Raw genomic sequence first — 281,709 nt, forward strand, 5'->3', positions numbered from 1 at the left:
ATCTAATATAGCAGGGAAAATATCCCTTTTAAAGCTACATTATTAACTGCTGTCAAGTGACAGCCATTTGGCCTTCACGTGCCATAGATGAATTCAGCCAAGTTGTATCAGACCTCTCTTGAAAGCACGGTGTGTGCCGCTAACCAAGCTTCTTCCCTGGCACTCTGGGCGCATAAAATCTGCATGATTGCTTTGTGATGGGGCTTGTCAACAGAGACTGCAGCTGGGTTATGAATCACTTTAATTTGTCATGTGAGCTGGTTTCCCACCAATATCTCCAGAGGGAAAATGCTGGAGGGAGGAGAGGGGATGTCAGACGTGACACCCTCCCTCTGCCACACCACCCTGGGTTCTTGATGGAAATCTTTCTCCCTCTCCACCAGCTAATGACTAGTCCTAATTTAATAGAATGGAGAGAAGTGGCTAACATAAAATGTGTTTTGTTTCCACATCTGAGTCTTAACATGGCCACAAGTCATAGTCTGAAATGATTGGGGGTGTTATCAGTCACACAATCTGACATTTTGCCAAAAGGTCTCTTTTGTTTCTTCTCTGAAGTGTGAAAACAAGGGATGCTATTTCTTGTATTCTGTGAAGAAAAATGTGGGTTGCAGGGTCTTAAGGAGCCATTAGATGAAGGAAATCAAAGTAGGGAAAGAAAAATCAACACTTCTTCTTTCCGATAATCACTCAAATACTGGACCTCTAGGGACACTTAATGGAAAACATTTTTAGGAAGCACATGAAAAACTGCCATGGAAATTTCCCAGCCCAGACACTGTATTGTCTCCTGCATCCTTCACCTGGATAATCTTGAGAAAAATCAAGGAATCGAATCATCATTTGATTTTTTTAATTTTGTATTTATTTATTCAGTTGCCATTAATAACAATAAAAATGAAATTACCCACCCCTGACTCTGAGTTCCCTTGACGCTTAGTTAAAGTACACAATTATGCAAAACAGGCAGACTCCCACTGCACGTTTTCCCAAGCAGCAAAAGCATAAACCAAACATAAGCCCCTCCACAGAGACAAATTACTCACCCATCAAAGGAATTACTCACTGTGGACAAGTAGACTTTTACAAGGTTGATTTTAAGTGTGCAGATGAATGTTACAGCTGGTAAGAATTCATTAGTCAATGAATCTGCAGGAATGGAAAAGATAAGAAGACATAGATTTGTTTTTCCTAAGCGGAAAGGTTCTTTTACTGTGCTGTTTGAAACCGAAATGCCCTTTTCTATTCCTTTCTCAAATCAGGAAGGTGGCTGATCGTTTGCCTGGCTATAAGCTCACAATTAGCCCCCTTGAAATGAAAAGAATTATTTGTTTTCTTGAATCAACTTGTGTTGTTAGACATCTTGCAAAGACGACTGCTCCCTACAAGAGGGGCAATGAGTGGTAAAATACAAATGCCTTTTTCTAACACTCTCCCTCAACGTGCTGCTGTTTCTCTCCTGGCATGTACAGAGCCAGGGGTCCACACAGTCACCTTGCAGTCTGTCTGGTTTGTGGCTCTAATGGCATTTGCCAACATCAGCGCTGATTAACATGCTATTGAAAACCATCCCCTCCCGGTCCTGAGCAGCAAGCCCAACCCTTCAGCTCTTCCCAACAAATTACTCATCTGGCCTTGCAACAAGCAGCTTCCCACAGCAGCCTCACTGCAATCCTGGTAAACAACATATGTGAGGATGAGCTGGTGAAGCTGCTGTAAAGGCATTTGCTGCTTTCAAATTCCGGTTCCCGCATTGCACGCAGACCTGCTGCTACAACAAGCAGAGCCCACCTGTTGGCAGTGTGAACACAGAGGCTAAAATTCAGTGTATGTGCATGTGTGGTGACTGCAGAGTACCGCAGGGTCCCTCTGGATGAGGATGATCAGACACTGCAGCAGCAGAGCTCACCTGGGCGTCTGGCTGTGTACCTCACGCTGAAGCCTATTTTGTGGCTATCAGACAATATTCGCGATATCCATGTCTAGCACCTTTACTGAGTGCTACGCAGCTGTAATGCTAACCAAAGCTGCACTCAGACCAACTTCCTCTGTTATTTTCTGTTTCCTAAATCCATTCATTCTCGAGTTCCTGCTTCTGGTGCTTCCCTCCCCCTTCCCTCCGCAATCTGTGTCCATGGAGGAAGTGCGCATGAAAGCAGGGAAGAATTGGCCCCTTAAGGAGGAAGTAGGCATTGGCTTTTTTTTGGCTGATTCTGGAACAAAAAGCTCCAGCTGGGAATTGTTCTGATTAGGTCTTAGCGTAAAACAGATGCAAAGTTTCAGGCAACGAGTGAAGTGACATAGGGAAATGGATGTATTTTTACGTGCTGCCTTTGTCCGTCTTTTGCATGGAATCAGAGCTATTAGATCTGAAGCTGATTGAGTGTGAGACCTCACTACAATAACAAAAGTATTGGCCACCAATTTCTTAATGACCTAGAGAGAGCTAGAGTGCAATGTTCCTTTGAAATACAGGCCATAAACAAGCTCTTTCCATTTTTTTTACTCTCCCCGTGTTCTGTCCCTGTCCCCCCTCCACCTTCTATCTTAGAAAGAATGAAAGAAAAACAGGTATGCTGATAGTGCCAGATCTGTAGGCAAGAAGAAGGTTTACATTCAAAACCTTGCGTGAATATCCAGCTGCAAGGGTTGCCAAGCAAGGCAAAAGCTAGCAAGCAAAAGAAGTTGGACAATTACACTCATTTGTCTGCCTTGTTTTCATTGAAATAATTCAGGCAAGGCCAACTGTGTTACTTGGATTCTCTAAGGTATAATTTAGGCATGAGATGTTTATGATCAACTCTCATTTGCATCAAGCGGGAGGAAAACATGGGATCTGCTGGATATTTCAACTGGCAGGTTAATCACTAGTTTAACCACTAATATTTATTCAACTTTCTGCATCTGAATAGCCACCAGGCCAGATCCTGCCACTCTTCCTGCAGGGCTTACTCTGCAGGTTTCATGCAAGTGAGAGAGGAGTGCAGGATAGGACCCTGTGAGTGCAGTTCTGATTTTGTTTAGTGCCAGAGATAGGTGTCTAACTGAAAGCCCTAGAAATGTTAGATCTACTGGGAGCAACACACCCTTCTCTTTTGCAGTGCCACAGACGAGCTTAAACAAATAAACTGTTTACTATGGGCCACGCTCTGTTGTTCCTGCTAGCAATGATTATTGACCTGCTTAGCAAATAGCTTAATAAAATCATTGGGACCATTTGTGAGATAGGAAACCTCACTATATGCACAAGGAGCTCGGGGACTGGCCCGCAGACTCTTTCATGAGCGCTGCGCACAGGATTCTAAACACAGCCAAGGGAGGCTAAAATGAGCAAGGCAATTGATCGACAGTTTTGATTGAAACCAGAAGTAAGTTGTGCTGGTTTTTTTTTTTTAAACCAGACTTAAATACACATCACTTAGGAGAACATTGATCGAAAGATAAACCCAGTACATGAGAGGACCCTGAAGGTGAAAAGTACCCTTAAGTATGTTAAAGGAGCCTGCTCTCCTATAACAGGCTGTCCTCTGTGCAAGAGGACAGAGAGCACCAAGAGAGAGATAAGAAGATCACAAGGTCAGATTCCAGGTTAGAGAACCTCAGTGACTCGTTCTGTCTCAGGCACCTTTGTGTGGATTGCAGGCGAGAGCTTAATGAGTGCCAGCTGTGATGGTTTTGGTGCTGCTCGCATCTCTCCTCTGGGAACTGACCCAAAGCTGTCAACTAATTCCTATATGCCAACAGCTCTCCGAGTGGGAACAAATTTTCAATATTTAGTTGCCTGGCCTGAAAGGACTTGCTGGCAGGGAGGAGAAAGGCCCTATATTTCATCACACATCCTAAAGTCACCGAGCGAAATGTGTTTTCCCACCATGACCCCTGACAGACCCGTGGTCGCCTCCCCCAGTCAGCTGGGATGGACGAGGCACTCGCTGTTGAGGAGTGAAACAATGCTGAGCTTGGCACAGAGCGCTTGGGTCTGGGCGGCCCCACAGAGTAAGAGGGAGTCAAAGTGGGTCCCAGGTAGGCACTTTGCTGCTGGTCACAGGAGGTGGAAATCCCAGGTTCAAGTCTGGCAGGACACAAAAGATGACAAAGCATGAACCTGAGCTGGTGGTGTGAGTGAACAGGGTTTGTCTCCGTCCAGTTCCCAGTGAACAAATTCTTCCAACACACACTTTGTCTCAAGAGGCAGGAGAGCTCATCTCCCAGTCTGTCACCTTCAGCAAAGAGCCAACGCCTGCAGCTTGTTAGTCCTTGTCATTATTAAAGCTCATTATTTTCCTTCTCTTCAGCTGATCTCCATGAAGCTGCTGGTCCCCTAGCCTTTCTGGAGCTAAGCAGGCCATTAAATTCAATTAAGCTATTGCTCCTCACCCTGTGTAAGTGACTACATCACTTACATCAGACTCGGGTAAGAAGGCAATGTTATTTGTGTGATTCCTTCTACCCTTGTGGGGTAGACAACATAGAGAAAAGAGTCCCCTGGGCCATCCATGACCACTCAAATTCACAGCACACCTTAATACAACGTAATACGTGGATGTGAAAATAGCAAAACTATGACTGCATAGATAGAAAGATGGAACAGCTGGCATCCAAGTAGTAAAAGTACCCCTGGTGTTTACATTTTAAAAGAGTGAGTGTTGAAAGGTAATTTTAACTATCTAGGTTGTTTGATTACCTTTTCTTTTCCACTTTCCTCAGCTGTGTCAGCAGGTTTCTGCATCTCTCTTTGCTTTGCCACTACTTCTGCTTAGTTTCAAGGTTGCAAGTTTCAAGGTCACCAGTTTCACTGGTGGGTGAAGCACTTAGGGTGCCTGTTGTACTGGGCTATCCAAATAGTCCAAAGAAAAAGCTGATTTCGCTTGTGTAAAGATTCATGTGAATACAGTTTTGTATACTTTACATCATTGATTTTGTGGTAAGTTCAGACACAAATATATATGCACAGAAGCATGCAGACTATACATAGATAGTATCTTTGATGGCTAAACTGAAACCACCTGATAGCTCTCCTTTTCTGCTACAAAATGCTACAACTAATCCACTATTGGGATTTGCCTACACTTTAAACGTGCATGCACATATGTGTATTTTTTAATGCATGTATGCGTGTGTGACTTGTAACTTTTGGCTTATCTCTAAGATTAATGAATGTGTTGACTGCACACAAGAAATGTGTAAACCTTTACGACTGTTGAGGTCACCAGGGAAATGTCAGGAACGAGATCACACTGTTTACAATATGTCCAAAAATATACAATACCAGACGACACCCCCCAAGTGACATTATAACGAGAGACAGCTATTAAAGGCAATGTAAAACACATGCTACTAGGCACCGCACGTTAAAGATTTATCTTTAAATTGTGGAGAGCAGGCCATTGCAAGGCATAGGTATGAAAGCATTTTAAGTTTCCTGGTAAAAATCAGGGGGCACATATATAGGCAACTAATGCCTGCTAAAAAGTTGCTTGCAGAGGATGACCCTGCACCTCTACTCAAAAGGCAGGACACACCGCAAGAGTTACAGGATCTGATCAACCCACGTGGGGTGCAGCGAGGTCGAGAAGGGTCTTTGTGTAACAGCTGAGTATTACCTTACCTCTACTGGAGGTGGCACGGGCACATTTGGGGCAGGGTTGGGGTGCAGGGTGGGTTGCTGGCAGGGACCTCCAGGATTTTAAGCAGGGACAGTGCAGGAGATAACGCTAAGAGTGCTTGAGGACAGGATCAATGGGCCAGGTCTGGGTAAATGCCAGGAGGGTCCCTGGCAGAGTCAGGATCAGAGGTGCTGGGACCCAGCTCTGCTTGCTGGCAGGTGTGCTAATTACTGCTTGGGTAGGTTTTGGAGATGGTGCTGTCAAGGGCTATAGAAACAAGGCATGGGGATGGGGCTGGCTGGCATTTCCGAGGCTGGGGTTAAACCAGCTGAGGCTGTGAGCCAGCACCATAGCTGATGCAGAAGCTACAGGATGGCCTGCAGGGCTGTGTTTGGCAAGGGCTATGTGCCTGGCCGAGGGTCATAGCAATGACAAGTGACTTGAGGCTGAGGCTGACCTTGGCAGAAGCCCATGATTTCACATGGGCCCTGGATCCATCAGCATCTGGGGCGCTGGTTCAGGGAAGCTGGTGGCTGTGGCTGTTCAGCTGGGATTTGGATAGGGTTTGTCCCAGGAACATGGGATGGAGCCAGCAGGTGCCACCTGAGATATACAGAGGCTTGCCAGCCACAAGCCCTGCCAAGCTGTGGGCACATCTGAAGCAGATCTGGGATCTAATCTGTTCAGCAAGGTGGAGTGGAGACCAGAGATGCTTAGACCTGGACACACCAAATACAGAGCTGACTCAGAGCTCAGTGCAACATGGTATATGTTTTAAAGCAATTATGAGATTTTAAACACAATGCTTGTGTCTGTACTGAGATGTGCAAAGCAAACAAAAGCTTTACAATTAACCACATTTAACCCTTTCAGCTCAAAGCACATGATGAACACCGACACTGAAGCCTCAACAAGCCCAGTGAACATGGAAGAGAATAACGTTGAAGCCACTGAGGTAAGTCAAATTGGTTGGAATTAACAAGGGTAGCGTGGGCTGTAATAATATATTTACAGCCTGGTGATTATACTGTTGGAAGGAAGGGAAAGGGATTAAATCCCTGTTTAGTTTAAGCTGCAGTTTAGTGCAGCCAGTTCTTCGGTAGTACACAGTTAAAAATGTAGTTTGTCAAATCCCGCTGACATATTTTGGCAATAGATATTTCCTCTAATTGAAAGCAATTGTTGTGTTGTAAGCTTTCCCTCTTTCCTATTTGTTTTGGTTAATGGGTAGTGGTGGCCTGCCTACTTAAGCACGTATTGAGCAACTGCTCACTGGAAAGTTAGCATATTGCAAAGAGAGCCGCACGATCGTGCCTGACTTCATAAGGAAAAACTTCCTCCAGGCTTTGGCAGAGGATGTTTGAACAAAGCTGGTAGGATCAGCCTTGCTGGTTGTTATTGCAGGGCTTTGCTCTCTGGGTCAGCTCGGGCCTTCATGTGTGAATCCTGGGGTAAAAACTAGGCACGCTTCCAACGCAGCCATGCTTTGTTTTGAACAATCAGCATGGCCCCCACTGTGAATCCCACGAGGGGATGCTCTGCTTTATGTTGCATTCACTTCCTTTGCTCAGAGCCAAATACCGCATCCTACACTGCTGGAACGCAGTCAAGATGTGCGGGGCTGTGTGGATGGCCTGATGCAGACGTGGCCAGTCCCTGTTGCCTCAGGCGCTGCTGCTGCTCTAGCAGGAGCCTTAATGCCGTTGGCAGGTAGAGCCTTGCAGCCTTGGGGGGGCCTTAACAAGCCCTTACTCAGCCAGTCCAGGAAAAATGGTGCTAAATCCACCACTACCAACAGTTACTGTGCTCGCATTGCTGCTTCCCTGCACCATAGGCAGCAGGACACCACGCAGCTTTGCCCTCGCCTGTCCCACATCCACAGCTCTCCCCCAGCAGCCCCAGTGCCCTGCCAGCTGCAGTGCAGCATGAGCTGGGCAGCGGCTCTTGGGATGTGGTGGGGAGCAGCTGCCTGGCCGCAGTGAGGCATCAAGGCTGGTGCCGGGATAGGACCCACAGAGCAGGCCCTGGGCACTGGGGTGCTGGGGGCTCACGTCCTCCCATCTCTGTGCTCTGAGAAAAGCACCTGTGCTGTCCTGCAGGACGTCACAGGGTGCTTGGTCTTGAAAAACCCTTTATCTGACAGCCCTCTGAAGCTCAGAGAGTGCCACGCACTTTAGTTTCCCCAAAGGTCAGAGCAGGACTGGATGAAACCCTCCTTTTACCCTGAAGCTGCATTGAGTCTGATCATTGATCATCTGTCCAGAAACCCCCTCAGGCTGGTGCTAGTCAGATCCAGCCAAAGAAGGGATTTATTCTGCTGTGCACACCTGCACCCATGCCAGCCTGTAATGTCCCATTGTCTGCATTGACAAAGGAAAGGTATGGATGAGAGACCATTAGTGTAGCAAGGCTGCAGCTGGAAGGGGTTGTGTCCATCTGACCACCAGCCCCAGCATATGCTAAATTTCTCACAGAGAAGAGCTGGAGATGCATTTAAGCTCACCAGCCATGTTTCCAGCTTTGACTGGTATGAAGCTGGGAGGAGTGAGTACTGAACCCTTTCTAAGCCTCTAAAGAAAACAAAAGCAACAGGTCACAGAGGACACCTGCGGGAAACTGGGGAACCTGCTGCTTCTGCATCCCAGCTTTCCATCCATAGCGCCGGGGTCAAACCCCAGCACAGGCTACAAAAGACACTATTTTTATTGCCTTGTGATAAACCTCCTGGTCTGGAAAATCCTACCATTATTGTGTATGTGAACTTTCACCAGCACTGAATCTGTCATTAACCTAGAAGGAGACCTTTTCATGCTCACAACCTCTGTCTGCACAGCTCCTCTCTGGAGGCAAATCCCTCACAGCGAACACGTCAGCCGGCTGCACACTGCAGACAAGGTTATGACTGCATTACATACTCTGAAGGGAGCAATGCTCTATATTACACTGGGAAAGGTTCATCTCCGAAAACAAAGAGGCTTGAGGAAAAAAAGCATGAATTTACTCAGAAAGTGCCTCAGGTCCCCATAAATCCCTGTCCTCCTTGCTCAGACCAGGGCAGCAGGGTGGCAGTGGAGCATGCCACACCGGTGCTATTCCTGCTACAGCCGTTTGCAGGAAAGCCTGAGACCACACCAGAGTGTGTGCTTAGATTAAAGGACATTTGGGAAGGGACCTTGCCTTAATCTTTCTGCTAAGAACCTAGCAGACCCCCAGTGTGCTAAATCATTAGTAATAACAGTTATGACTATCTGGCCTCCTTCTCCATGAGCAGTGCCTGCAATACAGATAAATAACAATAAAATAGGGACTTGGTCCACACTTATCCAAAAATACACCAAGGATTGCTAATCAGGCTGTTTCCAAGCCCTCTGTTATTTCTGAGTGCCCTGAAGTGCCTTAGCAAGCACTTCGCAGATGCTTCCAGCCTGATGACACAAGGCACTAACAACTGACTGGACAAAGGCAGAGTGGCAGGCAGGACTGGAGAGCATCATAAGCGTGATCAGAGAACAGCTCTTGTTCAAGGATTTGTCTGTGTCTAAGTGCTTTTCAGCTCTTCCTCAGCACCCCTTGTGTTTCCCCAGTGCACAGTTCCTCTCTGCTCGGAAATGCTGCTTCTTGGAGAGCCATGTCCTGCCTGACTCTGAGATGGGTCAATGGAGATGAAGCAGGATCTCTCTGCTCTCGGATAACCACTAGCAGCCTCTCTCAGGATGGGGAAAATGAATGAGTTGGACCCCTGTTGTGATCTACCTCAGATACTCAATAGCCACGTTCCATCAGCATGGGCTTCCGAGAGGGAAAGCAAGCAGGCAAAAGGATTCAAAACACGTGTCTGCTAAGCGTTTGTGAATGCGCCTTATGGTCTCCTGCCAACCTACCCCTGAGATCATATAGAAAATGACCCAAATAGCGTACTGAGAGGCAGAGAGAGAACAAGATGAAAACAAAAAAAAAGAGGACTGGCTGCCTGGGTCAGAGCAGAGGGACCTTCTGACCTGCTGCTGCAGTTGCAGACGGGTCTCTCCTTGCACTGGCTCCTGGGTGGCTGAGGCCATGCCTTGGTTTTTCCTCTGCTGGCGTGACAAGTGGCCCCTCTGTGGTGCCTGGCTCCCCAGGGCTCATCCCTGCAGGGCATCTGTGTGGGGCAAAGGAAAGGCAGGCCTTCCCAATATGCTCAGCATAACAAGCAAGGACACAAAGTCATTGCTGTTCTCCGAGGTGCCAGCTCCTAAGCCAGCCCTCGTGCCTCCACGGTCCCCAGGGACACTGAGGCAGAGGTGGTCCCGCACACCGAGCCCATGGGCAGCACCTCTCCTCCGCCCTGCTGCCGGCATTTGCCGAGAGCTGCCGAGCCAAACCTGGCCATCGCCTGCGTACGAGGGTGAACTTTCTTCCCAAATCCACAGAGCGCTTTATGGTTACCTTGCAGATAAACCCCTCTAAATAAATAGATGTTTATAGTCTCTGTATTAAAGTGATTAGAACCTGTTTTTTGACAATGTTGAGTCAATATAACCTGAGTAATTGCATGAGTAACTCATGTTTCCCCTAAAGGGAAACCGTTCTCGTGTAAATATATTTATTAATAATTAAAGTTGTTCTGAGTTCTTGTGCACACAGCCCCTCTCCCCCACAGAGATGTTTGAAAGGCTGTTATCTTTAAACCTGTGCAGGACTCGGAGAGGAAGGAATTTTGGCAGGGGGGTGATGGTTTATGGCAAGAGGCATGTGGTTTAAGTTCGACCTTTTTTTTCTTCCTGAATAAAAAATAATGGTAAGATCTGTGTATGGGAGATTTAAAAACCTCTACTACACCATTAGAAGCATTACTCTGAAATACTCACTGGAGCTTCTAACAGCCCAGATAATAGGGGTGGGAAATCATTTCTGGAAAATATTCCTCTCAAAGCATCTTGCCAGGGGATTGTTTCCTAACAGCAACAATAAAATCTTTGTCAAATAATCCATCAATACCACAAATATTTTCCCTTTAATTGTACCAGCGTAGATAACTGCTTGGCATAGAAAATGGGAGTCAGAGCTCCTGGGGGATTTTTTCTGACAAAGCCAACGCTGGATACCTTTGGGTAAGTCATACATTTTTCTACATTCTTTGGCCTAATTTTTTTTTTTAACTGACTGTAATCTGGAACCTAATTTGATATGCCTTAAAAGGCTGATTTCACATGGAAGATGCTCTACTATCAGGATAAGCAGCCATAAGAAATCCTAAAATAGGCAGATTAAGGGTTTGGGATCACGGAGGTTTACTTCTATGCAATTAAAGACATGATCACATTTAAAAATTGCTAACTTGTAGCTTAAAAAAAAACCCGAACAACTGGGAGTCCGACATTCAAGAATAGCTAATAACCCTATTAATTAAGGATGTTATTAGCAGAGACAATGAGTTAGATAGCATGAAAGCATTGCATTTAATTCAATGCACATTTTCGGTGGACATGGTGTGGCCAAGGCAGTTATGTATTAATTAGTGCTCTGAAGAGGGCGAGGAGGACAGGAAGGGGGTGTGGGAAATTGGCAGGTGTAGAAATGAGATTAGACAACAACAGAGGATTTTTCTCTCCAGAACAGAAGTCGCGCAGAATCCTCATCAGCCTTGCTAACGTGTTTTGTATAAACGAAGATACGTGCCATGAGAAGAGAGAGGGCAGTAAGGCAACACTTCAGAGATAGGGAGGACCATTTCCCAGGGCTCACCTATGGAGCATTTCCAGGTGATTGGGACCAAATACCAGCCTCCATTTCCTACCCTTGTTGTAAATGCTGCTGGCTGTTTGTGGATAGCAAGGTGCCTCCATGCACAACCCTTACAAGGCGACCAGTGCCACTGTGTTGATGTATTGCTGTAGCTGCATGATGAAACTAAGCCTACGAGCTTCCCCTTTGTTTTCTGCCACTGCACAGGTGCTCCAGCCAGGTCTCTGCTCACAGGCTTGAGACAATGATGCTGTGTCTGCATCCCACAACCACTCCACTTGGCTGCAAGTTGTGCCTTTGGTTTGGAGCACCTCAGAATCACACAGTGGCAGAAGGGACCTCTGGAGATCATCATGCCTCCTGCTAAAGTAGGTTCATCTACAGCAAGTAGCACAGGAACATGTCCAAGTGGGTTTTGATGGTTCGCACCATGTCCAGGAAATCTGCCATGTGCTGCAGCCCACCCATGTCCCTTCTTGCGTGGGGGACCTGGACATACTGCCCAAGCAGCTGGGTCCTATTGGATGCCCTGTAAGCCTGCCGCTGGGCCTTGTGTCACGATGGTGTGGCAGGAGCCGAGCACTGGGCAACTGCTCAGGACTCTTTCACTTAGACTGTGGGGACTTAAGCTACGTGGGCAAACGAAGCATTTACTGCAGAGAGCGGGGTCCTGGGCTGCCTCCCGCCCCAGGACGGATGCTGGCTTTCTCTCTAGAGCCTTACTCGGTAGCACTTCTTGGTCTCGGAGCGTTTCTCTCCACAACAAGGGGCTGCATTCACACGCCTGCAGACAGGAGAAGCGCAGCGAATGTGAATTGACACCTTCGCCCACGCAGGTGCAGCGTTCCCACGGCCCTGGAGTGGGGAGCCGAGGCTGCGCTACCTCGGAGCTGCTCCCCGCGCTCGGGGTTCCAGTGGGTGGAATTCGGGACTATCATCTCCTCTTTCTCTTTTTTTCCTCCACAGTTGAAAAAGAGTCCGTTGGAGGGCAGAGGAGATGCACGGTCCTATTTTGATCTCGGCTTTCGGCAAGTCGTGCGGGTAAAGCTTCTTTGGGGGTGGAGCCGGCGGCTCCCCGTTCCCCGGGGAGCTCGGGGGAGCCGAGACCGCAGCCCTGGTGCCCCGGGGCGGCGCCGACCCCCGCGGCCGCTGCCCCGAGCGCAGCCGCCGGGACGGGACGAGCCCCCCGCAGCCGCGGTGCGGCGGGAGAGGCGGGGGGACACCCCTTCCTAAGTGCTTAGCGTATTTGTGCGCTTCCCGCGCCGCTCGACCCGGGGCGGCCAGACCGAGCGCTTCCACGCGTCCCTGCCCCGACCCCGGGGAGTGGGGGGGTGCAGAGGGCTGAGGATTGCGGCTCCGCGGCTGGGCACGTGCCTGTCCCCTCCATCCCTTCCTCCCCATCATTCTCCCCCTCCTCCTTTTCCCCTCTCCTTCTCCCCCTCTCTCTCTTCACCCCCCTCCCCCCGTCTCCCTACACCCCTCCTTCTCCCCGTCTCTCCCTCCTCCCCGCTCCTCTCCCCTCTCTCTCCCCTTCTTCCCTTCTCTCTCCCTCCTCCTCTCCCCTACCCCCCGGCCCGTTCCGCTCGGAAACGCGAAAGCAGCAGCGGAGAGTGGCGGAAAGCCCGTAGGAGGTGCGGAGCACCCCCTCCCGAGGCAGGGGTGCCGCCTCCTTCCCCGGCGCACAGCGGGGCGGGGAACCCCGCTAACTTCATCCCGCTCGCACGCCGCTCCCGCACCGCTTCACGGCGAGGTGCGGCGGTCGGCCGGGCTCTCGGGGGCGGTCGGGGGGCGGGCTGCGGGGCGGGCTGCGGGAGGCGCGGCCGCTCGGCGCAGCGCCCGGCACTTCCCGCGGGCGGCGCTGGGCGGCGGGCGCGCTGCCGGCCCCTCGCTCATGCACTCTGCGGCGCGCCGGGATGGCTCCGGCTGAGCCGCGCTCCCCCGCGCCGCTGCTGCTCCTGCTGCTGCTGCTCCTGCTGCTCCCTGGCCGCGCCGCCGGCTTGGAGGTGCAGCGCAAGTTCCGCTCGCCCACCCCGACCAACAACTTCGCCCTGGACGGCCCCGGGTCCCGCGTGTACCTGGCGGCCGTCAACCGGCTCTTCCAGCTGTCGGGGGGCGAGCTGGCGCTGGAGGCAGAGGCGGCGGTGGGGCCGGTGCTGGACAGCCCGCTGTGCCACGCTCCGCAGCTGCCGCAGGCCTCCTGCGAGCACCCCAAGGTGCTCACCAACAACTACAACAAGATCCTGCAGCCCGACCCCGAGCAGGGCGTGCTCGTCGTCTGCGGCTCCATCTACCAGGGGCTCTGCCAGCTGCGCAGCATGGCCAACATCTCGGCGGTGGCCGTGCGCTTCCCGCCCGGCGGCAGCGACCCGGTCACCGTGTTCCCCAGCATGCTGAACGTGGCTGCCAACCACCCTAACGCCTCCACCGTGGGGCTGGTGCTGCGCCGCGGCGGCGGCGGGGCGCGGCTGCTGGTGGCCGCTACCTACACGGGCTTCGGCAGCCCCTTCTTCCCCCGCAACGGCAGCCTGGAGGACCACCGCTTCGAGAACACGCCCGAGATAGCCATCCGCGCCCTCAACGCCCGCGGAGACCTGGCCAAGCTCTTCACCTTCGATATCAACCCCTCCGACGACAACATCTTCAAGATCAAGCAGGGCGCCAAGGCACGGCACAAGCTCAGCTTCGTGCGCGCCTTCCTGCAGCGCGGAGCCGCGCCGCCCGCCCGCCGCCCCTACGCCTACCTGGCGCTCAACAGCGAGGCCAACGCGGGCGACAAGGAGAGCCCCTCGCACAGCCTGCTGGCCCGCATCTGCCTGGGCGACCCGGCCGAGGCCACCCTCAACGGCAGCGGCGAGACCAAGAAGCTGACCGAGTCCTACATCCAGCTGGGGCTGCGCTGCGGCGGCGCCGCCGACGCCTTCACCCGCCTCGTCTCCGTTTTCCCGGCACGGGCCGCCTGGCGCAGCCCCGCCGCCCCCGCCTCGGCCCCGCCGCCCCCCGAGGAGCTGCTTTTCGGTGTCTTCGAGCGGGCCGGGGCCGGCGGCGGCCGCCCGCACTCCGCCCTCTGCGTGTTCCGCTTCTCCGAGATCGAGGAGACGATCCGCACCGCCCGCAACTCCTGCTTCGTCAGCCCGGGCGCCGGGATGGTCACCGTGCTCGACAGCGTGGTGCAGGGCACCGGCCCCGCTTGCGAGAAGAGGAACATCCAGGTACGAGAGGGCAGCGGGATGGGCGCGGGGAACAGCGGGAGCAGCGGCCCCGTCCCGTCCCGCCGCTGCGGCCGCGCCGCCTCCCCGGGCGGGAGAGCATCCCGCGGCCGGAGCCGCTGCGGGCCGGTGCGCGCCGCTCTCCCCTCTCACCCCTACTCTCTCTCCGCACTCTTCCCTGTTACTCTCCCCCCTCTCCCCTGCAACTCTCTCCCCTACTACTCTCCCCCCTTTCCCCCTCTCCCTCCTCTGTCCCCTCTCCCCGTTCTCTTCCTCTCCCCCGCTTTGCTCTCTCCTCTCCCCTCTTCCCTTTCCCTCCGCTCTCCTCTCCCCGCTCCCGCCGCCGAAGCCGGTTGGGTCTCTGCCGGTTCCCCGCAGCCGAAGCGCGCCGGGCCGGTCCCGTGTGTGCCGGAGGGACTACCCCCGCCCCTCGGGGACGCCGCTGTTCCCACAACCCCTGCGCCGCGGTCCCCGTGAGCATCGCCGGTCCCTTCCCACGTCCCGTCCCGCGGCGGGACAGCCCTGCCGGGGTTCGCACACACACAGGCTGCCTTGTTCCGTGGGGTAAAAGTTTGCCGTTGTCACGTTGCCGTTGTCACGATTTGTTACCAAGTGGCCGTAAATGTTAGCGTTGGAGAAAGACGCCTCTTCTCCCTTTCGCTGAAGAGGCTTGGGAAAAAAGAAGAAAGAAAGAAAGAAAAGGGCTGCTTTAACACTGCATTTTTTCCCTTCCTCTGGGAAGGACACATAACTCAGCTCCATCAAAGATCGTAAAAACATCTGTTTGATTTCCAAGGCAAGATAGAGCGTTCGGGCTTGGGCTGCCCTCTGCGATGCCGGTGGCAAAGAGAGAAAGGTTTCCCATGGTAACCAAAGTGTTTAGTGTGGCATCTCCACGCTGTGTTAAAATATGTAGTCTTAATGCACTGGTTCATGGACCTACTCTAACCAAGTTGAATAGTTTTTCCCTGGTGGTGAAGTACAAGCTGCCTGGCAGCCAGGAAATCTGGTAGTTGTCCTGGCTTTTGAGTTAATTCTGCAAAGACTCGGTGCATTAAACACTGGGAGACCAGTATTGAAGCCTTGGCATGGTCACAGCTCTCAAGCGAAGTCACTGAGTCAGAAATCCTATTTACAGGATGGGAAGGCACCTGCGGTTCTTGTTGGCTGTCGCTGAAGCTCTGCATCCCTGCAAAACAGCTCCTTAGCCCTTGGCAGAATTTAACTGTCTTTACTGGGCATGTCAAGGGGAGGCATTGTGGCTGAGGCTTCTGAAGGGTGCTTAGAGAGTTAACAGCCTAGTTGTAACAGAAAGTCAATGGCAGAAAGGCTCTCACTTCCCTTGAGCTTCCTCAGTGCTCTGGGACTGTTGAGGAGAAGCTGGTTTTTCTGACTTTTATTCAGTAGAGAAAATACTCATGACTAACACCGGTCTATTGATGTTGAAAATATCAAGTGCTGTATCCAGTAAGGTATTTAGACAGCTGACTCCCTAGTGACTCCAGGGAGATGCAGTGCAGAAATGAGATTTCACTCCATCTTTGAGTCTGGACCGTAATGCTGTTCCAGTATAAAACGTGCTACTGGTAGCGGCCCTTCTCTCCGAGTGCTTCCTGGGTAGGCGAGGAAGGATGTTCTCAGTTGGTGCCACAAAACCAGTCTGTGAAGGATGGCTCTGTTCTTGAAGTTGTGAGCAATAAAGGACGTGAAGTTCAGAGGAGCACCTTAGAAATCACTGAGCCTCACCAATCCTGTAGAAGTCAGTAGAAACCCTCTGTGTTTACCTGTGTGGCAGGATCAGGCTATGACAAAATTTGTTTGCATGGAGACAGCGGTGTAGCTGGTGGTTAGATGGGGTGGACGGGGAAAACCGTGTTCCAGTCTTGCCTGACGCTGCTGCCTTTGCTGACCTTGAACCAGTCATTTAACCCGAGGTGCTGCACTTTCCTGATTTGCTGCATACTCCTGTATTTATTACTATTATTCAGAAAGCTAACTCTCATGTAGTGTAAGATTGCACATGTAAAGCTGCTTTGAGATCCTTTGATGTCAAGTACAGCAGGATTTAAATGAAGCATACCATTAATATTCGTTCATGCCTAATATTTCTACACTTCCCATTTATTTGAAGCGTGTTCCTCTAAAACCGCTGACCAAGCCTGCTGGGAAGCCTTCCTACCAGTCAGGAGGAGAGCCTTTAATTTTTTTTTGCCTTTTACTTAATCATTAGAATTGCCAACATATTAACAAGCTGTTTTCGTTTTCAAGTCCCAGAGTGGCGGTGTCAAGAGAAGAGTTGTGATATTGTGTTTCTTTGTGCTGCAAAAAAAACTAACATCAATTTCCACCTTCAAGACAATGAAATACTCTTAATACATTTTGTGTCCCAGCCTTGAGAACGCAGCGGGAAAATGTATTAAAGCAGCAGCTGGTTTGGCAGAGCGGATCAGCATCTAGCTGCCTTCCTATTACGAGCTCCACTTCTCCACCCGTTAGTGGGTTTCCAGGTTTTCTTTTGCCTATGCATCAGTGATAGGTGCTCCAGTGTTATGAAAATTGTGGTTCATTAGTTCTTCCCGTGGACTAGGTGGTTGGGTTTTAAGCTCCTTCTAGAAGGAAAAAAAACAACCTAATGATGGTCTGATTCATTCCGAGCGCATGTTCAGCTGAAGTAGTTGGTTGTTTCAAATACGGAGCAGGGGCTGTTAGGCGTAATGCGGTGTGAAAGGAAAATCATTGCCCCCTTGTGTGTTGTTCTGTCTAATTGAATGCTCCTCTCCTGCAGCGCTCGGCTGTGACTCAGCCAGGGAGCTGCAGCTCTCGGCCGCCAGTGATGGGTTTCGGCAGTGGGCTCTCGATGTGCCAGCCATCCCCGGCTGTCCTCACGGCACCGCTGCGGCAGCACTCACCAATGAGTGACCGGTCTCATTACTCTCAGCATCATGATGAGAGGTCCGGTGGGAGGCTGGCACTGAACAGAAGGCTCTGCAGGAGAGCGCTCTTGAGCAGTTGCAGTTGGTGTGGTGGCAGCCGCTTTTTTGGCTCCCGCTGTGACAACACAGACTGTGGAGGGCAGGTGGACTTGGGGACAATGCGTCTCTGCCAGCTGGTAGGGGAGCCCAGGTGGCTAGTTAGTCTGTGTCCCCACGGCTGGGCAAGGGGAATCACCAGCTCAGCCTGGGGAACTGGCCATAGCTTTGATGGAAGTGCTAACTTGCAATTAAGCACATGCTTAATGGTTTTGTGAGACGTGGAGAAAATGTGCAGCGGAGGATGGTCTGGGTCAGGAGTAGAGGATGGTTGCTTGTTCTCAATGAGTGCTGCTGAAAAGTCACTTACCAAGGCGGTGAATCCGCAGCGACGGCTTAAGGGAAGGAGGATGAATTGGAGAAGGATTTAGTTTGATTGGGTTCTTGTACCAAGAGTGAGTGGGTGAGTGCTAAGATTGCTTTCCCTCAACAGAAATAGCTTTTTATAATGAATTTTGTGTCAAATACTGGGCTGTCTTGTAACTGCCTGCAGTTAAAATTAAATACTCGCATGGATTCACTGCTGCATTTTGCCCACTTGAAGCCCGGGTGGAATTTGGACTTGAGCCCCCAGGAGACGAGTATGAGCTCTCTGTAGCAGAATGTCTTTAACGTCATTTGCAGCAATGTGCTGACAGAGTTTATCAAATCCCAAGGCCACTGAGTGGGTTTACTTCATATTTGAACTAGTCTGCCCCAGCAGGGTTGTGGCCCAGTGGGTGTGAAGGTCGCGGTGGCTGCGTGGCCGGAGTGCGGCGCAGCTGTGGTACCCCAGAGCCTTTGTGAAAGCAGAGCAGGCAAAACACCATCCCTGGCTTCCTGCTGGCTCAAGAGGAGTGGCCGTGTAGGGCATCCCAGCGCCTTCACCCTTGGCACCACTAAAAGTTATGGCTGTTGCTGTGGTGTGAGTAGCCGTGCTGCATCACCGCCCTGTCCTAGTGAAGAGAAGGTCCAATGACATCCTCTTGTCACCATCCCATCTCTTGGGCCAGTGTTTGGGGCAGGGGCACAATCCAGGCACCTTTGCGCTGCTCCAGCTGGCAGATGCCTTTTTGGCCTGGGAAATGAGGATGGCTGCTGGGCAGTCCCGGCCACGTTCCCCTGGCCATGGCCACAGCAGAAGGGCAAGTGAACATGGATTTACAGGCATCTCTACAAACCTTCCAGCTCTGGGTGTCCAACCATCAGCTGAGTTTAACGCAAAATAAAATACACTGTGTGATAAACAAGGACACTTGAGGAAAAGCTGAGCTGGTAACCCCATCCCATGCTCCCAGCTGTGCCGGACTCCTTGTCTTCTGTGGTTTCTGCGCTGAGCCCCACACTTCCTTCCAAATACTCCTGGAGAAGTAACTAGGGAGAGCAGACTTGTATTTATTAGGCTTAGATTTGCTAGCCAGGGATCTGAATCTCTCCTGGGAAATGTTTTGGGGTCTGCAACTCAAAAAAGGCTGAAAGTATGGTTTGTTTCCTGTGCTGAAAAACATAGGCAAGGCGGCCTGGGATAATGATGCGTTTCAGCATTAATTCTCAAGTTTCTGGCTCTTGTGGCTTTGTGTCAGATCCTGCATGCTCATTGAGCACAGTGTTTTGTGGTGTAAGGATGAGATACCCACCAGTGAGCTTTACTATAACGAGTTGTTAAATAAAACGAACTCCTTGGGTAGACTGTATAAACAGTCTCAGCATATATGTATGCTGGGGCATAGAAATGTGGTTTGAAACCAGTCAGGAAATGTTCCCAAAGAAAAAAACATCTTATACACGTGGGAATATAACAAAGCATCTACTTACTGTCCAAATATACTGTGGCATCTCTGTGGGGTTGGGTTTTATAGGAGCTGAGTTACTTTGAAGTGCTGGGTTATACTAATTTAGAAATTCCAAACATGAAAATAAATGTGCTCTAACCTTACATCTACTCAAATAAATCCAGAGAATTAGCTTCAAAAAGGAAACTGGGAATTTACACTTAATTTGTAAATTAAAAGTGAGGCAGGAGTTCTTCTGGCAGACTTAATTTCTGCTTTTTGCAGAGCGCATTGTGTTTGGAGTTGCTAGCACGGACTGGAAGGTGCAGATACCCCATTACTGCAATGCTGCGCTGTGCTGTTGTGGTGCCGTAATACATAATAATTGCTTCGGGATGTTGTTTTACAAGCGGTGGGAAGTTGGTGTCCCTCCAACCTGCTGCCTGAGGGCTGGGTGGTGAGGGGCTGATCTGCCAACGGAGGGGTTGGCAGGACCTGGGATGACCCAGGTGAGAGGTTCAAGCCACAGCCTGAGCCTTGCTGGACTTAGCAAGACTTTGGATGTGGATCCGAGTACTGCCTTCCTACTCTGTCTCTCACCTGATATTAGCGAGTCCTGGCCAACTGTTGGGTATGTTTCCTTGGGAATTTATGAGGAAATATAACCTTCTGCTTGCCATGAAGGCACATGCAGACAGCTGGGAGCAGAAGATGGGAACCGTGTGAATCTCATCCTTCCCGGGAAGGCAGGCTCAGCTCCGTGGGCTGCCTGTGCCCGGGGGCTTTCCTGCGGCTGAGGGCCAGCGCGCTTTGTGCAGAGCAGGGGAGTCTCTTGGGGAGCAAGTTGGTGCCCCTGAGCAGAAGGTGGGTGGTGGGAACCCACCTCCCAAGGACCCCCAAGGCTCGCCCCTGCTTTGCATCTCAAGCTCAAACAGATCCCAGATAGCAAAGAGAAAATGTGGTGGTAGTGGCAGAATTTTCTGTTCCTGGAAACAGAAAAAAAGTTGTGTGATTTAGGTGAGAGAACAGAAAATCGCTCCTGGCTGTGGCAAAACGCCTGTGCTGCTCCTGGAGCGCTGGGCTCGTGCTGCCGGATGGTGCTGGGTGGCTGGATGAAGTAGGTGCCGGGTCCCTTTGTGGAAGGGGATCAGAGCTGCCCCCCTTGGGTTTCTGGGAAGCTGTGATCCCAGCCAGCTGCACAGTCCTTATCATTTTCAGTAGCTAGACAGTCAACTAGTCAACTTCAATCCACTGCGGTCACCCGATCTCCTGTAACTAAATTGTGTTTTAAGTAGAAAATAAGAAAAAGGTCATTTTGATTGAGTCCAGTGTGGCATGTGGAAGGTATATCATGGCCAGGAGGATGCTGGAAAACTCCGGAGAGGTGCTCATATGGTTGTACAAAGGCAGTGATCATATCTTGGCAGCAGACTCTTCATTCAGGGGTTTTCAACCACTTTTGTTTATGTAGCCCCAGACATTTTCCAGGACAGGCATTTGGCTCCCACATGAACTTGCTCCCTGGGAGCCTGGATGGGTGCTAGCCTGCCTGTGGGGTCTTGGTGGGTGGAAATGAAGGGATTTGCCATCTCTTCTGATTTTTCAAAGTCTGTTTTATAGTGATTGAGAGAGAAGATTGGTGGGGCTGAGGGGACCTGGAGAGGTGAATAAACACTAGAGATGTGGATGGGTGCCTGGGGATGATGTAAAAACACCTCGGTACACCTTGTAAATTGCAGCATCTTTTCAAACTCACAGGCAACTGCACCCTTGTGATATTCCGGTCTGATGACCTCTTCCAGCAAGTTGATGGAAACATAATAGGTCTGAGCCTCTGGCTGTGGTAATTTAATGCAAACATGGGGCAAGCTAGAACGGGCAGCAGTTGGAAACAATCAATTATAACCACCCGAGTGCCACCACGTGCTGCCTACAGCAGCGTGGCTGCGCCTCCCAGCTCGGGCTTGTGTGCGGCATGCGCAAGGGGTCACCCATTGCGGCTGGCAGCTACCCAGCTGCAGGGGCTGCGTGTGCAAGCGTGTGACCGCTTGTTTGCACCAAGGAGGTGACGGACAGGGGTCCGTGTTCTTGACTGGGAGGAAGAAGTGTCTCTGTGGTCAGGGGCACATGGTGATGATGCCCAGAGGTACCTCTTGCTCAAGGAGCCACACACTCACAGGTCTGTTGGTTGCTGTGAACCCTCGCTACAATGCACCAGTCTGTGCTAGGGAAGTGTTACACCCTCTTTTCACAGGGGGAAGTAGATGGTCAGAAATTGCCTGATCGGTGCCTTGTTAATTAGATGGGTGGCAGTGTCAGGATTTGTGTTGAGGTCCCAAGTGCTGGAGTACACACGTACGCAGGAGCACAGGGTGGCGGGAGGGAGCTGACCCCCGCATCTGCAGGAGGCATCTGTTTGGCTTTGTGCTTTTTGGTTTGGTTTTGATTTTTTTTTTTGTTGTTGTTGTTGTTGGGTTAGTAAATGTTTGCAAGTTTTTATTTTCTTTTCAAGCTGGGCTCTAACACCTTGCAGCAAGCGGAGGAGGTAGCAGACTGTCTACGGTGATCTCCCACTTTGAGAGACCGGTAGAAATTAGTAACAACTTCTGAGCTGAGGGAGTAGTACTGATTTTTAACATCTGGATAACAGCTCTGCTGGCAGCTGCTGCTCCAGCAGTGAGGCCGGCAGGGGCGTGGGACAGCTCGCTCCCAAGAAGGCCCATATCAAACAGAACCTGGATGAGCCTTTGTTAGATGTGGTGCACTGATGAGCAGGGCTGATATCAAAGCCTGTGGTGATTTTGCCTCATTACCCTCTGAGTGTCAGCAGGGCTTGTCCAGTGTGGGGAGCGTACGCTGGTTCCTCACGCAGATCTGTGCTGGGGGTTGGAACCAGAACAGCCCTGGAGGTGGGGGGACATGGAGAGCACCAGCTTTCTGCAGCAGCAGGGGTGCAGCAGCGATGGTTTGTGATCTGAGCAGAGCTGATCTGCTGTTCCCAGTCCCCGTGCCTTCCTCTCCAGTTCAGGATGCATTATTTTTTGGAGGAAGGGACCTATGGATAAGCACAGCCTTATAGGTGAGGGGCGAGACAAGAGGGATGTAGTCTTGGCGTGTTTCTGAGGTGGGCAACGGGGTTAACTTGGATATTCAGGCTTTTTTTTTCGTGGTGAGGGGCTCATTCTGCTGTACCCTCCTGTGAAGGCAGCATGTCAGTTGCAGTCCCTGGATTTGCTGCCGTGCTCCTGAGGATTCTGCCGTGCAGGGGAGTGTCAGCTGCAGGAGTTGTTGAGTCCAGGGCGCAAACCTCAGTTCAAGTCTCAGGCCTCAGCAAAGCTACAGGCTTGTGTTTGGATCTGCAGCCACCACACCTGTGCTGGCAGCTGTGCCAGTGGTGCAGACAGTGCAGGGTGGCTGATGTTGGGCACAGTGGTCTGGGCCAGACAGCAGCAGCTGCTGGAATTAGCTGCCCATTTCTTGCGCCCAAATCATTGGAGGGTCATTACTCTGATAAGATTTCTGCAGCTTATGCATTGCAAGTGGCACTGGAATAAAATCTTTCAGTTCTAATCCAGAAGCAAAATTGCCTGAAAGTCTGGATTTTGGAACACGTACTTCTGTTATTTGAAGGAAATTTGGAACTTGTCTTCCTGTTTCTGTTTCACCTCTGTTTAAAGTATTAGGCTGCTTCATACTGCTCCCTTCTGGAGCAAAACCCCTTCAGCTGTTAGGTTTTCATCCCCCTGTCTGCTAACCACTGCCAGCACTCAATGAGTTGTGAACTGCTAGTGGCCAAAAGCCATCTCTGGTGGATTGCCTGATTAAAAAGAGCCATTGAAAACATGGTATGCCCTAGAAAATGGCTGTGTGTAATCTTTTAGGAAGAGTTGGAAAAAAATTACAGTATAATGATAGCGTTATAGTATAATGTTAAAGATGAGGGGGTTTTAATGTAATATAAAATAGCAGTTTCTAAAGTTGTTTGACTCGTGAGTCTCTATCGTCCATCAATGTGTCTTGCAGATCCAGATGTTAACTGCAAGCGGTACAAAGGCACCAGGGTTGGTGTGTCGATGCATGTTGTTCCTCGGAGAGTGGTGGACCCAATTCTGGGAGCCAGCTTATGCAGGGAGTGGACTCAGATCGGGCTTTCGGCAGTCAGTGTGGCAGGTCGTTATATGGGAAGGAAATTGTGGCTAAAACTCTGCTTGAAAGGACAGACATCCACCTCTGGAGAGCAACTAATACAGACCATTTCTTCTCTGCAGTTTTGTGTTTGGTTTGAATCATGCGTGTCCCAGGGTGAGCCATGGATGGCACAAGGCTGAGATCCTGTGCATCCCTTCTGGGATTCCTCCGGCTAGGAGAGTGCTCCTGCTGATCACCATGATACGCTGGGGCTCCCTGAACGCAGAAGGGTGGCTTGGCCACTGTCAAGATGCTGAAGAAAGGTTTCAAGCTTTGGAGAGGAGCTGGGATTGCAATGCTATGTCCCTGAGATCACCTAACTGTAGTGTCATTTTTTTGTTTTGCTGAGATCAGTGTCACAGCAAGTTGCAAAGTTCAGTGAATCTATCCAAACAGCTTTGGAAACATCAGTTTCTACAGGTCTTGACATCAGTTTCTACAGATCTTGAAGACAAAATATAAAATGGTAGAGAAAAGGAAAGCCTTCCATACTTTAACCAAATAAAAGAGGTGCTCAGTTACTGAATCCAGTAGGACAAATTTTGAAATTATTCTGCTGATCCTTATTACCTAACTGGGGTGGGGGACGGGATGGGAAGACTGCCAAAGATGAAACTGTAGAGATGCAATTCTGGCAAGTCTACAAGCACAGTGCTTTCAGAGAGGTGGGTGAAGAATGTGTTTGCTTCATACAGGTACTGTCTGCAAGAGGAGAGTGTGGAAATGCAAGCGCTGGCTGCAGGTCAGAGGAGCCTCGACTCACACCTTCATTCTTTGTACTTTCCATAACCATCCATTCAACGTTGCATTTTCTCTGTCTGCAAAATGAGGGCAGAGGTGTGCATTAGAGTGGGGGAAGGGCACACCTATGAGCTGGGGAAGAAGTGCATCTGCCTTAGACCTCATCTTTGTGCCTTAGTCACTTCTGCATTTGGAGTGCTGGGTTAATGAGCAAAAAGTCTTTTTTTAACTTTTCCATGACAAGCTGTCGCACTGGGCTGGGTTCTGAGTACAAGCGGTGGTGTTTTGTTTCTGGATGCTGGTGCTGAGGCTGCCGAGCAGGTGATACATGTAGTGGTACACATGGATGATGGCACGGGGCAGCGCTGCCATTCCGAGTCAGGTTTTATGGAGGATGTGTAGAGGAAGAATAGAGTTCTGCTCATTATCTCAGAGCTTAATTGATTCAGCAGAACTAATGAGGAAAATACAGGAAAACATTTACTATAAACTATTGCTAAATGAAGCAGATTTGAACTGGCACATGCAAAAGACCTGTTGTGTTAGATAAGGAGTTGTTACTTTAATGGATGCTTTTTTCAGTCCAGAATCGCAAGGTAGGCTGTCAGAGCACTTTGAGCATATAAAGTGCTAAGTGTTGGTAGCAGCAAAAATAAAAAAATAACCCCTGAGGACTGAGGAGCCAAACTCACCCAGGACTCCTCCCTGTGGGAAGGAGTTTCAATAGTTTGAAATTGGCTGCTGAAGCCAAAGCTCAATATAAATGAGAAACACAGCTTGAGTGGTGGGAAGAGCGGCTAAGAAAATACAGCCCGGATAAATCAGGCGTCTTAGTCCAAACAGTTTTGAGGGGGATGCATTAGTTCAGCTTTCAGAGCAGCGTGAGCGTCCTTAGGATGAGGCGTGCTCAGCTGATCCGCTCCGTTCCTTGTCTGTGGGGAGCGGGGCAGAGGAGCTGCTGCATTTCCAACAGGGGTGAATTTAAAGGACATACAAACTCTTGCTGCTTAAATACATGCTATTTTAACTATGACAACCCCTTTGGAGCCTGTTGTTCGTTAATCCCTCTGCCTGCCCATTCCTGGGGGATTTGATAGTATAATCTGAAGTATTGTATTTAATGCAGGATGAAGGCTAACATAATAAGCTTGACCAGTCTTCCTGGCAGCATGAAGGATGTGCAATTTCAGTTAAAAGACTGCTACTTTTTTATATTTCTCTGCTTTGAGCGGTTCCTCGTGCAGTGGCACGTGCTGCTTCAGCTCCCTGTGGGGTGAAGTGCCAGACCCCCAGCTTGGCTTGGGGGGAAGGTGTTTTGGGGGAGGTCTGTGCAAAGCAGGTCTTACCAGGCTCTCATCAATATTGTCCTTGTCTTTCCTTACCAATAGTTCAGCCTCAGGGTCAGCATGACGGGGTTGGGACTTAGGGAGCAATGGATGGCCTCAAATCCAGCCAGTTCCTGTAGAAGGAGGTGGCGGAGGAGACTGAGGGGATGATCACACCATCTAACTGCAGGCGTCCAGCTTTTGTGCTGCTGCTGGAGCTGAGGCTGGAGCCTCTGGGGACTCCTTGGAGCTCTTAACATCCTCCTTAACACCCCGAGGAAGGCTCCCATTGTGGACACCCCCGCCCTTTCCTCCTGCACCTGAAGCGACAGAGCAGAAGATGGATGGCTGCAGGAAGCCTGTGTTTGTTTAAGCCGTTGTCGGGCTTTGACCTCACTGGCACAGACTGACTGACTTTGCCTACGAGCCAGCTGTTCCGCGGTCCTGTCCCAGTCTTTCAAGTACATCTTCCCCTCAAGATGGATTCTTGCTGGCAGTAGTTGAGATGGCACTATGTGAGATCTGGCCAGGACTGCTGCTGCTAAACAGCAGGCAGAGCTTGGGGTTTGCCCTCTGAAATGAGACAGACTCGGTGCTGAGAGCGTCTTTCAGTGTTTCAAACCGCCTCATCACTGGTGGTTTGAGGTCTGCGGCAGAGGTTATTGTGGCTGGTGCTGCTTAGATGCAGCAGTTTGATCTGACCCAGGTCTCCTTGGACTGACTGGGGATCTGTGTCTTTGCAGACTCACTGAAAATGATTTCTCATTTGTTTTCAGGGGGCAGATGGGGTCAGCCTGTCAGGCCAGCTCTGGCCCTGAGCCTGGGTCCAGGCATGTGGTCTGCCGAGCACCTCATCTTGTAACAGGCAAGAACCTCAACCGCTGCCAAAACCCCAGAAATCAGTGAAGGGCAAGACGAGTGGCATAGGCACCCAGGGCTGCTGGGCATCTTATACCTCTGATTGTGCAGATTCCTGCATAATTCTCGTGCAGAACAGGTCTAAGGAGATGAATAGTCCCAGGAGAACCACTTCTCTGCAGAGTGCTTGCTGTGCCCTGCCTTCCCCAGTGGCCACCGGTCCTGTGCCTGCTGGGCTTCACTCCGTGTTTGCTTCACTCACTTCATGTGAGGGACACAAGCCTTGGTTGTTTCAATCAGGTACATGTCCCATGGGAAGCTGCCAAGAGTCAATGTCAGGAGGTGGAAGGAAAGGAAAGGTTTGGAGTTGAGAGCAGGAAGAGGGAAGAATGAGTTTTATAAGATGGGAGGCACAAAAAGCTCTCTTGTAAAATGAAAATGAAGATAAGGGGCTAAAAATCTTGCCGGGCATCAGGAGCGCTCTAGAAGTCAAGGGAACGGTTTTTGGCACAGGGGTGACATTTGCCTGCGGTGGAGGGAGGAGTGGGCACACTGACACGGTAATTTTTCTCTCCGCACGGCTGATGCAGCTCTGCTGCTGGCTGTGGTGTGGTGAATGCGTGTTTGGCCCGGGAGCAGTGATTCAAGGGGGAAATGTCAGAAGGACTCTGCTGGTAGTTTTTCATGAGCAATCGCTGCTCTTCAGCAAGAGAGCAACTTTCCTGATTGGGGCTGGAGGCGATAGTTGTCCTAGCTGTCACCCATGTGGGGCCGAGGTGCATGGGGCTGCACATGAATCATTTTGTTTTTGCGGGACATGAACCAACACGAAGGTCTGCAAGAGAGGTCTTAGGGGCTGCTGAGTGGCTCTCAAACATGTTCCAGAGGAGCATCTGGGCAGATCCTGCTGACAGGACAGGTCCTCTGGCATCAGTCAGGCAGTGCTGATTTACCCCGGCACTCCCCACCATGGTGTGTCTAGATGCTGTCCGGATGGAAAAGCTGCTGGTGTGGTGGAGCCAGAGCCCTGGCTGCCTGAGAGTAGGACATGGTCTGTGTTTCCATTGAGAACAGCTAGATGGATTTGGATAGCCCATTACTGGTGTCACACTGGTGGTTTGCAGAGCACCATTGGCCAGGGCTGGCACTGTGCAAATGTGCAAAACACAGCAAAAACGCCACTTCCTCACTCAAGGAACTTGTGGTCTAAGTAACCAGTGTAACCAGGGTGCGAACCTCATTTTAAATCTCTTTTTTCGAGGACGTCTGCAGTGCTGGGAAGGGGCTGATTGCTTAGTGTGGATGATACTTGAGAAAAATTCAGTAAGCTTTGTATGTCAGAGGTTCTCAGCCCAAGTGCCTCAACGGGCCAAGAGTGCACGTTGATTTGCCTCCCGTTGCCTAAAAAATATGATGGGAAGTTAGAGGAGGTCTGTGATAATGCCTGCCCTTGCGGCAGCGCTACAATTAGAGACCGCTTACGTCTCAAGTGCCTTAACAGTAAAGTCCTCTTCTGAGGATGACATTTTCCTCCAGGCATCCCAAAAAGCCTGTTTTTGACAGCTCTGGTTGCGACACTCCAGCAGATAAACGCGTGATTGTGTATACAAACTGCTGGCAGCGTCGGTGGGCTCCGGAATGAATGAGCTCTGCCAGGGAGGGGTTTTGTGGCCAGTCTGGGCTCTGCCGGACACAGAAGAGGGCTTGTACTTTCCATTTTCGTAATGCAGCCAGGCCATCTTGCCACCATCTATCTCTCTGCCTGTTTTCCTTTGGTGCCTATGCAATATTTCCGTGTTGTTTTTTAGACTCTCTCTGCCGGTCAGCTTTGAGTCTATGTCGTGTTATTCTCTCTGGACAGTATCTGAATTATTTTGAATATTCTCTCTGCAATCAGAGATTTCCCTGAGTCATACCTAAATGTTAATAAAAGCCTAATGGTTTATGTTAAGGAAGGCAAGAGATAAAACTAGAGCCCTTTTATCACAGACTTTAATGGCCTGAAAATGTCAGTTGTATGGGAGCAACTGCCAAATTTTGAGCCTATGAAGACGATGGCTAAGTCCCACAAATCAACAAGTTTGGAGCGGATTATCGGATGCTGGCTGTGTCATTTTCCCAGGACTCCAGGCATGCTAGAAGCCAACACTTTAATCCTCTCTGATACGAGGCATGAAAGGGGCTGGACTCCCTTTCCACTTACTGCTGCTCTGCGAAGCTTTCAGACCCGCTGTAGTGGAGTCAGAAAAGCCTTGCTGAAAGCAAAAGCTGCAGGACTTTTTTCTGAACTGCAGCCTGCTTTTGATTCAGAAATAAACTCCATCTTTGCCTAAGAACTATTTTTAAGGTCACAAACACAGGATGCAGAAATCAGTGTGTTTCATGGTTTTCCTGAGTGCTGCCTCACCACTCCTCTTCCTCCTTCTGTTTCCAGCAGACTTCCTTCCCGAAGGGACATCCTGCACCCTTGCCTCTGGGGCGCAGCGCCTGGGGTTGGGGAGCTGTAATGGAAATTCTGGCAAGTCACATTTTCTGCTCCTTTTAGGCCTGGGCTAAAGAACTGAACTCACACTGTGAAAACAGCTGAACTCGAGCTCTGATGAGTTCTGATGCAGCTGGAAATCTTTTATGTCTGTCCCACTTTGTTTTTGCAATCACACTCAGGGGTTAATCTAACTAACCTTCCTCTTAGATGTGGCTCCTTGGTTTGAATTAATTTGCATCGCTTGTGAAATTTTACAGAAATACCGTGTACACCCTCACTGCAAATGTGCAGGGTGACAGCAACGCTGCTTGGCCGGTGCCAGTTGTGGGTTGTCTCCAGCTTGAACCCGAGATGGCTCTTTGTTAGCATCAGTGTGGCAGAGTCAAAAGTTTGGAGTACAGAAGGATTTGAATCTAGACTCACCCAATATTTCTGTGAGTTACTGAATATCCAGAGCACGTAGCAGAAAAATAGTGGCAATACAATAAATGCCCACAGGGTTGTTTTAAAATGCAGATGATAGACAGAGATTGGTTTTGGAAGAAAACTTAACATTTATGCGCTCCCTACTTCAGGGTAAGGCAGTTTGATTTAAGACGGAGTGAGATTTAACCCATTCTGCATGGAGAAAGCCTTTTAGCATGACCTTTAAGTGCATTTTCCCAAGCTGCGGTGATTGCCTGCAGAAGGATGTGGCTTGGCCGTATCCTGTTTACCATAATGTGACAGAGTTAAGCTGTCCCCTTGGTGCTGTGGTGTACAGACAGCAGCAGCACAGTGTGTCACCTCAGCCTGGGACCTGGGAGAGGGAAACACCATGTGTCTCCTCCTGCCCGTCCGCTGGAAGAGCTGATGTCATTTGAAGAAAGGTGTTTGAGAGGAAGGATATATGCAGCCAAAACAAAGCTTGGCCTGTGTTAGAATAGTTACATCCTGTTTACTGTAGAAAACACTTTGCGCAGATATTAGCTCTGAAATGCATGATTTATAAGCAGGCAGGCGCAGCAGATAAGGAACTTCCTGTGATTTTGGCCACCTGTGAGAAGAAAAGGCTGGGTCTCTTGGGCTGGGAGGCAGCAAAGCTGCTGGCAGACAAATGCCGGTACTGGCTCCCTGGGCAGCTGCTGCAGAGAGGAGGTTCTGAGCATCCCTAGGGCTCCCAGGTGGCCCGAGGAGACCTCTGTGTCTCAGTTTCCCAGCAGGAAGGAGCCTTGTGAACTTCAGGTGGTTAATTTTGGTAAAGAGTAATGAAGACGGGCTAGAGATAATAAACCCCAAGACAAATAAATAAACCAAGTGCATTTCTAAAGGTCTAGCTGTGAATGGAAAGGACTGTTAAATCAGAAACAGGAGTGGCTTGCCATATCTTCTCTATAGTATAAAAAGTTGTGTTACCCGTTGCAGGGGGAAATGCACACGCTTAAGAATTTGGGCTCCAATTTTATTTTTTAATAGACTGAAATGCTGTAAAACTGCAAAATGCATTAAGCAAAGTCACTTGCATCCACAATACTTGATCCTTTCGTCTAGGTCCCATGTGAACTGAGCTGCAGCTCCAAGCGTGTTGCCTCCTGCTTGGTACTCGCTTTAGCAGAGGAAGTTTTTCAGATCAGTCTTTGTTACTTCATGTCTGGTGTGACCGGCAGCAGCAGTGGCTGTGGGGTCTGGTGTCTGCTGGGGCACAGAGGACTGAGATCAGAGTGCTGTTGTGGAGAGGACCCAGTCTGCTGTTTGCAGTATCATGCTTGCGCTGGTCCAGCAGCAGGGAAATGAGATCTGGATTCATCTGCAGCAGCACATTCCCTCTGAGCTGGGGGTTCCACAGGACGGGGAAGCTGTCTGCTGTGTGTGCCATTGGACAGAGGATTCTGTGGGTCTCTGATAGCACCAGGTACTCAGGAAACCAGCACTGTTTGCTCACCAGCTGCTGCAAAAAACTGAGAGCTGACTGGCACCTGGAGTTCACATCCAGCCCGATGAGGTTTGCTGCTGTCTCCTCCATGCAAAGAGGAGGAGAGGCAGTGCCATGGACTGTGGTCCCCATGCCACTGTGACCCTGCCCCAACCATTGCAGAGAGGTCACCAGCCTTGCTGTGGTCTGGCAAGGGCTTCTTTCCTTCCACCTGTGAGAGTACGCTCTCTCTCTCCCAGAGATACAGCCCAGTTTTTTTTCTCATATGTTTTGGGTTTTAGCAAGTTTCTTCACCATTTTTTTCCAGGGACCTGTTGCTGTAATGTGGCCCAGCACATTTGGTCATGGTTAGGAGGGAGAAGAAGCACAAGGTGGGAGATGCACCCCAAAATGGGGTCTGGGGTCGAGGTCGGAGCACAGGGGTGGTCCTGCCCAGGTCTAACACACTCGCTGCAAAGCCTGAAGATTTGCCTAATCTCCTATACGGGCTGAACAGAGGGGAGGATTGAAGATTTAGTTTGGTTCCATTAATGAAGTAATAGTGATAATGAGGCAATTAAAACAGGGCCTGGTGTGCTCAGCCCAGGGAGGAGTGACTATGCTAAATAGGCTGGTTGTCAACTTCTCCTGTCTGATGGAAGCACGTGGTCCGGTTTCTTAGAAGGTACAGGCTCAAATCCCTGCATATTTTCCGCTTAAATTAGCGCTCTTAATGATTATTTTGGAAGTAATATCTACATTATCACTGAGTTCAATAAGGCATAAAATGTGCTTAGTTTTAGGGGTGTGGATTTTGGGCCACGAGTGGTCTCTTGTCTAGAGTTTTGTACAAGCACTTCTTTCAATCAGGGCCTTAATTTGGTGTGCTGCGGGCAGCCTGCAAATACCTGCAGTTGTTGGCATGTCAGCGCTGCCGCTGCATGCCTGCACCCGGGAAGGGTGACAGCGCAATTGTGGGTTCTCTTAAGATGAGCCTGAAATGACACGGTAGATGATGTGGTAATGGCCCTTGAAACATGCCCATCATTTGAATGGCTTCAGCTGCACCCACAATCCTTCATAAAAGCTGCTGCAGGAGTGACAGCAGGTAAATTGTCGCCAGTGAGACTGTTGTGATGTTCAGATGTTGTTGAATCCATCCACATTGTCTGAGCAGAAATTATAAGGAGAATCTCAGAGGATTCAGGGTGAGAGTGGTCATAAATCTTGAGTGCGTCTCAGCAGGGTAGGAGTAATATGAGGCATCAGTCCCATTTTCAAATGCCGCTGTCATGCAGCAACTGTGCTAATTAATTTAGCACAGGATAGTGAAGTCTGTTGTCTTGCTTTGGGCCAAAGGAGCCAAATGCTTGCTCACAGACAAGGTTCACAGATGAAGAATCCTTAACAATTGTCCTCTGTCTTCGCCCTTTGGCACCTGATAGTCAATCGACATGGGAGCCTTTATGCTGGCCTTGTGGCCTCAGTCACTAGCCCTCATGCAGGGTGGCTCGTCCACCACGGCAGCTCCTGCTGGAGCCCAGCACCTGCTTGACCTTCGGTGCCTGCTATCCTGTTGTCTTGAATTTAGCTTTAACAAAGGCAGTTCTTGCTTCCTCAGAGCTTCGAGGAACAGCTTAATAGCAGAAGCCAGAGGCAAATAATGAGCATCTTGTAGTCTTGGGTGAGCATCTTGTAGTCTTGGGCATAGGGCATGGCTGTACTTGATCCTCAGCACATGGTGAGTGGCTGTGGGCTGAGGCTGGATGGGGTCAGTGGCTCCAGCATTTCTGGGTAGAGTTTTGCAGCTGCTGCTCTTCTCTCTGTGTCCTGCAGCAAGATGCCTCCTCCCCTCGGCAGCTTTTCCATCCCATCCCGTCCCAGTAGAAGACCATCCCAGTGGAAATTTTACTGTTGAATACCACAGCAGCAAGATAAGAGCCAGGACTTACAGTCCTGAGAGTCACCGGCAAGCTGCCTCTCCTCCCCCATTTGGCTCCATTCTCAGTCACTTCCTCGCTTACTTGCAGGGAAATGATATTTTGAGTTCTTTTATTGGAGAAACTTTTTGCTCTACCTTTTGTTTGAGAAGGAAGAAGCCAGAGATGGCTGCTGGTTGTGCAGCTGCCCAGCTCTGTGTGCTTCCGAGTGCTGATCCATAACTGCTGACCAATGGGAAGGGGGGTCCCTTGGAGCGCTAGGATGGTGTGGGATCAGCCCTCTGCGGGCAGAGTAGCTGCCTCTGCAGGGGAACTGGCCACTGCGGAAAGCTGGACTGCAGGCTGAGAATGACCTCCCCAGCAGTGCAGTCCCCACTGGTGGGGGCTTCCAGCACTGTGCGGGACGGCTGCTTTGGTGGGAAAAGGGTGCAAGGAGTCCCCTTGTCCCCTTCTGCTGTTGCACCAGACTTTTGTGTTGAGATGTGAGTGCTACTACAGTAAATGGGCCTGCAGCTGGAGAGCACTTCCTTGGGGTGCCGCACACCTGGATGTCTCTAGCAGCGATGGCACCCGCCTGTAACATGGGCACGGGCAGAGTTCCTCTGGTAGCTCATCTCCAGTGAAGCCTCATCTGTGTTTGGCTCTGAGGGTAGATCTGGCAAGCACAAAGGAGGTTCTATTACAGCTCTTTGCTGCCATATTAACCGGCTTCATTTTCCTATTCCATGATTTGCCCAAGAGCTCTGTGTGGGTGCAGCAGAGCTGTCAGCAGTTTGTCCACACTGAGCCCGAGGTGGTGATGGCAGGAGGGACCCGCTGGTGTTTGCTGCAGCCCACTGACATGTGTGTCTCTCCACAGCTGCAGCCAGAGCAGCTGGACTGTGGAGCAGCACACCTTCAGCACCCACTGGCCATCGTGAACCCCGTCACAGCGACCCCCGTGTTCACCTACAGCGGCCTGACCTCAGTGGCGGTGGCCAGCGTCAATAACTACACTGTTGTGTTCCTGGGAACTGCCAGCGGAGGACTCATGAAGGCAAGTGGAGCCTGGCGGCACCAACATGGGGGAGGCAGGGCTGGAGGGACAGGGAGGGTGGTGGGGCTTCCTCTTCCAGCACCTCTGGTTTGCACAGAAGACAATGTCTGTTGTTGAGTTTGTCTGAGCACCTGCTTTCTTTTGGCAATGGAGAATTAATTGGATGCTGCTGTAATCTGCACAGTGATATATGCTGCCTGGTGGCTGGTGGCTGTTAATTACTGTTCAAGGCTGCCATGCAAGAAAGATGTTCTTGACGAACCCTATGCTGGCAATGTTATTGTGCAGCATTTAATTATTAACAACTCTTCTAATAAATTCTCCCTCCGAGCTGATGGCTTTTGAAGGCTCCATGTAGACAGGGGAATCACCAAGAGATGCTTCATCACAGTTGAGTCCAAAGCAGGTGTGAATCCACGCATCTGATGGAGTATCTGTTTTAAATAATGTGCCAAAGGCAATGTAGGGCAGTGCAATGCTCTGGCTCCAGAGCCAAGAAGCAAGGCCAAGGTTTCAAGGTAACTTTAGTGCTTGAAGTTTGCCAAAGAAAGTTTTGATTCCAGACAGCCACAACAGTCGTGTGCTCTCAGCACTGAAAGTCCACAGAGAAGAAGGGAAAAAAGGCCCTGGAGCAAAGACATGGCTGATACCCGCTCTGTCTCAGCGGTGAGTGGTGCATAATCTGAAATATTGGATCAAAATGCTTGGGGAGAAGAAATCCGATCCAATCTCTTCCCTTGCGTCCAAGTGCTCCTGGCAAAAATGTGGGAACAATCACAAAGAAACTCACAGCTTTGATTTTTGCCTGCAGGGGCAGGTGATTCACAAGGGTGGGAGAAAACTGGCAGCCCAGCCAGGTGCACCAGGCTGGAGAGGCACATGCCACACGCAGCGCAGCTCCTGTTCACACAGTATTAACAGCTCTGCTTCCATTATCATCTCAGAGAAAGCAGCCTTATCTGCTGTGCCTCCATTAGGGAGAGGCTCCTGGCTACCCTTTGCTGGGATAATTTGCTCAGATAGCTCTAATCTAATTCTACAACACAGCTGCATAACCAGAAGCCCTTTTACCTTCAGGGCTCCTTGTTATTTGGCACGGGATACAAGATACTTTGCGTGAGTTATCATTCAGATTTGCTGCCTGAGAAAAGACAGCGAAGGGGCAGAAATAGTGCTCAACCAGCTCCTGCCAGCAGCAATTATGGCTGCCAGGGGTACGTATGGGGAATTAATCAGATAGGCTGCAGACGGGCATTTCGTGAGGGCCATTATCAGTGCCACGTCCAGCAGTCATTAAAGGAAAAACGCTGCTTGGGAAGTGGTGGCCAGGGCAAGGTGTGCCAGGGTGCAAAGCCCTTGAGGGAGACAGGGGGTGGGAAGCATCTGTTACAGTGAGTCCCCACATGTCCAGGTCTGGAATTCTGTAGACAGGGTATGTGGTGGCATTACACAGAACTTCACCTGGCTCTGCTCTCACCAGTGCTAGTCCAGAACCTGTCCTCCAGCACATTTTAGCCCTGCTCAAGTGAGAGGACTGGTGGTCCCTGCCACTCTGCACTGCTGTAGTGGCTCTCACCTGGGGGTCTGCAGCTCACGGGAATCCGGGGAAAGTGCCTGCTCAGTGAAAGGGTAGTGTAAACAAGCCCAGGAGCCAGAGGGACATAGGGGCAGGCACCTAGGAACAGCCCAGCATTGAGCAAATCTCAGCAAGAAGGGAGAGAGGGTGGTCACAAAGCTAAAGTGGAGGGCGTCGGTACTGGGTTCGTGGACATCTTGGGTGATCCCAGGCAAATTATTTTGCCTTTGGATAGCCAGCTTTTAAAATAGGGATAATGATAGTTCCCTTTTCTGCATAACAGCTTGCAATGCTTGCATATGGCTCTTAGCAGAGGGAAGCCCTCTATTTTGAGCTTGTGCTATCTCACCAGAATGTGTCAGTGCTGCTCTGGTGTAAGAATTAATTAATCCTATGTTAATTAATTAATCCAGACTTTAGAGAGCAGAGGCATGCTCCGTCCTTATAATTTTTGCCTTCCCTTGCTTGTAGGGAGGTAGGATTTTTCCTCACTCCCTTTCTGTTTTAAGCTAAAAAGTGGCTGTCACGCGAAATTGTGTAGCCCTATTGTTACTTCCTCTCAGCAATGCCACATTTAATTTGCTGAGTTTTCAAGTCAAATGCCAAGACATTCTGGAATCTGAAAGGCGGGCTGATGCTTTGCAGCCTCTTCCATCACTGCCAGCACTTCAGCTGGTGATTCATGAGGCAAGGTAGGATTCGTCTCTCTTGCAGCCACTGACACGGTCTTCCAGAGTTAGCAGGGATAAAAGCTTCATTTGGCCAGGAATGACAACACTTATTTTTCAAAAATGCAGAGAGTGGGAGATGCCGTGTTGTACAGCCCCATCGCTGGTTTTCACTGATTTTCATTAAGCTTTGGAAATGCAAGTTTCTTTGTAACAGAAATGTGTGTGTGTGTGTAATGAGGGCTGAAGGCTGTTGCCACTTACATTAGGGTTAAGCAAGAGCAGCACTGCTGTGGCTGCTGGAAACAGCCGTGCAGTCGGTAGAGCCTTAGACTACAAGTTTTGCAGGCAGCATCTCAGACAGAGAGACCAAGGGTTGTGAGGGTTGTTCATCATCAAGCAGTGCTGCTGGCCTTGGCCTGGGCTTTCTGAACCACTTAAAGGCTTCCCTGTGGCACACAGCTGGCTTTTCATAAAGCTCTGTGTGGCAGCTTGAGAAGCATATAGAGATTTACAGTACTTCAAAGTGTGGAACACCGTTAGATACAACTTTGATTCTTGTTTATAGCTGAGGAAGAATAATCTTCTCAACATAATGTTTGAAAAATGGTCTCAATGAGTGACTTCTTCCCACTACAGATTAATCTGGACAGTACCATGAAGGTTATTAGCAGGAGATCCATTTCGGTGGCTTATGGAGAGCCTGTTCACCCCATCATGCAGTTCGACCCTTCTGATTCCACCTACCTCTATCTGATGACCTCCTATCAGGTGAGCTCCTTAGTTTTCAGCAAAATCGTCCTTTGGGCATCATGCACTTCATTTAGCATTCAGCACTAAGCTGGGAGCAGGAAGAGGCAATAGCATTTGCTTTAACATTAATGGGCAGAGCCAAGGAGTTCAGAGCTTTGGCTGGGTGTCAAAAGGCTTGCCAGGGGTTACCTATGCCTGTCCATTCTCCTGCGTGGAGTGGGAGTCATGCCGAGGAGACCAGCTTGTCAGGCTTTCTCATCTTTGTCGTTTTAAGGTAAAATAAAAGTGAAAGATATCAAACCCAGTCCCGTTTCTGGAAGTGCAGAAATAAGCAGAGATCATTTTTGTACAGAAACCTCAAAATTGTGGTAACAGTGTTTAAGGAGGCTGTTAGGAAATCCTACAGACAAAAAGTCTGCCTGTCAGAAACGATCCCAGGAGGAGGTTTCCGCTCAGCTTGGCCGGCAAGAGGGCTGAATGGAAGGAGGGCTCTCTGCAGAGATGGGGAATACCGCAGCAGGTAGAAACAGACGGTGTCATCTCCATCAAGTGAGCAGAGGAGGAAGACAGGAGCTGAGTGCTCCAGGCGCTGGTGGTTTGTCCTGAATTACATTTTAATCTGTCAAAACAGATGCACAACCATAAATGTTATGTGTTGCATTTATATTTTCCAAGCCCTAATTCCCTGCAGATTGGTCATTATCATTTCACAGAACCCTCCTGGGATGCCTCTTTAGCTGATGTTTCAAACTGTCTCATCTCAGCTCCCAGGCTGTGCTGTGTACCTTATTCAGGCTTGATCAAACACCCAGTGCAGCACTTGTGGTGCTCTCCTCTGCCTGTTTCTTTTCCAATAAACCAGATAAGTTGATGTTTCCTTAGTGGAATTAGCATCCTTAGAAGTTCCCTGGGACCTTGATGGGGCTGGAGGAGGAGTGCTGAACACTGCAGGGTTGGGGAGTAGCAAAGTGTTACAGGTAAAGTAAGAGTCAGGCCAAGGAGCCCATCGTCTGGGGTGTGCTTGCCTGGTGAGAGTTCAGGGCTCTCAGTGCCTCATGTTGTCAATCCTCACTGTACCAAATGTCTCAGTTTTCCTTCCTAAATGCTTAGAAATTGAGGGAGGAGAAAGCGTAAACTGACACATGCTTTCCCTCCACCTACTTCTGCCAAGCAGGTCCCCAGAAGTATTTTGATTTCTTTACAAATTAAGGTTTCCAGAATGGTTTTGCTTTCTGGTCATTTTGTAAATAGCCAGCTAGTGTTCTGCTCTGTCTAGAGAGGCTCTTTCTGCAGGCCTGAGTGAGAGCTTTTCACAGGGAGGGACAAGCTGTGAAACCATCTCTGTCTGATGCATCAGAAAGGTGTGGTATCACTCTCTGTAGCTTGACCATCGCACATCTATTGCCAAGGTGGCAACCGAAAAGGAGCAGCTCAGTTCAGCTCAGCTCAGCACTGCTCTGCACGCCATGGAGCAGCTCCGCTGGTGACATCCTTATCTGCCCTGGGGCATGCAGCCCCCAGACTGGAGCAGGCTCTGCTGGGGGCACTGGCAGGGCAGCAGGCAGCTGCCTTTGCTGGTCCATGTGCAGGCTGGTCCTACACAGAGCACCCACCTCAGAGTGGTGCAAGGCAGAGGATGGCAGTGCCAGGATCTGCTTCGCATCGTCTGTTCTGTAAGGCTTGGTCCAGATTAATGGATAAAGCAGCCCAAGAGGCTGGTGTCTCATCGCTAGCTATATGTGGCCATGCCAGCATGTCCTAGTTGGGTTGAGTGTTTCTGTGGTGTATAAAATGTTGGGACACATCTGTTGTCGTGCAGATGACACGAGTGAAGGTGGCTGCCTGCAACCAGTACTCAACGTGCACGGAGTGCCTGGCTGCCGCTGATGCTTACTGTGGCTGGTGCACAATGGAGACCAGGTAGGAATGGTTGTTTCCTGGTGTGCTTTGGAATGTCCTTTTGCCCTCAAGCCCAGACAAGTATTTCTGGTGCCTTTTATATTTCCATGCGGTCACGCTACCATTAGTCTTTGTCCATTCCTTGTGAAATAGATGCTTTTAAAAACAATTGCATCTGGTCTCAAACAGTTGGGATGCTCTTCAGAGCCAGGATATGACTGTAGCTGCATTGTTATCCTGCAGTCAGCTGCCAGTGCAAAGAATATCTTGCACCATAGGACTGAGAGAGCCGACACCCTCTTAAAGACTGTCTTTTTCCCTTGCAGTTGTCGTTGGTGAGTAGGAGACAATCGACACTCAAAAAGCGATTTACAAAATTAGACTCTGCGTTTACAAACTGAGAAAGTTGAAAAAAATGTCACCTTCTCTCAGTTCTGGGTTCAGCCTGTCCTGCTCTTGCTCACCCTCAATCCTGGTGCTCCGTCAATGCTGATGGGAGTACATGCTCTTATCGTGGCAACCAGGCACTAAATATAGCAGCAAAGCTTTAGGCTTAGCTGCATGGATGGAGGAAAAAGATGTAGACACAGGATTTTCTCAGGCTCTTCCCTCACAAAGAACTCAACATATTTATCACTTGTTTTAAAAATAACCAAGAGTTGTTACCCTGTTCATTGCAGGTGTTCTCTGCAGCACGAGTGCACAAACTTCACAGGGGCCAACTTCTGGGCGAGTGCAAGTGAAGGAGTACAGCAGTGCCCTTCCATGACCATCTTGGAGCCCGAGATTAATATCGACAAAGAAAACCCGGTGCGTTTTATGTGAATACCAAATTAATCTTGTGCAGCGTCCCATGGACTTGTTACTTGCTCTCAGGGCTGATAAATATCCATGCTCTGCTAGTATAGTAGCACGGCTCCACATCGCTTGGATATGGGTCATAGGGATGCTGAGCTCTGTTGTAAGCTGCTGAGTCAGGCAAAGGTTCTCAAAATCACACAGAGGTGACCTCCTGCACCTCAACACCCTGGAAGCCAGCAGGATCCAGCTGCTGAGCTTGTACGTGAACGGGACTTCTGAAGCTGCTACACTGAATGCACTGGAGACATTTGCAGGATTTCAAAATACAGAAGAGCAGCTGCAGACAGGACAGCAAGATCATCTCATTTTCTGGTTTTGTATTGTTGCTATTTTTAACAGTATTTTAGTTATATTTTATATGTTTTTATAGAAGTATTTTTCATTTAAAGACAGACCGTCTCCTGGTGACAAAAATCTCTCTGTGCCAAAGTTCTTGACCAGCCCTAACATGGGGAAATAGGTCATAAACAGACAGCAGCTGGGGCAGAGCCCAGACCAGAGCAGGAGAGAGGGATCCCGTGGGACCCTGGCACTGGTCCGGCTCCATTTCTGCAGTGCAGGAGCTATGGGCTGGGAGTCCCCAGGGAGTCACCCTGCTGACAAGGGAGGGGAAGCCAGCCAAACACGTGGACTGCATGTTTTCCTGAGTTTCCCTACTCAAAAGCATTCCCTTTCTGCAGAACTTCCCATCCCTTCCCTTCAGAGGCTGAAGGCTAGAAGACCTCGCTGCAGCCAGGCCACTCAGCCGTTGTGTACCGGGGAGGGTGCTGGTTTGTGGCCAGCTGCCTGCTGCCCTCTCAGCAGGCTCCTGCCAGCTTGACACCTCCTGCAACTGGTTCCTGGTACAGGCTAGTGCAAGCCGGGAGGTTCAAGCACTCAAGAAGCAGGGATTAATTTTGTTCTGCTCTTCCTTCTCCTCCCTCGCAAGAGCTTCAGAATGTAGCCAACTGAAGGAGCCCATCACAGGAGGCTACAGGAGTGGGACAAACAGGGGCTTGGGCAGGAGGTGTAGGTCGAGAACAGCTTGAGCAGCTGGGGAGGACTTAGTCTTTGTGTCCTGCTTCCTCTGAGTGCTCTCTCAAGGAAGCCTTGGGCTGGGTTTTCATGCCAGCTACAATTGTTGAAGTTCGTGATGACAGAGCTCTTACTAACGAAGCAAGGTTTTGCATGCAGATGGCTTTTAGAGTCCCAGGTGCGTAAAAAGAAAGAAAACAGCTGTCTGTGGGCTTGTTTTGGAGTTGCTAACCCACAAAAAGCTTGTAAAAGATGGACAAATTCTAGGTATAATCTTCTTTGATGATAACTGATTTATTTTTTTTTGTCCAATATAGGCCCTGATAATTCAAATAAATGGGACTATCCCGAACCTGAATGGAACAAATATTTCGTGTGACTATGGAAATAATATCCACACAGTAGCCAGAGTTGCTGGAGATTATGTAAACCAGTTTATTTATTGCAGTTTGCTTCCTCGCGAGAAATATCCAGCATTTCCAGACGACCAAGGTATGTAAGCAGTTCATTGTAAATGCTTTTATAGACATAATTTTTCATAGGCTTTTTTTCTTTTTCCAATCATATGTGCAGATCCTGCATACAGAGGGAAAAAAAAGACCCAAGCTGCTTCTCTTTATAGGGCAGATGACTTTGAAGTGTGGGAGTGCCACCATCTTAACATGAATTGACAGTATTTCAAATCTATCAAATTTTTTTTTAAACCTCACAATTTAAAAGTCAGTTCATACATTTACTTTATTAAAATTTATCTGGTTAGAGCTTCTGTTATAGATTTAGTAGGTGCTAAACCAAAAATGTTTTAGCCCTGCGGAAATAATGTGGCTACTTATATTGATATTTTAAATTGCTTTTGTTTAATTTTCCTTCCAAACATGCACTAACTTCTGGGAGAGGCTCAGGAGGAAGAGCAAGTGCGTACCTAAATGCAGCTCAGAAACTCTTAGTCCTGTTTATGCAATCAAAAGCCAGATGGAGGCCTTCTAGTATCTCCCTGCTTTCAGGTTGTACCAAGCGGGATGTCCATTTGGAGGGTCCATGGAGCAGCATTCTAGAGGTGACAATCACCTGCAGATCTGGTCGAAGTCAACTGAGCCTTGATGGCTAAGCTGACCAGATCTGATACTTGCACTTAGCAATGGAGACAGCCCCATTTTATATCTCCTTTTGAGAAATTTGATGCTTCATTTCATACTTGAGTGCTTGTTAAAATTTTCATCTTTCAAGCCTGGAGTGAATGCGCTATTGAAGATGGTTGACTTCAGTAGGAGAAGAATTAGCCAGTCCTTTTGAAAAATCCCACTTTTCATAGGCGAGTTTATAAAGCTGCATTGTTTTTCTCCCTAGCTATCCAAAGAATGGGAGATCATTAACTGTTCTGTATTGTTGGTTATGGCAATGTCCAAATGAATTTCTGGAATCCAATGCGTTGATTTATTGTACATATTCTGAAAGAGGCATTGTCTCTTGTCCCTGGTGCTTATATGGCAAAATTGCAAAGAGAAAAAAATTAAGCAATTCTGGGGGGAGGGGAAGTTAGAATAGTGTGTTAAATAGCCAAAAAAGGGATTTTCACTCTTCTCTGAGGGTTTGTTGTCATGGGGAAAGTGAGCGGGGTTTTAAAACATGATAACTAACATGTTTTAATTACCACTTTTTTTTTTAAAAATATCATTTAGCACCAAATGTAAGCAAAGACAATAATTAACTCTGCTAATTAACACTTGCACAACACGCTGGAATTTTCTGCTGAAAGTAGCAATGTTCTTTTCTGACGAGGGTGATGTAAAGCGTTGATCTGAGAGGGAAGAGCTGAAAGTCAGAGGGCAAAAGATGAATGGTCCAGGCTCTGAAATGTAGCTCAGAGGAAGCTCTGGAGAAAACAAATCAGATTTAGCTCTTGTATTCCCAAGGGTCTGTCTTGTCTTCTAAGCATGAGCGCGAGTGAGAGGCTCTTGCAACTCAATATTCTTTGGCTTGATTCTCTCAGACCACGTGGTTGTTGAAACTGCTCTCCGAGTCAACAGCAAAAACATTATCCAGGCCAATTTCACCATCTACGATTGCAAAAGAACTGGAAACATTTACCCAAAGAGAGCGTAAGTGACCCGGGTGTGCAGGCAGCTGGGCTGCCATGGGCAGGCGCTGGCAGGGTGTGGGTGGCGTCACTGGGGCAATGGAAGTAGACGGAGTGGTTCGAAGCCGGGAGGGTGCATGTGTGCAGCCGGACAGGGGTTCCCCCATGCAAAGTTAGTTGGGGAGCGCAGCCTGCCTGCTAGTGGAGAGGCCTGGGCAGGATTTGGCAGGGACATAGTGGCTGCGCTGCCAGGGATTTACAAATGAGGGTCCTCGCAGCGTCTGGAGCCATCTGGACATGTTGGTTTTTTTTGAAACATGAATAATATTTTTATATAAAGCTTGTTCTGTTAACCCTTAGGCAGCAGAACCAGCCTTCTCAGTGATCCCAGGGGGTCTGTGGGGTGCTGATGGAGGAGTGTGAGGTGGGCACATTCCCACTGCTCTCTGTCCCTTGCCGGCTCTGGGGGCAGCAGCCACATACCCCTCATCACCATGGTGGGCTGGAAGGGAGGGGTCTGGTGTTCACCCACAGAAAGTCATCTGGCTTTCAGGAGCATAGCAGCGGAGCCTGACCATGGGAATCCCTGCGTCCTGCCTGCCAGAGGTTCCATGCCCTTTGTGAACCGCAAGGCAGAGCCTTTGTCTGTCGCCTGCCTGGCTCCACAGGGAAGATGGAAAGGGGAAAACGGTGTATTTCACTAAGTAAGGGAGAGTGGCTTCTGATCTGCCATGGCCTGGGGCCTGGCAGTGGCAGCACAGACGGTGATGCCCTGGAACTGCCCTCAGAGCAGCATTGGGGATGATAGGCACCTGCCATAGTTTTTTCTCGGAACCAGTAAGGACTGAACACAGTGTGTGAAGATGGATTGCATGGATGAGGTGTGGCTCCCTTGGGCAGCCCGAAATCTGCTTTTCTCACCACACCTTTGCCATTTCAGATGCACCAGCTGCCTCTCAACCAAGTGGAAGTGTCACTGGTGCCCCTCCACCTACACCTGTGTCTCCAACCACTCACAGTGTGATGATGCGCTGCAGATGAAGGTAGAGCCCATCAAACTTCAGACTTCCCTGCATTGCTGTGCTGTTGCTGTTGTTTTCCTTCTCCTTGGGATGGAGGCAGATGGCCTGGGTTTGGCAGTGTTGCTCCAGCAGGTTGGGGGCAGGTCTGAGGACAATGTTGCTCTGTGTGGCTGATGTTCTGTCTGGTCTGGAGGGGTGTCCACAGTCTGAAATGCAGCGATACACATCTCACTTCCAAAGACTCAGCAGATAGAGAGCTGAGTTGGTCTATGTGTGTTGTGTTCAGATGCTCCCCAGCAGTGTGGGTGAACATGAGGCTGAGGCCAGGCTCGGATCGTCTTGCCTTGAGGTCCCCAGGCTGAGCCTTGCTTTATTTGGTGACCCTGGGGTGTCTTCAGGCACCAGTGCTCGGCATGGTCTCAGCCACTCCTCCTGGCAGGCTCTGAGTCTTCTCCATCAGCTGGGCACTGCATGGCCATGGCAGTGTGGCCATGCAAATGCAAAAACATTTGTCTCTCCTAGCAGCCTCAGTAGGCTCCATCCCTTGGATCTTTACATATGGAGCAATGCTACTGATTCTCAGCATTCTGAGATGCCTGAGTTTGAGTAACACAATAAATAGAGCAATACTTCACAATTCGTTTTGCTTTGACTAGGCTGCTGCGGTATGTTAATAATTTGCTGGAGCACCACTAGTGGTGCTCGTCTAAAGGAGAAAATCAACCCTTTCCAAATTATAGCTTCTAATAACCCAGAGGCTCTGTGTGTTCCTGCTTCTGAAATTTAAATTGAAGTTAATTTAAATAAAATTGGCTTTTTAGCAATCAATCTGCCGTAGATCCAAGCCAGGCTTTTACACTGTAAATTGAATATCCCTTTGGCACCGGTGCTCTGCTCTCATCTCAGCTCTTCCAGCAGTTCCCTGTGCTCATTGCCAGCGGGAGTTTGGCCCACTGTCAGACATCTCACCCTTAACGCCCTTGACTCAGACCCAGGGCCAGCCCTAGCATCAGCTCTCCTCCACCAGGGAGGAGGTGGGTAGCTGCAATTGCAGGGGACCGGGAAGGAGATGGGGCCGCCATATTGCAGGTCTTCACGGTCACGTCTAGTGTAAAACCTTGGGAAGCGTTTCCAATCCCTGCTGGATGGTAGTGGCTGACAGCTACCCATAGCGCAGGGCAGCACTGGTCTGTCCTCTGGCTTGTGAAGTGCATCTGGGTTGGTTGTGCTTTTCCTCTGAATGTCTGAGCTGCTCACACGAGGCAGTTCGAGGAAGCACCCTCCACTTTGTCAGCTTCCCGGGCTTCAGAAAGTACGTGACGTTTTCTCTTGCTGTGTGGACAGGGGCTAAGCACCTGAAACCCATCACTGATGGCTGCTCCTGGTGTGGGAAGCATGAGCTGAGGCTGTACGGTGGGGTGTTTTCCCTGTGCTGGGACATGAGGAGCTGTGCTGGGTGTCTGGTGACGTGTTGGGCTGCTGGGGCACAAGGCCTCGTGGTGTGGAGGACTGTGAGCTGTGGATGCTCACGCTGCGCATGCTGCTGCCTACAGCGGCTGCTCAGACCAGTGCTTCTGGGGTCTGTCAGCCCCACCAGCAGCACTGGGTGACAGCAGGACAGCTGGGGACTGCCACGGATTGGTCCTCCATCGGTGTTGTTAGTCACGGCTGGTTCACAGTGCATTTCTTATTAAATCTAGAGGAAAAGCTTGGGCTGCGTGGACTTTCTGAGGAAAGTCCCTTGTGATTGGATTGACTTTTTCCGTGACAAAGCACTGCATAGCCTCCAACTCAGCCAGCAAACACAAAAATTGCCTGAGATAATGTGTGTCCTTTGACTTAGTGTAGCCGCTTCTTGAAAGCAAGGTGAAAAGCAGTTATTTGGTAGAGCAGGGAGCGATGTATTTTCCTGGCTCAGCCCAGGTGTCCCTCCCAGACCACATCTGAGGAGATGCCAGGGTGGATTTGAGAACCAGATCTTGCCGAATCCAGCTGCCCCCTCATGCTGTGCCCTGCAAGGCAGAGCCTGGCCTTGTCCCCTTCCCTGCTTAGGGCTCCTGGAGAAGAGGACAAGCTGTAAAACCAATGGTGTAGCAGTAAAACCCTCTTACAGCGTCCATGCTGCTGGTGGGAGGGCACAGGTCTTCTCACATGGAGCCTCTTTGGGTCAGACACAAATGATCCCTTGTAAAGCCAAACCCCTGGATGTGGCAGTTAGTCAGTCATGCCTCCATGGCTCTGGAGTCACTCTGTGACTCGGTGTGACAACCGTTGGGTCTGGTGGATCTCTGTGGCATGAGGCTGGAGTATGTCCCAGGACATGGGAGCAAGTGGAGAGCCGGGTGATAGTGAGGTGACATTGCCTGTGGCACTACAAATGAGGAGCAGTCTGAGATGGGGACCACAGACACCTTGTCCGTCTGAGCTGACAGGGCATCCCTGCCCTGTCCGAGCTTGTTCCCCCTGCCTCTACGCATGTGCTGGCACCCCACTCTCGTACAGCCTTGTGCTGGTGGAACTGGCCCCACTGAAATCAAATCCAATAGAGATATCTTTCTGCTCTTGAGGCAGTGGTGGTGCGAGGTTGGGGCATACAGGTTCTGGAATAGCAGGACCTTGACAGCCCAGCATCAGATCTGCTTCCCTGGCCATTGGGACAGTGTGGCATGGGGTACTTGCATATCATCGTGGGGTGTAGATGCTCTTCTTCCCAGAGGGAGGAAATTAGGGTTGTAGACATAGGGCTTGAGGAACGTAACCTGCCTTAGGGAGAGCTGCACCCAGCCTTCCCACTCTGCTGCCATCACCTTGAGCAGATGGTGAGAGCCAGGGATAATTCTGGCAGGGATAACTATGCCTATTCTCGCTTTCTTTTTTGCTTCTGATCTGCTCCAGGGGTACAGTTTGGTTGGATGCTGCACCTGGTTTGAGCACATTCCTATTTTATCTTTGTGTCTTTCTTAGCGCTCTTCCCGCTGATTTCAGCAAGCAGCCTGCAGGATGAGGTGCTCTGTAGCCCTGGAAACATCGTGCCTTGTCTTACAGTCTGAGCTTTCAGTAAACAAACCATTGCTGGTGTGGCTGCACCTGAAAACTGGTCCACCGGGAAGCCAGCATCATACTGGCTTCATCCACAGCATTTTAAACAATCAGACTCTTTGCCCTCATCCACACATGAATGATACAATCATCTGGAAAGCTCTATTTCTAGCTGCTGATGAACAGCATGAGAAGGGTCTGCAAGATGACAAGCCAATCGGTCCTCTAAAGTGTATTTATTTAGCAAGCTATGCCAGCTGCTGTGACATGCAAGGACACACCAGGCCACAGGAACTTTTCCATGAATTTTCAGCTGTAGCCCTGCTTGTTTTATTTTAACTCTTCTGATTCTCCTAGAAGAGGCTTGGGACTGAAATCTCTCTCCAGTGCTTTGCTTTGTTGTTTTGTTTATCCTATCATGTCCATCTCTGTTATTTAATCTCCTTGTTTAGGCAGCACCAACTGTGCTTGGTTAAGATGAATGTCCTGACAGACATGAAGTGTGTTTTCCACAGTCAAACAGGAACTTCCAGATAGTTCCTTGACTCCTAGCTAGGTCTGGGGAAGGCGAGAGAGAATCATGCTCACTATGTGTCCAGCACCAGGGAGGTGTCCTGCCTGGGCATCTTGGCATGAGGAGGGCAGGCTCTACCTCTCATCAGAGCAGCAGCTGCACTTTCATCAGAGAATCACAAGAGAGTAAACCTTAGTGCGAGCGAGAAGAAAATCTTGCTTGCTGCAAATCATTCTGCATAATGGACCAGATATTTTGTTGTCCTTTACCCCAATGGCTCCACTGTCAAAGGCATTAATCTGGGTATACCCTGAGGCAATGGGGAATCTGGGTTCAGTTTTGCTGTAATTTTGCAGTGTGATTTACATCTTATGAAAGAACAGGATGGGCTTGTCATGCAGACTAGAATTCTGAGTCAGATTCAGTATCTGAGCCATCAATTTAAAGTGAGAACAAAAGTAAGGGGACAGATGACCTTTTAAAATCATTTTTCAGCTTCATTGAGGCCTTTCATTTCAGCTGTCCCACTCCTTGCTGAAGCCCCTACAGCTCATTATACCCTTTCGTCTACATGCACACACGTGCACACACAAACCGCCGCACACTTCTGAAATGACACTGTGCAGGAGGGAGACTGCTGGAAAGTGAAATCTCTGCAGGGGTTTGCAGAAATGCACATTGCGATGTGTGAGACATCAGCTTCCTGCTGGCAGGAGGGGGGGTCACACCGGCAGATTTGCCATTGCAGGCTGCAGTGCCTCCTTTTAGTGTCACTCCAGCCACGTCTTCTATCATTTAAGTGCATGTAATGAGGGAGCTGCCCAGAGTGGCAGCTGAGAAGAATGTTCATGTTTGCTTTTTACCTGGGAGTATGTTTTTTTCCAGTGCAGGGAGATGAAAGTGCAGACTTAGCAGCCCCACCCTCCAAGGGCTGGGAGCTGACAGTGTCCCTGAGCTGGTGGATGGAACTGGGCAGGAGTGAGAGGGGAATTCCTGCCACGCTTCTCCCTTTGCTGGGCTGTGGCTGTTGACCCACAGCTGCAGATGAGCCCCTCTGAAACTCAGCCGCTGTGCTGCGGTTATCTGACAGGTCGCAGAGGGATGGATTGTAAGGCAGTGCCATGCTGGCTGGACTTATAGCTGGTGACTTGGGGGACGAAGTGTTGTTATCGCTCTGTGCATAATGATGCCATTTTGATATCCACTTGCTTGGGTTACAGTGTGATCTGACTTTAAAGATATAGTGAAATTGATCTTATCAAGGGCCCCAGTGTGTCTTTTTGCCTTGACGCTGAGGATGCTCAGCATGCACCCAGCTAACCACTCTTTGTCTTGTTTTGTACCTAACAGAAGAAAATTGACTGTCCACGAATTGTACCTGCCTCGTTGGACCCAATGCCCACAGGAGTATCTCGGGACATTATAATCTCACTGGCTAACGCGACTTTCTCAAAGGTAAATGAGTTCCTGGAGAGACAGGGAAGGTTCAGATCAGCCTAGGATGGTGTGCAGCAAGGTGGCCAGGTCACCCAAAGTAATTTTAAGTACAAGCTGGTTTCTGCCTCAGGAGCAAGTGATAAGCCTGGTCCCAGTGTTGAGTTGTGCCTGGTTTGTGTTGGCAGCCAAAATCGCTATATTAACAAAAGACGCTGGTGGAAAGCAGCCACCTTGATGGTGAGTGGGTTGCACAGTAAAACCAAAGGGAGATGCTCTTCATGTCCAGGCGTTCTGCAGGGATCTCCTGCATTTAGTGATGAAATTTTTGCATTTGGTTGAAAAAGGAGTTTTATGCACCTTGTAAAACAGCCACTGGAACAGAATGTTTAGAAGAAATAAAATTCCTGGTTTCACTATGTCGGTGTTTGCTCCACCACAGAGCATGCTGGTGTCACACTCTCCCAGTGCCACGTGCCAGCCTTGTCCCACCACCCTGCGTGAGGGAATGAAGGGCAAAGCCTAGAGCTAAGGGCAGAAAGCCCTGTGCAGGCTAAGCCACAGCATAAAAATATGTTTTAACTTAACTTTTTGTCATCACTGCAAAGCTCTTTTTTTTGTGAAAAAAATCCTTTCTGTGAAATTTTCTGGCTCACCAATTGTAATAGGGAGAAAAGTGGGAGTGGACATCAAATGGTGCATCCAGAGACGTGTCCCATGCCTGGAGGAGCTAGGGGAGCTTGGGGTGGGGAGGCTGGGCACTGGGAAAATACCTGAGTAAGCTCTGGTATTTTTAGAAAGCTGCCCTGTGTCACTTTGGGTCAAGCCTTCAGTGGGGCCCATGGCATCTGCATCACTGTGCCCCTGTGGATACCTACACACTAAACAGCCAGGAGCCTCCTTTTTCCACAGGGAAGGGAGAAAGCTGGAAATGCTAGTGGTGCTGCTTGGCTTGCTGCACGGGGAGGAAGAGGGTTGCCAGGCCCTGCAGGGGCACCACTTCCACCAGACCTTGTGCCCTCTGATACAGGGGTAGAAATGAGTTATCCCCCACCGGCCGGGGCTGCTGTTTCCTGCACAGGTCTGTCCTCTGCAAACAAGGATGTGCCCTCTGCAATCAGCAAAAAAGGGTGAGAAATCCTTCTTCCTCTGTGGATACTGGAGGTGGCTGAAAGGAAGCAATACTGTATGCAAGCCGATAGGAAATGAAGTCAGCAGGAAAGGGAATGAGGCACCGCCGCTCCCCAGGCAGCTGGAGAGACTCTGGCAATCCAACTTCCCCCTCCCCATCCACAAACTGTCCCAGGGCACCGAGCAAGATTCCTTCTCCTTTCCTCTCAGCAGGAGCTCATGAGAGCTGCCAGAACTTGGAGCATCGTAGACTCATGCCCCGACATCTTCGCTGCTGGGGGGACACTGCCCAGGTGGTGGGCAAGAGGCAATGGGCACAGGTCAGCCTGCAAAGCAGAAGCTGCCTGGGCACGGGCAATGCACTGGAGAACGTTCCAGTTTATGCTTGCGGTCTTTGTGTGTTCGCTGAGCCAGCAGCTGCCTGCCAGGAGCCTGGTGCTTTCTTTCATGTCTTTTATCAGATATGTCAGTTTTCAAAGGGTAGTTAGACCTTAGTAGTGGTGGAGCATCAGCCTCCTTGGAGATAGGATTTTTTTCCTGCAGGATGGGCACACAGGAGTAACTTGGGGCAGTATCTCATCCTTGTGTTATCAGGAAAACAGCACAGAAAACATACCTTTGAACATACTCCCGGATGGGTCCTAATTTGAATTAGAGATTTGCTCTGTGCAGTTTTTGGGAGAAAAAGGAAGGTAACTTTGAGCCCAGATCGTAGGCTGGTTTGGTCTGGTTGGGGTGAGGCAGCTTGGGACTAGGTTGGCTCTAAGTCTGCACTGCAGCATGTGCTCTAAACACCTCCAGTCCAGAGGAACCTCACAAAAAGAGCATAGCCTGGCTAGGTATGTCTCTTGGTCAGTGCGTGCCATGGGTCAGACACACCTCCTGGTCTGCGCTTGGCACGTATCCACAGCTTCAGAAGCAGCTGTCTCACACCTGGTCGTGACACTTTTCAGCAGCACGCTGGGCCAGAGCAAGGGGCAGGGGCTTGACTCCATGTGTGATGCTCAGCCTGCAGCAGTTTTATGTATAGGTGTGTAACAGTAGGTGTGTAACAGCAGGATTCATTAGGCACAGCTCCCAGCCCTGTTTACAGTCTTGGATTGTGATCTCCTATGTGTCTTGAACGCAGTTCAGGTACTGACAGAAGAAACGCGGTGCCTCCTATACAGGTCAACTGTGATGGAGAGGTGCACAAAACGGTTGTTGTAGCTGTTTTGCCCTTGTCTTCCCTCTCCCAGGAGACAGCTCTGGAGTGCCATTTTGGGACAGACAGGACATTTGAAGCCCGGTGGGTGAACTCCTCTGCTGTGGAGTGCATACACGTATTGGTAAGTTGGAGCACTTAGGTCGCCAGCCTTGCTCCCCCCATGGTGTGGGGTAGGTCTGAGGGCAGAGAGGGTCTTGTCCCCAATGTCCCACTCAGTGGCTGGGACATCGTCTCTCTTCCTCCTTCCTCTTCCAGCTGAAAAAGTGCAAACCGGGTAGTTCAGTTCAGGCAAAAAATTTGGCCACCTTTCAGTGTTGCTATTTCTGTAGCTTTTATTCTGAGCTAGGAATTGGCCCGAGAAAATGCTCAGATGCTCACTGAAGAGTGGTGTGTGGTTGTTGGAAGGCAAACTGCACCTCTGAAATGCAGTAAAGGTTTGGGCATCCACTGGTGGGAATATTGCAAATAGAAGCTGGAGAGGAGCACTTTCCCGTCACGTCACCTGCAAAACTCTCTTTTGTAGCCTGACGCTGAAAATGCACAAACTGACCAGTCTATTAGTTTTCCCATCCATTCTACTAAAAATAGCAGCAAGCTGGGGCTCTGCTCTCACTGCGGTACGTGCCGTGCCCCAGTGCCCTTCATTGGGACCTCACCACAAATAAAAACAGAAAACAGCCCTCTCTCTCTTTCCATCTGCTGAAGATGAGACCCGCTCGTACTAAGAAGCACTCGTCAGAGAATTCTCATGAAGAATGGTGATCCATGTAGTATGCATATGGAACCTTATATTTTACTGATTTCCTAAGCTTTTGTTTGTTTTTTCTGTGCAGCTCCATACATCAGAAAAAAGCCATCTTTTCCCAGTGAACCTTCAGCTGAAGGACAAACCAGACAGATTTATCGACAGTCCAGAGATGATGACAGGTCTGAGTTGCAAATATTTTTATTCTGCTCTCATCTGGTCAGCTTGAATGACTCTCAAATTCTGGCAAAGTTTATAGTTTCAGGAGAGAGGCCATGGCTCAGCCGGGCACAGCTCTGTTCTTTCTCTCAGGCACATTCAAAAAAACATATTTACCCAGAGTCACATCCATGTGAATGTGTGCCCAGAAACCAGATGGATGCCTGCAGACATCCCCTTTACACCCAGGGAAAGTCAAGCCGTGTCCTTGAGCACAAGCAGCATTTGAGGTCTTGTCTGTCAGCTGTGCGTGGGATGGGTTGTGCTGGTGATCTCGGTCACAACAGAGAAGTGGGGCATCCCCTGGGGAGGAATTCCTCCTGGAGGAGATAAGGGATGGGGAAGTACTCTGCCCTGAGCTCTCACAGGAGCGTGGCATCAGGGTTCAGCACACTGAAAAAAAATGAGTTTTTTTTCCCCTCTCCTGTGTTGAGAAAGAATAAAATGTGTAAACACATTTCACCCCTGGCCAGCTCTCTATCTCTGGGAAGAACACTTGGATTCCCAAAAATGCCCTTGCCACATCAGCAGACTAAGGAAGGCAGGCAAAGAGTCAGATTAAGAGTGCACTCAGACAAGGCATTTAGATATGACAAGCCCAGCCCGTCGGCCAACAGAGCCAGCGTTTGCACAACAGCTGCTGCTCCCTGCCCTGGCCGGACACTTGGTGTTGCACTGTCTGTGTGCTCGTGCTGGAGGCAGCAGCTTTGGGCCCTTTTCACTCCCAATAGTGTCAGCAATTGTAGTAGAAGGATGTGATTTGCCGCTGATGCAAATGAGAACAAGGTACCTGAAGTGAGATTTTGTTTTCCTTTGGAGGATAGCTGTAATAGGCAGTGAGACATTAACACCATCAGCCAGTGATCCAGGATAAAAAGGTTTCCCCATAGTAAATCCCAGTGTATAAAGGAAGCTTATCTTGCAAAGCATTCCGTGTTGGTGAAATGACCTTTGAAATACCAGCATGGATAGGCATGAGGCATTAATTCCTTGCAGAAGAAAGAGGGTGTCCGTATTTTTGGGATACAGAGGTAACCCTGAGGAGAGGGGTGAGAGATCTGAGCTGAGACTATTTTGATGTGCAAGCGAAGTTCTCAGCGTGGGTGGTGCTGAGAGCAGGAACAACAGCGGAAAGAGCGTGATGGAATCCCCCCTCCTCCTGCACAGAGAAAAAGCTCGCTTACAGACTCTGTTTGCATCAGTATGAATTTGCCAGAATATTTGGAGATCCTGTGGGACCGTTAGACTGCTCTGGCTCCTCCTTGCCTTGATCAGATTGGTGCAAGTAAAATTAGAGAGGCTGACTTGCAAGCAGAGACAGAGATGTGCCAGGCCGATTATAATGTGTGCATCTTTTATACTCTCTTTAATGGAATTACAGTTATTACTGTTAATTATTTCAATATTTATTAGCTTTTATTGTAAACTGCGTTTTGGTAGCCCACTGAAGGAATCCTAGTTCTCTGCTGTTGGATGGAAAACCAACCAGTGTAACTCACTGGGTGGAATCACAATGAGGTGAAATAAGCTCTTTTTTTTCTGTGGAGAATGGGAGACTCCCTTGGTGCCGATGACGTTTCATTAGCATGAGCACAGGCAGACCGTTGAAGACTGAGAGATTCATTAGTTGCTTATGAAGCGCCTTGAGATCCTCCTGTGAACAGAAGTGCAAAATGTGACTGTTTCTTTGTTTTATGTTCTCCTGCAAAGTCTCCTCTGGGGAAAAGGGTGTGAAAGCAACGTTTCCTGAGCATTTCTGGCTGTTTATCTCAGCGGATACCCGCACTCCAGCAGCAGAAGTCTTTAGGCTGCAGAGGAAGTGTAACCTAGGGCACCAGCTAATGAAGAGGTGAAAGCGGTGTAGGAAAACGATGTGGAAGCTGAGCTGAGCAGATCTGAAGGGAGAAGTCAATGGAAGGGCCCGTGGTCACCAGGGGGAAGGAAAGGAACTGTAAACACTGTACAAAGCACTGTAACCATCCGATTTTTGTCAGAGTGTGGAAGCAATGAGATTGCTTTGCTAACAGGATGGAGCCAGCTTTGCCAAGCAGCTTCCCATGTGGATGCTGCGAGTTGGAAACATATAGCATAAATTGACAAAAGGTTCCGAGTTTGGGTGTTGTTTGTTTTTTCGAGGGAAAGAAAAAGGAAAAGAAAGTGCTAAATTATATTGCAGTGAGAACAAGCACCCAGTCCTTCTGGGAAATCTTCAGGATGGCAGCCAAGCGCTGCCTCATCTTGCTATATGTGCAAGCTGCTCTGCTCATCTACTGGATTTCAGATGTTACTTGGATTAATGTAGCCGGGGGCTGCAGAGAGTCGGGGTGTGTTTGACTGCCTCAAGCTAAGCAAAGCTATGAAAGTTTCAGGCATAGGAGCTCACATTTTTTGTTGTCTCTGATGGTTTAGTTGAGGTGTACAACTGCGCGACTGGGAGTGCTGACTGTTCCCAGTGCCTGGGGAGGGAGGACCTGGGGCACCGCTGCATCTGGAGTGAGAGCAGCTCCAGCTGCAGACTGCACAGCGAGCCCCTCCAGATCTCAGACGTCTGCCCAGCTCCAGAGATTAAGAAGGTAAGACCCAAATGCAACATGGAAGGCGTGTGGCATGGCAGTTGGTGCAGAGGACTGAAATGAGCTGCGCTGTCCTTGACGGGGGGAAAAGGAGGAACCACACTGTGTCCCTGGCACAGGACAGGGTCAAGACTAGGACTGAATTATTCACTGACTTTCTATGCTGTTCAGTCACCAAGGACATCTTGCTTATGGCAAGACTCAATCTTCATCTTAGAAGTGGGAAAAACAGGAACAGCACAATCAAAATATCCCAGAGTTCCAGGGGTTGGTAAAAGCGAGGAAGATTTGTCGGGTTGGCTGAAGGATTCTTATCAGAAATAGCGTTTAATGGAGCATAGCTGAAATGTGAACTTGAGCCCTATCTCCAGGCACATGTGCTCTGCAGTTCTGCTGAGATTAGGAGTGGCAGAGGGACCTTTTGGCATTATGCATTTTCAAATGAGTTTTATTTAAATTGTAGTTGAAGGAATGTTTGTTGGAGGTATTTGGATATGGGTTTCTGCTCAGAGGTATGGTATGGTATAAAGGCAACAAATTTATCCCTGATGAGTAGCAAAGAAAGCGTATATAACAAATCTTAAAGTGAGCTCCTTAGGAAAGGAGAAGCTGGAGAGGCAAAACAGCTAATGTGAATATCAAAATCGGCAAGGATATGGGATTTCTGTTCTTAGGGAGGTCTGTAATGATAGCTGCTCAAAATCCATGTGCTGTAACATACATGGAGGGACTGCAGGATCCCCATTGCCTGCCTCTTCCCTCTCGTCACTGTGGGAGAGGGGTGCTCCCCTGTGAGCCTGTTTCTCCAGCACTCATCAAGTGTTATCAGCACCTTGCCAGAAAATAATGGGAGGAAACCAGAGTTCAGGTCGCAGAGCGTCAGAGGACTCTGTCGCTATTTCCTTAGCAAATAGTAGCTGGTAAATCCAAATCCTCTGGAGTCACGCAAGCAAACAAGCCCTTGCAGAGCGCTCCTGGAGGGAGGGGTAATACAGTGGGCAAAGGCAGGCACCAAGCCTGGTGGGGGATCCTCAACAGCCTTGGCTGGCTTGACCAGCTGGTGCCACCAGGCACATTGTGCTGGCTTTGTGTGCCATTGCCTTTGCAAAGGAAAAAAAGCCATTTCTCAATTGGAGGGATTTGTCTCCCTGTCGCGCTGCATGGGGGTGCCCGTTGTGCAGTGGGACAGAATCATACCCAGCACCCTGTCCCCTCACAGCTGTGGAGTCAGTAGGTGCCAGATGAAAAAACAGTGGCATAGGAGATTGATGGAGAACAGCCTTCTCCTCATACAATGCCAGGCTCATCCTGCGCCTCACAGTGTCACAGTGCTGGTGTCTTGGCTACACTCCGTGGATCAGGACACTTTGTCTTGTTTTTGTGTTCAGGACAGCCCTTAAAAATGTGGTTGGTGGGACTTTCTCTTCCAGCACACTAGCATCCCTCCTCTGGGTTTGTCCTGGCCCCAACTCTGTTTAAAGCTGTGATGTGAAAGCAGTGATATTTCACCCCACAAGTGTTTGCAGCTGGAATCATCCATAACTAAAACTGGTACCAAACTCAGCACAGAAGTGCAATGACTTCTTATTTGCAAAGCTGCAGCAAGGGGATCATGGCAGTGGGCATGCTGTTGGGCTGTTGGGCGAGCAGGAGCATGAGGAGCAATTCTGTCTTCTTCACAAGAGGTAAAGGGGGACATGGACACAGGCACAGGCTCAGGGATAAAGGCAAGAGGCTTCCTGGTGGTTCTTCTCTGACCTTTCTTTTGGTACTGCAGATTGAGCCGCTGCGTGGGCCACTGGAGGGAGGCACCCTGCTGACCATCCGTGGGAGGAACCTTGGCCGCCGCTTCAGTGACGTCTTGGGTGCCATCAGGATAGGCAATGTGCATTGTGTGCCACTGCCCCACAGATACATCGTCTCTGAGACGTGAGTGTTGGGGGAGCCGAGGAGAAGGTCCCCATCTCCTTTGTGGCCCCTGCCTGTGCCTGTCACTCCCCATTGCCATCACTCAGCCCGTTCCTGCCTGCTGGCCTTGGCAGAGCGCTGAAGAGGAGGAAGAGGCCGTGGGCTCTGCCTCTGTGCTCTGGTGGGACAGCACAACTGCCAACCTCCCCATTCCCATCCACAGGATTGTGTGCCAGACCGGAGAGGCTCAGGAGGCGTTTTCTGATGTGGTGACAGTTAATGTGAGCCGGGAAGGGAAGTCCAGGGAGCGATACTCCTACGTGGTGAGTAGCTGCCTCCTGGATGTTTCTTTGATGATACTAACACTGACATTCCCTGCACACCTTAAAACAAGCCTGCAGCCACCATGCTCTCAGCTGGTTTGGAAAGAGGATCTATGAGAAAAAGCGTCACAGTCCTCAAGCAGCTGTCGTATTTCCTCACTTGTGGTTACCTGAGTGGGGTCTGGCAAAACCAAGTTTAAGTGTGAAGAGCAGAAGTGCAGCCAGGCTGTCGACACACAATCTCACTCCCAGTCTCGGGTCCTGCAGTGGTTTATCACTTATCCTGGCTGTATCATCTTTTCTGCTGTTATAAAAAGGAGGTAATGTTTCTTCCTTGCCTTTTGCTAAAGTGCCATTACGACCTGTGTGATTTTTTTGAGACTTGCAGGGTCTGCTTGTGCTGTGTAAGTTACATACCATGGACTCACATTATTTAGAAATGATGGTTTTTGCTGCAGAGATTGTCTTAGTTTTTGCGTGAGAATAATGTGTAGGGATTAGACTTGAGCTAACCCCCTGTCATTATATGAAGAAAAGCCCTTTATAGCTTTGTACTGTGCCATCTCACAAAGATAACTTTCATCTCTATAAGCCTGAAAGAAATCCATGCATTTCTTCTCTTTCCTACGAGCACCCTCGTCTCTGGCTAGACGCTATTCACGGGCAGCCCCATGTGTCCGGGCCAAACACAACAGGATGGGTGCCAAGGGCATGCTGTTTACTCGGAGCCTTTGTGCTTGTGCTGAGGAAGAATAGACTATGCTGCAGTCTAGTGGCTTGAAAGAAGACTTGAGCCCCAGGAAATGACATTTGATTCCTGGTAGCCATTGTGAGGAATTTAGGGCAGGATCATGGAGTATAATCTCCCACCCTGTAACCGATCACGTGTTAGGTATTTAGCTCGGAGAGGTTTACATAGAGTGCAGCCAGCACAAGCGCAGCACATCCCGGAGCAGAGCCAGGCCTGGCAGCGCACAAGGAGGGGACCGACAAGGGCAAGGGCATTGCCAGGCTCGATTCAATGGTAGTTCTCAGGAGGATGTATTCTCTGGGACCCATTCCTGTTGTTTCTAGGCATCCGTGTTCACATCCAAAACACCTTAGAGATCCAGCAGTCTGAAATGGAGCAAGGTACACCTGGGGTATGACCCAGTGATGGACCTTGGGTTTGGGATTTCTGGCACTTTGCCATCAGGATGTGCGTGCTGACTTGGCCACATCACCCACTGTCAGGCCAGTTGCCTTCTTGACAAAGAGGAGAAGGGCCCAAAGAGAGGGAAAGGGCTGGACAGCTTCTTCACCAGCTTCTGACGTGCACGGAAAAGCCCTCTCAGGAAACACCTCTAAAAACAAAGCAAGAGGAGCAAAAGCCAGTGGCTGAATTCAAACCAGGTTCATGACAGCTCTGTGCTGACAGCTCCTGGGCAGGCTTAAGGAGGAGGCTGTGCGCCCAGTAGCAGGAGAGGAGCCATTTTCTGATCAGGTGGCACAACAGAAAGCTGTCTTGTGTCTTTCTCAGCAAAGCTTGGAGAAGAGATGAGACAATGCCTTGACTTGTGCCTGCACACGTCAGGGAGCGAAGCTGCACAGTATATAGCTGCTGCTGTGTTCCACACCGAAAGTGGCTTCTGCACCACTGCAAACTAAGCAATGCCATTTAGTTTTCCTGATTCTCCTCTCACATACAATGGCATGAAGATGAAATAGACTGTATACCTTTCAAGACTGGTCTCAGTGAGCCCTGGGCTTGAGCATTGATAGCAGTTTACCTGAAAAAGTCTAAAAGACTTTTAGAACTGCCCTTCCTAAGAAAGTCCTGTGTAAAAAAACCAAATACTGTTTGTGTGCTACATCTTTCAAACTCCCTGTTAGATGTATCTAGAAGAGACAGTGTTCAGCTGTAACTCTGTTGAGAAGGAGGGTGAAACATGTTTGAGAGACTTCTCCAGGACATTATAGCAAACTGTAGATGAGCTGGATTTGCCAAATGACCTGAATTTGCAAAAGTTACAATGGAGACAATCAGTGCTGGCAATGCACTGAGAGCAGTAGCCACTGGCTGTTGCTGAGAGGAAGAGCTGGAGGGCTTTGGGGAACATCAATAATCTCTCTGCTGTTGTTGTAACTGCAGATTTGAATACATAGGTTAGGGGCCAAGGGCAGGAGACAGCTGCTTGCAGACACTCAGAGAAATAGAGATGAACAAAATGAATCCTGTGGAAACGGGTAGTGATCAGAGAAAACAGAGGAAGTGTAGAGACATAAAGTAGTCTGAGTGTAGGACAAGGGCAAGGATAGCTATTAATAAGCATGTTTGTGTGGCTGGGATTGACAGGAAAGGGCATTAGCATCAGGCGGTATGAAGCAGCTTAGCCCGTGTTCTTCAGCCTGCCTCAGTGCGGTTTTGCTCCGCAGCTGCAGTGAGGGATGGGCTGTGGTGGTGAGCAGGCTTCAGCCACGCTGCTCAGCTCAGTGGTGTATCGTGCCTCCAGGGTTTGCAGTATTTGACAGGGAATTACTAAGTGCCTTATGGAAAGGCCTTGAAATAATTATTTGCTCTGCCCTTGGTGTCCCATTCAAACCGGAGCAGGGAAGTTGCCCAGCAGACTCTCCTGGGGTGCTCTGTGTAGCAAACATGAGGATTCAGCCCTGCATTAGTTATCAAAGCCTCAAGCTCATGAATCTCTGGAAGATTTCCAGGGGCTGCAAATGCAGATAACGTACATGCTAATTTCTGCTGAAAATGGTGAGAGGCAAAGTAACTTCCCCCTTAGTCCCCGTTGTCTCCAGAGATTTAGATTTGAAGCTTCCTTAAGAAGGAGTTTGATATTCAATTATCTAGACCCTGGTGGCTGTTCTCACAAATCTCAAGGCCATCATCCAGTGGGGCTTTAGCATTATCTTTGCATTCAGGTGGAAATGGATCTAGAAGAGTAGAGATGGTGGGAGCTGGGATGGATGAGAAATTTCTTTTTTGTTCATGGACTTCAATCAGTCACCAGCTTTGGACTGTCCACTGGAAATCTGAAGGGACTAGTGGAATCCTGGGCTCCAGTTTGCACTCAGGTCTCGTTTATTTCCAGAATTTGGGGACTGCAGAAAGTCACAGAGGTTTTATGTGATCTCACTCCTCAGCACTTGTACCTCTCCCCTTATTCTGAAACCTTGCCAGTGGAAGCTTTTTCTATGCTGCTGTTTTGGAGCCTCACAATACTGGATACTTATATTTACTGGAGCAATTCCCGGGTGCAGTGTAGATTATCAAACTGTGAATTTACCAGTCTAGAAAACGTATTTCTCCTTGTTTTTAGCTTCCTGTGGTGCAGTCCATAGCTCCCCTGAATGGCCCGAAGGCTGGAGGAACCAGAGTGACCATCAGAGGCAGCAGGCTGGATGTTGGCTCTGAACTCCGCGTCCTTGTCAATACCTCCAAGCAGTGCACTGACCTCAGGTAGGACTGGGTCTGGAGGCTGGAGCTGAACTAGTGACAAAAGCTAAAGCGTTAGGAAGGATGATATAATCCCCCAGGAGATCATGAAGAGCTGGAGTTTTGGTGGAGGACACCACTGCATGCTCCTGCCTAAGGCCAGCATAGCATCCTCACCAGCCTTCTGTCCCCAGGGTGGCGAGGCAGAGCTGCGGTGCAGGTGCCTGACACAGGATGGAGTGAATTTCTTTGACAAAGTGACTGCAGCGGTGTTGCTGTGATGTGGCGGCAGTGACCAGCAGCAAACAAAGTGCTTTGTATGCACTGTTTTCAGCATGCTGCCAGGCCGCTTGGGTAGTCTGGGACCAGGATCAAAACCCTGAGAGCGAAGCAGGCGTAGGCTTTGTTCCCATATCTGCCATAGGCAGAAGGCACCTGCACACCCAGATTCCTGCTCCCGTGGCACCTTGCTGGTCGGAAGAAACCTCTCCTCCATGTTCTTGTCTCATCAGTGGTAAGAAATAGGAGCCTGCCCTTTCCCTTTGGCTGTATGGGATATCAGTCTGGCAGCCCGGGATGATATATGCTGAGAATTGCTCATTAGTAGGCAATAGAGTTAATAGGCAATTGGCATGTAACTGGAAGCTCCTTCTTGTCTTTGTCTGCCATCTGCCTCACTTCTGAGGGGGTGCTCAGGTCCACAGTGCCTGGCTCTGTCCACTGTGTGCCGTGGCTTACCCTGCTTTTCCCTGTGCAGCCGCAATGACAGCACTATCACCTGCACCATGCCGTCCACGGAGCTCACTACAGTTGTGCGAATCTGCGTTCAGTTTGAGAACAAGTCTTGTGCCAGCCACAACATCACATTCAAGTATGAGAAGAACCCAACTATATCAGACATCAACCCAAAAAAGAGCCAGATCAGGTAAGATCCCTCCTTCAGCAGAGACAGACAAGTTTGCCGGGCTTTGTTCTTCCTTTTGTGGCCTTTGTTGAGATCAGCCTTTACACTTTTGCGGAATGCAAAAGTGAATAGTGCTTTCCCATCAGAGCACAGAGCTAATTGGAGTATCCTGGTGCAGCCTGCTGTAGACATTATAAGCTCACCCTGTCTGTGCTTCAGACCATCCTGGTGCAGCACAGATCCTGAGCAAACCCCATGTTGGGAGGCCCAGGGGTCATTGAAGCACAGCCAGGAGACAGGGTTTGGTGCCGGGGCACCGTGCCACGCTGTTATAGTATAATGACTTCAGTTTCAGAGGTGGCACGATTCTACATGTGCCTGCAAACGAGAGGGTCGGCTCCAGGCTAGTGGGAGAGTGTCCTGCAGGGAGAAAGAAGCTTTCTCAGCCCTGGGGTTTGGCACATAGCCTTGCAGACAGGTAAAAAAAGGGCACCACAGAGTGCTGTCAGGGTGCTTTGGGGTACTCCAGCACCCTGACAGTAGAAGAAATCTTACACACCAAGACTCTGTAGCTCATTTCAGTGCATTTAGGACATGGGAAAAAGTCAGCCTTAGTAACTGTACTGTATATACTTGGAGGGTTCTTTAGGGAGGCTCAGGTGGGGGCTTTATGAGACCCTGAGGATTTTTCTTGGCATTAAAACTGCTGGAGGATAGACTAAGATTTCTAATTTTGATTTCAGCCTTCCCCGAGGTCATGGTATTTCATTTTTAAAGCGTGTTGCTTTTAATTTCGTGTTTCTCCGTGGAACTCTGAGGCTCCTATTCCTTTGGATACTATGGTGAAACCCCCTTTCCTCGACTGTGGAGCCTGCTAAACCCAGGACTGACCAAGAAATTTGAGAGTCCAGCGCCTCTGTGTGCAGGACTGCAGTGAAAGCAGCATGCTCCGGCATTAGCACACAGCAGGCTTTGGCGGTCTGATCCCATTGGAGTAAAGCCGTGTCTCGGCATTCCCAAGCACAGCGCCAAAGATGTAGGCTGTGGGAAAGTTAATGACAAGGCACAGCAGTGACTCAGCCAACCTCAGCTCTTAGCAGCCTTGTGAACTGTGCTGAGTGGCGAGAGCGGTATCTAAACACAGACACAGTGAAAGAATGTCATTGCCCGTACTCACAAGGGAAACCACCAGGGTGTTTCTCCATCACCTTAGTCTGCTTTCTTAGGATTTGCAGCAGTTTCCAAATTTCAGACCACTGAGAACGTGACACCATTCTCTCTTTTCAGACTGCTTGGTGGCTCATGTGGCCTGACTGCTCTGGTGTGCTGCTGGGCTCTTGACCATGAAAGGTCAATAAGCTGTGTAAAAATTTTGCTGAATCTGATTTATCTTACTATATTGCTAAAATTATCTGTGTAAGCAAAGTTTAAAACAAAACAGAAGTTGTAAACTAATTGCAGATGTGACGGGCTCTTACTTAGAAACTGGGATTTTACCTGCTTGGTAGCATCCATTGATTTCAGAGAACCTGACTCTCAGGGCCTTGAGCCTAAAGTCACTGTGTCTGGAGTGGTTTCCAGATAATAGGATTTGTAACTCCTGTCTGCTCCCTAGCAGATTTTCCAAACAAATCAAGTATGATGCAGAGGAAGAGGAAAGTAAACCCAGGATAAAGCTTCTGCACTCCAGAACAGACAAGTTATGCTGGTTCTCCACCTCTTGTTCTGCCTAGCACTCTTATGTGCATCAGGGACCTCTCATTACTGTCGCTAATTGATTGCACATTGAGAGGCCCATGTTTCGCATTCCCCAGGCAGCAGATCTAACACACAAAACAACTTTCACATTTTGATCTAAATCAGAAGTGTCTGGGAGATGCAGAATCCGTATCAACCTTAAAGTGGTCTTCTCCTTCTCTAAGACTTACAGTTCTCTGTGGGTTGCTGTGGGTCAGGGAATATCTCCTGGCGCTTGCTTTGAGAGGTTGGAGGTTAACCTCTTACACCACTGGTGGCCTGCTGTGTACCGCTGGTGTGCAGCAGCAGGCTGCTCCTCTGGAAACTGGGAGTAAGTGGGACAGTTTGCTGCTACTGGAAGAAGTCCCCCCTGTCCACCACAGCAGCTGCTGCTCCTCCTTCATTCCCTGATATCTTGGTAGGAGTGTGGATGCTTGCTGTAAGAAAGAATACGACTTTGGCTGTTGAGTTATATTTTCTGCTCGAGCAGCTGGAAACATGCCTGGAAAAGTGACAGCAGGGAGACCCAGCCACTGCACCTCGTTGCTGTGTTGTCCTTTGCAGTCATGCTCTCTTTCTCTCTTCTCTTTGAAGTGGGGGCAGGATCATCACCCTGGAAGGAAGAGGCTTTGAGCTGGTTCAGAATGTGTCCATGGTTGTTCGTGGCATCGGCAGAGAGCAAACGGTGTGTATCCATGCTGGCTCTTGACGAGTAACTGGGAGCAGGGCTGCGTGCCCAGTGCCTGAGGGAGTTTGGGGTGTGAAGCTCAGACCTTAGTCAATGCTACAGATCGGGCTGGGAGCAAGGCTGGGTGGGAGCACTTGGGATGTTGGTTTTTTTTCATGTGCGTGCTCTCTCCTGCTTTCAGAGCTGTAAGGTTCACACCGACAGCATGATCACCTGCCCCTCTCCAGCTGCCTCCAATATCACTGCTGGGAGCAAGCCTGCGTCCGTTGATTTCTATCTCAACGGTCGCCTCTATGCAGATGACCGTCCGGCTCTGGATGAGGAGGTGTACCCTGAGGAGGCCTTGCACATCAGCAAGTTCAGCCTGGAGTACTATGCTGATCCCCAGTTCTTCACCGCCAAGAAGGAGAAGTGGATCAAACACCATCCTGGAGAGCCTTTGACTCTGGTTATACATGTAAGAGAGTGGTATTTACAGCTCTGCTTCTTTTGGGTTGTTGTCTGCTCCCCACTGGGAAGCTCTTCAGTCCTAACTACCAGCCCAGTGACTGTCCACAAACGCAGGAGAGAGAAGGGAGGGTGGATGAGGACAGGAGAGGCAGTAGCCACGTAGGAGCAGGCAGTTCAGTTCTTGCTCAGCGTGCTGCATCTGCATCTCTCTTCACCAAGAGATGCAGCCTGACCTGAGCATGCCCTTTGAGGCATGACAACAGACAGCTGCATTTGAAGGATGTAATAGCAAGAAGCTAAATAAAATACTGGACGTATGAAAAAGAATGATAATGCATTGGCCTGAATTCAGGCAGGTACTCCAGAAGGTCCTGACAATAGATATTTATTCCTGCAGAAGCAGGTTGTGCATTCTTCTCTTTTGGCTACCAAATTCCGCTCAGTTAACAAGGAAGTCAGGATACAGCAATTGAGTGGCTTGGACAATGTGCAATAGTAATTCAAAGGGTATTGTTCACTGCAGGATATCCTCACTGTTTGCAACGTGCTTCAGAAATATGCTCCCCCTTTCTCAGGCTCTGCAGACGCATCCCCTGGCTATCTCCTCTGTTGTACATCCTTCCCTCCTCCCAGGTGGGCGCTTAGATTCTTATCTACTCTGCACAGCCAGGGCAGATCAAAAGCAGATTTTTCCAGGTTCCTGAGGGGCTTGCTCATCTCCTGGCCCATGCTGAGTGAGGAATGGGAAACAGGAAAATGGGGAATGGCCTGGTTCTGGGTTTCCTGTGGAGTGCTGGAAAAATGTCCTTGCTGAAGGAGAGTCCTCCCAGGTCTGAAAAACAGCAGGGAATACGGAAAGTAAAGCAGGAAAATCTGTTGCAATTCCAACTGCTACTCTAACGACTGACATCCTGATTCTATTTTTGTGATTAGAAAGAGCCTGACAGCCTGGGCCTCGAAAGCAATGAGTATCAAGTGAAAATTGGCCTTATCTCGTGCGAAATCCAGATTGTTTCGGACAAAGTCATCCACTGCTCTGTCAACGAGTCACTGAACACCTCAGAAAGACAGTTACCCGTGACGGTGAGTGCCGAGAGCCTCCACACTCTGAGCGCGCGAGGCAGAAGGGGTCCCTCTTCTAAATTGGGCGTGCAAAGGAGTCAGCTGTGTGCATGGGCAGGACCTGCCAGGCAGCCTTGCAGAAAGCTGCATGGACGGAAGGATGGACAAAGCACATTGTGCTTGCAGCTGTCCCCCAGGTGGCTCCTTGGCAGGATGCAGGCGTAGTCAATGCGAAGGCTGCCCTGAGTCATGGAGAGGGGCTGCCACGCTCCGGATCGTGGGGCACCAGCAGCTGCCTGCTGAGTTAAACATGCTGTAAGCTACAGGGGGGGAGATTTTTGTCAGTTCTTGGAAGGCACTGTGAAATCCCAGGCATGTGAGTTTTTGTCACTTGCAGTAATTTTCTTTCTGCCCCTCATGAGCTACGTTTGGGGATTTCCACACAGTTTTCAGTCAGCTGGCCTCCTGCTGCCAGCAGGAGAGCTACAAGTGGACGTGAAAATCCAACTGTTACCAAGCTGCAATACGTCACTGGAGATGGGTCCCTGTCGGTAACCAGGAAGGGCAAGAGGAGCATGTAGGGGTGGAAAGTTCCATGTTGTTTACCAGGGGCTGCCGTTTTGTCACTGTGAAGAGTTTGGTGTTCAAGGTTGTTGTTCAACTTTGTGTCTGCAAAATTCACAATACTTTGTTACTGTCCTTTTTTCCACAGAGGGCTTGACTTAACTGCACTCCTCGCCCTCAGTTTCCCTCATGTCATATGTAGCCCATTGCCACACAGGGATGTGACTCTTCATATCTGGAGAGCAAATGCCTCCATCTCCATGGTCTGATACCCTGCAGCCCCCCTCCCGGTCTGTGTGTTAACAGTGAATGAGTGAGAGCCTGTGGTGTGGGCATGGAGGGGTAGGAAAGCTGTGAATGGAGCTGAGGAGCTGTGGACTTGTGCTGCCCAGAAGGAAAGCATGAAGTTGCACCATCAATTCACTGTTGGGATTGTCCAGTTTACTGGTTACAGTCTGTATGAAATTCTGTCACAAACTGGAAACATGAAATTGCAGAAGTAGCAGAATTTCCCAAGTTAATTCAATGTAAATTTTAAATAGGGTAATTTTGGATTTAGTGAGAACTGAGAAATAGGGGAATCCTTTTGGGGAAGAAGAGGAATTTATGAGTTTGCTAGCTTTGATTTGGCATAAAACATTCAGGGCAGTGCCTTAGCAGGTCAGAATAATACCCAGCCCTGAAGTGTCACGTAGGTATTAGGAGTGTACCAGCAGTAAGAGTGCAGCTACATAATCAACTTGTATTCCCATCTGTGCATATTTATTAAACCTTCATACATGATTGGAGTCATCGGCTGCTGGTCATTTCATAGGCAACAGCTGCCTTTGTAACATACTTGTAATAGCTTTGATAACACAGAGCCAGTGTTGTGCAGTAGTCCTTACCTGCTTTGTGTCAAGGACAGCTATTGGGAGCTGCAGAAGCCTCACCTGTTGATGCAAACTGTCTCTTCTCGGAAGCTGAGATGCTTGTTGTGACTGCACAGTTTGTTCTTGTTTAGGTGGTAGAGGTCACATCTGCAGTGGTCAGAGCACGGGAAAACAGCCCTTTAGAACGTGTCGCACTGATGATCTTGATCACAATGATCCTGACCATGATTTTGGGTATGCTTGTTCTGTGAAGGTATTCTTGAGCCAGGTCCATGTTAGCAAGTCACATAGGGCAGCAGGAGCTGTCTGTAGAGAGAAGGAGCCAGTGATGAAGATGTGGCTCCTGAGCCTCCCTACGTTTTGAGAGTCACTTTTGAGTAGCTCTTTGGGGATTGCTTTAGGTGAGTTGGATCTTGATTTTGGTCTAGTTTGGATGCTGTTAGTATCCTGGGGAGCTGCGGGATGACTCCATCCCATAAGCTGGAGCATGGTTCCTGGTGACCCCTGAGCCAGTCCCATGCAAAGAGGTCCTGCCCAGCCCTGACAGCCGCTGTCCCTTCTGCACCCCCACCATGTGCTGGTGACAGAAAATGTTGCCATTTAACCTCCAGCCTAATTAACTCCCCTTACAAAAAAATGCATTGAGTAGACCTGATGAAATAAACCAGCGGAGCTTGCCAAGGCCTTCAGACCCATTTTTGTTCACGACCAAGCCGTTTAAACGCTGAATTAAACAATAAGCGTGGGATTTCTCCTCTGGCAAATGCAAAAGATTGAGTTGGTGGGAAAACAAAAAGGCTTAAAATGCATTGAGGACTTGCCTCATTGCGGCATTTCAAACAAAATAGGTGGAACTCTCAAGGTTAGGCAGGGTGCTGTGCAGGCTGTCAGGCGAAACTCCAGAGGTGCTTGCACGATGCTTCTAGCTTCACATCCCCATCCATCCTCTTGGCTCCCAGCCAGCACGCACCAGGGAGGAGACTGAAGCTCTTACTGTTGGATGCTGCCCTGAGGCACCACCCCAGAAACCACCAGTGGCAGAGTCTGTGTGAGAGCTGGTGCAAGGTTACATTGGGGCTTGAAGCCATGGGGTCCTGGCTGCATGGCCCAGCACTGACGGTCAAAGGCCCTGGAGGTTTTCCTGACTCCTGGGTGCTGGCAGCTGGCATTGCCTGCAGCAGGGCAGTTCTTCCTCTCTTGCTTGTGGAGGGAGCAGCACAGGGGCAGACCTCCAGGCTTGTCCAGGTGCGTTCAGCTGGCAGCGTCAGTGCCCTCACCAGCATTCCCAAGAACAAGAGCTTGGGTTTCCTGGTGGGCACAGAGCTATGCTCTACACGGTGTTTGATGCATGGACATGGTGGGAGGGCCCTGCTTGTGGCACTACTTTGACACAGCTGCTGAGAGCTGACTGCATTTTAACCACAGTGAGCACCTTTCCCAGAAGTGCTCCACGACACGGATATAATCATAAAATTATTCCGTCTCTTCCCTAACTTGTTCCATTTTTTTTTGCTCAAGTTTCTTTTGTTTCTCATTCCTTGAGAGAAGTGAAACTTGCATTTCCAGAAGCGAAAGACTTATGTGGTCATGAGTTTTCCTTATCAGATGACGCTGTTGAACCCTTTCATCCCAAGGGCCTAGAAAGCCATTTATAAACAGTGCCAAGTAAACTTGCCAGCCTGCCTGTGATGTGTGTTCGCCTTCTGGTGATCAGGAGACCAAAGAACTGGGCTGACGTGGTTTGTGCTTGGTGTCACAAGAAGTACGAGTTGGGAGCAGAGCCAGGACCTCCTGACTCCCAGTCCACTGCTTTAGCAACAAGCTCGTTACTCATCTCTGGTCTCATTATTATTTATTTTTATTCTCTTACTTTATTTGTATTTTGAAGACTTTGAAGTTTCTTTACCCTCCTTCTCCTGAGTGGCAGTTCTGCTTTTGGAGGAGAGTGCAGCTGGGATTCGAAGGCCCTGCAGAGGCATAAAATAGTGGAATGATTACTGAAAATGGTTTTCTGGTAGAAGGAGTGCAGGCATTCCTGTGTGGTACAGTGACTCTCTCAGAAAGAGATGTCTCATAATCTGGGGTGGGTATGAGAGGTTTGGAGCCTACAGCTCTGCCACCAGAGCAGTGCAGTGGTGCTAGGATGGGCACTCCTGAGGTGCAGCAGCCTGCTGTGAGCCAGCCTCGGCGTTCCACCAGAGCATGCAGAAGGGAATTGAGCTGTTTGAGACACATGAAGTCCCCAGGTTCCAGCAGTGACAGGCACAGCCCAGCCTCCCTGCAAAGTCTGGTGGGCTGGGCCAGCGTGGTCAGTACATCCTCAGGTGAAGGTCTGCTGAGTGCTGCCCCATAGTCCCTCCTTGCTCCACCTCTGAGCCACTTTAACATGCTCTTCAGCTCCTGCTTTTTCTCCCTCCTTCTTCCTCTCTAGATCCAAGTTGGGAAGTTCAACTACACAATTGCAATGCTGCACCTTGGGGGAGGAGAGACCGCAATCATTGTCTCCATTGTCATCTGCAGCATCTTACTGGTCCTCTCTGTTGTAGGTAAGGGAACAGAACAATGAGTGTCCAGGAGGTACTGAAGTTTTTTCTTATTGCATGTGGCGGGGTGAAGATAACTTACACACTAGGAAGCCTCTGAGTGCTGCAGTTGTGCAGTATCTGAAACTGGTCTGAGTGCAGTAAGTAGCCACCCTTCTTTGTATGGCACCAAGCCAGTACCCAAAATTTTGTGCAGCATGGAGCATTTGTGGGCTGAATCCGTAGTTCAGCTCTGTTAGTTGAGCCTGTGATATTTATAAACTTACTCTTTTCCCCAAAACTCTTAATAGCTACTATAATACAAAATAAAGAAGGGTGTGAGAAACTGGTCCTGGACTCATACTGACTTGAACAGGGCTCACTTGCAGGCATGACTGTCCCAGACTGTCCACCTAGACCAAAGTCCTGTCATCGGTAACAATGAGTGACAGGCGCCTGGCTAAGACTATGAAGAACAAAGCAAGCATCCTTAGTTGCAAATGTGGCACAGACACGACAGTTCGCTAACCTCACTGGACGCTGTGCAACACTCTTGTGTCCTCTGACTAGAACATCTTCTCATCACATGCCCAGAATGACTGTGCAGCAAGAAGAATGTCAGTACACAGCGTATGACCTGTTTCTAATAGGGAATTAATTTATTTTTAATAAAGGTTATAATGCACACTATTTATTAAATGCACCACCTGTCATTAAAAACATACTACTGGAGGGATGGGAAGACTGTCAGACATGAACACTGTAAACCCAGATGGTAAGCCTGTCTTAAATTCTCTGTTCATTAATCAGCTGGAATACATTAATATACAGTTAGGCTGAATATAGACAACCCACACCTAAATTGAAAATGACAGTTACAGCGTGATCGCTAAATTCCAGCTGGTTTTAGTTATTTACAGATAATTGACAAGTGCCCGATCAGATACCAGTCCCGTAGTAGCTGTTAAGCCAACACGGAGTTTAGCTTTCTGCACCCCTGTCAGCAGAGGACCACTCTGATCCCAGTTGCAGCTGCTCCTAAGCCCGAGTCCAAAAAGCTTGTTCCCTTTCTTTTTTCCAGCTCTCTTTGTATTTTGCACAAAGAGCCGCAGAGCAGAGCGCTACTGGCAGAAAACCCTGCTCCAGATGGAGGAGATGGAATCGCAAATCCGGGAGGAAATCCGCAAAGGTAAGTCACCATGCTGGGCACTGAGGAGGAGCCAGGACTAGGAGGGAGATGCCAGAATAGCGGGATTGAAGCTGTTCACCTTCTACTCTGTAGAAGTTTATAAAATTATTTATAGGAGCATATCTTGTCATCACCTCTGAGCGTCAGTGGCGTTTATGAATGAGGCTTTGGCTGGAAGTGTGGCTCTGCCCCTGCCTTGTTGCCTGACCTGGACAAGCCGCTGATATTCAGTGCCACTGATTTCCCTGTCTTGGGGTTAATGGCCCTTGGCCATGTCAGAGGATTGCTTGAAGGCCAAACAAATCTTTAGTGTGCTTTGTGGTTGGGTACGGCAAAAATTGCGCCATGCTCCTGCTAGAGCAATGGGAGAAGCAATCCAAGCTTAAGCATCTGCTGTCCCTGTGGTACACGACTCTACAGCACAGACTGAGGTCCTCTTCCTGCAGAACTAGACTGGGAGCTGCTCCCCTGGAGGCAGGGAAATGGTCTCTCTGTCAGTGTTGTGGGATGTGATGTACAGTGCTGGTGGATAAACCCTGACAGTAATGTGCTGCTCCTCGAGAAACCCTCCTTCAACCACTCGAGGGAAAGGCTCGAGGAGGCAGAGTGGAGACGTGCCACATATTTCAGTGCCAGCCTGCCTGCTTACAGACTCAGCTGGTAGTGTATTGAAGGTCTTACCATCTGCTGGTCTCTTTGTGTAAGGTTTTGCAGAACTGCAGACAGACATGACAGACCTGACCAAGGAGTTAAACCGCAGCCAGGGGATCCCGTTCCTAGAGTACAAGCACTTTGTCACCCGGACGTTCTTCCCTAAAGTAAGGCAATACTGCGTTCCATGGGCATCTAATTGCTCCCAGCTCCTTCCTAACCAGATCAGGGCTCTGCTTTCCCTCTGCTCAAGGGTTATTACAGTGTAACAAAATCATTCTGCTGTTATATATTTAGTTGTCATGTACTTCAGCCTCAATTATCATCAAAAGTGGAGCCGCAGCTCCTGGGGTGTGAAATAAGGTTGGGCTTGCTTGCAAACAATAGGAACCCTGCAGCAGCACCATCCCAGAAGCGACTCTAGCTTGCCGGTTTGATGCGGTTGGACACCCTCTTCTGAAAGCACTTGCTCGTAGGAGCAGAAAGTGCTTGGAACTCCTCCTTCTCCCCAGGGCTGTAGTATCACCTCACTTGGTTCAGTGGAGGCTGAGGTTGAAGGGTGTTTGAAGGGCATATCTGCTGCTGGCAGTCAGGGAAAGAGGGCTTTTTGTGCCACCAAGCATGCCTGGCCGGTCTGCCGGTCCTCAAGAGCTCGTTAGATATCTTTGTCTCCCTCTGTCTCAGGCTGGGTGCATGGTTCTCCCAGTAAGACACCCCTTGGATGCCCAGTCCCAGTTTCTCTACCCAGAGTCTTCTTCCAGGGCTGCACTAGACGTGCCGGTGCCATAATTCCTGTCAGCGACTGCTCCACTGTGTCGCTGTGAGCCCTTAACAGCAGCTGTATTTCACCCCTGAGGCAGTTACATTTCACTGGTGAGGAGTGAGATGATGGTTTATGACTGCAGAGTGTTTCATTAGTAGTTATTACTCAGGTTTTAAAGTTATTCAATCTCTATATATCTGCACACTGGAGTCTTTAAGATTCAGACTGCTATATGAATGTTAGAGTTCTAAACATTTTTCCCATCTGTTTCAAAAGTTACATATGTTAAAACACCCAGTACTCCTCTATTTTGACTTAGTCTTCTATAATGCTTTCTCTTCTGGGATTTTTCTAGCTGTCAAATTAGTCTATTTGCAGTCTCCCTACCCTAACAGCCTCATGTCTGTGCAGACATCTGCCTCCCCCCATTCTTGTGGTGCTTGCTCATTCAAGAGGCTCTTGCGAAGTGTGTAAAGGTTTTGTAAACCATACCAATGCATTTCTTCATAATGGGTGGTCTTCAGTCCCGATGACATGTCTCTCCATCTTGTTCCCTTGTGGTGCACAGCAAACAACGAGGTCCCCGGCTGGGTGCAGCCACCCTCCTCTAATGCTGTGCTTGCTTGCAGTGTTCCTCACTCTACGAGGAGTGTTACATCCTGCCATCCCAGCAGCTCAGCTCCCAGGTCCAGGAAACCCATCCGCTCCTGGTGGGGGAATGGAAAGTGAGTAACCCACTAACCAAACAAATGCTTTTGAATGATTGCTAACCATAGTCGCGCGTGTTGACAATGCCATGTGTTTTCTTGTGGTGTGTGGGGAATGCTCAATCACTCAAAACAATTAACACATACCAGCATCAGATCAGCTTTGGCTGGCTGGAGAAGGCAGATCTGTGGATCTGTACTCGCATGAAGGAGCATTGTCTCAAGATCCTCCTTGGATTTGCTGTGGGCTTTTCTTCCTGGGTGTATTGTATTGTACGTCACTACTGCCTCGTGGGCTGAGCTGCTGTTCCACATGCAATCATGCCCTCACCAGGAGTGCACGCTGCTGACTTGCATCAAGCAGAGGGAGCAGGAGGTCTTCAGCTCAGTACCTCCGCATTCAGCAGGGGCATCCATGCAGTGAGGAAGGATAAAAGCTGGAGGAAAACAACAAGCAGAGGTTTTCTCACTCTGCTTTCTGAATTTTTCTTTAGATCCCTGAAAGCTGCAGACCCAACATGGAAGAAGGAATGTCGCTGTTCTCCACCTTACTCAACAACAAGCACTTTCTCATTGTGTTTGTCCACGCTCTCGAGCAACAGAAGGACTTCGCTGTTAGAGACAGGTATGAGCTTCAGAACCAAAGACCTGGCAGCTGTAAGAGACTGATTTATTCCTAACCTCTAAGCAATCCACCCCATGTCTAGAGCCATGCATTTCCATTGAAGGTTGAGTTACACTTGCTTCCCACTTTTCTATTAGAAAGGGGCGGCCATAAACATCTGTTATCCTGAAGAGCACCAAAAGGTACGAGTGACTCACTCGTGTTTGCATCCCTGAATACTTGGTTTACCATTAAGAGGATGTGAGCTGACCCAAGATCCTGCAGCACTGAAAGAGGGTTTGAAGTTTTAACACCATTGCAAAAGCTAATGAAATTTATCTGAAATACTGCCTTTGTGTTTGGGGCTATTTTTAATGCCAGTTGGCATTTTAGTCTTGTTGGATTGGTTCTTGAGTCACACACAGTTCTGTGTTTCAGATGTAACCTAGCCTCCCTGCTTACTATTGCGTTGCATGGGAAACTGGAATATTACACCAGCATCATGAAGGACCTCTTGGTGGATCTAATAGATGCTTCAGCTTCCAAAAACCCCAAGCTAATGCTGAGGAGAACGGAATCTGTAGTGGAAAAGATGCTCACCAACTGGATGTCCATCTGCATGTACAGCTATCTCAGAGTAAGAGAACCAGATCACTGCAGTTGTGGGTGCAAGTTCAGTACTGTTATGAGGGATGTGGGGGACAGCTGTGAGCCTAAATACCTGCCAGCATTGCCATTTGAACAGTCACTAGTGGTTGACAAACTCCAGTGTATTGGAAGTCTGAAGTGTGGAAAAGCAGCCATAAGTTCAGTTGCTTCTCCACTTCTGCCTGGGGGTTTGGTGGGATCAAACTGCGCGGCCAGAGCACAAACCATGCTTGAGAACAGAGTGGTAGTGGAGTTGAAAAATAACCAGAACAGCTTGGGGTTTGGAAACGGTTCCAGTTATTTGTTGTTTTCTCTGACCAACTCTTGCAGCCGTACTGATGGTCGCTATCCAGTTCAGCATTATCTATCTTGAACATGAGAGCCCCAAGTACTGGGAGGGATGATGGCATCAGGGAAGGGGGCTGTTCCGTGTCCATTGGTACGTGGGGCATCTCTCACAGGAGGCATCCTTGGGGTTCCACACTGACCAGACTGATCTCAGCAGGAGAGGTGGGGTGTCCGCCCCAGAAGCCTAAATGTCTTACGACAGTAAAGAAAAGGAATGCATTTGGCATGTTAGGGCGCATCAGCAGTCCATCTGCTCAGTGCTTTATCTCTCACATTTGCCAGTTCTGGTTGGAATTTCCCAGAAGAATTGAGCAATAACTTAATTGATTCCGCGGCAGTTAATTGGAGGACACCCCACTATACCCACAGGGGAGAGCCTTGAAAAAGCCTTTGAAAAAATCTCTTTTCCCAAAGTGTTTGCTATAGCCACAGAAGCAATATTGTATTGTCCTCATACATATTGTAATGTCTTCTGATCCCAGCTGATGATCACTTTTTGTCCTAAAGCCTGTGGTTTTGTAGTTCATTTTAGCTCACGTAATTAGCCAGTATAATGAAAGAAAAGTTATAGGAGAGAGTGCGGATGGCTGTGCCAATGCAGCATGACTAGCCAGCCTGTAAGAGCAGAAAAAAGTGAATTAGTGAATTTTTTGAGATCTTCATTTTTTTGTGCCTGTAGTTAAACCATCGGAGAAAAAAAAGTGCTGATCTCTCCTTTTGGAGAGTGGAGACCACATGTGAGGCATCTGATCCAACTCCAGTTTGTGCTAAAAATGGACATTGTGCAAGAAGGGTTTCTCAGGGGAAAAAAAAAAAAAAAAAGGAAAAAAAGTCAAGTCTTATCACGTGGGCCTGAAGACTTGGGCACGTTACATAGCTAATTAATGGTGAGGAGCCCCTGAGTGCTGGCATGCTGCCCCTCCCTGGTGCGCCTGGTGGGGAATGCCCATCACCACAGACTTGTCCAGGGTCCACGGTGGGGACAGTGGTCATCCTCCCAAGCAGGGAGGTGCTGGTGCAAGCTGTAAGCTGGCTTTCCCATGTTGTGCAGCCCTGGCCCACCCCACATAGGGAGGAGGAATGACAGGGTGTGGATGGCAGCAAGTCTGCAGGGCAGCCGTGGCCCTTTGCAGCACTGAGCCCACCAGCTGAATCTGCATTTCCTGCAGATGGGTCTCCAGCACGCTGGGTTTGTAGTCTCCTGCCTTGCTTCACATGCTCAGGCTGAAACCAGGGGAGTGAAGACCGTTGTGGCACTAGATTTCTACCACAGATTTCCCATTTGTGAAAAGCAGATGGTTTCCACACTAGAGCACTATTGTGAGTTGGTTTCCAAGAGAATTTCACATCACGCTCTATGGGGAGAGCGAGGGAACCTGATCAGAGGAGAAAACATGCTGCCCACTGAAATATGGAGGAGGAAGAGAATTGATCAGACAGAAATGTCTGGTGAGGCCCTTCGGCTGTCCCAGGTGGACACAAGTTCGGGGGAGTCTCGGTCCGGATTGGCAGAGCCAGGACCTTCCCTGCTGCACAAATGAGCATGGAGCTACTGCAATCAGACAAACAGCACCTCCTTACACATGGCTGCTTTCAGTTCAGGGCTGTGATTTAAATACTGGTGATAGTCAAACACCTCCCATGTGCCTTACGTTCCTCTGGATCAAACTCTTTCACCTTCAGAGAGGCATTTTTTGGTCAAAAAAAAGGCTGCCTGCCTGCCTGTAGCACTGATCTGTCAGACGTGTGACGATGGGTCTGGTTTTCATTCCTGAATTATCCCCATTAATCACAACGTCTATTCAAAACAGCTGCTGCAAAGGTCCCTGCCGTTGTGCAGTGGAAAAATTCCAAGTGCTTGTATTTTCCCTTGTAAGTCAACGCTACATGCTCGAAACATTTGTTTCATATTACTGCTCTGCCTAACAGTCTGTCCATTTGTGTTTTGGGGGAAAATGATTTGAAGGAGCTGTCTTCAACTGGGAAGGAGTTGCAGGCCACAGTCACCAGTGGTCTGAACATGTGGAGGGCACCTGAAGGCATTGGAGTCACCACTCTGACAGGGGGAAGTTTAGCTTGGTGCCTGCAGCATAGATGACGGAGAACTAGCAGGAGGCTTGCTGCTTGGGAATGGATTCAGAGGAAACTTGCATCATTTTCACAGTTGGTGCAGAACTCTTTTTCTGCAGAACTGAGTGAGAGTCGTAGATAAAATGGTCCGTGTCTCTACTTTCTACTACAGCTTTGGTGGAAAATGTTGGGGAAAAGAAAGCGCTTTCCCCATGAGATACTGTGGTGCCTGGCTCCCAACAGGATCAGGGGACCAGGAATTAAAGGAAAATTAAGGTACTGGAATTCGGCTTTTAGGTCTGTGTCCAAATTACCAAAAGTTTTGCATGTGGGATGGAGCTGAGGTTCAGTTCTTCACAGAATGCAAATAGATAATTGTCCCAAAATTAGGAGGCGTTTGGGATAAGCAGCTGTTTTCTATGCTTTTTCCTCACCTCAGCCTCACAAAGACGTTTTGGAAATGGCTGTAATGGCATTCCTGGGAGGACATCTCTAATGACTTGTTAATAGGGCCATAACATGTGAATCCAGTCTGTGCTCTAAACCTTTTTTTTTTCCCAAGCATATAAAAACGGAGCCCTCCCACACTCATCGTGCGTGAAACAGTTCAAGTAATGCCAGCCTGAACTGTGCTTTCCATTACTGTAGTTATTCCAGTACCCTGGGTAGCTTTAAGAGCCCATAACAGTTCAGTCAAAAATGAAAATGAAGTATCATTAAAATACATTCACAATAGGAGGAAAAAAGGCCCCAGACTGTGTTTTTTTTAAGTATTTTTTTTGTCCTGAATCAGCACTGATCTCTTCTAGTTAAACTTCCTTTCTCCCAGCTAGCCAAATCCAAAGACTTTTGATTCATTTCCAGATGAGTTTTCCGAACAATGCTTGAGGTTTCCAAGTTTGCCATTTTATCTCTAGTCCCTGCCTGCCAGCCCTTCTTTCCCCTCTTTGAAATTTGCTGTCTGATTAGCACTTTTGCAGATTTCCATAACATCCCACAGTTCCTCAGCCTGAAAGCCAAAAAGCTGAACAGAAATAGTATCTTGCTGGCAGAGCGCTGTCGGTATTTCCCGTGTAGCCAGTCCTGGGGCTGATCGTGCTCCTGCACACTGCAGCACGTCCGAATGCCCACTCCTCCGCATCCCTGGGCTGCCCCTTCCAGTACAGCTTTGCATGTCTGGGGAGCTGCCACACAGTCAGCCCTGACCCATATAGCCTGTGCTGGTTTCAAGCCATAGAGAGCTCCTGTATCAGCAGGACTCACACTTCTTAAATGGTTTTGGAGGCAACCCCATAGCCATCGTCAGTCCCAAGTCCCTCTGCATCCAGAGCCACAGCCAGGGCCAGAGCTTCCCGTGAGGGCAGACAGGCCAGGCTCCAAAACCCAGCGCTGAATTTAGCCTTGGGTTCAGCCTCACTGTGTGCTCACACACATGCAATGTAAACAGAGTTCCTCTTTGTAGCAGGGCCATCATCAGAATCTGTCAGGACTTCTTGCATGGAGTCAGTTTGGCAGTGCTTCACAGTTCACATGACGGAGAAAGCAGGTACAGCAGCCAGGGGATGGTTCCGTGTCATCCCCTTGCTTGTTATCTCCTACTCCCGCCTTCCTATCAGAAGCTAACACTTCTTTTTGTCTTCTGACACTTTCTCCACTTTATTTATGATTCTCAACTTCTCCTCATTCCCGTAACTTCACATCTTTCTCTGTTTTCTGGAAGCCTTGCCTTCCTCCATTTCCAGCACTGACAGCTCTGCTGCTGAGCGCGTTTTATGTTGCATGCTCAGAAGGAGCATTGCAGGAAGTCATTAAACCCCAGCAGAAGGCCCAAGTTCCCTATGTTCATAAAAAAAGTTGCCCTCGGAAAATAAAGCGGATGCACTGTTGGCACAGATGGTGCGTGCCCACCTACAGCCCTGCTGTAGTGTCGTATCGTCAATGGCGCTGAATGCAGCCGAATCAAAATTGACATCAAACTAATTGCTTTAGCAATTACAGGGCAATTAGAATAAAAGAATCACCAAGTCTTAATTAAGAAGCAGATTGAACAGGATTTAGCAGCTCCTAGCTGAGAAATACAAAATCATTCAGTATCTGTTGTCTTGAGTGGGATTTCAGATGGCAGGAATGTTTGTGCGGGGTGTGTGTGATACTCAGAAAGTACATAAATGTGCAATAATTTGCACTTGCCTCATTGGAAGGATATTGCACATGAACATTAGGGAGAATGGGATATACTCCAATACTGAAAAGTTTCTTAAGGCAATAGCTTATGTTTTACTTGCGCATCAGCGTAGCAGACAGAAGTGGATCAAAAATCTGGCATTGAACCATGTAGCTGAACCGTACCACAAATCGCTGGTCTTTGTTATGTTTTGTTTTCATTGCAGCAGTATCACAATTCACCTCTCTCCTGTAAGACAAAGTTTGATGAATGTAAGGAGTTAAATGGTGTGTTTGCTTGCTGTCGCATGGGAACGGCTTGTTGACCCTGATCCTTTCTGTTTTGCTGTGATCAGGGCTCTGCTGTGGTATGAGAAGTATGAACACTGGTTCCCAGAGCCACAGAAACATGCAGTGGACTCCCATGGATTTCAATGGCAAACCAGGCAGTTCAAAGAGGGGTTCAGCTGATACCTTCATGAGAAAGCCGGGTGCCTAAATATCTCTATAGACCTGGTTTTTTTTTTTCGTGTTCACCAGCTGCATCGTTGTCCTGCTGAGTGCAGTACATCGTGCAGTCTGCACCCTGTCAGATTGCAAGAAACATCTCTGTACTGCAGTATGCCAGATTCTCCCTGAAGTTCATGTGTAATTTCACATGTAAATTAATGCACATTTGTATTTTGCCGAGCGTCGTGCATGTACATATCCACTCAGCACAGCTACACATATGCCCCTACCTTCTGAGCAGTACCCAAGCACTCTGCCCGTGAGACAGCAAATGCTGGCACAGCCTGTTGGTGGCAACCCACAGCCCTACGGTACTTGCTGTAGAAGTTGGATGGAGTATGTTGATGCTGACAATCACTGTTCATTCTCCCCAAAAATCGCCTGCGGCTGTTGTCGGTTGTTATGTCCTCTTCCCCGTCTGTGCTGTCATGTTGCCACAAGTCTGAAAACTACTGAGCAGCCTCAGCGAGATGCTGGTGGGAGTTGGGAGTGTGATGGCAACTGAGCACTCGCGGGGGGGTTGCAGCACCTGGGGTGGAGCAGCCCTGCTCCCTGATGCACAGAGGCACCTTCAATGTCAGTGCAGAGCCTGTCCCCCCCATGCTGCTGGAAGGAGTTACCACCACCAGGTCCAGTTTGCCTACTTGGTCTTCTTTTCTTTCCCCAGGAGACAGTTGGAGAACCTTTCTTCCTGCTGATTTGTGCAATCAAGCAGCAGATTAACAAAGGGTCCATCGATGCCATTACAGGAAAAGCCAGATACACCCTCAACGAGGAGTGGCTCCTGAGGGAGAACATCGAGGCAAAGCCGAGGGTGAGTACCTACACCCCAGGGGTCTGATGGACATGTACCCTGGCAGAGTAGTTGGGCAAGAGGCTGATTTGGTAGCCATGCAGGTGTAATAACCACATAAATTATACACCTGCGCAATCACCTTGCTGCTGCCTAAGCTCGCAGCTACAGAACAAGGCTCATAATGACTGTTTGTTTTCACACCCATCCCTCGGTGGGTCACCTAAGTAACTCACATTAGGGGCGAAGGGAAGTAAGAAAATTTGTTCTGCCATATTCAGAGAGTTAAAGCAACAGGTTTACCATTCCCAGCAAAAGAGCATCTTCACTAGCAGTTACTGGCTGTAGACCTGAGTCCCAGGGTGAGGGCTTTGCCCAGGCTGTTACAGGAGTGATGCTGAAATGTGGTTCTGCAAAATGCCTTCTGTCGGAACAGGGCAGACAAGAGCTGTGCGTGTGAAGGGCTTAGTTCCCTCCAGTGCCTGACACACAATTCAGTAGATGCCTTTCCAGAGCCCGGATCAAATCCTGTTTTCAATTACTTGGCATAAATGTGGAGCAGCTTCGCTGAAGTCAGTAGGTTACCCCAGATGTGCATCACCGTGACTCAGAGCAGGTTTAAGCTCCCCATCCTCTGCAGATTCCTGTTACCAATTGACCTGTAAACGTACAGCGGAGACCGAGAGGGGTTAGAAGCAGAGCACAAAATATTAGCTTTCTCGGCAGAAATAGTAACTTCATAAGACAGGGGAAGCGTGGCTGCTTCGCACTTTGCAAGAAGAGAAAGAAAAGTATGAACAGGGTATGTCAGAGGAATGAGAGCAACTGCAGGATTCATGCTAACTTACCGGCAATCCCTGACATTGCTGATAACTGAACCTCTGCTTCAAACACCTGTACAACATACAGTGTGAAAAAACATCTTCATTTAATGCTATGGAGAAAATTTTACTTTATCTGTGCATTCACGTTGTTCTCATAGTTGAGGATGTTGGCTCCTGATACTTAAAGGCAGCATTTGCAGGGGAACCTCTAGGCTTTGAAAGTCCCAGTCATAACTCTCACATGTACCAGGTGTCCTTCTAAGGGGCAGCTGTGGTTAAGCTCAAGCAATGCTCCTGGCATCTGTAGCTTCCTGCCCTGGGCTTGCCAGTCAGGCAGTGAAATGACATGAGAGTTGCATTCACCACTAAATGAAGGTGCACTGTTTCTCTCTGGTTCAGGCATGCCAAGGAGCAGAGCCCCCAAGCAGAGGCAGAGCTGAGGTTATCCCAGAGCAAAGCCCCCAGGCAGGAGAGAGACTTTGTGCTTGTAGCGTTTGAGTCTGCACAGCTTGCCAGAGGGGGAGGTACCTGGACTCTGCTTCGCCTCACTTGACTGACACAGCAGCAGCTCCCAAAACAGGAGAGGGATTTTTATAGGAAGAGTCAACACGCGTTGCCCTGCAGCTTTCTACTGCAACTGTTAGCAGTAGCTGTGCATCTCTGAGCTGGAAGCTGGTGTTTATGGCAGCTTGTAACCCCTTGCCGCTGCTTGTCCTGCTGTTCGGAACGTTCTAGAGCAGGTTATTAGGTGGTGCTGGTGGTGGACCCCAGTGTTGCAGCAGACCCAGCCTGCAGTGAGCTTAAAGCTTGTTTAAACAAAGGAACTTGGCCTATTGCATCAGAGAGAGACTGAGCAATGAGCCTTGGCGGTCCCATTAGTCACCGTTTGGAGCCAAGAAACTATGGACATGACTGGTTATGGGGTCTGACCTTTCCTTCTCCCCCCCGAGGTGGTCTCTGCGTCAGGGCTAAGGCCCATTAGCAAGGCAGCCGTGAAAGGAGGTTGCAGTGTCGCTCTGTGTCCCCTCCTGACTCCATCAACAAATGGGCCTTCAGCCTCTGGGGGCTATAAATCAGTGCCTCTCACTAGCAGTAAAACCTAGATGACCGCATTTGTTCAGCCTGATTTCCAGCAACATGGGGCCCAGAGCACACCAGCAAGAGCTGTGTGGGTGCAGCAGACTCCATGTGTCCTTGGGAGCCAACAGAGCTGGACAGGTCACCCCTAACTCAGTCTCTGCCTGCAGAACCTCAACGTCTCCTTCCAAGGTTGTGGGATGGACTCCCTGAGCGTCAGGGCCATGGACACAGACACGCTCAGCCAAGTGAAGGAGAAGATTCTGGAGGCCTTCTGCAAGAACGTCCCCTACTCCCAGTGGCCAAGGGTAGAAGATGTTGACCTCGGTAAGGATCAGATACATTGGACAAGCCAGTCTTCAAAACCAGATGGAGCACCTGATGTTGCGTGGTAGCTCTTGGTTTCTATCAGAAGGCAGTGGGTGAAGCAGCACTGACAAGAGGGCAGACATTAAGGCAGCCTTTTCCTGAGGGTGGTCCTCAGGAATGAGTGATGGGACCAGATACTGGTGGGCAGAAGGAAGCCACATTAGTGGAAAGAAGTTCTAGGAGAAACCAAGTGGAGCAAAGGGGTGCTTGGACTTGCACCTTTTAAAGCTAATAGTCTTAACCCAGAACAGGTACCTTCTAAAACACCCCTGAGCCTACATGTGGTTTGTTAATATATGTTAATATGTTAATATATGCATAATAAGCATAAGCAGCTGTAATTGAGCCTATGGACTCTTGTCTGGCTATAGATTCAGATCTGTCATTTATCTATCCAGTGGCTCAAGATTTAAGAAGGATTCAAGCCCAATGCTGATAAGAGAAATCCATGCTGTCTATGAGGCCTCTGTGCCACGTGGCAGGCCACAGAGACAAACCCTGGGTGGTAGCAGTTGCAAGGCAAGAGGTTCAACTGTAGTCAGTGCCAGAGGGATTCTTTGTGGAATAAAAAGGCTGGAGCAGTGATGGGGCCCCGCTCCTCTCAGCTAGTGCACGTGGCATATCCCCTCCATTCATAGATACCGAAACTGTTCTGCCCTGTGGGGAGCCACCACCAACCTTCAATGGCCACATGCAGAGCGTACGGTATCTCAGCTGCCTCCATGAGACAGGTCCCACATGGCCCCAGGGGTGAGCAGGGAGGGAGGTTGGAGGGAGATGTGCACCTCCCTGTCTTTATGAGCAAAGCCTTTGCCACACCTCCCAGCTCCAACCAGGTCTGTTCTAGTCCGGAAATCCCCATTCCAGAGGCTAATCCTGGAGGCCATTGCTAGACATCTGCTCTGGTATCATAGAGACCTGGAGGTCTTGGCAGCAGGACTGTGCAGCCCCCAAGCACTGTATGGCTGGTCCCTGGAGCTCCAGGCCCTGCTGCATGTGCCTCTTTTGGGCTGGTGTCTCACTTCTCCCTTCTCTGTGTTCAGAGTGGTTTGCCACTAGCACCGACAGCTACATCCTCCGGGACCTTGATGACACCTCGGTGGTAGAGGATGGCAGGAAGAAACTCAACACATTAGCACATTACAAGGTAAACCTGCCGGCACTGCAGGAAAACTTTATTTCCTTGGAGCCTGCCTGGCTGCAGGGGCAAGCTGTGGTTCCCCCTCCAAAAACAGGATTATCAGGAACAAGCAGGGAGGTTGCCATAGCTCCGTGAGAGCTTCCGGGGAATAGACATCTGCCCTGGCGAGAAGCTTGTTAATATTGCAACACACTGAAACTAATTAAACACTCTTCATGCAAAACAAGTTATTACTGACAACAGAAAGAGGAGGGAAAAAAAGCTCCTATTCCCAACGGCCACCAGCTTGGCTGATTAGTATCACTGTGCTCTTGATCTGTGCTCCTGCTGAAATCATGGCACAATTGTCACTGCCTGCCCTGAGGGCAGGGGCTAGGGATGCCATTGAGAAGTGGAGGCCAAAAATGTGGGGAAATGTGGCGAATCGAATTGTTTTCTTGACCGTTATTCCTTTTAAAATTAAACGAAACCAGAAATTCTTATATGATTTCCATATTCCCTGGTATGCCTGGGAGCATAATCCTCACTGGTCTGCAACAGTGCATGGAAAATCAAAAACGGAGCGGAGTCCTTATTAATATCATTATCTGTGTAACAGCCGTGCCACGGAGCTCCACTGCTGGCACGGTGCCCCACTCGTTAAGAGCCAGGGTCGTAGCACAGAGAAGTGGTACTGGCCCTGTGGATCCAGGGGACTGCCAGGTTCCTTCTCCTATTCCGAGGAAAGGTAAAACACCATCTGCACAGCATAGCACCCCTTCCCCTTTGAATTACATAGTGTTGACATCCAAAAATCTATCTTGGATACATGAATTTGCCTGATTCCCATTGGATTTGAGAACTTCACTGTCTTCTATTTGCATTTAAAAAACGTTTCCATGTAGGGCAGCGCCGTTACTGCCAGTTTCCAAGCCAGGGACCAGGGCAGGGCAGGCACAGAGGATGTTTATGACAGACCAGCAATTGCACCCGCATTCATCAGCTCCCGGGATCTCCCCAAGGCCCTTCCTGCCTCCTCAGAAGGCACTGTTAGGGCCTCTGTCATCAACATCTGCTCTTCCCTTCCTCTCCAGATCCCTGAAGGGGCGTCACTGGCCATGAGTTTGTCGGACAAGAAAGACACGACGCTAAGCAGAGGTAATGTCTCATTTCCCTTTTGATAATGACCAAGTGGAAACACTTGTGTTTTTAGAGGGGTGTCTGTGACCAAGGATGCTGTGAGCCGGCTGTGAGGCTTGTTGCCTGGACCTTGGAGTGTGGTGTTAGCCCATAGAGGGCTGGTTCTGGTGTTACCAGCACTCATAGCACCCTTTCATGGTGGTGCATTGGGCAGAGCTGGGCATCAGGCAGGCTGTCTTTGTGCCAGGGAAGACACTGAGCACAGACTGGAACTACTGCCAGCAAAAGAGCTGGCAGCCTGGGGCATACTCAGGAAGCCCTCTAGGTCCTGCAGGGTCTCGACTGCTCTCCTCCAAACCCCCTTCACCTATGCCGTAGTGTACGTTTGGGGCAGAGAGAGCTGTGAGTTGTAACTCCCCTCTTCCCGTGGGGCTGCCCCTTGCTATAGCTGAGTGATGTGCCCATGCTCCCAGAAGTTGGAGTCCTGCCCTGCATGCAGGCAGCAGCCCCGGGTGGGATCCGTGGTGAGACAGACAGAAAGAGTGGAGATACTTAACGTTTAAATAACTGCCGTGTGTGGTGTCGTTGCCTGAACCAGGGTGGAAGAGGGATGCGGGGAGTAAGGTTTTTGTAGGGTGTGTCCAGAGCAGGCAGGGCAGGGACTGCTGTGACCTCGTACAAGGACATCTGTGTCAGTGCTGCTGAATAGCTATGTCACTTCCCATTCCTGCACAGTGGCTGCTGCCCCTTCCCGTTCACAGCAAACATTCCCCACCAGGTGCAGGTAGGGGAGCTCCAGATGGATTGAGGAGAAGCTGCAGAGATCACAGATCTCTGAGTCTGGGAGAGATCCTGGAGAGTGGGCAGCTTCCACACCTCTTCTAGCATTAAGGCTTGTCATTGCCACTTACAAAAAAGTGGGAATTTGTGCCAAGTTTTCCTTCTATAGGAGAAGTGAAGAAGGTCTGGAAAGTAGAAATTGCTGATGTACACATCGCAGGAAATGCAAGTGTCATGCTTGTGGTTTTGCTTTAAAAATATGTTATCCGGTATCTTGCTCTTTCCACTTGCTGAGTGCTTTCTCAGCCCTTAAGTTAGAAATGTTTGCACCTTTTGTCTCACATCCTCATAAGTGGTTTGCATTCCATCTGTGCTAACAAAGTGGAAAAAAAGAAGGATATATAACCACTTGATTGGAAAAGCCCTTTCCCTCACAGTTACACATGTTCAGTTTCTTGCCCAGTGTATTTCAAGGTTTCAGGCTGTGCAGAGTCAAAACAGACTGAGGGAGAAGACAATTCACATTGAACAAGGAGTTTTAAACCCTGTCTCCAGGCTGCCAGCAGCAAGTCTGTTTCTGCAGGAGTTGTTTCACCCAGTGGAGCAAGGAGCTGCTTGGCACTGCAGCTGCCCCAGTGATGAGGCTGAGACGGCCCAGGGCTGCAGGGCATCGCGGGGCATTGCGGAGTATCATGATGCAGGAGTGGCCCTGTGCTGATCCTGTTCTTGCACCCTCTTGGATCTCTCTTAAAACATCCTTGGGATACCTCAAGTACCCCTTAAAGTACTTACTGAAGTACTCACCACACCCGCCAGAAGGCAATAAACACCAGCAACACAAAACCACTGAAGTTGCTTAGGGTCAGAACACCAGCTCCGTGTTGGGGTTCTTGGGGAAAGCAAAATGCCTCCCAACATGGAGGACATCTGTGTAGGCAGATTTCGGTTTGGGTCCCCCAACTAAACCTCTACATCTCTCTCTTTTGCACTTCACAGTGAAGGATTTGGACACTGAGAAGTACTTCCACTTGGTGAGTACCCTACCTTGAGCTGCAGAGGCTGGTGGCTGTGTGGCAGGGGGGCCAAGGACCACTCTCCCCTCCTGCCCACCCAGGGGCGCACTGCTGGGGAGCAGAGCTGTTGCTCCAGGACACCCTCTCCACAGCGTGGCACCAGCACATCAGGGAATGGATCACAGTGGCAGCTCTGCTGCCCAGACCCTTGTTGCTACCATGCAAGTGAGGATGCTGGCAGTGTGGGCAAAGCAGCATGGCGCAGCCCACGGGGGGCAGCGTGATGCTGGAGGACAGGCTCCTTGCAGCAGTGGAAGGGTGCAATGTCCTGTGTATTTGGGCATATTTCACCTTTATGATGGCCACCCATTAGCAGACAACAGAAGCCGTTGCTTTCATCCATGTAAATGGGTGCAAGACAGGTCGTTTTGTGTCTGGCAGCAGCTGGTCCTGGCTGCACTGGGGCAGGCAGGCCCTGCGCTGTGGCGAACCCTTAGTCAGTCAGGGGAGCAAGTTCTCCTTTGGTACCAGGCTGGCTGTCAGGGTCACATCCCCCTGGAAGGCAACCTGGAAAGTGCCAGGAGCAAAAGGCTGACCAGTCAGGCTGTGTGTGCACAGTGATCTCTTGTCTCTCCTTGCACTTAAGTCTCTGGGTTCTGTTTTTTCGGTGTATGTGATGAAAGAGGAGAAAATCTTCTCAGCCTTGCTGATATTAACTTAATTCATCTCCATGGGCTGGAATGTCAGATGTGATGAACAAGTTAGATCAGGGCTTATTAGTTTTCTTCAGAGAGGCACAGAAAGGTTATCTGTAGACAAGCTTTAGTACTATGGGACATAAAATATTACCAGCATGGCAAAGTAATTGTTGTGCCTAATCTAGCTGTCAGCAGCCACAGAGTTCAGGAGCACGGTCAGAGTGCGACACAGCACCCCTGGTGGCACCCTACGCAGCCTTGGTCAGGTTACCTACCAGGAGCTCCTGGCATGCTGCCTGATTCCCAGGGCTGGGGAGATTTATTAGTTCCTGCTTGTGTGCCACGCTGGAAGTACAAAGTGCTAAACGTTGCTAAAAGCTGTTATGAAAACAAGTGTTATGGACAACAACAATTTTTTATAGCCTGATCTTTTTTTTTTTCTCTGCTAAAGTTTCCGTGCTCAAATAGAGTACAAATGCACAATGCGTGCACGCACATGCATGCATGCACAAGTACATGGAGAGCAAGGAGAGAGAAACGATGGGAAACAGTGTACACATATGAAACAGTGCCAGGATAGACTTAAATGGCTTGCTAGGGCATTATGGGGCAGTAATTAACAGTGGCATGTTTATTTTTGTTTTTAAAAAGGCCAAGGGTAGGAATATTGGCTGATCATTCTTGCACTTTTTCCAAATCTAAGAAAAGCTGATTTCTGTGAAAGCCTTTTGCATTGCTCCTGGGAGCCTAAACTGCAGCCACACAGGAGTACTGCGCAGAAACCAGGAAGGCGAGCAGACTAACATGCAAAGTGAGATTGATTGTTTCATTTTCTTTGTCTAGCTTGAGAGAGGCAATAAAGAACACGAGAGAAACAAATGTCAGAAAAACTGAGTATTATGACTCAGTTTTTTAAAGCCATATAAGGATGTATTTATAACACAGAAATGCTTTTTAATTGAATTTTATATGCAGCTGAAATTCTATACTTAAAGGAAAATTCAGTGTGACACTTCCAGAGAGGAGCGCCCTGAACATGTGTTTTATATCGGACCAGGTTCTTCCAACTGATGAATCAGTTGAACATAAGAAGTCCCACAGACAGAGCCATAGAAAGAAAGTCCTTCCAGAGATCTACCTGACGAGGCTGCTCTCCACAAAGGTAGGAGACGGGATGCCCTCCTTAGTGGCAGGTGGGATTATTGTTCGTGGTTTGTTGCAAGAAGCTTGCTCTAGGGAAGGAACACTGCGGGGACAGTCACTCTTGAGAGGGAGTGGGGCTCTTTTGTCCTGGATGGTTGGAACGTGTTTAGCAAAACTGCCAGGCACTGCTGGCTCCTTGGGTTCCCTCCAGCTTTCCAGCTCACCCTTGGAGAAGCAGTGCTGCTGCGTGAAGCCCCACACGATCTCCCCAGGCTGTTCTGGGTTCTGTGCACATGAAAGGGATGCTGACTGCCTCAGGGCTCATGATGCACAGTTTAGACCCAAACCCATCTTCCCAGTGAGAGATCCTGCTGGGAAAGGAGATGGAGATGCTTAGCTCTGGGAGCAGGAGGAATGTCTGTGCGATCTCAATTCAGTTTTGAACTTCCTCACTCTCTTCAAGTGCTCAGCTCCAGCAGTTGGGCTCCCAGCCCATCTTTAATCCCAGCATGATGCCTCACTAGAGCAGAGATCACAAGAATGGCCAGCAGTTTCCAGTCTTCTTTGTATTTACTGTGCAGAACAATCACAGATGTGAGATCTAGCAGTAAGAAAGAAAATCTTGATGCCAAAAGAAATGAAACCCAAATGCAAGCTAATTATATCGCTATGCACAAACAAACCTTTCCCTCCCTGCTTTGGCATCCCCTGTCTCTTCTGATTTGTCCAACTGGCAGCAAAGGATTTCCCCTTGTGCGCAGCAGGCACAGCCCCTCATGCTGTTTTCCTGGGCTTGGACGATGATCCTCTCCTCAGTCTCCATCGTGTGTGCTTGTCCCGCAGGGCACTCTGCAGAAGTTCCTGGACGACTTGTTCAAAGCCATTCTCAGTATCCGAGATGATAAACCACCTGTGGCCGTGAAGTATTTCTTTGACTTCCTAGAAGAGCAAGCAGAGAAAAGAGGGATCACAGACCCTGACACTATACACATCTGGAAGACCAACAGGTTTGGAAGAAGAAATCTCTTCTTTCTTTCTTTCCTTCCGTTCAGTAGCAGGCAGCTGCAAAGCCTTGGTGTCCTGGACATTGAGTTGATAAAAGTAGAAGAGGGACTTAAAAAATAGAAGAGTTGCAAGAGGGTGGAGAAAGATGAGGCCAAACACAGGCTTGGAGAGCTTTGGACAAACACAGAGCTCATGGGAGTGGCGAGCTGGAAGAGGAGACATAGGCAGGCAGATACAGGGCAGAAGGAACTGGCACACTGATACAGATAACTAAAGGGAAAACAGAAGAGGGATGGGATGACAGGAGACGGCAATGGTGTTAGCTCCAGGCACTGGAGATCTGAGAAAGAGTCCAAAATCATGTCAGTTCTTAAAACACATTGGAGATTTTAAAAACAGCATATTTGGCTCCATTTCATTTGCTTTCTGGCTTTCCAGCCCTTGAGGGCACTTATCTCTGTAACCAAGCTGAGACACCAGGGTATTCGCAGGACTCCAGGAGCTGGTGCTGTGACAGCAGCGTGTTGGCAGGCACTTGCAGCACTGGGAACTGGCTGGGAGCAGTCCTGAGGGGTGCGTTGACCTGCAGGATTGGGGCAGTGGAATCAAAGAGAAGGGTGAAACAGAGCAGGGGAGAAACCAGGAGGTTTAACTGGGGAAAGCAGAGAGTTTGAAGGGAGCATCAAGGAGAGAGGCTCAGCACTTCTGAGGCTGCAGGGGCAGTAACTGTTTTGAGCCCAGCATGTGAAAAAATAAAACCAATTCTGGCTGGGATAGCAGGCATGCAGACACAAGCACTGAGCTGCAGATTTGCCTAGCCTTCATTACCTTTAATTGCCAATAGAGCAAAGACTTATAGTGGCTTTCACTCCTCAGCTGCTGGGCAAGGACAGTAGGAAGAGCAAGCGATATACTGAAACTGCATTGCGGCCAAATGAACACTGAAATAACTGGCAGAGAAAATGATGAGAGAGCAGAAAGAAAGACACATGAAATGCATTTCATGGGCCAGGCTTACCATCAGAACCAGATGACGGTTACTATTGGAAAAGGTGGAAAAGGAGCTGACACCATTGCTACAAAAATCAGCAAGTGAGGAAGCATGATTTGACAATCCCATGCAGGCAGACCTGCCATTGTCTCTCCTGGACCACAGCTGGCTCAGGAAGCTGCTGAAGGAGCAAGGGCATACACTCACCTACACAAAGCTGTACAGAAAGTTTCCAGTCTGTGCCACGAGGTTCAGCCTGAAGAAAGATCTCTTAAGGGTGAAGACAAGTGCTTGCCCTTCCAGTTAGGTAGAGGGCCATACGCTACTAGGATGTGATTAAATATCAGAACATGGGTCCTCATTTTTTCTCCTCTCTACTATTCACTTTCTATCATCATCTTTCCTGCATTTCATCCCATCCCCCTCTAGATTACAAATATTTACCTAGTGTGTGTTCCTGGCTTGTTTCCTTCACAGTCTACCTCTGAGGTTTTGGGTCAACATCCTGAAGAACCCTCAGTTCGTCTTCGACATTGACAAGACAGATCACATCGATGCTTGTCTCTCTGTGATAGCCCAGGCCTTCATTGATGCCTGCTCCCTATCTGACCTGCAGCTGGGCAAGGTACAATCCAGAGAGGACATCTCGCTCCTGCTTGGGCAGTCATATACAGACCAGTATGGGTGGGAAGGGACTGTAACAGGTCACCCAGTCCAGCCTCGCTCAGAGCGTAGCTGGCTCTGAGCCACTTGCACAGGTTCATGCAGTTAAGTTTTATCTGTCTCCAAGGATGAGTTCTCCTCTTTCTTTCCTCTCCACTTTGTTCAGGCTTGAGCTTGAAATTTGCACCTCTCCTGTCACAAACAGCGGTCAGGGAGCGGGAACACCCAGTCACAGGCAGGACGGACAAAGGATCGAGGCCTCAGCCCAGAAAGCTCAGAGGATGGAGACCCAGCTGCTGGCTCAGAGCTACCCAGTGGCCATACAAATTGTCCCTTACTCCTAGGAAAGCACTCAGCACAGCGCTTGTAACGCTTTTTGACAGGGCTGAGATAGCGTGCAAGCAGATGAATATTTTCTGTTGTTGGCTTGGACAGGGGCGTAATGTCCTAGGACAAGAATGGGTGCGTGTCAGCTCTGGTCTGGGCACAGGATATGGGGCAGGCTCAGTGCAGGAGCCCAGCTCCCTCAGACAGAGCTGGTTTAGGGGACAGCATTAGTCTGACAATCCCGTAACAGCAGCTGAGGGAGGGCCATCCCATTGACACCATCCATCAGCATGTGGGAAGTATTTGGCAGGCACAGCTATAGCCCTGCCTGTGGAGCACTTGGTGCTCCCCTCCAGTTGCCAGTGTCTCCATCACATGCTGGCTATGTCCAGCATGCGGTCAGAGCCTGGCGGACTCAGCACACCCACCTACAAAGCTAAGATTGCTCCAAGCAAATGCAGGGCTGCACTGGCCAGGTCTCTTTTCCTGCCATTGAGCTCCCACACACCGTCCTGCGGGGCTGGCAGACAGCAAGACATCCAGCACGCATGTTTTCTGTTCTCCCACTGGCTTGGCTGAGTGCGGTGTTGACATTTGAAACTTCCTGACATAAATAAGTTTTATTAAGAAATGCTGTAAATCGTCCCCACCCCCCCACCCCAGAGGCTGGCAGCAGCACGGTGTGTGACGTAGAGGGGACCCTACGGAGATTGGGGCTGGAGGCAGGCACTGCTCAGTGCATCCCCCTCACTGAGAGCAACCCGAAGCCTTCCCTGGGAGAGGTTAATACTGGAAGAAGATCTAATGAGTGCTTGATTTTTTGTTTGTTTGGGTTTTAGACTTTTTTTTTGCATGTGTTACGAAACATCTACAATTTGTCCTCGTCAAGCTGTGGATGAGGGGAAGAGGGGTCAGATGGAGTCAGACAGCAGATGGAAACATTTTCAGGAATACAATAGCATAAGTGAAGGAATTGTTGAATAATGTGGGAAGAATAAATCCTCAGTGTAAAAATCAGCTTGCATATACACGCAGTGTATCGTTAAATGTTTTCCAGGTTGGATTCTTCCCTTGGTTTCAGTGTATTGCTCTTAATACTGCAAATGTGAGGATAGACTCAAGCTCCATACATCTACAGTGAACAAGCAGTTAATAAACTAGTACCCATCTTTTCATAATACAGACAAGTCAAACACAAGTTAAAAAATAACTTAAAAAAGAGGCAGAGGCAGCATGGGTTTCTTTTGTGTTTCCAAGGGGAAAAAAATTGTTGTGAGCAGGCTCTGTAACTTGGCTATATTCCTGTAATGCCTTGTCATTGGGTTTGAAAATAAACTGCTGTGGGATCTGGTGCCACAGCCTGGTGCCCATTTCCCATTTCCCCTGCAGCATTAGCCATGCTACATATTGCGGCAGCAGATTGCAGTTACCCTGGGCTTCCTTATTTACTGCCTGATACAGCTGAAGATGCTGCCTCCACAGCTAAAGCCCTGCCATGCTTGTCTCCTCTGAAGATCCTCCCTTCCCTCTCCACCTGTCAGAGCATCAGGGAACAGGCCTGCACTCCAGTGTTGAGAGAGCGGGACACATTGATCTTATTCCCCTTTGTGTCCCAGAGCTTGGGGCTGTTTCCCTTTGGGATACAACGCCAGGCCAGTCGGACAAGTTCATTCCCAGGGTAATGACATCAGCAGGGCAGGATTGCCTTGACGTTAAAATCATTCATGCTTGTGTTTGCAGGGAGTGCAGGTGGGGTTATGCCTTCACTGGTACAACCCAATTGCGTGGCTGGGAGGTTAAGGCTGCATTGTCCAAGCTGACATTAATCAAGAGAACTCGGTATTTTCTGTTAATTACTTCACATGCACTCAATGTAGGCCAGGCAGGCTGGGTTAGCCAATGCAAAATAAATCAAAGCTACATGAAAAATCTAAGAGCAACATTTCAACTGACAAAGTTCAGCTTCTAAGAGAGCTTTGTTCTCCAGTTTAAATCAATCTGGCTGCTCAAGAGACCCGAGTAAATGCATGCAGAAGCCCTTTCCTTGTTACCAGTTTCCACACGCAGAGCCATGGAGCACAAGTGTTTTATCTAACATGGTCATGCTACACTCATCTGCAGAGCATCACCTGGCAGCAAGCCACCTCGCCTGACCCTGTGCATGCGTTTTAGCTTGCTCTTGCTACAAATTAAAACATATTTCACGGAGACTACCTTCACTGGCATTGTAGCTAACAAACATGTAGCTCATGCTGGGAAGAAGGACAAAGGGATGGTGCTGTGGCTCCAGGGACGTGTGGTACCTGTCCACAGCACCTTGATGTGTTCGAGCAAGTACCTCTGTCATTAGCGGTTTTGTGCCTCAGTGCCATCCCACTGCACTCATGTCTGTGTAAAGCCAGGACCAAAGACATAGCTGTTTCCTGAACCCAGCTGTAGTGGGTATCCGATGGTTAGCACTTTGGTCAGACAAAGCAGGATAAACAATTTTCAGACAGGAACAATATAGTGTCTGATTGCGGTGTCTTTTGGCCTTGTTTTAGGACTCCCCAACCAATAAACTACTGTATGCCAAGGAGATCCCTGAGTATAGGAAGATAGTGCAGCGATACTACAAGCAAATCCATGACATGCCCCCGCTCAGCGAGCAAGAAATGAATGCCCACCTCGCAGAGGAGTCACGGGTAAGGCACTGCGGGCTGCAGCAGGCAGAGGGTGTGCATCCACATGCCAGGGATGAGGAGGGTCAGAGCGAGGAGCACCGAGCCTGCTCTGCTGTAGCTGATAGCAGGAGCAGGGGAGCGTCAGGGAACAGATAGGCTGCGATCAGCCACTGCTTAGATGCTGGAACGATCAAACAAGAAAGGATATTTTGCCTCAAACTTCCAGGCACAAACTTCATATGACCTAATTCCAAGCATCTTCAATTACTACCGGAGCCGCAGTAAACACCCACGAGTTAGCTTGAACCTAACTAGCTTTGGCACCACTGGGACTTGAAAGCGAAATTCAGTGCCAAAGAGCCAGGAAGTTTGGAAAAGGATCTCTGCAGTCCCGCAGCCCCCTGGCCAGCTGGCCCCTGGGCACCCACTGCCAGGGCCAGCCCAGAGTCCCAGGCAGCCGGCTGGCAGCCAGCCCTGGCAGCCAGCCCAGGTGCGGGATGCTGGCCCTAATACCAGCTACGGGAGCTGGCAGCCACACTCCGGATCCAAGTCCTGCCAGCGATGCACCACCGCTTCCACAATATCAAACCATCTCCCTGCAGCATTTTGGTTTCAGCCACCAAGCAGGTTTTTACCATTGGTGTTCCTCTGACCAGCTCTTGGGTTGCCCGATCCTTTGAAATGGCTTTGTGCACTGAGAGGTAAACAGCGCAGTCAAGTGCAGCTGGCTTAATAAAGACTGAGACCATTTCTGCTGTAAGCAAATGCACCTTCTTTAAAGGCGTCATTCAAAAGTGCAGCTGCCTCAATGCAACAGTAGCAAAAATATCCAGGCAAACCCTTCTTTTACTGCAGTTAATGCCTGCTGATGGGGCTTGAACTCACTCGCTGCATTATGTTAATATTTCTCTCCTCTTTGTTCTGTCTTTATAAAGAAATATCGGAATGAATTTAACACCAACGTCGCCATGGCTGAGATATACAAATATGCCAAGAGATATCGCTCTCAGGTAAGTGGGTTCAGCTGCACTCAGACTTCAGCATACACGTGGAGGGAATAACAAGCAGTACTTTGTAATCAAGTGCTCAGATGCCTGCATCTAGTCCCACAGAAAAGGGATTATAATTTTTTGCATAATCCTGTGCACATATGTAATATTTGCACACACAGATGCACCTGCTCTCTTATCCCTTGGCGGACAACATCTTGGAAGAGAAGGCCAGCTATTTCTGGCCTGTTTTAACAGCAGTTGACTGAGCTGGTCTGAAGCAGGGCTGCCCAATGTGTAGACCCACAGATGCTTTCCGGAAGGCAAAGCCCACTGATACAGTCCACACTCAAAACACTTTGCCACCCCCACCTGAGGCACTGGCCCTGGCTGGCTCCTGACCCTCTGTACCACCAAGCTGTGGGCTAGCTCTGTGCCATGAGCTTTATTACTACAACAATTTTCTGGTTATATTCCCCTCCTCTCCCACTCCCTGCCCAGGGACTCAGCCCTTGAACAGCCAGAGGATGCTGGGCATGTGAGTGCTGGGGCTGTGGGCCAAAGTGGGCTCAACCTATCAAGAGGTCCACCTGAGATTCAAGCTCAACAGGGCTAGCAGGAGGAGCTGGGCTGGTGGGTGGGTACCTCCACCTCCACTGCCTCAGCCACTCATGTGCCTGTACCTCCTACAGATCGTGGCTGCCCTGGATGCCAACCCCACGACGAAGCGCACCCAGCTCCAGCACAAGTTTGAGCAAGTGATTGCACTCATGGAGGATAATATCTACGAGTGCTGCAGTGAAGCCTAGGCCAACTGCAGCCCTGGAAGTGACCTTCTCCACAGCGCAGTGCTGTAGGGAACCTGCCTTCAGCCACAGATCCACTGTGGATCACATCTGCCAGGGTCATTCTCAAACCAGCTTTGTGGTGGGGATGGGCCTGGCCCGCGGCTGAAGGGCTCCCTCACCTAACAAGAAGCCACGAGGCACCTTTCCGAGCAGCTCAAAAACCCCTCTGGTCTGCACTGTGGCACCCATAACTTATTCGCTGTTGCAAGCCAGAAATGGAGACATGACACTTGTGGCAAGCCCAGTTCACTGCTTCCCTCTGATCAACACCTTAGCTGTGAGCGGCTCCCTGCATTCCTATTTGTGGTTCCTCAGGACAAGAGATGGAGCTGCAGAAGCTGTAACAACAGACTCTAAGCAGAAGGGTAGCCTCAGGGAGTAATGAGCAGAGACAGCAAAGGCCATCAAACAACACCCAAGCTCCCTTCCACACTATCCCTCTGACATCCTTATTTTTCCAGCACCAGGGACTCTATCAGCTGTTCACTATCTGCTGCATTCTGTGTATTTTTGTGCCTTTTAATTTTTGTACTGTATGTGTAAACATAACCACTCCTCCCTCTGAGAATTGAGCAACACAGGGAACTCGGGGCTGAGACAAAGCAGTTGCTTCCCAAGTAGCTAAGGCATGATAAAAGCACTTTATCCCCTAATGGAGACAGCTGTTACGGAGCCAGAGGGAACATGTTACATTTTAGAGTGGGAACGGCTGTTCCCCCTTTCCCAGGTTCCCATATCTGTGTGCACAGTTAGCTGGAGTTGCAGAGGGTAGACAGATATCCCTAACCACGCCAGCTCGTTGGATTCCGCCTAGAAGACTGGGCATAGTGGGCGAGAGGAAGGACTTGTGCCTCACATTCCAGTGTCCCTGCCGTGCTGGCTGCGCACATATTTATAGCACTGCCCCAGCTCAGCCCCAGTAACGCTGCCAATGGGTCAGCTCCTACTGACAGCCCTCCAATAGGGTGGACTTGAGCCACGTGCAGGGCAAAACACCAGGTCACATTTTCCCTCCCTCTGCCCCATGCAATCCAGCATCTCCCTGTGATCATCACTGAAAACAAGGTCAGCGCTACAGAGGTGTCTTCCTAAAGCAGCTTGTTCTTGTTTTGGACCCAGCCTGTCACCTGAGAGCAACCACGAGAGTGCAGTTACGCTGTGCATCCAGTCTTTTTCAGCCTATAATGGCAAAGGGACTGGGCCCCATTGCCCTGGCAGCGTGATGCTCTTACTCACACAGGCCAGCAGAGCAGCTCCAGCACTCCCACACTGCAAACAAAGATTGTAAGTGCTCATGCTTACACTGGGGTCAACGAGCAGGGTCCCACTGTGCAAACCTAGAAACATCACTGCCATCCTATGGCATCCACACTGGGGCAAAACCCCTGTCCCTGCTTAGTGGGCCATTCTTTTTTCCGCAGGCAAGTGCATCCTACAGCCAGGTGAGCCATGACTGCTCTGGTCTTCTCCAGCATCACACAGGTCCCTACGTAGTGGCTGGACCACAGCTAACACCACACGCTTAAAGCCAGCATTCACATGCAAACAAAGGCAACCTGCCCGTGAAAGCTAAATCCAGCTGTAACCACCATTTTCAAACTGCCAAACAGAAGAGAAAAAAAAAAAAATGGAAAAAGTTACTACCTCACTTGAGGCAGGGTTGGTCTAAGGTGAGCCTCCTTTACTCATCCAGCTGGCAAGGATGCAATCTTATATTAGGTGACTTTGGTCCACCAAAACTCCTGGGTGACTCACTGCCATGAACAGGTGGCCTTCATCCCATCATTTGCAGTAGTGCCACATTTGTCAGAAATTGGGACATCAGAATCATGTTTGTGTATATAGATATCTATTTTAAAACAAATGATAGACTTTATTCAGTATGTTAAAGTGGGGGGTGGGGTGTAGGGAAAGGGGAAGAACAGAGTTTTTTTTTAAAGAGAACTACAAAAAAAAAAGTACATACACTGTGGAGGTTTCAATGTCTTTGCTGAGGAGGTGGCTTCAGAATAGAAACTCTAAGAATGTAGCTGGGCTACATTTTATTTTGAAAGTGATTTCACACAAAAAAAATCTTGAATTTTTTTTTCTTTTAGAAACTGTGAATAGCTGCCAGAGAAATAGGCAGAGCCAGCACACAGAAGGCAAGGGTGAGAAGGACCGCAGTAGCAGAGAATGTAGAGGTTGGCTGGAGGTAGGGAAGGGGCCATGGAACAATAGCCCCATGTAGTTACAAGGAAAGTATAGAAGTGAGCCAATAGTAGTTTGCCTCCAGGTGATGTGTCTGGACTGTGTATTGGAGCTTATTGCTTTATTATTTAATTCTTTTCCAAAGCAGAAAAGAAAAAAACGTAGTTGCTACAACCATTCTAAAAAAAACAACTTCAGTGGAGCAGAAGCTTGAGGGTTTGTAGTATTGCCTTGAACCCCCAAGCCCTTTGTAACATGTTTTTAAACTTTGGCACGTGTTGTGGGTGTAGTGCCCTTACCTGCTGTGTAGTGAAGTGGCAGACTCTTTTAAAAGCCTATCTTTGTAATAAAACAAGGTGCTGAAACCCATGTAGTGAAGTTCCTGCCCCTTTGCACACACAGGTCACAGAACATTAAGACTCCCACTGTTGTCAGCAAGGATGGGCTGCTGCCCCTCACCTGAGGAGGGGGTGCCTCTCCTCCCACACACCCCCAAGATTGCTGACCACCAGTCACACCCAGCCCAGAAGCACAAGAAGGAATGCTTGCTGGGATGCACAGCAAATTTGCATATACAAGACATAAGTTGCTTGCAGTTGGCAGCTCAGCTAATTACTACCTTATTTCCGTACAAAAGAGGTTTTTACCCTCCTGGGCTGCAGAGCCATGATTTGCAGAGCACTCCTGCTATCCAGTACCACAGCTCCAGGAGCTGGTGCAGGACAGGGAAGAACTGTGTGAGGACACAACCATTTGCCTGAACTGACAGCACAGTCTGCTGCACACACAAAGACCAGTAATCTCACAAGGCTGAAACTCATCACCTCTGTCAAGTGCCAGCAGCCCACAAGACCGCATCTCCCAGCCCTGGATAGACCAGAGCTTGTTCTGCACCACCATCACCACCAGCCCTCAAGGCTTCTGGCCTCAGCACTATGACACCAGCTGCTGCCCATAGGTCTTATTAACAGCAGCACCGTTCTCTTCCACACCTTCCAGTAAATGCTGCTCTTTCCAGACACCACAGGGATTTTCTTTTCCATGCTAGCAAGCCAATTCTTAGTAAAGCTAAATCCAACCATTAAATGATTTGGCCTTTCTCAAAGCAGAAGAGCCTCATGTTTCACACTGGGTGCCTGGTGAGATGGGATGGAGCTCCTGCCTGGTTCTGTTATAGCACATTTTCATCCAAGCGAGCAGTGCTTTGTGAGGCTAACAATCAAAGGGCCAGGTGAGCTCTGCTTAGTCATTACTGTGGCATCACCCACCCTGTCCCTGGAGGGTCATGGGTTTCAGCTCCATTAAAGATGGATCAACATGGCCAAGGCTGAAGTTTAAAGAGAAGTTAGTTTGCTCAGCTCTTGCTTAAGCCCCAAAGCAAGGCCAGGAACCTTGGAGGGCATTGGCAAGGCCAGCTGAAGATTAGCAAAATCCTCTTTAGGAAGAGAGTTTTACTTCCGCTTATTTTCTCCTGCCCAGGAGGACTGTAACCCTTTGCATTATCAAACTGACCTTCAGAAGGGCTCTGTTCCATGTGGAGTAAAAAAAAAAAATTCAAGCATTTGAAGCTATTAAAAGAAAGTGTTCATATGTTGACCCACAGAGGCTAGCAAGATGGGTTTACAGGTGGGCACTCTGCCAGACAGATAACAAGCGCACAAGCAGTGCTGCAGTCTACAGCAAACACCCCAAACTTTTAGCCCTAAAACACATCTATCTTCCTCTTACCATGGTTAGAACACAGGCAGCTCCCCCCAGCACTGGGGACCCTTTCCCATGGCATGCACCCAGACCTGCTGCCCTGGCACTCCAGTAATCCCAGCTCAGCCGGGCATTAACACAAGGACAGCCAGGAGGGCAGAGAGCTGGATACATACCCCACACTGAGGCTGTGGGCACCATGGGCCCACAACTGGCCAAGCCTGGGCTTGGCAGTGCCCAGGGGTACCACTGTGCTGTGTCCTATGGGTCCCAGGACCCCAGGGAATCACCCAGCACTGGGGTTGCCAGCAGCCTGCACACCCCTGCACTGCAGCTGGGGGCAAGGCACCTCTCCATGGGAGCAGGCAGCTGCCTACAGCACCAGCTCACCACCACACCGTGCTGGATGAGGCCAGGGGTGGGGGATTTTGGTGCTGGGAGATGGGAGTGCAGGGTCAGAGACCCACAAGCATGGCAGCAGTCATGCCGTTTCATGAACGGAGTGAAGAAATTTTATTAGCAGGAGATGAACACAGAGTTAAAAACCTGTCCTGGGGACTAAAACCAGCCCAGACACAGCTGGAAGCAGGGCTTGGCTCCTGCAAGGATCAAGGCTGCCTGGGACCCCTATGGGGCCTTTCTGCCCACTGCAGAAGGGGCTGCCTTCCGCAGCTTGGCCTCCCCCTGGCCAGCTCCTGCGCCAGCCTCGGGCTTCCTTGCCTTGCCTTGACCCTTCTTTGCCTTGGGGACACCTTGCTGTGCCCCCTTGGGCACCTTCCCCTTGCTATTTCCCACTGGGACCTTTCGCAGTCTCTTTGCCTGAGCACCCGCAGGGTTTTTGCCATCACCCCCTCCTGCATTCTCATCATCCAGAGCTTCGGGGGGCCCTGAACGCCCTTTGCCGGGGGCCTTGGGGTGGCCTGCAGCTTGTGGGAGCTTTGCTTTATCACGTCTGGTCTTCGCTGCAGCTGGTGGCTGGGCCTGGAGAGGAGAAAGCACCTCAGGTTGCTGCCACACCGCCAGCCACCCAGCCTCACCGCTGAGCCCTACTCACAGTCACAGGTGGCACCTTCAGCTTTTGCTTTTCCTTTGTTGCTACCGGCCTGTCCTCCGCAGCACCTGGGGGGAAAGGGCAGTGGGTGAGCCCAAGCAGGGCTCTCCACAGAACGCTTGTGGTACCACCAGCCTTTTACCTTGCTGTCGCACACCCGCCTTGGGGACTCGGGGGAGCTTGTTGGTCCCTTTCCGTCGCAGCTTTGGGGCTTGTCCTTCATTGCCATTGGTATCCACCTGTCCCAGCTGCTGCTTCTTGTGCTGCTGCTTCTTGGGGGCCAACTAGGGGCAAAAGAGGCGTTGGAAGCAGGGCCAGGCAGCACCTCAGCCCCCAGCCCCAAAGCGGTGGGGCTGAGCCCCCTGCTCACCTTGAAGCTGCCAGTGGCCCCCACAGCCGTGGACTTGTGGGGCCGCATCAGGACCCCAGAGCTCAAACCCTTGCTCAGCGCCTGCTTCAGCAGGTACTTGAGGCGGATGGGGTCTACAGTGGGGTACTTGGCCAGGATGAACTGCTTGATGGCAGCAACAGAAACACCCTCCTTCTTGTCCTGTGCCTCCAGTGCCTCAATGACCATGCGTAGGGTGGAGGGGTGCTTGAGTTGCCGGCTGCTGCCCAGCAAACCTGGGAACCGGGTAGTGCCGGCATCTTTGGCTGCTGGGAGAGGCAAGAGGCAATTCTTAGGACCAGGGCCCAGCCACAAGGCACCCATGCCCCTGACTGAGCAGCCATGACCCTGTTCATCCCTGCAGCCTCACAGGCACCGCAACCACCAGAGCCCCAGCCCTGCCAAGACTGCAGCATTCAGCAAAGCTCTTACCTGGATGAGGCTCCATGGCAGCACACGCTCATCCAAAACCACCAGCCTACAGCCCCAACTCTTCTTGCAGCAGCACCACCCTTGCTCAGAGCCTTGGTTCAGTTGCAGCTAATTTATCTGATTAGTACCCTAACTGCAGGGGCTGATTGGCAGCTGCTAATTGCTCTGGTTGCCACCCCAGTGGGAGCAGGTGGCTGGGAAAATGGGTGCCTTTTACTAAAGCTTTGCGAGGGACTTAAGGGAGAAGGGGCATGTCCAGGTAGAGGGTTTGGAGAGGAGTGAGAGTCAGGAATATGTCCACGGGTTTGTTACCCTGAGTACCCAGGGAAAAGACAACTACCTTGCTCATAGGGTGCTGGGATCATGGCTTGCTGATGGCATTCACTGTGGAGAGGGCAGGGAGCCATTCTGTGGCCTGGGGCCAGCACAGGACCCGTCCCTGGTGTGCTGGTGTTAGGTACTGTCTCTCTTCATCTGGAATGGCCTTACTGGCAAGTGGGGGGCTGCGCTGCCTGGGGACCCTGATAAGAGTGGGGGAAATGATCCCACAAACCAGAGGAGGAAAAGGGAGAGATGTGTTGTTGGTCATCAGAGGCAGAAGGAATGACCCTCCCACAGTATACTCAGGTGTGCACTTGCAAGCAGGTCCTCATACTTGGCTTTGCCCACCAAACCCTGATATGCTTGAGGTAGAGCACTGCCAGGCCCATGCACACGTAGCCCCCCACCATGTCTCCTTCATGTCCCCTCCCTGTCCCTCTGTGCTTCTGGCACTGCACTGTCCCATGCCAGCAACAGCAACATCCCATGGCCCAGGTGTGAGCTGAGCCCTCGGCCATCCGGGGTCCCCACAGCACCCAAGACACTTCTGTGTCATGGCTGTGTGAAAACCATCTCCTCTTGTGATCCTATGGACACTTTCCCCACTGTTCCCATGAGGCAGAATATTTGTGCTTCTTTCTGTTCTGCCTGTGATCAGGAGGGGAGACTGAGTAACTGACCAACCGCTCTTTGGTGCAAGATCAGCACAAATGTCCCCACTTTGGGGACGGCTGTGGTTCTTCACAGCACTGCATCAGTGCCTTCATCTTTATGCAAGAGTCATGGGGATTTTATACCTCTTGTCTGTCAAAGCCCTGGAGGAGCCACAAGCCTGAGGAAGGGCTGGGATTACCTGACAGCAGGGCTGGCTCACAGCCCAACTCAGTGGACATGTTATCGTGTCAATGTACGTGCAAAGCGCTGCCCAGAAAGACCTTCATCAAGGTGTGCATCCACGTGCTGAGCCCAGAGGCTGGATCACGGCAGGGGACCGAGGTCCCAGCAGGAGCCAGGGCTAGAGCAAAGAGCAGGGCCCCACATGGCCAGATCCACCCGGAGCAGCACCGCCAGCCTGCTCCATTTCCAGTCCACTTCTGAATTCCTTGGGTGGGGGACAGTGGGAACATTAGAGGGCTGGAGGGACTGGCACCATGGCAGGTTTAGGTGTGTGTCTTTCAATCCTCTTGTCCTGGATCTGGCCTTCATCTCTCCAGCAGCTCTGTGATGTCTCCGGCACTTGCCGGGGCTTTCAGGGAGATCCCAAGTCCTCGCTTACCATCTCCAGCAGCCACAGGGCTGGGTATCATGTAGGGTGACAGCCCACAGGCCTAGAGCCAGGCCACGACCAGCACATGCCAAGCATCACGGGGCTGCCATGGAGCACAGCCTTGAGGACAGCAAATAAACACCTATCCTTCATCCTCTTCCCTCCAAAACCAGCTCCCAGATTTGAAGTACATGAATCAGACATCAGCCTAAACACTGAATTATTCATAAACCTCTAATCTTTAGATTTCACTGAATATGCAGAAGTATCGATAAAAAAAATAATGAGAGAATTGTACTTGCAAATTGCTCTTTATTAAAGGTTTAACTTGCGTGGGTTCTATACGTTCCCTATTAGACCTTGCAAAGCTGCATAGGATTAGAAATCAGAGAGGATAATAATGTACAAAAATAGTTTCAAATGTTGATAACACTGAACAGCGAGAAAAACATCTTATTTGTATAACTGAGCTAAAAATAAAAATGAAGAACACTGCTACAATTGCAATATGCCATCTTGTAGTGCTTAAAACATATGTCGACGTCGCTGAGCCATATGCTCCCATGTCTTGCCTGCTACAGTGAGGAGGGAAGCTTAGCGATGCACCAATCCATCCTCAAAAGCACAAGCACTGGCCAAAACCTCCTACTTGGGCTGATGGCAAACTGGCTGCAGCTTAAACAGGGAGATGCACGGGAGGATCAGGAGGAGCATGTCTTGGGACATGCCCCTGGGATGCAGGGGGCCCAAAGATGCCTAAGGATGAACGGTGGGACTACAGGTATTTCCTGCTGGGGGAGCATCAAGCAGGGCTGCTGCTGAGGGTGCAAACACCGTGTGCATGTTGCTGTGCTGGGTGCCAGCACTGAGTCCTCCCTGAGCACGACCACAGCTGTGCCGTGGTGCCAGGCCCTGCCTGCGCTGCCGGCGTGCCAGGCAGGATCGGCAGCCATCAGCTCTGCGGCACGGAGGTCCCCATGTGCCCCTGTCGCCATCCCATCCCAGCCTCCCAGGGCTTCTCACAGGTGGAGTGCGGCAGGGCTGGAGCTGGGAGCACCCGGCAGGACTGAGGGTACCTTACAGCAGCCAAACCTGCTCCCAGGCAGCAGAGGCCTCTGCAGGGCCATCGAGGTGTGGTGAGGGTGGCTCTGCCATGGCCCAGGGCTCACATGATGGCACAGGGCGTGCAGGTGTGGCAGGAGCATCAGACCCAGGGCTCTGCACTCAGAGCAGGGAGGTGCGAGCTCTCAGCAAGTCAACAGAAAAGCACGGATTTACGCCAGTGGAGGAGCTAAGCCTTTGCATTTTAATTACAAAACGTGTGTACACATTTACAGCCTTGTTCCCAGGGTTCCTAGTGCCAGGAGAGAGGAGCCTGCCCTGCGGGGCCGTGGTGAAGCAGGGGCAGGCAGTGGCAGTGGCGGGGCTAGGTTGGTGCTCCCGGGGTGGCGACGTGCACCCCGAGGACCGGCTGCTCCGGTGGGGCCTAGGCAGGAGAGACCTGGCTGGTGGAGACGGAGGAGGTCTCTGTCTTGCCAGCAGATGTGTCCTCGTCGCCCAGCGGGTTCTTGCCGCAGCAGAGGGTTGTGATCATACAGTTACGGAACTGGAAGAGAGGGAAGTTTGGGGTGAGGCAGGCAGATGCCAGCATGGCTCTAGCTGCGGGGCTGCCTCCAAGCCCAGCAGAGCTGCTTGGAAGCCCCCTTCACTGCAGTGCAGGGGCCACCATGCTGGTGGAGTTTGCTTTCCTCCTGCCTGCTGCCCACCCCGCCTGCTGACTGCAGCCAGGGTGGACGCAGCCCAAGCTCCTCTGCCAACCCAGTGCCTGGGTCATTTCAGATGGGATGGGCTTGGATTTACGAGATTTATGCAATGCCAAGGATGAGCGCGCAGTCACCCCGCCTGTATGCTGGAACAAAATCACCTGGAAATAAACTCCCCTGCCAGCCCACTGGTGCCTCGCAGTGCTGTAACTCTCTGCAAGCTGTTACAAAGCAAAACACAAAAAATGAGATTTCCTGGCATCCTGCCTGTTACCTGTTTGTTCATTACGATGTAAATCACAGGGTTGTAGATCGCAGAGGTCTTGGCAAAGAATGCCGGGATGGTCATGAAGATGGGCCCAAAGTCTGACCCTTGGTTGGTGAAGATGTAAAATGCAACGCTGGCATAGGGGACCCAGCAGATCAGGAAAGCGATGACCATGATGATGACCATGCGGGTCACTTCTTTTTCTGCCTTCTGGGTGGTGGCAGACTCCTGCTGCTGAGCAGCAGCCTGCAAGCAGAAGGGAATGAAAATATAATGGAGCTGGGGAGGGCTGCACCGGCAGGGGATGTGAGGTCAGGGCTTGGGGTAGTTGAGCTGGGGAGTATCTGCAGTTTGCTATTTCCTCCTTTTTGCTAGTTTTTTTGCTATTGCCCCCAGCCCACCGTCACCAGCAGGTACCCACCTCCTTGACAGTGCAAACCAGGTTCCCATAGCAGAAGAAAATGACCATCAGTGGGATCATGAAGTGAACAATAAACATGTAGATGACAAATGATTCGTTGTTGACCTCCGGCTTCAGAGTGTAATAGTCGATACCGCATGAGCACTGCATGCCCTCAGGGATGTACCTGCAATGTGAGCCAGGCAGGTCAGCAGCCAGCATAGGAAACCAGCTGGAAGCCACAGCCGAGCCGCCGCACGCCAGGCTCCTGTGGCCCAAGGCACCAGGCACAGCTCTCTCCCTACCTGGACCAGCCAAAGAGTGGGGGAGCCGCACACGCCAAGGCCATGACCCAGGTGAAGGCAACGCCCATGATGGCATGGTTCTCCCCGAAGCGGAAGTTGCTCATGGGCTTGCACACCACTACATATCTCTCAATAGCCAGGACAACCAGTGACCAGAGAGCAATTTCACCTGCACCAAGGAGAAAGAAGGATAGGGACACAGGGCATTTGAGCAACAGGAGGAGAAAAACATGCTGACAGTGGCATGAAGCCTCCATGGACTCTTGTCCCTGAGGAAGAGCCCTGGCACCAGATGAATCTCCACCAAGGGTTCAGAAAGAGAAACAAACAAAGGCCAAGAGAAGATGCAGTAGGAAGGCATGAGAAGACACCTCATTGCAGAGCTGACACACAGTAGCCTCTTTGCTGCTGTTTCCTGAGATCTGCAGCTGGATCCTACCACTCACACAGGATTGCACCTGCACCTACAAGCCTACAGTCCTACTTGGAAATGCAGTGAATGCCCATCATCTCAGGATTTCCCCTGGCTACCCACAGCTTCCCTGGAAACTTGTGCTACCGAATCAGTAAGACACTTGTCCATGGCTGAAGGCTGAGCTGAACGGAGGAGAGCGTTTTTAGACATGCAGTTTTTATTTAACATCTGTTTCAGTCAAAGCTGGGCTGGCAGGGGGAGGAGAGCCAGCTTTGCTAGCCTGCACCACCATGCACCGTGTCAGAGCGAATGACAGACACAGCCCCACAAAAACAGGAGGAATAAATTTGTCATCTCTCAAGTCAGAACGCAAGCCAAAAAGATGTGCAAATCCCACAACTGCAAAATCTGCTACTGGCTGCTTTTCACTGCTGCACTGTTGTTCTCAAGACACTGAGCAGGTGGCTACCAAACTAAGGTCAAAAGAAAAAAGATGTTATTTGTCACTTTCTTCATCTTCCACCCTGAAACAATGCAAATGCCTCAACTCACTTTAGCAGCAGACCAAGGACCTTCCAGTTATCATGTTCTTCTAAGATCATCTGGACATCCTCCCTCCCCCTTCTTAAATCTGGAGCAATTCCTAGCAGAATATTTTTGAATATTTGGAAAACTCACCGCCCAGTGTCGCAAAGAAGCCTTCGAGGTAGCACCCTGTTACTCCAAAGACAAAGTACCCATTCATCGAAGTGTACATGGTGGTTGTGAAGCCTCCAAAGACCATGAAGAGGTCAGCGATCGCCAGGTTCAGAAGGATGTAGTTTAGAGGCGTCCGAAGCTTCTTGTGCTGGATGGTGACATACAGTGTGAGGAAGTTGATGGGAAAGCCGAGCAGGATCAGCATGAACATGTAGGCAGCCAGCGCTGAGAACTTCCAGGGCTCAGCCAGGTAGTATTGAGGGTACTCGAAGGGGCTCCGCACCACCCCAGTCTTGTTGGACATGGGCACGTAGAAGTCTTGGCCCTCTGTTCCATTCATGGTTGCGGTTCGTGAGGTGCCGTTTGCTCTTACTCACGGTTTTCTTTTGTGCGCTAGGGGATCGCTGAAGTTGGGCTCCCGCCACTTCTCAGCCTTCGCTGTCACCCCAAGGAGAAGTGGCTACGCTCACCTCTACAGGATACCCCTTATAAAGTGCACCGTAGGGTAAGCTCCAGGCACCAATGTCAGCGCGATTAGGGTTTAGAGAATTATTAATCATAATCATCCAGGGGTAATTGGCTTTCCTGGGAAGGTGTTAAGGTGACACCTGTTTCTAGCCCCCACTGTCATTGCTGGACACCATGGCTCATGGTCATATATAAACAGGTGGCTCTGCACCTCACCTTTCATTTGAGGTGCCCAAACCAGACAGCAGCTCCACTTGCACATCCTCGTGCCTCAGCACGGACAGGCTCCCCAGGGAACGAGGGTTTGGAGTGGCCCTGCACCCATGGCAGTCTTCGCACTCCATGATGCAGAGTTGGACATCCACATCTCGTGCTGCCACTGCCCAGAGGGAGAAACTCATCCCCCCCACTTGCAAGGTCCCCAGTTCACCCCCACAGACACTCACTTAGAAGTATGCTGCCCAACCACGTGAAATGCCTCTGTTTCCCAACAGAGAAGTACTAGGAGTGAGATGCATTACTATCGTGTCAACAGGTGGAGGAAACAGGGGAAAACAAGGCAGACAGGGATTCTTCCCTTGGCCACGTTTTCTCAAGGCTCCCAGACTGAGCTTTTGGCTTTTGACAGCAAACAGAAGCTCCTCTCCATCCTCTGCTACGAGGAGAGAAGTTCACAGTAGAAAACCCCACAGCTATGAGTTTGGGGGCTGCATATGGTGGCTGGGCAGGTATGGTGTGGTCCATCAGTGATAGAGTGGTGTCCCAGGCCCATTTTTACAAGGAAAAGTGGGTCCATGACACAGCTCGTCCCCTCTGTAGAGCCATCCTCATAAGAACTGCCATTCACATGTAGGAGGCTGCAGAAGGGTGCCCTCAGGCAGCACAAGCATCACCAACCCTTCTTTCACATGCTCTCAGCCAACTCCTTTTCCATTTCAGGATTTGGCTGGGGAAGTTTGAACGCTACAACGAAACACTAACCCCACTGGCAGATTTCCAGCTGTACCATCTCTACTGTGCTGGGTTTTGTACGTGGTTTGGGTCATGCCACTGGTAACACCTAATAAATAACCTAGTCAGCCTGTCCTGGAGAGTTATCATTCTGCACTGGTTCTGAGAGGGCTGCTGGACAAGGCTAGGTTCTGAGCTGAAGCCAACACTCAACTTCCTATGCTGGTTTGCAGATACCTTTGCTCTTCCAAAAACCTTGCAGAATCATCAAATTCCACAGGCGAAGCCATTGTTGGAGCCTCCCATGTCCTCTGTCTCTCTGCCTCCCCACTCAATTGTGCTTGAAATGTTCTTTGTGCCAACTTAATTTTTCAGAGGCACTGGGACAACATGTACAGCAGAGTGAGCACAATTAAGCCAACTACAGAGGATGTCTCTGGAGAAGGTGGTTCCTTACAGTTCACACCACCATGATTAATCTTTTAAGCTCCAAACCTATTTTCCCCATCTCTTCTTTTTTTCCACCCCGTTTAGCAGTCAATAATACTCCAGCTGTCAGGCAGGTACCAGCGGGTTCCCCTGGAGAGACTCCGTAAGGACTGTCTGCGCTGCCCCTCAGTAGGGGAGAGAGGCTGGAGAGGACCCAAACACCTCCCCTTGCTGTTTCTGCTGCACCCAAGGGGCTGAGCTGAGCGTTCCTTGTGGTCAGGAGCAGGGGAGTGGGTAATAAGCGTGAGGGGAGCAGAAGCTCAGGTCCTCTTGACGTTAAACTTCCTTCAGACCTGGGCTAGTTTTTACCAGTGTTCCCAGTGAGTCAGTTTAGTGTGTGCAAAATATTTGAAAGAAAAAAGCACAAAGCTCTGTATTCTCTTTAAAGAGGACACCAAGCTGGGAAACCTTCACCGTAAGTGGGGAAGGTCTAAAGGACCTCAAATCCTGGCACCACGGACAAAGGAAGAACTGGGTGGCTGTAGCCAAAGGCAGGCCACTATCACTCTTGAAAGTCCCAAAGGTCTTCCTTCATGTCTACGTGAAAATACCACGTCCTCATACACAGTCCGCTCATCCTAAGTCCCTCTCAATTAACTTTTCACACGTGTTGCCAAGGCCAGGGCAGTGCCACTATCTAATTGCAAATGCAGCTGTTCATACTTGCACCTGGGCATACAAGAAGGATTAAAGGTTTATCTTCCCCAATACACAAATATGCCACCTTAAGCTCTGATGCAATAAGCCACTGCTGAGGTTAGCAGCTGCTGCTCAGAGCTTAGGGCCCGGCGTGCGTCACTACTGGAGTACAGCAGTGGGGCAGCCAGCAATAATGGGGTAGAACAATAGGGCAAATGGAAGAAAACTGTTGGTCAACCCCTCCCAACAGCTTCAGATACATCACGGTGGGACTTCTTGTATGTCCAAGAACTCCTCAACATGAAGTCACCCAAGAGTTCCAGGGCAGTCTGGAACTAGAACATCTTCACCATGTATGAGAAAATGTCGAGTAAGTTTTCAGCCAGAAGAGCGCAACACAATTTTCAAACCTAGACTGTATTCACAGAGTTGTTTAAGAAAAGAAAAAAGCCTCCTCACTTGATCCGTTGTGTCTCTGTGCCACGGCAAACCCCATCTATTTAGTCTTATAATTTTTCTTCCCACTAGCTCTGCAAAGCCAGCTCAGTTCCGGGAGAACAAGCCGAATTCCATTCTGGCTCATGACTCAAACAGCATTGTTTATCCATGTCAGTTGCAAAGTCTTCATTGCAAACAGTGACAGATCAGTCAAAAAGCAGACGAGCAGTAATTAAAACAGAATGTTTTTGAAGTGGTAAATTAAGCAAACTTGGTCAGGAACCACTGAGGGACTCAGGAACCCCATAGTGCCATTGCAGTGTCACTTTCAATAGGAACGCAAGCAGCCACGGATACAGCACTAGTTGCATCTGCAAAGTGCTCTTTACGTGTTAGCTGCTTTACCAGCACCCAGCAACCTCAGCCAATAGCTTAAGACAGTGAAGGAGGATATCATTTCCCACTCAAAACAAAGGGAGGCTGTGACAGACAGCATGTCATAACAACAATAGAACTCATGGTAACATGGGCACAATTTATACTGGATTAAAGCCAAGAGATCTATCGCTTCCCAGCTCAAATCCAGCCCAGCTGGTTACCTACATACATTCTCCCCCTGTCAGAGTACTACTCAGGGACTGTCCTCGGGAGATTCAATTACCCACGAGTACGTGGGCATGCAGGGTCTGGCTGGGATGGAGTAAACTTTCCTCAGAGCAGCTGCATGGTGCTGCGCTTTTCATTTCTGTCTGAACCAGTGTTGATAATACAGCAATGCTGCAGCTACAGCTGAGCAGTGCTTGCACAGCACTGAGGTTTTATTGTTCCCTGCTCTGTCTCCTCCAGCAATAGGCCAGAGCTGGGACAGTTGGCCGAAGAGGTACTTCATACCATATGATGTGCTCAGAAATAAAAGGTCAGGGAAAGGAGGAAGAAGAGAGGATGTTGCGTTTGTGGTGTCTGCCTTCCAAAGTAACCATTACTCATGGTGAGGCACTGCTCTCCAAGAAGTACACCGGACATCTGCCTGCCACAGGGAAGCTGTGAATAAATTACTTATTTGCTATGCTTGCATGCACAGCTTAGCTTCACTTATTGAGTTCTCTTTATCTCAACCCATGAGCTTTTTTTCTTTTCTTGATCTTCTGATTTTCTCCTTGGTCCTGCTGTGACAAAGTACTGCATGGGGGTTTAGTTGCTGCCTGGCACTGACCCACTACGTTTGGTCAAGCAGCTGCATCATTAAAATCCCCTTAGTCTCAGCAAGAGGCTGAAGTAAGGCAGCATGTCCATCTTCTCTCAGCTCTACAGAGTTTGCACACAGGCTCTGGCCTGAAATAATTGCTTAGTTAACATGGAATTCATACTTCCACGCACAACTGGCACTTTGTGTTAACAAGTGTGAATTCTACAGAGTAAAAGTTTTGACATCCCCCCCACACACTTAGTGTGGCTGTGAAAGGTGGTCCCCGATGCCGAGATCTGCGTAACTCTGAAGATCACAATTTAAGAGCTCAAAATTCTAATGCTATCCTTGCCTAAATGGAACTAAGGAAAAATACAACCTCAGAAGGAGCTGCGTTACAGCAAATTCCAAGACAGAGTAGTGAAAAATAGTCCTGTTTATTTAAAGATCTGTCAATAATGCGTACATATTAAGGAGCAAATCAAGTTCTAACTCAAGCTGGAGTAAAAACAATTAATTCAAGATCGAACTTGACCCTGGAAACATTCCTATAAAAATATGTGGCACTTCAGCTGCTTGCCTGGGAAATGTAGATGACATTCACAAACAACAGACATTTTCATTTAAAAAAAAATAGTTACATTTCTTCAACTCTGTTCCACTCTTATGTACAAAATGTAACAAGATGACTTAAGTTGTTAGGAGAACTCTATGAATCCTAGCAAGTGTTTTGCCAAGCAAAACCGGGAAATCTCTCAGTTGAGGTATAAGATTGTTTTTCTTCATTGGTTTGACTCATCTATCCTCCGTCGACAGAACGGACAACAATTATGCTGGAGTACGAGAAGCTCATAGTCTTCAGTGTGAAACATCTGTTAATTGGGAACAGATTTAGGGACAAGTTAGCCTGTGACTAGCTCAGAGAAAATGCAAACTGAGCTCAACAGCTTCTCTACAGCACAGACATTCTGAAGCTAACAGCACAAGAGAATTGGTCTTCCTACTTTCAATTGTTTGAGAGACCTATAACCTGCAACAGAGCAGCAAGCATTTCACAGACCACTGTCAATGCTGCTGAAGAGGCACAAATCAATTATATATATCTTTTGCAAAAGGAAAAGGAAGGACAAAAATCAGACAGTTTCTCCATGAGCAATAGTGACTGAATTCCATCATTTCAAAAAAGTAGCTCCTCAGAGGGTAAGGAGAGGGACTGAACCACAAGCTCACTTAGTTACTGACTGATCTTCCCTGCTAGACCAGGCTGAAAGTCAGAGAGACAGAGTAAAAAGAAATAAATACAAATCAACATCTGTTGTTCAGCCAAGGTTTGCTTGAGAGGCTCCGACTTGCTGTCAGTGCCACTTCTCATATTCAGCTACCTCAAAGTTTTCAGAAGGCAGCTGTTCCTCTGTGCATCACGCAGTTTATTTTCTGGTTTTCATTGCCTGCTCAGTCTCTATGTCATTCAGGAGTTTATTGAATATATTTGGAAGTATGAGGTTTCAATGATGGGAATTTTGTTTCAGCTATAGGGTTCACAGAAGGGTTTTTTTTTGGTTTGGTTTTGGGTTTGCTTTTTAAACTTCTCCATGAAAATACTACCTGAAAACATGATGGGCACATGGTAATGGAGGCATCTGGTAGCAAGGAACGGTAGTACTGCCACCGCAATGGCTTTGGCCAGCGTTTAATCAGGACATCCCTTCGGCTCATTGACTGCAGAACAGCACGGTTCACAACCACTGGAACAAATTCTGAGCCTCCTTGCTGCAGGAGAGCAGGTTTAGAAAGAATTACTGTAACCAGCTGTAAAGACCTTTGAGGATTAATAAGATCTTGTAAGAAGTAAAAGTAAAATTCAGCTAAAATAGAATTGGCCTGAGTCAAGTCCCACCAAATTCACTGTTCAGTTCTAGCAATACACTCAGCAACAGCAGCATCCAGCCACAACTCTAACTTGGTTTCAGTGAGCCTCCATTATTCATTTTAACACAATTCCTTGCAAAGAACACCAATGCCCACAGTCTGGATTATAACCTCACAGTAATGACTGCCCAGACAGAAACACCCTCGGGGACTGCCCTGTTGTGTCACTGTATGATGAAGAAACCAAATTGCAGGACCATTTTCTTAAAATTTTCTTGGTGATTTGTGGGTTTTGGGGTTGTTTTTGAGGTTTAATTGCTTGTTCTTAAAAAAAAACAAAACAAAAACAAGAGAGAGAGGAATTAACTGGTAAATCTCTTTACCTCTCAAGTGTCATCCCTCCCTTCTGCGCCCCCACTCTGTATCTCTCTCTTGTGGTAGTATTTCACTTTCACTCTAGAAGAGTGGCGTGGATTCTAGAGTTAAAATTTTCTATTCATTTCTGTTGGTAGCAAGAAAGAAACAACTGCAAAACACAGGTAAGGCTCTTACCTCAAAGCTCAGTTTTGCTGTAAAGGGATCATCATCTTCAATAATATCTGTACTGTCATCAAGCCTCAAACTCTGTGCATCTAGATGCATTTTTTAAGGAAGAAACAGAGTTCCTATAAAATTAGCTGTCCTCACAGTAGCCACCACTCATAGAATAAATATGACTGCATAGCAGCAGGACTGGCATCCTTGTTGCTGCAGAGGGTCAGAGCATCCTCAAACCGCTACAGTGCCTGGATTATTACAGCACTGGAGAAGGGCTTGCTGCGATACACAGCATCCAGGGAAATCTATCACGGCAGCAGCTGTAGAACAGAAAAACCGACCACAACCAAATATGGCATCAGCTCTGCCTCCTTTCCCTCTCTGCCCCTTCTGACAAATGACAAAGCAAACGAAGCAACCTATTTAAATTACATTTTGAGTAGCTTTAGTCAGAGATTATGGTTTTTTGTGCAGAACTCTGCACCTAATATTATATGGCTCCCACAACAACTGGGAGCTGTGGATACCAAAGCATTACAAAACAGATTCCAACAGGAATGGTTATGAAGAAAGTCCGTGCTGATTCTCCCTAGCTAAGAGAAGACAGTCTCTAAAGCAAGCTGTTATTGAAAGTGAGTAACACACTTCAGAGTCACCCCGTTCTTTACAGAAAGCGGTTAAAACAGAACAGGTAAAGTGTGGCATTCCATTGTTAAAAAGAAATATTTCACATAAGTAGAAATGAATTTTCCTATTGAAAAAGCTTTATGAAAATATTAGGTTTAGTTAACATATCCCTTTGGTCATTATACTAATTTGAAAAGGAAAGAATACAATTGCCCATCAGTCACATCATAAAATTTTAAGCCTAAGATCGGAAAAAAAAAATAATGCAAAATTGTTGCTTTCTTCCCCTAGGAAAGGCCCTGGAAACCAATGCTAACGAAAAGGATACTGTCATGCATCACCTCTTGCCATTTATTCTCTCTTTTATTCAATCTTGGAGCTTCGAGGTCAATGAGAGCTACAGCTTCTTCATCTGTGATGCCATCTTCCAAATAAAACTCGACCAGATGCAGTACTTCTACAGGGGTGTGAAAAGCAAAAACTCAGAAAATGCCTCCTAGAAGACACTGTGCCCTTTAAGAAATGAACACCCTCTGCCTTTTATGACAGTGGTGTTCTGCCTGCTTGTTCTCATGAAGCAAGTTAAATAAAAAAAAAATAAAAACAAACCAAAATCCCCTCGACTTCTCAAAGCACTGCATCTGTGTTAATGAAACACTTTATACATTCAGTGTTTTATAATAAAGCAAAGCTCCACTTCTGCTGCTATCTTGCAACGAAATCCAACAATCCCTGGGACAAGAGGCAGCCACTTAGTCAAATCTACCATTAAAAGGAAAGATTTGTTTCTCCAAATAATACTGCAGAAAGAACAAGTGAACTACTAATCTACTCTATTCAGTTAACATTTATCTACTTCAAAAGCACAACCGAATGTGATATTCCAACGCACCATAGGAGGAAGCAGAGAAGACAAAAGGTTGTCTGCAGTTAATGCAGACGTTTCCCAAGTTATTTAGCAAAGGGTTGTTGGTAGAGCACCTATAACACAAGGGCACAAGCTCCTGCAAAGACACATACAGAGCACAGTAATCATAAACAGATCAGCACATCCCGAACTCTTTGTTTTCAATTAAATACAGGCTCCTTACATTTACACCACTGATATTACCTCAGCACTAATCTGGAGAAATACTGCTGTGAAATCAGATCCTTTAACATCTGAAAACGCTTTCCCTTTTTAATAAAACAGCAAGTTTTCTCAGGAAAAATAGCTGTCTTCACCATTCTAACAACTACATTTTCACCTTGCCTTCACAGTAACAGAAGCAGAATTCTGCATCAAACACAGAGTGACAAAAGAATCTGAAGATAAGGTTACAGAAGCAAAGCTTTTTTGCTCTAAGGTTTGGTCAAATTCAAGTTCTCCAATTAATTCATCTCTCCTCAAGAGAACAGTTATTTTAGGCAATTCTTAAGACTGTGTTTCTATTATTTCAGGTGGCCAGGTGTATGTTCACTTGCACAATACAACTTATTTTTAGTGAGTACTACATGAGACAAGGCTTTATAGAGCACTGCAGAAAGTCAGAATTCAGTTAAAGAAGAAAAGGTGTTAAAATAAGACTTAAGGAAGGAAGGTTGTTCAAGGGATAGGGGGAGGAGAGAAGGAGTGCTAGGAGTGGGACAAATGAAAGTGACCTCCAGCTGGAGAAAGAGACAAAGACTGTGGAGTAATTGCATGAGAATCAGAGAGAAAAAGGCTTGAAAGAATTAACAGGCAGAAAGGAAGGTAGATGCAAGACAGCAGAGGGAGGATGGAAGCTGCTCATAAAGAACGGACTGATTTTAATTTGTTCTCAGGAGCAAAAGGAAGTCTGACCTGAAGAACAACAATAAAAGGACTGTTTCCAGCAGAAATGTAATTATATCACAGAGCTATGCATAATGTATTTCAGATTTTTTTGTGCATGCAGCAACTCAAAGATTCTTGGATTAGGCAACATATTAATGATTAACACGAAACATATTACAACTTACTTCACTGTCATGGAATGGCTTGGATCGGATTGTCAGGCTGCCCAGCTCAATTGATTTCTGGAACCTAGCCGGGATCTGCAGTCCCTGTAACTTGTCATAGGCATGACGAGCCAGTTTATACGCACCAAGAGCTTCACTCTGTTTTGCCAGGGTAAATAATGTATTGCTATAAATTAATTAAGGAATAAACATACTTGTGACATTTAGGAAAAATTGTAATACTCTTTCTAATCAGAGAAGTTGTGCAATGAAGCATATCCAGCACAGATACTTTAAATAGGCTTTAACAAGAGAAATCTATTTACATAACTCCATTTAAAAAACAAGCATGAAAGAGCTACGAAATATCAGTGGGCAATTATTAGCAAGGTAAGGAACTGACACTACATAAACACTGCTTTAGTTAAATATTCTGACTCCATTGATAAAATTTCAGTAATTTTAGGATGAACGGATTATTCTCCAGACAAAACAACAACAAATCTTACAATGCCAGCAACCTACTGACACCAACTACATACACATGATCTTATTGGAAATAAAGCACATGCTCTGCATCAATGACCTAAGGCTGTCTTTCCCTTTCATCGGTTCATAACACTATGCTGTGTGGAAAGCTACTGAACACAAGACATGTTATGAAAGACTATGAAAGATTATACATTTAGAAGTGAGGAAGTTATGGAAAGGAAAGCTAACATCCCATCCCAAGTCATAAATGAAGTGAAAACAAGACAATGAGGCTTCCATGTAGCATCCAGTGACCCTTATTTTTATCTTTTACAGACAGGTGCATTTCTACAGGGTTCACACAGACCATTTATGAAGTCCTTTCCAAAGATGCAATATGCACTAACAAAGCCATGCAAATGTTAGCCTGACAGGCGCTGCACAGCTACACCAGCCTCACATAAAGCGAAAGCTCCTGGTTATCCCCCAGCTCCTGTCTCAGTTCAGTCTCCTTCCAACAACACTGTCAAGATTCAGAACCACCATCCTGTTGCAGTGACTGGTATCCTAGAACTTGCTTCTCTGACAAAGGTGATACACCAGACTGAGTGGCTTTGAGAGTTACGTGTTCTATCATTCGTAGAGCTCTCCAAAACTATTTAAAAGCAGAAAAAAAGGTAGTGCAGTTAAACACAATGGTTTGAAGATGCCGATTATTTCCTGAGGGACAAAAGTCAGTTTCCATTAACTATAACTAACAGCTGAAACTGATGATACTCTACAGGAGATCTCTATACTGTAGATCAACATCAATTATTCATTTCACGTATCTCACAAGATAACTTCTAGTTTTTGTACTGCATTCAAAGGATACACTTTTGAGATCCCCAAAGGAGTCTCATTTGTTAAGCTGTGAAGCAGAAACCTGGAAATATTGAAGAGGGTTTCAGGCAAGTGGAAACTGAAAGGCTCCTCCTGCAGTATTAAAAATACAGACATATATTTCTAAGCTGGAAAACCAACAACTCCTATCCCCAAGCATCACAGCACTAGGCATCTCAAGTACCACATTTCTTTCATACAGCTGCAAAAAGAAGAGGTGCTGACAGAACATAGCAAGTGGATTTTGCATGTCTTTATCACTAAAGTTCGTGCCTGCTACGTGCAGAAAAAGAGAGAAGAAGATCCATGTAGCTAAATCAGAATCTTTATCAGACTGTTTAAAATAAGGGCAGACTGGCCAGCAGTCTTGTAGAGTCTCCAGCACTGCAAAGTCTGAGGTAGTCTGACCAGTGAAAAACTCCATAGCACGGAGTCTTCTTTTGGGCTAGGGCACAGATCAAGAGTTCTCAAATATTTTACAAAAGATATTTTCACCAACAGTGGTGGTAATGTTACTACAATTGCTGGAAGTAGCCGGAGCTCCTCACTTGTGAGTGCTCACCATTTTGGGGTAGTTTACACACATCACTACCAACACACAGACCGCACTGTAGAAATCCCTAAAGCTAGGGTGCCTTTTATTCAATCTTGTTTTCCCTTGACTATAGGAAAAGTCAGCTGTAGAGTGTGTAGGATCAGAGGCTCAGTGGAACCAAACACATGGAACCAAACCAATACAACTAACACAAAAGGGCTGTGAGGGAAGCGAGTCATCACCTTATCTTCTACCCACAATGAGATGGGCACAGATTTGCTAAAGCTGCACTGCAGTTTTTAGAAACTAAAACAACAAAAGTTCTTGTAGAGTAAAGCAGAAAGCTGTATAATAAAATAAAGTTAAAGAAATAAAGTTATTACACAGTATCACTAGTCTACACTCAATATTTAATTGCCTGAAAAGTCATTATTCCTATTTATTTCTGGACACCCTAAAGAACAATGCTCAGGAAGCATAAATACACAACTTGAAAGTAAAGATCTTACAGTGTATCTTTGAATAGAGTGATAGACATGGTAAACTTCTGCCAAATGCTGGAAGTGATGAAACTTTTGCAACATTTCAGACTTCTGTTGTTCATTCTCTGCGGGAGACAAAGGCATTAGTTTAAGTCTCGAAAACGAGTCTATGAGACTCAGCTGGAAGAAAACAGCATACTCTGATCCTAGCTCCAGCACTTCCAACAGAGGTGTGTACTTGTTCAAGCACAACCTGCAAAAACCACATATTATAGAGTTGTCATTTTTCTGAACAAATTTCTGGTCTAAGACAAGCATGGTAAAACGTGAAACAGCTGAGGCAGTAGTTTTAACACAGCTATAGGCTATAGCTTATTTAAAGGTAGAAAATAGTAGGTGTGAATCACTGGGAACCTCATCCATAGTTCACAAAATATTATTTTTGAAACATTTGTTTCATAAATATTAAACACACAGTACTAAGCCAACTAGAAAAATTTGCACTCTAAAATACTTGAGAAGTAATAGATCAGCATTGTCATACATCAACTGAACTAAATAAATAGTACTCAGAGCACCAGGCAAAAGGCAGTGTTATTGATCTTTTGTATTCATTATTACTAAATTACACCTAGTAACTACTGTTTCCACTTCTCTCCCAGTGAAATACATTCTGAAGACAAAATGATAGCTCACAAACAGTTTTATCTCTGTTGGCAGAACTAATTTGAGGACTACCTCTCCAACCTATGTTCAAATACCAGATGTATCTTACACTCCAAGATCATCTTTTATTTACTAGTACTGTAACCCTCCAATCACTTCTCTAGTTAAAGTGTGTTGTGGGAAGGTACGTGAGGATACAAGGTCCCAGGGGACTTTGATTCCAGTCAGATTTCAAAAGGAGGCCTACGCACACTGATGTTGCTGGTTTGCTTATTTTTTTTAAATAAGCACATGGGAAAACTGGGGGGGACTACAAAAATAGCACAAGCCAGAGTTATGCACAGTACTAAAAAAAATGAACAATAACAAAAACAAAGCCACACAACAGTGAATTAGTTGCGGCAATGCTATCACAATTCAGTAATTGTCTACATGCACAAGAAGGTAATAAATATAAACTTCCTCTCAGTTACTTACCTTGGGCTATATCTAAACACTGCATGGAAAGCATCCAATAATAATAGGCTGCATCATTAAATCGGCTTTCAACCACAGCATTGTGTGTTAGCTGCTCCAGCACTCTTACAGCTTCAGTCTGCCTGCCAGCCTTATGAAATGCTACAAAAAAGGCCAAAACAAAGAGGATTTTACAGTTTGATTATATCAATTTAACTGAAATTAATGTTTTTAAATTAAGAGCAGTCTATTCAGCCAATATCAAATAGTTTATCCAGGGCAGGATAAAAAAGGATTACGTACTAGTATTTGTCTCCTTGAAAGCAGCGACACTAACAGAACATGAGAAGCATCTGTAGGCATTTTGTGGTTTTGCACTGTCTCAGCAGCCCTTGAGCTCACGGATTTTGCGTAACACTGGTTGCTTTTTTTTTAAATATAGGAAAGAGCAAATTATGATTTTAAGCTACGATGATTAGATCTCTAGACAACAACGGCAACCTCTACACACTGCAAATTACTACTTCATTCAAAGCTACAATAAATTAACGTTTGAAGTTAATGCTCTGGTTTGTAATGCTGACTATTTTGAAAGGGCATTTATTATATTCTTTTATTATTTATTAACAGCGTTTCTTTACTTGATGCTGACAATCCAGTAAAAAGGAAGATCCTGAATTCTCACTTAGCAAACATGCATTTGGCAAACACAGTTTTCACATAGGGTAAGGGGGATGAGGGGATCCAACCCCCCAAAAAAACAACCCCACAGCACAACTGCCTCATAACTTCAGCTAGCTCACATATAACGAGATTCTCACATAGCTACACAATGATCTTGAGCTCACACGATTCTGGCGCATTTATATTTGCTAAGCCACAACAGAATCAAACCCCATGGAAGAAACTGGGAACAATCCACTTACAGTCACAGAATTCTATGTGCAAACTACCAAACTGCCCTAAAACCAGGTGCTCAAAGGTTTAGTGCTGAGACGCACAAACTAGTTTCGTGTGGAGACAGATTGCGTTTGGCAAGTTTACTAGCGCAGCTTTTCTGGGCAAATGCAGTTACACACTTAGATCCAACCTGGCTCTGAAAAGAGCAGATCCAACAGTCACATGGAGCTGCACCTGAGAAAAGTAACTTTACTAAAAACATGCTGGCTCCTCATGGAGCTTGCTTCAGTACCTCCTTTTTCTTGGAACATTATGAATTTATGAATTAAATTTTGAAGCCTGTCCACACGATGGAAGGTTCTCTTCAAAGGTAATTTTATAAGCCTAACATATGAAGCCTAGCACATATAAGCCTGTTTTTTAAAGAAATAGGAAAATTTTACTTGTACAAACCAAACATTACACAAATGTAAGGAAAAACTATGCTTTCCACTCAGGTTTATATACCAAATACTGTTGCTATGTGCCACGCTTGGATAGTCAATGCAATGGAAAACCTGGATCTGTATTTAGATGCCATAATTTTTTGATAGATCAGTCACATTTTCTTATCAAATAAGGAGACCTCCAGCTAAGTTAAGACCAGCATCAAAAAATGGACTTTATTTGGCTTTGAATCCCATTGATAAGAAACCCTCCAGGGCAGGGACTGCACATTCTGTATTGGAAAAGTATGGAGTAAATTTTGAGCGACCAGTGACTTGTTAGTGACATTCTTACCTTTTTGGGCTTCTTCAAATCTATCACTCTCCGCTAGCCACTGAGCATAAGGGACATAGACATCATCTTTGAATTCAGGATGCTTTTCACACAAAGCAAATGCCTGAGATAAATTAAAAAAAAAATCATTTTTAGAATACTGCATGGTTCAAACAGTTAAAAGGTTTAGAATATTCTATGGAATCAATCCTTCAGCTCCAAGTAAATTAACAATGAAAACACATACACAGAATCAAGAGTGCAATCCATATTTTCTCCAGTATGAAACTAATGTATTTTTAATTAAAAAGTAATCAATAACAATAACAAAAGAATAGAATCTAAGCATAGTAACAGTCTTGTTATTGCATCAAGGAAGCCCAATAGTGGTAATCTAGGAAATTCAGTAGCTTTCAGAACAAGAGATAGAAGATATTTTTATTTTTACATAATGTATCTTCTAAAGAAATTGAAGTAACACAACAAATGCACTGTACACTCACTTTCTAAACTTGCTAACGAGTCAGTAAAGGATTAAGTCCACAATTTTCCAAAGCACCCATATAACTGGGGGAGGAGGACTCCAGCAGCACTTTGAAAACATTCCCTCAAGAAATACACCTATCAAAAACTTCACGCGAAGAAACAAGAACCTTAGTGCTGACCCCAGCTGTGAAGTGAGTGGTAGGGACAGACCCAGGTTATTATGGAAAAAGCCAGTACAGTCAGAACTCTACCTAATCCAAAGCAGAAATCCAGTTATAGAGCGGGGTCCACAGGAACACAGCAGTCTTTTATTGGATCCAAATATCTGTATGGTATTCTTACTCAAGTGTGTCCAAATTATAAATAATACATTTCAAACAATTACTATATAATACCACATAATATAATCCCTACGTATTCTTTCTGATGGACTAGAAGCATCCCATGAATTATCATAAGAAGTGGACAACTATAACTCAAAAAGGACAAAAAAGTGCTCAGAAGTGAGAAGAAATATTTAGCCAGGAAACTAAAGAAAACACCAGAAGCAACACCAAAAAAACGCCACCAAACAAACACTGAGCATATAAGATTAACTTAAATATTCCAAATCACATTCTACAGAATCCTCCCTCTGTGCCTCTCCCTTCACTGCAGTAGTGGGGGAGCCAGACATTTGTCTTCCTTTCCTGCAACCAGAGGCAATAACAAGTAGTGGTTTTAAACACAGAAATCAAGGGCACACTTACTTCTTCCCAGCGACAGGTCTCCACGTGCAGATGGACCAATGCTTTCAGGTCACCAATCTTCACATACGTTTCTGCTGCATAGCCGGGGTTATCAAGTTTCTTAAAATAGAAGGCACATTTTAACAAAGGCTCACGCTCAGCTTTATCCAGTTTTCGAGCAATTTCGATTAACCTAGACCAAGTAAAAAGAAGCCAGATGTTTCAGGTTCTGCCTTGTTTTGCTTTTTGTTTAACTGCTTAAAAACTTCACCTTTAATAGGCTATTATTTAATACATACCATAATAATAGTACCATGCAACACTGTTTAAATAGTTTTCAGTAAACATTAAAAATTCTTTTTTTCCTTTTACAAACTTAAAACCTATTCCTTCAATCTTTACTCATACATTGAATTCCATATGTCTGACTCTTTGCATAGTCGTGAAGAGGGAGGGAGAGAGTGGGTCCTACATGACCAAGTGACATGGGACACACTTCCTCAATCCTGACCTAAACAAAAGACTCCTGAACAAACATTACCTCATTTGCAACACAGGCAAAGGAAGGCTGCGTGACCTGTTCAAGATCTTATGGCAACTCAGCAAACAACCCAAAGCATCACCTATTGCAAATCTAGGGGAATTTGACCGGTGACAGGAGTAGCCCCAGAATTTCTAGGGATTCTGTACTCTAGTTGTCTTCTCTACCCAGTATACGATTATCCTTAACAGCTTAAAAGAACAGAAATAGCTATCATAAGCACTGCTGTGATAACTCTGAAAAGCTTAAGGCATGCACATTTTAGAAGACAGTTTCATACTACAGATGAACCCATTCACACTCTTTACTCTTCTGAAGCATTTGTCTTCGCAACATATTTATGTCCCTACTCTCTAAACATATGTAAGTTTAAATACATTTTTAATAGTGGATGTGCTTCAAATAATCGATTTGATATAAACAAAGACACACATCAACAGGCTTTGTCTTATTTTAAAATTATGCAGAATTCATAACAAGTCATTTGAGTTTTCACTAGTTCCATCTCAGAGATAATATATAAAACATACATATCAACCCAGCCGTGGTCCCCACTGATATCTATGGCCTTCATGTGCTCGCCTGCAGAGAGGTACATCTCCACTGCTGCCTTTGGTTCATTCATGTTCTTGGCCCAATCCGCTTGTTTTTTTATTAACATCTTTGTGTCTTTGGGGTCTTCAGATCCCAGAAAATCCTGGAACAGTGCAATACAATAGTCCGCGTTATCTTCTGGTCACAAACACTGTTACAGCTGAAATTCTGAAATACCACAAAGCTTTTTTAATAGATACCCTTATGCCTCCTAAGTAAAGAAATACTGCATACAGAGCAACAGGAACTGACCCAGCCTTCAACCACTAATAAAAGCCCAGTGGTTGGCAGCAAACAATGGCAAGTCTCCTATTTAGATAGTTTTCAATTGGTAAACAAAGTGGGAAATTCTGGGAGGACCAGGAGAAGGATGATACAGACACCTCAGAGGTGACAAATACATCCCCACTGGATTTTTTCTTGAAAGTTTGCTCTCTTATTGATCCTGTCTAAGCGGATAAAAAGTATGATTTCTGCATGCTTTTCAGGAACGTGCACTTCCAAAACAAAATGGTACTAATACAAAATCTAACCGATCAATCCCAAGCTTCAGATTTTCTTTTGCAAGTCAAGATGCATCCTTCAAGATGACCCAACCCCTCCCCAAGGGGTTAACAATGGCCCCTTAATAATTTTACATCAGCATCAGGATGGCCATCCACAAATCAATTAAAGGCTGAAATTCTGTTTCTGCAAAGACATTTGACAATTACATTACAATGTATCAAAGCAGTTCATTTATAAGGATGGGATGACAGCTGCTCAAAAGTGAAAGTGGCTCTGAACTACTGGTTGGACTTCTGGCAAGGAATGCAAACACTAAGCCTGGATGCTGTGATGATGACCATTTTGGAAATATTTCTAATAGTTTGTTCAGCTTCTTCTGCCAGTGCCAAAGCTGTGGCACCATATGGTTCACATCTGTTAACATCATGTGCCAGGAAAAAGAAAAAAAAGTACTTCAGCACCAGAAGATCGATTAAAGGCGATTTTGTCTGTTAACAGAACAGGCTACTGTCCATTAAAAAAACTTCTATCAAGCGAAAGATTAGAACAGAGAAGAAATGGAAAAGTGAGACAAAGTGGAAAATTACCTTATCGTCTCTTTCTGCAAATTCTGATTCAGGATTAAAAAAAAACCAAAACAACAAACAAGCAAAAAATCCCCACAGAAAGCACCCACAGAACAGCACTCTTCCTCTATCACAATTCTGCAGTTTCCCTGCCACAACCAGTCAACAGGTACAGAACTACAGTCCATCACTATGTCAGCTCCTAGATGAGCTCCATAGAGGATTTTACTGTAGCATTATCTACCACAACACAGCCCTGATTCAAGTGAGTAACTATAAAAGATGTCACATAATCTTTATAGGATAAAAGATGACATGATAATCTTTGAATACGAAAAACTGAAGCAAAAGAATCAAGTTAACCAATGTCTTTAATGTAACTTGTTTTCCAGCTTAGGTCACCAAATTAAGTCCAAAATCAAAAGCTCCTTATAGTATAAAGAGTTTTTTTGAGAGTCCTCAGTAATTTGTGATCTGGTACTGTGATAAGCCTACGACCACATATCAAAGAACCTCCTGACCTCTCCCTCCAGTCTGGACTCTCCAGCCAGAGATCATCAAAGTCAAGCACAAGCACAAGCAATCAGATTCTATAAAGGTCCCTTTGCATAATTCTGGCAGCATTAAAATAACACCACCACTCCTCCAACACAAAAACACCGCCCGACGCCCACTCCTGAATCTTTCCTTGGAAAAATAACTGGCAAACAAGGGGCTTTTACAGATTCTTTCATGTATTGTGCACTCTCCTGCACAAGAAGCTTTCTTCATATGCTATGAAGTACCTTTAATTTCCTTTTCAGGGAGTTACTCTCAAGGATAGGAGACACGAGACCTTTTGCTCTCCACTAGTTAAATATAGACATGACTACAGCCAAGAATTAAAAGATTCTTATGAAGACTTATGGGAAAATTTTCATCTATGAATTACATTTATGTTCAAGAGCAGCCAAAACACTGAAGCTAACAAAGACTCATCAGCCAAAAATAGTGGAAGTCAGACTTACATCAGCAAAGCCCTGAAGTATTTATATTAAGCTCCTGGAAGAAAAAGATCTCTCTGTAGCAGTTTCTGGAATCTATGCTGAAACAGTTTATGTGCGTGTCATGGTAAAGTCTTTGTCCTATACTGGGCAGAATAAGGCTTTGAGTGATGAATGAGACTAAACAGTACATGCATTCTCAGGGATTTTGATAAGAAAACACCACAGAAGACTTAAAAGCCAAGTAATGCGTTCTTATCAACGTCTAAAACCATCACTTTTTAAAACCATATTAAATTTATTTCTACATGGAAACAGTTTTTTTAAAAAAAAGTCAAGACATACTGGATCTTTGGAAGAAAATTCTCTATTAAAAACAATTACTAGGTTAGTATATTACACACTATAAAATACATTGATATAGAACTAACATACCTATTTAAGTTCAAAGTCTGAAAGAAAAATATTTTTATTATAATATGGAAGCGAATTAAATGCACGGTGCACTCAGCTCCACTTTGTATGGATACTACCTTGTGATCTTTGGGAGACAAAATAATAAAAAGGGACTCTTGAGCAATCTAATACGGAAGAAATGTCCTATGTAGTGACAGGAGTTGGCCTTGATGATCCTTGTGGATCCCTTCCACCACAGAACATTCTATGATTCTATGAAATAGTCACAAAAATTATATTTTTTAGTTTTTTAGAAAAAGGAAGAAGTTACTAAGGACAACACTATAGAATCACAATGAAAGAGTTGGCTCTGGTAGAGTCCAACAAAAAAATCTGCTCAGAAGCCATGAAGTCCTTGGACTCATTTGAGACTATCCAAAACAAAACCTGCTACCTTACTAATAGACGCTTAAGAAAAAGGCTGCCATTACATCTAGACACAGAAGATAATCTCTTTTCGCCTTATAAGCCAAATGAACTTCAACTAAATAACTGAGAAAATGAAGTTGGAATTCAAAGCTCACATTTCATCCAACCCTTATGTACCATCATACTTCGAAAAGTTACAGGTACATTAAAATTTCTGCATTTAAAGATTCAGTTGCAAACTATTACCTTTGCATAGTCAAACATGCATAAATCAGAGTACATATCGAGAGCTAAGTCTTCACGTCCACACTTCTTGTACAGCTTTGCTGCCTCGTGGAATTTTCCCTGGTAGGCATAGACATCTGCTAGGAACAGTTCATTGTTGTTCTCTCCATGCTTCTTCCGCTCCTGGAAAAAAAACCAAAGAGCAATGTAGAAAATATTCTGCATCATCAGGACCTAGGTGAGAAATAGCCCTCGAAGAATTACATTTTCAGGCTTAAAAACTGTTAATAAAAACCTGTAACAGGATACAATAATTATGCCTTTCCTACATTTCTGGTGAATTTATAATTAAAGGCTTAAATCCCTTCTTAATTAACATTAGGAAGAGCAAAATTAAATGTCACTATACAAACCAAAGGGATGAAAAATCACTTCTCTTGATTTCATACAGGAAAATGAACACACACTATCATTATGCTATGCTATTTTAAAAAAAAAGGCATCTAATGGGTTCCTTATTTTCTCCTGTAGAAACTCACTAGCATCTAATTTGGCTAAATTAACAATATCTGTGGGTGAGATGACAAACATGAAAATAATTGCTAGCAATACTTAGATTCAAAAAGCATGTTAACCCACCTCTGAATAAAAAAAGTATCCCCACATGATTTCATGTAGGCAGCGGTTGCTTCCAAAGCACCTGCATGCACTCTCCTGCTGCCTGGAGCTGCTCCCTCTGATTGTGTGGGAACAGACCACAGGGGCAAAGCGTGTACAATGCCACACAGAAACCCTTTATGTGTGCACTGAGTGCACAGAGGTGCACTGACTCCAAGGGACCAAGGGCACATCTGCACACACACATTCTTCTGCGTGCATGTGTTTTAATGTGAATATTTTATTTTGTATCTTGACAACATACTATTACCCTGCTTCAGATAAAATTATTCATACTACTACTAGCCCACCTCACATGGAAATACATAGATGGGAACTGAGTTTAAAGAAAACTGCATGAAAGGGGGAAAAGCATTCCATGAGCGTACAAATTCAGCTCTCTACTGCCAAAAGAGACTCAGCCATCACTTCCTCTGATCACACTTCTTGACTAGGCCAATACTGAACTGGTGTTGAAAGGTCCCTTTAAAAAAAGAGAATAACCAGAGGAATTGTTATAGTATTTTGTAAAGACTTGACAGAATCTTGCCAGATATAGAGTTCTAGCAGTTATGTTTCCTGCTGTCATCAATTATGGAAAAAAACTGAGATAAAAACATCATATTAATGGAACATGTGTGTTCAGTTACACCCTTAAAAGCCTTAAACAGAATCTCATACACCACAAGCAAGAGTTAGCAGCAATGTGAACTCTCACTTCTGAAGGAGCATTTTCAAGAAGTTTGTATGTAAATTTATGCTATTTACAGAGGGAATCTTTCTCATTAAACCAAATATAACATAACAATTTCAGAATATCCTCAATCGATGCAGATCTGAAGGTGCATGCTTGGAATAGAAAGGTTAGTAGTGGTGAGAGAACACTTTCATCCACCTATCTACCCTTAAAGAGCAAAAGAAAGAACAAAGGAGTGTTCTAATTCAGAACTTTTCCCACATTAGACACCAAGAAAAGTTTATTGCAACCACTGGCATTTTGAGAAAACCAAGACAGCTGCACAGAAATGGAAGATGAGAGATATATTCTTTCAGAGAAAGTCTAAATCTACTTAGCTCAAGAAAGAGGAATTCCACTTATGCCATCTCAACATAGATCTTTATACTAAACATTATCATGCAGTCTGTAGAAAGACAAGGGGGATACCATATTTTTTAATGGGCTCATGATAGACAGTTATGGCCTAGTGAAATTCTATCAAGAAGTATGAAGAGAATAAGAACTAATGATCAGAGCACAGTATGGAAGCAAAGAATCCCAAATTCCATTTCCAGTTGCCACAGACTTGTCATGGAACCTTGAGTTTGTCATTTTATTTCTCTGGGCCCATTTCTGATTCTGCAAAGAGGAGATAATAGTAATTACCTACCTTCAGGGGGTAAGGAAAGGCTTAATTAACTCATGTTTATGAAGTATTCTGTATTAAGCTCTGTTAGTACAGTAGACTTCAACAAATCATTAATAAAATATTGAACATTTTTCAGCTTTCCTGAAGACAGTTTAAGTTCTCCATATCCCACATCCCCATTTTTTTTTCTGTGAAGTTTCAGTCATACCACTAGAATTTGAGTCATCTCCGCTAATTGGGACTTTTCACTCTAACGACATCTGCAACTGTCAGAAGCACGCTCCAAACGACTTCAAAATAGAAAGTACCAATTTTGGTATAGTACTAAGCATAAGAAAATACACTGTCTTTAATGTCCTCTTACCTCTATGCTGCTGATCAATTCTAAATATCTAAGATCTCGTACCCTGGTAAATGCCTATTGAAAAGAAATAAAAAGAAATTACTTTGAAAAGCCTGAAGAAAATCAATAGAGCATTATTACACACAAATTAAGTAGTCTTCATGCAAACAGGACAAACAGAAATATGCTGTGGTTTGGGTAGTCCCTAGCCTGATGGGCTCTGAATTCAACTGGGGCCCCCTGAGGCATTACAGTAAATAAGACAGGGCTACAATCCCAACAGCTTCTCACTGAAAATAAAAAGCACAGGCAGGGACTAGTAGGTATCCATATGTCAGTCCTCCCCAAAAATATAAAATGCCATTTAAAATATTAAATACTTCTATTCTGTCTATTTTATAGCTTTTCCATTTTGATGTGAGCCATGATAAAGACAAGGAAATTTAAGGAAACCATTATAAGGCAGAACACGCAATTGATCGTACTGCAAAAGCATACGGCATATGCTTATAGCTTTTATACCATTCTGAAAATTCAGTAGGGAAGTGGCTCAGGGAGAGGACAGGAAGTAAGAAGACAGTAAGATAAAAGTACTGCAAGACAGCGCAATATCTTTTGCAAATGGAGATAAATGTGCAACCCAAAGTCTCAAGTGGCAAAGTCACGTGCGAGCTACAGCAGCTTAGCACTTATTCTTGACATGCATCAAAAAATAGAAATTTAACTCTTTAGACTGCACGTTCAAGACTTCTAACCAAAGTAATGCTTAAGAGGGCACAGAATATTCTGCTTACACCAGATCGGACTAGGAACTATGAGAGCCTTTAATGTCAAGAAGCTGCTTTTGTTCAAGTTAATCCGCTCTAATTCTAAGAGGGCACTACTTTAAAATTCCAAGGAGGCACTGAAAACTTCTTTTTAAGAATATCTATTTGCATAAAACCATCTATGAAACTGGAATTATTCTGATGCTTCCACTTAAGAAAAAAAAATAAAGCATTTCATTTCCTTTAAAAAAAATACGTTATTAAAAGATGCCTATCATTTCAGGCCATTCCCTGCGTATTTTTAGATTGTTTTGTCTTTCATACAATATTCATGGCACTGAACTCAGTTTGCCCTCTGTCATTCAAGGAAAGATGGTGAAAGAAAATAGGGAAGTATTTTATGCGAGAGAAGAACTGTTCTACTGTATATGCCTGTTCATAGACCACTCCCAAAACCAAGGCATCCCAGACAGAAAATTACTAAAACGGTGACACCCCATCACCACTGCCTTCAAAGAACATTAGGGTGTAAATAACAAAGAATATGAAACCTCCACATTTTAACTGAGGCTACAGTAAATGCTTAGGGGAAAACAAGAGTAAGTTTGCAGCATTGGGGAAGGGTGGGGAAGTCAGCAAAGGCATTCTTTGCTGCCACCCGGTGGTCAGCAGCACCACTGAATAACCTTCTAGTTCAATTTCCTTCAAATTCATTAACGCATTTTCCAGAAGATGAAAGAAACCATTTTCTTTGTATTTAACACTTGGATTTAGAACATTGCATTTATCTAGAGGGATAAATTTGATTTCAGTTTAAAACCTCATCACAAGATCCTGAGTATATAGGAAACCAATGTTTTCTTTGGTATTTGGAATAACATACATACACTGAAGACAAGCAATACAGTAACCCAGGATCACTTAGGACTCAAGCTGTAAAACATACATTATACACACATTATACATATACAAAAAAATACAAAACAAGCTCTCTGCTAAATAAATAAATATCTGCTTTACCTTTTTAGCAGTTTCAAACTCCATCCCTTCTAAGGCTTCCATGGCCAATTCTTTCCAGTCAGTATCAGTTACTCCTAAGCACGCAATTTGATAAGCTTCTTTAAACATTTTTCGTTCCAGATATTGATACATGGGTGCAGACTGAGGATTCAATTGAAAAGCGTGTATCAGAAAACATAATGCTGAGATATATTAGTGAAATTTTATGTATATATGGGGGGGAAATATTCTTATCAACCATTACAACCTCCACCGAGAATAAATGTATGCTTTTTGTATAACAGACAGCACAACATTCTGGGGTGATTATTATTGTACCTTTAGACAAGCTGGGTTAGTGATATTCCAAACTCATCAATCCTGAAATCTTTAGTTCCTTGTGTATTAGGAAGCAGTTAATGTGAGATCCTCTAAGCACTGCACATGCTAAATACTATGTAAAACGAGGTTTGTTTTTTAGTCAAATATTAGGGAAGCAGAGCAACCAAGCGGGTAGTTTGTTCTCAAAGGCTAAAAGCATGAGAAGCAGCACAACAGCCTGGTGTGAAGCATCCCTGGAAATATTCAGACACAACAGGAAGAAGTATCCTGAGGAAGTAACCCTCCTGTGCCAACTCTGATGACAAAGCTGTTTTACCAAGATTGGAGCTATGAAACTCAAAAGACACAGACCTCAAGGACCTGCCCTAAACGAGAAGTAAAGAGGGAAACTATCAACTGCAAACCGACACAGACTAAGGCTCTGGATCTGCAGCTACCCTAGAACCCTTCCAACAAAGAGCGAGCACAGCAGCTAGATTACCTTTAACTCTAGGTTTGCAACCAAAGACACTATGCAGATCAATTTCTGTTATTTTTATCAACTTACCTGAAAATTGTATACTTTTTTTAACTCCCTCTTTCCAAAAGCACAGCTTTGAAAAAGCTGCCTCCGTGATATTTCACAATAGCTTTGTGCCAAATTGGTGCCGACAGCATGTCAAAGCTAGGCAGTGTGCTAGGCTTAGCCAACTTCATGGCTGCCAACAACACTGGACAACCCAGAGCCTAATTAAGGATATATATAATGCTTCAGATCAACAGACAGGGGTCTGTAACACAGGTATCAATTAGTTAATAAAAGCACACACCACTTAATACCTTCTTCACTGACTCAGTTTCAAATCCTGCCCACACTTGGGTGCATAATTCAGAATGCTTTTTTTCCCCCCCTCCTTTTCCTTTTTTTGTTTTGTTTCCTGGACTCTTTTAGACTCCTCCATTGTTTCCCACAGCGCAGAAAATAGCATTTTGTTAAAGGCGATCTCTAAATTTACAATATAAAGACTATACATGCGGTATATATTCAGACTAAAATATCCAGCTTAAACAGTGCCTAAACACATATACAGGAAGCAAAAATAGGACTGTATTGGATGTACTCATCAGAAAAATGAAATTACAGCTTGAGAAACCGTGGAGAGACTACAGTAAAAACACAGGAAGAAGTAACACCTGCACCCTGTCCTCATCTTTGCTTTTAGATTATGTGCATTTGTAAGCAGAAACAACAATAGCAAAAAGGAAGTTAGCTTGATTAACACCAAATAAACAAAAATAAAATAGATCATGCAATGTAACTTGGATAAAGAGGAAGAAAGTATGAACTGCAATTATTTTGGTAATAGAATACGAGGAAATCTCAGAAAAGCTCCTTCACTTCTTAAACATTGATGTTTATGAAATATAAAGCAACACTTAATGAGATTAAAGGATTACCTGCGGAACTTCAACAGCTGACATAGAAAAAACATGAAGACAGAAGATCTTGGAGCCGTTGTAACCCACAACAAAGCCTTGAAGTTTTTGCTGATGGACAGGGAAGTTACTAGCTTTGATATTGAGGTAACCCCCTCCAGAAAAGCAAAGCATATCCTCACACTGTGTATTCCAAGCCACACTGTTAGCGTTGGGTTCCTAAAAAGCAAAATAATTGATGATTACAACAGATCCAATCGCATCTTCTGCCCTAAGAAATATGCATTCTTCAGCTACAACATTTGACCTAGTATAGCCTGGATGTATATACACACTTACTAATTACATTTGTAATATTCTAAAGCCTAGTACAGTTCTAAACAGATTTAGAGAGAAATATTTTACATTTTAATAAACAGCTGTACTTTCCTTTGTTTTGTATTTGTACCTGTACTTTCAGACTGCAGAACATTAACAAAGTTCCACAATAACACAATTAGATAGCACATATAATTGAACATTCCTCTGCCTGTTACAAAAAAAAAGTTACAGATCCCACCTTTGTAGCATTTCATACATTCTATCCAGTGTCCTCTGAAAAGATTTCATCAACATTAATGAGTGACTGCTAAACTGCCACTGAAGAGAGAATTATCATTATTCATTTTATAGTCCAGGAATACATGATGAACAAAGTTTATGCTTTAATTCTGTTCGTACTAATGATAAAGCCAAAATGCTCATTAACTGCAATGCTTCAAAGGGAATCAGGACAGAGCTCTAAATTAATCTGAAAAGGTCACATGTTTAAGCGCTCTTTATTCAGCTGTTGCTCACATACATCTCCTGTCTTCCAATTCCTAAACTACCATCTCTAAAAGGGTAATTTTGATAGAGAAATAGATCACAGTTAAATTCTACAAATGTGATTAATGGCTTAAATAACAGGTGTATGTATTTCTGCACAGCAACACTTTCAGGATGTTCTGTGATCCAAATCACTTCCTGCGCCCTCCACCCTTTTTTTTTTAATTAAAAAAAAAAAAACCACAACAAACCAGACACTTTGAATTTTTACCTGAAACAACAGTTCTTTGGTATGGATATCATACACTAGGCAGGTATCGTTCTCATCAACCACTGCCAGCTTGTTTCGGGATGCACTCATATCCAGACAGCGCACAGCTGTGGATTGCTTCAACAGGACAATTGCGAAGGCATTATCGACAAATATCTTTAGAATCTAGACATATTTGAAACCAAAGTCAGACCATCCATTTTTGTTCCTAAAACTAGAAATAGCATAGCAGGTACAAACTTTAATGTTGTTTAAAGCATGCAATTGCATTTTTTTTTTCAGAGATAAACTGTGCATTAAAATTAAGGGAATGCTTTCTGTTTGAGGTATCTTGAAAAGACTCATTTCCACAATATACTCTAGGTTGCAAGCCTATACAAATAAAACATATGCTATACATCCTGGATTTTTTTAATGCTCCACTATTTAAGCAATTATATTAATATACTACAGGAATATACAGCATAGATACAGAAGACAAGATCCAAACTTCCTCCCTGTTCCTGTTCTTTGTATCAATAACTCTGTGCTCCAGTTTGAAATTTTCAGCTGCTAACTGGCTCATGAAATAAACAGCAATTTCACCTCTAGAACATCCACACCTTTGTAAGCGGTCATCAGGATACAACCAACTCCCGCCAAGCACAAACATTCTCTCAGTTTGCCAAGAGCTCTATTTTTGTCAATTGTTTCTCACAACTTAAGGACTTTTTCTAAAGTTAAACATGTTTGTAAGAATTTTACAGCCAGAGAATGTGAAAGGTAGAAGTAATGAGGTTTAAATCACAAGATGTGACTGTCACATAAAATTCTAGGTTGTAGAAAAGCATGTTGCTCCTAAGGTCTCTCTCTAAGAGCATAAAGCAGATCTTATTTGCAGTGAGAAAACACACATCACACACTATGTGTTACCTGACCATTCTTCAGACCAACCAAGAGGCCTTCTCTTCCTGGAGGTCCTCCAATTACTTTAATATAACGAATAAGAGATTCCATCAGCCATTCTCGTTCTTTAACACCATGAAACGAGAGGCACTGTAATCTTTTCTCCTAAGGACACAATAATGTATGGAGGTAAAGATAAAACTACTATGCCTTTGATGTGCTATGTGTATACTACCACACTGTTTTTAACATTGAAAAAATCAAAGTCCAACAGTCAGTTTAACAGGGTGAATTCTTTATGATTTTCCAATGCTATGAACAAACAAAACCCACCCCCACCTTCTTCTAGTAAAACACCCCCACCCAAATTTCCGCTGGATTATGTGCCAATTTATCAAATTGGCTACAGAGACTGTTTCACTGAAACAGAGCACCTGTGGCACACCACTGCTATTGCCTAGAAGTATGCCAGCACTGCACATTATAACAACACTACACATTGGTACCTTGAAGAAAAACTGTAATAGATTATATAGTAAATTTTTTTCCTGCCAGCTATTTGGACAGCTACCTTAAAGTCTCAATGCACCCCAAGGCTACTTTAGATTTTAAGGTACATACCTGACATAAAATAATGTGTTCTGAACATACAACCAGCAAGTTGCATTCAAATTTTTTTACTATCTTTTCCTTCACCCGATAATACATATCTGCAGAATCATCTGAGTATAACTCGTAAATTAAGATTTTCTCTGGCATCTGGATAGCTAATCTGTTTTTGTAGATTGCAATTTTCTTTACAAGCTCTCTGCCTTTTATTCTAACTAGAGAGAAAGAAACACAAAAACAATACAGTATAGGTTGACATAAAAATAATGGATACAAAAATCAGAAAAATTAAATTCAAATCTTTCTAAAGCACCTCAAAAATTAAAAGCAGATTCCTGCTCAGATATGTTTGTCATTCTGCATCTATATAATCTACTATCCCCACCATGATTTATCACCCTCTGTTATTTGTCAACAACACATGGTGTAGCAATACTTTGATTCCTTGCCATAAAAAGCCAGTGGAGGCAAAAACAAAATCGGCACAAACCCTCGAGGCTGCAAGTAAGAAAAAAAAAAAAAAGCTAAATATGATTAATAGTATTTTTATCTCATTCGTAGAGATTAAAACCTTATCTTAAAAGCCTCTGCCCCTCCCAATGCCCTTTCAAATCCTCACATCTTTCACTAAGCTTGTCAGCGTTGATCCTCCAGAATCCAAGTTTGCATTCTGCAAATAGTATTCTTCAGTTTTACTGTCAAAGTGACAACGGTCTGTCTGGTTCACGCAGCATGTATTCCCAGTCTTCTGATAGATACTAATTAAAAAAAAAAACATAAAAAAACCCAGAGAGTGGCCTGACTGCAAGCGTGAAATTACCTTTTTGTTCCGTGATGAGGTGTTGGACAATAACATCAGTCATGCTGTCTCTGTAAGCATACCGATCCTTATAAAGACCATGAACAGTGCTGAAAATCAACTGATAAAAGGATATTGTTCCATCTTGGCATCCTACTGCCTGAATACAAAAAGCAAATAATTTCAGTTAATCGCTACATGAAGGTGAGAATTGGCAAAATGTGAAATATTTATATGAACATTACATCCTCTTTCCTGGGCAAGGCATAGATGGATACTAATTACAGCCTACTTGTACCTCAACAGTGACAAAAGCACAATGCAAAATGAGGACTGATCCACACCATGTAAAGCACTGTGTTCGGTGCGTGAGGTTTTATTTCAATCTGTTGGGGAGGCAGGTGCGTGTTTGTTTTTATATTTACTCTATATCTCTTCACATTTATGCAGTGACACAGAGTGAAGAATTTAGGGCTAACTGATAACATGCAGGCATTTTCCACTAGGTGTATCCTAGAAACTCAAACAGATCGGAACGTTTTCTTCCCATCATGGAATAAGACTGGATCAACCCAGAAGTTATTAGCTGCCATTTTCTCTACTTTTCCCTCCTCTTTTTTTCCAATCAAAATACAATAAATGCTGATTTACAGCCTTCTTGCAGCCCAAGCCTTACTTCTGCAGGATATTTTCAATTTTGACGGTAGTTCTAGGACCTCAACAGACACTGCTTGGGTTCTGCTGCCTCAGTAAGAAGCCTACATTAAGCAAGTGAGTTTGAAATTTATCTTAACTTACATGACAAATTGTCTGTGAAAACATCAGAAAAATGTTCCTACTCACCACATAGTTGGAGTCTGGCTTAACTTTGCATGTCCACACCCAACTGCTTTGCTCTCCTATGGTACCAAGACGCACGCCATCCTTCGTGAAGAGGGAAACTTGTTTATCTGAACCTCCCAGTAAAATATACTCTCCTTTAGTAAAATAGCTAACACAGCATGGATCAAAATTGAGCATTCTATCCTTGCCAATCTACAAGGGAAAAGAAAAAAAAAACATTAATAAAAGGATCATTTCATGTTTTCGCAAGGCAATAAGTGCCATCAACAATACCATTCTTCTCATCTCTCCAGCCATGCACAACTTTCAAAACCCCAGAAACACTGACTATATCAAGATTCTCAAAGCTGGTTCTAAAATACATCCACCAAGTATCCCTCCAGTCCCAAATCAGTCTACTCAGAACGCAAGCAACTCACAAATCCCCCTTTAACTGGTTGAAACAAATACAAAGGTGTCCTCTACAGACCAGTAAATCACATCACAAGAGTCAGCAAAGTGGTAAGGGCTTTAATAATTGTAAGACAGGAGCCGAGTTGCCATGGCAGAAATAAGAGCTGACAGAAAAGATGGTTAAAAAAAAAAGCAGATTCATAAAAGGTTGTGAAAACAGAAAACATTTAATGCAGCTAATAAAGCACTAGTAGGCAAACTGAACACAAGACACAAAGCAGAACCAGAAATGACCCGCCACTCTTGAATGCACTTCCTAAAACATACCTGTTTGCCACTAAGCTGGTAAAAGGAAAGTTTCTGACCCCAGTCTGCCACAGCTAAAGTATCATTGCGTTCATCTCTAACAAAACAAAATAAATAGTAATTCTACAGAGATTTATTAATAAATTTCTTAGAGCAACAGAACCAAGTAATAGCATAGAAGAATACACCTCATATTACTTTTCAAAAACAACACAAACCAAAAGGACAGCAGATATTTTGCCACTTAAAGCTGAGTAAGACAGTTTGGGGATACAAAAGAATCATTCCTCTTTACAGGAATAACAGCAAAGATTGATGTATGACTTCACATACAGCTAGATGAGCGGTGGGTAGAGTGAAGTTAATGGTCCCTTAAATGGATGAAGCCTCTGGGCCCAGATTCTGATCTTAGATACAGCAGTACAAAGCCACTGTAACACCAGGGTCGATACAACTGAACAAGAGTGAACTACAATTATCAGTGTAAGGCAGGAAAAAAGAAGCTTGTTCTTGTGAGACCAGCAGCAAACCAAGGAAAGGCTTCAGGTCTCAAATTCTTTAACTTTAGTATTCTGACATGATCTGTTCAGCTTGAGGCCAAATATGACAGTCACCACCTTGAGTTTCTTGCCTCGCTGCAAATAATGCCTCTAGGCTAAATCAAACAGAAAGGAATCAGACAAAAGACTCTAATGAAAAGCTAATTGTTTAGTAAGCACCCTCCCTTTGCTCAATGCATGATGCATACACTTGTGGGGAAAAGTAACATGCTATAACACATCTCACAACAAACGCATACTAGCCAAGATCATACAGGCAACTGTTAATCTAGACTTTCCTAATTTTTAGATGTCTGATTTTGTACCCTGCAGAATACTCCCTGCCCTTGGTCCTTTTTGTAAATTACTGGTCTAGATAATATACTTATGTTCCTTTGAAGTTTCACTCACAAGTCGATATCCACCTCTTCTTCCTTTCTTTCTTTCTTACTCTTTCTTACTACACTGCCCTCTTTCTTACTACTCTGCCTACTGTCAGGCACGGATTCCAGCACTGGTGTCTCCTTTACAGTTCTGTGAACTGACTCCTCCTCTTCATCTGCTCTAATCGAAAAATTCTCCTACCTACTGCAATAGCAATCGTTTATTTACATATTTGGGACAATATTCCCTCTGAATTGAAGTGAGAAAACAGCTCCCCTCTCTCTCCTCCAGTCCAAACAGATACCCACCCCGCCTTTCCCCTCCCCCTCAAAGAAAACCTGCACACAACTACAAACATAAAAGACAAAAGAAATGTTCTTCAGATCTAAGTGGGAGTTGTTCACAGTTTCTGCGTTCAATTGAAGACTGGCAGCAAAGCCAAAACTCCAATACATAATCACTTAATAAAGGTAATGTACATGGTATTAATCTGTTTCAGCACGGATAAAGGTCAAGCTTTTCTGCAATCAACAAGCCAAGGATTATCTATTTAGCATAAACAAAAAAAGGGAAGAATAAAATTATTCACCTGGATGGATTCCAACAAATAGACCATATTGGAGACGAAGCACCCCCTGTACGCTCTATTTTAACTTTCTCGTCACCATTTTTATTCCTTATGCTGACAATGCCGTTGAACATCCCCAAGGCAAGGTACTGGCCATCATTTGTCCAGCTGATAAAAACACACACATAGTGAAGAGCAAACTACTAAAAACAAGCAGCAGGAAGGTAGGATGGCAAAGCATACTCAAACAGAGAGATGATAGATTGAAATATACTTCTAAGACAGAGTTCTGGGAGGTAGCCAGTAATCCTACAGTTTGTTTATGCATCTAAATCCACATTTGTGGCAACAGCATGCACTACAGCAAGAACATTTTATAATATAGACAGAAATAAAAAAATGTTAAAATAAAAGCTAAATAAATTTAAAGCTATCATCTGCTTGCAATACTTCTATAGCAAGTGCTATGTAACAGATACAGTTTTGGGGATGACAGTGTTGGCAGTAGACCAGACAGTTTTAAAAGCCGCACTTGAACACTGATCAGATAAAACCCCATGATGCAGGACAGACTTCATGCATCAGAGACACAGTTTCTATTCTTGTCTCCACTGTAGTTAGATGTAGGACTTTACACAAACTATATCTACCCTTGGCTTCAGGTTCCCTATATGGGTAATATCTCCTTCTAATGAAAATATCAACAGTACAAGAGATGAAAAATAACTATCCTTTTTAACTATCCTTTTTGTTTATAGAGCTGCTCCTCTAACTTCACTTTACCATTACTGCCTCTCTGAGAGGACTACACAAGAATGAACAAAAGATCTTGGGTAAATACTAGTCATATCCCTATTGGAGCATTATAAATGCTACTCAGGTATTTTAATGATGAAAATTGACAATGCAGCATAAAGCACACAATGTATGGTAGGAAAGTCTATCTCATACTACTAGGTACCATCTCTGCATATATAGAATCATTTCACTCCACCGTTTTAATCATAGCTTGCATATTATTTTGAATTGTTTGTATTGAAACTAACTTAAATGACACAGGTAATCCTTAAAACTTACCTACAGCAAGTAATCTTACTGCTAGTTTTATGTTTAGAGACTGACTTCTGTTCAGGAGACCACAAGCCTTGATTAAAGCAAACAAAGTGTCAAGTAAATTACAAGTAAACATAACCAGTGTTCAGATTACGAACTAATATCCTTACAAAACTCAGATGGGGCTTCAGAGGGATCAAAGTCTCATCTACTGCAAGAAGCACATTTAAATGCGTATTATTTACCAGTAAACGGGGGAAAAAATCCATCTAAATATCACAGAGGGTTTCTCTGCAAAAATCATAGTAGCAAAGTAGTACACTTTATGCTGTGGCATCTCACTACATAGTCCTTCCCAACTGAGCTTAAGTTATTTAAGTATCTAATGTTACTTAACGTTAGGTAGCTTTGTATCTCTTATTTTCTGGATATAAAGAACTGTACGTATCTGTATTTAGCTTAGATATACAACTTTACTAAAATTTACTGACTTGATGGAAAAAATAGAGGAAGAAGACATACCAAAATCATTAGAAGAGCAGGATGCCAACTGATGAGTAAGAGGATTGTACGAAAGGCACTGTATAGAGTCATTATGCCTAGAAGAAGTTACAATCGTATTTCAATAAATCAGTCTTAAATGCCCCCTTTCCTGACTTTCAGCAAGATAGCGGAAAGATTTGCCAGATGCCAGAAATAATTTGATCAGTTTATATTACATCAAATTAATCTGCAATTACCGTAGACTATATCAGTAACAAGCCTTAAAAAATTGTCTCTAAGTGGCAGGATTCACTGTATTTCATCAAGATTAGCTAAGAATATACATAGGCGGTGGTTTGTGAAATACGATTAAAGGTTATATCCAAATCCTAAACCAAGAATGTGTATGCTCCTAGTAGTACACTACCTGGTGCATACTAACTAATAACAGACACACACACATTCAGAAACAGACTTTGAAGATATCACTCAAGAAGGATGATGTAAAAACAAACTCGGAAGAAAGATGGAAATATACCAAAAGTACCCACCTTATCTTTAATTGGTCTTTGAACCAGAATTATATTAATTTTGTTATTATACAAGATCAGAGTCATATTGTTTAATTTTATTTGAATCTATACAGTTTCTCCAGTTCTCTTTCGGCTCTCTAAATTCAGATTTATCTAGACTTCCCACTCTCCTGTATGCATTTAATTGCTTTGCTGCCCCACTCCCGATACTTCAACTGTTCTTTCCCTCTTCCCCCTCCTATTACCCACTCACTAGCATTTTCTCTGACCTTAGCCAACCTCCTTCCAAATCTAATGGCACATACTCTTTGACAGCAGAAGGGCATAATCAAAGTCTGCTTTTCAGAGGCACAGAATTGAAAGGCATCACTTACGTGTATTTCAGAATTCCTTCTAACTTTGAAGTCCAAATTATCACACTTTTATCAGCAGAGCCAGATGCAAAACGTTTGCCTAGGAATTAAATATAATTCAAATCCCATACATACAAGAATCACTTTTAACTCCAAATACTTAATCAAAGAAAGAGCAGTAAGTTCTTGAACTTGACAAGGCTTAATAAACGGCCTAATACTGTAAGTGTCTTGATGTGATTGCACTTCTCCAATTATGTGAAATTCTAATGATTTTCTTATTCCCATGAAGAGCAACTCATTAAAGCCCAGCAACGCAAGCAGGTAGTCAGGCTTTCCAACACTGTCAGTCACAGATTGGAGATTTATGTTAACAGTGTCAAGGGAAAAGTGGTACATTTGCACAGGTATCACCTCTAACTTAGCAGTATTGGAGAGTAAGGCCTTTGGGTCTCGACACAGTAGGTCCATACAAATGAGAATCAAAGACAACAAAAGAACTGGAAGCAGAATAAAGTTTGTAGTAAGCATGGTGATGCACGAACGATCAGAAGATCGGGAAGCTTTGGGATAGAGGAGCTATGGGAACAAAAATCAGAGGCAGGTGGAGTTACTAGAAAGAGGGCTCTCTGGAGTAAGCTTTTTTCTGATATTACCCCAGAAATATAACCTTAACCATCGCTGAAGTACAAGATAAATGGAAGCGGGGACTGCGATTCTTGGATTAACAGGTAGCCTTTCATGTAAAAGCATGGTATTTCTGCATGTAGTGTTTGTACTGCAGTTCAAGCTCTCGAGTAAAAGACAAAACACTAGCATTCACACACATGCAAAACACTGTTACTGAAACAACCCTAATTTCTCTATTTAACAACTGGCAATAAGAAATGCAAGATGGGCACTTTACAAACCAGATTAACAAAGCTCGCCGAAGTGGTATTTACCATCTTTAGCATAAGCCACACAGTATACAGTATCCTTGTGTCCTTTCAAAGGCTGAATTAAAGTTCCATCAGAAGTATCATATACCTATTTAAACAGAGGGAAAACAAAAACAAACATGCAGAGAAAGAAAACATACATAAAAATCTTCCAGTGAGGAGCAGGACAAAAAAATTGCTGAAGATCAACAAAATTATACACTTCCCTTTGTGTATGCTTTTCTTGCATAGCATACAGCTCATGCAAGACAAAACATCTTAAAGGGTAGAAGTATCAGCTTCCCTTAATGCAATACTTCTTGGAAGGAAAGAAGACTCAGTATTAGAAAATCACATGCACAAAAGAAATTTCCAAACAGCTCATTTGCCCAGTTTGTTTTACTTCTTTCCCTCACATCAGATCTTTAAGCACAATAAATTACTGGAAAGGACCATCACTAAATATACCATTCCACAAGCACTGAAAATAACAAAGCCTGCTGTCCTGCAGTTCTGAATTACATCTCTATAATTGTGCCATCCATTCATTCCTGCAGTTTCTACTTCTGCCCCATTTTACAGGAGACAGTGAGAAGTGTGGTCCTGAGCTGCTCTTGCTAATGGATGAGCAGCAGGCAGCCAGACCCAGAGAACTCCAAAAAGCTCTACTTGAAGCTTTCTCACAAAGTAGGGACATGAATTTGAGTTTCTTTCCCCCTTTCACAGAGATTGTCAGGAAACATTTAGCAATGCAGTACTTGTATAATCATGCCATTGTGGTAAATTTGGACGCAACTTAATGGATTTCAAACCACTGGGTGAAATGCAAGAGGATGAGATGACGCAAGTAACTTAAATCTCATTACGTTTGGAAATAGAGCCTAAAAACTTAGTAAGAAAAATTAGAAAGCTTCAAAACACTTTACAGTTGGCCTGCATTAATACATATGTAGATATGGGGCTGGACTGGCAGAGATAAAAGGATTTTTCATAGGTTACATTCATAAGTTAATGTGAAAGAAATCATATTCATGCAGCTGTAAATGCAAGATGAAAAGAACCTTCCCTACCAGCAGTCTATTTCCAGCAGCAATTATCAATTGAGTTCCGTCCGGTTTGAATGCAAGATCATAAATACTAAAACAAACAAACAAACAAAAATGCCAAGAAAAGACCATATTAGTAGGCAGAAAATCTATTCCCTTTAACATCAAAGATGTCACACAACAAAACCTGTTAATCACATATTTCAGATTATCCCTGATTCCTCAGAAAATCCCCCAAGCAGAAAGAACCCCCCGCAATTGTTTCCCTGCAGTGAGGACGAAGCCCGAGCTCTGGCCACCATCCAGGCTCCAGGCACAGACACGGGGAAGAAGCCGGGAAGAAGCGCTCCCTTGGAGGCAGAACCACACAAACAGCCGCAGGCAGATGGCCTTGGGCTACATGTAACACGAAGAAAGTAAAAACCACCCTCAGAAAGGCTTTGCCGTAGCGGGTCACCGGCATCGACCAAGAGGAGGCAGGGCTCCAGCTGCTGCCCCGCCAAGGGGAAGGAGAACCGCTGGCTGGAGGCGGGACCTCGGGGATCACCAGCTCCTACCCTTTAGGCGCTAAGTAGTTTCAATTAAGTGGCCCAGAACCGCGTCAGGCTGAGCCTTACGGTCCCAGCGCCGGCGCGGCGCGGCGCGGCGCAGTGCAGTGCAGTGCAGTGCCGTGCCGTGCCGTGCCGTGCCGTGCAGCGCAGCTCAGCCGGGTCCCGGTGCCTCCCCCCTCGGGCCGTGCCCCCCCCCCCGGCCGCTCACCACTGCTCGGCCTTATCGCGCCAGGTGAGCGCGGCCCGCATCCCCCGGGCCGGGCCTAGCAGCCCCCTCCTCCGCCTGTTGACACCCGCCCCGCCGCCGCCACGGGCAACACGCAGGCGCACGGGACCCCGCGGCTCCTCCCGCCCGGCGGAGGGCGCCCCACGGGGCCGCCCGGGTGCGCATGCGCGGGAACGGCGGCGGCGCGTCACCTGACCGAGTGCGGTCGTCACGTGATTACAGAGCCCCGGCGTGAACGGCGCGACTGAGGCCGTCGTGGCCCGTCACGTGACCAATATGCCCCCCCGCGCCACACCGGAAAGAGGCGCGTGGCCGAGGCGCCCTTTTGTGTGTCACGTGATCGAGGATACCTTTGACCACTTGTCCGACACGCCCATTGCGCATCATGTGACCGCGATACCGAAGGAGTCACGTGATCGCGCCGCCCGCGATGGCGGCGAAGGGGTGGGTGGCTGCCGCGGTGGGACGGGACGGGCCGGGGCCGGGGCCGGGGCCGGGCCGGGCCGCGCCGCGCCGCGCCGCGCCGCGCCGCAGGGGACGCTCCTTGTGTAAAGCTTTTGGGTCCCGACACAGAAACTTTACGTCACCCTGCCAGGTGCTTTTGTCATCTGTGGCTTTTAAAGCAGGTTTGAAGGCGGGAGTTTGAAGTTTCGGAGCAGTTTCTGAAGCAAAGAGCGAGAGGATAAAGCAGTCATCGCTCATTTCCTTTTCTTTCATATTGCAGCCCTGAAAGAAACAAGCTGAGATCGAAAAGGGCGCTTGCAGAGTATTTTCAGAAAACTGGAGAGACAACGCTAAAAGCAGAAGGTGTTGATGTCACAGCTGCTTGCCAGAGGATTACCCGCTGCAGGGCAAAAAGGTGCAACATAAAAGCCGCGAGAGGTGTTTCAGAGAGTGAGGATGGGCACAGCCGAGCACAAGGCCTCAGTGTACAAAATGGTGAAGAAGAAAGAGTTGGACACATTCAGACTGGAAGTGAACACCCGAAGGGCGCTACATCCACTACGGAAAGCAAGGATGTGATCGTGAAAGGCGTAAAAGCAGAGGATGGTCTGAGAACCAAACAAAAGGGGTGCAGTGGGAAAAATGCTCAGAATAAAAAAACTGGAAGGAGCTTAGAAAAGAAGAGTCGAGATAGCACCCAAAACAAGAGACGGAGAAGAGTGTGTAACAAAGAGGAAACTGAGTGCATGCAGAACAAGAAATTCTGCAGAAAGGCAGACAGGCATGACACCGATCGCCAGGGCGTAGGTGATCAGAATGCAGACCCTATGGATGCAGGAAAAACTCTGTTAAGAACTTCCAGGTCACGGTCAGGCACACAGCTCCGGTCAGTGACAGCTTGCTCACAAAGGGGGCTGGAGAGCAGAGCAAAGGAGGAACGTGTGCAGACAGGTTCTAGTGATGCATCTTCTGTAGAATCTAAGGAAAAAACTAATGGATTGGAAATAGGGAAAGGGACAGACCAAGGGAATCCAGGTAACAAGGATTTTAAACCTGACACTGAAACAGAAGCTAATGTCTTGCAGCCATGTGGGAAGAAAAACTTCACAGCAGTTAAAACTCTGCCAGGTATTTGTGTGGTTTTGAGCAGAAGTATCCTTGTGTTCTGTCGGGCGTTCTCCTAACTGTAAGAGCAAAGTATTCCTTTTCAGATCAGGCTGCTCTGACATCTGACTGTCTCATTTCTTTACCCAACAGCATTCAACTTAAAGCAGATTTGTTCACAACTGGAACTTACTTTACTGATCTCTGTAGCTGTATTGCATAATATAATCATATACATTACCTTCACTACACTAACTTTTCTAATATTTTTGCAGTTAGTCAGTTTGGTTCATAAAAAAAATGCTAATTTTAGCTTGTTTCACCTGCTAGAGTGCGTGGACAACATTTAATCCTTTGTTGTATTTTGAACCCGTTTCCTTAGACTGTGACAAAGTTACAGATTGTCTTATGAAGATTTTTCATGGAGTTGAAACACAGAGGAGTACTGGAGTGAATCTAAAGCACATTTATGTTCTGTGCACTTATAAGAAAGCCTTGCTTTTCCATCACAACATAAAGTGCAAAGCATGTATGCGATGTGACAGCAAAATACCTGGTTTTTTTTCTTTTTAACGTTAAAATATTATTTCTTTACAGAAGAGTCTATCACACGAACACAAGTGGATAGGAGGAAAACAAGTCCGTATTTTACAAGTAAATACAGTAGAGAAGGTATAATAATTCTTTATGGAAATAAATCTTTTTTTATAGGGACAGGAAAAGGATGTCTGAGGATCAATTGATGTTACAGAAAATCTCTGTTTTGAGGCTGACCATGCTTGGGTGGCATCAGAGAGCTCGGCTTATTGCACTAGCACAGATCTTGCCCCATTTGAACCTCTGTGGCTTGCAATCAGCCATTAAGTCTGGTATCAAATGCCTCAGTAGGCAGCCTCTTTTGGCAGCCGTGAGGTGGTGGGCTGAATGGGCTTTGATAGGTCTCTTCAGACCACTGAGGTGTTTCCGCTGTCAGGGAAACTCCATACCCTGTGCCTGCTGCTCTGTACCTACACGGGAGCGTGAGGGCAGCTGGGGAGGGCCTCTCTCCTCAAAAACAGATGGAACACGGGCAAATTCAGATAGCTGTGACTCTTGCTGCAGTCTGTGCCAGGGCAGTTCTGTAAAATTGCTGTGTGAATTGCCTTTGCTCCATCCACAGACAGTGCCCTCACAAAGATGAATCTGCTTCAAAAGGTCTTCATTTTTTAAACATTATTTTTATTTAAATAGATAAATCCATCCTTTACTGTCCAATAAATGTTTCTGTGTTGCCTCTGTGTACAGCTCCCAGTCCACCTAGAAGGAAGGCCTTCAGAAAATGGACGCCCCCACGTTCTCCTTTTAATTTGATCCAAGAAACACTTTTCCATGATCCATGGAAACTTCTCATTGCAACTATATTTCTCAATAAAACTTCAGGTAAATAGAGTAATACAGTTTTGTGTTGTGTAAATGTTGGAGTGGTGTTATAGGGTCAGAACAGCTGCCATTTTTAATGGTGTTAATGAAAGAATAAATGTACATTAATATGCATTAGTGTAAAAAAATCTTTACTTTTTAACTCTTGCTTCAAAAAAAGAAAAAGTATGAATTGATAATAAAAAAAGGTGACACAGTCTTCTGTTCATGGTGATTTCTCTCACTAGGTAAAATGGCAATTCCTGTGCTCTGGGAGTTCCTTAAGAAGTATCCTTCTCCTGAAATAACCAGGACTGCAGACTGGAAAGAAATGTCAGAGCTGCTCAAACCTCTCGGCCTCTACGAGCTCAGAGCAAAAACTATCGTGAGGTTCTCAGGTAGGTTTTCCAGAACATGTCTGTGGAATGGTCTAAACTATACTAGCAGGGCAGGCAGCACTGTTTTCAAACAGTGCTCTGTGACTTTCTCTTCTGTTTGGCAAATATTGGTGGTGGTTTATTTTATACAACTTCGGGATGTGTTGGTTTTACATATGCAAAGCTGTTGATCTTGTTGTCTTAACTGAGAATGAAATAATATACACATAACGAGTTCTGCAAGAGACCTTTGTCTGGGAGACTTCTTTGAGTGGAAAAAGATACGAATATCTGCAGGACTGAATTAGTATTTTGCAGCACTGTGACAAGGTGGCTCTGCTCTGCTTTGCATCGGGTGACCTCCAGGAGGCCCTTCCAGCTGGAATTTTTCTATAATTCTGATATTTTCTATACTTAAAATAAAAGTATTCGTCTGTGTGTTCTGAGGAGAGAGATTTAATTAAAACTAACCCTCAGTGATTTTTTTTTAAAAGGTCTTTAAGATACACGCCATAGGGATTCATTGCCTGCTTTCTCCAGGAAATAGCTAAAAATTGTGGGTTTTATATAAAATGTTCCAAAGTGGAGATGTGTTACAACAGCAGAGAATCAGGATTTATGTTCAGAGTTGTTTTCTGCAACCTGCCTGCCTGCAGGCAGTGAAGTTCATGATTGTGTGTTGCAGATGAGTACCTGAGCAAGCGGTGGAAGTACCCTATCGAGCTGCATGGGATCGGGAAGTACGGGAATGACTCCTACAGAATCTTCTGTGTCAATGAATGGAAGGAGGTGTGTGGTGTGGCTGTGCTGCCAGGGCTCGGTGCACAGTGCAGTGCCAGCAGCAGGGGTCCATCCTTTAATGGTGTTGGGTTTGTACCTGTGGACTCCCTTGGATTTAAAAATAAGAAATTTATACGTCTTCAATAGGTAGAATGTACCTTTTACAAGTCTGAATTTATAAATGAAGACTTGAGTCACCTTGACTTTGTTCTGTAATTTTCCACTTTGGCTGTGTTCTTTTTCTTATTTCCCTGATGTGAGAGTGTCTCTTTCCTGCTTCCATTAAAAACTGGGTTCCCTGTATTTCCTGCCAGCCTGATCCTGGCATCCCTCTGAGACCTGTGTTGGTGGAGCCTCGGCTCTGCTGAAGTCCTCTCATGGCAGATGGCTGTGAGGACCATTTTTCTCTCTAGCATAGGACCCCGTTCCCAGTTCATGAAGGGGTGGGTGGTTTCAGGGCCAACCAAGCACTGTATTCTGTGGTTCTGCCACGGCACGGCATTTCACTGCGCCCTGCAAGGTACGGAGGGGTCCTGAGCTGGGAAATGCACCAAAAGCAGTGAGGTGGTGTAAGAGAAGGTATTTTAGTAATTGTTGAACACTTTTGCTGTGTTTCAGGTGCAACCACAGGACCACAAGTTAAACGTGTACCACACATGGCTCTGGGAGAACCGGGAGAAGCTGAGCTTGGACTGAGCCAAGCCACGACCTTCGGTGCTTGCCCACTTGCTTGTTGTGCAGTGGGTGTCCCTACAGCATGTTCTTCATTTAAATGTCTGTGTGACACACACCCAGCACAGATCATTGTTGCAATAAAATGTTTAAGTCTCTGTATTTTTTTAATAAATACATCCCAGTTTTTGTAGCATCTCTTCATTCGTGGCTGTGGGCCAGCCCCTGGGCCCCTTGGTGTTTGCTGGCGGAAGCAAGCTTCGCTTCCAACCACAGCCACCTTCCTGCGTCTGCTGGATGGAGGTTATTCACTGCTCTCTGGAAAAAAAGCACTTTGAAAACAAAATCTCTGCTCAGGTCTTAAATGATTAGGATGCCTTTTTAAGAAGTACTGTCTTTGTTCTCAGTTGATCTTGAATGCCAGAGGAGTACAAGAGTAGGTTCTCAGAGGCAAACAGCATGATCCCACCTTCCTCCTACCAGACCAGGGCTGCCCAAGCAGAAAAGAGCTTTCTCTGCCAAAAATTGAACAATCCAAGCTGTTTGCATTGGTGGAGAACCTTTTAGAGGGGGAAAAAATATAGTGAAGTAAAGCACAAATTTCTTTGTTACTTCATTTAAAAAGTGTTTAGATATTGCAGTGATGGTCTACATATTAAGTCTTAAGACAGCTTGTCAAGTTGGCATTTTTAATGTAAATAATGTATAATAATGACAGACATAGCCATTTTATGCAGCTTATATTTGGATCTAACACAAGGAAAATTGGATTAAAATTCACTTTGAAAAGGTCATTTGGCAGCCCAGTTTTAGAGATTGGCAGGTTGAATATGCCATTGAGGAAATACTGGGGAATCATCAGCTCAGTCTGTTCAAACAAAACCATTTGTAACTCTAATATTGAAATTATCAGAAAGGGCACAGGTCTGGCAGAGCTTCCCAGAGCCTGGAAGCTCTGGTAGCTGGTTCTTTTCAGTCTCATTTTTGCCATCTGTAGGAGGAGCAGTGAAACTGCCCAGAATTTTATTATGTAAAGCCTATTATTGTCTCTCTTTTTTTTTTTTTTTTAAGCTGTTTCAAAGGAATAAAATGCAAAAGAAGTTTGCACATGTGAACAAGTCAAATAACAATAACTTTACCTACCTGAAATTGAGCATGGCAGGGAAGGCTCGTTCCCCTGCATCTGTGCAACCAAGCCTGTCTGTTGTGGCCTCTACAGCCCTGACCGCAGCTGATGCTGGGGAGGGAGCATCTCACCCTACAGAGATGCTGTATTCAAAAGACCCATTTCGTCTGCAGTTGCTCTCTCATCCATGTGAGATGTGAGCGTATCTTTGTGATCCATCAGTCAGCTCATGGGATCTAGGCCCTGCTGGTGGAGATAACGAAGCTATCAAACTGTATGTTCAGGTTAAAAGTGGAGGAGAAGGACAAACAACAAAATACACCTCTCAAGTAGGAGCTCCTCTGCTCATCCAGTAACAGTCTGGGTGTTTGGGCACTCTGTGTGTAAGCCAAGCACAAGATCTGTAGTTAAGGTTGGAGGCGGGGGGCAGGTGCTCACTGCTGGGCTCTGGCTCCTGCTCTGCCCTCCAGCAACAGCCCCAGGGGCTCCGCCACGCAGCAGCCTGGGTGCAGACACCTCACAGGGCTCGGGCTGTGTCCTCAGCCCAGTATCACTGAGCCTCCACTCCAGTCTCGGGTGAGAAGCAAAGCAGTGAGTTCAGGCTCCCTGACACTGAGGATGGGCCTGTCCTGGGGAGCCTTGGCCTGTGACTGCAGCTGCTCTGGGGATAATAGAAAAGAATCACAGAATTGTTTAGGTTGGAAAAGGCCATTAGGATCTTTGAGTCCAACTGAAACCCCAACACTCCTGAGCCACCACTAAACCACGTCCCTAAGCTCCACATCTACCCATCTTTTAAATACTTCCAGGGATGGTGACTCCACCACTTCCCTCGGCAGCCTGTGCCAGTGCCTGACACCACTTTCCATGAAGTAATGTTTCCTAAAAATCTCCCCTGGCACAACTTAAATCTGTTTCCTCTCATCCTATCACTTGTTACTTGGGAGGAGAGACCAGCACCCACCTCACCACAACCTCCTCTCAAGGAGCTGTAGAGAGCAATGAGGTCTCCCCTCAGCCTCCTTTTCCGCCCCAGTTCCCCCAGCTGCCCCTCACAGCCCCTGTGCTCCAGAACCTTCCCCAGCCTCATTGCCCTTCTCTGAACACGCTCCAGCCCCTCAATGTCTTTCATGCAGCGAGGGGCCCAGAACTGAACACAGTGACCAGCCTGGGGGCTGCAGTGCTCTGCACGCAGACAGCATGGAGGCAGCCTTTGACACCTTCCTGGAAGGGAAGAAAGTCACCTGTCCTCAGTCTCCATTCATTTTGATGTTTTCAGGTACAGGAAAAACTGACAAACCCAAGATAACTGTCTGCACCTCAGACCAGAATTAGTGGTCATGAGGTTCCCTGACTGCAGCCTTCACCAGCCCCATTCCCCTTCTCTGGATGCTCTCCAGACCCTCAATGTCCTTCTTGAGTGAGGAGCCCAAAACTGAACACAGGATTCCAGGTGCAGGCTCGCCATCGCTGAGTGCAGGGGGACGATCCCTTCCCTGCTCCTGCTGATATCCGTGGCTGATACAAGCCAGGATTAAAGGTTTAGGTTACGACTTCATAGTGTGCTTTTTGAAGTACCTTTGCGGCCATCAGCAGTGGGGAAGGGATCATAGAATCATAGAATGGTTTAGGCTGGAAGGGGCCTTAAAGATCATCTGGTTCCAATGCCCCTGCCAAGGGCAGGGACACCTCCCACTGGATCAGGCTGATCAAAGCCCCATCCAACCTGGCCTTGAACACCTCCAGGGATGGGAAGCCACAGCTTCCGTGTGCCAGTGCCTCACCACCCTCACGGTGAAGAAATTCCTCCTAATGTCTAGTCTAAATCTGCCCCTCTCCAGTCTGTAGCCATTAAGTGTCCCCCGTCCTTGGCACCGCGGCTGAGAGCAGCCACAATCCTGTTTCTGGCTCAGGCTCACGGGGTGCCACGCCGCCCCCCACCCCCGCCAGGGGGCGCCCGCGCGAGCAGCGGCTCTGGCGGAAGCAGCGCCTTGGCACCGCCTGGCGGGAGAAGCATAGGGAAGGTCCTGGCAGCTTCGTAACAAACACACAACTCGAGGCCGGGGAAAGCACCGATCGGCTCTCCCGGAACACCTTCGCTGGAAAAAAAAAACGCTTAGCAGCATTTCTCGGCGGCGGCTCGGTGCCCCGCGGGGGCGCGGTGCCCGTTCTACGCGGCGGCGGCTACGCCCGACCCTGGCAGGACCTCTCGCGTATCCCATAAGCTCCCGCGCGCGGCGCTGCCTTCCTCTTTCGGCGGGGCCTGGCGCGCCGGGCGCCATCGCGCAGCCGGTGAGTCGTCATCCGCGTCCATCCGCGTCCCCGCGGCGGGCGAGCCCCGCTCCGCTCTGCCGTCTGCTCTCCTGGGGGCACAGGGAGCCGCGGCGCCGGGGCCGCCCTGGCGGCGCCTCCTTTGCTCCTACCCACGGAGCCGCTTCGGCCGCGCTGGGGACGCGGCGTTCGGGGCGATCGCGATGGGCGGTTCGTCGTTTCCCTCCGACGTTGAACCGAAGGGAATGAGCTCGGTATAAGAAAGAGTTGCTGCTAGAAAAAGTGGAATGTTTTGTTTTAATCTAGAGTTGAGTTAAGCTTATCCAAGTAACTGTATTTTTGAAAGCTAGACAGAACGTGTGTCTCTGGTAGCGTGTCTTCTTTAAAACAGCGGTTTTTGAGGCACTGTTCATTTTTTGGAGATAACGTCTTGTGTTCAGTGTGATCTGTGCTGATCAGATGTCTCTTCTGTAATTGCCTGTTTGCAGCCTTTCCCTGTCTCAAACGCAAGGTCAGGCAGAGCTGGAGCCAGGTCCAAGTTAGCAAGAGATTTGACTGTTGTAGTGTTAATAACAGCGTTAAAATGAGTCCTTAGATAGTAATGGAATATGTGTAAGGTTTCTGGGGAAATTTATGCCCATGCACATAAACGGGAAATATAATCTGTAATAGCTTTTGCCTTGTTACATTGATGGGAATCACTCCTTCATGTTGCCCAGGTGTGATAAAGGATGCTTGCTTTCTAAAATTCCAAAATGAGGGAGTTTATCTGCTAAAATCGTTGCTTTTAATGTTAGTGCAGGGGGCGCTGTGCCGTGGGAGGGGGGCATTGACCAGAGGCAGTTGCAGGTGAGTCTGCAGGAGTTTTGCATTAGATGAGTCTGGAGATTGCTCAGAATCCATTTGCGCCCCCAAAGCCTGTACTGTGAGAGTTGGAAGGGCTGGTGAGGTGTTGGGGCAGGAGGAGAATGGGTGCAAAATGTAATGCTTGCAAACATGGTGTGGAAGCTGTCTGAACAAGGTGTCACCTCCCAGGATCGCATCTGGAGAGTTTTCAGTGCTCTTCCAGCTTCGGAGGCGGGAGGGAGATACACTGCAGATGAATACCCATTCCCTCGCTAGCCTCCAGAGTGGCCAGTGAGTGGAAGATAGTCTGCTACATGTGCTTTAAGCTGAATTACATGTCACCTTTGCGTTGGGGTTCTCTTCTTATACCAGTTCTGTTTCTCTTAGACACGATGCCTGCCCTCAGACCTCTCGTGAAACCTAAAATCGTCAAGAAGAGGACCAAGAAGTTCATCCGCCATCAGTCTGATCGCTATGTCAAGATCAAGGTAAAAGTTACTGGAAGTTCATTACAAAATGAATTCTGGGACAGTCAGACATGGTTGCCTTTAGGGTTGATGATGGAGTGAAGCATAAAGGGTCAGTGTGAAGCAGCAGGTCATGCTGCGCCTGGCATGGCAGATATTTTTGGACAGTGGTTTTGGTGGGAGCTGTTACTGCAAGCCAGGCACTTTCAGACTGATCTCGTTTTGTAATTCTTAAATGTTTTCTGTGTTTCTTCAGCGCAACTGGCGTAAACCGAGAGGTATTGATAACAGAGTTCGCCGGCGATTCAAGGGTCAGATCCTTATGCCAAACATCGGCTATGGCAGCAATAAGAAAACAAAGCACATGCTGCCCACGGGGTTCAGGAAGTTCCTGGTGCACAACGTCAAAGAGCTGGAGGTGCTCATGATGAGCAACAAGTAAGTCTGCAGAGCCTGTGTGCTCCCTGCCTTATACGGAGCTGTCACTGGCAGCTCTGCCACCTGTGCCAGTTCCCTAATGGCACTGCATTGGAAGGTGAAAAGGCAGTGCAGTCAGGGCGAAATGTAGGCAGGAGACAAGAGTAGTTCTTGCTTTTAAGGGCGCAAAGGTTTCTGTGGTGCTGCTGTGCTGCCAAAGGTAATCTGTGGCAAAGCCACTGATGGGGAAGGCACAGAGGGTGTCTCAGGGCCAGCAAACTGGAACCTTCAGCAAAACCACAACATTATAGTGGTGGTAAAAAGCACCATACCTACATGAGTTTGATAAAATTGCAGTCTGAACTGTGGCTTCATACCTGTTCAGATGCAGGCCTAAATCTACTTGTAGCACTCTTTCACAACAAAGTAATAATTAAGACCAATAAAAACTGACTCTTCATTTGCAAGAAAGAAAGTAGAAGGGTTTAGCTGTTGCAGAGGCGAGCTCCTGCTTCAGGCCAGAACAGGTCAGGCTTAGTGACAGGGTGGGAGGTGTGTGGTTCTGCTCTTGGGTGGTGACACTTCCATGCTCTGCTGCATCTAAGCACTGCTGGTGGGATGGCTCTGGAGTGCTTTGCCTTTGCTGCTGCTGGAGCCTGACGCACAGTCTGTTTTTGACAGGTCATACTGCGCGGAGATTGCTCACAATGTGTCTTCTAAGAACCGGAAGATAATTGTGGAGAGAGCTGCTCAGCTCGCCATCAAGATCACCAATCCCAATGCCAGATTGCGCAGTGAGGAGAATGAATAAACTGGCTTCTACATCAGAGATGTATTTAATAAAGTGTATAAACAAACTGGTGGATGTTTTGAATGGCCAAAGGGAAGGCCTTTGGCTTGGTGCTGGTGTGCAGGTGGGGCAGCTTCCATGCTGCTGCTCTGCGTGCTCGGCTGTCTGAGGGTAGACACAGCAGCATCACGCTTGCTGGTGGTAGTCATTTGCAGTGCTACTATGATTGACAGCCAAGGAATTCAGGGGTGCACAAAGCTTCACAAGTACATTTTTATTTTTTATACCACTCAAACAGAATGATGTTCTTTCACACAGCACTATAAATACTTTTCACATCAACCACGCTGTCAGAAGAGGAAAACTAAAAGCTTATTACAGCTCTGTGGCTACAAGAAGGGTATTATGATGGCCTTGTTCTCTGATTTGCTGTCACTTAAGGCTTTTTTTTTCCTGTTATGCAAAGCAGAGTTTGAACACAACAGCCACTGTACAGTAAGTTTTCAAATGACAAGAGTTTGCGTGGGCTGCTTGTGTGCTTGCATCTGGCTTGTGACTTGCCCCACCTTACTTTGGTGGCACTAAAATACTGAATACCAGCTTTCCTGCAGATGCTTCCTGCTGTTTAGTGACCAGGATTCAGCATTGATAACTGCCCTGGTGGCTCAACAAAAATACCAACCTGCTCAAAGCAGGAAAGGTAGGCCAGTGTTTCATGCAAAGAGAAGCTTAGTGTAAGGTTTGTCACTAACACTCAATCGTCTCTTGGAAGACAGCTGGTTGAGGTATTTTGCAGCGCAAACTGTAATGGAACTCAAGCAAGATAGCTTTGTGTTGCCCAAACACTGCAGAAATGCTAAGCTATCCATGCCTGTGGTGTGAATTGGGCCCCAGGTGGAACACCTGGGCAAGGAACTGCCCCACATGGCTCCTGCGGCTTGGCTGATTCAAGTCTCTCTTTGAAATGGGGCCTACAGTTATGAAGCTCACTGCTAATTAAAGGCCTGACTTCTAGTTTTTAGCCATATTTAATAAAACAACTTAAGTACATTCTTCAGGCAATTTGGGGTAGAAAGTGCATGTGCAGTGGTTAAAAAAACATTTTAAACTATTTTTCTTAGTACTGCAGTAAGGGAATATTTCTGAAAGTACTATAGTTTCCTTTTTGATTACTTCATATGCCCTTTAAAAACTTGCTGAAAAATTAGTATTTGTCTTCCAACCCTTCCCCTACAGACAGATGCATTTCCCTTATCTCATACATCTTGTTACGATTCAGTGAGGTGGCTGATGCTTGCAAGTGCCACTGGAACCAGCCCTTCTCTCCTGTTGGCGCCCAGTGACTTGCCAGTGGCTGTTGCAGTGGAGCCCAGCTCGATGACGTTACCCTTTGGCACCATCTGTGGCACCTCTGCTTGGTTAATGCATTGTGAGGGCAGGAAGGTGATGGAGTAAATGGACCAACCTTAGCTCATATCCATCGACTCCGAGGTGGGTAAGGACGCAGAATCTTTCTGAATGCTCTCAAAAAGTGATGCCATTTCAGGATTGGATCTGATCTGAGATGAAAACTCAGCCATTGCTGGACTTTTTGCTACTTCAGGGATGGTCAGTAGAGCAGCTACTGCTCTCATGGCAGATCGCTTCAGTTCATCCTGCTTCTCAAACTCCTGTTTCACTGAACCAGCTTTTACCTACAAATCCAAGGCACTGGTTTTAGTGGGCATTTAGAAAAGACAGTAAAGAACCAGACACACCAGCAGAGACAAAGACAAACCAGAGGAGTGTGGGGAGTGGGCTGCTCAGTAGCAGTGACAGAGAAGGCTAATGGCACAGGCAGCTTTGTGGCAGAACCCACCCCTAGCGTGTCATGCTTGCAGCCTGGTCTTACCTTTGTGGAGCAAGTTGCCCGGAGTGGCTCAATCAATCGCTCGAGCCGTTGCAGCACGGCATTGGGACAGAGTGCGGACAGCCGAGCCAGCATTATGAAAGTCAGCATCTAGACAAAGAGAGGAAAGATAAAACGGTGTTGCTTCACTGCACCCTCTGATTCCCCAGACTTAGACCATGGGTGCTCTCTGCTGAAGCCTCGGTTGTTGTGCTGTAGCCACACTGCGATGAGTTTCTTTGCACTTGTGCAAGGAGTTTTAGTAAGAGCGATGCACCGGCTGGCAGCCAACGCACAAGAGAGACCCAGCTGGGCTCTGGTCGCAGGTGTGTGGGATGCCCTGCTCCCGGGTGCCTGTACAAGGCTGACAGCCTTTGAGAGAAACAGCCACGTTCGGCACAGGGATTGTGCTGCTGCTCTACCCACATCTAAGTGAAGGTAGTTCAAAGGGTGTAGCACTTCCAGTTAAGCTATGAGGCCATCAACAATGACAATGCTAATTTTTTTTAAATATAGTGTCACTGGCCACACTGAGCAATTAACAATCAAGTTTATAGGCAGAAGGAACTTATTTTAGACTTTGGTAAGTTTCCCACAAAACACCACCAGGGTTGCATTTCCAAGGCCATCACAGTCAAACTAGAGCTAGACACTGTCAGACAAAAGGCTGCAGTAGCTGCAGAGAATAGGGGACAGCATGGCCGGGGTACCCTGTGCTGTGGTGACACATTCAATTCAAGCCCAGGTCCCCAGAGAATGAATAACATCAGTGATGCCACCACCCTCCAGCAGTGAAGGCACAGCATCTACCCGAATGTCATAGTGATCCTTCAGTCCATCCTCCACATGGTTCAGGTACTCATAGATATCCAGTCGGTCAAGGCAGCTTTCCAGCAGTGTATACATGCATTCAAAAGCAGCTTTCCTCACGTCAAGGCCATCATCCACTGTGTGCTTGAATGGCCCCATTTCTACCTTAAACAAGCAAAAAAATACAGCTGTCACCTAACACCAGACAGGGCAACAGCTTCATCTCAGCTTCACGGAGTCACTGCTATATTGCACCCAAGCCAAACTAATGACATACCTCCCGGATGAGTTCCTTTCTGACCTTCGTTTCATTATACAGGCTAGGGAGAACTGCATTTAGTAAATCTCGAATTAAAGAAGGTTTGTTGTGAGCAGCAGAATTAAACATGGCTAAAGCCACACGTCGAACATTCAGGTCTGGATCCTGAAGAGTTTTTAAGAAGTCACCTACGGGATAAGAATGCATCAGTCAGTCCAGCTGCACTGTTTTAAAAGTATTTTAAAAGTATATCACAATGTATTTCAAGGAGCCTGGTTATGAAAGCACCTACAGTAAAATAAAAGCAGGGGCACAGCCTAACACAGACATTCAAGATGTTTTCCCTCCCTTCATTTTGGATACAGTAAATGGAAGAAACATGACTTTCCCGCATTTGGACATAAAACCAAACCACCTGATTCTACCTCATCCTAAAGGCAAATCAGCAGCTTTAGTTATCAAGGAAGTTGGGTTTTGTTTTTTTCTTGCTCAGATCTCATCTGCTCAGACTGCTCTGAAACAGAAGGCCCAGTTTTATACAACAGATCTGAGATGCAGGTTCCCTAGACATAAAAACCTTTTAATGCACGTTATAGTTTCCAAGACTGCTGTCATGAGATGTTTGAATCATAAAGTTTAAACACAGAAGGAACTTAAGCTCCCTAAAAACTCTATGAACAATGGAACATGCCCAAGAACAAGGCATTAAGGATTAAACAAGGATTAAACAGTGTTGCTGTTTAATCCCAAAAGCAGAGAAGCACACATGAAAACTAACTGGATTAGGTTCACATAGGTGTGAAAAATTTCTGAGCTGCTAATGATTCCTAACAACTCATGTTCCCAGCTCACACAGCTGTTTGTATAAGCCTACCTATGCAGCCTTTCAGGAGAGCATCGATAGGCTGAGGCTGGTCCGCAATTGTGAATTTGATGGCAGTTACCACCGTGCTCCGGGCATGCGGAGAGCCTGCAATGAAGATGGGAAGAAAACATATTGAAAGATCAAGAAACTCTATAATTTCTGTAACTGTGAAGTACATATTCTGCTCTTGGTCCCCTTACGCATGCAATGAAGAGATAAGAGAACAAAGGATTTGTCTTTACAATTTCCTTGTTTAAATCCTGCTCCTGCACAATCTCCATGTGCTGTCCCTGTTCCTAACACCCTCCTGACCTCCGTGCAAACCAGTGCTCCTCTAATCCTTCCTTGCAGAGATCCTTCTTGTTTCCTTCTCATCACTGCAGACTGGCTTTTCTTCTGCTGTACTCATAGGCAGTTTACAAGAGGACTTTTGAACAAAAAAGGCATTTCCCCACTCTCGTCATTGCCCTTCCCATTACCTGATGACAGCTGTTTTTTCAGCCGGGGCAGCAGCTCAGAAGGATTCACCAAAGTCAGCTTCCCCAAGCATTCAGCCACCACATTGCGCGTCCCTTCCTCTGTGCACTCACAGTGCTTGAAAAGCAGAGCCCAAATATCCTCTACATAAGGTTTGAGGCCATCAGCCGGGGAGGAGCTGATGACTTCTTTCAGAGAGTGCAGCAGGAGGTACTGTCTCTTGGGCTGGCTTCCAATCTCTTTCAACATGAAGGGAAGATACTCCTTAAGATTCCCAACACTGATGTTCCCTAATGCATAGGAAGCAGCAGATTTCACCTCTTCATTTGGGGAAGTGAAAGCCTCCAGGATGACCGTTTTGAGGTCTCTCTGAGCACTGAGGTTCATGGTGCGCCCCATCTCTGCAAGTGAAAGGAAAGCTAGCACTTTCACAGCAGAGCTGGACTTTGAGTTTTTTACATCCTGGATAAATTGGTTCACTGTCGCAGGCGCTTCCTTTGGGCAGGCTGAGGAAAGGGCTGCCACGCACTTTGCGACAGAGTAATATGCCTGTTTGTGTAATGTCACTGATGCCCCAACTGAACCTGAGGAGTAAATGGGAGCAGTCAGCTGCTTCATCAGCTCTGAGTAACCCATGGTGGCCGTCTTCGTCAGAACCAGAGCCTGGAAGAAGTCTATGATGGCGCTGAGTGCCCCTCCTTGAAGCAAAGGTGAGTGGACAAGCTGAAAGATTTCAGCAAGAACTGAGCCACTGATCTTAGAGATGCAGGATGGATAAACTTTGGCCAAAGTAGTAAGGAACATGATAGCCACCTGGGAAACATGCATGTCATTCTCAGTAATTAAAGCAGGCAGCTCCGTTAGGACAGACTCTATCATGGCAGGCTTGAGGCTGTCACTGTAGTTCTTCACCAGGATGTCCAGAGCAGTCAGAGTGCTCAGTTTCAAGGCACGTTGATTCTTTCTCAAAAAGGAAGCTAGAATGGGGAAACCTTCCCCTAGAATGGGTCTCAAATCTATTTTAAGTGGAGAACTAGCAATTAAGGTTAATGCCTTGACTGTTGTCAATCTGGTGATTTCATTTTTGAGCCTCTCCAGAAATATCTTCAAGGTTGGCTGGAGATCAGTGCTCAAATGGTCTCCCAGATTGTAAATAATTTGTCCCATGCAGGATATAGCATGCTCTTTCACCTCCTGGTCAATGTCAGCTGCCTTCAGTCGCTTCAGAGTACCAGGGAAAAGGTCCTTCACATAAGGCTTGGCATCAAAAGTGCAAGGTTTGTCCAAAGGCCTGATAACTTTCACAAGTTGCTGAGTAACCAGCAGAGCTTCTGAAGTGATCTTATAGAAGGGGTCTCCAATACAGGTCACAACAGGAGGTAACAGGCTTTTGATATGAGGGTGAAATACCTCCGGCTGGTGATTGCAAAGAAGAACTTGAAGGAAAGACAGTGTATCAATCCTCATGTTGGACGAGCTGGATTTATCAGCCAAGGAGAAAACAATACCTGTGCAGAAGAGACAAGAACAATTGCTGTCTTATTTCATCAAATGTTTTTTATCACACCCCTGTCCGCCTCAAAGAAGGACATAATTGGAATTGGTTTCCTTTCTTTCCTCCCCTGCTTTCCAGGAAGTGTCACCCCAAGAATTCAGCCATTACTGGTCTTTGTAGCAGTCCTGGATGGCTGGCTACAAAAACTTTTTAAAAAAACTAATTTGTAAAGTCATCCTGGGCTGAGACGAGAAGGGAGGGTTAGTCAAGTGCAAATAAGTATGACAAAATGGCATGAAATTAAGACTGGGAAAGTCTAGTCTCAACAACAGGCACTCCAGGCAACAGGAATGTTTCCTGGCTTTTCATTCTTCTATCAGAAGTCTTAAAAAAACCCCTAAAATAACAAAAAAGGAAGCAGGGGCTCTATGTTTACGTAGTTTTACAGCTTCTGTTAGCAGTGTTTGGAGCATAACTGTGGACCATTAAAGATGGACCACCTTTGCAGAAGGGAGGTACTTTCAACCCCAGTTTCTGTGGCACATATTTATGTTTCCCGGAAGACTTGAGAAACCCTTACAGCAATGCTGCCTGCCACCCCTGAAGTCATGCCTCACTCTTGGTTTGAGTGTTTTTTTCCAATCTATTTATTCTTAAGAGGGAAGTGCAAGGATCCAGCCCAGGTACAATCACAGGAGACTTTTTTTATATTTACTATGCAGTCACAGCAAAAGCAAAGGCAGGACCTTAGTATTACAAGCCTTTCAGCAGTGGGAGGCTTCATGAGCCTATAGGCAAGAAAGCTTAAAGAAAAATGTGGTGGTGCAAATGAAAAAATCAGTCAATACAAACAGTTTTTTAAAACATCACTGCATTTTGTACAAGAAAATGTCACTTGTGCTACCAATCTCAGCAGGCTAACAGAGCAATTTGAGCTAGTATCAAAGGAGGCTGGAACAGGCCCCCCTGAAAGCATTTCTTCAGGGAACTGTGGAAATCAACTTGATATTCTTAACCTGGCTTTGAGTGGCAGACAGAAGCCAGGATAGATCTCGGAGCTGTTTAGTGTATATGTCCTGACGCTGAGCAGAGCAATATACAGGAATAAAACCAGAACACGCAGGCAAGGAGCATACATGTTAGGAATGGATTGAGCCAACCCTGCTCCTTTGTCCCCAAACCACAGACAAGTTTACCAGGGATGAGTGCAGGGATGTGATCTGCCAAGCAACCAGGGAGAACATTGGCCAGTTCTGTCAGGAGGCTGAAACAACCCTGTCTTGATTTGATGCTCTTTTCTTTGAGCTGCTTGTGCAAGGCCTTGACAATGTTGGGGACCTGCAGTTTGGAAAGAGAACCAGGAGACACATCAGCCATCCCAGCTTCCACAAGGCACAGAGCTACACTAACAAAGCAGTTTGCTCAGCTGAGCCAGAGGCACTAACCGTACAGCAAGAGAACCACCAGGGGGAGAGCAAGAAACAATGCACCCATTCACCAGAAGAGAAAGAACTTGGATAGATTACAAGGCAGTGCACATGAAGAAAAGATACATGAAAGAGCAGGAGGGGATGTTACTCTTCTTTTCCATATTCTACAAACAGAGTCCTAAGCAGCCCTTCCTCAAATTGGTGCTATCCCATGACACTGAAGTTGAAGAAACACAACAAAATGATCAGATGAGGATATACTGCTAAAGGAGCTTAAGAGCTTTATGATTCCTTCCTGGTGTGCTGTTTAAGGATCTCACCTCATCACTACTTTCAAACTTGGACACCCTGTCAGTGTTTCAGCAAAACAAAAAAAACACAGGGCTGAGGTACATATAAGATGATTGATCAGTGATGTAATTACATTTTGGCAGGATTTTAACCCTCCTGCTTCAAGAACTCACCAGTCAATAATAGCATCAGCCAGCAAAAGCTGCTCTCGTGGTCATGACATTCTATAATTTACACGGTTATTTCCAATGTTTCTTTTGTCTTCTAAAATGTGGATGACAGCGTTAGCAAGTATACTGGGCTTGGCAGAGTCCTGATCAGCATGCGTGGCTGAAAAATTCTGACTGTAATTACTCCAGCATATTTCTGAATTAAAGCAGTACATCAGAAAAATTGCTTCCATTACTGTTTTTTCGTAAAGCAGTGATGTGCAGACTGTGTGCACAGCCTCAGCAAGCTACCCTGGAAGCCACTGGCTGTTTTCCCATGATGAACTGAGCTGCACGGTCTCATACGCTGACTGACCAGGTCCAAACCTTGTTGTACATTTCTACTACAATTTATTCAATGAGTTTCCCAAGCAGCAGCTGGAGTAACTATAAGGCAACAGACTGACTCTTCACCCAAAGGCTAACCTTGTCTCACACACAGCCTGCAAACATGTGCCAGATGCCAGTGGTGGGAGGCAACACAGGTTATACCTCAGTGCTTCTGCACTGGCTCAATGCTCTCTTCCCCAGGAATGGTGGGAGACAAACAGTAAACAGTCAGCTCGCAGGATTTGGTCCCCTCTGGTTGTGTGCCTGAGGGCTCCTTCAGCTACTTACATTCTTAAGCTTAACTACTGGGCATATTCATCAGTGGCATAGCAGGCACTTCTCTTCAGTGCTTTCTGATTTAATCTAGCCTTCCATCTTCTCACGCACCTGGTTCTGAAGCATTGTCAAGGGGACATCATCTTTGCCAGAGGCATCTGCAGCATGCAGCCAGCTCTGGATGGGCAGTGTTTGCTTCAGCAAGGAGATATAAGTGCTGAAGATGTCAGCTTTGACGTTCTCCTCCCTCTCTTTGAATCTGTTTATCAAGACTGGGGAAAGAGTTTTGTAGAAGTCCGGAAGGAGATCATGCCTGCTGCTGACAATAGCCTCCAGGCACTTCGCTGCAGACCTGCGGACTTTCCAGCTGATGTCATCATCGTCGCTGTACTCATCGTCGCTTTCTGCAAAGAAGACAAAGGAAAACAAGGTGCATCATTCTGAGAAAACCTGAGCTAGAAGACCACTTGATCCTCAGAGCTTCCCTCTCCACCTGACCAGACAAACAGATGTCAGTACTGCACACATATCTGGGAACATGGAATTATTCAGAATAGCCCATTCCTACAGACATCATTACCAGCCAATATGACCCAGGGCTGCCCTATGTCAAGACAGTTCTGTTCCAAGTAAGAGCTGACAGAGAATAAACCATAATGTTACTACCCTTACTGGCTGCTTCAGCTCAGGCATCAAGGCTTTTGTTTTGAAGGGAGAACGAGGTTCCCACATTTTCAAGCCAGAAATAAGTAAATATTTGTCTTAGCAATTCCCAATGGCACTAAACAGTGTAATAGTTTACTATGTCACTGGCAGAACATTTCACACATTCTCCAGGAAGCCCGCCAGGATCTCACCCCAGTTGGTATAAAAATAAGTAAAAATGCCTTTCTTCCAGGGAACTTGTTATAACTTTTGCTCTTAGCTATCACACTATATGCAGCTATAAATAAAGACATGAAATGTTGTCTATGGCTAACAGGCATTAAGGTACCCCTCCTACCTCACCAAGACTCAATGTCCTCTTTAAAGTAAACATGATGCAGAAAATAAGTGAAAGGTCTCTTTTGAAGACACTATCAGATTGCTTTCACTGATGACTAAGCTTCTGCTATAAAAATAGCCACTTTATAGTAAAAAATTAATTGTGTGGCTACTGTGTTTCTAGGCTTTCATTTAAAATAAGTTAAGCATATACCTCTTCTTGAAAAAAAAAAGCAACACCCCTCACAAAGAGAGGCACAAGTGCAGAAGTACAGGCTCTGCAGCCTCTAGCTGACTGCAAAGATGAGCTTGGTCTCGCTGTTGTGCTCAGGAACAGTGTTTATGTGTGGAAAACACCCTAGTAGATAGAGAGATAAAAGGAAGCAATGCAGAAACCAAGACAAAGCTGCAGCAGACAAGGCAGCATGGTTCTGACACACCTTGGCAGAGGTGTTGGCTGCAACAGCCTGGAAGTACTGCTTACTTGCCTGATGTCCCTATGACCAGGGAAAACAGGACTTTGTCCTGTCTTCTAAGTATGTGAGACCACATCAAATATTTCCGATTCCTTTTCTAACCAGACTAAGGTACAAATGCTGGATATCTGCCTGGTTAAAAATGGTAACACTGCATAACAGTTACTGCAATTTCTAGATCTGCCTGTAACATCTTTCTTTTCAAGAAATACCATATTGTAGGGACCCCTGCGAAGGAGCCATCTCTCTCACATAAGCTAAGCCTACTAGAGCTAAACTATGAGGACAGGAATTGGTGTGACAGCTGCATTCAAACACTTGGTGTCGCCACATGAGTTTTGGACCAGCCAGAGAGTAGGAAACAGTGGCTGCATTCCAGCCTCGCCTTAAAGAACAACCTATGCATATCAAGTCAGCCGCTTGGAGAATGGGTCTGAGGTCTGCCTGGCAGAATGCAAGTAGCACCAGCACCTTTGGGAGCACAAGGGAGCATTTCCAACAATCAGGACAGGACAGCGTTTGGTCCTCAGGGTTTCCAGGTATTAAGCCTCGCTGCTTGCTCTAAGTAACTCCTGCAATCAGCAGGCACAGGGGAAACACTGCTTCCTTGGTCTACCTCTCCACTAAACTAGTTTGGAGTTCAAATTTCAGTGTTTTCACTGTTGCCTAAGGCAGGCAGAGATGTGAGGACTTTGTTAGAAAAATGTAAAACTAACAAATTCAGAATTATGCTGGAGCTTTGCACATACAGCTCTATAATTACCAGTGGTAAATGAAAATAACCCAGTTAACAGAATTGCCTGTCTTGAAACAGATCTGAAAAGTAACATCATAAAGGATGAAAAAGCAGGAAGGGGAGAAATGTTAACCCAGTGTTCTGCTGAGCACAGTCATCCTCACAAGCAGGCACCTTGCTCTTCATCCTCCCCATTTCCAGTTTCCATCATTTCTTCCTCCTCCTCATTATCATAGTTGTAGTTTGGGTCAAAGGTGATGTACTTCAAACATAACGCCATTATGTTAGGGATGTGAGGGTCAATTTCCTTCGGGCACCTATCACGACAAATAAAAATGCTAAGAGTTAATAAATTAAAGACTAAGCGATTTTAAACATCCAAATAATGTAATTAATGTCAAAATGATCCCAAAATGCCTCACAGACTATATTAACATTTTGTTAACACAAGTTAAACCACAGCTGCTCCTTCCTGCTGTGCATGAAGCAAGACCACATTCCCCTGGGGAGGGTGCAATGATTTCCGTAAGGAAAAAAAATAATACATTGCCTTCACCACCTGGTTGAGTCCTCCCTTCATAGGAGAAAACCTCAACTGCTCTGCAGGGCTCCTTTTCCAAGAAAAGCAGTAAGCATTTGACCAAACAGAAGAGCTGCAGCTCAGCAGCTCTTTGCCCGAGCCCCCTTCCTGCCTCTCACTCCCCTCCAAGCACCAGGAGCAAGATAGTTCTCTCTTGCTGAGCAATCCTCCAAGGAAAACTCCCACTCCTGCAAAACCAACACAGAAACACACTCTCTCATGTTGAGGTAAAATAGCTCATAACTCAGGCCCAAATCTGCATGTAAAGAGGGATTTAATATGTGAAATGTCTTCACCAACAGGAATATATATAGGAAGATACTCAACCGTGGATGCTGAATGTACAGATATTTACACTAGGATGACACTGAGGCACAGGATGGTGCACATTGCTCCGTAAGGGCACACACCTTCTCACAAAAGACTCAAAGGCTTGAAAGCAGTACTCTCTCAGCTCATCATCTTCCACATTACAGTACTGAACTATCAGAGGAATTATCTTCTCCAGATGTTCTCCTGAGAAAGACAAAAATAAGCAGCAGAGAAAATTCATTTCAGCCTTCACTCATTCAAGCAGCTAACAGTTCGGCCACCTGCCACTTCCTTTGTGTGCCTGGCAGAGCATTCCTCTCCTGTACCTCATGGTTCAGCCTTGCAGGGATTTTAAGCAGATGACCCCTGCTGCCTGTCTTCTCCTTGCTGGCATTTCAGTAATGGAAAGAGTTGTGATTATAAATCTTCCAGAACCTAATCTCAGCTCTGGCAGTTCTTTTAGACAAGCAATACAATATGCTGCCCTCCACTTCTCCTTTCACTTAAAATGGGGTGAATCCACTGACCTAATTCATAGAAGTGTTAATTCAGACCAGGGAAGCGCTGCAGGACCTTAAGATGAAATCACAACAGAAGGGCAGCCAGAGAGTTATTCTGGTGTCTCATCCCTTCCAAGTGGAGATCAGAGAGCCAGGTCAGGAAGGAATCACAAAGCACAAGTCACATTAGGAAAAGAGTGAGCATGCTTCTTTTACTTCTAAAAGGAGCTGCTCTAAAATGCATGCATGTTTCCCAGTGTCATTTCAAGCTACTCGTCCTACCTATGCGGTGTCCAGCCTGCCTACTGATGACAGCAACACATTGAATGTACGTCCTGGTAGTAGAAGCAGACTCATTCCTCTTCAGCTCGGTAAGCAGATGCTCTGTGAGCTCTGAGAAGATGTTTCCGCTGCAGGTCAAGACAAGGTGACCCAAGGCAATAATGGCCCTTTTACGTACTGCCAGCCTGGGGCTTGTCAGCTGGGGGAGGAGGCAGTTCAGAATGGAGGAATGGAAAGAGTAGAGTGTTCCCCCTAGTCTGCAATCAACAGCACAAGACAGAAGTTGAAAGTCAAAGCCTCACAGAAAAAGCCCTCTTGCCAGCAAAAAAAATCTAAAACCCCTTCAGCTATGAAAACTTCATGTGTTGTGGGGAGAGAAGAAAAGGGTGCATTTGGTGTTTTCATCTGAACCCTGACTTATTCTGTGTAACCCAGGGAGAAGTTATTTGTCTCCATCATGGAAGGGGTTGATTTTGATGGTGTCCTTCTGGACGACCTGGGGGTTTGTCAACAATTTCCAGCATGCAGTTGACATCTGACACTGTCACTCTGACTTATGTAATGAGAGAAAGAGGCAGCCAGGGAAAAAAAATGCATGTGCCATCAGATCACAGGACTAAAATAAACTTTCCTGCTTTGCCCTCTCTCTCCCTACATCTGTTTGAACTGAGCCCTGTGTGGGATCCATCACCAATGTTACTGCTGTTCCCAAGCACAGAAGGGCTCGGCATGTCACCTCTCATCTCTGCCGGAGAATCTGCTCTGCTGAGATATTCCCCAGCGACAGCCAATCCAAATCCTTAAGTCCTGATAGTAGCATTAGGGAAATAAAGAAACCAAAAGCAAACACATACATGGAGCCCCCTGTCATACACAGCTGCCAGAAGGAAATCTTTTGGTACCTGCTCAGCATATCTGACAGGATGTCAAGAGCCTCCAGCTGCACAGATACATCCTCCTGCTTGCCAATGGCTCCTGTCAGCTGGGCTGTGATCTTTTTGCACACATTTGCTGTCATAGTGGAGCCTGCAAAAAAGAAATTTTTCCCCACTGTCAGTTAAAAAGAAATCTTTTTACTGCTAAGAACCATTTAATCCTTCCTAGCTTAAAAAAAAAAAAAGAAAAGAAATTACCACTGGAAGACCTAACCAGAAGAGCAATCAATTAGCTTTTATTTGAGATGATAGAGACACTGTGAACACTGAGGCACCACCCCATGGGGTATGATGCATTAACTATTTTGAAGCAGCTTCTCTATTTGGAGTGTCTTTTACCCTAAAATGGCCTGCCTGTCTTACAGGCAGCTCCCAGGCCCGCGCAGTGCAGGGAGCAGAGATGGGTGAAAAGGTACTGGCATGTTTTTCTGTCTGTTTTTAACTTGAAAATGTTCAGTTTCAACACATCGAGGTTTTCTCCATAAGAAGAGCAGTCTTGACAGAAACTGTTTTTCAGCTCCACGATGGAATTTAAGTTGGTTCAATGCAAGGTATAAGCAGCTTGCAATACCACAAAACTTTCAAAGGGCCCATTGCTTCCCATGCCATTCTGAACAGCCTCCGTGATGCAACAGGGACAACGCAGAAGTGGAACATCCTTGAGCACCATTAACTGCTGTACAACACTGAGAAAGGAGCCTGTGTCAGGCGCTTGCTATTTCTTGGACAATTATCTCAAACCTTTGTCTGCTCCTTATAACACCACAGCAACAGCAACCGGACAGAGTGAGGCTTAGGGTAACGAAAGCACAGGGGGAGATGTCCAACCTCATGATTTTGCAGCAAATCAACACTGCTTTTGCTGCCTTCTACCCAAGCATTGCCAATCCCAGCCCTTAAGGAGATGACTTATCTGTTGCTACCCTAAAACATTTTTAGTTCATGTGATATATGTTAAATAAAGAACTCTGGAATTATGACTCTGAAAAGCTCAACATTTCACAGAAACTGAGAGACATGCTCAGCAAATATTTGCATACTAATTCTAATTCTCTTCCAAACTCAAAATCCAGCAGCCTGGCAGCACTGCTACAGTCACCCACCTGACTGAGGGAACAACAGATACATGTGACGGTTGCAGAGGAAATTTAAATCTCTGGCAGCCTTGGGATCTCCTGAATAACTGCTGCACTTTAGGGATAGGCAGTTCCAAATGCAGGAGAAGCAGCCAGGGTAGCTGTGGCAGTAAGAAGACTTAGTCCAGCCAGGCTGCAGACAGGAGGTGCTGCGGTGCTGGCACTGCTGAGATCGCAGAGGGTAGTGGCACTGCTGGTGTGGAGACCAACAGCCCTGGAAGGCTGCCTGAGCAACAATACCTTGACACACATCGAATGCTCTAGGACTGCTGTAAACAAAAATGGATTTCTCCAAGAACGCAGATGTAGTTTCAGACTTAAGTATCCTCAGGGTGACCAGCTCAAGTTAAAATTTCATCCTGTCTTTATGCACATCAGTGTATCAGCTTCTATCATCTCTCCTCCTTATTTCAATACTTGTCCTCTAGCAGGTGAATAAGGAATATGTAACTTTTAGGCCCCAAACTACACATATTCCACCATTTCCCAAAGACGGTCACTCCCTGTTGCCTCAGTCTGACAAACAGAGACAGACATTTTACCTGTAGAAGCTGGTGGCAGCTCAGAGATGACTGTTTTCAGTCCGATGCTGGAGATATCCCGCAGCTGTTCCTTGTCTGATAACATGTTTGTACACAGTGTATCCACAATGGTTTCTACTTGGTACTCCTTCACTTTGACAACCAGTGGGCCCAGACTGTGGGAGGAGAAGCCAGTCAGAATGAAGAGAGATGCTTTCCACCATTAAAAGGGATGCTCAGACTCCCTCCTCCTTAAAGGCAGCTCAGCCCCAAATGTAAATATTACCAAACCATCAGTATTGAGTACTGATATCCCACAGCACATCACATCCCTGGGTTTACATACCCAGCACTGTTACCTTAGTTAACTCTATACCAGACTTCAGTGGATTTTAGATCAGATTTGTAAGAGGACATTTCACACCTACTACCACAAACATAAGGCCAGTTAAGATATTACTGGAAGGAGCTTCTCAGAAATTATGACACAATGAATCTGAACTAAAGCAACCACGCTACATAGAGTAATGGTAAAATCTACAGTCAGATTTTGGGAAAAAATAAAACTAAAACCAACCCAACCATCAAAACCTGATTTTCAGGAGGAAATGCCAAATGGATTTTCACAAGCAATTAACTACCTATTGCCCTAGGAACCCAAAGTTGTCTTTAAATGGCCCACCTTTCTGGAGCCCAGTGTGTGAACTGACCCATTCAATTTAATTTCTAGAATGAACACTCCCATTTAGACACATTAGGGGAGAGAGACAGGAAAGAACGTCAGCAGTAGGATCACTTCATCAGATGATTCAGTAACAAATTCTGCCTTTTTCATTTGGATTAAAACCAATATTGAATTGGTCAAAGGCAAAGCAACGGCACAGGCTATATTTGGAATCAAAGCAGGGCAAAAGCCCAGGTGCATTATAAACTTTAATGAAAATGCCCTCAAAAAGGAGGATCTGGACCTGAAATACAACTGCCATTTTCGAAGGGCTATACATGTTTAGTAGCATCTCTATCAAAGACAGGACTACTGGGAAATTCAGCGCTGGATTTCAAAGCCCAAGAAAGGAGTGGAACTTGATGACTAACATTTTAAACTGGGCTTCTCTCTCAGGAAATGAAATCTTTGGCATGCTACTTTTAATATGGTAAGATTCATACCATTAACATTGAACTACTTCTGAAATCACCTACTGCTTCTATAAAGACATCTGTATTCTCAATCTTTCTAGATATCAACAGAGAAAGAAAGTGCTGTGCTTGGCATGAGAGAGAAAGCCTCTACAAAAGGAGGTTTGAGTAAGACGCCAACGCTACAGGGCCACGCTCCACTCTAACACATTCTCTGCTGTCTGTGACAGCTTTATTACTGCTAAGGAATATGGTAATTACTGGCCAGGCTCTTACCACTTGACAGCAAGGTTCTGTACCTCCCCATTTTTGTCCTCCAGCAATTTCAAAAGCATCTTCACAACTTTTTTCTCACTGTCTTCATCTAGTTTTATTGAATCTTTCTGCAGTTCCACCATCAGGTCGTTGGTGGCCATAAACCTGAAAAAGCATATAGCAAAATTGATTGGCTGATATTCAGCCACCAGCACATTTCATTTGCACCAGTTTGGACAATGAAATTTGACAATTGGCACCCCTATGAAAACATACTTTCAAAGTGCAACTCACAACCCTTTACACTGTACTGAAAAGTAAGGTACAAAGAATTATTACTGTCTCACAACAGGAAAACACAGACAGAGGTAGGTGGTAAAAAGGCTTTACCTAAGGAATCTGTGAAAATGAGGAAAGTGATCTCTCCTCTCCTTAAAATACACAACTGGGTTGGGGTAAACTAAAACTCTAAAACTGGCACAGTGAAATCCAGCTTGTGTATTCTTTCTCAGGGCCTAAATCAAGATGGTTAACTATGTTAGAAAAAAACATGGCTATTTTTTTTCCACCAACTGCCTATGAAACATGTCTTTGTTCTAAGAATGCATCTGGCTGTGTTCTTTCTGGCTTATTTAGCACTGATAGTGTGATTCCACGTGTAGAGAAGTCCTATCATGCTCAGAAATGAAAAATAAACTCCATGCAAACCATACCTTAGAAGTACCCGAGGCTATATTTAGGTTGCTCTGAGCAAAACCAAGCAAGTATTTATCATTCCAGTTTAGAAGGAAAACCAAACTCCCTGCTGACTGTTAGTCCATTAATTTTCTATCAGGGGACAATTGTCAAAATGTATATCGAGAAGTTCTGGAAAGTATCTATTTTCCTGGAGGCAGGACATGTAAAAGGTGATAGTATAGAAGTCTGAGGTTCTGAGAAATGTGAGTGTGGTTATTGCATATTGGCTTCTTTCTAATGTTAGCCCTGGCACAGGGATGGACATCTAAGAGGAACCAGAGAGGATCTCTTCCCTTTCATCTACCAAATGACACTGCCATTTTAAATTAGGCTCTGATCTAATTCATTCAGTATGTAAAAGTCCTCCGGTACCAGGGCAACATTTGTGTCTTCAATCTGCAAGCCCGTTCTTGAGTAGGCACGAGGTATATCTGGAACAAGGGACTGCTGTGGTGTTAGACAGCCAGACAGAAATCCAAAACGAAAAAAACAGAAGGACTCTGATCTGCAATGGTAACAATATCCAAACTGGTTTGTATTCCGCGAGAGCTTTTACGCTGTACTTGCAGTTCAACAAGAGCATAGAACAAGCATGACCAATTATGGCCACAGGCTGATCAGAGTCTTCCACAGCAACACATCCAGCTTCCAACCTGCTACCTTCTGCTGTCCTGCTCACAGAATTTCAGAAACTGGCACACAGATCCATTTATAAGAGGGAAGCACGTGAAACCTGGTCCTATAACTGACATACAGTCAGGCAACTGAAGATTGACCATGAGCTCACCTTTTGACTGTCTGGGAGGAAACAGCCCTGAAATCACTTTATAACATGACACATGCCTTGTGCTGGGCGCATTTTGTTTGGAGTACTGACTGAATTCTTTGAACAAATTGTTTGTGCAACTACTCCATCACCGATTTCTTAAAAAGGTACCTATTTTAACATCAGAAAGCCATTGGCAGCCTCTAAAAAAAACTCAGCCAAATTTCAGGATATCACTAATCCTCCTCTCTTTTAAAAAAGATCTCAAAATATCAAGTCTGGCGCAAATATTTCTTTCCAGGTTGATACTGAATGACAGGTATGTTCACAGGTGAAATCTTTCATACTTGTTAGTTTTAACATTTTTTTATAAAGCGCCTTAAACATCAAGCCACCAGCCCCAGCCTTACAAAGATGTCCCTCCTTTCAGCTGACATAAAAATGAGAATGAAAAGCATCTCAGTCCTGTTACAGAGGCATATTTTCCCATTGTACAGAAGTAGCCCTTAAAGCGATCTGAGCAGGGTCAGTGTCTGCAGTGTCCATCACTTGGGTGACAACATGGCTGCTTAGACCAGGGACTTTCAGCCTTTTCAATGCACTGACCACCTAACTGTCTAGCTGAAAACAAAGACCTCCTTCAGCTTTTTTGCTACAATGTTCTTCGTTTGCAAAGTAAATAAGAATTTAAAGACCAGCCGTCAGGACTTTTACTCCCCCTTCCACTCTCTTTGCTTGTTCTCTTGCATTATGCAGCAAAACAGGCAAGGGAGAACACTGTTGGTTTCTCTACATTTCCCCTTCAGCCAAAAGACAGCTGGCTTGGAATGCTGTAAATAAAGCCGCTTAATTCCTCTGATACATAAACATCCTGCACACCTGTAGTCGGATTTTACCACCAGCAGGGTCGGGGCACCTTGCCTGCTCCTCACGCACAGGGACCACCGATGCTAAGGGACCCCTTGGTGGGAAGGGAAACCTCCCAGTGGGAAGAGATCCCTCAGAGAAAAGACACTCCTCCAGTGGGAAAGGACACCCTCCCCTTAGAAGGGACTATTCAGATGGAAAGCACTCCCACAGTAGGAAGGGACCCCTTGGAGAGAAGGCACCCTTGTAGTGAAGGAAAGGACACCCTCCCATGGGGAAGGGACTCCTTGGTAGGAAGAGATACCCCAAACGGGAAAGGACAACCCCCCTCAGTGGAAAGGGACCCCCTCCCAGTGGGAAGGGGCCTACTGGAAGGAAGGAACTCTCCCAGTGGGAAAGGAGACCCCCACGGTGGGAAAGGACAACCTCCCACTGGGAAAGGACCCCTCCAGTGGGAAGGGACCCCTTGGAGGAAAAGGATCCTCCCAGTGGGAAAGGACATCCTTCCCGTGGGAAGAGACCCTCTGTGGGAAAGGACACCCTTCAAGGGGGAAGGGACCCCTTGGAAGGAAGGCACCGTCCCAGTGGGAAAGGACAACCCCACAGTGGGAAAGGACACTCTCACAGCGGAAGGGACCCTTCTCCCCACTGGAAAGGACCCTGTCCCGGTAGAAGGGACACCCCTTCCCCCAGTGGAAGCCCCTGGCCCGTGCAGCCCCCTCGAGGCTCCGTCCCCGCGTGACGCTGCACCTGAAGTCCTTGTCGGAGGAGGTCATCTTCTCCAGCAGACTGGAGATGTGGTAGGACACGGTGGCCATCGCAGCTCGCCCGGGTTCGCAGCGCCGCGGCCGCCACCAGCCCCGCCCGCTGCGCTCAGCGCCGGGAGCGGGGCGGAGCCGGAACCTCGGCGCGGCGGAACCTGAGCGCGCGGGGCGCAGCGGGGCCCTTTGCGCGCCGGACCGTGTGCCACGTCTGAGGGGCCGGGCCGCTCGCCGCGGGGCTGCAGCCATGGTGGGCACGGGCCGGGGTGCGGGGGGTGCGGGAGCCGGCGGTGCCCACGGTGCCCACGGGGCTCGGACGGGCTGGGCCCCACCGGGGCAAAGCAGCGGCAGCCCCGGCCCGCCCCGCCTCCTTCTCCGGCGCCCGGTGGGGCCGTGGCGGGGGCCGGTGTGCCCGTGCCTGGTGGGGGCCTTAACGAGGTACTCGTGGCGAAGGCCGATGAGGTGCCGGTGCCCGGCAGGAATCGTGGCGCGGTAGTCGTGGCAGGGGCCCATGTGCCCGTTCCCAAGGCTGCCTTGCCCGTGGACACCGTGCCCCTGGCTGCCGTGGCGGAGCTGACACAGTGGGTGCTGCGCTCGGGTGACCGTTCTTGTCTCTTTCTCGCCCGCAGGTCTCGGTCATTAACACCGTGGACACCTCTCATGAGGACATGATAGTAAGTGTGCCGGGGCTGCTGCTCGTTTCCCTCGGCTCTGTGAACTGCGCTCTCTCCTGCTATGGCAGAGCTACAGTATGGCACTTGTCATGAGGGGAGGAAAGCAGGATGTGTGTTCCTGGTAAAACCTTGCAGGGGGGATGTCCGGTGGATCACACTAGCTGAAATCCTGATAGTGAGATTGTATGCTTTGTGGGCAGGAAAACACAGTGACTGGGGATAGGGGAAATAATTTAAAACCTAAATTTTCGTGCCTAGGCTTGTTTCTGCTCATTTCTATGAAATAATATTAACATTTCTACTAAGCAGTGCAGAACTTTCAGCAGGTGAAACTGATTGTCTTTCATGTAGATTTCCCTTTCTGGGGGCAGATGTATAAGTACAGGAAGAAACCTGTCAAAGTAGTTTGTGAAAGCAAGGAGCCCACCTAAATAAGAAAGTTCTAAACATAAATAAGAGGTGTCAGTATTCTTACTTTATGTATTAAGAAACAAAAAATCAGTAACTGGTGAGGCCTTCTAGTCAGTGGTGCTGATTTCCTGTCCTCTCTTAAAAATGCTGTGCATTACTGCCCTGAATTCTCTAGATGACTTCTGCATAACATTTGAGTAGTTGGTGAAACAGCAGCTGGGGAAGCAAATGTCTTATGTGGCTTGTCTGGATTGCTTAAAAACTATCCTTTCCAACCTGTCATGCTGGGACTCTGTCAATCTGTTCACAATTCTTACAGCTACTTCTAAAATGTAATAAGATTTGTTAACAAAGCAGAATTCTCACATACTGACAGCAGCTTTTTTGTTGCCTTGCAGCACGATGCACAGATGGATTACTATGGCACTCGGTTAGCAACCTGTTCTTCGGACAGATCCGTGAAAATCTTTGACGTTCGGAATGGAGGGCAAATCCTCATTGCGGACCTGAGAGGGTAAAACAGCATATACTGATGATTTGAATATGTGGGAAACTTTACTATTTTGTCATTTTGCCCTTTGGTAAGATCAAATCTGTGGTAAATTATTCCAAGGTAATAGTTACTTGGATGGTTGTTGCTTAATAACTCTTCAGAGCTGTGAGAGGGAACAGAGAGCCAGTTAGAAATAACAATGAAACTTTTTTGTTTGTTAAATACTCAACATGTATACTTTTCAAGAAGTAAACTCTTAGTTGCCAATATAAGGATAAATGTTTGGAATTGTTTTCATTGGCAGTGGCTTTGTCTAATGGTCCTATATGCTGTTTATCATCTTGGCATTATGCATATTGTTCATATCACTACACTTATCACTTGAAGGACACCAATTTAGAATAATGACGGCTGTGAAACAGCCGCAGCTGGAATTGGTTTCTCTCAGCTTTTCCAAATGTCGTTGTTTCTTGCAGGCATGAAGGTCCTGTGTGGCAGGTTGCCTGGGCTCATCCTATGTATGGGAATATCTTGGCTTCCTGTTCCTATGACAGGAAAGTTATTATCTGGAAGGAAGAAAATGGCACTTGGGAAAAGACATATGAGTACACAGGGCATGATTCCTCAGGTATGTGGGGTCTGGAGCTGGGAATTGAGACTGTGGATAAGAGAGGATTCAGCTGAGATTGGAATAAATACATCGATGTTAAGGAAGAAAACCTCTGCCCAAAACATACAGATAAATTGGTGGAGAGACTGTAAATCTATTCAGCATAAACAGAAGGTTAACATAGTGGCGTATTGCTAGACAACTCCTGTCCTAGTTCATATGACGTTTGTGTAGGAGCTGTTTTACAAATACATCAACTTTGAAGCAAACAAGATGGTAGAGTATTAAATTCTTGAGGAAAATGTTGTGTGTATCCACTACAGGAAAAAAGAAAAAAAGGTGGATTTCAGCATGCTATGTTTTGTCTTACGGTGGAAATTGTTCTGTTCAGATCATTGGTCCTCCTGAATGCAGATCTGAGCCTCCAGCTTTGTTTTGTTTCTAATCTAGACTTTAAATGCTATGCCTGCTATTCAGCCTTTATTCTAGAGTCAGCGATACTCTTTGCTGTCACGAGTGATAGTTGGAGTTTTGAATCTCTTGTTAAGAGTGCTGTTTTGGTGTTCTCATTCTAAAAGGGTACCAAAAATAAAGGCACTTTTCTCTCATTCAGTAAACAATGTTAATTGATTGGCTTTGCTGAAATTCAGTAATCCTAAGACTCTTACTCTTAGCTTTCAAAGCTGATCACTGTTAGTGACTGCTCCACTAATATTAGTTGGTGAATTGGTTGGTTAGTTTTAGGTGGTCACTGTGTTGTAATCCAGTCTGTCTCACTCTTCACAGTGAATTCTGTCTGCTGGGCACCGCATGACTATGGGTTGATCCTGGCCTGTGGGAGCTCTGATGGGGCCATTTCATTATTGAGCTACACGGGTGATGGGCAATGGGAAGTCAAAAAGATCAGCAATGCACATACGGTAAGTGTTACTTTGGAGCAGCACAGAGTTTCTGAAGCCACAGCTAAGCACTGAGTTGATGTCTCAAAGAAATTGTAGACTAGATAAATACTGAAATGCAATGAAATAATGTAAAACAGTTTCCAAAAGCAAAACTAACTTGCTTTACATTAATCCAGAGTGGAAAGTTATACTTTGTAGTCACTAAAATGAAGCAGAAAGCAAGACATGGGAAGGTTCCTAAACAACACTGATAATACCTGTTCATTAAGCATTATTGTTAAACACAGTGCTGGAAATTCCCAGGCAGGAAATGGCTTTGGTACTAATAACACCTGTACCAACTGACTGTACATGAACTGAAGATGGAAAAACTGCAGGACTTGGTTTTTTTTCCAAGATAGTGGAGACTTTTGTGTGAGCGGAACTTTATAACTAGTGGCAGTGGCTTGCAATAAAAGGAAAGTGGGCTCTGAACCCTCAGGTTCCTTCTACTTCTAAACCTAAAGGTTCCTAAATCTTGGCGGCTGCATATGTCTTATGTCTTTTCAGTTTATATGTCTGACTTCACTCTTTACATGTCCAAGATGATATTTGCACATAAAACAGTTAATGAGCTACCTAAGGCTTTTTGAGTAAATGCCCTATTGAGACTAGATTTGATTATTGTGTGTGGATTTCTTGTTCATCCAATATCCATCCAACATTGTGCAAAACTCATAGTTTCCTAAGCTGGACTTAATCCTCAGCATCCCTGAAACAGAGTTTGCTAGGCGTCCTTTGCTCCTTCAGCAGCTTTTTATTTATGTACTTAAAGAAAGTAACTGCTAATCAAAATCTGGTTTTCATTAAATAGATTGGATGTAATGCAGTTAGCTGGGCTCCTGCTGTTGTACCAGGAAGTCTTATAGAGCAACCATCTGGCCAAAAACCAAACTACATCAAAAGATTTGCATCTGGTGGCTGTGACAACCTTGTCAAGATCTGGAAGTAAGCGCTTTGTTGCCAGATTTAACTTACAAAACCTTGATATCCTTTATAGTCTCTGAATGTCCCTGTTAGTATCTCAAGTAATATTTTTGGCACCTCTATTCTTTTATTTTTGTATTACTGTTTTGGGTAAGTGCGTTAAAAATTGAAACAACTTAGTGAGGTACAGTCTGTAACATGGTCGTAGCAATTCCTGTCAGCTCTGCCTAATCTCGTCTTGGAAAGCAACGTTGTAATTGTCTTTGATTACCACTGTCACTTGGATAATAGCAGTTTTCTGTACAGTAACCGAAGATCAAGTATGCATTGCCTATGCTGCTGTCCTTCCTCTGGAAGGAAACTTGTCAGTTTAAGCTATAGAGCTTTTTGGAGAATAGTGGGGAGTACTTGTGCTTTGTATTATCTGGAATAAACCAAGAGTATGAAAGCTACAAACCTGAAGCCTTCCAGAACAGGAGATGAGGAATAAGACTGGCTACTTCTGCCACCTTTCTCACTGTATAAATGTGTTTCCAGGGAAGAAGATGGTCAGTGGAAAGAAGAGCAGAAGCTGGAGGCCCATAGTGACTGGGTTCGAGATGTAGCCTGGGCTCCATCCATAGGTTTGCCAACAAGTACCATTGCCAGCTGCTCACAGGTGAGGCTTCTGTTGGAGTGAGAGGCAGGCTTGTCAGTGCCCTTGCTTCCATTTACTAGAGAAAAGGAGGAGGAAGTAAAGGAATAGTAAGGATAGCACTGCTGTAACAGGTCCTCTTGGCAATCCTTTGCTGTATCTGGGTCTGTGCATAAGAGCATTTGATTCCTGTTGCTCCCAGACTCAGAAACCCAATGGAAGCATTTCTGGACAAAAGTTTGTGCTTGTGTGGCTCTGTACCAAAGACTGTCATCTATTTTGAAAGTCACAAGCAGGGTGGTTACACTATGAGGAAGACCTTCAAACTTAACATTTTATTTTAATAACTCTGGATCAAATACACTGAACTTCCAGCTAAAAAAAAAAATTACTGTTTTCTAATAACTGGCATTTTTAATCGGCTCTGATGTCCTCTACCTTCACATTGCCTGTAGTGTTCTTGCTGCCAATAATTCTATAAATGCTATTTCCTTTTCTATCAGGAAGACTACTTGGTAAGCTTCTAGCTTGCTGTCATGTGACTGGAATGCAAAAATCTCATTCTGGGGAAAAATTCTGGCTGATACATATGTATTTTGGGAGCTCTCTTCCGGTATTTGCAAATCATCTTTTATATGCAGTTTTTCTCATCAGACAGCTGTACTCCTATCTTGCTTTTAGCTGTAGCAAAGAAATAGCCCCATTGTGTTGAGCAAAAATCTATGTAGACACACCTAGGGGTCATATCAGAGCTGTGATTTGGAAGTGTAGCCATAAGTGCAATCAGGGTTGTTTTTCCTGTGTTGTAACTATTGGTCCCACCAGCTTGGTCGTCTTGCTTTTGCAGGATGGCCGAGTGTTTATCTGGACATGTGATGATGCCTCTGGAAATTCATGGTCACCAAAGTTGCTGCACAAGTTCAATGATGTGGTCTGGCATGTGAGCTGGTCCATCACTGCAAATATCCTTGCAGTGTCTGGAGGAGACAATAAAGTGAGTACCGCTGCCTTGGCTTTTACTCCTGCATGCAATATTTTCAGAAGAGCTGAGCTGAGATTGGCTGTTGTCACTTTTGTTTAAGACAAAGCTGTTGGAGATTCTCCTTTGCTACAATGATGATTTTTTTTCTTTTGACTTCTTAAGAGGAGAGGAAGACCCTAACCTTCTGGCAAACTACTTGCGCTGCATTCTTAGTCCTTACTGGAGATTAGAAATGCAGGCTTAACTTTTTTGTAAGGTACTAACAGCAGAATTCACATATTCTCCCTGTACCACTGGATAATTATTCAGTATACAGCAGGAAATAACTTGATACTTAGAACAAGGCTGCTGCACTTGACTTCTGTAACAGACTGTCACCAAATTAGTGATGTGATGGTCGCAAGGTAAAAACAAAACTGAGAATGTATTAAAGCTGAAATTTCTTCTTTGTCTGTTTTTGAGGTCACGCTATGGAAGGAATCAGTAGATGGACTGTGGGCATGTATCAGCGATGTCAACAAGGGCCAAGGAGGGGTATCTGCCGTTACAGAGGGTCAGCAGAATGAGCAGTGATGCAGGAGTGAATGTTCCAGCTGTGACAAGGGATTACTAGACCTGATTTGCAATGTTTCTTGGAGGGGACAAGAACTGATTTTATCTAAACTGCACATGAACATGGGAAACAAATTATCCAGTTTTATGAGCACTCTTAACTATTGCTGGGAGGCTACAATATGTTGATAATCAGCCTTAATTGACATTCCCTTAAATTAAAGGTAAAGAGCATAGCACTTTGCCTTATACTACTCCTTGACGCTGTAGAAATTGTACCCTGCTTTTCTGGTTTATGGATCAAATTTATTCAGATCATGTTGTGGTCAGACTTCAAGCACTGAGGCATGAACTCCTTTGTGCAAGAGGACAAACACTCTCCTCTTTCAAAGGCCAGAACTTTGTTTCAAGTGAGGGGAAGGACTGATGGAGTTTCCAGCATTAGATGACCACGTGCTAGCTAGCACTTCTGGTTATAGTGAAGTGGACCTTAGATCTTCATGAAAATAATGTGTTTGGATATATCAATGTCTCTGTGCTTTCCCAAAGGTGAAAAGGAGTAGTAGAATGCATGTGTCTTTTGCTTTACAGTAATCTTGAACTTGGTTATTTAACCAACGTCAATAAATCAAACCATAATTTGGAGATACTTTTTTTTTTAGCCACACTTCTTTACTGTTTCTCAGGTTTTTTTGTTGAGATACCAACAGAATAAAGTCCTATTGGTTAAAGCCTGGTGTGCTGTATCTAATAATTTTTACATGGCGGGCACCGAAGTGACACAAGTGAACACTTCACAGCCTTCCTCCTTTTCCAAGGTAGTGGTTCCTAGGCATGTTCTTTGTTTTGGCATAGTCAAGGTAATATATCCCCTTTTCTAGGAAAAGAAACCTAATTTTTACAGTTCTCTATACTAGCCAAATATCCTACTTGCTCTCACAGAAATGTGTGCGTGAATTACCTTTCTGTATAGCAGCAGAAGAATGCATGATTCCTGTTCTTGTTTAAATGCACTGTAGCCTCACCAAAAAAAAAACCAACTCATCTAGAAACCAGCATTACATCCAAAACAGTTCCATTTTAAATTATACAACAAAGCACTATTTTCTTTGCAGCTGTTTTCCATTTCTACTTAGATCATAATCAAAATTGCTAAGTTGAACAGGCAGCCTTTCATTCCCAGCACCATACGCACTTATTCTTCTTTGATACTCAGGACCTGGGCATTTAAGAGGGTTTTGGGTTGGCCTTAACTGCTGAAGGAACTAGACTTGAAATCAAGCACATGGACTCCAATAAAAAGACTGAAAAATGAAACCTCATTCTTAGTTAGATTTTACCATACTTCATTCTTAGGAAAAAGCTTTCTAACTCCCTAAGTACACAAGTAAAGTTTTTGTCTGTATTAGGTTGCACGATTCACCATGTTTAAAAGTTATTCTTAAATTTTATGAGTTGTACTACTGAAGAATTCAAATCTACTTAGCAGCAAAGGCACCGTTCAGCCTGTTATCCCTTCATAGTTAAGATTAAATGTATTAAAATGGTTTCAAGTAATGATTGAAGTATCCCCAACAATTACAACTGATAAAAGAGTAGTTACACAGTTTATTCATTGCAAATATAAGCATTAGGTGAAAGTTTTCAGTTGCTTTTAAGAATAAGCATCGTGGTTTTGGGCCTCTAATCCCCTCCTTCTCATATTTGGGGTCAGGATTGGGGAAAAAGAAAGAAAATGAATACACTCAACCAAAGTTTCACACAGAAGAACTTAAAACTGCTACTCCATCTGATTAACATCGACCGTGGTCTCTCTTGTGCCCAGTGCACCATCATTCTTCTCTCTTTGCTATCTAGCCTGGTAAGAATAGAAGTTTGTCTTGTGATGGCTGAAAGGAGTTCCCACATAAGAACTGAAGTTCTATCATTCAATCTTCCTTGTTAAATTTATGAAGTTCTGGAGTGACTCCTATTGATACACTGGTGTCCGTATGTAACAGTAAATGTGGTCGCTCAAAACCTCAAAAACACCCCCCTCCACACTGTTTTGTACAACAGCCTATCTGAATTCATATCCTACACTCCTATTTTCCTCACTACTTTGGAGTGCTGACAGGCTTTAATAAAGCAGAAGATGGTGAGCCAAAGGCCAAGTGCCTGGAGGGTACAGGGGACACATCTCTCTGTCATGTTGGGAATCCACAAATAGCTTTATTCTCAGGCCAGCCCAGAACAAAACAAGTTTGCTGTGAAAAATGCAAGGGTCTTCTGCTTCCTTACTGTTTCTGGAAGGATCCAGCAGCTCTTCCTGCTTTCTCTGTGCTATCAACTGTTTGTGTTAACAAGCCTTCAGATAAAAGCCAAGATGAAGATTAACTCTACGAGTTTCTTAACTTGGCTTTGTTGTTAGAGGGGGTTTTGACCCATTTTTCAGCTCCCCTATCACAGTTAGTACCTACTTCAGTTTTACCAATTCAGCTGATACCAGAGACATTTCAGAAGTGTTTTAATATTCGTATCATTTAGCAAATCTGATTTGCAGCATCACTGCACAATATTTGAAATAATCAACCAGAAAGCTGCACCATGAGCCAAGGAAAGAAGAAAGCTCTTAAACCATATTTGCAAAAAAAACCAAAATGAAACTGCATCCACAAATAAAACTATTTTTCCAGCTCCACAGATATGCTAAAGATTGGCCAGAGCACAGTTAAGATGGATATAATTGGCTCCATGTTACATTTTCTCCAAAACTACCAATATTTTTTTTCCTTTGCCCTCAGTTCCCAGCATTTCCTTGCTTTGTCAGCTAAAACCATCACAATTTTCATGGTGAAAATTATTAGAAACATTACTGTAACTGAGATCCAGCAGATTCGCTGATAACTGACATTGAAATGACCAACCCCTACCACAAGCTGTCTGTTTTTTTACCTTTACAGCCTATCATACTTCATTTGCACTCACCCATGTTAAGCTGATCTTTATGAATCTTCTATTTTAACATTTATGTCAGTCTTAATATCTTTATTACACATTCCAACCATGAATCACTTTATGCTCCTGCTTTCATCCTGCTTTTCAGGCTCCTAAGGCTTCTCCCAAGCTCCTCTCTCCATATTTCTCTGAACTCCTTCTGAAGGGCTACTTCTATGGTCATTACACAAATAAGACACTCGTATGCATAAGTGCCCTTACAGAATGTAACACAGGGAAAGCTACTTATCCTCAGCTGTAGAACTTTCAGACAGATTATCAAAACAGAATTTTCAGAAAAATATTAGGACTATCAAAATAATCTTTAACCTTTGCAGAAACGCAGATGGAAATTTGAGGTAAGGTGAAGGAGAAAGACAGCACTAGATGGCGTTATTTGTTTGCTGATGTAACAACTCTAAAGAAGAAAGTATGTGACCCTGAATAGTTTGCCCTGGCAGACTTTGGAACAGGTTATCATTTAAGGAAGAATACAAGACCTAGAGCCAAAAATAATAAAGTTCAAGGTTAATCACAGGCTGACACGTAGGCTTATTTCATTAGTTTATCTCTTTTCATTGGTAAATACACTGATTATTCTAAATGACTCATTTGAAGGCTATCTGAATCCTTTCCAGAACCAGTTGAAATCCCTTATACTTCTGCACACATCTATAATGGGGAATAAAGCTAATGCTGAGCTGCAGGTACCTGTGGGGCTGGGTTTTGTGAGTTCGTTTAAAAGTAGCTCAAACTAGATAATTTATGTAATAAACTACACAAACTAGATGGACAAGGACCCAGCTTTCAGTCACCGAGTTAGCTTAATTACCAGGGGATTTGTAAATACAGACCTCATCAAGAAAACCATCTAATATCTCTCCCAGTTAAAAAAAAAATATATATATTAGACGTTCTCTTTTCCTGTCACAGAATTAATCCCCTAAATGAGATGGTGTCTTTGATGCCACTGACACAATTTTGTGCTATAATCCACCAGAAGCCAAATGAGATTTCAAAGTGAAGGGGGAAATGGATTAAAAAGGAATAAACAATTCTTAGAAGACTATGCGACCGGCCCAGCGTAAGGATGGGGGCACATACTTTGTGAAACCTGCAGAAGTATTACGAAAGGGAAGAGTCAAAAAGAGCACTGAAGTCGCATTACTTACCCTGAACTCTAATCGTCACTTCCACAACAGATCTACTGCTTGTGTTATATTTAATGTTTTCTAAGCATATTCCATGGAAACAGTCAGCCAATAAGCTGCCCCAGTGGTACAGGAGGAAAACTGTCAGCCAGGGATACTGCATAAATCTTTTCTTAAAATAAAATCACTGTTGTTAGGACCACTGTTTCTAGAATTCTGTCAGAGTTGTGTAGAGTACAGTCTACTCCCAGGGAAGAAAAAATATGGCTAAGCTGGTCTACAGAACAAAAAATGAGGCACAGGCAACTATGCTGTGTTGCTTATCCAGCTTATTGAGTAGAACTTTCTAAATAGTCTTAAAAAAAAAAAAGCACCACAAAAAAAAAAACCAACAATGTTTCCTGGTGATGTAGAGAAAAAACTTTGGATCTATAAATGCGTACAGTATTTTCTCCTTTGCAAATATGACATGAGCCTCAAGAGGGAGGCATAACCTAGTAGTGCACATTGATATTAGGGACAAAACAGGTCTTGGGTGCTTTCTAACCTGTTGACTAGAAGTTGATGCTCCCTATTTTCTTCCAAGGAGTCTGCTTTTGAGGCAGAAGAATAAGTAAGTAAAGCAGAGAGCTCCACAGAGGGGCTCCAGGAATGGTTCTACAACACTGTATCTCCCAGCAAAGCGATGCCCGAAGAGCAAAGAATTGGAATAGAACAATTACAACTTGACTGCATCCACAGCTTCTCTGTGTCTCACCACCCTCATCCTATAAAAATTCTTCATTGTATCTGACATAAATCTACCTTCTTTTAGTTTAAAATCACTACCACCTATCCTGTCACCACATCAACATGAGGCAGTTAGCACCTCATTCCTGATTTCAGTGGTTTAAAGTGTTTGATATATTAAAGGATCTTTGCATGCTGAAGCAGAAATTATCCAGTTCAGTATTTCTGGTGTACAATTATTTGTCCATCTCTAGACTTTAAAAGTATGTGTCCATCATGGAACACATGCCATTTCAATGCAAAATCATTCCTAAGTACCAACTATCCAGGAGAATTTTAAAATAAAACTTTATACCAGATTTAATTTGGCATCTCTTTCCATTTGAGTTGCAAGCCAAATGGAAAAAAAGAACGAAAATTTCAGTTTAACACCTTCAAGAACAGTAAGTTTCATAATTATCAGATTTAACTGGCATGTGTGGTTACCAGCGGGTTGGTATTCACTACACCTGGTTGTCCCAGCCCAAATATTGCATACAATGAATGCCAAGAATGTGACTTAGCCAAGACCCAAGGAATGATTTAACAACAAAAAAAACTCAAATCAGAAAGCAAAGTAAAAGCACATGTTTTTTTCTACCAACCCAGACCCAGTTTCTATTCACTTGGTAATAATGTTTCCAATAAATTAAGAACTTGAAACATCTTCCTCCTTGGATTTCAGCAAGAAAAGGGAATTGATTATTATCAAGCTGAAAAGGAAACCATCCCCTAAAACAATATTCCTTTATGAACTTGATAACAGTGTGACAAAGCACTCTTATGTGACTTAGAGCCATTCACAGAGTCACACAAATATTTGATTATGTACTCAAATATTATTTGGATGGGAGGGTGGCAGGGGAGGAGGAAAGGGAGGAGTGTGCTCCTGTGTCAGTGCCAAGTCATTCACCCAGACTTCCCTAACCAGATGCTATTTTGGAATCAGTCACCATTCCGGTATTACCTAAGTGCCCACAATTAAAATTTTTTTCTTGCTGCAGCTGAATATGCTTATTTCTTTGCGTCTTGTTCTTACTAATAATTTGAGATAATGAATGAAATATTTTTAAAAAAATCACATTGGGAAAAGGCAAATGCAGCCACCGTGGAATTCACTTTCAGCTGTAACCAACCTCCCTGGACTGAAGAGGATGCAGTGTCATTTTTATTTTCTAAAACCCTTAAGGAAAGTTGTCTTCTTCCACTAATTTGAGATGATTATTCACCTGCGAAATGAGGACTGATTAAACTGTAATCAAACAGAAATAACAACCAAGAGACCGTCAAAATAAGCAGCTAATATTCATCATGACTTTATCTGTTTAATTCTTTATAGATTAAGGAAATGGAAACTATCCAGTCACTTGAATTGCAACAGTTCCCCAATTTAAGAATGATCTAATGCTTTTTTTTTTCTTTTCCTGTAATGGTACGTCACTAGACTGGGCTTCACAAACCCAGGGAGTTCCTAAAGTAAGAAACAGACTAAAACCATGTAATCCTCTTCAGTTAATTGTTTCCAAAAAGACTGTAACAATTAAGATCCCCCAATTGTTTCAACACATCCATTCAACAAAGACATACTCACCGCTCTTTTTGTTGGGGGTGGGTGTTCATCCACAAATGCAGATTCTCCAAAGAGAGGCTTCAGCAAGTCACAGGGTGTCCTTCAGAGTCCTTCAGAACAACAACTGGACAGCTGCACATTTGTTCACCTGCTTGTGTTTTCTGTCTGCTTGAACACAGTTGCATTGTCAGCTTCCTTCAAGTTTTGGAATGACATGGACTCTTCTTGGGGTGCAGCCTTCCTTACAAGACTCCCGTGCACACTGGGGACTGTCAGCCTGAACTTTGCCTGGCAGAGACACCTCCTTTCTGACCATTCCCCCTGCTGACTTTCTGAACACACTCTGGAGTGCCTTAAGGCATATTACAGGTGCTTTTTCTTCTTCCTGTAATCGCCAGTCTGCTGTTCTCTCAAGTCACACTTATTATCTGTTCTTTGCATGACATTTACCTCGTCACACTCAGGCTTATTTTCAAGCTAGACAATGAGAACTACTATTAGTGGCTTAGCTATGCAGTCATGCTATTTTCTCTTCTACTTGCTTTTTTGCCTTTCCCAACCTGTCAAATGCATTTATTCACTTTATTAAAATTAAACATACAAGAAAAAATAGAATAAAGAGTCAATGAATTGATAACACCATCAATGAACAATACAGGATGATGTTCAGCCTCTACGTGTTAACAGCACCTTTGGGAGGTGCTATTCTCCAAATTAGTTTTACTTGCACTGTTCTATAGTTCTAACAACAATACTTTTCAAAAATTTATATTCTGTGCCCTTATTCTAGCGTTCATGCATTAAAAAAATGAAGAGTTTTCCAGCATTTTTGACAAAGAGCTACAGTGTTTTAAGGATAAAGGATACTATGCATTATGCATCTAAACAACAATAAATGTGAGTTGTATCCCAGTAGTTCTTGTAACTATTAATTTCAGGGTAAAATCTTTCTTTAGGGACACCTCAAAGGAAAGAAATCAGCTATTTAGCAGTGAATGAAGATGGAATAAATATGTTTGTACTAATAATTACAAAGGGTTAAGTGTGTGCAAAGAGACCTTGAACTGCTTCCCTGTGAGTGCAAACTTAACTAAATATGGTGGACTGTGGCACTTTTTTCTGTGCCATAAATCACGAAAAAGCAGGCTAAAAGGAAAGGCAGTTTTCCAGATTTTTATTCCAAAAGGTATTAGTAAATGGTAATGTATAAATTTGCCAAGTTGAGATTAAAACACACATTATACTGAACAGCCAAGTCATGTAACAGAGCATCGTTCTGGTAAGACTATGCAGTCTCTTATATATGTCACATCACACACATACATAACTCTATAAGACCACGTATATCACCTCAGAATATTTTGAAACTAACATGAAGGAAGGCAAAAAAATAACAATTTAATCTTGTCAATGCAGGAGAACAAAACCTTTAAAGCATTCTTGTGAAACAGAACTGTGTCTTAACTATGTTTCTCAATTAAAAAAACTCAATTTTTCCATTCAGCTCTGGGGTGTGTCCATGTGCATTTCTTCCTGGAGGAGATCAGAGGTATTTACCATGAATCTCCCAAAACATACCCATGAAAAACAATGAATATTAAATTTACAGCACCATAAAGTATCTAAATTCATTCTCATCTAGAATTAAGCAATTCTATTGACCAATCTGAATATACTCAGTATTTCTTATGTCAGTACCAATGTTTTCTTGGTTTGACTCTGGTAAATAAAAAAACCTGACACTGGCAAATATATACAGTATCCAAGGCACTTATAATTAGAGAATTTTAACAGTTTTTAGTGTAAAAATCAATTTGATAAATGTGTAGATAATTCTAATACTCAGGTCTTTAGCTACTAAATACATTTACTTGCTCATAATGGTACCTACAAATAAACTAGGTACTGTGCAAACACACAAGATACGAGGTCTCGCTCAGGGACCCTCATGTAAAGCTAAGAGAACTATACCATTACACAACTCCAATGCAAATGATAACAACATATAAACTCTTTCTTTTTTTCTTAACATTCCCTAAACTCCACAGGGAATTCTAGCCATTTCTGTCCATCAGGCCCCATTGCCTACGCCCTGGAACAGTAGTCACCTGTCTGTAAGCTGAGCTGCGTGTTCTGATACTCTTTTTGTTCATAAGAAACCTGTATTTCTTCGACTGCACAAGAGTAGAATGTACTAACAATGTTACAAATAATAAATAATCATAATAATAAAGGTGTCGATTTCTTGAGAGGGCTTTCACTTGATAAATATGACAGCATATAAGTTTCTATTTTTTTCTTTTAAGTGTGATCACTGAGACTGACCTCAAGGCTGCTAATGTGGGGAAAGCCAAGAGATATGCAAAAGGAATCCTCTCTGAGAATATATGGTGAGCATGGCACCACAAAAAGGTCCACTTACAGCTCTTCTCTCATCCATTCTTTAACCTATTGCCAAAATAAATACAACAAATCAACTTTCAAGTGACCTATAACAAAATCAAAGACATTTTAAATCTTGTCCCCAATCCCAAATATATAACAGTTACCATGCGAAACACAACACCTTAACAACACATAAAGGATTCTTATTAAAAAAATATCTTCCAAAAATACTCTTCTGAAGTATTAAACACCGCCTTAGAGCTCCCGACAGTGAAACACAAAGTTAGACTTTAAATCGTGTCATATGTATATACGTAGTGGAGCAGCTCATGAAGTAGGCCAACGTGGCTCAAAGTATTTACTTACAGCTACGTTCAGTGCAGTCCAAATTGAGATTGAGCTGTGTAGAATACATCTGAGAACGTGCATGAATATTCCCCTCTCTGGTAATACACTGTTTTTGAGCACGTGGACTAAGATTATATGGAATAGGACAGATTTATACAAAACCTGAAACCTATTGCAATCTCTCTGAAGATTTCTTTCTGCTTGTATACAGTGGGATAACAATAAAGGGTACTGAGAACTGCTGATCAGTGCTTCCCCTCTGACTTGTAGGACTGTGTTTTTTAACAAGATGTACATTATATGTAGATGCTTGCTGATATACAATGCAAAAAGATAGCAAATTACTTTGACACTTGTTTGTGTTTGCCATATCTTTTTATACTGCAGATGAAAAGGAAGAAGGTATTTCTGTTTACAGAATGCATTATGCCTTAATCTACTTTAGAACAGATATTTTCTTTTTCTTCTAAGTGTGATCACTTTTCTTCAGTCAGGGCTAATGTTTTGATCCAAATCTGCTATATAACCTCACATGAAAGGTACACTTTTTTCCATCTTTGTAATGAAGAGACAGTCCTTACTTCTTCCACTGAGCTGGCCACTGCTAATAAACTCATACGATTTATGATTCAAAAAGTTCAGAACTATTTAATTTGTTTTCTTCATATAGCAAAATATTTTCCATGAGCTTCTTTTTCTGATCATTTATCTTTATGTTCCAGGATGTCTCTCTGGCTAATGCTGAAAAACAAAAAAGTCCAAATACTGAGAAAAAAAATTCCATCTACTGTCTAAGGAATAAACAATAATCTTAAATTAAGAAAAGAAAGTTAAACTGGCTTAGGGAAAAAATCTGATAGAAAATCAGAAAACATTTTACAAATTTAATAGTAAAATCATAGCCAAAGGTAAAAGATTAACTGAAACGTGTTTAGAGGTAGGAAGAAGAACCTAAGCAATTCTGAACAAGAGTAAGTTGTCCCTACTATTACAATACTAGAGCACTTTTACAAAGACTCTGGTTATCACAACAGGAGCATGGGCAATTCTGCCAAAATAGCTTGAAGATCATATGCTTTTGAACGTTCTGTGTGCACCCTTCAGATTTATCTAGATTTACCTTGTGAAGAACAGGAAGACTCAAGGTCTGCATTTCTTTGTTGAAAGGTGCTCTGTGCGGTAGACGTTCTTTCCAAGATGTCATCACTTCTGGCGCACGCTGCATTTCTTTCCTGGAGTCCATTTGCTGGCTTTACCTGCTTGAGCCTGTAATCGGAGGCTGACATATTTTCTGACTTGTTACAGGCGTTGCTCGGTAGCTCATCTGTAGATCTTTCTGAAGGATTCCATATAAAACTGGTTGATTCATCTGATTCACAGGGCACCCTTGACATTTGTCCACAGTAAATGTCAGGTGACACAACTCCCGTTAAAGGTGTGCATGGATTGGCACTTGTCAGGATTGCTGGCTGCGCGCCGTCCTCTTTATTCTCCCCCACAGAAGGCGCATCCATGCTGAGACCAGTTGTCTCATCATCAGTTTCTTCTGGAGTGTTCATAGAGAACCCAGAAATTATGCTTCCACAGAAGTAATGCTCTCTTAACTTATTTTCAGCCATTTCCATAATTTCAAGCACCTGTTTTTAACAACAAAATCTGTGAATGCAAAATAATTCCTACAGTCCTGCTTACAGATAATTCTCCTATGCCAACATTACTTATAAATAAGTTGTAGCTTTAGATCTTTCTGTCAAGAAGACCAAAATCTTGGTCATGTATTTAAAATATTACCTCTGCTATATTAGAATTCTTCTTTCTCAAACAAAGGCAGATGGCTGAGGCAAAATCAATAGCAACCTCTTCCGGCAAGTGTCCTGCTTTCCTGTCTAGATATTTACAGCATATTTCCTTGGCAGCTAGCTTCTCGATTTTTTTTACTTTGGAGTATGAGCTTTCTTTTGCCATTTGAATTTCATCAGCAATCATATCTTTCTGTTGAAAGGAAAGAGATAACATTAGTGAAGGTAAAATTAATACAAACATTTATTTCTATCTGAATCACTGAGAATAGGTCTAGCTATATATCTGTTATTATTGCTCCTTAATGGCTGGTTTACAAACCTAAAAAGCTTTAAGCACTTCCATTCATGCAACTGACAAAAATGTTTGTTTTCACAGGAGAGAAAAGGCCAAAGCTTTTCACTGCAAACGTCTAATATCAAATTCATTAAAGCAGACTCAGCTCTTTGAGGCTTATGCCCCTTTATAGGAATGGAAAATAATTGACACTGATTAAAGCAGCATTCTTGCACAAGACTTTTCAAACATTTATTAAAGAAATCTGAAACCTAGGATCCTTTATTTTCTGAATCCATTTGAACACTTCTGAATTGACTGGAAACAGTAAGAATAGTATCGTTTTCCCTTCAAAGCTTCTACAAGATGACAAATCAGAGGGACCGTACCCTGCAGAAGGAACATAGGTGGAGTCAGTTCTCATGAGGATGGTGTTAATGGCATTCAGTGAGCCTGGCCAGTTCTAGCTGCTTGTGAAAGCAGTTTGCATCATTCTAATCACAGCTCGGGCAAATTGGCCAGGATATAAATTCCAGACAGTAATGCAATACATAAATGCTTGATAAACATGATGATGAGCAACTGCAGTTACCACCTACCCAGGTTTCCCCATTCGATTTGGCTCGTAACACCTCTTACTGGCACATAAAAAACATGCAGAAGTATTTCAGCACAAAGCCTTGTCTCTTAAACAAACATGTACTTAAACAACAATTATTCTGGAGTATCTTCTAATATAATCAGGCCAGCACTCATGAGTATGGTACATGAAATGGGAATACATATTCTGCTTCTCTCTAAAGGCAGGTAGGCTACTGACATTAATGGAATCAAGATATGGCTTTTAAACATCCCTTCTTTAGGATGTGTAGAGCAGACTGCAAATAACCAAATGTATTTATATAAAACAAGAATTTGTTTTATGACAGCAACATCATTCACTTCTACTGGTATCAATTATTTCTGCTTTTTCTTACCAGATAAATAGGGTGTCTTCCTTCATCCAGTGCCTTAATCCCTGTCAGTATTTCTGCTAAGACCTAGAAAGTATATTTGAAAGATAAAACAATTTGTTCTGAATTCATTCTATTATTAAAAATAAGTTTTGTAACTGAAGAAATATTGAACTGCCATCAATTTTGAAATTACATTTTTACTTCAGATGGCTTAATAATGCCAGCTATGGACAATCTTTGCTATGCTTTAGATTTAGCTCCAGAGCCAAGTCCAAATTTTATAGTTGAAACAAACGATGAGAAAGAGAAACTTCCTATTTAAATGGGAACACTTGAAGACAGGTGACATCATAGACTGTAAATTGTTTTAGTTGGAATTCCAAATTAACAGCTGACGTTTGTAGCAGTTCATGTGGCAAATCTGCAACCATTCTGAGAACCTAACTGCAGTCTTTCTGCTAGTTCTTTTTAAAAACATCACCAGTAGCAATTTCTTGCAATAAGAAATGATTTTGTTTCCATTGTTCAAAAGATTCACCTCGTTTTGCCACAGCCTGAAGAATATTTGGAGTGTGAACATAATTTAAAATAGCATTTCAACAACAATTATAACATGAAATTGCCAGCAAAACAACTATACGAGGCACATGCTTTTATATCTGATTTCCTATCTAGAAGCACCAAAGAATGTGACAGAACATGGAAAAAAGGCAACATACCACACCACAGCCAAATATATCGACTTTTTCTGTTAATCGCCCATGCCTCACAAAATCTTCTGGTAAATAAGTAAGAGAAGCTTGCAGGACTTTGGTTTTCATAACAGCATATTCTGATTTTTTATCAACAGAATACAATCGCAGACCTGAATGTCCAAGCTTTGGTGTAAAGTTTTCATCCAACAAGACATTTGAACTGTGATAAAGAAAGACAATTAACAATATTGGTCAAGTAATAGCTTTAACTTGAGGTAAAGAACTAAACTTTTACACTTTTAAAGTTAAGTGTTGAAAACTTTCTGCACTTGGCCTGCTACATGTGACGAAAGGATAAAGAATCATAGAAAGGGAGAGAGGGAAGAACAAGCCTTCCAAAAATTACTTCAAAAGAATATACTTCCACCATTTAGAAAAGAGAGGCAGATTAAACATAAACCAGTAAACACCCTATAGAACAAGAGACAGCAGAAAGATACTGCAAATGGGTTTCAAATGGCATAAGCTTTCAGCTGTTACTGTTAAAGAAATTCTGGAATTAACAGGTGACCAAGGAAGTGCTGATAAGCTAAATCCCACACCTTTTGATATTCCCATGAAGGATTCCAGAGTTATGTAAATACTCTACAGCTCGGAGGAGTCCTATAGAAATGCTAATTCGCATCTCCCAGGTCAGCAGCGCAGAATCATCCTGCAAGGAAGCGTGGAAAAAAAAAGTGGTATTTTAGAGAATAAGAAACTGTAAGACATTGGTAGTTTTAAAAACCAAAGACTGTTATAGTCCAAATCAAAACTCCTGCTGACCTAAACCAAAAGTTTTGTCCAAGGCAGAACCTGGTGATTTCAAGGCCAAGGAATACTCCAATGTACTGTGCTGCACATTTCACCTGCCACAGGACAAGGTGAGATAAGGATGCAGCAAAGATCATGTTTGTCCAAAGCATCAAGTACTGTACATTCTTGAGGCATAGTGCTCGTTTTGATGCATTGCTTTTCTGATGTTTCTCTGCCCTAAGATATCCTCTGCTTTTTCAGTAGGTGTGGACATCTCTACTGTTCCCTTTTAAACCCTTCTAAAACTTTCATAGCACTTATACCAATGAATACGATGATGGATTCCACAGGAAGATATTCCGAAATCCACTAAAATATTACAATATGAATAGACACATTTTGTGGATTACTTATTATCTGAAAAGTCTAAAGGCAGCACAGTAGAAACTTCCTGTTGCCCTGATACACTTCGCAACAGAAAAACTGCAAAAGAGCCGCAGCCCTTCTAGTACTTCCAGTTAAGATATTTGGGCACTTTTTTTTTTGGCTGTTCCTAGGAAGTCAAAGAGATATAACCACTTTGCATAAAATAACAGGACAGGACTTGTAATCACAAATAGATAATAGACCCAGATTGTTTGCTTACTTGACAGTGAAGTTTGTTTTGTAGTGATCCATTAGGCAGGTATGGATATATCAGACAGTGCAATCCAGTTTCTACTGAGAAACCCAGCAGCTGCAAAATGTTGACATGACAACACCTGTAGGCATAGATCAACAATGATTTGCAAGTGAAATAAGAGCAACGCAGAAAAACACATTCTTGAGCTGTAATAAATTTCTAAGTCCAAGACAACCGGGAATTGTGTGCTGCAGCTGGAAGCACGGAATGGCCCAGGATTGCAGATAACCTAGCAGCAAAGAGAGAGATCACTATAGCGCAGCCTAGTTCTGAGCAGATAGGAGGGATACAAAGCTCTAGAAGGCACAGCTTCCCCACCATCTCAAGGACTGGCAGAGCAGCTGTATCTGCTCAGCAGGGACCTGCAGCACCCCTGGGAGGCACCCTGCTCCCCAGGGCTCCTGCAAAGGCTGCGCATTGCCCCCTTGTCCCCAGAACAGCACAGTACCTTGGAGACAGATACACTGGGCTTAAACGAAATACATGGACGACAGGCCAAGTGCAGGATATGCACATACTGCATTTGTAAGCCAACCACTCACCGAAAGCAAATCTGTACTTCGGTATGAAAGAATCTTTGTGTGGAATCGGGGCTTGTGCATTCCATCTGAAAAATGAAAATATGCAATGGAAGGTCAGTAATTATTAAGGTGTTGTGTTTGTACAGATCTTTTAGTCTCTAGATGACAGCCTACTTAAGAAAACAGGCAGGTATCACTGATGGCAACTTTGTGTCCAAGGTAGCAATTAATTGAAAATCAGAACACCAGTGTAAAGATATCTCTGATCCAATCATTGACGCAGGCAGCTATACAGCAGGCTACTCACATGGACAGAGTTAATAAAACTTTCCACAGGAGTAAAGCATCTCTCCTATGTTTGCTGAACCTTGTCTGGCTTACCTTACATAATTTCCATTTTTACCTCTCCTCCTGTGCAGCCATTCTGGTTCCCTGCCCTTGCAATAATAAACAACAACTGCTAATGTTCAAGAGATACAATAATATATGCAAAGAAAAAAGAGAAGGTGGAGTACTTGCCTCTTTCAGTCTTTTGATGACATATACGATGTTGTTCCTCTGACCTTTGTAGACCTCTGCAAAAGTACCTTCACAAATTCTGTTCTTGTCACTGAAACCACCTGTGGCGTTAGTAACTTCCCTCTGGGTCCACAAAAGACTCCCACTGGGGAGATCAGTGATTGTCTCCTGCTGAGGAGCGGAAGAGCTGCAAGGCTACACATTTGTAGAAGAAACAAATTTATCTCACGTAAATTCACATGCTTTTTCCTCTTTGAGGTATTATATTTTCTTTTCCACCATTTAAGCAATCGCTGTGATTGTTCAAAGCAACTGAGAAAAGTGTTGTGTAAATAGGGTTTTCCCTTTGTAATACCTGTCTTGATGTGTTCTGCTCATGCAAAAATTTTGCACAGTAGAAGAAACTTGAAAACAGTTACCAATCTGCATTTCCACCTTTCCCAGAAGATACTTAGTTTTGTTTAAAAGGCCACATACTTATTCAAAGTTATGTTAGTTTAAGTTACAAAAAACCCAATTATTATTTATGGCTGGGGCATATATTAGGAAATAACTGGATCAGAAAGCAGGTTCCCTCATAATGTATTTTGTTGCGGTAAGAACTTCTCATCTACTTCTGAAGCATCTGGCATCAATTGCACAACAATTTCTTGCTTCCAGTCTGGCAAGTTATCACAGTTCCACTATAGCCTAATCATACAGCTTTCACAACCTTAATGTGGTACAGCCTTGAGAAAATAAACCATTAACTCCTTCTCAAGAAACTCTGAAATAACTGCATTCTTTGTAGCAATCTTCTCTTCTGGTACTCTGGAAACAGAGTTCAAGAGTTTGGAAAAGTCTTAAAACACAATCTTCTTTAAAAAAACCACAAACAAAATAAGCCAAAGAAAACAGACTAAGACAGAACCACTATGGGACCAGAGTATACCCAAGAATCTGTGGAACACTCTGAGAACTCACAGGACAGATCTAGCTAGATGACCTTAGACAAGAGAGCTATATGGAGGAAGGAACAGGAGACCGTGCGCAGAAATCATTAGGAACATGAGAAAAAATTCTCAAAATGAAATGGCTAGGAACTGGAGCACAGGTTCAGAGAGGTGATGGAACTCCAATCTTGGAGATTTTCAATCATCAGCTGCACAAGGCTCTGCACAACCTGACTTCACTTTGATACTTAGCCCAGTTTTGAGCAGAAACCACATTTTAAATATAAAACTAACCTAAACTAAGTATGCCATTCTGACTAGTCAGTGGTGTATATTGTACTGTCCTATGATCACATCAGAAATGTTAAGTCCTCTGTAAAATCTATATTGGAAATTCCTTCCAGTAATTGCTATTTGTGAGCATGTTATCCATGTTCAGCTAGGCAGTACGCAAAACTGTTAAGCTTCCCTCACTGGTCCTTCAGTGGCAAAAAAGGTGATGCAAACCATTAAGTAATCTAACTGAAGCATTAGTGTTACATACAGTCCAAACAAATTGTAATCAAGCTCCAATTTCTCACTAGATCTGTATTTCATACAAGTAGAGGGATAAACTTTAATTGACAGAAAATGTCATAGAAGCAATTTTCATTGTTATAATCAATAAGTACTAAAGGAATTTACCTTTACACTTGACGACACAGGGGGATTTGACTGTAAAGATTTCAAAAGGTCTCTTGGGGGAGGTGGTGGAAAAGGGAGAGAACACAAGGCTCCTTCAGAAACAGCACCTGAAATGGAAATAACACCAAAAATACACTTCGTTTATGTAATAAAACAGCCAGTGACCAACTATGAAGGCCTGGGATATTTTATTGAATTTCCTAACCAGGGATAATCCGTGACAAGCTGTCAAAATGTGAAATACTGTGTGAAGATGGGGAGCTATTTTCCTGGTTCCTCTTTGCAAGATGACTATGCAGGTCTCTCAAAGTCCTGGCTTGGGGAAATAGAGCTCCTTATGTCTATGTGGTAGGTCACGGTGTATTGTGGTGGTGCTGCTCCCTCCCTTTCCCAAGCAGTGGGGCCTGCTGGCACGTGGACGGCTCTCTTCTGGCCTAGATTTATTTTGCATGGAGAGAGGGACATGGGGCAGGAAATGTATGCACTGATCTAGTCTTAGTATGGAGCCACAACAGGACCAGAGTGTTCACAGAGACCTGGGAAACCTCTTGAGATCCCACAGGATAGATACAGCCCAGAGAGCTACAGGAGAGAGGAACAGAAGGCTGTGTGCTAAAGTTAGGAATAAACAGCTCAGGAGAAAACAGTGCTAAGAAAAAGGTGAATACTCAAATGCGACCATTTTGAAGAGCAATACATTCATTGCACTATGCTGAAAGCGAACGAGAAGCAGACTTGTCTATACAGTCATTTAAATGTTATAGCAAATTCAGAATCTATTAGTTTACTTACTATCTGCTGGTGATACTCCCGAATGTGAAGAGTCTGGTAATGGCAACAGACTTATCTCATTTTCTCTCTCTCTTTTTTTGTTTTCTGTAGGAGTTAAAGATATATACTCCTGTTTAGGTGGCTCCACCAGCAGTTCTTTTTCAGAGCTGGTAATATTAGAGGCTGACGTCCCTTCAAAAAAAGAAGAAAGGAAAAATGAATATTACCAGGGAAAGTACAGTCTGACTCTAATCAGTTACTAGAAAATACTCCTAAGTCAGGGAAACTGACTGTAAATTAACACAAACATTAAAATGAACATTGAAGCAATTAGTTATTAAACCGCTGGAATACTACCAGTATTTTAATTCCAAACATATTTACAACATTAACTACTACTGAAAATTAGTAAGAAGTGATAGCTTCAAACAAATACCAATGCAAGAGATATATAGTCTGTTACAGTAAGGAATTAGCAATAACAGTACAATTTATTTTATTATTTTCTATGCAACATCCTTCAGCCAATGATCTCAAACCATAAATATCTCCAGCCTAAAGAAGGCATCTATTTCTTTGTTAATTGTCAAGGGACTGAGAGGAAGTTTGACAGAATTGTACTGGTTTTAGTTAGTTAAATATTTAAGGACTATTTTCAATTGCGCAGTTTTAATGTCATGATCACGTTCATTCCCAGAAAACACTTTCTTATCTAGAACTGTTTGCAATAATGAATCATAATTTTACTTATGAACAGTAAGGAACAAACTGGAGACAATTGAGGGAAAACATAAATATGGTCAAAGGTCAAGACTCAATGATATATAAGGAAAAATTAAAGGCCAAATTATTGATTCACTACAGCTCTAAAACATCCTTTGTTGTTTACAGCATGGCAAGATATCAGAATCAGGCCTGAAAAAGCAATGTGAAACCTGGTTAAAAGAAGTACAAAGATGGTTTCACTGTAAAGGGACTTGGAGAGTGTGTACATCTTAGTGGGAATTGTTAAAATTAGATAAGGCTATAGTTAGGATCGGGGCGAGGGGGTGGAAATAAAGTAAAAAGAAATCAAGATACTGTGATACACTGTCAAAATCTCCTGAACAAGCAAATGAATTCTTATCCACGAGTATGTTTAAAACTGAGGTTGAAAAAGAGCTTAGAAATAGACAGTGTGCACGAGAGATGGCATAAAGGCTTTCTACTGCCCGATAATCGCATTTTCCTGATTTTAGTTCTAAACTTTCATTTCTACCTGGCACCTTTTATCAGCAGTACATTTAGCATTTTCTTAAAAATAAAGATTAATGTTTTATTTTGATATGAAAGAAAAAAGCACAAGTACTAATACAAGGGGGTTTTGCCACACTGTTTTATCAGCTTTGTATCTTAAGCACAATGGTGACCTTGGAATCAAGAGCCGAAGGCCTTCGTTTGCTTTTGAAATCAGATAATAGCTTTATGCTTATTGGGGTTTTTTTGGACAAACAAAGCACTGAGACTATCTGAAAAAAGCAGGAAGCGCTATGTCTCATTTGTAATCCGTGCATCTTCCAACACACCAAAATTCAATAGAACACTTTAACAGAAGACAAGCTATGACAGTTCCGGTGTACTACAGTTTGAAGTACAGTTTGTACTTTCTACTACAGTAGAAGTATATGAAGAACAATAATGGTAGAAATGAGCATGTTCATGTCAGGCAAGTTTTTTCCTTTGACCTCTGTTTGGGGTTTGTACCCACTTTCTTCAATGTCACCTATGAATGCAGGTTTGAATGAAATTAGGTCTTCAAACTAAAACTGAGAAAAATCAAGTATGTTTATGTGTCAGAATGCTATGAAATCCCAAATTTTACACGTTTTTGAAATTAACTATCAAACACTTTGCAGCCCCTTCATCAAAACCAACAGACTGCATTCTGCAGTTGTTGGCTTTTCCCTTCCTCACTTTAACCTAGCAGACTCTAAAATTAGAATCACTTCCCTCTTTCAACCGATATTTTCAAGGGTTTTCATGAATTTCACAACTTCCTGTGCACCACACAAACAGGTCATCACTGAAACTAAAGAACTGACATAAGAAAATAATAATTACTATTATTATGGACATCCAGAAGTGGGGCTAGAGTAATGCAAGAAATTGTTGAAGGGAGCGAGAAATCTCCTGGAAGTAATCTGCCAGCAAAATGTCTACCTTTGTGTTGTGTCTGATTCCTCTAAGTCAGAATGAATAGAACTATGGTGATCTAAGGACCATTTCTAAGGTGCCCAGTAGAATAAGCAATGTATTCTTCATATCTGCCCACGAGGAAAATGAGCCTTACTCATCTGAGTAAGAATATTCAGATACAGATTAAAAAAAAAGCAGAAATTGAGGACATAGACTTCAAAGATTTGTCTAAACCTAAAAAGACACTCCCAGAAATCACTTCTGCTTATGACTGAGCACACAGCGGAATGCCCATGTTGAGTTAATTGCAGGAAAAAATCGACTACTTCCACATGTCAGAACATCAAAATAATCCAGACTTTCTGTCACTTAAAATTAATATGAAGTTTTGCTATAGACTCCAGTATAAAACCCAACTAATAAGAAGTTTTTTTAAAAGATAATTTCATTGTAGTTTTGCAATTTAATCTATTTGAATTGATCTGGAATAAAAATTAATATTGAACATCCAGAAACATAGCTAAAATTGATCACTTTACAGGATTTGCCTCTTCCATCCTCTTTTAAATCCTCTTTATCTAACTTTCATATTGCTTTACAGATTTCAGAGTCAAAATCAAGATTAGTTCTAACTCCTTATGAAGCCCTTCTCAGAACAGTCCAATACTATAGTTTACCCATTTTCACAAAGAGTATTGAAAAAACAAAGGTCGGTTAGATCTATTACATCAGTTCAGTGTCTTAAGAACTGAATTGAGTAACATGTCCATTTCTTGCCACGATCTCTTAATATTTACTTTCCCTACTTACTGTCTAACCCACAGAAATCACCATAAAGACCCCTGCTTACTTGCATTAGCCAAATACAATTTTTAGAAACTATGCTTCTCCTTAGCAATCACGACGTGTTTTCTTCCAGCCTGGAGGAAGTTGATTTGGTTTTATTTTTAACAGGGGGAAACCCTCATTTTTTGCAGCCTGTGGCAAGTGAAGCCCAAAAAGTCTCAGAAATGTTTTTCAGAAAGCTCAAAAAAAGAGGGTAAAACACAGAAGCACAGGAAAAAGCAGGTAATGCCCTTTTGTACCAGACGCTGAAGTCAGGTGCATACGGCGCAAGCTACAGCAATATTGACACACCATTTAAAAGCAAACCAGTCAGACAAACAGAAGGGCGATGAACGTTTTTGTGCAGTGAGGATGACTGGTTTTGTCTGTGTTGTATCTTTATTTTTAATGGCGATGTTGCTGGAAGTCGCTCTTGGATTGGAAGCCTGATCCTTTCCATTTTACATCACCAGAGATAAATCTTACTCAGTCCTTGTGCAAGCAATCTTATTAGGGGCTTTAAAATGCTGCCTCTCAGGGTACGATCCAGTGCCATATCCCGGCCTTTTCACACAGACCCAGGCCTAATGACCAGAGATTCACTGCGCAGGCTCTGGGTTTCCACGGGGGCAGTTGACTGAATGTGCTGTACATCAGCTTGAACCCAGCAATGTTGTGGTTTGCAAGCAACAGCTCTCTGAAGTTAAATATACAAAGCTTATCTTGGATTGATTCGCCACCGCAACATGTTGAACTAATCTCAGTTTGAAATCTACTCATGGTCTTGTTTAAGCCTGAATGACAAGAGAAAATCCCCTTCCTTGGGGTAAAAGCAGCAGCATCTCAGTTGTTATACCAAATAGTTTTTCTAAGGCCTTTGAAGTCATCTTTTGCAAAATTAGCAAAATTAGCCTATGCGGGAAAGAAAAGGCATCACACCTAATAGAACAAAAATAGCCTTTTCCATGACAGCTAAAAACTATGTTGAAAATTATTGGTGCTACTATGCAGTAGTAAAAATATTCAGCAATTTTTCAATTTCAGGTTTTATATTTCTCAGGAGGAGAATGCAGTGTTTTTTGTTAAATCACAACGTATAAAGTGGGATTACAGAAATGCCAATGAACTCCATAGAAGAATATGCTGAAATAAGTCAGCTGTAAACAAAAGTTGGATCCCAGAATGCACTCTGGCAGGGAAAGAAAGAAGGTGAGGACTGTAATTAATTAGAGTTTAAGGTGCGGTAGGTTATAATGTGTTAGACTAAGAGCACCCAGAAACTCTCTTTACAGACTTGGAATCAACTATGTTAAATACTATGTTAAAAAGGCACAGAGCAGAAGTGTCATCGCATATTGGAAGCAACCCTCTACTCCAGACTATCCATAAAAATACCATTATCAGGGAGCCAGGCTTATTGCATTGGTGATATCTAGATCAGATTAATTCAATATATAGATTAAAAAAAAGCCAAACAACCAGAAAAAAACAATAAGATTTTGCTTTCAATCCTGTCCACTCAAACTGAACCCTCAAAGTGACAGTTACTGTGACTAAGTGAACAATTGGATTACTGATACACAGGTTAGAACAGATTTGAGTTCACTTTCCCGCAGTTTGCTTTGCTTTGCTGAGGAATGAGGATTAAGAACTGTTGTGGCCTCCTAAACCGAATACTGTGACTGAATTCAGGCAGAAAGTGGATCTACTGAATTAAAAGGCTGCATATGAGCGAAACCAAAATCAGTTATATTAACTGAGTAATGCCCTCATTAGGGTCTGTGGTTATTGTGTTTGATGTAAGAATTAGTTTGATGGCTGCTTATGCTGCAGTACTTCATAATTTAAAAAAAAAAAAAAAAAGACAGAAATTTAAAAGAAATTTAAATTAAAAGAAATTTAGAATACCATTGTTAGAGATTTTTTTCTGGCATACCAAAATGAAGGTTAAAAGTGATGCTAATGCCAGAAAATGACAGAAAACCAACAGTGCTACATGAAGAAATGCTATGGCAAGAAACCCATGACGCAGTATTGGACTTTCTATAAGAAACGCCTCCAGCTGCTGCGCAGCAAATGCCGGCTGCACCTCTGCCTGCTGGGAGCCCTGCCGGGGGGACCAGGCTGCTGTTTTGCAACAGCCGCTCACCACACAACTCAAAACCACCCCTGTCACTGGCAGTTGCCCTGACACAGACTCTGAAAAGCAGATGGTGCTCTCACAATTTCCATCAGAGGAAGCGTACGCTCTTGTAAGCTCTGAATGCCTCCCACATGCACCTGGATAGTACTTCCCTAAGCATTTCTGGCCATGTAAAAATCTGTAATTCTTCTTTCTAGTAATACTCTGGGGACAACTGGCAAAATTCATACAAACATCTGGTTTCCAAAAAGCAGATTTTGGGTGGGACTGTGTGTGAAAAGGCAAAAGCGGTCCACTCAACTTTTTGGGGCAGCTCAATGCAAGAAGACAATATGTTGTCCAGGGTTCAAAAGATTTAGTGTTAAGCTGGATTAAAGGACAATTTGACTTACGGAAATGGACAGCTGTAATTTAAACATAATTTTCAATGGAGAAAAACAGTAAGGAAAATTATATGTAAAAGAATTGTAATTTCTATAAGGCAATGTTTTTCCTTAACTAGGTACACTAAGTTCAAACGCTAATCATCCTACCTCAAAAAAAAGATGAAACTGAATAGAGCAAACTGGAGATACGTGAGAAGAATTACATGCAAAGAGTTAGAATCTAAGACTCCAGTTTCTTAATTTATGGAAGGATTGAGCAGAACATATGACAGGAATAGAAAAAATATGAAGTGGAGTAAAGAAATAGCAATGTAGGTAGGCAAAAAATCTCCTTTTCATAATCTTTTTCTTACAGTGCAGGCTGCATAGGAAACACAGATTATATTTATTTCAAGTAAGAGTTTATTTACAACTAGAGTATAACAACAAAATTTTACGGAGAAACAAGAACGTATGAAAAATTAAAACAGTCAAAATTAAGCTGTTTTGAAATGTTGTCTGATGCTTCAAAGTACCACCCCTGGCTCAGAGCACAACCAAGCTCTCTTTGGCACCTCTTGAAGCATGTAGGATGGCCACTATAGAGGTAGGATGATGAACTAGAGGGACTAGCGAATCCTCCTCCATGTCACCACAAATTTTATTTCAGAGAGTAGAAAATCAAAATCAGTGGAGAAGTTTTAGAATTCGAGCATAAGACTCCCAGAAAAACTTTCTTCAAATAACAAGCGAGAATTACTGGATTGGGACTGGGTGGTCTGAGAAGCAGCAGACTCCCTGTGGCAGGAAAGAGCAGCTACTCACAGTCCAGGATGACCTGCGCCGCTCGGTAGAGCTGCAGTCCTTGCAGTAGGTCCAGGAGCTGCTGCACTGTTGCCAGCCTCACTCCCCACCACCACATGAGCTCTCTCGTTATGCTGATCCCCGTCTTCTCCATGCACTTGATTTTCCGTAGCTCTGTTTGATCCGTTATCACGTAGGAGGCTAGTGGAAGACAACAGATATTTGCTTAAAAATTAGAAAAAAACATGCAAGTGCAAGCAGGGAAAGCTAAGGTATGAGATATGCTTTGCTTTTTCATTTCCACAGTTTTCAAGGAAGGATCACAATAAATTAGCTATTTTGACATAAAGAAAAATTCAGTTCATAAAGTAGGATATTACTTTAATTCCTTTGACTATTACTTTCCATTCCTTCGAAGAAAAGGAGTTACTGAATTACTTTCAATTCCTTTGAAAGAAAAAGTTGTCACACCTTTCAGCATATTTTCCCCATAATCTTCCTTCATATTCAGATTAAACTCCTTGTGTGATTCTCCCACAGTAGGTAACAGAAGCCAGCGGTGAGACTGCACTCCTGTTGACATGACTAAACACCAATACTATGGTAAACCAGATAGTAACTGAATCACCTGGGTGTTACCTACAAACAGATAAATCCATAGGTGGAATGTAGCTATTTTTAAGAACAAGAGACAGCATATTAAAGGTAACCTTACATAATCTGCCCTGCTTCCTGAACGTGCACTGTATACCGGTTACCTCTCTGTACTCTTCTCAGCTTGCTCATCAATGTATAATCCACCTCCCTTTCTTTGGCTCCTGCTAAATCTGATGCTCCTGCCCAAAGCGTAAGAGAGTTACAGCGCCAGGGGCTACAGGAGGGTACAGTAACAAGAATGGTGAAACAACAAACATGTCTAAGAATTTCCCTGTATTTGTGATGGAGTTATGTCACAGCTTCCCCATCCCTTGGCAGCAAAAGGCTTCGCTTGCCCTGGGGAGCCACCTGCCTGCTGCAGCCCGTGGGACAGGAGTCAGCAGCCCCAGCTCCTTGGGGCAGAGGGGCCGGGGAGAGAAGCCAGGATGCACAGTGCTGAAACAGTGGTTTGTGACACATGCTTACATTGTCACCCCATCCTGGGATTTTGTGTAAATTCAGCCCTGCTCATTTGTGTTATCCAGGGGCTGGTGGAGATACCCACCAAGGTGCCTGTTTGACTCGGCCCCTTCCAGCTGAGCAGCACCTGATGTGCTTATTGCTTAGTCTGAAGGAGAACGGCTTGGGGGTTGGAGGATGTGCCAGTGGAAACAAAGATTCCGAAGTTCACACCTCAGCTGACCTTAAAAGGACATCAGGCAGACAGATCGATCTGGAGATTGCAGAGATCCCACATCATGTCAGCAAGTTTAACTGCGGCGAGAGTTTACTCAGCAGGTAGAGTTCATCTTGAATGAAATTAAATCATGTTAAATAAAGGAAAGTAGGCCAACTAAGAAAAGATTCAGGCTAGAATTGCTTAAATTGGGCTACAGAAAAAAGAACAAAAACCTCAGGGATTACATTTTCTGTACTTATTAACTGGACACGGCCAAGACCCAGAAAGATACGGGCTGTAAGTATGAGGGAATACATGTGAAGTGAAGGAAGAAAGGGAAAAAAGAACAGCTAAGCACATGTAAAGGATGTTGTGAAAAGAAGCAAGCAAGTAGGAGATAAAAAGTGAACAAAGTGTGAAAGACAGCAGAGAGCAAGGGGAAGGGGCATGGCTGCCTGGGAGAAGCCAAGGGAACAGGGAAATCTGGAATTCCACCTGTTAATCAGACATTTCGCTTGATCCTGAAAACAGATTGGTACACAGGAATTCCCCGTCGACAGGATGTTTTTTCTGAGTGCTGGCAAACAGCTCAGCTGGAGGCCCTGCATGGGGACGGCTGCATCCCTTGCCTAACCCTCACGCCCTTTGACCACATGTCCAAAACGTGCGCCACTCCGCGTGTCCCACTGCCACGGGTATCGCCAGTGCTGCTGCCAGCCCACCTGCCCCACCATCCCCTTCTCACCAAATCGCATCCAGTCGTAGTCGCTCAGGCAGTCCATCTTCCGGCAAAAATCTTCCAGCACCCAGGCAGGCATGCTGTGAATGTACAGCACCGCGGAGGAGCCCCCCTTCATGGCCAGGGGTGGCTGCCGCAGGGTCATCGTGTTGCAGTCCCTCTCCAGAGAGCCCTTCGCCCCCACCGAGGCCATCAGCAGCGGCTACGCATAGCGCGAGCCCAAGGCACAGGCTGTGGTTACAGGCAGTGACGTTCAGCAGCCTCTGCCTCCTGACTGCTCTGGAGGGTGGATTTTCTCCAAAAGCTTCCTCTTCCCACAGGGGCTGGCCTTGACAGCCTGTCCCCACCCTGGCCGGACTTGCGCTTTGCTGGGAAAAGAGCCGACTGACACAGGCAGCGTTTCTTGGCAGGACCAAGCGGCTTCCTGCTCTGCTTGACGTCAGGCTCAGCCCCAAATGCAAATCAGATTTTCCTTCCCACGAGTGTATATTGCTGCAGCCCCGTTGCCAAATTACAGGTTGCACACGATGGAAGTGAAAGACGCTTTTCCGCGTGTCACGCACAGCTGGTATGGCCGACGAAGCGAGATGTGTGTGGGTCAGGAGCAGTGCCCAGGCATTGGACACATCACCAGGGCAGTCAGCTCTCAGTTCAGTCTCCCACACAGGCAGAGATACTTGTGTTTAAACCTAGATCCAGCCCCAAACACCTACACAAACCATGCTCCCCACCTTGTTGGGTGCTGTACAGCTGGGGATAAAGAATTTCAAAGATCTCACAAGATTCAAGAAACACATAACAGAGAGGACAGTAAAAACCATAGCCAGCAAATACTGAGCAGCAAACACGCTGCCGATCTGACTGTTGACAGGATTTTACCCTCATTACAGCACATTTCACTCACTATAATATGTAGTACAGTAGCAGTTCTCCTTGAGCCCTTCGACACTAAGTGTATGTCAGGACAATTTGTTATTTCTCTGGTGTTTTTCACCTTCAGCTGTTTCCACTGCACTGCAGTCAGCACTTGTGTTGAGCGAGAACTTCCTGTCCAGTCCTGACCTCTCTCGCCCAACTTACTGCTGCTCCTGTGACTGCCAACTGAGACAGTGCTGTGACTCTGACTGAAAACTACCTACATTTTTACTGTAGGCGTCATAAGTAAAGGACAGCTTTCACTCATTACTAATCTAGCTGAGTAACTCGTAGGAATCTCATTTTTCCAATGTTTCTGTCTCAGAGCAAGCTGGGTTTTTCTGGTTTTTGGTGTTTTTTTTTTTATTTTTACACTGACCTAAAGGAGCACTCCCAAACAGAACAAATACACTTTCTTGTATATGTTGATCATTTCTCCAGAAGTTAACCTATCTATAACACCTGGCTTTGTTGTTTATCTGTTTTAATGTATTTTATCAACACTCCTATTCTTTAATGACCAAAAATTCCTAGTATAGCATTTATGCACCTGCTTTAACAACTCTAAGTGAACATGCTCTTATGTCAATTACTTCCTTACATCTGTCAGCACCTTCCACTCTGACGAAATACTCAAACCATAGATTCATAGATTTGGCTGAAGAATGAAAACCAAATGATATGATAAATACTATGAGCTGTTGCATTCCAATGACAAACAGTATGTAATCAAATTGGTTTTTTTTTCCTAGAATGCCTCGAAGTAAAAAAAATAAAACACAGAGCTCGTCTAATGTTTTTATTAAGCTAGTCCATGGCAGGGTCCGGCCAGCATTTGATAATTTGACTGTTACGACTAGCCCAGTTAAGTGAATGTGCTCACAATCGCTGTCGTGGTTAAAAAGACCAAACAGAACCAGTACTGTCAGACCCACAACAGTACTCTCAGACTGTGGCAAGAGGATCGACTACAGCATCGAGTGTGACTTGGTGGTCTGCAAAAATAAAACCTTGACAGCTATTTGTAAGAGATGTTTTTAAGAGCTTCTCAGCTTAGAGAGGAAGTTGCCAAGTTTTTAAACCTGAGGTATGGAAAAAAAACCCAAATGGTATCACATGATTTGTCAACAGGAAAGTCAACATTTAAGTGCTATGTCAGAATTAAGATTAGCTAAGTAGGTACAAAATTTGATCACAAGAAAATGTATCCACATTGCAAGAAAACATCTATGGGAGGAATAGAGGTGGCAGCTGCGTGAACAAGGTCCTACATCAGACTTTGTGTTCAGTCCCTTTCTCACCCAGACTTCTTGCATAACTTTGGAAAACCCTGTTTCATCTGCAAAATGGAAGTAGAATTTCCTTTGTTACCTTCCCTAGGGAAAGTATAAAATTTCAAGCACGGACTGCTTCTTGCTGTACGTTAAGCAAGAGGCAATAGTTATTTTAAAAATGAAGTACTTCCTACTTTTAGTGGCTGTGCAAAGAGCAGCTAGTTACTGTTGGCAAAATGGTAGTATAAAGTCATGAAACTAGATCCAAACAACTTATTTGGTACTAACAACCAGATGTTACAGTGCCTAACTTAGAGACAGCTGCCTGTCATGGAATCCAGAAGTCCCTGTCTGCCCTCTGTTCTGCCAATGAGGCATTTGCCACCGCAGGAGGGATCGAGAGCAGCCAGCCTGCTGTGCAAGGGCAGCATTTGAACTTAAACAAAATGCTAAAATTAAAGAACTGAAACTGGCTTTTAAGAATTCCTGACCTGAGACTTAACATACCTCAAAGACCCAGGGAAATGCCACCTTCTGCTTGGGATTCTACAGGTAAACACACACAGTCTTAAAAAGACTCAAATCAGTTTCATTTTTGAAACACAAATCAATGAGATAAAGGTGGTAGAGTGACCATATATATGCGACTGCAGATGACAGCACAGAGCTGAAGGACAGTCTCTACTCTGAGAAGTGCTTCTGTATTTTTATGTGATTCGAATTGAACAGTCATTAAGAAACAACCCAACACTCCCTGCTTTGGCTGTACTCTCATCAGTCAGTCTTTCCGTTGACCCTTGGTTCATTTTTACACAGTAACAAACAACCCTCAAGTCAATCTTCGAAAACGTAGACAGAAAATTTCCCTTAGAAAATGATCTGAACCACAGTACATCAACACAAAGCATCCACAAGTAATGGTTCCCTATCCGGAGCCAATCTTTACCTAGGGACTTCAGTTGCTTTGGAATTCAGTAGTTACAACTAAAAGTTAAGCAAAGATACTCCTATGAGCAATGAGATCATGTGGTAGTATTTTTTGTATATTTGTTTTTGGCAAGTCATGGATATGTAAACATGCTTTTCGGTCCTCCAACATTCAGGAATCCAAAGAATCTGATCGCTTAGTAATCATAAACATTCTGCTAGAAAAGTATCACCGACTGGCTTTATACTGGAAGAAGTCATAGGTTACTGGAATAAATTTAAATTATTCTGACAAGCAAAGCAAGAGATCACAGACCGCAGGAAAATCAGAAATATACAGAATGTTTGTGATATGTACAAATCTGTTGAACCTAAGACCTAACACCTACGTTAAAAGAACAACTAGAGATTCAGCCAGGCCAGTTTTCTGCAAGTGGCTGGCAGTGTTGCCACATTAACCATAACACAGAGCATCCTGTGGACAACAGAAGAGAAATCCTCTCAGGTGTCTGTTGGACCCACCTGCAGGAGCACAATGCAACACCTTCTGCCACAGAGCCGGATGATTTACTGATGTCTGCCCCTGAGTCCTGCACAGGCTCACTTTTCTCTGAAAGAGACCTGCAAATGGTGGTAAAAGCAGAAATTGTAATGTAGCTACATTTATGCGCAGACACTGCCTAAAGTTGTGATAACAATTTAGTGTGAGCCACAATGAAGTTCAGCAGCAACAGGGGGCTGGAACAGTTTGTAAACTTTGTCCAAAGGTAACTATTACTGATAACTAGAATGACTTTCAGGAATATTGCAGGAATACAGGCATAATCACAAGCATTGTGAATTATTTGACAGAATTAAGAGTAAAAAAGTTACCACATATTTACATTTTTATGACAAAGATCAATTAATAAATTTCAAATATGTAAGAAAAACAAAGCTAAAAAATGGGAGATATTCCATACTTACAGAATACATTGATTGATCTCAGTTTCACAGCTGGGTTTGTAAGAATGTGCAACTGGAAAGAAATGAATGCCACGGAAATAATCTGCCATAATCTCTTATGAACCCGCTTCTAACATTGGAGAGCACTACCTGTTACTCGGAGAACAATTCATGCACCTGCTAAAAGCAATGCTGCCTTCAATTAAATGTATGCGTTCACACAAATACACATTCTAATCAAGGTACAGCAGGAATAGAATATAGGTAGTGTTCCCTCTGCTTATCTAGCCTGTAACAAAGCATGGATCTGCCTGTGATCTGGATCTAGCAACAGGCCTCTATGAGTTGACACTGTCTGCTGGCTGTTCCTTATGATCCTGACACTAGTGGCTTGACTGCCCCAAGCTCTCCAAAAGGCCTCCTACTACAACCTGAACTACTATATTGCGATGGAAAAGGTAAGACTCTGAGCACCTACTTTCTACGAACGCTACTCACCATACCTGTACAGGCAGCAGGAGGAGCAGCTACAAAGGAGTGTCCCAGAACCAAGACCTAGTCTACATGGTTGGGATCACCTCGAGATCAACTAGGCAAAAATCCAATCATGAAGGACAAAAAAGGCACTCAAAGTACAATCTGTGTGAAAAACTGTCAGTCTCAGAGCAGAGATGACTTGGCTTTGGAAACACAAAGCCAAGAGGCAGAAAACCCCTGAAGCATTTACACATCATCTTTCCACCAACATGATGTTTCAGGTCAGGTCCTCAGAAGGTGGTGGTGGAAATCCTTGCGTACTAAATCAGCCCCCACACTTTATGATTCACAGGCAAATCTAGGCTAAGTGTGATGGAGTAAATTCCATTTAAAAAAATTATTCAAGCAAAACTGGTGTTGCTCTGCCACTTACAATCAGTAGAGTCTGTATTAAATTAATCCTTGGTGTAAATTACTTACCAATACAATGAAAGTTTACTGGTATGCATATTCTCCAAATAGATGACCTGATCTTATAACCCTACGCAGTGTTCTGAGTCAGTCCACATAAAATTTCTCTGAGCTACACCTGTGTGATACCTCTAGAGTCACCAGTTTGCAATAAACACAATGAGAGCAGAACTTAGCCATCAGGAACCTGGTGGACTTTCCCCTGCTGTTCAGTCTTTTGGATCTGACTTAGAATCACAGCAATTTTTCTACAATTTAACTTACTTTATGTTTCAGGGCTTAAAATACATACATTAGTTTTTGGAATGTTTCACAGTGACCCTCCCTGCTTAAACGCAGTAGTTTGCTATTTAAAAAGTCTGGAGTGAGCAATCATGTTATTCCAGGATTTCGTTCCTCAATGTTTCACTTCTCTCCAGAGAAAGCCGCTGAAGATCCTTCTTAACATCGGGATAATCTTCCAGCTCTTCATACAGCGATCGAACAATGTCCAGTTTCCTGTAGTCCATTGGTTTGACTAGACTGCGAACCACCTGGAGACATCTCTCTTTCAGACTGAACACTGAGGTTAAAAACAAACACAAACAGGCAAATTTATCACAAGGGCTCTGGTTAGCTCCTGCCTTAAACACAGACAGCACTTCCGCAAGCGTGTGAGTACAGAGCATAACATGCAGCAGTGTTATTCACAACATACTAGATAGCGAGGAAAAGTACCTGTTTCCTGTCATGGGGTGTCCCACAAGCCCCACCAGAGACATTTTTAAAATAAGCCAATAGCTCTGATCAACACAACACAATCACAGAACCATTATGGTTGGAAAAGACTTTTAAGATTATAATCCAATCATCAACATAACACCAACACACCTACTAAACCATGCTCCAAAGCACCACATCTACACATTTTTTGAACACCTTCAGGGAAGGAGACTCCACCACTTCCCTGGGCAGCCAGTTCCTACGCTTCACCATTCCTTTCATAGAGAAAATTTTCCTACTATCCAATCTAAACATCCCCTCATGCAACTTGAGGCCATTTGCTCTCATCACAGATTTATCTAAAAACTCTCACCATCTCCTTCTGTTTTGAGGCAGATTTTATTATTTCAGTACTTGATATCACAGAGTCACTAGATTGGAAAAGACCTTTGAGATCATCAAGCCAAACCTTACCTGTCCACTACTAAATCATATCCCTAAGTACTACATCTACCCATCTTTTAAATCTCCACAGAGATGGGGACTCAACTATCTCCTCGGGCAGCCTCTGCCAGTGCCTGAGAACCCTTTTGGTGAAGACATTCTTCCTAATGTCCAATCTGAATCCGCCTTGGCACAGCCTGAGGCCTTTTCCTCTTGTCACAGCTCTATCTAAAAACCTTCACCATGTCCTCCTGTTTCAAGAAGATTTTATTATTTGAGTACTTGATTTCTCCCTGGATCCTGACACTGAAGCCCAAAGAGATCAAGTGCAAAATCCATCAGTTCCGAGATCGAGTACAAAATCCATCAGCACCCATGATGTACGCAGTCCTATTTTACCTGGCAGCGTGATGTCTGCTGTATTCACGTTGGGAGCTGCTATAAACAGCTCCTGCTTGTTGACAAGGAGCCCATCATTTGTCCCCGCGTCCCGGAACAGCCAGAGGTGACCTGGGAAGAGGACAAGGTGGGAAAACAGTCATTACTGGGTGTTTTTTTTGCAAGAAACCACGCTAATCAGTTCCCTCACTTCGATTCAACTGAGCAGCGGGGCGACATCCAGAATGGAAAGATCTGGATCATAGAATCACTACGTTGGAAAAGATGTCTTGGATCATGGAGCCCAACCATTCCTGTCTGCCGCTAAACCATGTCCCTGAGCACCTCATCTACTTGTCTTTTAAATACCTCCAGGGAAGGTGACTCCACCCCCTCCCTGGGCAGCCTCTGCCAGTGCCCCATGACCCTTTCTGTGAAAAATTTTTTCCTGATGTCCAGTCTGACCCTCACCTGGTGCAGCTTGAGGCTGTTCCCCCTTGTCCTGTCCCCTGTCACTTGGGAGAAGAGCCCAGCACCCTCCTCTCTGAAACCTCCTCTCAGGTAGTTGCAGAGAGCAATAAGGTCTCCCCTCAGCCTCCCCTTCCCCAGGCTAAACAACCCCAGCTCCCTCAGCCGCTCCTGGTAAGGCTTGTTCTCCAGCCCCCTCACCAGCCTCCTTACTCTTCCCTGGACACGGATCCCTATGTATTTCTTGTAGCGAGGGGCCCAGGATTGAACCCAGGATTCGAGGACGCAGAAAGCAAGGAGTCTACAAGCAGATCCCAAATCGCTGCTTTTCCCTCCCCATCCCACCCCGACTCCCTCTCCCCACACGTTCCCACCGCGGTAGCTGTGCATGAGCCGCCCGGTGCGCGGCTGCAGCACGGGATAGCCGCGGGGTTTGCCTTCGAAATCCACCCAGACGGGGAGGACGGAGCGGGGGGTGCGGTTGTTGAAGAAGACCTCGGAGAGCTCGCGGGTATTGATGGAGCGAAGAGATGGGACCGACATTCCCGCGGCCGCTCCCGGACGCGGCGGGGCGGCCGTGCGCGTGCGCGAGGCGGGGGCTGTTACCCCTCGCGCACGCGCACAGCCGCCCCGCCGCGTCCGGGAGCGCTTTAAAGACCACCCAGTTCCAACCCCCCTATCATAGACAGAGGCATCTCCCGTGGGGGTCGTCCGACCGGGCCTTGAACACCTCCAGGGATGGGGCAGCCACACCTTCCCTGGGCAACCTGTGCCAGTGCCTCACCACCCTCATAGTGAACAAATTCTTCCTTTTATCAAGCCTAAATCTGCCCCTCTCCAGTTTACACCCATCGCCCCCGTCCTGTCCCCACAAGCCTTTGTGAACAGCCCCTCCCCAGCTCTCTTGTAGCCCCTTCAGGTACTGGAAGGTCGCTGTAAGATCTCCTCTGAGCCTTCTCCAGGCTGAACAACCCCAACTCTCTCAGCCTGTCCTCACAGGGAAGGTGCTCCAGCATCTTGGCTCGTGTCAGAAACGGCGTGGCCAGCAGGTCCAGGGAGATTATTCCACCATAACTGGACAAAATACTCCAGATGAAGTCTCACAAGAGAGGAATACACTCTTTCTTGTTTGCCCCGTGGTAAATTTGTGTACCTACCAACCGTTCTTTGGTTTTCATCTCACTGCAGTGCCAACAAACATCCCTTTGACTCCGTCCATAAAACCTATCTTCCAAGAAGAAATCTAATCATAGAATCATAGGATGGTTTGGGTTGGAAGGGATGTTAAAAGCTCATCTAATTCCAAGCCCTCTGCCATGAGCAAGGACATCTCCCACTGGGTCAACCATTTAGAGGTTGCTCAAAGCCTCATCCAACCTGGCCCTGAATGCTTCCAGGAAGAGGGCGTCCCCAGCTTCCCCAGGCAACCTGTTCCAGTGCCTCACCACCCTCATTGTGAAGACTTTTTTTCCTAGCATCTAGTCTAAATCTTCCCCCTTCCAATCTGAAGTTATTACCCCTTGTCCCACCACTCCATGCCCTTGTAAAAAAGTCCCTCCTCAGCTTTCTTGTAGCCATTTCAGGTACTGGAAAGTCACTATAAGGTCTCCTCAGAGCCTTTGCTTCTCCAGGCTGAACCCCCCCCACTCTCTCAGCCTGTCCACACAATAGAGGTGCTCACTCCAGCTCTCTGATAACCTTTGTACCCCTCCTCTGGACCTGTTCCAACAGCTCTATCTCCTTCTTATGTTGAAGATTCCAGAACTGGACACAATACTCCAGTTGGACTCTCACAAGAGCAGTGGTGTGATAGAAGTAGTTACTATTACAAAAAGTGGAATATTTTTTATTTAAGCTAAAGTAGAGTTAAGTTTCACCTAAAAAATTGTATTTTTTGAAAGTTAGACAGAATGCCCCTCTGGTAACATGCTTTCTTTAAAACAGAATTTTTCCAGACATGCTTTGAAGATAACATCTTGTGTTCAGTGTGATCTGTGCTGAACAGATGTCTCTTCTTCTGTAGACACCTCTGTTTGGAGGCTCTCCCTATCTCAAACGCAAGGTCAGGCAGAGCTGGAGTCAGCTCCAAATTAGCAAGAGTTTTGACTGCTGTGAAGTTCATAATAACATTAAAATTAGACCTTGGAAAGTAATAGAATATGCATAAGATTTCTGGGAAAATTTATAGGTATGCATGTAAGGGGAAACCACCAAGTAAGTTAACCACCAAGGTGTTAATGCATTTCAAGAATGTCATATACCCAGCTTAAGTTGTAAAGTTCAGTAGAACAGGAGTATTTAGCCAACCACTCGTATGACAACTGTGTGCATCACCTTGACACCATCACAACCATCACAGAAACAATGCAGTGTGGGAATGAATTAAACAGATGCACTATTTCATCCAAGAACATAACTGGCTGCATAAATAAAGGGCTGCATTATCCTTTACTAGACACAGACTGGAAAAGGAATACAATTAAGACTTACCTACTATGCAAAACTTCCAAAACTTTAATACTTGTTAATTCACCTCTAAAGACACATATTTAGCATGAATACAATTCAATGAAAATGGTGAACTCTTTAACTACCGTTTTCATCCTCTGATAAGCAAAGAGGTTTGAGAAATCACAGTACATTTACAGAAGAAAAAATATTTGCAACTTCAAGCTATTCAACAGGTAATATATTTTTGTAAATATTGTGGCATAACTACAGCAGTTAAATCACCTAAGAACTTTAAACTCATTGCCACCTTGGTATGTCTACAGTAGACATTGAAAACCAGAACTTTTAAATAAAATCATTAGAAGATCTGTTCTCACATAGTAACTACAGACAGTATGCTAAGGCTGTGTGTGTTACCCCCTCCCCCATGGCAGTGGTACATCAGAATATGGATTAGACATTTACTAACAATTAGCACTAAGTTGAGGTGTTGAGGTAACAGGTAAATAAAACAGTAGCATCAGCATAGTTTACTAATTGGCATTTGCTTATCCGACCATGTTAAGCAGATACTGGTTTATTATCGTAGCTTACATTTGGGCAATGGTATAAACTAGAAAACTTCAGTTTGGAAAACTCCTACATTAAAGAGATACTGCCTCTAAGTCCTTCAAGATGACTGTCTCAGTAGTCTCATTAGTCACTTCAAGACACCCATATGATTTCTACAGTTTGAGAAATAAATTCAGTTACCTCCAAAGCTGCCTCAATGTGTTTTCTACTAAAAGCAGAAGAAATAAACATTTAACTGAAAAATACAATGGACATCATAGAGAAGACTCAGGCAAAGGAAAGTATTCCTCTACGGAATTTCAGTTCAGGTGGCAGGGAGCAAAGAGGTGATTTAATTAACAAGGTTTCAGAACATGTAGTAGCATAACTGGTAGCTCTCAAGTTGATCCCTTGATTCATGTTACAATTTCTACAGAGGTTGGTTGTTTCTTTTTATCGTGAACCGACAGACCTCTCAGGTGTCTGCTTTACCAGACTGCTATTCAACATTCTGGAGGTGTCTCTTGTCTTCTTCCATACAGGTTACCAGAATGATCTTTTCTCTTCTGCTCTTTCCCAGGTGCGTTTCAGAAGATACACTGCAGCATGAAGTCCGCCAACATTCACCCATACGGTCTGACTTTTGCGCCAGATGTGTCCCATTCTTGACAAGGCCTACAATCAAAAAAAAACCAGCCAAAGAGTGGTGATCACTCCAAGGTAAGATAATAAAAGTAAATTTTCTTTAAAATTATTTTTGATTATTCTGAACCACATCTGACTGCAACATCAAAGGCCTCTTCAGGTTCAAAACTAAATAAATAAATACTACTAGTACTACTAATTATAAAGTACTACTAATTATTGTTCTAAAACGAGATCACTGTCTGTAATGAAGTCAGCTTACATTTTCTTCTCAATTTGTTTCATGTGTGAATAGGTTCAATTTTCTCTCACAGAACATACCTTGACAAAGCATTTCTTATCCTGTGTAAGCAGCACAGCCCTGCCTGTCCCTGGTGTGCAGATCCGACCCATCTCCATAAGGCAGGATGGATAGAGGTCCCAGTTCTTCTTCTTTGACCCTATCCTGCAAAATCAGTCAAGATCTCCTTTGTGATCACTGAAAACCAGTTAACTGTTGCTCGTCTTTCAGACATGGATTAGCTCATTCAGGACCATGTTTACTAATAATTTGAACCTGCACGTTTAATACTTCTTCATTAGGCCTGTTTAAGTAAGTAACTAAAGAGAACCCCAATCCAGGACATACAAGCACATGCAGTAGCAGCAATTAAGTGCATAACTGTTAACAGTGATACCTCACCTCTTTCCAAATGGCATGTCTGTCACAATGATGTCCACAGAGCCAGTTCGCAAAGGGAGATTGCAAATATCCCACTGAATGATGTCTAAGGGTATGCCCGAGGAAGTACTGCTACAAGTGCAAAGATGTTTATCTCAGACAGTTTACCAACGATATTTTTAAATAGAGGTCTACCATGTTAGCAAAAGTATAAATCGGAAACTATGGACAAGACAGTCAAATACTCTGAGACAAAATGGATTTCTTTACATACAATGGAAAGGAAAATCACTTGTACATTTCTCACCTTTCCTGCTTCTCACTTTTCTTTAGTAATGAACCGATGTTGTTTGCTGCTCTCTTTACAGCTTGTGGGTTGTTATCACCAGCAATATGGTAGCAGCTAGGCCATTCTGTAGCTCCCTGAGGAGAAATATTGATAATAAGCAACATTAGCACCAACACTGGTTACTTTAAAACAAAACAAACATAAGAATTACTCAAATATGACAGAATACAACATAAAAACTGGAAGAGGATGTCAATGAATTTCAAATTCTGTAAGTTATCTATTATAGCTATTATGCACCTTAGAAGCTCAAAATACTTTTTGATTTAGGTTCTCCCTGCTACAGCTCGGGGCAGAAAAATGAGGTCATTTACCAAAAGTGTATTTCTATCTGTTTAAAAATTGGTGAGATACTTTTGGAGGTGGCTGTTCAGTAAGAAAACTTACATGTATTATTTAGTTGCAGATACTGTCAAGTTTTATTAAGCTGAAAATAAAGGAAGATTCACCTCTATTGGTATTGCACCTGTGCCACACATGGGATCAACTATAATATCTGTTGGCTGTGGGTCACAGAGTCTGCAGAACAGAAAAAAGATTTAGTGAGAATAGTCTTAAAAATTTGAATTTCTGTAAGGAAAGAAACAGAACAATTTTAATCACTCTGACTCTACCCTATTAACAAAAGAATTTCTATGTGATTATTTTTTCCATTGTTAATCAGCACTTTATAAGCACCAATACCACAAAATATTTTCAAGAGTTTGATACAGTATTTCGAAACACAGCAAATATTTACTTTACTAAGTTAGAAAACATCCACTGTTAATTCACAAAGCACATTGTTTCAGCAACTATGCCTTTTTTTTTTTAAGAATTAATAGAAATGGCTTTTGAGAAGAAGTGAATTTCTGAACCGAAATGACTTAACAGAATAATAGCACACTGACCTAAGCATGCCATAAGCAAGAGTTGAACGAAGAGTTGTGGGTCCAAAATGTGTAATATTTCTTCTGTGAAGACTCTCTTCAGTTAATGCAATGCCCACAACTACTTCATTGTTGTGGATATTCAGAAGAACCTAAAGAAAAAAAATTGAACTAAATTTCAAGAGTAACACAGTGTTTCATAGTACCTGGTAAATATTTATGAAACTCTTAGATGGTAATTTAAAAAACAGGAACTACGTGTAAAAGAGCATTCTTGGAAGAAAATCAATGCACCATTTTAATGGCAAAAATGGACAAAATTCAGGAGAGCATACAGACATTTTCTGATTCACACGGAATGAGAATGAGCATTTCCTTATTCACAGAGACTCTTTTACACAAGACTTCATAAAGTGCTATTACCATTATGCTGACTTTAAAGAAAGCTTTGTTTTATAAATATGGAGGAGAAGTCAGGTAAGTCCTGCAAGTCACAGGGGATCATCTCAAAAGCAGCAATAAAAATCATATTCCTGACTCTCTCCACCATATTTATTTGGAAGGCGAAAATATTGTTATAGTAGAGTAGTCCAGCCCTTAACAGACCTGCAAGAAAAACTTAGTTTTACTTCCCCTCAAATTGGTGGTCCCACACCATGGGTGGACCACGCCTATGAGCTGTCCTTTCCAAATCTCTGCTTTCCCGGTAACACTAGACAGTTAATGTTTAACTCTTTTTGTCCCCTTCAGCCACAAGCTACTGCTTCTAGTTGGAATATCTTCTGTTAACTTACACTGATATATCACAAGGGATTAAGAAAAGATTTAATGAGGTTATAAGTAAAGCAGAAGGCACTAACATTATATTTAAATTTGAATGAAACCAAATGGTATAGGAGGAGGCTTTTGATTTAGCTGAGAGAGAAGGGAAATCTTTTGAGCACCAGCTCAGCTGCTCTGGGTGTAGTGATGTTAATTGGTTAATCTGAGAAGACAACAGTGTTTGCAGAGTAGAAAAGGGACCTGAGGGAAAGGAAAGGTGCCCACACTGGGCCACAAATGAGATTGTTGTTACAGACAGCCAAAGCACTAGCAAGCGGTGGGATGCAAGGATGCACACACAGTGCATGGATGAAATGAATGCTTCCAAGGAGGTTGTGATTTCAGCATTACCAATTTCTAGTTTGAAAGTCATCTTTTGAAGGCATTCCGGAGATCTCTAAGCATCAGAATAAAGAATTTGTACAATTGAAATGCAGGTATTTCCAAGGCACTACACCGTACCTCTACATCAAAGTTAGTCATGTCAGCTTTCCACTGGAAGTGCTCCTGCACAGCTCCACCAAAGTCTCTTGCAGCCTCGTTTGATGTGAAACAGTGCTTGTCTCCTGCTCTATTGCATGTAACACGGAACTTCAACACCTTTGCCTCTCCTTCACTTGTTGCACCATCGCCTGCCTTGGTCTCACTCCCAGAACCCGCCTGCAACTCATCTTTAGCATCTGATTGTTCATTATCTTCCTCCTCCTCGTCATTTTGTGATGCCACTTCTTGTATCTTCTCTATATCCTGGCCACTAGCGGCTTCTTCCCCTGCAGTGTTCTGGGCACAATCCTCCTGTTTACCAGTGTCCTTCTGATCTGTTCCTTCCTCTTCCCCATCACCACTCAACTTCTCTTTGCTTGTAGTGCTCTGCAGGTTATGCTTTTTGCGTTTTGTCTTTTTCTTTTTCAAGCTGTTGTTCAGCTCCCAAACTTTCAACGGATCAGTCCAAGGCAATTTTTTAACCAAATCTTCCAAATCCTTTAGAGCATCTTCCTTTAATAGAAAAAAAATTGTGCTTTGAGGTCATTCCATCCCTTTCAAAAGTATCCTTTTTTAAACTCTCTCAAATTAGCTTTCTAAATGTGTAACATATTTAAGCAAAGGTTACAGCTTTTTATGCATTTTTTTGCCATAAATAAACTGAATTGCATTTCAAGTCACAGGACCCATTGTATTTAATCATTTATCTTGTCAAATAAACAGCTAACAGCAGATGAAATGACCAAAGTGATAATTTACTGTCTTGGGTCTAAGTGTGACCTAGAAGTGTGCTATCAGCTCTCATCCCAGATTTTACATATGAAAGATATACTGCTTAAGAAATTACATTAAACAGCATGACTGCACTTCTATTTCATGAGCCAGGAAAAAGGAACTGGGATAACATCACAAATAAAAGAAACTTGTTCATAAAACAGAATACTTTCTGAAACTGAATTAAAAAAACACTCCAGAACACATAACTGATTAGAAAGTCAGGAGTAACTCACCTTGTTTTCTTTAAATTGATAGTCTTTGAACTCCTGAACAACAACAAATAAATTATCCACTGACCTCAGACGATGGACCTGGAAGAAACAAGACACCGCAGAGGCACATTACTGACCACGCATGTCTAGGGGATTGTGTATATTGTAACTGGAATTCTGTCATTTTATGTTGAGATTTAAGAGACCACATTTCTCTACTTTTTTCTTACATGGGGTTTATCACTTTATGTGCAAAGCCAGAAGGAAGAGTTCTTTGCACTGACTCCAGCTCTCCATCTTTGACATCATCTACCCTTGCAAAACCAAGAGAAATTGGGATAGTGCTCTGGAGGCTGAGCGAGCCAAAGGAAAAATTCCAACTGATTTTGATAACGGTTGCCTTTAAACGGTGTGTTTCGCTGACGGCGAGCTGGCATTCCGCCCTTCATATTAAAACCACGGTGGCCTGCTGACCGCCACTGCTGCGGGCAGCGACAAGTCTGAGTGAGATGGGAAAGCGGGGGCGAGCGACGGGGAAGAAGGGCCGGGGTGGGGGGGACACGGACGTACGGACGGACGGCATGGGAAGCGAGCAACGGGGCGGGCAGCCGGCGCGGACCTGCGGCAGGCTCCGAGCCGGGACCTCGAAGTAGATCTTGCCCCGGTCCCTGCTGATGCTGGAGGCCGAGCCCAGCTTCTCCTGCACCTCCGCGGCCGCCGTCTGCTCAAACCCGGTGGGCACGGTGGCGCCGATAAGGGCCGCGAGCTCCGCGCCCTCCTCGTCCGGGGCCGGGGCCGCCTCCGCCATGTTCCGCCGGGGCGGTGAGAGCCGAGCCGCGCCGGGAGCTCCACCCGGCCCCGCCGTCGCCACGAGCTGCCGGCACTTCCGGTCCTCCCGCCCGCCCGGCTCCGCTGCAGTCACCACCAGCGCTTCCGCTTCCGGTCCGGGTGCCGCTCTGTGGGCAGCGCCCCCCGGTGCCTGGCGGTGGCGCTGGCGGCTGCCTCTGGGACGAGAAGGAGGGACTGGAGCAGAGAGTGCATTCGTTATTATTTAAGCTAAAGTAGAGTTAAGTTTCATCTAAATAATTCTGGGTTTTGAAAGTTTATTTCTTTCCAGCAGCGTTTCTCCAGGCGCTGCGCATTCTCTGGAGGTGAGAACGCCTCGTGTTGGGTATGATCTGTGCTGAGCAGTGTCTCTGCTGGGATCGCCCCTGTCTGCAGCCTTTCCCTGTCTCAAACGCAAGGTCAGGCAGCGCTGGGGCCAAAGAGAGGTTTGAGTGTTGTGAAGTTCATAAAAACATTAAAATGAGTACTTGGAAAGTAATGGAACATGCATAAGATTCTCGGGAAAATTTGTCCATATGCACACAGGTGGGAAATCCATTCTGTCGCAGCTCCTGCCTGGCTGCACACGGCTGATGGGGATCGCTCCCTCACGCTGCCCAGCCCTGATACAGGTGCTGGCTTTCTAAAACCCCAACACGAGTCTTAGAGAGTTCATTTGCTGGCCTTTTTGGTATCACTAGGACCCATTTCCCTGGGTGGCAACATTCTGTGTACCCACTCCTGCTTTCCCTTGTCATTACAAACACTGCATTCCCTTGATCTTCGAGCTATCGCCTTTGGTGTGTTTCCAGCAGCAGAACTGATATTTCAATAAAAAACTAGCTGCTAAATGTCTGTTCAGGCCACCCTAAATCCCCACCTTCCCCTCCACGACCATAGATGAATGACCTGTGTGAAGCCACAGAGCCACTATTTTCCTTCCTCCTCTCTTTTCCAAATCACTTGGAAACACAACTTGTCCCTGCAGCCTGTTCTTCCACAGCTGCAGCATATACTGGCCACAGCACTGTTCGGTTTGTTCTAGGTAGATTCTAGTTCCGCTGAGACATTTTGATAGCAAGCAGGGTGCCCGAAGCACTGTTCTTGCCTTTCAGCCTCCTGAAGCATCACTTTGCTTTCACATGAGAAGTATCTGTGTGAGAGTGTGTCTCAGAGAGGGAAGGTGTGGATTTTATTCCACCCATTTTTTTTTTTTTAATTTGTGATTCAAGTCTGAAAATAGAGAATTAAAACCATGGAATTTGGGTCATAAACATACTGGAGAAAGTTTCTGTGAAATGGCTTGTCTGATGAGAACTTAAAAATAAGCTAAAGCAGAGAGAGCCAATTGAGCACATTTGCATCTTCTTCTAAACCGCAGCTGGTACCCCACAAGATGTTTTCTGTGTGATACAGAGGTAATGGCAGATACACAAACTGCATCTCCCCATAAGCTGTGTCACTGGTGAAGTAGCCTGTGACACTACACCTTTACCACAGTATTTTCTAGGTTGTAGATAGCGTTGGTGTGATTTTCCGGCTGGCATCACATAGAGCATCCTGCTCACAGGCTCTGCAGCTGCTGAGCAGCGTGGGAACACTGTAGTGACCTGGGTAGCGCAACTCCGGACAATAGCAGGGCTCTCAAGCAGGCTGGGTACCAGGGAGTGTGTGTCTTGCTGCTCACACCAATTTTATAGATTTTGCTTAGCTCTATGCTGCAACAACGCCTGTAGCAAGGGAGAGCTTCAAGTGGGATAACAATCTCAGCTTGCTGAGCTATTTTAAATAGCAGAATTTTCCGCATATTTTGGTGAAGGTGTTTGCCAGACATTTAAATTAATTCCATACATGTGGCCTACCAGCAGCAGCTCTGACCTTTCCCTGTTAGTCTCAGGTTGAAAGGTAAGAACCGGTAATCAGCCTATTATGCCTCACCTCTTGAAATCTGTCGAGCCCCCACTCGCAGAATTATTTCCTGCCCATAGTCAGGTCCTACAGTAGCTAAAGACATCTGTTGGTCTAATACCCATGCAAGCCTGTTTTAGAATAACACCACGCTTCTCTTGCACCTTTCCTCCCCAAACCTCCTGATATGCTCTGTAAATGTGGAACCAAAGCATCTTTGAGTTTAAAGAGATGGAGATGTTACCTTTGTGAGTGACAAGCAAAACCATTTAGACCTTCGTCGCATTGCCCAATGTGTGATAGTGGGTGTAAAGAGAAATTTTTGCCTAAGAATTCAGGACAAATCCTCCTGTGTGGGAGGCACACTGGCAGCATAGTACATGGAACTTTGCTAACATTTTTGTTAAGATCTTATCTTGAAAAGGGTTACATGCAGTGAATTAGAGGATGGTCCTCCCATGCAATATGTGTGTGTCTGAGTGTCCTTGGCTGCCACTGAAATCGCTGTATTGGTTGAACCCTTATGAGAATTTGGCGGTTGCTTTCAGTGGGAATGTGGCGATGCGTTGCAGTGATGGCATCTGCTCAGCGCTTTATGGGACAGAAGAGAGTTGATCTTGGCAAAACTCAGAATGGTTTCTGTGGAATCTAGGTATTTTAATTCTCATTCTTTGATCATCCCTTGGTTATAGATGGCTCCTGTATATTTCAAAGCCTTTTTGAGTCACTGAGATAAATAAACCTGTTTTTCAACTGCGTGTTATCTGTTTCTGTAGAAGCAGACCATAGGTGTGTTGGTAGTTGGTGCTGCACAAATACGTAAGCTAAGACATAGTGTTGCAAATGTAGGTGGAAAAAAGAACTCTTGCTGTGCTATTCTGTGGGAGTCAGTGCATGTTGTCAGACTGCTAGTTGCATATGTGTTCTCCTTTATCCAAACAGCCAATATATTTTTTCCATATAGACAATGTCAGACCTGTGCTTTGGTAGGAGAGGAAAAAATTACAAACAATCTTGAAGAACAGAGTTGTATTTTTGTGTCCATTATGAACCTCCTTTCCTAGAGCTAAGAAATTGAATTAGTTCCCAGAAGAAGCATTCAGTCAAAGCAAGAAGGTACCTGTTGGGTAGATCTGTTAAGCTTCTTTACAGACAACAGCAGTTCCTGATGAGCTGGCAGCATTGATTTCATGACTGGTTTAGTACATATCTGAAAAAGAACATTGCTGACCATTTGTCCGGAAGATTTTGTACACACGGTGAAGTGGGTCTGTCCATTTGGAAGGCACACTTCAAATAGCAGGCTGTATTCCAGAGGATGCCGTGTTTTTCTTCACTCTTGCTGTTCAGGGCTAATCAACAGAATGATGGAAATAGCAATTGTCCACCTAAAGGAAGTGTCCTAATGTTATCCTGAAGTAAATTTTCTTATAATATTGGCACATAACTGAAGAACATTTACAATAAACTTAACTTAATAAAACCGATAACTTATCCTATAATTAGGAATACAAGCTGAATATGAAAAAAAGAATAATCTGGATCTTGCATTGTCCTGTACCTCAGAACAGGCATACGTGCACAGCAGCTATACAGTTAGTTTGCCACGGACTTGCTGTGTGACTTGGGAAGAGTCACCTAAGCATAATTTCCAAATCTGTTTTGCAAAAGCATGGTTTGTATCACTGTATGAGGAATTGGAGTTTTCTCTTAATTTTAATGCTATCTTTCCACATAAGGAAATTCTGAGTTTCTGGCTTTTTTTTGAGTGGTTTTTTTTTTTTTGAAGGTTAGACAGCTGGATGGATTCTTTCAGCTCATACCTAAATAAGGCAACTTGGGTGACAAATCTTTCCAAAATGTATGATTTCCCAAAAAATGTTGTTTAACTGTAGATAGTAAGGCAAGAAAACAAATAAAATACCTCAGATGACTCAACTAAGTACTTTCCTTTCTTAAAGTTCCGTTTCCACTTTCGGACTGGTTTGTACCACCATTCCCCTTTTTTGCAGAGATATGAGTTTCCTTCAGAAAGTCTCTGGAGTCCTTTGGTAAACAGTCCTGAATTTCAAAAGCAAAAATCAAGTAAATGAGTCCTTGGTTGGCTGTAGGACGATGTGTGAAGGATACACTGTGTTGGGACAAGATGCACTGTGGCAAGTAAAATTTCAGCAAAAAAACATGGGGCTGGAGGAGTTTTTAGCACAGACTGTGATGGATTGAAATGACTGTGTGTTTGCAAACCACTATCAGTCAGACAGCTTGCAAGAGCAGCTTCCCCTCCATGCTGGTGGTGAGGGGCTGGCATGGTTCAATTTATCCTTGGAGCAGGTTGAAACTGCAGTGCCAGCCTGCTAGCATGCCAGAGCAAGAGATGGCTCTTGAGAACAAGAATACTGGGCACTGCGGCATACAAAGCGATGATCTGGGATATTGAGACCTCGTGGCTTTTCTTCGTGTCCACACAAGGCTGGCAGAGCCGTGGGCTGGGAGGAAGAACTGGTAAGCTGTTCATCAGCTGCATTCTGCATGGAGTTACTTATTTTTTCTTGAGCTTTACTATTTTCATGTGTGGGAGAGAAAGATAATATAGTATAGTGTTTGGGAATCTCCAGCTGAAGTATAAAGTAATGCTATTTTGAAACCCAGAGATCAGAAGAGGAGCAAACTGGCAACCTAATGGTTACTGGGTGGGGAAGAATTAGTCAGTATTTATTACAGCACTGGTTAGCTTAGTCAGAAAAGGTGTGAACTGAGGATAGCAGGTGATAAGCCAAGACAAATAGTTAACAACTTAAAGTGAGAAACTGTATGCAAACCCTTATTACTGGAAGTATTTTGGTACTAAGGGGACCCTCTGCCATTCCTGTCCCTGTAGATTTTACACATGAACATATAAGCTACAATTAGCAACTATATGGGCAGCATGGATGGTTGCAGAGCTGCTCTGGAAAGTCAGATAAGTGCTAAGGCAATACAAGAGTGACAAGCTCAGACTACAAAACATAAAAGATGTGCTTAAAATATCAGGCTGATAAAGGTGTTCAGTGCTGGATTGTGTACACCTCTGCCCAGAGAAACTGAGGTTTGTCCTCTGAAGGGTCAGTTAAATGAAAACTCTGCTGACGGAGCCTCATCTTGCAAGAAACTTAATGTGCACCTAGAAATTTACACCACAGTTTGATGAAAGCAGTGAAAAGTGTTCCAAAGATCTTGCTTAATTTAGACCTCAATAACTAAAATTCACTTCTTGATTGATTTAATTAATTTAGTATGACATAAAGAAATTTAGGAGTGGCATCAAATTTCCAATAATGAAGCACAAAGTTATTTCTGTGCCTACCTTGCCTGGAGAAACTGCTTATACTGAGTTAATTTCAGAGCTGTAGAATTAATTTAGTGTAAACCAGTATGGTTTTCTTGCAATAATGGGGCTGTGTTGTATAAATCTCATCCAGAACTTCGTTTTGCAAGGATTGCAGTTCTTTGAGCAAGGAAATACGTTGTCTTCCAAATCTGCCCTATAACATACAGCTGTAAAGACTGTCCTCCCTGAAAGATACCTAAGGAGGAGCCTGATCTTCATGAGGAGAAAAACGCAAGTGGGGCTTCTTGGAGCAGCCCTTTTTTTTTTTATGAAAGCATTAAGGAGTGCTGAGATCCCTAAATACTGGAGGCCATTATGGAAAAGCTGGAGGACAGGATGATCTGGTATCCATGATATACCATCCTACAAAATCTGCATCAAAGAAAACCTCTAAAGCAAGATAGCTAATCTTTTCTAATGTCTGGATTTTGCTTCAGACCATCCCAGCTTTTACTTTGGGCTGAATATCATCACCATTAATCCAAATTAAACATCACAATTAATTCATATCCTTGGCATCAGCTTTCATATCAGAGTGCCATGTAAGCTGCCACATGTCACTCCAGGTATGTTGGTTGTTCAGTCCAGGGAAAGCCTGCCTACATTAATGACATGCAGCCTGTTCTTCTCTGGTGTCTCTTGTCCAAAGATTTCCTGGGCTTTATGTCATTGCAGCAACATGTGTTGGGTCTGGCAGAGTGACCTGGGTGTTGCTCAGTTTTCATGGTCTCTTTGGTTCACCTGTCCATAGTCTCATTGTGCTCTTGGAGGCTATTGGGAAGGATGGGTTTTCACAGTGCTTCCCGAGGATCGCTTGGAAAAAACAAGCATCCTTCATTCCAGACATACTGCACCTAACTTCATTAGTAGAGGAGCTATTTTCTTCACTTGTTTATTTGAAGTAGTTTGTGGAGACTTTATGAGTTAAACCTCAGGGCACACAGACTTGATTACCTGAAATGTTCTTGAATGGAAAGAAGCATTTCAGCCATCCTAGAAATGATGGCTGAAATGGCTTTGGCAGAATGGCTGGGAAGGAACCAAAGTAACAATGCCAGTGAGACAGCCGGGAAGGAAAGCATAAGCAGATTATAAGTACTGACTTCAGATTGGATCAGGACTCTCGAAACAGTCAGCACTCTTGTCTTTCTGGGAATTACCAGATAACTGCAAATGGCTTTTTTGTATCCTGTAGAATCAGCATGCTAATCAGCACTGCTAACACTAGCACCACACTGTTGCCTTTATTCAATGCTATAGTGGAAGCTGTGTAGATCTTACCTGGATTCAGTACAAGTCTGTTCTGCATGGGTTTCTTCCTCCGACTTAGTACTGCATGAGACCTTTTTTGTTTCTGGCAAGTCACAAAGATATAACATTTTCCAGTGCCCTTGTATTAGCATGCCACACTGCAGGACAGAGCAGGATTATCTCTTGGCTATGGTGACAAAATATTTTAGATCCAAATTAATGAACAGCATAAACACAGTTCCACACATTTTCTGGTGGATGCGAAGAAAATCACACATTTATGTAAGAATGACTGGCTTTCTATATTCTGCTTGTTAAGGCACAGCTTCTTTTAAAATACATATGAAAATAGTAGAGTGAATTGATTTCTGGGATAACCTCATTGGCTCCACTAGACACATTTGAGGTCCCTCTCAAGGTAGTCCTGGGTTCACTGTGATAACCAGAATTGGAAGAAACTCAAGAAATAGTAGTCTTTTGCTGTGTTTACATCTCTTCTGACGTTCATAAAGCAGTCTCCCTCTGGTGAGCTCTCTTAGATCTCCTTATCAGAGATCATATCAGTTTACCGTTAAGAAAAACAAATGCACTGCCAATCCCCAGGGTAGACCTGTATATGGGTCATGCACATGGGCAGGAAATTACTGCACTGTGCACATGACTGTTTCAGAAAAATGCTGACAAAATGAATATTCATATAATGCTAAATGTTACTAAAAATGGGTTCCCAAGGTATTCCAGACTTGTGCATATTTTTATAGACCATTGATCCAATTGACAGAAGGTATAAAGAAGGAGTGATTGAAAACCTGTAGACACAGGTAGCTGAAGCCTTGAGGATAGATGTGCAAGATCCAATTATTTTTAAGTATTCCTTTGAATTGGAATGAATATATATTTTAGAAAATTAAATCATTTGAAAAGCACATTCAGGAAAAAGAGTTGCCTGTTATTTCAGCTAATACAGATCTGGATTGTATTTTTTCACTCTGGCAAATGGATTGGGCTCGTCTTTTGTTCAGAGAAGAACAGGGCGGCTCCAGCCACCTGGTCTTTAGTTCTTAAGCAAGTGTTTTCCTTCTCTCTGAATGTCTGCAAGTCAGTTGTTAGGCATCCAAATCCAGTTGTCAGGTAACTCTAGTAACTGAAAAGTCTTGCCTAATCTTGTAGGTACCTAAAAGCTGTGGATACCTAAATTTCTGTCAGCTGACATGAACAGAACTGCTGAATTCCTGAAGCTGTTCATCAGTTTGTGCCCAAGGCCAGGGAGGATTCTCAGACAGGACTTTATTTTTCCATCTTCTCCATGGAAACTGATTCAGAGATATCAAACTCTTGCTTAAATCAAAGCGTATCTCCCTTCTACCCCAAACCCTCCTCAAAGAAAGATATTGTCATCTTTTGTGGTTAGCTTTATGGGTTCTCTTTTGACTTGTCAATCGGGTGATGGGAGAGGGTCTGTCAAAGCTCCTCTTCCACACGACCTGGAGAAGAAGTCTCCTCTTTGGGTGTCCTAGCTGGTTGTTTCAGCCTGGTGAGGCTGTTGCAGTAATTCAGTGAAAATATGAGGCATGAAAATGCTGTGGTAAATAAATAAACACCCATTGAGAAGGAGAGCAAAAAGGTGTTTAAACAATATCAGCAACTTTTATGTATTTGAACCCTGAGTAGCCCAGAGGTGCCATACACCCTGATGAAACTCATCCACCAACTGGTGGCTGCCCATGGCTGGCATTTAGGGCAAAGCAGCTGTGGGTCTCTCCTGTAAATAATTATGACTTCCGCATCTCCTACCTTTCTGTGCAGTCTGAAGCTAAAAGTGAATCACTGGCACCTCAGTAGGATGGCACTTGGAGCGTTTAAGTGAGTTTAAGTTGTGCTCTTGCAGAGCCTTATATTGAACCCTGGTGCAGTGAGAGGTGTGCTGCGAGGGGAGGCAGCGCAGGGTCATGCCTATGCCCTTACAGTGCTCTGACATCTCAGGAGGTACCAGTCTGTACGGACACTCATCCCTGCGACCTGCACTGGAGCAGGGATGGTGGCAATTCCCTGTGCTCAGTGAGCTGTTCATCCATAGCTCCACTAAAACTCAGTAATTATGCTAATGTTACAGCCATCAGATGATAATTGCTCCACTTATTCATCACTAAAGATCTGATAATTAGCAGGTGAAGAGCCCACTGAGATGAATTCAGCTTTGACAGGAGGAAGGATACTTCCTACTTCCCCTAGGGAAAATTACACTAGATGATAATAGGACTGGATTTAATTGGATCAGGCTCGTTTTGTTGAGAATAGAAAGCAAAACAATACCAATTACAGAAGAAAGTTCAGAATTGGAATGGGGTTTGATCAGCAGTTTCAAATGTAATTTATTAGATTTCTTTTCCCAAAAGTTAATGCCAAACACCATATTCTGTTTCCTAGCAGTTTTTCTTTTCTTCCTACTGCAGGCAGCCTGCATGCTCTCTTGCCATAAACCTGTGACCTGAGGAAGGATCTGAGCAGCTCTGGATGTTGGTCTTTGGGCTCAGTTCTGAACAAACACAAGGATTTAGAAGAACTTGGAGAATGTGAGTTTGATTTCCAATGCTACTAAATCCATCTCTGATGACTTGTAACTATTGGCCTCAGAGAGATATTTTTCAGAAATATAGAATAGATCATCTGTGGCTTTACATTTGTTCTCTTGAAGCCATAGGTGATATCTCAAAGGGCCGTCTCCTGGCTTCAGAGGGTGCTTTTTAAAAACAGACTTATGTTTTAACAATTTGAAGCTATTAAATAGGTAGTATGAGCTGGGCTATTCATCATTGCAAAATAACACCTACACTGGTCCATTACCAATGTCAGAAACTTGCTCCTCGTCAAACTGTCTAATCGGGCCTCTTGTTAGCTATCGGGAAAGCATGTTTTGACTTAGTCAGCCTAATGCTGGAAGGACAATTCAAGACGTGAATGTAAGAGAAAAGGTTCTTTCAGTTTTATTCTGACAGAACAGGTCCTCTAGCTGTTTATTTTTATTGGGATGCTTAGTGGCACTGAGAATGAGAACTATGTGGCTTCTTTTAGACAAAAATCAAGTTCCTGTGCTACTGAGATGAGATGTTGATATATTTTACAACTGTGTGGGTTTGGCATACTGCATTAAAAGCAATGTAAAATTCTCTGAACTGCAGTTTTAAGGATGGAGACATTTTTGTGAGTTCTGGTAAGGTCTGTTACATGAAGCTTCTCTCAATAATTCCTACATCCAGCCTATATTCTCTGTTTGCCTATAGCATAGTTTTGAAAAAAATGACCTTTACATAAAACTATCAACTGATAGAGAATCCTTCACATGCAAGTTAAACTGCTCCCCTGATTAATTATTCCCACTGCTTTCTTTACAAGGAACCAGTATTTTATAGGTCTGTTAAATACAGTGTGTGCCTGATGTTACTTTCCAAAGCTTTGAAGCAGAGTTCTTTCCCGCATCTTGCTGGCTAGAGTCCAAGTTGTCTCCTAGAGAAGTGATTTTGTATAAATAGGAGGATGTTCCAGCCAGAAAAGCCACCCCCTGGATTAAGACTGCAGAATTCCTGATGCTGGATCAGTTTATTGGCCCTGATAAGTCAGATCTTTTATAGAGAGGAACATCTGACACAGCAGAATGTTTGTTCACCTTCCCCATATGAATATATTGCCAGGCTCTGACACGTGGCAGAGGTTTCTTTCTTCCAACTCCTGCAGCTGATCAGATTACAAGTTTAAACCTGAGGTAAAACTCAATTATTGCTTCATATCCATGAATGTTTCTAATACTTAAGAACACTACTAGGCCAGCTTTTTCTGGAGAAGCACATTCTGGATGTTACTGGACTCCAGTTACTTGTATTTCATGCAGCCTGTCAGTGCTTTCCATCCCTTCCTTGCCTGAGGAGAGCTTTGCTGTGCATTCAGTCATTGCTAGCAATAATTTTCGTGTAGCTGTTTCTTGAGAACAGAAAATTTCTCAGCAATAACGGCAACAGTAATACCCACAGTGAGACTGTGAGTATGGAGGGGAAATCAAAATATGGAAGGGGACATTCTGCACATCGAGAAAGTGTGACATGATATAGTACTAACCAGGGCATGAGACAGCAGAAGTAACGCATGCTGGACCTTGTAGACAACCATGGACAGACATTTCCTTTTGACTGATATATGCCAGGAGGTAATAGAGCACTGCCGAGCTGGTTCAGTGGGAATGTCTACAGTTTGCACTGCCTGTGACACTTGAGGGAATCAAACAAGATCAATCTGAAGAGTGACAGCAGTGACTCACTGGCTAGTCAGTTAACTTCCATTGTGTTTGTAAATGTCAGTGATTCATTAGACCAAAACTTAAGCTTGAGTAATCGGTAGTAAAGAAAGACATGTTTCTAAGGTGAAATGGACAATGATAATACCTTTATTACTGAACAGAAGAGAGGAGAGTAGCAAAAAGCTGACAAACCATGCTCTGCTGGAACCAAGTTGAGTTGTCCTAGGCGTTCTTCTGAAATGAGGTCTGTTCTTAAGGACAGGAAGACTGTGAAATGAGATCAAAAGCTAAACTTTGCTAGTTGGTTCTTCTGCAACAAGTTAGCAGCTAAACCAAAAGCTGTCCTTATTGCTGTGATGACATTCATTTATTGATATATAAACAAAAAATCATTATCTTCCTCTTTCTTCCATTTCTTAATAGCCAAGTTGTCTCCAAAAGAAGCAGTCATAGCCTTTGTGGTGTTCTAGGTTGGCCTGGCTGGTCTCTGCTTGTTGATGCATCTGAGTTGCTCCCAGGTCTTGGCCAAGGCTTGACCTGCTGAAGATCATGCAACTTATCAATAACAAGGCTGAGAAAAGGACCCCAAACTGTGGCTTTCCCAGTTTCCTTTCTTGAATCACTGCAAATTGTCTCACTTGTATTTTTTCTTAATTAATGTATTAAGTTGCACTCCCTTTATGAGAAGGTTTTCATCAGCAGACCTGACTCACTAAAAAGGATTTTATCTAGTCTGATTTGTATAGTAGTTCTATGAGAGTTATGCCAGCCTCCTGGGGGCAGTGTTTGTGGTGTTGGTGCTTCTACCAGGAACGGCCAGGGTGCAGAAGAGTACTTTCCTTAGGTGAGGAACTGCTCACGTGGAAAAGAGACCTTGGGACTCCGAGATTAGTTTACTCAGATATGGTGATTAAATGCCTCTTTGCAAATGAGAGGATCAAGGCTCCATAAGGCCTAGAACCTTGATTTCCTGACTTCTGGATCAGGCTTTTTTTGCTCTTGATTGTTGCTTCTGGGGTGTCATGAATGACTGTCTCAGATTAGGGAATTAAATCCTGCTTTAAACTTCCTGCCAATTCAGGGCTTTAATCATCGGTAACACACATCTCTAGTGGACTTCCAGTGGTTGCTCTTCTGTGATGAGTGTGCATTGCCAACTGCCTTTAAGAGCTCGACAGAACTGATCTATGTGCTGTCATTCTTTGTGGCTCTGATTCCTTCAGGAGTAATAGGAAACTTGCTGGGCATGTAGATTTGTATTTAAATATATGCATTGAGAAGTGAAATCAAAAGTTTGCTCTTCCAATATAAAAATGTTATGAGCAGTATTGAAAGCTTTTCAGTGAAAAACACGTGAGGGCATCAGGCTTTTGGTTCTGTAATCTCTGAAAGAAAATACCGCTTTCAGAGGACTTGGTGTGATAGCTTTACCACTTCCTCTTCAAATATCACTCTTGCTGCCTGCTTTCTGGTACTGGTTTTACTCCTTGTTCTGCAGTGCTTCACTGCTACACAGAAAGTTGCCATGCATTTACTCCAGAAATGAGGGCTACTTATTGGGATTTGTTCAGATAAATTTTAACCTACAAGCATCTTCTTCCTAACTGACAGTAAAGTTTACTTTGAGATAACTTGGTAAAGAGAGGATTCTTACACAGAAATTAGAAAAAGGGCAAAGATGAATACTATTCAAATTTTTCATGGGATTTTAAACTCAAATGGTGCTGGTAACATCTGAATGAACTGTGGATAGATAGCCTGTGGGGTAAGCGGCAAACCAGTCACACAGGTCTAATGGGATCCAGTCCTTTGTGCTGTCTCAGTGGCCTATGGGGTGGCAAGAGAAGTAGTTGCACAGTTCAGGAGTTCTTGTTCTTCCAGCTGGAGATGCAACTTCATGGTCTTGAATCTGCTTTGACATCCACAAAATTGAGATTTGTCAAAGTGCCTGCTGAGCTAGCATAGGCTTTGAAGACTGGAAAACTAATAATCCTTAAACTTATTTTTAACATACCTGGAAGCAAAACCACAATGTACCTGGGCTCACTTTCCTTGGGGAAGAGAAAGGGAGGAAGGAGCAGTATACACAAACACGTTTCTTTCTTGTGATAGGATGCTCTGTGATAGGATCTTTGAGTAAACAGGGTCATTAATACACCATCGTTCAAAACCCAAGGCAGATTTGTGCAATGTTCAATCCATCTATTGTTGAAATTGCCTTTACTGGACAACAGCTATAATGGCTTCCCTGCCTGCGATGATGCAGAATGAAAGTTCCTCTGCATAAATTACCATAAAACACACCCAGACTTCACTGTTGTCAGTAGAGGAAGTTATTAAATGACTGCAGTGGATCTGCTGTGGCACTGTCAGGACTTGCCTATGTTTGTAAGATGTTTTTCATTAATGACAGAAGTTTGTCTCCTTAGGAGTTTTTAATGGAAACAGCAAAGCATCATCAGGTGGCTGCTAAGAGAAGCGTCTCCTAGTTTCTTTGGGTTGTCACATCCTTCCATCATCAGTAAAAACTTGCCTGTACGGCCAGCACATGTGGCTGGGAAAAAAGTATTTGAGCTTGGTGCATTCCTGTAAATGGCATTATGCTAGCTACAGTATTGTCCACAGCACTCAATTTATTACACGCTCCGTGTAAATTTGCTGATTCTTTCATCAGGAGACTGTTTAAGTTTCCTGTTGGTGCTGGGTTTGTGTGCTAATGAACTTGCAGCAAAGTCCTGGCTTTGTGTTCCTGAGTGTGTGCAGCGTAGCAGCATGTCCTGGTGCAGATGGGAAGGTGCAGTGCTGGTGCACAGAGTGCTTCCACGGAGCCACGGTCAAAGATCCAGCCCGAAGTGTTGGACTTAGTGGCTCAGTCCATGCAGATTGTGGATATCAGCCGGTTCCACTGTTGTCTGAATGGACAGACACATTCCCCCCACCGTGTGGCCAGGAGAACATACTCCCAGCACGCCGCCTCTGCTCCTACCAAAACATTATTTGGCCGTCAGCAGCTAGCGGATTTTCATGCAGTGGGAGTACATGAGTACAATAAAAAGTTGCCTCCTGCTGAGAGGCCCAAATCGGAAGGAGTTTCATATCCTTCCTGCCACTGAGGGTTTTTCATGTATGTTTCAGCTTCAGTCAGCATTTCAGACTGAGCAGACTGCATTCATGTGTTTTAAATAAAGCAGCTTGATCAAGGGGACCACACACAAGGGAAGGGCTGCGGAAAGAGGCCGTTGCCACCAATCGGTGGGGGATCTAAAGGAAGCAAATCTTGTGCTTTCCGTCTGCTACTTTAAGAAAGTCGTTTAATTGAAAGGGAATTGCAATAATGAGAATCTAAATTGGAGATCTGCTTGTCCCAGTTACCACTGTTCAAACTGCAGCCTCTGGCTGTTTTAGTGAATGTGCTGTCACAGGATGTGTACATTCCTGAAGCTGAAATCTGTTTAATTATTTCATGAGAATTTTGAAGGCAAAATATTATCAGTTGGTCTAATCATAGCTGTAGGGAGGAGAGAGGAGTAAAGCCCATGGAAACTTTTTAGTTTAAATTTTGCCACTCCTTCTGTCCTCTAATAAAATAAATTCTGCTAAACTTAAATCTGTAGAGCTCTATCTTTTCTCCAGCTTCACCACTTGATCTTCTGTAGCTTTCTGCAGCTCTAGCAAGGATATGGTGATTTGGCTGTTTGAAGTTGTGGTTGCCTTAGCCATCAAAGGCGCTTTGTCAGATGTGCTGCTTGGGTGCAGGAGATAACTGAGGAGCCACGTGGCCTGTATGAAACTATGGTCCACGTAGCCAGCCATCCTGCCTTCCCCTGCTCTGGGGAAACGGTGGCACTGAAAGTTCTTCCGAATGACCAAGGATGCATCTGCCTCTCCAAGGGTGACTGCTAGACAGAAGGCAGTACAGCTGGATGCCAGTTTTTCCCAGAGGGGACTATTGGGTATTTGTAGAAGAGAAATGAACAATTTTGAGACCCCCCCAAAACAGTTCCCTGGACATGATAGCAAAGGTCTTTTCATTGATAGAAATTATTTTTATCAGAGGTGAGTGAACTATGCCTGTGAGGGATACCCTTCCCCATCCTAACAGAAATATCCATGCTAACCTTATTCAAGTGGAAACTGAACCTGGATGATTTCTTCTCACTGAAACAGTCTGGTCCTATATGAAATTTTTGTATCTGTAAGTCATTGTAAACATCTTTATTCTCCAGAATCAGGTGATTCTGTGGCAGGCCAGGAAACCTCACAGTTGTTACTAATTAGGCTGATTTCAGCCATGAAGCTTAAAATTTAGTTTCTTTTTTTAGTCTCTGGAATGTTTTTTTTAGTATACTTTTTTGTAACATACCTTCTTTGTTTGCTGCTGAGGATAATCAGTCCCACTTTTGTCTGCTCTTCTAATCTCTCCTCTCCTTTTTTTGAGTCCCTCTACTCTGACAACACTCTTCAAGAAAAGAGCTGCCTAGGCTATGTATGTGATACTAGGTTTGTGTTACTAACCTGTGAGCCACCTGTGTGATTTGGACTCCAGAACACACTATTTTGGCCTGAAATCTGCTCCTGGTTTTCCCTTCCCCAGGGTGTTTCTGTTGCTCAGTGATCCCAGAGCAGGTGTCCTGTGTTACCTGGTAAGAAATGTGAGTGCTAATCATGCAACAGAGTGGGCTTTGTGTGTTGGTGTGGCTGGTGTAGCCTAATCCTGTGATGAAGGCACTGTCCTTGTCTGTCACACGGTAGATGCATGAAAATCATGTGGCAGGGGATGGATTGTATTGTACAGACACCAGCTACAGAGGCTACGTGACCCAGCATGGATGCGGGGTGGAAATGCATACATGAGGCTACTCCATCCATTTGTATAATGATCCAGCGCAGTCTGCACCATTCTCCGTCCACATTATGTGGCATCCCACAATTACACCTTCCTGCCTTGCTAGCTTTGATTGATATTTTCATTAATGGTTTGGATGATAGACTAGAGAAAAGGCTTTCTTCAGGTTGCAGATAATGCTGAGCTTGAAGGGACTTCAGGAGCATCGGAGGAGAGGATTTGGATTTGAAATGAACTGAAAAACAGAATGCTGGTCAGCAGTGATGTGCACAAGGAGTGCTCTTCTTGAGTAAGGAAATAGAGCTGGAGTGGTGCAGGGTGCAGTGGTGATTTGGCACTGCTGGGGTGGATCTGCTGGGAGGAAACTTGGGGCTACAGCAGATCACAAGCTGGGTGTGAGTCAGCAGTGCCATGTTGGGAAAAAAGGCAGTCTTCATGAACTGAAGGGTGCGACCGGCAAGCAGAGGATGCGACCTGCCTACTCACGCTGGCTCTAACACGGCCTCAGCTGTTTCTAGTTTTGAGTATTGCACTTCCAAGAAATGGAGAGTATTCAAAAGGTGAAAGGAGCACAGTCTAAAAAACCATGATTTCTAAGAATCTGACCAAACTGGAACTGTCTTTTCCCCAAAAACAAGGAGGATGAAGTGGGGGAAGTGTGTGCAAGGATAACACATTTTAAAAATACAATAAGGCTAAGAGCAAAGGAATAATCTTTTGCCTTTGTCCATGGCACAAAGGTCAAAACATTATTTCCTTTAAACTGCAGCTATAAATACTGAGATTAAATGCCAGACGTTTGTTCCCTACTCTTCAACCGTGCTAAGGCTAAAGGAGCAGGAGGTGGAAGAGACTTTCCTGGCAGATAGGTATCTAAAGTCGTCTTGCTGACACAGGACCTGTGAAGAAGGAGTTCCCTAGTAGTCTCATTCCTCATTCTTAATTCTGAATTTTTAATTGTTAGGCATAATTCAGAAGGAAGTGGATAATCTTGTTGTGGCCCCACTATGTGCATCGTTGCTTTTTCTGTTAACACTTGATGCGTCTGATTAGTTTCTGAGTCCAAAGGTTACTGATGCTATGAGAATGTACAAATTCCGTGAGATACCACACATACTGATTAACATCTTCATAGTTTGCATTTCTGTTTTACTAATGCCTTTCACGTGAAGCTTTGTTTTCCTAACAGCTAATTTATTAGCGAGTTAATTGAGGCTTGCATATTAAAAGACCTGCCAAATATCACTTAGAGGCTAGAACAGAGTCTGATAAAACTATAGTCTCCTTTATTTTTTTTTCCAGAAAAGTTATCTTATAAAGTATTTTTAAATTATTCTCTAGGACGGAATTTTACAAGATCTATAATATAATGCAAATCAAAAGAATTCTACTAATTTACCTGCTGTTAAACTGTCTGCTACCCTTTAATGGGGACACAAGGATTTGTAAGACTCCTAGCTGTTGTTCTAATGTCTGTCGTGTTAAAACATACATTCAAACGATCTTGATGCTCAGGAATCCTGTTATATCTGATATTCTGAGAAAAATTTGTTTCAGCCTCTTTTCTATAGAATTAGGCTGTTATATTCAAAGCGGTGGCACATATGTGCTTTGACCGCTTTCTTTCTCTGAAGTCATTGTAATAAGCACCTGTCAGTAAAACTGTCCATACATAAAAGCTGTTACTTCAGACTTTTGTTCGTGTCTAGTCAATTGTTTCCAATTCATCATTACTCATTTCTGTGGTAGGAAAAAGCAAAATTATTTTAGTGCATTTCAGATAGACTATACTGCCATTTGAGATGGTGTATATATTGGGAATTAATAAGTCCTGTGTACTACGTATAGCGTTGTGTGTGGCACAATGAGGTTCCATTGACTTTACTGGGAAGTTACAACTTCTTCAACAGTAGGAGCTTGGCAGAAACTTGAGTGACCTTTGTGACAATGACTCTGCTGAGAATTATCTTAGTCTGCCTATAATCTGTAAGGGCGTGGCAGCTGAATATGCCTGCAAACAGTTTAGTTTAATTGTAATCTGATTTCTTCAAATACATCCTACACTGAATATTTAAGTTATGATACTAAATAGAAATCCTTCTGTTAACAATTGGCACAAGAAGATTGGCACACACTTAAAAGACCTCCTGAGGAGTCTGGGTGTTTGGGTTTTATTTTTTAAAAATCTAGTAAACTGATGATTAGTAAAAAATCATTTCTATTTTGAACATAGCTGCTTTTAAGTGGGAAGTCTGCACTGTGCTTTAATGTGAAACAAACAGTTTGATCACCTACTTGAATCGTATTTTGCACAAAAATATAATTTTAGAATCATATTGCTCTGCTTTTTATTTCATAGAGTAGAAGAGCTGCTCAGGAGTGCCTGTGACAGAGTTCGTGCTGACAGGAAGCTGGTCTTGCTGTGAGTCATTCTGAAAGGGGGTTTCCATGAATGAAATGACTGAATCTTTGTGAGATGTATAACACAGATAACAGAACTAGAGAGAATATTTGCCGTGCAAGGTATATCCAAATTCATCAATGCCTTCTAATGGGATATGGCAACTACTTAATTTGGTCCAGTGAACTATGTTCATTTGCTGACAGTTTTTTTACCTGTAGAAGCACTAGCATGCACGAATCAGAAATCTCATTTAGAAAAGTGCATTTTAAGAGAAAATATTATCGTGACATTCAAACAGAGGTTTGAATGCTGCAGATGTATGAAACAGAGAATGTAATCAAGGTGAGAGCAGCATGCAATGAGAAGACTTGCATGAGAGACACATCACATCTGCATTAACTTGGTGTTCCTTTGTGCTTTAGATTGCTGGATAAACCCCCCCCTGTCTTTACAAATAATTGTTCAGTGTGTTTGTACATGAAGAATAGTGAAAGCTATACCATGAATCAGGTGATGCTTCCATCTGTGATTTGCTCTTTCTTAAAAAGAAATTTCTATGTGGAGAGAGTACTTGACTCCTGCACATGGGAAGACAGTTGGAAGGGAGTAAGAAGTGGAAAATAGTCAGTGTGCTTTCACCTCGCTGGGGAACATGAGGCAGAAGAAGAAAGGAGTATTGGGTTCTGAGGATTCAAAGTAGTGATACTACAAGAAACTTCTGTTCTATATCTAGGCACAATAAAAAGAGGACCCAGTAAGAGATTTAGCTGACTTTGTGACTGCTGCCAGACTTCTGAACAATTCTGAAAACATTCTGTAAAAAAAAAGTTCAGTATCTTTCCCCCCCCTTTTTTAAAGAGACAGAACTGGGGAAATGACCATTTAAAAAAAAAAAAAGTGATATATTTCTTGCTTTTTAAAAAAAGTAGACCACCCACACGTAAGTGGTTTTGGAGTCTACCTGTGTTTGTTCTGAGTTTGAAAATGTCTGTTACACGGTGGGATTCCCGTTTTCAACCGTTGCTTCTACAGCAATGCAAGGACTTTGCAACGGTGCTCTCTGGTTGCATTTTGTATCAAAGGCTTTGAATTACTGCTCTATAAATGCTGGCTTAAACTAATTAAAAAGCCCAAAGAAAGTGTTCAGGCCTTGGTTATCTCCTTTTGAGCACTTGACAGTAAATGGAACAGACAGCACATCTGAGAGCAGGGCACCCAGGACAGTTGCTGTTTAACCTCCTTGGGGCAGCCAGGGAGGAGGGAGGATGCGAGCCCTCTGCAGCGTGGGCTCAGGATCTGCCTTCCAGATGGGAGCTGCCCGCAAGGCCCAGCTGGAAAGCTTTTGGAGCAGTTGAGGAAAATCTGTGACTTTTTGCCCCTCCCACTCCCTTTCCACTGTATTTATTCTACATTCTGGCAGTTGCTGCTGGAAGCTGTGGCTTGACTCGTTGCATGTGCCTTGCCACTGGACTCTCCACTCCTGCAGGCTGAGTGACCTTTTTATCAGTCTTCTCTATGTTTACTATTGCTGTTGGGAAGGTGCCTGCTTGTGATGCAGTCTCCTCTTTTGGAAGAGTTGTGCAGAGAGCATCATGATGAGAAACAGCAAAGCATAAACTCTGCATTTTCTCCTATTTGCTCTCTGCCAATAGCAGCAGTATCTTTGGTCCTCGGTACCTGCACAGTTCACATGGTGACTTGTAGAGAGTTCTGGGTGCATCATATGTCTGTAGGTGGACAGACCTTCCTCTTCTACAAAAAGAAGTGAATTCTGAATCTTACCTTCATCCAAAATAATTTAAAAAAGATTAAGTAAATAAGATGAAAATGCAGATTCGATAATTACATTTCCATTCCAGTTTTCATTGGGGTCTCATGAAGCCCCACTGATCTGTATGAATTCTTCACGTTTTTTTTTAGCCCAGAAGCAAATCCCTTACATATTCTGGTTTACATATGAACTTTTTAGCATTGTTGTGCTGTGATGAGTGCTCTTTTTAGGCAGGTATCTGACGGATTACTTGACAGATTCTACAGCACTCTATTTTTTAAGAGGCTGAGGGCAGATGCCTTCTGAGTTAGATACTGTTGAACTCAATCTGTGAAATCAGCTGTGGGTAATCCAGACTTCATTTGAGCCCCAGCTATTTGGCATTACATTATGAAGGTATTTTTAAAGTGAAACTGGGAAAGTTGTGCAACTCTACAGGGAGCAGAGTCTAGAACAAACTCCAGGTTTAATTTTTCTCACTGTTTTTCTGCAATTTAGTGATTTGTTTGTTCTATATCCATGACTACATAGTTGTTAGAAGCAGACTTTTTTCATCAAATGCGGTTCATGTGAAATACTTGCAGTTGTCACAGTAATTCCTAGTGTGTTAGTCTCCTGGTCTGTGAATACCAATCCTCTGGCAAGGCAGTCCTGCTTTCTAATGCTGCCCCACCACTGTGCCTCGCCCTGTGCTTGAGGGAATCTCTTCAGCACAAGACAGTGATTTGTCTTAGCTACAAAACAATGAAGCCAGAAAATCAAGACTTGTTATTTTGGAATTCCGAAACATGATGGATCATTCAGTTTGTTTCATAGGCCCAGAAGATGACCTTTTTGGAGTAATGAATACAATTTACTGCTTATACAGGTCATTCACCCAGAGTCCTATTTATAAGATTTTGGAGGGCATAAAAATCCTTCCATAGAGTTGCACCCGTTAATGTGTGCATTGCAGTTTGCCTTGGTAGCAAACTAGACTTGCAACGTGTTATATATGTTTTATTTAATGTATGTGAGGTAGTTCCTTGGGACCAGCTTTCCTGCATGTTGGTGAAGACCGCAGTGAAAAATGACCTGCAGTTTTATACTACAGCACATTGCATGTGGCTCCCAATAGGTTTGAAAAGTGTTGTTCAATCAGTTGTGCATTATTTTCTGGGCTAAATCAGTATGTGGACGTGAACTTCAGGAAGGCACCAATCTTCCTGAATTTGTGGCTTTCCTTGCCTGGTGATTCCCTTATGCTTTCACATTGTAGGAGAGTATGAAGGTCTCAGTCACTATTTCTGCTGCCTTCATTCTTCTTTCTGAACCTGGATACTCTGTGTACTGAAGATGTTTTGGATGAGAAGTGACAATTGAGGGAATAAGGAGCAACAGCTTTTCTTTCGCGTTCAAATGTGAAACACACTTACATAGCCATTTGTGGATTAATGGTATTTAATTTTGTGTAGAATATCTTAAAGCAAAAATCTTGTAGTGTTGGTGCAGAGTTTTTGTAGCATTTTTAAAACATTTGCAGTTGAAGGTCTGCAGTGATTTGCATGCTCTTCTTCTCTGGCCTGGCTCGAGTTTGGTAGTTATGAAACTAGTGACATTGCTGGGTGATTTTCTCAGGAAATAGTGCTCCCTCTGCTCTGGCCCGGTCTGTGCGCATACAGCATATTCTCTATTAGTCTGCAGCAAGCTCTGGTGCTGGTGTCAGCTCAATTTCCTCCTTTTAGGTGCATGCCAAGGGCTGGAAGCCAAATGCTGGCAATGAAACAGCTCTGGGAAGAACCTAGACCAGGAGCAAAAGGGGACATGGGAAGGATGCCAAGGCTTACAGAAACAAGAGACAGCAACTGCCAGGATGGTGACTGAGAAAGGACCACATCTCCCAGCACTGTTTTCATTAGTCCAGTAGAAGGCAAAGGAGTATTACTGCCAGAGACAACCTTTAGTCTTTCTCTGTAAACATTTCTAGGCTATCTGCATATCTGCCTGGGGAAAAACTAACTAAAATCCCAAACAAAACGTCTGTGAAAACACCCAGTTCCACGCATACTTTTAAGTGAAAAGAGAATTGGAAGATGAGCAAATATTAGATGATAAGGTTGGTGGTACTGTTGGGTGACTATAGAAGGGGGCTGCTTAATGTGATTGTGAGATCCCGCATAGCTGGGGGCATTCTGCCCAGGAACTTGTTTGTAAAGAAAGAAGGGACTGAATAGGTCATTCAGCCTTGTGACATGAAAAGAGCTATATAAGTAGCTCTTTTTGAGTTATTTGAGAGAGAGAGAGAGACAGTGAGTGAGTGTGAGAAGGTGGAAAAAATAATATTCTGAGTGCAGGTAAGTTAGCATCTTGTGACAAGAATGAAGTGTGGGCTTATTTGTATGACTTGGTTGACATTTGATGTGTCATACAGAAAGTCAGACTGCAAGTATTAGAAAATCATGAGTTACTCCTTGAAAGCCATGATGCTCCCTTTAGAACAACAAAATTACAATTAAAACAACAGCAGCTCAGGATATTGCTTGTCTTTCACATTTGAGCCTTACTGTGTTGTTGTATTATATTTTTCAGGATTTGCCTCTGGAATTTTTGAGGCAGGGGAAACTCAATTCAAAACTGAAACAAAAGATTAATTTCTTATCACTGATCACCCAAGGTCTGCATTAGCCTCAGTCCTGGGGCCACCCAACTCTAGCCCAGCATGCTGCACAGTGCCTGCTCCACGCAGCCGGCAGCACCGTGCTTTCTGTGTGTCTCACTGCATTTCCTGAGCAACTCAAAATGTGACCCACTACCTAGCCTGGCCAGTGCACCAAGAGGCTTCATATTAGCCACCAGCGAGGCCACCGTGGGAAGCAGACTACACTGGCCTTGTAGCCAGGTGCAGCTAAATTGGTGTACATTGGTTGTTTGGTATCTGCTGCTATGTAGTGACTTGGTTGGTGAGAACACGCCAAGTGCCATTTGCCCTGGGCAGCTTAAAGTGGAATATGTAGACTGCGAAGCAGGGGGCCTGGGACCAGTTTTAGGCTGTACCGTGAGGCGCTCTGTGATTTCTAGCGAGTTTGTGCCTTTTCTTCCTCTCATCTCATCCTGTCTGTTCAGATTTTCATTTTCTCAGGACAGGATTATCAGGATTATCTCATTCTCAAGAACTAAATGCCTCTTTGAAGTATTCTAAATTAAAAAAAGAAAGAACTCTTCTCTCTTCACTCAGCCTTTAAAGTAATTTTAAATTAAAATCTACCCCAAAATGTTGCCTTTCATACAAACGATACTGGCATTGAATCCCTGTGAGCAAGCGAGCTCTATTGTCCTTTGCATTACCATTGAGGTTGCCAGTCAGATCTGACAACAACACTTTGCACTGACTCTGGGCACACGGACAGCTGGCAGAGCACTGGTGAATTCCTGTCTTACACATGTGTTTTACTCTCCTCCTCAAATTATGGAGCTGTTGCATCCACTGTTATATCCCTTAAATGCCAGTGCTTTGGAACAGCTGCCCCAAAACACAGAGTTATGTCGTTATGAAAAGAGATGTGTTTTTATGGTAAGAGCTAACTGGGTATCACACCTCTGCAGTGCTGTGAAATTCCAGTCCGACAGGGCATAGATCTTCTTAAACCTGATGCAGGAGTCAAGTTTTCTGCTGTATTTTCTAGTAGTGAAATGAATAAAAAAGCCCATCTTACTGTTTGAAGTAGAAACCCAAACTATGTAGGCTGTATTCCCACTTTGCTGTTGGAGACCGCTAATTTGAGCACTTACTCTTGATTTTTCAGAGATGTCAGCACCTTGATGTCTGGGCGCTGTGTTTGGAGACCCCTCAGAAAATGGAAGTTTTCCTTTTTGGAGTAGCGTAGTCCTGAGAGGTCTTCTGTGCCTTGGGAACACTGCCACTAGCATACATGCCCTGTTACTTTCCATTTCAGAGGTTCTTTAACTTCAGTGAATTAAAATTTGGGTAGGTTTAGTCCTCAGCCAGAGCAGCACAGGGAGCGAGGTCGCTGCACCGCCGGCGATGCCAGCTGGAGGAAGAGGATGGAGAGGAGGGGTGAGGAGGCAGCAGGCCAGCACGACTCTCTGCAATGCTGTGATGGTAGGTTGCTTAAACCCGGCTTGAAACCATGCTGACTGTCTGCTGGCTCTGGCAGCTCAGCCTGGAGCAGGATTTGCTCACATACATCTCATTAAGTAACAGCACCTTTGTTTTGCCAGGGGAATAATTAACAACGGTGTTCTGAACCCTTCTGCTCCTGCACCCTGATGTTTAATCAAGGCTGATCTGGCCCAGCTTTTCATTCTCTAGGACTCCCTTTCTGAGTGTAGTTTTGCTTGCTTTGGGAAAGTGGTCTTTTTCCTTAAGACTGAAAAACACAGATAATAAAAGTCTGCAGCATATTTAAAAAAAATTCTAATATTGTTTAACCAGTAGCATTTCTTATGTATTTTTTATTATCTTGTGACAAAATATCTTTTCTCCTGTTTCCCACCTCGTGGCATTTGAGTCTAACTACATTTAAGCATCTATGAATCTGTATACATTTAAATAATAACTACTGGATAAGCCACTGTCACTATAATACAGATTTTTCTTACTGCAGTGTTTAGGCATAGGATAGGAAAAGGAAATATATCCTAGTGATTGGCACATGAGAAACTAGTGCCAAGTCAGTGCCAACACAAATTAGTGCAGCTTTTTCTCTGAAAAAGCAATCGTGGCTATACTTAGAACATGTTGAGACATTCCTGATCTTGTCTAAAAGGAGGGGTTCACATGCACCTCATCAAGTGGCATCGCAAATGGAACTGGCCCAGTCTGTGTAGAGGAGGTGTGATGGACAGCTCTGCTGGGGCAAACCCACAGTCCATTTCAGAGGACTACGGGGCCAGACCTCTGATGACAAACAAGCTGTTTCACAAGAAGCACAAAGTCAACAAATGGTTAGTTTAAAAAAAAGGGAAAGGAGAAACCAAACATCAGGGTGTAACTGAACAACAGCAGGGCTGCTATTTTTGTCAGAACTCTCCGAGCCTTCCTGACACAGTCCCACAGAGTTGCTGCAGCTCTAGCGAACACAGTGCTTCCTCTTTACACAGTTCAGCTCTCCAGCCAGAAGAACCCATTCAAATACAATTGGTTTTACAGCTATTGTTGAAAACCTCTGCTCTTCTGGGTCTCCCTGTTGTGAAAGCTTCCCCAGCTTATCAATAGCATATCTATTATGTGACACTTGCCTTTACTCTGAAGCTCTGCCAGCCACTGCTAGGCAGCTTCTCATCTCACAGTAAATCTGCCTTTAACTGCATTGGAACAAAAGCCTAATGTAGTGTGCAAAATAGAAAGAGGGAGACAAAAGTGATAAAAATCAAATTAGATTCACTATGCACAGATTTTCAAACCCAAAGCATGGTGATGCTGGGAATAGAGGGAAGAAAACAGTTTTAAAAACAAGGCATAAAACCAGATTGCTGTCCTTGCTTCACTTCTGAAGTCACTTTGCATTCTGCAGGCACAATTAGGGGCAATCACAGTCAGGGCTTAGACAGATGTGCCCACAGCTAATTACTGTGGCATTTTAAGATACCACCCCTTTCTTCACCAGCTGGCTGTTCTCATTCCCATGCCAGAAGGAGCATCCTTGTGGTGGTGAGCAGCATGGGGTCTGTGAGCCCTTACTCTGTGCCAGCGCAGAGCCCCAGAGTTTTCCGGAGCTGCAGTGTGCTAGAGATGACAGGCTTTACAATGAAGTGGAAGGAGAGTCACTGTGCTCACAGCTGAGGTGGGATCCAGTGGCGCTTGTCAGAGGGTGGTAGCATATGACTTGGGCATGGTGACATCTTATTGCCCTGCACATCTGCCTTAGCCCTCCTGCAGACCCAGGAATGGTGGCTGGCCAGTTACAGACATGCTGATGTAGCATATATTAGCAAAGTGCTTATGTTGTGTTAGCTGTTCCAGCAAAGTTTTCTTTTATGCTGTTATGGTAAATAGTCTTTCTTCTCAATGGGAAGGTACATCTCTATCAGCATGACTCCATTGGGTTCAGGATTTCCATTTACAGGGTTATGTCTCCAGGACACAGGGGCAGAGCTACCTGACAGTAAGGTTGCAGTGTAGGTTAACCCTGAATCTGCTTAAAGCAGGAGGAGGATCAACTGCTCTGGTCTCAAAGCAGCAGCTTTATTAGGACAACAGCAAAACCCCTGTGCTTTCTCAGGCCCCCATGCTTGTGGTGCAACTTTGTTGTAGCACAATGGCAGCATTGCTTTCAGCAGAGGCTTTGACTTGCATTAGGGAGGAATGCCAGCAATACCTGCTGGTGGTGGTACGTGCTGGAAAGGAGCCTGGCTTTTCTTCAGCCAGATCCAAATACATCTGGGCTGTAGGAGTGTATTCAATTCTCAAAGACCCTCTTCCAAATGCATCTGAAACTGACCCAAAGCCAACTGAAATCCATGTGAGATGATCTATCTACTTCAGTGGCTTTTGATCCAGACTCCAATAGTGCCCTAAATATGCTTGTCTTTGTAGTCCCACCTTGCTGTGGTTCTGGTGAAAGCATGGAGTACACAGCCTGGTGCTGGCTGCAGGTTTGGGCTCTCCTGCGTTTTTCATCCACTCCTACTCTCAGGGACATCCTTGAATATTTTCCAATCTGGTTTTTTCAGTGGCTGACCCAGCAGTGGGGAGCTGGATGGGAAACAGCCAGGTTTGAGTTTGGGATGATCAATTAACAGCTGCTCTTGATCAAGCAATATAATTAATATTGTCCAGCCTTTGGTGGTAATCATGTTTCCTTCACTAGAGCTGAGGAAAAAGTTTCACTCTCCTTGCAGCTTGTTTTTGAAAAGAGGCTGCCTTATCTGCTCAGGGCAGCCATGAGAAGAAAACCCATGTTTAGGCGATGCTGAGGAGGCAGAAGGAACACCACTGAGGACTGCGCCGGACCATGGGCATTGGGTTATGCCCAGCTGTGGCCCAGGCTTGGCATGGATGTAGTTGCTTCCACAGAGGCATTTCCTTGTTGGACAGAAGGTCTCCGTAGCTCTTACCTGTGAAAGCTGTTTATTGTGAATGGAGGAGTACTAAGAAGTTTACATCTTGGTATTGCACTCAGAAAACATTCCAAATCTTCTCAGTTTCACATCCCTCCCTTGCAGATTTGCCAGGCTGGCCTTCTGTCACAGCTCCTGGTTGCACTTTCAGGATGTGAAGGTGCTGATGTGTTAATGTTGGTCTGCTTTTGCACCAGGGATGGAGTTGCAGCCAAGTAGAAGGATTTGCAAAATGTGTTAAATGGGTCCTGTGTAGGAGTTCATCATGAATTGCAAAGTGAAGGCTCTGGTACGCCCCCAGTTCACTCCTGTTGCATGAGGGTGTACTTGCCGGTGCAGCTGGCTGCTATAAGCCTGCCTGTGCTGCGGCTGCATGCTGGCATGGATTTGGGCTATTCTGCATTCACCTTGAGAATGGGGCCTGTGCTGACAGGTTTGGAGCAGGCAGTCTGTTACTTTCAGCTTTACCTCTGCATCTCTTCTTCTTGTTTCTTGCATTACCACTCTGATCCTTTTCCTTCAGTCTTCTCTTCTCTTCTCTTCTCTTCTCTTCTCTTCTCTTCTCTTCTCTTCTCTTCTTCTTTCTCTTATCCATATTAAGCCAATCCATCACAATGGGATTAATTCTGGGACCTCACTGTATAATAACAATAACTACCAGTATTCTCATTTTTTTTACAGTGTGAAAATACAAACGCAGATGCACTGTTATATGCCTTGTACCAATAGTTCCCTTTACCTTACAAAGCAAGTCTGGGTGTAACTTGCATCTTAGCAGAAGGGAATAGCTGAGGAAACAAAAACTGCTAGAAACAGTGTGCTGCAGCAGTGCAGACTGAAGAGTTTTCTGTCTGCCTTTGCAACAAAAGCCTGGAGAGCAGCCCTTGAATGTGCAGGCTGTTCTCCTTTTCACACTAGCCCTTCAGCTCATGTAGCTGTGATTATCCTAAGCTACTTTGCATTCAACTGAGTTGGTGGAGGAAATCAGAAAATCCCTGTCTGTTAAACTAATACTGAAGACAAGAACTTGGGAATCAACTTGTAATTGGAAGTGTTAGTGTTTTCTTGTATGTGCCCAGCGGCAGATAATCCATGGGACAAAATAGTCATGAATAATGCACTGAAACCATTTCTCTGTGTCTAGCCTGAGCTCCTAAAATACCCTCATTCCTCCAGGTGGGCTAATACTACATGACTGAGACCTCAGAATTTATAATCAAACCTTTCCGTCTCTTGGAGCAGCTGTGGTGCATGGGCCAGTTTATCCCACCTCCATGCCGCTGCTCTGTGTGTCAGTGTGAAAGACGTCCATGGCTGCTGCAGCTGCTCAGGCCCCTGTGCACCCACCTCACCTATCGGCACCAACTAAACAAACTGTGGGGCAGTGAAGAAGCGAGCCTTTCCTGCAAGGAAAAACCCACATGTGTTACCTGTGAGTGAGGACTTCTGACTGGGCAGTGCAAGGAGCCTTAATTGCTCCAAGCTGTGAAAAGAATATTTTTCTGATCACTGAGCTTGAGTGCATCTGTGCTGCAGAGGGGCACCAACAGGCTCTGCGGACACCATTTGTCTGACTGCAGCAGCAGAGACACAGGCTGTAAAACCTGCCTAGTACTTAGCCTGACTTCTAGGGATGCAGAAGGAAGGCTGCATTTGTACCCAATTAGCACAACTGGTGAGTGATGGGAAGGCTCTTGAACAGCCTTCCTTGGGTGCATTTCACCTGCTTCCAGGTTGGTGTGCTGGCCCCCACAAAGCTGCTCTTTGCATGCTGGTTGCTTAATGCTGCATTGTGAATGGTTTGTTACAGCAGAGCAGTTGTGTCCTTTGCCATTTGGCACAACTTGTTTCCAAGTCTCTGAGACACCTGAAGGTTTCCCAGTTTAGTATTGCTCCTGGGTTCTGCTAACATTGAGTTTTCTGTGGAAACTCCACTTGCACGAACACAAAGAGCAGCATAGAGCAGGGCTGTGCACAGAGAAAATAAATGAGTAAAGGACAACCCTTGGGTTCTGTTGCCTCGGTGTGCAATTGGCAGGGTCTTTTCACTGGTGGCACTCAGTAAAGATCTGACTGAAGACAGGAGAAGCCATTAGTCCCTTGGGAAGCAACTAGAAGAGCCCCTTATGGGATGGGGTGCAGGGGTTTGGCCCACCCAGGTTGGGGAGCAGGCAGAGGCTGCTAGAAGGGATGCAGGATGTGGAATGCAGGATGTGGGAACTGGGGTGGGGGATGCTCAACTGGCCTGGCTCAGCCCAGCTCGCCGTGCCCCATGGGAGCTGCAGCAAACCCCTGGCCCTACCGCTCGCTTAGTGCCTGTATCAGCCTTGAGCTGGGGCACCCAAAGTCTCTGTGCCAGGAACTGCTGCCTGCCTCCTCCTGGTTAGGATTAATTTCTGTGCAGTGGCTTTGCATTGCTTTGGCAGCCTCAGCGCTGGTTTAGAGAGTGGCTTGAAGGGGATGGTGTTTGGCCCTTGGAAGCAGTGCAGAAGATGCTGTAGAGGCAGGAGCAGACCTGGGAGATGATGTTCAGGTGATTCAGGTAGGGCTTAGGCAGAGGAGAGGTGAAAATGTTACGTGAACCTTGTGTAATTAGTTGTGCCAACCCATTATGGTGGTTAGATGGTCAATAACACAGAAGTTTCTCATTTTGATGTCTTTCTTCTCTTTGCTGCACTTCTCTTTCTCATGTTTTTTACCTTTCTCAATGCTTTTCACTGTCCTAAGCAGCACCAAAACCATAACAAGGTCTCCTCTGTTCTAAGAGATGAAGTTATTATAATAACAATTAAACAGGTGGTCAATATCCTCTGTGATAATTCTTTCTCAAAAGAAAAAGAAGTGCTGACTGCTTTCCCTCCCTTCCCTGTGCAGGTTTGGAGAGCTGTGCAAAGGAGAGCAAGGGCTCGCTCCTCAGGCATGTGTTACTGAGGAGGGGTGCTTAAAAAAACCCAAAACTTTCCACTCTCTGTTTCAGGAAATGACACTGTCGTGCTGGAATTCACAATGAAGCTGTGAATGTGGCTGAAGCCCAGGGCTTCTCCAGGAGAAGGCCCCTTTGGCCAGCTGTATTCAGCTCTAATGAGAGGGCTAAATTCTCCCTGAAAGGCGTGTTTTCCATTTGGCCCCTTTTCCTTCATCAATCGCTGTCACTTTAGACAGAAGGCCCCGCATGCAGCTTCCCTTTGGCTTGTGTGCCGCTCCGGGGCCACGCTCTGCAGAGGACAGGCTGGCCTACTAAAATGCATCTCTGAGCCCCCCGAACAATAGCGCTTTGTGTGAGCAGCACAGTGCAGTCTCAGTTTCCCAGGCTTTTCCTTTTCTCCTCTCCCCTCTCCTGCTGGAAGCCCCCAGCGATGCAAGAGCGAGCAGAGGCTGCTGCCACCGAACAAAGAGGCGAGGGGCTTGGGTGTCCCTGTGTGGTGTGGTGTCCCCTCCTCCCCAGCACCTGGGTCCAGCTGCAGGTATTTGTAGATAATTTGCCTGAAGTACACCTGATCTCAGTAGTTTCAGCAAGAAATGCAAACCAGGGTGCAAGTAGGGCTCCAGTCATCATTCCAGCAACTTCACAGGCAGGCGGGTGCTTTACCTCTGGGGACAGAGGATGAAGGCAGCCTGGTCTTGCTTCAGCAAGAGTGGCGTGCTGTGGCACGGTCTGCTCCTGTGAGCCACGGGTGCTGGGCAGCCTGGCATCCTAGCTGCTTGCTGAGAGGGGCCTCCGTGGCTGCAGAAGATCCTGCTTTCCTGATAACAGAGTGCTCCATGGCACTGTTTGGGACAGATAAATAAGCTGGAGTGAGGAGGAAGAGGGTGAAATTTAAAAGCAGAAATGAAAAAAAAAAAAAAAAAGAGGCTGCCCCTCTGCAGCGAGTGGATGGTGCTCATTAGTACAGGTGGGACAGCAGTGATAGCTAGCTCGCATACAGGCTTTGCATCAACAGAGATGAGAGGATGCCACCAGAAGAAAGCCAGAATGCCAGCTCCATTTACAGGTGAGGAAACAGGGATATGCCCAAGACCTTGCTATTGCAGACCAGGCTCGCTTCCTGGTCCAGTGGGCCCCATGCCCTCCTGCATGCCCTCAGTGCTGCCAAATGATGGAGACTGCTGTTGGAAATGCTTGGCCCCAACAAGGCATGAGCTGTGAAGGAAAGAGGTTTCTCAACCCTTATTTGTGTGCATTATTGGCAAATAAAATCAAGCATCGCGTGAGGTAGATGTGCTGTGATGTGCAGGGACTCTGTTTTGTTGCAGGGATGTTTGGGGACCATCATGCCCAGGCTGGTAGGGTGATTGTCCCACTGGGCTGAGGCGAATCGGTGAAGGGGCCATTTCACAGAGGCATGTGGGAGATGAGTGGGTTTGATATTGCAGATGGAGAAATGGAGATCATGTGTGACTAAATTAATTGAAAACAATAAATAACAATGACCCAAATGTCAGAAAGCAAATCAGTGCCTGACAGCCACTGACCCGCTGGAGTGCTTCTTTGGTTTCAGTTGGACCTGATAAAAACAGCTCTGGAAGATCTCCTTTGTGGAACAAGCCCTGAAGCTGCTGTGGCCATTAGCTCTGAAGCTGCTGTAGTCTCCTGCCCAGTGCCCTGTCCTCATGAACTACTGTGCCATCTGCATTGTCTGGAAAGAAAGTGGTAGGAAAATCTGTTTCTTATTTATAGACTGTGTAGTCACAAGCAAGCCTAATCTGCAAGGTGCAAAGCCACTGGTGATGTAAATGGATCAAAGAATAGCTGCATCTTTCATGTGATAAAAATGGGCTCAATCCTATAAAAGAAAATTGCCATCATATAACCTACAGAAAGGAGCTGAAAACACAATTCTTTGTGTCATAGGCTTAATATCTGCAGGATCTGGCCTGTATCTGTAGTCATTGATACTGCTGGATGTGATTGATTCTTCATAAACAGTAATTCAGGGATGATAAAAAGACTTTGCTAAAAGAGCAGCAAGCTCCTCCTCTAGTGCAAGTTCTTTTTTTGGTCTGTTGCTACAGCAACTCTCTACTAAGAACAAAGATGACAGCGAGATATTAAATTTTGCAGCAACTCAATTGACTCTTGATTTGCCTTCTTTTTTTGCCTTCAGTAACTGAATCCTACTCCACTAATTGTGTTAGATTTCAGATAGAAATCATGCCTTCCTCTGACAAGAATTCCTATGTCGCTTTTTCCTCCTTTCCCTTAGAAACCAATTAAATCAAATTAACTTATTTAAATTCAGTAGGTGATTATATACTATAGATTTCTTGGCTGTATTTCTTTCACATGTGGACATCATGTATTTTAAGTCACAACTTGTATTCTGTATCAAAATCCACAAAGCCTTAAGGTTCTTTAAAAAGAAACAAGCAGTTTTTAACATGTTTGGTTTTGGCAAAGTTCAATTTATGCCAATGGCGTAGATCAGAAATGTATAATCTAAATTACTGTAACAAAGGTCATCTGAATTTATGAATGTTAAAACTGTTTTTAAAGAAATACTGCATTTCAGTTTCTTTTCCCTTATTGCACAGTCCTTATTTCTCGTAGGGCAGGCCGTGAGAAGGCCACTGAATCTGTATCTCTGCTTTCACATCTACATAGACAAAATCACCACACGATGGTTGAAGACAATTTGGCAAATGACCCACATAGTCTTTGGTGGGACTGTCATCTTCAGAGCCCCAACCCTCAACTGTCGGAGGTCAAGAACTTCTGCATAGAGGCAGTCATGGCTGAACATTTGGAGCAAATGTTCTGTTGCTCTGCTTTCAACCACTGTCTCTGCGAACCACGTGCAATGGGCACTGCTCTACACAGGGTTAACTGTTCTCATCGCTACAGAAAATGAGTGCAAAGGGGAAGAATGGCCAATGAAGTTTGTCTTGGCTGACGCAAAATGTAGATGACTGTTAAAACTGTGATGGACTCCTTGGAGCAGGTAATCAGGGGAGAAAAGCACCATCCTATACAAGAAAAGCACAGATCAAATCACATCCAAACTACAAATTCAGCTGCGACAATTTATTATAAATAGGTTTATACCAAAGCCTTGAAAACCCTGGGAAACCGGGCTGGCTGGTGGCATAGCAGTGCCTTGTGCAGTGGAAGCTGCCCTTTCCTGCAGGCAGATGAGGAAATGGTGATGGTGCAGGACTGGGACCACACTGTGTGATGGAGCTACTTCTCCTGGGAGTGCAGGGTCGGGGAATCCTTGCCTGTAGGGAGGGACAGAATGGGGAAAATTGGAGACAGAGGGAAAAAAAGACATACAGGGAAAGGGAGTTGATTGTCACACATGAAAGATTACATATTTAGCTTTACTCTTAATTAGCAGGAGTATAAATTACAGTATAGCTCTGGCAGCTTCAGATTCAGCATGATGTCTACAGGAGGGACAGCACAAGCAGAAGTCTGGGCCACTGTGGTTTTAGTACATGATTAAATCTAAGGAAATTGAGCAAAGGAATGAGTGAGAAACAAGGTCCCTGCTGCTCTTCCCCAAAAGCTGTTGTGCACTTATTTGTGGGCTTAAGTAATGTAGGGCAAAAGACTCTTAGGTGCCCTATGGATAGGAGTTAAAAAGTGACTTGGATTTCAAATGTACACCTCGGATATTTTAGATGCAACTGACAGCGTTGTGCAGGTGATGCCCTTCCTAAAGAGCCTGGGACAACAGACTCTCCCACCTTTTGCAAGGGACTGATGTGAATATTCCTCTCACAGAGGAAGGATGTGTGTTGCTTTGGAAGTTCCTGCACTGAAGAAGCATGTTTTGAAGCCACCTTTCAGCACCGCCTGACCCCCTGAGCTCTGTGCCATTGGAGTGGGCGCTGGGTGCCCTTTCCCTGAAGCAGTGGCTGCGCAGGCATCAGCAGAATCTGCAGATCACAGCAGAGAAATGAAAGTGCAGCTTTGACCTCACGGTCTTGGTAATCTCCCTGAGGAAATAAGAGGTTACAGATCTTTAGCAGGAAACTGTCAGCAAGAGACCTTTCACAACTGTTTAAGCAACATGCCGTTCAACTTTGGCCTTGCATAGTTACACCAAATTCTGAGCTGAATGTGACTCAAATGCCTTTTACAGGAGAATTATAGCTACTGGGGAGAATTGCTGTTGCCAAGTTGTTTATTATAATACCTTGCACTTTTAGTCACAGGTAAATATTCCCATTTCTTACAGTAACTTGAATTATTGACCAGTGTAATGCTAGTTTCTACCATTACTACAAAGGCTTAAAAATGATAACAATGAAAAAGACAGCTATCTAGGTGGGCTCATCTTTTTAGAGTGCGCTTTTTCTTCTCTGAGTATTAATATCTTCAAAGATACTACACTCAGTTTTTTTGAAGACACTCCTCTACTTATGACTGAGCTGTCTGAAGCCCAAATAAAATGAAAATAAAAAGTAAACTTTACCTGGATGCTTTACCTGAAAAAGAACATGTTTTCTTCCAGATTACATCCTCCTATGCAAACTGTTTGGAAGGCAAAGAAGTTCTTCTTTGCTAAGAGTACCCAGTAAAAATAAGCTTGTTACCTGTGGTCATTAGTGAAGGTGAACTGTAAATAACCTGGAGAATAGATGGTGGGGCTGTTTATAGTAGATCTGCTGCACCAAGTCTTGTTTGGTACTGTCTACAGCAGATCATTTTTCCAAAAGATTCTCAACAGTGTTGTGTTAATACAACTCTGTGTGCTATCACCACAGATGGGCCCCTGATACTGCCACCAGCTTTATCACTGTGGCTCGTACTAAGCATTGCTTCCGGAACTATGAAAGGAGGGAGTCTGGGTCAGCTCACCTTATGCTTGTCCATCTGCATTGGAAAAGATGCATAGTATAAGAAAGCCCATAGATTGATGTGACAATGATGCCTTCTATTTCCCTTTTATACCCTTTACAATTGCAGCTTATCTTTGTTCATCGCCCCATGAACACTGTTCTCTCCGATGCTGTTTGAAGAGTGCTCTGCCTCTCAAGCATTGTAATGAAGCCACTACAGGTTTTGGCTATTTTGCTGCTTACTGTGAGGCTGCTGGGAAGCGATATTTCCAGTCTCCTGGTGGGAAAGGGGAAGGGAAGGAATCCACAGCTTATGCCTAGGAGTCAGAACTTTAGTCAGTGATGCAGGTCCTGAGTGTAGTAGACAGGCTGTCAAGATCCTGCTGCAGTTGCAATATGAAACACAGGCAGAAAGGGGCTGCTTTTTCCTAGATCTGCTTGCTAGTTTGTTCTTCCAGCTCCACATCTGATGAAGGAACCATACCAGTACCATCCTCGAGAAATGCAACACATTTCTCATCTGAGCATCTCAAATGGCTCAAGAATATCTTATGCCTTATAGCCTCCCAAGAGTTTTCACATGGAAATCCTAAGGCATATGGAAATCAAGATTCATCTTTGGATGCACTTATTTTGGGTGCAAAGGCAGAGTTCGTTGATATAGCTATGTCAGTGCCAAATTAAAATGGCACACCACTACACACAGACAAAAACGGGCACAGAGGCAGAACTAATTCTCTTACTTGTTAATATGACAAGATAACAGCACTTTGCTGGCAGGAAAGAGAATGTAAGGTGCAAACCCCCAAAGATGATGCAGTGCAGTGCAAACAGCTTCCATATTATAAGTCTCCAACTTATTTATTCTTACACAAGGAAACGGGTATATGGAAGTCTTTTTCCAGCAGTTCAGCTATATTAGTGCCTTGCAATATGTGCAGAGCACACAAGCCACCAGGGCTGGATTCTGGTTCCTTTGTTCATATTATGTAGATTTTATTCCACAGATGATCCCACTGAAGCTGAGTGGTCTCCTGCATGAGCAATCCCTCTGAGTCCAGCTGCTCTCAGCAGTTTGCTGCAGTCACACGAGCCCAAGGAAGAGCCCACGTCTCCTGGCAACTCCTGAGCCTAAAGTGGAATAGCTGCTGTCACCAAGTAGGGGTCTATGGCAGCTTCCTGGATAGGTTGCAATGGGTCCTGCAACACATCAAAGGTAAAGGTTGTCCCCCTTCTCCATGTCCATCAAACCAAGGTATGGTATGGTGAATTCTGCCTTTCGAAGGCAAAAAGAACAAGGAAGATTTGGAGTCACTTAGCATGAGCTGCCTTACTCTGGATGGATAATTGGTGGCAGTGCTGCAGCTGTTAATGCTTGCATGGAGTTGTGAAGGATTTTAGCAAACAGCTCAATGTCCACATCAGTTGAGGTTTGGCATCCCACCCAGCCTATCTTTTCAAAGCGTCACTAATGTGAGCGTTGATATAGAGCTGATGTAGCCAGAGGGTCTGCCTGACTTATGGGAATAGTACACGAGTATCTCTCTGTAAACAGTATTTGCATACTCTTCCAAGGCAGCTGCATATATGTTAAGCATATCATGAAACACTTACAGTCTGACGCTGGAAACAAAGACTGCAAGACAGCTTCTGCCTAAAGAATTTTCCTTAATTTAGGAATTGCTTTAAGCAAACATTACCTCTGCTTCCTGAGCACACACAGGGCTACTGCCCTGGAAATAATCTGCATTAGCCTTACTGGAGTGACCACGTTGCCATAGTTACTGTTGGTTTCTCTATACCTTTAAGCTTGAAGTATTTATTATGATTAAATCCTATCCCATCCTAGTCCGCATTTAAAAATCTATGATGAAAGTGTCACAAAGTGAATTACAATGTAATAATTCCTTTTAAAAAGCTGTTTTAAGTAGAAATTCCACAAATGATCTTAGACTTTGATATTTATTAAAGATCATTAATTTGTGATTGGATTATTTTTCTTCAGACATTGTTGCTTCTTTATGCTTACTGATACGTGAATAGCAGAAAATCCTGACACTATTATATATTTTCACTATCATTTGGGGTTTTTTTTCTGTTGTCAGTCTGTTGTGGATGAAAGATGTTTAACATCCTCAGATACTCACCTTTGACCTCAGAGGCAGCCACATGTTTGAACCAATCTGGCAAGAAAATAAAAATCTGTCCTATGACACATCTTGCTATTAGAAAATTTTGGTACTTACTCTACTAATACCTGTGAATGTTATAAAGAGAAGTAACTGCCACTGGGATTTATCTAGTATCTTCTCTTTTTCTGTTTGTTTTCTTTTTGTGGCCTCCAAATTGTAAGGTCCCAACCCTCCCGGTCTTTGCTGCAAAGGAACACAACATCATTATCCCATGTAATTTCTCATGTAATTGTTATGTAAGTTAGCTTTACTCATTTTTAGAAATTATACACCATAGTTGTATACGACAGCTCTTTTCATGTCCCAACGGCACCCTCTCCAGAAACCTAATATTCCTGGATGATCATTCTTTGACACCTCTCAGTTTTCCTTGGCATCCTCCCTCCAGTCTCACCCCAAATAAAGCCCCGAGCGGTCTTTTTCCCATAAAACTAAACCCAAGCTTGGGTTGGGACTCACATACAGCATCTCAGCCCCTTCCCAGATTCCCCTGGCTGGGAACGCAGACACTGTTTGTTCTTCACAGAAAGTCAGGTTTCTGCTTGTCTGCGGGTAGCACCAGACGCAGCCCTCTGCCCTGATGCCTGTGGGGCATGGGCTGGGAAGCGAGAGGTTTCCAGCAGCATCGCTGTTGGATCCCACCAAGCCCGACAGCTGCAGGACTGTCACTTGGCTTGCAGAATGCTTGTTATTATTCTTCTTTGCCACTACAGTAGTTCTGCCAAAAACTGTGTCTTTATGTAGAGCAAGATTTACTACCAAACTCATGCTTTTGGAGCAGCAGATAAACATTTAGTATGAATGGAACAGAGGAACAGCACATCAATGGAGAGAATTGTATGGAGTCTCTGTAGCGGACTGAGGTTTATCTCCTGAACCTTTTGTTTTTTAGGTGATTCATTACGGCCAGTAAATTATGCCTGAGACACGCCCATTTTCTCCTTTCTTCAATTACAATGGCCTAGTATTTTCTTGTTTTCATGCTTGCATCTAACCCCTGGAATCATCTCTTAGCCCTGCTCAACCTGCTCCTCTCTTAAGGTCTGATTTTCTGGATAGAATCCCTCTCAACAAAAATCTCGCCATGTTCCCATTTTGTACAAATTTGTGTTATTTTTCTCGTTCCCTTTCTCAGTGCTGCTAGGAGCTTGGCAGATCTCTGATCTCTTTTCCATTTCTCTATATCAGCTGTTACATTAGCCACCACCAAAAATTCCTCACCCAACCTAAGCAAAATTTTGGAGAGAAGATTCTCTCTCAGCCACCTGCCTGCACACAGCATTTTGACTCCTCCTTGTCTGCCTTCTGCATTGTCCATTCTACTAAACAATCATGTGCTCTGCTGCTTTCTGGCTCATTTGTTCTATCTCACTGTTCTCAGTGCTGTGAAACTGCACAAACCAAACTGAATTGTGTTTTAGAGATATTTTCACACAAAATATTCAGGGAATTGATGGGTGATGCAAACAAACCCAGAGAAAGCAGCAGGGCCAGCATGCTCCCTGCACTGCTGAGGGTTTATTGCTGGTGGATGGACACATCTTTGGGCACAGAGTGAGCACAGCCTCCTGGCTTCCCCATTCCAAACTAACAGCTTCCCCTCTTCTCATCCCTTTTCTTTACCCCAGTTCAGCAACTGCTGATTTTATTTCCAGATTTCTCAGTTGTCCTTAACTGAGGTGTCAACACTCCTTTGCTGATGTTTCCTTAATCCCACTGCCAGACCAGGGAAGCAGGTCCAGCACCTGGCTCTCTCCTGCACCCTTTCAGTGCACCCCCAGGATTACTCACAGCCTCTTTCTCTCTCCACATGCTTCCTCCTGTCTCTTTTGTGCTGGCTGCACCCAACCCTCCCCTATCATTTCCTAAATTCTTACTCTTTCTCCTGACTTGGCTTCCTCCAGTCATCCCAGTTCAATCAAATCAGGGGTTTGCACACTACACCTCTGCTTTTCCAGGGCTGTCCTGTGCCCTGCCACTTCCAGCTTGCCTCTCTACTTCTGCAGCCAGTGATTCAGGGACTCTGGTTGCTCTGTGGGTCTGCACACTGTCACAAAGTGAATCCCGCAGAGCAGCTCTGCTGAATCATTTGCTTGTCCCCCTGTCACTTCACACCTTGATCACTGTTATCCCTGCTTGCTCACCTCCCATAGCCCTCCAAACCCTGGGCTGTTGGAGCAGTGCATCGCCCTGCTTCATCCAAGCAGTGCAGCTGTCCTAGAGATCAGCACTAGATCTTGGGCTGCTTCTGTCTCTGCCAAGTAAGTTAATCCACACTTATAAACACCATTCCAGTGCCCCTTTCTACCCTGTGGTACTTATGCTCTATTTTTCCCCATGCCCAGTCGGTGTCTAAAGCAGCTTGTTGTCTGTCCTCCCTCTGTAAAAGGCTCTGAGCATCTCAGTCCTTGCGGGACTCGGGGAGTGATGGCTGCTCAGCCTTGCAGCCCTGAGCCTCAGTGCTCTGCAATGCCTGCTTCTTACCCCAGCAGTGCTTTCTTTGTCTGCCTCCTTTATGGGTCTTTTTATGGCTGCTGGAAATGCAGAATGCTCTTCTGTGTTGCCTGCTAGGGCTAGGTAAACTATTTGTTTAATAGGCTTAGTTTATTTTTTGTAGGCTGTCGGAATAGCTGTGAATCATCAAATCATCCTGAATTCACTCCACACAAGATACCAACAAAAGGATCCATTGTGCAGAGCAGTCATCAGAGTGTAGCTGGGGCCGGACAGAGAAACCATACAGTGGGTCCGGCTTTCCAAATGGCTACATCCACCCGCATCGCCAGTGCAAGAAATAGTACATGCTGCTTTGAAAACTCATTGCTGACAAAAGTGTGTGGGTTTTTTCATGACACTGGAGCACAAATACTCTTTCTTACTCAACCAGAAAACCCCTGGAAAAGAGCCTTAAAATTGCTGCTTCTGCTAGGATGAACATTTTTTTTTTTCCTAATTGTTAACAAAAAAAAATTACAGATCTATTGAAGTCCAGCCCCTCTCTCAAAACAGCTTGCAGGTGAAACTGCAGAACTCATTAAGATCAGACCCTTAGTTGGCAAAGGAGTTTTCTCTCCCTACCTGCTCCCTGGTCCTCCCTATATCACACTCTGATCATGTGAGTGGCTCTGCAGGAAACGTGTGTGTTGTAGTCACGTGTAAGGCCCTGTTTCTGCAGAAATGGTGCTCCCACAGCAGAGGAGATTTTCCAAATTTTACACCCCTAATTTATCTGTCAGTGAGGGGAGCTTTTGGCCTCCAGCCTGAAGGGAGGGGACGTTGCTCTCACAGGTGCTGTGGCCCCTAAGCTGGTGCCCGACTCCCATGGGCTCCATGTCACTGTCTCTGCTCACCTGGCTGAGGGCAGCAAGGGACAGGGCTGCTCTGGAACCCCTGCAAGCTGCACTGTGTCTTCACTTGAAAATCTGTACCTTCGCTCAGCAGTTTGGTTGGATATCACTTTGGTTTTCAGTTGGTTTTTCCTTCCAGATCCCCACACTAACAAACCTCATGAGGGAAAACGCAGTGCTAAAAAGCGAGGTTTCCAGGGAAGGATTTAAGAGAAGCAGAAGTGGTGCAGCGGTGCTTGGGGAGCCTGGTCCCAACAGAAGGGTATTTGCAGAACACAGCCTTGCACACTGCATGTTTTCCAAACATGATTTTCATAAAATACATGTAATTCAGTAACTGAGCAAGGAAGCAGGACCCAGATTAATGTAATGATGGATTAACAGAAAGGAAAACAAATCACTACCTCCACAAGCCAGCCTGCAGATGCTGATGTGCTGTAAGGATTACCCAAAGCAGCAGGAGTTTCTGTCCTCAAAATGGACTTTTATGGCTGGGCCTGCTCCTGGGCCTAGAAGAGCAAAAGCAAACTTTTGTTTGTTGCTTTGAATATCAGGTTTTGGCAGCTGGAACATTTCCAATGCAGTTTTAAAAGGCAGCACCAGTCGGAAGATATTCCGGCTGGAGCTGAACAGCCTTTGAGTTAAATGTGTGCCATAAACCTCTCAACACTTCCGTGCTCATGTTCATTATTGCTTTTATGTTGGTAAATCCATGTCGGCTGAATTTTTGGCTTCTAGGTACAGATCAGATGTGCTTTCGCAGAGGTGATGAGGAGGTGTGTGGGGTGGTGAGGACGTGGGTGCCATGGGCATGGGGCACACAGTGGTCCTGCAGGCACAGTCCCAGAGAGCTCTTTTCCCTGAGGGGGACACAGAATCATAGAACCACTAGGTTGGAAAAGACCTTTGAGATTATCAGGCCCAACCGTACCTGTCCACTACTAAATCATAATCTCTGAGCACTTCATACCTTTTAAATCTCTCCAGGGATGGGGACCCAACCACCTGCCCTCAGGCAGCATCTTCCGTGCCTGAGAACCCTTTTGGTGAAGACATTTTTCCTGATGTCCGACCTGAACCTCCCTGGTGCAACTGAAGGCCATTCCATTCATCTTGGGACCATCCAGGCTGCCCGCATACCTCAGCTGCCAACTCTGTTTCATTGTCAACTTCATAATATCTGACACTTCTGCCTCTGAGGAACAGCTTATGGATTGATGTACTTCTGTAATATGGCGAGTTTATCAGTTTTATGACAGTGCGCATTTCCAGCCTCCATAGCCGTGAACTGCAGCTCCTGGGAGGCTGCAGAACGAGGTGAAGGGAGAGAACGGGAATGTGATGGCTGGGACATGGTGTGCTCCGTCCCTCCCTGTCTCCGATCTCCCTGCCTTCGCCTGGCTCACCCCTCCCCAGCACCGCCCCGGCCCACCCGAGGGGGTGAGGGGGGAGGACACGGGACGAGCCCCTCCCCTATAGACCACGCCCTCTCACAGACCACGCCTCCCAATAATAACTACGCCCTTTAGACCCCGCCCCGTCGAGGCCCCGCCCACGCGCAGCATGAGCGCCGTGCCCCTAGGCCACTCCCCTCGCCTAGACCACACCCCCACCGAGGCCACGCCCCTCGCGGTAACCTGAGCGCTACAGCGGTGCCCCACCCCTCTCCGCGGCCACGCCCCATACTGAGACCACGCCCCATACATAGACCACGCCCCTACCAGGCCACACCCTCTTCGAACCCCACCCATGGCGTGTCATGAGCGCGGCAGCGGTGCCACCGCCCCGCCCCTGTCCGAGGCCAATCCCCTATCGAGGCCCCGCCTCTCTCCGAGGCCCCATAACTCGCGCAACCTGAGCGCGGCAGCGGGGCCCCGCCCCTCCTCGGGACCCCGCCCCCAGACCCCCTCCCCCAGAGGCCCCGCCCCCTCACCGTGGCCCCGCGCCTTGCGCCCACGCCCCGCCCTGCGCGCAACCTGAGCGCAGAAGAGGCGCCCCGTCCTCCTCCGAGGCCACGCCCCATTCGCAGAGACCACGCCCCCTCAGAGGTCCCGCCCCGCCCCGCGCGCAACCTGAGCGCGGGAGCGGCGCGGCGGCTCCGCCCCGGCTGGCGGCTGCTCTGCGCTCCCGGTCCCCGCGGCGCTGCGGCTCCCGCCGAGGTCCGGGCGGTGCGCGGTGTCCCCGGCGCCGCCAATGAAGGCATCCTCGGGCGGCGGCGGCGGGGCGGCGGCGGGCGGGTGAGGCTGTGCGGTGCGCGGCGGTGCGGGCGTGGGAGCCCGCGCCCTCCCGCAAGATGTCATCGCAGGGCAAGTTCAAGAAGGACAAAGAGATCATCGCCGACTACGAGGCGCAAGTCAAAGGTGCGGGAGCTGCATTGCGGGGCTGCGGTGCCTTTGTGTGCGGGGCGGGGCAGGGCGCACCCCCCGCCGGCTGCGGGGCGAAACTCGGCTAAAACGGCTAAATGAATGGTTAAAAGGAACGCGGAGCAGCCCCGGCTGCGCCTGTGGAGGGAGGAAGGTGCGAGGCGGGGAGCGGCGAGGCTGCTGCGGGGGCATCGTCGTGGTCTGGTGGGAGGCGTCCCTGCCCTTCGCGGGGGGCTGGAGCTGCATGGGCTTTAAGGTCCTTTCCAAGCCAGGCCATCCTCTGATTCTCTGCTCTCGGAGGGGATTGGAAGAGGATGAGCTTTCAGGTCCCTTCCCACCCAAACCACTCCCTGGTTCTCAGATCTCGCAGGGGGTTGGAACTGGATGGGCTTTAAGGTCCTTTCCCACCCAAAGCATTCCCTGATTCTCTGCTCTTGTAGGGGACTGGAACTGAACGAGCTTTAAGGTCCTTTCGCACCCAAACCATTCCCTGTCTCTCTGCTCCTGGAGGGGGGCAGCGCCCCTGCCTCCCAGCACAGCTCCGGCCGTTCAGGGGTGACCATTGCATCGTAGAAGCGAAGGGAAACTCTGCCTCCTCTCCGTGTTTTTGTGAAAGGCTCAGAGCGAGGCCTCCCCGGGGAGGAGGAACATTGATCTTGCAGGTCTTATGTAAGGAACTTTGCCGTGCATCAAGCCCGGCGATTTCAAGGGGCATCATCATTATTATGCAAGTCCCGGTGCTGCGGGATGAAGACTTTTGGAGCAGACCGCTTTATTTCTAAATATTAGAGAAGACTGTAAATAAAGGTTATGTCTGTCGAGAGCACTAAGCCTGGAGTATCAGGCTCCAGGTGAATTTTATTGCAGTTAGATATATTATGGAAAAGTTGGTGCCCTCTGGAATATCACAGATGTCTGCAATCTAATGCAGGGCTGGGTATGTCAGAGTGAGTGCGGACGGGCAGAGAAAAACAGTCTCTGTAGCCATCTATTACAAAAATAGGATTTTTCGTATCGGTAGCAAACTATTAAGTGATGTTTTTTGACATCTTCAGTTTTTAAGTTACACATTGCTGCAAAAATTCATAATGCTGTTAGTTGATGACAATTCCTTTTCCTCACCTTCAGCTTGAGGATACTTAACTGCTTCCTTAATGCCTTTTCATTAAGTTGCCCCCATCGAGTGCCCCTGCAATTATGTAAAATTGGCTCTGATCTCCCTTTGTTTTTTTCCTTTATACAGGTATGCATTCACCATTTTGTTACGTTTAAGTGTCTGGTTAAGACAGAGTTAATTAAGAATATGAAATAGCTTTTCTGCATATTAACCTGTGAATGTGCAAACTGAACGGCTTTCCTGTTTTCTCTAGAGGTCGCTTAGCATGTTGGATCTTGAGCTCGGCTGAGTGATATCTTATCTGCACATACACGGCTTGGACAGAGCAGCTGCTGAAATGCTGCAGTGCAATGCCAGATGGAAGGATTTTGGGGAGGGGGCTGTCTGTTGATTTCCTGCCATTGTTTACTTTCTTGCATTTCAGTCTTTTGTAGTTGGCTTTGAAGAGTGATGTAACAGTCACAACATGCTCTGCTCAGTGCCAATTACCTTTCTGCTTGTGTGTAATTTGGGCAAATTGATGTTATTGCACCCTGCAGTTAAGCAGATGAAATATTCTTTTAGCCTGTGGTATTGTTCTGTTTTACGAGAGAGGATTTGCAATTATTCATGGAAACTGTCCCACATTTCTGTGATCTTGAAAGTATCCTGTGCCAGGTGGTTCCTGCTCCTTGGATGCTTGGGGCTGCGAGGGGTATCTGAAGGCGGGACTGGGTCTGATCTGTTCCAACAGCTTTGCTGCAGACATCTCCAGTATTTTTCTTATTGTTGTTTGTAACTGGAATACTCATTTGCCGTGATCATTCTTGGCCCGACTTCTGTAGCCTCATGGTTTCCATATGTCAGACTGTTAATGCTGGGGTTATGTGTAAGGGTGTTTTATTGCACCACAGTGATCACGTTTTGGGCTGCTTTTCTGGGCAGCTGTAACACAGACGGAGTTTGCTGATGAGGTGGTAATAATTTCCTTGATACTATTCTGTCCCTGATTATACCTCCAGAAATGTCCGTTTTCTGATTTAGGATACTCGGTCTCTTTTTTCATCTGAATAAAGATTAGTTCAAATGTGATCAGGGTTTAACTGTGCCTGAGGCTGGGGTGAGGTGGGAAGAGTCAGATCCCAATGCCTGCTGCCTGCCCTCTCTGCCTTCAGGTTGGTGGCAGCTCTGTCTCCAAGATGCATCAAGTCTGTCACAGGACCAAGGTGGACTTGGGATGACTTTGGTGAGGTGAAGGGGCTCCGGTGCTCGCGTCTCCATCCTGACAGCTGTCACCCTCACTATCACCTTTCAGCACAGACTGGGGTGGGTCTGACCTTCCCATGTTGCTAAACTGTTGGAGAAAGATAAACATCCAACTCTGGAGGGATTGATGTGGATGTCTGTTGTAGCCTGTGTTTCACCATTAAATAGGGGAAGAAAATGTAACTGGGCAGAAAGGCTTAGTGAAACGTCACTGGTTGGTCATTAGTAGGGACCCAAGGAGGACAGGCTGCTGAGGATGCTTCACAGAGGGAACGAGGCTTTTTCTCTGATTAGCCCTGTTTTGTGTGTGCAAATGCGACAGATCTGTTCATTGTCAGTGTCAGCAAAACCCAGTGTCAGGGAGGGCTTGTCATCATCTAAACCTTCTTCTGAGGCTGTGGCAGTGGCCATAAACACCCACCTCCACTTCTGCTCCCCTTCTGCAAGACCTGATCTCTTTTTGATTCAACCAAATGGGATTTCATGTAGGCCACCTCATTATCTCAGGTACTTGTTGGTTTCCTTCAGGGATTTAGTTGTTATTCTATTCTTATCTAAACCCCCACTACCTTGGTGAAGAAGAACACCCACATTTCCAGAGAAAGACTAAAATGGAAAAGAAATAGTGAGGAAGAAAGAAAGGGGAGGACTAATGGAAACATAATGTTGGCACAGAAGAGCTGACATATGAAGATGGTAAATTATGAGAATTTGAAGAAGTGATGTCTGATTATGGAGGATGGAGCTGAAATCTGAACACAGCACAGTGGTGGACCTCATGGTGTGGCCAAGAAAATAGTAGGGAAAGAGGTGGAAAACCCTGTGTGTGAACTCCAGGGAATACATCAGCGTGGGTGGAGAGCAAAGTAATTCACTACAGAGGTGTGTTTGAAGTGCATTTCAAAGACAGATGTCAGAGGGGATTGGAAATGGTCATTGCTGGCTGGTGTGATCTGGTGTGATCTGCCAGCGCAGCGTGGAAGGTGTGAGGCGTCAGCCGGAGCCTGGGGCTCCCGCAAGGCAATAACCATCTAGCAATGCCTGAAGTGCATAAAACCCCTTAAGTTGCCCAAGTGTTACGAGAGGAGCCCAAAGGCAGCTGGAATAACGTGTGTGTGTGGGGGGGAAGGCTATTTCCTAGACTGATTTTTAGGAATGTTCTGCTGAAAGCTCTCTTGCTCAGGCTTTTAGAGCAGAGCACTTGCTCTACTCCCCAGCAGCCTGAGCAAAGGCCCTGAATAGTTTGGAGGCAGCCTGTCAATAACTGCAGTGTGGGAGCCAAGCCCTGCTCTGACCTCCTGTGCTCCGGGATATTGTGGACTCGGTTCAAAAAAATCGATGAGTCTGCGCTTTGTGTGGGGAACATGATTGGCGTAAGTAGAGTTTAACTGGTGAATAATCTTTGTGCACAGGAGTGATTTATCAGCCATAATGACGCTGTATCTTCTTTCCCTCCCTGGAGAATTGTGTCTGCACATGGTGGGAAGGAGTTGTCCTGAAAATGCTTTGTAAAGATAGAGGGTGTGTGCACAGGTCCGTGCGAGTGCCGGCTGCTGCGCACACTTGCTGGGGGGGGGCTGATAGCTGGGGCACAGTCACATAGTGTTGGTAGTGATGCGAGGTGCCTGTGGCTTTGGGTCAGTGCCACTCTGTTTTTAGGAGTGGAAATGTCTCATTGTTGCTGCCTGTGGTTGCTGCAGACTGGCTGTCCTTGCAGCTCTCTGCAGGGTTTGCCATCTGCCTGTGCGTGAGGACCTCTCGCTGTGACCTCTCCTGAACACACGTACTGCTGACAGGCACCTTCCTGTGGGGTGAGCTCTCCTGTCAGTTATTGTGCCGTGGATTCATCTTTTCCTTCTGCTGCTGATCTGCATCCTTCTTCAGCTGTCAGGAGAGGAGAGAGCTGGCCCCAGGATTGGCAGCAGATGCTCCCTTGACAGTACCAGAAAGAAAACAGTAAGGGTACCTTTTAGGAGGCAGGATTTTTTTTATTTGTCTTTCTTAGATTTGCAGGCAGGAATGGTTGCGTTAAAAATAAATGCCAATAAGGATATGGCCACATATCTACAACTGCCACATTAAAACTACTTGCAGAATACAGAACACAGTAGATCTTTAGATGCACAATTTAAGGCGAGAGTTTTCAGACGTACAATTTTAATCGGTCTCTCTGGCCAGAAAGATAAATGAATGTTGTTTCCTCATTGCTTTTGAATGCATGATTTGTTGCTTTAATGCAGCAAAACTAACCAGTTTTCATTATGTAAATGCAACTGTCTGTGGTACAGCATTGTAAATCTTGCAGAAAATTGGTCATCCTGTTGATTGGCTGTTTAACTTCATATTGCTTCCTGGAGCTTTGCTTTAACCCTGGCAAAATTCAGGTCATTGTGTGATCAGTTTGATTATTGTTGGCAGGAAAACTGCTATGAGTCAATAGCATCTTTTCCTGTCACATGGCTGGCAGGCAAAAAGCATCCCTGGTGATCCTAAAGATGGTAGTCTTTAAATGGTGCACCTGGCTGCATAGCGGTAAAGGGATGATTTCTTGCACTTCTAGGACTCCTAGTTGCTGTGTAAATTCATAACAGAACTAGAGTTTTGATAGATTTAGCATATGAAATCATTAAAAAGGCTTGCAAACCTGGGGCCAAATAAAACCAACGTCTTTCCCCACTTTCATAGGAGAACTACAGCTTAGGTTAGTTTATCACTACTTGTTAGCTTTGTTTTACTTTTTCTATTGCAGGAGCTGCGTCCCTTCTTTTAAGTTTATTCTCGTTTCTTTCCTATTGTTCTCTTCCCATTCTGCTCAGGAGTTTTTAGGAAAATTCCCATACTTTAATTATTTTCTGGGATTATGTCATGCTCAGGAGGGATGCTTCTTTCCCAACTGGAGGAGGCACCAAGGCTTGAAACTTGATAGCCTATTTAATAAAATGGTTTTATGTAAAAGAGAAGAAATTTCCATCTCTTTGAGTGGGCTGGTTGGAAACTGCCAAATATTAATCACAGAAACAGCTAATAAGATTTCCATTGGCCTAATTGTCCTCCTTAGCAGAATGTGGGGAAGTGTTACCTGAGAGCCAGCAGACATGCCTTGGCGTAGCTCCGTTGGCTTTGGTGGAGTTGTCTGCAACAGATAGCAGTTCCTGGTGGATCCAGTCTAACTTCTACTGCGAGACTTCCTAATAACTGCTCAGTGGTGCTCCTTACTCAGTTAATTGCCATATAGATTTATTTGTTGTGATCTTCCACTTACCCTCTGTGTTGCCTCAGTGGGATCTGATAGTGTGTTCCTGGCAGATGGGTTTTACATGAGACCCCTGTGCATGGGGACTGGGAGGGCTGTGTGCAGAGAAGAGCAGAGAAGTATATATGTGATTCATAATAAAGATTAATTGGCAGTCTCTAATGGAAATAAATTGAATTTATGAGAGATGTTTTCCTGCTAAGCTGAAGTCTTGAGCGCTTTGGCAGAAGAGACCGGGATGGTTGGACTGAATCAGCCGGCTCCTGCACACAGCTGACCATCAGCAGCTCCATACAGTTGCTGATGGGATGGACCTTCCTAAAATGCCTTGGATTCAGGCTTGTCTGTGGTCAGAGGGAAGAAGGAGCTGCTGACTTGTGGTAGCTGGTCAGAAAGGTGTATACACCTGTGCTTGTGTGCCTTGCTCTGTGTCAGATGCTGCCAGCTCTGTGTGCCAGCCGGGGCAGGGGTGTGAGTACAGCGCTGGGCGTTGCCTCATCGGGGCTGGACAGTTGGCCTCGTGGTGCTGGTGCAGATGGTAGAAGGCCAAGGCACTGTGGCTGCTATTTCACGTCAAGACATTGCTAAACCAAAAGAGTCTTTAAATGCACGGCCCCATTGAGATGGGGACTTGAAAGCCTGTGTGCTGTGTGGAGCCTGGCAGAATGTGGGGTGATATTAAAAAAAAAAAAAAGACAAGTGACATCACTAAAGTGTTCTTTCCTCACAAGACACAGGTCTTTGGCCCCAGCTGAAGCTGTTCAGTCGGACACGGCAGAATGGAAGTGCCTCTGGCAGGATAAGCCTTCTTCTAAAGATGGAAAAGCTGGCAAAGAGAGCAGCCAAAGGATAAGCCGTGAGCCTTTTGCAGGACTTGCTTCTCCTGAATCCCTGTCGCTGGCTTTTCCTGCTGGTTTGGGCTTTGTCTCCCAGCATTTTGTGGTGCTGGGGGACTGTTCACATCCACAGAGAGGAAAGTGGTAGTTCTTTTGGATCCACTACTGTACGTCTGTGACATTTCTCTCGTGCATGTGTTTAGATTCTTTAACAGTGTATGTCCTCAGCTGCACAATGTATGTCCGCAGTCTGCACAGGTGGACTGTGGGTGTGGGAGGTGCCGTGTGGCAATGGAGGGGAAAGCTGAAGCTCTGGGTTAAAGCCCATTACCGTGGCCTGACCCTCACAATGGGACAGAAGTTGCCTTTAGTAGCTGCGCTTCTGAAGTGCGCAGTGGTGAAGAGGTCTCCTCTGGGCTTTGCTCTGGATGCCTACTTGTGTCCCTGGACTCCTGCCCTTGCCTTGGGGCCTCATGTGGGGACCAGGAGGAGTGAGTGTGTGGCTGAAGCCCAGTGTGCATGTGGCTGAAGCATCCTCTCCCATGTGGGTCCATGCATCCTTGGCAGCTCCTCTGGCTTTTTTGTGCGTGATCTCCAGCAGGGATGGCTTTGGTCTCCAGGCTCTCTGTTACCTCTGGGCCATCTTGCAACAGCTGTGGTCAGCAATGCTGGATGATGAGTCCAGCCCAGAGACTGTGGCTTGTCCTTGGGAAGGGGTCTGGTGGTGTGCAGGAGTTGAGGTCTGACACCTCTGCTGAGAGCCAGCCGCTGCATTTTGATAGAAAAGAGGGGTGTTTTGATCCTTCCAAGTCTAGCTATTTTCTTTTCTGATAGCTGGCAGGTACGTGGGTGCAGCAGATGTTATTTATCAACCTACTCTTCTTCCTGATAACAGTAAAACCCCCTTACAACACTTATTCATAGCCTGTAGCTAGTCCTGGTTCCAGGTGAAGAGTTTTAAGGGCTGTAAGAGCGCAGCATCAAATGTGCTTCAGGTGCTTAGCGGATATTTATAAGCCTCTGTAAAGTGTAATATTTTAAGTTCTGTCTGCAGTTTCGGCACCTGTCAGGAGCAGGATTTACTCTTCTCTTCTGTTGCCCCATTGAAAGTGGGGGGGAAACCCTCCTGGTCGAGCTCTTAAATTTTATCTTGCCTGAATCTGGATTTGTTTCAGTAGCTGTTTGTCAAGCTACCACCCACAGCAGCAACAGCAATCACCTCCTGAAATGCATTTACCAACTCCAGAGGCATTTATTTATACTCCTGACAGGTGGCTGGTGACGGAGCAGCTCGTGCAGGTAATGCCTGGCATCATGAGGAGAGGGGCACAGTGGTGCGTGCAGTTGTCTCTCATGCTGCTCTCCAGCAAAACTAGCATGAAGTAATCTTCCCTTTCTTACAGCCTGGGTGGCTCTTTAATCCTGAATGTTGACTTAATCCCAGGAGGCTTTTTCTGACCTGCCAGCAAACTTTCCTCTTTAAAAAGAGAAGTATTTTTTACTAATAACTATTGTGTGTGCCCCACCTCTGTGTATTTTATTGGTATGTATCATAGCAGCAAGGGAGGACATAGAAACGAATAAACAGCACGATCCCACACAGTGATTGGTAATAATGATTTATACCTGTCACTGATGACCTCCTTAGGGCTTCTAGTCCTCACCCAGTGCTCCTGCTTTGTGCCTGCGGTTGTTGGATGCACTTTAAGCTGTTTATGTTTCCAAGAGCCTGATTTGTAAACTTTTCTCTGAAAAACTGGCCTGAGATGACTTATTTTGATGCCTTCCAGAGGTGAGAAAAGGGACAGCTGTAGTAATTTGGGAAGAGGCAGCTGCTGAACAGCGTATTGCAACACAGTTTTAGGAGAGGAAGTAGAGTATTGAAATAAAATTACTGAGGGAGTTTACGTGGTTGTAGTATGAGTCCCTGCGCTGAGACTGAGTTGGTGTGATAGGGCTGAAGTGTGTCTTGCTGTCACGGTGCTGTGGGATCGTCTAATGACTGTGAGTGGTCAACAGCTTGGTTTTAGAGGTCATGTGAAAAATAGCTCCATCAACAGCACAGCAGCCCTCACATGCCAGGCTGGGGAATATACAGCCTCATTATTTATCCCAGTGTTGTCATTACTCATCAGTGAGGAGGCAGCTGTTAGGGTTCCATCCATGGCAGGGAGAGGTTTTAAATCATCCCCTTCATGTTAAATCATCGTTTTTCTTTTAAATCTTCCCCTTTGTTTTAAAAACACAGATTCGCAAAAAGGTGTGGTATTACAATTCCCTTATGGAAAGTGGTGCTTCCATCCTAGCCGCTTCTAGAAGGTGTGTCCCCAGATTTAGCTCTATGGGACACAGCCTCATCAGAGGGAAGCAACAGCAGTGCCTCTTGGCTGATATTCATATGTTTCTTTGGATGTGGCTGTAGAGTGATGCGTCTGTCTGTCTGTGCTGGCCTGAGCTTCCCAGTCTGGTAACCTCTGGCCTCAGAGGGACTGGGGGGTCCAGGAAGCTGGAAACTGGGAGAAGGCTATGGCTGTGAGATTCTCTTGCTTATGCATCTTGCACTGGTGCACTGCCTTAAAACATTGTGCCTCCTTGAATGAAAAAACTGTTAGCTTAACTGATGTCCTTTCTTGACTGCCGAAGCCAAGCCGACCTTCACGGGAGGTTTGCCATGAAGACATTTGGTGCTGCAGGCTGGTATTCTGTGAGCTGGAGAGTTTGGGAAAACTGCAGCCTCTCTGTGCCCAACAGCTCCAGAAAAGAACTTGCATTAATGTCTATCATTCTCCTTTCCTTTGGAGCTGAAGAAGAGGTTTTAATGGGGAGGGGCGGGGGAAGAAAAGTTTTTCACCTAGGCCTTTGGGAGGATCAGTCATGTACGTGGCAAGGGATTGCAGTCAATCATATGTCTTATTTCTCAAAGAAGCTCTAAAATCTTGCTCTGTCTTGTGGCAGTAGCAGTGACAGGTGTGCAGGAAGGCTTGGTAATTTTCTGTTAGAATGGCTATAAGTTGTCTACAGTTTCTTGCTGCTGTCTGTCTATATCAGGCACATAAAAGAGGAGAGGAGGTTGCTCCTTAGGTGAGCATCCTTGATTTTTTAGCTCTGTCCCTTCTGGGCTCAGAGTCTCAGTGTCCTGTTTCTAAAACAAATAGAGAAGAGGGGATGCCACTGCTCTTGGGAATGCTTGGGGCTATGTCTCTCTAGCGTGAGGATTTTATCCATATGGCTCTTGCTTTAGTTGTTAGAAGAATTATTTGTGGTCTTGAGGCTGTTCTGTGATGTAGTTAAAGCCTAAGATGATGTTCTGCTACTTGGAACAGCTCTTTTAGAGAACATGACCTAAAGAACAGATTTCTGAGCTCAAGATCAGCAGTTCGATAATTTTGGGTTGCTTGCCTTGTATGTGTGTGTACGCACAAAATGCTTTTCTGTCAGACGCACTGATTAATCAATAATTGTTTCATGCGAATAAAAACTCCTGCTTGGGAATGAAAATACTTTCCTCCACCCAAGGTCACTAGAATTGTATGTTTGGTGAAAGCTGGCATACCCAGATCAAATGAATGCTTTTCAGAAAAGCTTCTGTCTGTGCAAGCTTACAGTCTGCCAGGAGCTGAGATCTGAGGGAACGCTGGGGAATGAGTTACTTTTTATATTGATGGTGATGTTTAAAGCTCCTGGCTCAGACAGGGTCCTACTGCAAGAAGTAATAGGTAGCACTTGCTGTACAATGTTAGTGACCAAATGGGTTTAAATGAACTGGTTTTGGGGAAGAAGTTGATGTCTGCATTTGAATCCCTTCCACTCCCACCTTTTTTGTTTTTCACTTCATGGAAATTTAACTCTGCTATATCTTAATCATTGAGATTACAAATGAACTCATAAAAGAGTAAGAACTAGAGATCAAACTGTTGGTGTGGCAGTCTAGAGCTCTTGTGTTGGCAAAGGCTCTAACAAATTCAAGATTTTCTCTCTGTGAAAAAAGGTTAATTGATTCTTGGGAAGAGCCTAAAGGATGCTTTATTGAAGACAGCTTGTTAATGTTTGAAATTGTAAAGATACAGAGTTTTATCTCATCTGGAGAGAAGAAAATCCAGCTGTTATTTTACAATATTGGCATTGTAGCAGGATTAAAGCTGCAAGAGCACTTTAGGGTTAGAGTTGCATTGCTAGGCAGTGATGGTCAGGAGGCAAAGCTTTGTGCAGATGACCCCTGTTTGGGAGCACAGCCCTGGAGTGGGAATGCGGTGTGAAACAGTGGTCTGTATTCAAGACAAGATGGAAAAGGTGCTGTTGACTTTCTTTGCTAACCACTTTGTATCCTTAATGGGAAGTGATAGACTAAAGCTATATAAGAGTATGGAGAGACACTGTGTTTAGCTGGTCAGTTAGTGAAGGAAGAAGTACTGTCTGCAAGATTATCCTGCCAAGATCAGAGAGTATATTTAGCTTTTTCCTAAACTCCAAATTTTCTGCTTTTATTTGTCCTCAAAAGCTGATTAGTTACTCCAGATTTATGCTGGTGTTGTACCATGTGACCCATGGTTGTTGTGGAGTTGTGTCTCTGGACCTTGTAAGCTGGATGGGGATGTCTGTTCAACGGCATCCCTGGAAGGATACTATAGACCGCTTATCAGTGGTGACCTTCACTGAAAAAAGCTATGTTGTTAGTTGATGAAGACGTATTGGACCTTCTATGAAAATGTTACTGTAGGCAGCTGTTTTTCTCTGTTATTTGGGAGGACATGCTAACCCCTCTGGAGGGACAGCATGCCCTAAATGACTGTTAAAGGGTGGGAAAGTCCTGCTCTGGCCAAAAGATAGTTTTGTTTGAAAATATGACTTGGCTGCTATCAAACATGGTGCTGTGGGTTTGAAGCGAGTGGTCTTGAGTGGGTGGGATGCCTCCCATTGGCTTTGGCATGCTTCATGCCCTTGAGATCATGTGCCAAAATCCCTGCCTATATGAGGGATCATGCGATGCGTGCTGCAAGGTTAGAAAAGAGTCACATTGAATCTTTCGCCTTGCTTTTCATACGGTGGTGTCTATATCCACTCTCCCAAAATGGGCAGTGGTAGGAAGTCTGGCAAAGGTCTCCTCCTTTTGGTATATCTCTTCTTGTAGATAAAAGACCTTGTTAGTTGTTGCATTGAGTACCTCAGCACTAATGTACTGTAGAAGACAGTGCCGGTTGCTTATGGGGAAGTTATTTGTATGTTGCTGCTCAACAGGGTTAAACTCTACCAAGTATAGGCTGACATATCATGATGTGTTTTTATTTTGCACAATTGCCTAATGATTGTTTCTTTTTGGAGATGGGCATATTTTCAGAAGGATTGAGTACTTTTACAGTCAATAGTATGTACAGTTAAGCATGCTGAGGTCAGCACAATCAAATATCATGTTTCAGGGTGGAGTGTGATTGCTGGAGGTCAGAAAACAATTTCTATCTCTGTGTAGAGCATTACACAATTGGCTGGATACATTATAGTTTCCCCTGCAGCATCAAAGCAATGTTCCGAGAGAGGCTACTGGATTAAATAACACTGGCACTTCTGTAAATACCCATATAATAGTTTGAAAATGTTTAAAAATATTGGTGGTTTTATTTTGCCAGTGCTTCCGAGAGGCAGGCAGGAGCATTCTGCCTGTTCAGCTGGTGGGGAGATGCAGAGGCACAGAGGCACAAGCAAGCGGGTGGTAGCTAGGAGTAGGAACAAAAGTCAGATTCTTGAACTCTGTATCTTGCACGAGGACCAGAAATCACCTGTATATCGGCTGTGTGCTTTGGTCAGAATTGTCTTCTGTGCTGCCACAGCAATTGGGTATTGTGTGTGTGTGTGTGTGTGTGCTGCGTGATTCTCCTTCTGCCATCTGTTTGAAGCTTGGTTGTCTGTGAGGTCTAGAAAACTGTTTGATCGGCTGATCTGTGGTGATAAGTCATGCTGAGGTCCCTGGCCACCTCTTGCCTGCTTGCTCGACTCAACTGCCACTTCCTGTTTTCAAGTGAGGTTGGTGGCTCCTTAGGGCAGGACGATGTGTTCCTATGTCGGTGGTGCAGAAACAGGTGGATTTTTACTACCAAGGTGCAAGTAATGCATAACTTTACATTTAGAGATGTACTGCAGCTCCAGGAGAAAACTAGCTGCAATCCGAGATTACATCCGTTGTGGGCAGGAAAATGCAAGCCCTTTACATGTTGTGCAGAAGTACTGATAACTTGGGACAGCCTTACTCTGCGATGGAAACCCATTCATTTCACACCTTAGGGAAGCTGAACTTAGTTTTGTGGCTAGAGCTGGGTATGTACATCAGCCAGAGAGAGATGGAGAAGACAAAGTTATCATACAGGTCGTTTTACAACAAACAGCTTGCAAGAGCAGTATGAAGGTCTGTGCACATCGTGTTGCACCCACGGGAAACTGTTAAGACTGACATCTCAGTCAGAGCTCTTTGATATGACTGTAACAGCCACATACAGAAACCTTGCAAGATTAACCTTTTATTTTGCAGACTTTCCTTTAGTCATTCATTTTACTTTCTATTAGACATTTCGTAGGGACTTTCACATCGCCCTGTTCTTTTTTTACCACAAATGGGGCTTCTGCTGTTGTAATTAATGAAACTCAAGTCAGGATCTCCACATAATTGTATTTTTTGGGTAGCTCAGGAAGAACCTGAGGAGGTGTGGCAAAACAAGTGACCAAAAAATAGCAGTGTTGAACCATTTTTAACTTGAAGTACATAAAGTGAGTTGGGAAGCAGACACTCAGCAGCAGGTTCTTCCAAGGCATTTTTTGTTTCTTTTAACATCCTTGCTTGGTGATGTTCTGAGTGATTCATGTTTTTAAAAGCAGTTTTTCCTGCACAGTGCTTCTGTGCTCTTGACCTGCTCTTGCTACAGTCCCTAAAGAGACAATAAGCAAACATGCTGTAAGTGAAAATGTCATATTGCAAACCTCTGAAAATGAAACCATAACAAAAAGAGTACTCACATAGTCATTGTTCTTGTGGGATGGCAGTTTGAGATACACTGTTGAAATTACAATAATCTGTTTCATGTAAGAGGTTGGCTCAAAACTAAGGGTGAGTGGGAAGAAGAGGAGAAAGAAATGCACAGTTTGCCTCTCCTCTTAATTATACGGCATGCTCTCATACATCTCGTGGATTGTGCTGTTGATGTAGTTCCCTACTGCTTTACAAATGCATTTTGAATGTGATGAGATGACATCTGTGTCAGATGGGAGAGGAACATATAGCAGATGGCATACCTCTCCCGAGGCAATGGGCGGAAGGAGATAATTTTGCAGGTCACAAAACCAGAGAAGAACTTCTTCAGAATTAAACTTTCGTTGAAGATTGAAAAAAAAAAAAAATCAAAAAAAAAATCAAGATCCTCTCTTGGAAACTGCTTCACACAGATGGATAAATACGAACATTTGCCATTTTCCACTTCCAGATCCAAACATGCTTCCAGTCCCCTTGAAAGATGTAATGCTGGGGCTCTAATGGCTTGTGGCAAATGTTTTTTTTCACTCCAGAACCAATGAAACGTGCAGCTAGCTGTGCATCTTACTGCATCCAAACACATCATAGCTCTGAGTGCTGTGACACTGTGGAAACAAGGGGAGCACTGGATGTGCCTGACGTATCTCATTGATGCTGGAGGGCATGACAGTAACTCAGGTCTGTACTCCTGACTCCGGTGCCAGACCTGAGAGTGGGCTGGTGCTGTGGCTTTGAGTGGTGAGGCTTCTTTGCACCAAAGCTTCTTCACCTGGGGAATGAAGTTAATGATACTGTCATTCTTGGAGTGGGTATCCCTTGATAGATTTCATAAGGAGTATGGTGTTTGGAGTGTTTAAGCCGGTTTATTAAACATGCTGGCTGGTTGTTTGCCTTGAATGCAGTGAAATGAGGTATTTATCAGTTGTAGCATGCTGTCATTGTGCAGGTAACCGAGGTTCACTGACAGGTAGTTTGCACAAAACTGCAGTCATAAACTCTGCAAGAGAGTGATGGTTTGTCATGGGGATAGTCACAGGTCGTCTTCTCAGGAGTCCCACGACTATGTGTGAGAGCCAGGTGTGAATCCCATCTACCCTGTTGGTTCCCAGTGCATGTAGTCTTATCAGCATGCCAAGACTAATCATGTTGTCACTGGTGAGTGTTTAATGCGGTGTCCTTATCCATAGTGTACCACACAATGATAGTAAAAGTCATTTATGGCTACCAAACTACTGAGCGTGATGGCAATGAGCCTTTGCAAGAAAGACAAAAAATCTTCAACAACCTAGTCCTTAACGTTTTTAGGGTTTTTTACCAGACTGCATGTGTCCAGAGCCTGCTGGAAAGAACTCAACTCCTCATCCCCAATAGCATCTTTGTGTGAAGACTCTCATGTTTCCCAGTAGCTTAACTATATCACGTAACCCTGCCAACTAGATGACTTGCCAATATGGAAGAACAGATGATCTTTGCAGGTTCTGAATTGCCAAGGTGTTTGCTGTGGTTCTGGTTGCAACTGGAATGGGCACCAGGCATCTAGGTGGTGGAAGAGGCCCTGCTTACTTCTGGAAACACCCTGACAGTGCTGCTGAGCTTTCTCATTCTCCTAGGTCTAGGCATCATAAGGCCCATCTCTGGATGAAACTGTATCATTGGTAGTGCTTCCATTGCTTTTCTCTGTTTTTGTCCCTTTTGTAAAACCTGTTCAGTGTTGCACACTGTGGGAACTCTGTGGTATTTAATTGTTGTTTGTCATCGTGGGAATTGCTTGTTCTAAAACCAATTACAACCTGACAAAACCGATCTGCCTTATTTACAAATACATCCATCTGGTTGTGGACTGCCTGATATCACTGCCAGAATAATATGAGCCCTTTATTGCTGCTGCTGAGTTATTGAAGGGTTCCCGATGCGCCGGTACCGTCTGGAGCCATATGATGGCTTGCTGCATGCGTGTTTGTATGTGTGCTCTTCGTCGGACAGAGGAAATTAATGTTTGAAGTAACAAATCCTGTGTAAAACCAACAGAGATAAAATATTGCAGTACTGTATCTTCGCATCAGCCGGCACGGAGCCTTGCAGCGTGTTTGCAGTGTGCGATATGATGGAGGGTGCTAATGTAGCAGCTGCAGTGGCTTCTGTGGGTGCTGATGTGTGGTGCATCCAACAGTGCGCAAGTGGGTGGATGAGCTCTTGGCTATGCTTGGTTGGGAACAAGGTGCAGTTGTAGCTCTTAGTGTTAAGAGGAGCATGCACACACACGTGCAAGAGCTGGGAAGATGAGAAACCTGAACTGTCTGGAAGGGCTGGTAGTAGATACTGCTCTGGTGTGTATTCTGTGCTGTTTGGTGGCTGGAACTAGGATCACCTAGGGAAGAGTCCAGCTGATGCTTAAACTTCCAGAAACTCATTTAGTAATTGACAGAGTACTGCGTTCAACTCTAGGGTCCCCCAACATAAGAAGGACATGGACCTGTTGGAGCAAATTCGCAGGAGGGCCATGAAGATGATCAGAGGGCTGGAGCACCTCCCATACAAGGGCAGGCCAAGATAGCTGGGGTTGTTCATCCTAGAGAAGAGAAAGCTTTGGGGAGACCTTAGAGCAGCCTTCCAGTATTTTGTGCCCAGGGGGGGACACAAAAAAGCTGGAGAGGGACTTTTTACAAGGGCATGGAGTGGTAGGACAGGGGGTAATGACTTTAAATTGAAAGAGAGTAGATTTAGATTGCATATAAGGAAGAAATTCTTCACCTTAAAGGTGATGAGACACTGGAACAGATTGCCCAGAGAAGTCGTGGATGCCCCATCCCTGCAGGTGTTCAAGGCCAGGTTGGATGAGACTTGGAGCAGTGGAAGGTGTCCCTGCACATGGCAAGGGGTTTGGAATTGGATGAGCTTTTACTGTCCATTCCAACCCAAGCCAAATATGATTCTATGGTTAGATTTCTTCTTGGAAGCTGCCATCTCTTGACAGGTTTTATGCAGAAAAACAGGCAAGAGAAGTAGGCAGGTGCCTGGGGTGCAAGACTCCTATTTCTGTGTGTTCCTGGAAATCAATTTTGAAAAGGCTCAAAAAAGGAAGAAGATGGATGACTGGCATCAAGACATTGGTACTTGAAAACCATCACAACTGGTAGCCAAAACTGTTTCAGCCTATTTTCGTTTTCCTATGAATGCTTGGTTGCGGCTTAAAAAAGATCTGAGACATTATGAATCAGTACTGATTTCACCCTCGGGCCAGCAGTTCAGAGCTGAATAGAGTGGATTTTAGAAGCATTCACTAAAAGCCTCTATTCCTTGTTTACTGTGTGTTTTCCACAAAAGGTAGAAAGCAGGGACATACGTATGTAAACAAATTTATCATGAGGGAAACAGGGAAGAGTGAGTTGCCCCTAAATTAGGTAATTAAAATTAGCATGGCTAGGTTTCAGCGTATAACTGGAGGTGAGTGAATTAGTCATTGTGAATAAAATATATGATAAGTTCAGGCTTATTTTTGGTTGTAGTTTATCTAGGAGTGAACTTTAACTTTTATATTTATAAATAATCACTGAGTTTTGCTGGCTGGCTGAATAACTGAAAATTCATAAATCAGTATGAACGGGAACTAGAGAATACTGCAATCTGCATATGAAAACCTGTGTTTACACAAATCTTAGCTTTTCTATTTCCTGTCACCATAGTAACTGAACATTTTCTGTAGTGGTGAACTAGTGTTGCAATGTGAGTGTGAGACAGGACACTTTCATTTTACCTCCAGGGGCTGAGGTGGTGAACCAGATTGTTGGGGTGCGTGGTGCCTGCTGGTCCCTTGATGTGCAGTGTGAAAATCAAAGTGTGGTGTGGGAGTCAAAGGGCTATTTGTTAGCACTGCAGTGAGCTGAACCCAAATATTCCTGATCAGGGGTTCGTGCCTGGGTCTTTCAGTGCAAGAATATAATCTCCAGCTGCGTTTGGCCAGTTAAAGGTCTGTTTGAGAAGTATTCCTGACATCATTTTGTGTCAGAGAAGCACTGTAAAGTGGTCCAGGTTGGGCAGTGGCATGTGTGGGCTGGATGGATTGACAGTTGGCACCCTGTGGTGCCACTGACTCCTCT

The 281,709-nt window shown here is 45.4% G+C and overlaps 12 protein-coding genes and 1 non-coding gene across 26 annotated transcripts in view; 6 read left to right on the forward strand and 7 right to left on the reverse strand.

Annotated features, from left to right (window-relative positions):
- Positions 1-13,161: 13,161 nt before the first annotated feature.
- On the forward strand, positions 13,162-96,488 carry PLXND1 (plexin D1). The gene is made up of 36 exons (XM_054076882.1): positions 13,162-14,539; positions 33,604-33,780; positions 36,664-36,795; positions 38,597-38,697; positions 39,357-39,486; positions 40,869-41,043; positions 42,542-42,650; positions 43,569-43,671; positions 48,554-48,658; positions 51,007-51,096; positions 51,809-51,902; positions 54,349-54,512; positions 56,290-56,441; positions 56,644-56,743; positions 60,055-60,194; positions 60,928-61,095; positions 63,406-63,496; positions 63,681-63,956; positions 64,883-65,032; positions 68,879-68,993; positions 70,051-70,158; positions 70,864-70,976; positions 72,202-72,297; positions 72,774-72,904; positions 73,322-73,520; positions 79,290-79,436; positions 81,487-81,643; positions 82,729-82,832; positions 83,900-83,963; positions 85,722-85,756; positions 87,494-87,598; positions 88,423-88,586; positions 90,053-90,200; positions 93,109-93,249; positions 94,164-94,238; positions 94,910-96,488. The coding sequence occupies exons 1-36, from the start codon at positions 13,244-13,246 to the stop codon at positions 95,024-95,026; spliced, it is 5,772 nt and encodes a 1,923-aa protein (XP_053932857.1). The 5' UTR covers positions 13,162-13,243; the 3' UTR covers positions 95,027-96,488.
- A 12-nt stretch (positions 96,489-96,500) lies between these two features.
- LOC104063637 (histone H1.8) lies at positions 96,501-102,592 on the reverse strand. Its single transcript, XM_054076885.1, has 4 exons — positions 100,378-102,592; positions 100,150-100,291; positions 100,011-100,075; positions 96,501-99,937 (listed from the first exon to the last, which is right to left on the reverse strand). Exons 1-4 carry the CDS (start codon positions 100,717-100,719, stop codon positions 99,584-99,586), a joined length of 903 nt encoding a protein of 300 aa, XP_053932860.1. The 5' UTR covers positions 100,720-102,592; the 3' UTR covers positions 96,501-99,583.
- A 353-nt stretch (positions 102,593-102,945) lies between these two features.
- RHO (rhodopsin) lies at positions 102,946-106,737 on the reverse strand. Its single transcript, XM_009565824.2, has 5 exons — positions 106,245-106,737; positions 105,152-105,320; positions 104,868-105,033; positions 104,453-104,692; positions 102,946-104,021 (listed from the first exon to the last, which is right to left on the reverse strand). Exons 1-5 carry the CDS (start codon positions 106,603-106,605, stop codon positions 103,902-103,904), a joined length of 1,056 nt encoding a protein of 351 aa, XP_009564119.1. The 5' UTR covers positions 106,606-106,737; the 3' UTR covers positions 102,946-103,901.
- Positions 106,738-110,847: 4,110 nt separating this feature from the next.
- On the reverse strand, positions 110,848-143,622 carry IFT122 (intraflagellar transport 122). Of its 3 annotated transcripts, XM_054076884.1 has the most exons (29): positions 143,477-143,622; positions 142,742-142,808; positions 141,696-141,780; positions 140,773-140,851; positions 139,905-139,981; positions 139,407-139,473; positions 138,351-138,497; positions 136,860-136,935; positions 136,140-136,331; positions 135,318-135,456; positions 134,510-134,712; positions 133,916-134,053; positions 133,004-133,168; positions 131,947-132,144; positions 130,189-130,329; positions 128,423-128,476; positions 126,056-126,217; positions 122,865-123,031; positions 121,815-121,986; positions 120,601-120,703; positions 118,942-119,082; positions 117,826-117,923; positions 116,774-116,874; positions 115,450-115,615; positions 114,362-114,473; positions 113,798-113,926; positions 112,858-112,937; positions 112,042-112,206; positions 110,848-111,308 (listed from the first exon to the last, which is right to left on the reverse strand). In XM_054076884.1, the coding sequence occupies exons 1-29, from the start codon at positions 143,515-143,517 to the stop codon at positions 111,219-111,221; spliced, it is 3,555 nt and encodes a 1,184-aa protein (XP_053932859.1). In that variant the 5' UTR covers positions 143,518-143,622; the 3' UTR covers positions 110,848-111,218. The 3 variants fall into 3 exon arrangements, 2 of the variants coding, with proteins under 2 accessions (XP_053932859.1, XP_053932858.1); XM_054076883.1 differs by lacking the exon at positions 143,477-143,622 and having other exon boundaries at positions 142,742-143,198; XR_008451730.1 differs by lacking the exons at positions 110,848-111,308; positions 112,042-112,206; positions 114,362-114,473; positions 143,477-143,622 and having other exon boundaries at positions 142,742-143,201.
- Positions 143,623-143,813: 191 nt separating this feature from the next.
- MBD4 (methyl-CpG binding domain 4, DNA glycosylase) lies at positions 143,814-148,756 on the forward strand. Of its 2 annotated transcripts, XM_054076674.1 has the most exons (7): positions 143,814-143,938; positions 144,219-145,066; positions 145,640-145,714; positions 146,327-146,461; positions 146,689-146,838; positions 147,503-147,606; positions 148,216-148,552. In XM_054076674.1, the coding sequence occupies exons 1-7, from the start codon at positions 143,925-143,927 to the stop codon at positions 148,291-148,293; spliced, it is 1,404 nt and encodes a 467-aa protein (XP_053932649.1). In that variant the 5' UTR covers positions 143,814-143,924; the 3' UTR covers positions 148,294-148,552. The 2 variants fall into 2 exon arrangements, with proteins under 2 accessions (XP_053932649.1, XP_053932650.1); XM_054076675.1 differs by lacking the exon at positions 145,640-145,714 and having other exon boundaries at positions 148,216-148,756.
- A 2,778-nt stretch (positions 148,757-151,534) lies between these two features.
- RPL32 (ribosomal protein L32) lies at positions 151,535-154,254 on the forward strand. 2 transcript variants are annotated; one of them, XM_054076626.1, is made up of 4 exons: positions 151,535-151,687; positions 152,900-153,000; positions 153,236-153,417; positions 154,078-154,254. In XM_054076626.1, exons 2-4 carry the CDS (start codon positions 152,905-152,907, stop codon positions 154,205-154,207), a joined length of 408 nt encoding a protein of 135 aa, XP_053932601.1. In that variant the 5' UTR covers positions 151,535-151,687; positions 152,900-152,904; the 3' UTR covers positions 154,208-154,254. The 2 variants fall into 2 exon arrangements, with proteins under 2 accessions (XP_053932601.1, XP_053932603.1); XM_054076628.1 differs by lacking the exon at positions 151,535-151,687 and adding an exon at positions 151,771-151,920.
- On the forward strand, positions 152,692-152,830 carry LOC128853327 (small nucleolar RNA SNORA7). The gene has a single exon (XR_008451788.1). It is a non-coding gene; the product is annotated as a small nucleolar RNA SNORA7 (small nucleolar RNA).
- Positions 154,255-154,373: 119 nt separating the features above from the next.
- Positions 154,374-173,647, reverse strand: LOC104063594 (cullin-associated NEDD8-dissociated protein 1-like). Of its 2 annotated transcripts, XM_009565819.2 has the most exons (15): positions 173,492-173,647; positions 170,392-170,535; positions 169,000-169,154; positions 167,289-167,412; positions 166,387-166,643; positions 165,703-165,808; positions 164,887-165,029; positions 162,628-162,920; positions 161,177-161,318; positions 158,488-159,993; positions 158,018-158,113; positions 157,162-157,331; positions 156,885-157,049; positions 156,078-156,185; positions 154,374-155,880 (listed from the first exon to the last, which is right to left on the reverse strand). In XM_009565819.2, the coding sequence occupies exons 1-15, from the start codon at positions 173,557-173,559 to the stop codon at positions 155,653-155,655; spliced, it is 3,705 nt and encodes a 1,234-aa protein (XP_009564114.2). In that variant the 5' UTR covers positions 173,560-173,647; the 3' UTR covers positions 154,374-155,652. The 2 variants fall into 2 exon arrangements, 1 of the variants encoding a protein (XP_009564114.2); XR_008451672.1 differs by lacking the exon at positions 154,374-155,880 and having other exon boundaries at positions 156,885-157,045.
- On the forward strand, positions 173,588-180,433 carry SEC13 (SEC13 homolog, nuclear pore and COPII coat complex component). The gene is made up of 9 exons (XM_054076625.1): positions 173,588-173,752; positions 174,132-174,176; positions 174,986-175,101; positions 175,557-175,708; positions 176,477-176,610; positions 177,446-177,579; positions 178,096-178,216; positions 179,040-179,186; positions 179,637-180,433. Exons 1-9 carry the CDS (start codon positions 173,750-173,752, stop codon positions 179,745-179,747), a joined length of 963 nt encoding a protein of 320 aa, XP_053932600.1. The 5' UTR covers positions 173,588-173,749; the 3' UTR covers positions 179,748-180,433.
- Positions 180,434-187,354: 6,921 nt separating this feature from the next.
- IRAK2 (interleukin 1 receptor associated kinase 2) lies at positions 187,355-207,178 on the reverse strand. Of its 4 annotated transcripts, none has more exons than XM_054076669.1 (14): positions 205,928-207,178; positions 203,889-204,068; positions 197,577-197,747; positions 196,785-196,891; positions 195,169-195,363; positions 194,671-194,735; positions 194,093-194,207; positions 193,254-193,363; positions 192,676-192,871; positions 191,978-192,040; positions 190,716-190,916; positions 190,045-190,561; positions 189,506-189,665; positions 187,355-188,639 (listed from the first exon to the last, which is right to left on the reverse strand). In XM_054076669.1, the coding sequence occupies exons 1-13, from the start codon at positions 206,112-206,114 to the stop codon at positions 189,547-189,549; spliced, it is 2,226 nt and encodes a 741-aa protein (XP_053932644.1). In that variant the 5' UTR covers positions 206,115-207,178; the 3' UTR covers positions 187,355-188,639; positions 189,506-189,546. The 4 variants fall into 4 exon arrangements, with proteins under 4 accessions (XP_053932644.1, XP_053932645.1, XP_053932646.1 ...); XM_054076670.1 differs by adding an exon at positions 205,207-205,312 and having other exon boundaries at positions 187,355-189,665; positions 205,928-206,054; XM_054076671.1 differs by adding an exon at positions 205,197-205,312 and having other exon boundaries at positions 187,355-189,665; positions 205,928-206,054.
- Positions 207,179-208,683: 1,505 nt separating this feature from the next.
- On the reverse strand, positions 208,684-213,516 carry VHL (von Hippel-Lindau tumor suppressor). The gene is made up of 3 exons (XM_009565867.2): positions 213,297-213,516; positions 212,476-212,586; positions 208,684-211,492 (listed from the first exon to the last, which is right to left on the reverse strand). The coding sequence occupies exons 1-3, from the start codon at positions 213,463-213,465 to the stop codon at positions 211,308-211,310; spliced, it is 465 nt and encodes a 154-aa protein (XP_009564162.2). The 5' UTR covers positions 213,466-213,516; the 3' UTR covers positions 208,684-211,307.
- Positions 213,517-215,277: 1,761 nt separating this feature from the next.
- Positions 215,278-221,654, reverse strand: THUMPD3 (THUMP domain containing 3). 4 transcript variants are annotated; one of them, XM_054077045.1, is made up of 9 exons: positions 221,363-221,654; positions 220,765-220,842; positions 219,734-220,267; positions 218,471-218,601; positions 218,030-218,099; positions 217,539-217,654; positions 217,253-217,360; positions 216,892-217,015; positions 215,278-216,600 (listed from the first exon to the last, which is right to left on the reverse strand). In XM_054077045.1, exons 1-9 carry the CDS (start codon positions 221,549-221,551, stop codon positions 216,469-216,471), a joined length of 1,482 nt encoding a protein of 493 aa, XP_053933020.1. In that variant the 5' UTR covers positions 221,552-221,654; the 3' UTR covers positions 215,278-216,468. The 4 variants fall into 4 exon arrangements, with proteins under 4 accessions (XP_053933020.1, XP_053933019.1, XP_053933022.1 ...); XM_054077044.1 differs by having other exon boundaries at positions 217,253-217,363; XM_054077047.1 differs by lacking the exon at positions 216,892-217,015.
- A 42,207-nt stretch (positions 221,655-263,861) lies between these two features.
- Positions 263,862-281,709, forward strand: part of SRGAP3 (SLIT-ROBO Rho GTPase activating protein 3) — a 123,756-nt gene continuing 105,908 nt past the window's right edge. For 2 of the 3 annotated variants that reach the window (XM_054076561.1, XM_054076562.1), the window contains exon 1: positions 263,864-264,146. In XM_054076561.1, coding sequence (XP_053932536.1) covers positions 264,080-264,146 — 67 coding nt within the window. In that variant the 5' untranslated portion in view covers positions 263,864-264,079. Of the gene's footprint in view, positions 264,147-281,709 lie in introns of all 3 variants that reach the window. The other variant, XM_054076564.1, reaches the window with a different exon arrangement.

Source organism: Cuculus canorus, chromosome 11, assembly GCF_017976375.1.
Source record: "Cuculus canorus isolate bCucCan1 chromosome 11, bCucCan1.pri, whole genome shotgun sequence".
In the NCBI taxonomy this organism is placed as follows: Eukaryota; Metazoa; Chordata; class Aves; order Cuculiformes; family Cuculidae; genus Cuculus; species Cuculus canorus.

What these genes read in the sequence shown, in the direction of transcription:
- RPL32 (XM_054076626.1), top strand. Translation starts at nt 152,905, where the DNA reads ATGCCTGCCCTCAGACCTCTCGTGAAACCTAAAATCGTCAAGAAGAGG. An exon ending in ATCGCTATGTCAAGATCAAG is followed by an intron (nt 153,001 to 153,235) that starts GTAAAAGTTACT and finishes GTGTTTCTTCAG; the next exon opens with CGCAACTGGCGTAAACCGAG. An exon ending in GTGCTCATGATGAGCAACAA is followed by an intron (nt 153,418 to 154,077) that starts GTAAGTCTGCAG and finishes TGTTTTTGACAG; the next exon opens with GTCATACTGCGCGGAGATTG.
- SEC13 (XM_054076625.1), top strand. An exon ending in CCTCTCATGAGGACATGATA is followed by an intron (nt 174,177 to 174,985) that starts GTAAGTGTGCCG and finishes GTTGCCTTGCAG; the next exon opens with CACGATGCACAGATGGATTA. An exon ending in CACAGGGCATGATTCCTCAG is followed by an intron (nt 175,709 to 176,476) that starts GTATGTGGGGTC and finishes CACTCTTCACAG; the next exon opens with TGAATTCTGTCTGCTGGGCA.
- IFT122 (XM_054076883.1), bottom strand. Translation starts at nt 142,882, where the DNA reads ATGTTAAAGGGAATAGATTTTCTGCCTACTAATATGGTCTTTTCTTGG. An exon ending in CTGCTGGAAATAGACTGCTG is followed by an intron (nt 141,781 to 142,741) that starts GTAGGGAAGGTT and finishes CTGTTTAAATAG; the next exon opens with GTATATGATACTTCTGATGG. An exon ending in AGTTTGAAACTGCTAAAAAG is followed by an intron (nt 128,477 to 130,188) that starts GTAAAGCAGATA and finishes TCTTTTCAATAG; the next exon opens with GCATTTACCAGGGTACGAGA.
- VHL (XM_009565867.2), bottom strand. Translation starts at nt 213,465, where the DNA reads ATGTCGGTCCCATCTCTTCGCTCCATCAATACCCGCGAGCTCTCCGAG. An exon ending in GCTCATGCACAGCTACCGCG is followed by an intron (nt 212,587 to 213,296) that starts GTGGGAACGTGT and finishes TCCTCTTCCCAG; the next exon opens with GTCACCTCTGGCTGTTCCGG. An exon ending in AGCAGACATCACGCTGCCAG is followed by an intron (nt 211,493 to 212,475) that starts GTAAAATAGGAC and finishes TTTTAACCTCAG; the next exon opens with TGTTCAGTCTGAAAGAGAGA.
- THUMPD3 (XM_054077044.1), bottom strand. Translation starts at nt 221,551, where the DNA reads ATGGCGGAGGCGGCCCCGGCCCCGGACGAGGAGGGCGCGGAGCTCGCG. An exon ending in ATCAATTTAAAGAAAACAAG is followed by an intron (nt 220,268 to 220,764) that starts GTGAGTTACTCC and finishes TTTCTATTAAAG; the next exon opens with GAAGATGCTCTAAAGGATTT. An exon ending in CTTGCTTATGGCATGCTTAG is followed by an intron (nt 218,100 to 218,470) that starts GTCAGTGTGCTA and finishes TCTGTTCTGCAG; the next exon opens with ACTCTGTGACCCACAGCCAA.
- IRAK2 (XM_054076669.1), bottom strand. Translation starts at nt 206,114, where the DNA reads ATGGCCTCGGTGGGGGCGAAGGGCTCTCTGGAGAGGGACTGCAACACG. An exon ending in GAAGTACAGATTTGCTTTCG is followed by an intron (nt 194,208 to 194,670) that starts GTGAGTGGTTGG and finishes CTATGCCTACAG; the next exon opens with GTGTTGTCATGTCAACATTT. An exon ending in AAAACAAACTTCACTGTCAA is followed by an intron (nt 193,364 to 194,092) that starts GTAAGCAAACAA and finishes GCTTCCTTGCAG; the next exon opens with GATGATTCTGCGCTGCTGAC.
- LOC104063637 (XM_054076885.1), bottom strand. Translation starts at nt 100,719, where the DNA reads ATGGGTGCCTTGTGGCTGGGCCCTGGTCCTAAGAATTGCCTCTTGCCT. An exon ending in GGCGGGTGTGCGACAGCAAG is followed by an intron (nt 100,076 to 100,149) that starts GTAAAAGGCTGG and finishes CTTTCCCCCCAG; the next exon opens with GTGCTGCGGAGGACAGGCCG. An exon ending in TGAAGGTGCCACCTGTGACT is followed by an intron (nt 99,938 to 100,010) that starts GTGAGTAGGGCT and finishes TCTCCTCTCCAG; the next exon opens with GCCCAGCCACCAGCTGCAGC.
- LOC104063594 (XM_009565819.2), bottom strand. Translation starts at nt 173,559, where the DNA reads ATGGCCACCGTGTCCTACCACATCTCCAGTCTGCTGGAGAAGATGACC. An exon ending in CTGTCAGATATGCTGAGCAG is followed by an intron (nt 166,644 to 167,288) that starts GTACCAAAAGAT and finishes TGTTGATTGCAG; the next exon opens with ACTAGGGGGAACACTCTACT. An exon ending in GCAGGCTGGACACCGCATAG is followed by an intron (nt 165,809 to 166,386) that starts GTAGGACGAGTA and finishes TGTCTTTCTCAG; the next exon opens with GAGAACATCTGGAGAAGATA.
- PLXND1 (XM_054076882.1), top strand. Translation starts at nt 13,244, where the DNA reads ATGGCTCCGGCTGAGCCGCGCTCCCCCGCGCCGCTGCTGCTCCTGCTG. An exon ending in ACTGGTCCTCTCTGTTGTAG is followed by an intron (nt 68,994 to 70,050) that starts GTAAGGGAACAG and finishes TCTTTTTTCCAG; the next exon opens with CTCTCTTTGTATTTTGCACA. An exon ending in ACATCGAGGCAAAGCCGAGG is followed by an intron (nt 79,437 to 81,486) that starts GTGAGTACCTAC and finishes CTCTGCCTGCAG; the next exon opens with AACCTCAACGTCTCCTTCCA.
- MBD4 (XM_054076674.1), top strand. An exon ending in AAGTAAATACAGTAGAGAAG is followed by an intron (nt 145,715 to 146,326) that starts GTATAATAATTC and finishes CTCTGTGTACAG; the next exon opens with CTCCCAGTCCACCTAGAAGG. An exon ending in AACTATCGTGAGGTTCTCAG is followed by an intron (nt 146,839 to 147,502) that starts GTAGGTTTTCCA and finishes TGTGTGTTGCAG; the next exon opens with ATGAGTACCTGAGCAAGCGG.
- RHO (XM_009565824.2), bottom strand. Translation starts at nt 106,605, where the DNA reads ATGAATGGAACAGAGGGCCAAGACTTCTACGTGCCCATGTCCAACAAG. An exon ending in CTTCTTTGCGACACTGGGCG is followed by an intron (nt 105,321 to 106,244) that starts GTGAGTTTTCCA and finishes TCCTTGGTGCAG; the next exon opens with GTGAAATTGCTCTCTGGTCA. An exon ending in ACATCGTAATGAACAAACAG is followed by an intron (nt 104,022 to 104,452) that starts GTAACAGGCAGG and finishes CCTCTCTTCCAG; the next exon opens with TTCCGTAACTGTATGATCAC.